The sequence below is a fragment of the Lepidochelys olivacea genome, assembly GCF_965140295.1.
Source record: "Lepidochelys olivacea isolate rLepOli2 genome assembly, chromosome: 7".
NCBI lineage: Eukaryota > Metazoa > Chordata > Testudines > Cheloniidae > Lepidochelys > Lepidochelys olivacea.
In genome coordinates, this window is record NC_140417.1 from 28833490 (window position 1) to 29042804 (window position 209315).

The window sequence follows — 209315 nt, forward strand, 5'->3', positions numbered from 1 at the left end:
ATATCCTACATCCATTGAAGTCAATAGGAGTTTTCCCATTAACTTGAATGCAAGCGGGATTGAGCTCTTGGGGAGCATGTAGTACCAGATCTATATTTAGACCGTGAACCCACTTCTCCATGAGTATATTACATGTACGGAGAGGCTGGGTTAAACTGATGGCTGCATTAGCCCCTCTGTTCCTATTCCCCATCCCTTATTTTACCTAGCATGACACATTTTAATTAGTTATAATTAGGCTTAGACAGATTCTATTTTTATCAGTAAACGTTGATAAACATCAATTTCACACACAAATCCATCAAAAAAAGGTTCCACTGATGATCATTGAAATGTACAATGTAGTAAGAAAGAAATGCTGCTTGAGAAATTATTAGACATTGATTTAGGGTTATTTACTTTGTATATTTTGACATATGATGTTGTCAATTTGTGTTTTAACAATTCTAAAGCTTTAATCTTTTGAATCTCAACATCTACTGTCATTAAATAATTATTGTCTGAATGTCTCAGAATTTCCCATAACTTTGCAAATTTAAATGGATAAAAATAGAAAACAAAATTTAAAACCCGTAATTTTGCGCAACTGTGAAAATGTAAATTGATAAAAATCTATAAAAGCTTAAAAATAAACATTAAGATTATCCATCAAAATTATCAAAAAATCAAAATTGAATTCTGCCAACCCTAGTTATAACACTTAGCACTTACAGTATGCAGAACTTTGCATCTTCAAAGCCCTAAGTGAGCATTAACTAACTAATTATAATTAATTAAAATGTGTGTTTATTGTATCCTTAGCTGGGACCTTTCTTCTGAGAGAGGTAGAAGATGCTGATCATTCCTCAAGCACTGAAGTCACTCCAGGAGGTCTGATACATAGAGTATGGATGGAAGTATCAAATTTATCATTAGAAATACTGATAATTGGGTACAGCATGTCCAGTGATTTGCCTGATAAGTACAGAGGTGATAGACTGCATGAGGCAACTAGAAAAACTTCTAGTGAGTGCCAAGTAGGGTTTCCAACTTCATAATATTTCAAAACCGGACACTCCAACAGGAGTACCAGAACCTCCCCCAGCCTCCCTCTTCCCCCTGAGGCCCCGCCCCCCCAATTCTCCCCCAGACCCGCCCCCCATTTGCTCCTCATCCCCCTCAGACCCCATCCCCTGTTCACTCGTCTTCCCCCTCACTCTCTGCTATTCCCCTCTCTCACCTGCCCAGGTAGGGAGGGACTTTCCTGCGGAGCTGCAGCTGGGAGCTACAGCCATCTGACACAGGTAGGAGGCGGCCCTAGCTGAGTAGGGGCTGGCACAGGTGATGATCTCGTGCCTCCCCACCTCCCCTGCCCACAGTAACCGGACTTTGTGTGTCCAGTCAGTAGATCTGATCAGACGCTCTCAGGTCCCCTTTTCGACCTGATTTTCAGGTCAAAAACTGAGCATCTCGCCACCCTAGTGCCAAGGAGGAGCTGCGTTGAGGTACATTTTGGTATCAGTCACATAAATGTAAGTTATTAGGAAAAATTAGTGGGTCCAGGGCACCTGTGGTTGCTTTGTCTTGAAATGCTTCTTGTTATACACACAGGGCAAGGTAGATGGGGGATTTTCAGAGACTTGGGGCCTGATCCACATCTGTTGTAAATCAGCATAGCTGCACCGATATCACCAGCTGAGAATCTGGCTCTACATCTGTTGATGTGAATATGGTGTAAGAGAAGGGATTTTCACTTATTAGGCACTAGGAAACCTTTGAGAGAAGCTCTTCAGAAAGTATAGGCTTCTTAATCAAAGTGAAATCAAACTGCTGCTGGCACAGAAAATTGATACGGTTGGAGGGGATTGATTAACCTAGGAACTGGCAGAAAGCTGGCAGGGGCTGAGGAGCACTCAGGCTGGAGAAAGACCCCTTCTAGGGATGTGTCATACCAAAATAACGCTGTATCCAGCTAAGTTTTGAGACGCAATTTTTTGACACTTTAAACAACTACTTTATGTAAAAGCTAGTTCTGGAGCATACAGGAGGAGAGCATCTTCTTGTCTCAGTCCTGAGGAACACACGGGTTGTCGGTTCAAGAAGTAACTATAGCTGAGTCACTTAGGTATGTCTACACTGTCAGAAAAACCCTGCAGAAGTGAGTCTTCTCACTATGGGGCTAAAAACAGCAGTGTAGATGTTCGTCCTTGGGCTGGAGCGCAGGCTCTGAAACCCAGTGGGGACGGGGAGAGGGGTGCCTCAGAGCCCAGACTCCAGCACAAATGGGAATGTCTGTGCTGCTATTTTTAGCCTGGAAGCAGGAGGTCAAATCAGTTGACCTGGAATCTGAGACACACTGCTGTGGGGTTTTTTTGCAGTGTAGAAGTACCCTAAGTAATAGTGACCATGATAAATTCAATACCCTTGGGAGGAATTGTAATTATATAAAAAACTAGCTTGGTGACACTAAACTTGGCTATGACCTTCCTAGAATATTAGGGTTGGGAAGGGACCTCAGGAAGTCATCTAGTCAACCCCCCTGCTCAAAGCAGGACCAATCCCCAATTTTTGCCCTAGATCCCTAAATGGCCCCCTCAAAGATTGAGCCCACAACCCTGGGTTTAAGAGGCCAATGCTCCAACCACTGAGCTATCCCTCCCCCCTTGATACTACCTGAAGAGGCAGAGGAGACATGCTGAAGCAAGCAATTTGGCATTGCTGCGAGTCCTGAGTAGAACCAGCGGCAGAGAGCGTATGTCTTTTGTGTAGCTATAGGATCATGCAACTTCAACCATGTGACTAACTCTGCTCCAGAGTGTGCAAAAACAAACATGCAGAGTCCAATTCTGGGAAAAGGTTCACAGATGTTAAAAAAAATAATCTGTTGGATCTCAGAATGTGTGGGCAGAGCTTGGCCTAGAGAAAGGGCTGCCTTTCTATTTTTCAGTATGGCTTCAAAAATTGTTTTGTGCTGCCACACTCAGCTTCTATGGGTAGCCAGTTCCCAAATTCACTGTTCATTCCTGCTGAAATTTCTTCCCACACAGTCTGCCTCTCTGGGTATGTCTCCACTGCAGTTAGACACCCAGCTGACTCAGGCTCCTGTGACCTGGTTTCAGGGCTGTTCAATTGTGGTGGGGCTCAGGCTGCAGCCTGAGCTCTAGGACCCGCCACCTCACAGGGACCTAGAGCCCGGGCCCCAGCCTGAGCACAGACGTCTACACTGCAGTTAAACAGCCCCACAGCCCGAGCCCCGTGAGCCTGAGTCAGCTGGCACAGGCCAGCCTGTTTTTAACTGCAGTGTAGACATACTTAGTGTGCTTGGCTCTTATGTGTGTCTGTTATATCTCTCAGCACTCTACTGACATTTTACTGATGATTGACATCCGTCCCCTCCAGCTATACTATATCAGACATCGCAGTGAAAATGGCAATGTTTACAATATCCATTTTGGTAATGATGTTTTTTAAATCAACTGATAGAGCTATAAACAGGCTATTGCTTGGGTGAGAGGTTGAAATCTAAGATTTAAGATTATTTCTGAGGTTGCATTATAGGAAACTCTCTGCTTGGGGATTGTAAAATGTACAGAGTCAGTTGCAATTATTTGATTTGTCCTAAGGACAGACCCCGAAATATCCACTCTCTTCTACCCATTCTGTTTTTCATCATCAATAGCACTGTTATTGCTGTAGCTATCACCAGCTACAGTGTTGGCTGTCATGTCTCACATTTTCCATCCTTTTGGGCATGTGTCACAGTGATGCTAAATAGCTCTCACGTGCCTACGGAGCTCAGTAAAGGGCTTACAGGTCTCAGTGAAAACACACAGAAGAATTTGCAGCATCAGGGTGTATTAATTCTGTGATCAGTAAACTATGTGATACCTATTAATCATTGTTACTTATTCATCACCCAGTGTCGTGCTAGGCACCATACAGACCTATAAGGCCTTATCCTCAGCTGTGCCTAATGCAGCTCAGGGAAGAAGGAAGGCAAAGGTAGCTTTTTTTGCCATTTTTGCAGCTCCACAGTACTAGGGCAGCTGGGGACAAGGATGGCTGCTGAGACTGCTGCAAGTTGTGTCTTCTGCAGCAGCCCCCATAAGGGGCATTCCAGCAACCAGGAATCACCAGACCACAATGGCACTCTGGCCACACCTCTTTCCATCAGCAATGCCCCCAACGCTCCCCATACACTGGAGGGATCACTGATCTTCTGGGAACTCTTCTTACACTAGGGAGTACCAGTTTCTGGCTGCTTTGAGCCATCACAGCTTACTCATGCTTAGAAGTACCTTAATCCTCAAGTAGTTCCATTCATTTCAAAATGATTACTCATTTAGCCAGGTAATACTCACCATGAGTAAGAGTATCTGAAGGGAGACCTACGGAGCAGAGCAATACAGCAATGCGTTTCTCTGTCAGAGCTCCTTCATTATCTCTGGTACTGGTAGGCAAATACCAGGGGACTCATACATACATACAAGTCTCCTTAGTAGAAGGTTTTTAATGTTGTTTCATGTTTCTGTAGAAAAGTATAGGGCCACCTGTAGATGTGTGAGATGAGGAAATTGGTAAGATGTGCCCAGGTGGTGCTTTATATTGTATTTCTGCTGTGTGAGAGTGGCTAGCATCATCATTTATGAAGAACTACTGCCATCTTGTGGCTTAGTATTTTATGTGCTCCCTGCATTCATGACTCCGGATAAGCAGAATGTGGTGTCAATGAAAACCTTAAGTATTTTAGAACTGTTTTGCTCCCATCACCCCGAATTGAGTCCAGATGAATTCAAGTTGTTTTTATAGTAAATTTATACATAGTAGATACAGTATCATTAAATGTGATAACTTCTGGTATTAGATTCATACTTTTAAATAGATGACAAACTTTTAAGTACAGTATGTGGAGAGAAGGGAAGAGTGTCTCTAGATTTCCAAAAAGAAAAGGAGGACTAGTGGCACCTTAGAGACTAACCAATTTATTTGAGCATAAGCTTTCGTGAGCTATAGCTCACTTCATCAGATGGGCTACAGCATCACTTCATGAAAGCTTATGCTCAAATAAATTGGTTAGTCTCTAAGGTGCCACTAGTACTCCTTTTCTTTTTGCGAATACAGACTAACACGGCTGTTACTCTGAAATCTAGATTTCCAGTGCCTGTTACACTATGCTATTGTATAGTTCTGGGGGAGATTCAGGAACTATAATGTCACACCATCCCCTTTCAGAAGCACAGCAATTGGCAGGACACTAGAGTCATAGAATCATAGAATATCAGGGTTGGAAGGGACCTCAGGAGGTCATCTAGTCCAACCCCCTCCTCAAAGCAGGACCAATCCCCAATTTTTGCCCCAAATGGCCCCCTCAAGGATTGAACTCACAACCCTGGGTTTAACAGGCCAATGCTCAAACCACTGAGCTATCCCTCCCCCCCCCCCGGGAGTCCTTGAAAGTGCATGAACTGACTGAATTGAATTCAGGTTTTGGCCCATCCCTTAGACTATGTGGTGGTATTTAGAGTTCTTATTTATATTATGCTGCGTATTGTCAAATGATAGCCTCAGTCATCAGTTTTCTGGAAATGAAATTTTTCAATTAAAACATTTAATGAAAAAAGCAAACAGGGCCCTGCAAAACAGAAACTTCCTGGAAGATTAACATTTTTCCCGAAAATGTTTCTGAATTTTCTACCAGCTCTAGCTTTAAGTTGCAACAGCCAGAGGGCCAATCTCTACCTGCCCCAGGAGCAGGAGAATATGACATCATCTTTGTACTCACACTCCCTGCTGCAGTCCAATGGTAAATGCAGTTCAGCCAGGCCAGCCAGTGTGGCCCTAGAGAGACAGGCTGGGGGATTTTCATTTGGGCCCATCTCCACCCATTCTAGAAATGACATTTTATCTTCAGTTCAAACCTTCCTCCACATATATGCACTTTGTTGGTTTGGCTAAGAGGCAACCCAAGCTGAACCTACCTGATTCTGGATTTGCAAAATCAAAACCTCATGGTCTCAGCCCATCTATATAACTATTAAATATACATTGTGGGCGAGTCCAAAAATATTAATGAATGAGATGTGGATTTATGGGCTTGGTTGTTTGGATTAGTACCCTCTCCTCATCTGTTCTTTTTATGGCTGTACTTACTCCTGGTTATATAGGAATGTAGAAATTGCCATAACAGATCAGACCCCGGATGACCACCTAATCTATTGCCCAGTCTATCACAGTGGCCAGGACCAGATGCTTCCGAGGCAGGTTCAGGAATCCCCAACCAAACCCAAATGCAAAGGATTCATAGTTAACTGTGGTCTATTGAGTGGCAGTGTGGTGGGGTGATCTGCATCTTGTATTCTCAGGACTGAACTGAAGATCAGATTACACTAATGCAGCAGTTCTCAGACTGTGCGTCGGGACCCCCAAAGTGGGTTGCAACACTGTTTTAATGGGGTCACCAGGGCTGGCTTGGACGTGCTGGGGCCTGGGGCCAAAGCCCAAACCTCATTGCCTGGGGCCGAAGCCAGAGAATTTCAGCCCTGGGTAATAGGGCTCAGATTACAGGCCCCCTGCCTGGGGCTGAAGCCCTTGGGCTTTGGCTTTGCCCCTTCTGCCCTCGGGCTTTGGACCCCCACCCAAGGCGACAGGGCTCGGGCAGGCTCAGGTTTCGTTCCTCCCTGTCCCCCGGGGTTGAGTAATAATTTTTGTTGTCAGAAGGGGTTCACAGTGCAATGAAGTTTGAGAGCCCCTGCACTAATGTGTGCCAGGGGAGAGGAGGAGGAGTGGGTTATTCTGGTCTGTTTGCTGTAGTCATGGTTAAATATAGAACTGGTACTGACATTTCTTTTCTGGGTCAGCTATAAAATATCTGGCATACTCTTGTGATTTTTGTATCCTTTCTTATTCCTAGTCATAGATTTTTGAAGTTGAGCTTTAATAAACACAACAGGGGTAGAAAAGGAAACTTGACACATGCTACCAAGCAGTGAGCAGCTGACCTACTGCATTACGATGTTGCTACAGTCATATCAGATGAGCCTTGATCTCTAGGCCTGCCACTAACAAGCCATTAGTTTTGGTGATATTCTTTTTGCCTTTTCAAGTGGGAAACACTTCAAAGGCTAGATTTATGGCAGTCAGAATCTCTGAGATTTGCCAGCATATTAGTAAGAGAGTTCAGTTCTGTCTTGCATGCCTGACTTGTAATGGGGGTTGTTGTGCGTGTTGATCTGGGCACAGAAGATCACAAAGCACTTCCACACATTAATTGCCTACCTTATGTAAGGTGGGTGGCTAGTATTAGTTGTCCATAGCTTACAAATGAAGAAAGGCCTGGTGATGGCTGTGCTTACCCTGACTCAAGTGGAAATCTAAAAAAGGAAACTTGAAAGCCCTGGCTGCCTAGTTCCCTGTTCTACTCATTTGACATCATTGTCTCAGAGAGAGACACTGTTGTGTATGTGTGTGTACAGGGGCAGTGAGTTATATGGGCCTGTGATGCCTGGGCTCCAGCAAATTGGATCCACCAATGTTTGGAGCTGGGTCTCCCACCGAGCCCCACCTCTCGCCTCTCCCAGAGTGTCCCCCGGCCCCATCTGCTGCCCCCGCGTGCCTCCCACAAGCATCCCTGCCTGCCCTGGGCAGTGGGCAGCTGCCACCTCCAGCTTCGTGCTGCGCTCCCTTGCTGGTCACTGCTGCTGCTGGCTACAAGGGAGCAGCGCCGGGGGCAGGCTGAGGTGGCTGTTACACCTGAGGAGGGAGGAGGGGAGGAGGCCACCCCCTCACCCCAACCCAGCAGGTGACTCTGGGAGGTGAGGAGGGGCTTATCCTGGCTGGACCTCCTGAGCAGCAGCCTGGGGAGGCTTCAATGAGTGTCATGCCAGGGGGGCCGGGAGGGGCTGCCAGCGGGAAGAGGGCTGAGGGGAGTCCTCCTCTCTGGTCCCACACCCCAGCCCTGGGGCAGCCTGCCTGCTGCATTCCAAACTCCTCATCCCCAGCCCAGCCCAATGCCCCACACTCTCTTCTGCACCCCAACCCTGTCTCCCAGCCCAGAGCCCGCACCCAGCAACCCAAACCCCCTCCTGCACCCCCTCCTGTACCCCAACCCCTGTCCCATCCCAGAGCCCACACCCAGCACCCAAATTCTCTCCCAGAGCCTGCATCCCACACCCTCTCCTGAACCCCAACCTCCTGCCCCAGCCCAGAGCCTGCACCCAAACTCCGTCCCAAAGCCCACATCCCTCCCATACCCAAACTTCGTCCCAGAGCCTTAGGCAGGTGGGCGGGGGATGGGACTTGGACTCATTCTGGGCACCACCAAAAATTTATACAAACCTGCTGCCCCTGTGTGTGTATATGTACGTACGTATACACCCATAAGAAATAAATAGAATCGTGAGCCCGTTCTGTGACCCCGTTTTGAGCCAAATTGTTCTTTCTTGTGGTCACTTAAATTTCTTTTTCACATTTTCTCTATTGCTTGGAACAGGCAAGTGCCAAAATTTATCAAAAAGCAGCAGTGAAAAAGCCCCAAAGTAGGACATAACTTAAATGGACACTAAATGACATTACAAGTAATTGTAGTGCTTGTAAGAGATCTTGGATTGACAGCCCTGGAAAATGAAGCCATCTATTCAGAACACCGGTACAGCATTACAAAGCTCCCTAGTCCATTGCCAACCCCACATTCACAGAACTGTCATTCACAGAACTGAACTGGAGCAGCCTGAAGCAAAAATCTCCTTTTCCTCTTGCAAGATCTACATCTCCACTGAGCTTTCTCTGAAAAATCTCTCTCAGGCATTGTACTCTGAGAACTCCACCAGAGCTAGCAAGTGTAACGGACTGTGGGAATATTTACCCCCACGTCATCTAGCCCTGCTCAGAGGAGACCTACCAATGGAGGTTTAACTGCCTATGGTGGTTAAAAGGCCAACAGCTGGTCTCCAGTAAAGCTCCCGTGGATTTGAGCACTAGTGCAGCCATCCTGGTTCTGCAGCACTAGGGAAAGCTTTGGGGAAAGCCCAACAGAGACAAACAAGACCAGCAAGCGCTGTTTCCTGAAATGCTAGTTCAGTCAGAAATGGTACTGGCTGGCAGGTTAATGATTTGGCAGTTGGGCAAAATCCTTCAAGTTAGAGAATTAACAGCAACAGTGGGACTCAGTTGCTGGTATTCCCATCGACAAAAGTGTTTGCTTTCCTGAGAAATGAAGGCCCAGTTCTGTTATTAGCTGCTTATGCATGGCTGTCACTGAAGCCAGGGGGGAGTCAGGCATGTGCAGCCAGTGCAGTATTTTTAAAGCTTTATAAAATGGCTTCTGAACAACTTCTGTCTCTCACCCTTCTCAGGCTGGACACACACATTATTTCAGTCAAAACTACTCAAGATAGTTAAGTCCAAAGCAGCCTGCGAAAAGCTACAAAAGGATCTCTCAAAACTAGGTGTCTGGGCAACAAAATGGCAGACGAAATTCAGTGTTGATAGATGCAAAGTAATACACATTGGAAAACATAATCCCAACTATATATATAAAATGATGGGGTCTAAATTAGCTCTTACCACTCAAGAAAGAGATCTTGGAGTCATTGTGGAGAGTTCTCTGAAAACGTCCACTCAATGTACAGTGGCAGTCAAAAAGTGAACAGAATGTTGGGAATCCTTAAGAAAGGGATATATAACAAGACAGAAAATACCATAGTGCCTCTATATAAATCCATGGTGCACCTGCATCTTGAATACTATGTGCAGATGTGGTCGACCCATCTCAAAAAAAAATATTGGAATTGGAAAAGTTCAGAAAATGGCAACAAAAATTATTAGGGTTATGGAATGGCTTCCGTATGTGGAGAGATTAATAATCCTGGAACTTTTCATCTTGGAAAAGAGACGACGAAGGGGGGATAAGATTGAGGTCTATAAAATCATGGCTGGTGCGGAGAAAGTAAATAAGGAAGTGTTATTTACTTCTCATAACACAAGAACTCAGGGTCACCCAAATGAAATTAGTAGGCAGCAGGTTTAAAGCAAACAAAAGGAAGTTAACACAATGCACAGTTAACCTGTGGAACTCTTTGCCAGTGGATGTTGTGAAGGCCAAGTCTTCATAATCAATGTGATGCTCCAATAACCTCTGTTTAGATGTTCCAGAAAGTTGTAAGTTATTTCTCTTAATTTCCTTCCCTTTTGAAACAGATAGAATATACATTTGTATCACTGACTGCAAGGAACAACAAATCTCACATCTGTCTGCCATAGAAATGAGGAGGTATCCTTGAGCAGGAAATAGGATACACTGCACCATCCTGAGAGCTTGAATCTAATTTCTGTGTAGAGGTGAAATTTGCTGCAAAGAAGTCTTGACAAAACATCCCCTTCCTGGGCAATTTCTTCCCTTACAGGAATTCATTAGCAAGATATGCAAACCTGTTACAGGAGGTCTCTCTGCTGCATTCCTGCTCTATATGTATCATAGAAGACAAGTTAACATGATTTAAAGATTGTAACTTGCCAAGTTTTCCCTGAGCCAGGTTCTAATCGTATGGGTTCCCCAGTGCACTGAAGTAAAAGAACACGGTAATGGGAGCCTTATTTTCATCCAGTTGTCTGTGGTGTCACCATGTATATATCACAGCTCATTTTTCACAGTTTTGTCTCATCAATTATCTTTTTTTTATTTTTTGGTCCTCTTGGTAATGTCTTACTGCAAGCAGCTCTCTGGGCTGATAGAAATCGACATGCAGCAGAAGAATCAGCAGATTATATTTAATGTGTTGTGTGTTCACGACCATTCATCAAACCATCTTGAAGGTCCAGTTACTTTGATTAGTCTGTGCTAGGTGAAATTACAGCAAGCACCCTAATTACCTAGTCTGTGGAAACCAAAGAAGAGCAGCTGATATTATCAGTTGTTTTATTTTTTTCCCTGGCAATGCTGTGTCATGATCAATTCTCTGTGTGAAGTATCTCGGTTTAACCAGCTTTGGTGAGAATCCTCTGGAATACCTGTTGAGACCTTGCATTGGGAACAAACAACCCTTTCTTGTATGCAGTGGTTAATCTATGCCATATGTTTTTCCATACATGAGAGAGGTGTAGTGTGATCCCATGCATTAGAGCAGGAGACCGGCCGTCAGGACTCAGGGTTTTAAAGCTCATCTGCCACTGACTTGCTGTGTCATCCTCCGTGCCTCAGTTTACTCATTTTTAAAATAGGTCTAGTAGTACTTACTTTTCTAACAGGTGTGTTTTAAGAACTAGTGAATAAGATGCTTTTAATATCCACAAAGTAAAAGGTATGAGTGTAGTTATGATGTAACCCACATGTCAGTGTGTGTTATGTGTCTCCAGTTCACAGAAGCATGGTCTACACTAGGAAATTAGGTCAGTTTAACTGTGCTGGTCAGGGGTGTGAAAAATCAACCACCCTAAGTGGCACTGTTAAACTGCCCTAAGTCCCTGTGTAGACAGCTCGAGGTCAATGGAATAATTCTTCCACTGACCTAGCTACCACCTCTCGGGGAGTGGGATTACCTACGCCGACAGGAGAACCCGTTGGTGTAGGTAGTGTCTGCACTAAAGCAGGTGCAACTGTGCCACTGTGGCATTTTAAGAGTAAACAAGCACAGAGATTGTAAGATGGTTACATCTCCTAGTGCTTCCCCGCCTCCCGTCCTACCCTACTGTCTCTTTCTTTCAAGCTGTGTAGACTCATGCTTTTAGAACTAGAGATCACAGTGTGGCAGCCATCATATGAGTGGGCGCTGTACCGTAAAATCATACCACTGTTTGTGATTCAATTAGTTACCAGAGACCTGAAGTAACTCTCTCAGAACAGAGCTCAGGATCACTGGTCTGTCAAAACACTGAACACAGCTATTGATTCTTATGCAGCAGCCAGAGATTATTTATTAAAACGATAAGTCAAGCAGGTGTTCTGGAAAGCTATCTTTGCTTCGACACAGGTTTCCATTTTATTTCTTTAATTAATATAATGAAGATCTGAACAACAGTGGGACTGGAAGTTGCCACAAATTCCATGTGGAAGTTCTGCGTGTTCAAACAATCCATTGCCTTATTTTATTTTCTAAGCCTATTGTGGTTTTACGTTATGTTTTTGTGCACCAATGCATTTTAAAGGCTGAAAAAGGTCAATGATCACTTGATCAAATTTCAGCTGATGAGCCAACAGAAGTCTGGCCTTGAAAAGAGCTGAGCTGAAAAGTGTGTAGTTCCAAGCTGTTACATAATTAAATGATGCACTTGAATACAATATTTCAGAGCATTGACTCCATTTTCTCTACCTTGAATGCAAGTAACCCTACCTTCAGTCTATGCACTAAGATAAAGTGACATACCTACAGGGCTTGGGCCAGATTCTGACTCCGTTGCATTGGTGTAAATCCAGAGTAACTTCTCTGACATTCTGAAACTGAAAGCAATGGGAGATGCGGGGGCTGCACTTGGGGCTGGCGTAGCATGCAGAGCCCCCTGGCTGCCCCCTCGCATAGCAGCCAGAGTGGGGACATGCCGCTGCTTCCAGGAGCCATGCAGAGCAGGGCCAAATCCTGACCCTGCTCCCTGGCTGGAGCGCCAGAGTGGGGCAAGGCCCAGACCCTGCTCCCCGGTGAGAGTTTGAGGGCCGGATTAAAACCTCTGAAGGGCCGGATGTGGCCCCTGGGCTGTAGTTTGTTACTACCTGATCACCCCTGATCTATTAGAATAGAAATAAACATAAGAGTTGTGAAAGGTGCTGGCCTGACAGCGATGGAGACTAAGGCCCTATTTATCCGCAGAACAGGCAGTGCATGAGCAGTGGGAATCCAAGCTTCCTCCACACCCACATAGTCATGTTCTAAAGGGATCTTTTATTATTAATTTTATTTACATTTTCAGACTAAATAATCCAATAGACAAAGCCAAATAATAGTTTGTTACATGGTATCAGCTGACTTGCACTTACATAATAACGTGACTGATCTATGTATAGCACTATAATGATCGGCCCAGTTCCTCTCCCATTTCAGTCAATGGCAAAATGCCATTGATTAGTGACAGCGGGATCAGGTCCAATGTGTTATACATACTAGATGTCTGTTCCCTCAGATGGATGTAGCACACAAGGTTACAGAACAAGGGACAAAGGAGTCAGAAGGGAGGAAAAGATTATTCACTAATATTTGTATTACAGTAGTGCCTAGGCGTTTACTATTTACTGAGTATCACCAATGTACAAAAGAGAAAGGGAGGGCTTGAAAAGGCTTTTGCAGATCAAATCCCTTTCGCAGGCAGTATCCACATTTGTCACAAATGGGTTTGACTGCACGGGGGAAATGAATGGTGTTTGAAAACGTGTTAATGAGCTTAATGTAATATGTTTTAGGCACAATTTAGTACCTTGGGTAGACAAATGCGATCCTGTTGAAAAACATGTTGGCTGGATGTGGTTGACCCTCAGATGGACTTTGACCGGCTGAAATTATCTCAGAGGTGTTAAACCTTGTCTACACGAGCATTTAAATCATGCTAGAATGGGTTAGCTCAGAGGGTCTCAGCCTTTTTCTTTCTGAGGCCCACCCCCCGCAACAGGCGATAAAAACTCCACGGCCCACCTGTGCCACAACAACTGGTTTTCTGCATATAAAAGCCAGGGCTGGCATTAGAGGGTAGCAAACAGGGCAGTTGCCTGAGGCCCCATGCTACAGGTCCCACTCCTCCCCCCCAAGCTATATTGCTCAGGCTTCAGCATCAGCCTCGGGTGCCGGTGCTCAGGGACCTGGGCTTCAGCCCCATGCAGTGGGGCTTCAGCTTTCTGCCGGGGGCCCTGGCTTTCTGCCCTGGGGCGTCCAGCGAGTCTAATGCTGGCCCTGCTTGGAGGCCCCCCTGAAACCTGCTCAAGGTCTCCTAGGGGCCCCAGATCCCTGGTTGAGAACCACTGGGTTAGCTAATATGTTTTTAGACAAGACCTATTTCCTTAGTCTAGATTGGGCCAGTGTGAGACTACACATCAACCATTTAAGACACAATTCGGACTTTAGACAGGTTTCAGAGTAACAGCCATGTTAGTCTGTATTCGCAAAAAGAAAAGGAGTACTTGTGGCACCTTAGAGACTAACCAATTTATTTGAGCATGAGCTTTCGTGAGCTACAGCTCACTTCATCAGATGCATGCCGTGGAAACTGCAGCAGACTTTATATATACACAGAGAATATGAAAAAATACCTCCTCCCACCCCATTGTCCAGCTGGTAATAGCTTATCTAAAGTGATCATCAGGTGGGCCATTTCCAGCACAAATCCAGGTTTTCTCACCCTCTATCACCAGCAGGAGAGTGAATTTGTGTGGGGGGGTGGAGGGTAAAAAATAAAGTAACAGAAAGCTTTACATGTGCAAATATTAAGAGTGTATTAAAGATGCATGTATGCGCAATAAACTAAGAAGGCAAGTGTGTTGTGATATCATGAAAATATGCCATGGCTAAGATGGATATTGCAGGCAACAAGAAGGAGCCAAATAAGACTGAGAGACAGGATGGGATTTTCAGAGGTACCTAAGTGAATTAGGAGCATGAGTCCTACTGGAAGTCAGGGAGACTTGTGCTCCTAAGTCACTGAGGTGCTTTTGGAAATCCCCCCAACAATTCCTTCCCTGCTTCCATTTTTCTCCAATTTTATCTTATTTATTGTCTACATTTATATATTCTCTTAATATCTTTCCTGCCTTTGTGTTGTATTCCCTATATTAGGTTTGAAGTGAACACACGATTTAAAAGATTGCAAAGATTTTCATGAACCTGATGCAGAATTTACCAAATTTGACACAATTAACTATGTACAATTGGTGGCAGGGGGAGACATATTTGGAATATTAACAAGAAATTTGCTATGATCACAGATTCACCATACGTGATGACAATGGACATAGACACTATTGTGTTCAATGTCCTCTCAGGGGGACAAAGCATAACTACAAAGAGGTTTGTGTAAGCCCTTAAGGGTTTTAGGACATACATTGTATGTCCAAGAAGACAATAATTAAATGGCCCTATGGACATATGCCAAACACCCGGATTATCAAGAGCATGGCCCTGGGATTTTCTTGGAAAGTAGAGCAATTGGGGGAGGGGAATTCTTAGAACTGATTTAAAACTTATCTATTTTAAATATGAAAATAAGCCTGACTTTTATTCAGGGGACTAGCTGACTATAGAAAAGCACAAATATTTCTTATTTTATCCTGGACAGTCTGAGAGAGCAAAGTTTTTCCTTACTTGTAAATTTATTTTCTCTGAGAATTAGGCTGCATCTGTGTTGGCAAATATGGGACCTGTCATTCACCATGGGTGCAGCTCCACCTGTGGAAGCAGGGTTCACATGGGCTTCATTGTTTTTACTCCCAGTGGAGTTAGGAAATAGGGCAATAAACACATTTGAACCCTGTCTATACTACACCTTCCACCATAGCTACCCATAGTGGCTTGTATCCATGCTGAGTTACTAGTGCCATTTTTGCAGTGCAGACAAAGCCTCAATATTTGCTGCTCCTACACAGGGGGACCAGCAGTGACTGACAGCTCTAGGTCCCCACTATCAAGTGGCACCAGGATGAGGGAGGGAACTCACCTGGCAACTTCCTGCTACAGAGTGAGTTCTGCTCAAACTAATAGAATGGTGATAGTGTGGATGAGGACACACAAGCATTTCCCTTCTGGGAATGCACTGGGAGATGGCAGGGGTGCCACATTGGCTGTAGAGGTGGCTTTCTTTTCCCATCTATCATCTTGAGTGACTGTCAATTCCCAGTGTGCAGGAAAGGGCACTGCACACAATGAAGGAAGGGATGTGGGGGCAGAGGCTGAACAGGAGGTGGATTAGAGGCAGAAAGGATCTGAGCAGAAGGAAGGAATTTAGAAAAAGGATGAAGTGCTGAGGGAAGCATAGGGAACTCCCAGCTGCCATCTCTGGCTTACAGGCAGGGCAGTCTGGAGTAGTGAAATTTGCTGCTCCCTGATCATCGGAATCTAGCTGCCTTTAAGTTGCTGACATGGAGGGAATCAGGTGTTGTAGGCTCATCAGACAGTGGGTCAAATTCTGCTCTGGTTCATCATGCCTAGACTTCACACAATGGAATGAGTCTGGATTTACACCAGTGTAAGAGTAGAAATTGTCCCACACTGTGTTAGTAGACAGGATACAGTTACTGATCCCGACTTCCTAACCACTGTACATCCTGTACTCATCATCATGCAAACAGTGAGGGATCCATTCTGTGCTATAGCAGGTTGGCGCTGAAGACAGACAGGGAATTGGGGTGTGCATATAGTACAAGGCCTTGTATGACTACATAGGTTGCAGTGGCTTAAGCCCAGCCTTGCCTGGAAGCCAAGGAATGAATCAGATCATGAACAGATACAAACTTTCTCGAAGTTTGGGGCTGTTTGGAACTGTGCTTTTGGTGTAGGACAGCTCTGCTTAGAAGATGATTTCTTGTCTGTATTGTTGTGTATTTGGTTGTCATGGTAATAGAATCTTGTGTTGCTATGGCAACTGAGTTTGATTATGAGGGAATAGCCCTGAGCCCAGTGTCAGGCCCGCGCCCAAGACACTTTCAGGTGCAACAACACCAGAAGTCTGCCATAATCCACCTCGAGACAGAAGGCCTCCTCAATGGCTGGATCTTTAGCTAGGGCGAATTCACGGTTACGGGGCACAATAATCCCCAGGGTTTAGCCGGGAACGGAGGCAGTCTACCCTCCGTCTCTTGTTTAGTGTTTATTTTATTTAGGGGATATTCTTATTAAGGGGGGAGGAATATGTTGTGTATTTGGTTGTCGTGGTAATAGAATCTTGTGTTGCTATGGCAACTGAGTTAGATTATTGGGGGATAGCCCAGCCAGTTTTGGCTGGTTTTTGGTTAGTTCAGTGTGTGGCAATAAATGGCTGCTTTCAGGGTTTACAGCTCTCTCTGTCTCCAGTGATTTCTTCCTAAAACTGTTTCCCCCAAGGATATAACATGTATGATCTGTCATTATGGGCAATTTCAAGGAACCAGTCACTTTTCCTTGGTAGTAAATTAAAAATTCTCATGGTCTGATCATTTACAATATTAAACTTCTATTGCTAGCGGTCTACAAACTGACTTTAAAAATGTATTTGAGGCTTCTCAGCTGTTTATAGCTCTGGTGGAAATGAGTAGGTTAAATTTCTAATCTTGCCAAAATCATGAACTTTCCATACCTGTGACTGACATTAGCCATTGCATGCAGTGTAGTTGTAGCTGTGTCTGTCCCAGGACATTAGAGAGAGAAGGTGGTTAAGGTAGAATCTTTTATTGGACCAGCTTCTGTGTTGCTCGAGAGCTTGTCTCTCTCACCAAGGTAAAGAAACAGGAAATCAAGTCAGAAGGTTGCGGGAATATTTAGAAAGCATTTAGATTTCACCATGTGACACAAGTGCGAATTAGAGTGTTGACAGCTGACAGGGTTTCCTGGGAGAACTGCCTAGCACATGTCTTGAATCCTGAGTAGGCTGCTGAATGATGGGTAACCATCAGGGAGGACTTTTGGAAAAACTTCTAGGGGGCAAAACAGTGGATAAAGGAGAATGTATAGGCAGAGCATATTTGGATTTTTAAAAAGCCTTTGTCAAAAGTCTTTCACAAGAGGCTACTGAAGAAACTAGGGAGTCATGGAGAGAAAGGCAAAGTTCTGACATGGATTAGAGACTGGCTAAAATACAAAAAATGCAAGAGTGAGAATAAATGTTCTATTTTCAGCCTGGCTAAAGGTTAACAGTTGGGTGCCCCAAGTTTCCATACTAGAGCAGGTGCTGTTTAATATACTCAGTCACAAACTGAAAGAGAGAGCAAACAGTGAATTGGCAAAATTTTGGTGAGTCAAAATTAGAGAAGACTGAGAGGCACTTTAGAGGGGCTTACCAAAACTATATGAAATGATGGCTTATGAATTTCATTGTTTAGAAATGTACAGTAATTCTTATTGGAAGGAATAATATGAACTACTTGCACATGTTGATAGGTTATAAATTAGCAGTAACCACTCAGGAAAAGACCTGGGATTCATTGTTTACAGCTCAACAATGCTCAGTGTTCAGCAGCAGTCAAAAAAGCAAACGAGACTTTGGGATGTATAAAAATGGAATAGAAAATAATACTGAACATATTGTAATACCATTATATAAATGGACGAGATGCTCTTGCCTGGACTACTGTGTTCCAGTCACCACTCCCCATCCCCAAAAAAGAAAAATATAGCAAAAATAGAAGAGATCCAAACACAGATGAGGGAAATGACTTTAGGTCTAGAAAGACTTCCACATGAAAAGATTAATGTGACGTTTTGGGGATCACCCAGACCAGTAAGGGGTCCATCACCACATGCCCTGTAATCTTAGGTGCCTTTATGCTGTGCAACTTTGGTTCAGACCATTGACACCAGTGGCTAGACCACAAGCACAATGTCTCACCCAGGCTTCTACCATCCTAGTTACTCGTTCCAGGGTGACACCAACAGCCCTTCCAATCCAGTCTCCCCAAATCAGTCCTCCCTGAACTATCAGGCATTCTGACTTTTCTCCTCTGGTTCATCACCCCTGAAAGCATGAAACCTGCCCTCCAGACACCAGCTTACTTTGGCACACACACACTCCACACAGTTTGCACAACAGAGATCTGCTTGGGATGAAAATAAATAAAAAGCTTGTTTAATAGAAAAGCCACAGATTCAAAGATAAAATAGTAAGGAAGAGCAAGTTACACAGAAAAGAAACACGAAGAGGTATCCTTGGGCTTTACACGTCCATATTAGGTAAAATCCCTTTTAATACAGGTTACCTACTGTCTTCGAACAGTTTCACAACCTACCCCCTAGCTTAGGGGGGATCTAGCGTTTCACAGACAGCCTCCCACTTAGAGGCTCTGTTTCTGGATAAAAAACCCTCACACACCAATGTGCTTTTAAAAGGTTTTTTTTCCTCTCAGTCTATGGTGGCTCATGTGGAAGTCCCCTCATAAACTGAGAACTAGGATGTCTCAATATCATTCCATTAACTCTAATGGTGAGCCATTGCCTCTTCCTGGCTGGACAATGGATCATTACTTAGAGCTGGTTTCGGGTAAACACCTGGCTTGGGAGGTATCCCTCTGTACTGTGAGGTATAGTAGAAATTGTAGTACAGGTTATGGGCACAGTTTTCTATATACACATAAATACATAGATTCATAACCACAGTGTATATACATATTTCATAATGACCATCAAGTTCAGAACATTACAAGCTTTCATAAAAGATCTTACTAAGCACACTTTTACAGTACAATAATACAGTATGCAATCAGTTGGTTCAACTGCTCATTTAGGGGATTTAAACCTTGGAGTGTCTAGACTCTGATTGTCACAATTAATTTAACTTCAGATAAGAGATAAAGAAGGGGGAACATGATAGAAATGTATAAAATATTGACTAGTATACCATAAAATTTGTCAGGTGCTTTTCTTTGCCTTTACTCAGAAAACAAGAACAAGGGAACAGTCAAAGAAATTGAAAGCTAAATTTAAAACTCACAGTAGGGACTTATTTATTTTACATCTCACATTATCAACCTGTGGCACTCATTGCTGTGAGATATCAGACTCTAAGTGTATATCTACACTGTGATTAAAAAACCCCACAGTACCGAGCCACAGAGCCTGTGTTAGCTGACTCAGGCTTGCGGGGCTTGGGATGCGGGGCTAAAAATTGCAGTGTAGACATTAGGGCTCGGGCTGGAGCCTGGGCTCTGAGACCCTCCCCACTCCTGGGGTCTCCAAGGTGGGGCTCCTGTTTGAGCTTGAATATCTACACTGAAGTTTTATTGCCCCACAGCCTGAGCCCCATGAGCCCGAGTCAGCTGACCCGGGCCAGCCACAGCCATGCAGCAGGTCTTTTATCACAATGTAGATGTACCCTAAGAGCTTTGCAGGATTCAGAATGATTAGACAATGAGAATTTATCCACAATTGTATTAACTATGCTAAAACTATATCAGATATACAAACCTTCATGCTTCAGGTCATATGCCTCCGAGCGAGGGGGGCAAGGAAAATCTTTTGCTCCGGGCAGGTTCTTCCATAGTTGTTATACTTCAGAGGAAAGTGCATTATATTGTCTATTGTAGGAGAATGAATACTGGATTAGGTAGACCACAATGGCCTGATGGTATTTCATTGGAAATGAAACCTACAGATGCCCTAGCTATGGCCTTTAACAGAGAACTTGTATTTATTATAGTAATTAACATTGACAATTATAAATGGAACAGACTGTTGAGATATTTTTCAGATATATCCAATTGCTTAAGTAAAAGATAAATTCTCTACAAAATCTCTGTAAACACCAAGGGAGACTGAATCACCCATTAAAATTAATGGGCCTCTATGTTTCTCTTCTGATCAGTTTATAACAGTGGCTGGAACCACAAACTTCAGAGCCAGATGTGAACTTCCCCAGAATTTGTGGGGATGGGTGCATGTTTGCACTGGGGTTTTATGCTGATTCATCTGTAGGTTATAACAGCAGTAATGACCTTGGTGCAGGGCATCTCCTGTAGACTAATGCCCAGCAGGCTTTCTTGGCCCATTGAGTCCTCCCAGATGGTCATTAATCCCCAGAAGTGTATTGCATCTCAGTTGTTACTGCTTAATTAACCCTATAATGGCTACACTTGTTATAGCTACAGCTTTTATTCTTACCCCCTGTTAGCTCTATTATAAACTATCTGATTCTGCAACAGGGCTTATTTTCCAAGAGGCACAGCAGATTATAATCTACCAATTACATCCCAATTACTGGAAACAAGACCCCTGTATAGTATAAATATGTAAAATGAAATTCTATTCAGCAGAGGACAGTGCAGTAACCATTTTTAAAATGACAGAGCTTTGATTTGTATTGGTACTCCAGTTCCTCTTAAAAAACTCCCTAGGAATCCATGATTATACTAAGAAAGTACCAGCTTTCAAAATGTCTCTTGTGAAGGCTCCCTTTGGGTGCCAGCCCTGGTTTGCTGAATGTTTGAGAGTATTTGACCTTCATGTGCCCACAACATTGAGACTTTGCGGATCTCAACCATCCTCAGATAGAGACTGCAAACAAAAGAAAGTCTGGAACAGAATTTTTTCTGAAACCCCTAGTGAATGAAGGGAAACATCTATAGGTGCAAAGGGAGGGAAATAGCTTGTCATAATACGTTAGCAAGTGAAAATGCAAACCACAGAAATTATATATTATGATACAAATATACATTAAAAATATTAAGATCGCACAGTCAAGCACTCAGAAGTTAGGAAATGCCACAGTTAGGTTGCCCATGCAACCTTAATTTGCCCCCCCTTGTGCGTATGCATTATGATAGTCTTTAATGACATGATCATACTATTTTTTCCACATGACCCTTTCCTCATTCAGTGTACAGGATGGATGGAGCTCACTTAATGAGGCAAGGAGAGATTAAAGTCAAAAGTATCCACTATTTTTAGGTGCGCAATTTGAGACACTTAGGACCTGATTTTTCTGAGTACTTAGCATTATACAGCACATCATATATTCAAAGCACATCTCTCATTGACTTCAGTTGCAGTTGTGAGTGCTTAGCATTTCTGCAAAACAGGCCCCAAGGTCTCAAGGCACACACCCAGAAAATCAGGAATACAGAGTTAGTGGCCACCTGTGGAAAATCTGATTTACATTTCTGGACTAGTATCACAGAGGAAGGGATAGAATCTAGTTCTCCAGAGCAGCATTCAATCTACCCATAAGAATACCCTTTCTTTTTCTGAAATCTGCTGCCTCATTCACCACACTTCCAATCACTTACTAAATTGCAGCCTGCACTTAGTGGTTCCTGCCCCTTAGTTGAGGGAGTGGGCCTTTAGTTTGGGGCAGGTCTAGACACACTTGTCTCAGTCCCATAGCACACATCTTCCAAACCTACAGCCATACCGGCCTGAAGGCACCTGATATCAGAAGCTAAAAAGTCCCAGCCTGGTGAGTACTTAGAAGGGAGACCACCTGGGAATCGTGAATGCTGTAGTCAGCACACACTTTCCACTTTCTGCCCCAAACAAAGCAGGGGTTCCACAGACAACAGCCTCCTGTACTACGCAACCCTGATTCATCCCCAGAGCAGGACCAGCTGGTGCAATGTATGCAGCAGCAGGTCTGTGGACAAAATAGTATGTGATCATGTACTTAAAAACTCTATCAGTGGGCCCATACACAAGGAGACCAAATAAAGGTTGCACCGGCTCTGAGTTTTGGTGTCTGCACCTGGCACAGCCTGTAGTTGCCCAGAGCTGTAGTTGCTGGGAAAGTCCTGCTCAGTCCCTGGCTGGAGCATGCCCCCTGCGGATGAAACATTTGGGGAATTTAGTTGCAAGTGTCTACTAGGCATGTGTGAACTGCACTTTTTCAAAAGCTTATAACTTGGCCAGATTTGTGTGGATTTCTACAGGGGCAGGAAAAGGTCCATCCCTGACACAAAGCCACCCGCTGCCAAATCTCAAGTCCCTGCTCCAAATCATGGGAGCCACAGAGCTTTTCAAATAAAAGGTTGCCAGAATTTAACATGGGCAAAACAATACTTTCCATTAGCTTTGATCTCAGAAACGGGAGAACCATTTTGACTGAAATTTTCCAAACCATTTTGAGCAGAGGCAGACACACAATATGGAAAATTTCAGCCTGACCAGTTAGAAGTTTGAAAAAGTTACAAGCAACCGTTATAATGGGAAATATTGAGGAATCCTAATAATAGGCAGTGCTACCCACGCTGGCTATAACATATGGTGAGGGGGATAAATCATTTCTATAGGCTGGGAAGCTATTGAATGTTAAGAGCCTGTGAACATACTTAGAGGAGGTGGAGGGACTATCTTGGCTTCTACTCTACCCTGGAAAATTATAAGAACACAGTCAATTTGAAATCTAGGCCCCAGTTTTAGAAGCTAATTCATGCAGGTGGACCCTGAGGCGGATACAAATCAATTGCCAGGATCAGGAATTAAGAGCATGTGTTACCTCTGTATGAGACATATAAAGAAGGCCTGAAAGGTATTTTATTTTAAAGGTTTGTCTGTTTGTATTTAACATTAAAATGTCAGGTCCCATTTAAGCTTGCAAAACTGGGGAACCAGAGAAATGACCTGACGGGAGCCAAGACTCCCATCCAGAAGCGAGCTCCCTACAGGCAGACCCCTGCACCTGTATAGAGTTGCAGGTTCAGGGCCCAGAAGAGTGAAAAATAAGCAACTGAAATGTTAAGAGGGGTGGGCAATTTATAGCCAGATTTAAAACTCTTTGTTTTCAGCTTGATTTTTGCAAACAACCTATTTTTAATATATATATTATATTTTTTTCCAGATACAACAAATATACCAAACTACTAGAGTCTTCATAATACCCAAAGTAAATTAAGAGGGTTAGGATAAAGGGAGGGGGAGCACCATATCTATCTGCAGGGTCTATGTTAATTGTAGACCTCTAAAAAGTCAGCCCAAATAACTTTGAATTTTTCAGGCATTTTTTTCCCTGCAGAATGCCTGTTGTTTGTTAGCTCTGAGGTCAGCCATATCTCTGGGCCAGGCATCAATATTTGCTGTGGATCGACATTTCCATTTTTGCAGGATTCATTTTTTTAGTGACCAAAGTTGCACATTGGAACCATGCTGCTTTATTACCGTGTAATCTCCCTCAAGAATGTAACTTAAGTGGGAGGGCTCCAACATCCAATATCAAATTGGTCCTTGACCCACCTCATGCCAGTAATTTGCGATACGGGTCACTCCCAAAACACATGAGCAATCCTAACTGTGTCTGTATCAGCTCTTCTAACCGCTTGCACTATCTGAATTTGTGCAATAATTTGAAAACATCTGTATTGTCTCAAGACTGCTATGCAGTTGCTCACTCTGTTGCTCCCCCTGCAATTTAGAATGGTGTGGTCTTACAGGACCCTTTCTATAGATCACATAAGAGAGTGAGGCTAAAGGATTGACACAAGAGTGGGGGGTAAAGAATTGTGATCATTGCCTAGACTGAGATCACTAAGAACCCGAGACTGGAGTCTAGTTTCACAGCAAGCATTCGGTGCATCTTGTTGCAAAGAGGTTGCCTTTTCTCCCCTTTAAACTCAGGGTTTGGCTGCTGGTACTGCTGAAAGGTAGTAAATCGACTGTCTCTCAAGGAAAGAAGGATCAGGATTTAAGTGGCAGTATTCAAAGAAGGCCATGCAGACATCAGGCTTAACTTCACAGGCTACCCTAAAGGATTGTCTGTTAAGGGTGGTGCAGCTAAACTCCAAACTGGTTTTTAAAACCACAGTAATGGGAGCCATTGGTGCTAATTCATGATGACCTGACTCAACTCTTTGTGCAGCAGTTTGCCTAAGAGATGATTGGGGCACCACTCTCAGTCAACTGGCAGCTTCAAGGAAGATAGAGCTATAGGAGGTCTTCTTGAAAATCTGTGTAAAGACACCCAGAATACTTCAATGAGGAGCACTTTAGAAATGCATGTTATACGAGCAACAAACTGTTAAAAATGACACCTCATAAATCAGATTTTTTATTTGGTAGGGGGATAAAGAAAGTCTGTGATTAGTTGCAACCCTATACTTACCCTTACAGCAAGAGCATCTACAGCTGTGCCAATCTGTTCTGCTCTCACAAGCCACAATAAGCGTAATGAAATTGACAGTCTTTTTTGCTGAGCGTTAGCAGAGAGCTAGGAGAAACTTCCATTCCACCTGAAAGCTTGGCCTTTTCCACAATCATTCCAACTTAAGTTCTAAATTTTGTACATCAAGAGATATTAGACATTCTGAAAAATATTTTTTTTTCCACGGAACATTGTCTTTAGGCTCAGGGCTTAAAAATGCAGAATAGTTTTTAAAAATTGTTTTAAATGTACATTTTATTGGTGTATAAGTGACTAATTTGCTTAAATGTATTGCTTTAGCTTAAGTTTAAATTGGTTTGGATGTTCAGCAAATAAACAGGTTGTAGTTTAAAAGACGTTAATTTTAACTCTGTGCCTAAAACACCATGCTGAGTTCTCTATGCGGGTATTTGTGTGGGAGAAAAACTATGATAGTATATTAGTTGAGGCCAGTATTTCCAAAAGGGTTTATTAATTTTGTGTCACTAGGTGCCCAACTGGAGGTCAGTTTTTCAGACATGCTGCACTCCTGCAGCTCCCAACACAGAATACTTAGGAACAATTCACAAATCCAGATCCAGTTTAATCTCACACACACACACACTTCAGGGGAGTGATTCTTTTATTACTTACACCACTGTAAATTGGACTCTCTCTATGGAAATCAGTAGAGTTACACTGGTGTAAAAGAGAGAAAAATCAGACTGCAAGTGTTCAAACTACCCTTTATAACGTGGTGAAAAGGAAGCAAAAGAACCCTCTGTACTTTACAGATAATCAGGGCTGTCGATTAATCGGCGTTAACTCAAGCGATTAACTCAAAAAAATTAACTGCGATTAAAAAAATTAATCGCTATTAATCGCACTGTTAAATTTCAATTGGTATTCTATTGTTTATTAAATATTTTGGAAGTTTTTCTACATTTTCAAATATATTGATTTCTATTACAACATAGAATACAAAGTGTACAGTGCTCACTTTATAATGTTTTTATTACACATATTTGCACTGTAAAAATGATCAACAAAAGAAATAGTATTTTTCAATTCACCTCATACAAGTACTGTAGTGCAATCTCTATCATGAAAGTGTAAGTTACAAATGTAGATTTTTTTTGTTACATAACTGCTCTCAAAAACAAAATAATGTAAAACTTTAGAGCCTACAAGTCCACTCAGTCCTATTTCTTGTTCAGCCAATCGCTAAGAGAAACAAGTTTGTTTACATTTACAGGAGATAGTGCTGCCTGCTTCTTACTTACACTGTCACGTGAAAGTGAGAACAGGAGTTCGCATGGCACTTTGGTAGCTGGTGTTGCAAGGTATTTACGTGCCAGATATACTAAACATTCATATGCCCCTTCATGCTTCAGCCACCGTTCCAGAGGACCTGCTTCCATGCTGATGATGTTCGTTAAAAAAATAGTGCGTGAATTAAACTTGTGACTGAATTCCTTGGGGGAGAATTGTACGTCCCCTGCTCTGTTTTACCCGCATTCTGCCATATATTTCATGTTATAGCAGTCTCAGGTGATGACCTAGCACATGTTGTTCATTTTAAGAACGCTTTCACTGCAGATCTGACAAAATGCAAAGAAGGTACCAATGTGCAATTTCTAAAAACAGCTACAGCACTCAACCCAAGGTTTAAGAATCTGAAGGGCTGTCCAAAATCTGAGAGGGATGAGGTGTGGAGCATGCTTTCAAAAGTCTTAAAAAAGCAACACTCAGATGCGGAAGCTACAGAACCCAAACCACCAAAAAAGAAAATCAACTTCTGCTGGTGGCATCTGACTCAGATGATGAAAATGAACATACATTGGTCCGCTCTGCTTTGGATCATTATTGAGCAGAACCCATCATCAGTTTGGATGCATATCCTCTGGAATGGTGGTTGAAGCATGAAGGGACATATGAATCTTTAGCGCATCTGACACGTAAATATCTTGCAACGCCGGTTACAACAGTGCCATGCAAATGCCTGTTCTCACTTGTAAACAAAAAGCGGGCACCATTATTTCCTGAAAATGTAACCAAACTTGTTTGTCTGAGCGATTGGCTGTAGTGGGACTGAGTGGACTTGTAGGCTCTAAAGTTTTACATTGTTTTATTTTTGAATGCAGTTATTGTTTGTTCATAATTCAACATTTGTAAGTTCAACTTTCATGATAAAGAGATTGGACTACAGTACTTGTATTAGGTGAATTGAAAATACTATTTCTTTTGTTTGTTACAATGCAAATATTTGTAATTAAAAATTAATAGAAAGTGAGCACTGCACACTTTGTATTCTGTGTTGTAATTGAAATCAATCTATTTGAAAATGTAGAAAACATCCAAAAATATTTAAATAAATGGTATTCTATTATTGTTTAACAGTGGATTAATCATGATTAATTTTTTAATTAATATCAAACTGACTGTCCACTAGAGGGAACTCTTATTCAATCTGAGTTAAGTACATTATGCAATACCATCCTTTGGAGCAAAAGGGAAATGTTACACAAGCCTCTGGCTAGAAAGGTTCCTTCTTCAGGTGCCATGTTACCTGCCTTCTTCACTTTCTCTGCCAGCCTGTAGGAACATGTCCAGTCAGAAGGGAGCAGCACACAAGTGTACTGAAGAGGAACGTAACTAAGAAGGTGGCCCCCACTTAACAGATTTCAACCTGCTATTAAGTTTTTGTTGTGACATTTTGTCATGGGAAGTAGATGCTGAGGGTCTCAAGAGAAAAGTGGTCATGCACATGACATGTTGGATGGGGAAAGACAAGGAGGGAGATAGATCAATGGAAACCGAATAGAAGATTATCGGGACTCTACCTTTGCTATTCTAATCAGGTTCTTATGCCACACTCATCACTATAATATCTGAGCACTGGCTACCTTTCCATTGTCTCCATCTTTCTCCCCTCCTCTGTCCAATTATCTCCTCTTCATTCCTTCCTTCCTCTTTCCCCATATTGAAAATAATTAAATAGTGTGTAAACACTTTCTTCTTCTGGTTCTTGATGATGCTCCCAGGCCCTTGGTCCCCATTCTGCTGAGTAGGGAGGCAGTTCTTTTCAGCAAATGACAGGAGAGGCTGCTTCTCAAACACAGCAGGATGCCAGCAACCTTGTAGCAGCATCTCTAATGACCATAAGAAAGTTTGAGTTTAAGAAAAAGGATAGAACGCGCATAATGGTGTGAACGTCATGCTCACACTTCACAGCATTTCAGTGTTTGCATCACAGGTTTGTGGGTGAGCAACATATAGATTCTTAGAACAGGAACATGCAAAATGGCTCACAAGGCCCTACATAATCTTTCTCCCACCTTTGTTTTCTGCTCCCCTTTCCCCTTCTCTTCCCTATCCTTTGGCTTTAGAGCTTCAGCCAGTGGTTCTCAGCCCGTGGGCCTCTTGCGACCCAATCAGCACACAGCTGCTGCCCATGTGACATCCTCAGGGCCATACAGGTAATATATATTGTGTAGATAGATGCACAAGAGAGCAGCATATGTGGCCTGCAATGGTAAATACATTGAGAACCACTGGCTTCAGTCCATCTCTGCCTCCTACTCAGAATTATACTTTCTGTCATGCTGCCCTGACCTCTTCTGAACAATCTGTGTTCCTATACTTCAATTCCTTCCCCCACCCTTATAATCGCTCCTAAACCCACATCTCTTTGAACAATCCCTCTTCACTTTGTCTCTTCATTAGTCATCTCCACAGCCTCTCTTCCCTCAAAGGTGTCTGGTCTTGTCTAACTTCATTCCTAAATGCTTTGCTGCCAGGGATTCCAGGGACTGTGTCTTATTTTATGTATGAGAGATGATTAAATTAACACTGCACTTTATAAATGGTTTTTAATCACATCTTTGATACGTCAGCCAAAAGACTGTTGAATTAATGATGACCTAAAAAAAATTAATGACCTAAAAAAAAGAATTATTTGACAATTTTACCTTTAGTAACACGTTTTAATAAAGGTTATTTTTGTTCAAAACCTTCAATGAAAATAAGCCCCCTAACAACTGTGACATTTCAGGCTGGATTTCTTCTAGGAAAGAAAACTATGGTTGTGCAGGCAAGATGCTACATCAGGTTCATTATCATAAAATAATTTGACTGCTGCTAAAATAATATAGTTGATAGAAAGCATAATCCAAGTGAGATAGCAAGAGAGTAGCAAGCTCAAGACATCTACTACCTTTGTCACTGACACTGCTGTCTACCAAAGGTAACCTTGCTTTTACTGCTGCCTTTTCTGTAGTTAGAGGCAGATCAGTTACATGTTAAGAAAGCCTAAATTTACTATAGAGGAGATTCCAGTAATAGGCTGAAAATGTTACCCAGTGCTTTTTTAAGTACAGGAGCTAATAAAGGACTTTTGTATATCCTATTTAAGGTTACAAAGTATGGACAAGGCCATAGCATGCAGTGGGATATAAGGAATGTAAACATATAGGAGAAGATATCACAATAGGAATCTAATCAAGACAAGTTTTGTTGACAAAGCTGCAATGGGGAGATAGGGGCTAGATACTAGTACTTAAGGTCAGGCGAACATAGAGTAATTAGAAGAGAAGTTTGCCTGACAGACTATTAGGTGAAAAGAGGAAAGGGTATAAAGCAGAGGTGGGCAAACTTTTTGGCCCAAGGGCCACATCGGGATTGCAAAACATTATGGAGGGCCAGGTAGGGAAGGCTGTGCCTCCCCAAACAGCCTGGCTGCCGCCCCCCATCCATCCCCTTCCACTTCGCAACCCCTGACTGCCCCCCTCAAAACCCCCCACCCATCCAACCCCCCTGCTCCTGACCACCCCCTCCTGAGACCCCCTGCCCCAACCACCCCCCAGGACCCCACCCCCTATCTAAGCCCCCCTGCTCCTTGTCCCCTGACCACCCCAACCCCTATCTACACCCCTGCCCCCTGACAGGCCCCCCGGGACCCCCCCCATCCAACCCCCCCCCACTCCCTGTCTCCTGACCGCCCCCCATCCGATAGCCGCTTGTCCTCTGACTACCGCCTGGGACCTCCTGCTCCCCACTCCCCCTGCTCCCTTACCATGCCACTCAGAGCAGCAGGACAGGCTTGTTGGAAAGCCTGGGAGGTGGGCGGGCGTAAGCCGCACTCCGCACGTGGCGGTGTGGCTGTGGGGGAGGGGGTACAGCGGGAGCGGGGTAGGGGGCAAGCCTCCCTGGCCAGGAGCTCAGGAGCTGGGCAGGACAGTCCCGCAGGCTGGATGTGGCCCACGGGCCATAGTTTGCCCACCTCTTGTATAAAGGAACAGAATAAAGGAAATGGTAGGTAACAAACTCCAACACCCTTAAGTCTAGCTGAGGTTTGCCAAAATTTCATCAAGAGCACAATGTGTCTGTCAAAAGGAAAAGAATGCAACATTTGATCAGCGTTTGCTCCCCACATCACACTGGTTCTACTAAGAATATTTTGCCATTCATTGTTAGTTTACCAGGACTGTAAATCATTTGTTAGTGCATGAGCTCTTGAACCAGAGGTGGTTGTGGGGTAGAGGTGTAATCTCTCATTAAGATTTCTTCAAGGGATACCTCACAAATCTCAGTTCTCTTTTTTTTCCCCTCCTAGTCCTTTTCTTTTCACTTTAAATCAGAGCATGAATGCCAGAAACAATAACAACTTGTCCAAAATGTTGCTGGTTTTTCATCAAATTTTTGAAAAATTAAAAAATCTCATCCAGTCTTACTCAAAGTGCAAACTGATTGCTGGCACGGAAAACCTGTCACAGTGATTTATGACCTTTATAGTGCCCTCCCTCACACTTGCATTCCAATAGCTCTAAAATTTCCTCTTTAATGCACTGTGGATGATGGGGGCGTGGGGGATTTAGCTACAATGTGCATGATTTAATTTGTGTCAAGGGGCCCTTCTACCTCCCTGAAAGAAGCTGTGGAGAAGGAAAGAGATATCAGTTATTTTGTATGAAAATTGTATGTATCTCAGTTTACCTGCTTATTATTATTCTGGCTGATTGCACGGAGTTAAATCAATGGAGGACATAAGGCAGGAACAAGCAGGAAATGAAACAATAATAGAAGGTCTCTCCAGGCAGAATTTCAGAATTCTTAAGAGAACAATGGGTGAGCTAGTCCGAGGGAAATCACTACTTGCCTATTGCCAGCCAGGTTAACAGGCGTATTTTCTGAAGGCCAGAGAGAGCCTAAGATTAAAAAAAACTACTATGCCGTTAAACCCTGGCCTAGAGACAGAAAGGAAAAGGAGCATGAGCTGGCAGCAGTGGCTTTGGGAGAGATGCTGGTGGGAGAGACACAGAGTGCGGGGGAGGGGGAGAGAGAAATTGCAAGAGCGGACTCTTTCTCTGCCTACTCAGATATATTATAGGCAGAGCCTGTGGCAGGGCCATGGAACTCAGGCAGGGGGTCTCCAGGATGTACCTGATACAGCTGGACTTGCCTAAGCATTGGGAGAGGTGATGAGCAGCATGCAAGCCCCAGGCCTGCGGGCCTGTTGTGGGTTTAACCCTTTCCCCGTGCTTGCTGTGTGCTTTTGGGTGAATGGGCAATATGTCTTTTTGGAAGGAGACATTCTGAGTCACTTTATTCAGCGGATGATCACAGGTGCAGCTCCTCCCTGAGCCTTCACACAGGCACTGCCCTCGAACCCCTCAACCCAAAGACCATTGTTCCCCTTCCCCAGTCATTCTAATGTCCTTATGCCCTGGCTTGTGTGTCCCATACTGCTTTATGGAGAGTGAATATGGACCGTCTCTCAGTCCTGGGGCATCTGTGTTTAAACAAAAAGCTATGTAAGACCCTGCAAAACTGATCAGCTTGTTCACTGAATCCAAGCAGTTAACCCACATAGGAGATGACTGTGCTAATACCTTTCTTCTCGCCTTTGTACTTACTATCCAGAAGGAAGCATATTTTGCTGCTGCTGAAATCCATTAACTTCCTTCTATTTCACAGTTGGGTGCTATTTTCCTCCAGGGGTAGAATCACAAAATAAACACACTTCAAATAATGAAAACTCTCTACCCCGTTAATGGCTTGAGGGGGAGATTTTCAAATCCTTTTTTGTACCTTTGAAAATCTTCCCCTTAGCACTCTTCAGGGGAGCTATGTTGATTTACAGCAGCTGAGAATTTGGTCCTATGTACCTTTTCTTATGAGGACTTGGGCTCATTGCCTAAAGAGTTACCTGCAGATAGTACAGTACAATAATGGAGAGAGGTGTACACTAGCACTGGCATGGATTCCCACTCCTTGCCCCCATTGTGAATGTGACATTACAGCTGCAGTTTTTCAGATGAGACATTTAAATCATTGTCCTGTCTATCTAGCTCTGGTGGAAATTAAAGGTCCCATGGTAGTTTTCAGCAATATGTGTTTACAGTGGTGAACGGAAAGGGCTCTGATTTTTGTCTGGGGTCACTAGGAGTACCACAATATAAATAATAATAGGTGGAAACTGCTGAGCCTTTATCAACATTCCTCACTATTGAACAGGATCTGATGTTTGCGAGTGAGCTATTGGTGAGCAGATAGTGACCTCTTTCCTCAGAGTTAATGTACAATTATTTATATAGAGCCATGGTGCTAGATACAAAATCTTTCCCTCCAAGAAATGCCTTGTCCTGTACAGAAAGGAAGGTTGGTATGGTCTCTGCCCCAAAGCGCTGACACGCATTGAGTACCTAGCTAATGTCAAGTATTTTGGGATGCATTATTTGAGAGCTGCTATGAAACCAAGTTCTGACCTAGTTTGTGAAATTGGTTTAAAGACTTCAAGGTACAGAGAATCCTCCAGCAAGTGACCCGTGTCCCACGCTGCAGAGGAAGGCGAAAACCTCCCAGGGCCTCTGCCAATCGGCCCTGGAGGAAAATTCCTTCCCAACCGCAAATATAGCAGTCAGCTAAACCCTGAGCATGTGGGCAAAACTCACAGGCCAGACACCCAGGAAAGAATTCTCTGTAGTAACTCTCCCACCCCATCTAACATCCCATCATAGACCACTGAGCATATTTACTACTAATAGTCAAAGATCAATTAATTGCCAAAATGAGGCTATCCCATCATACCATCCCCTCCATAAATTTATCAAGCTTAGTCTTGAAGCCAGATATGTCTTTTGCCCCCACTGCTCCTCTTGGAAGGCTGTTTCAGAATTTCACTCTTCTGATATTTAGAAACCTTCATCTAATTTCAAGTCAGCTTCCTGATGGCCAGTTTATATCCATTTGTTCTTGTGTCCACATTGGTACTGAGCTTAAATAATTCCTCTCCCTCCCTGGTATTTATCCCTCTGATATTTTATAGAGAGCAATCATATCTCCCCTCAGCCTTCCTTTGGTTAGGCTAAACCAAGCTCTTTGAGTCTCCTTTCATAAGACAGGTTTTCCATTCCTCGGATTATCCTACTAGCCCTTCTCTGTATCTGTTCCAGTTTGAATTCATCCTTCTTAAACATGGGAGACCAAAACTGCACACAATATTCCAGATGAGGTCTCACCAATGCCTTATATAACGGTACTAACACCTCCTTATCTCTACTGGAAATACCTCGCCTGATGCATCCCAAGACTGCATTAGCTTTTTTCACAGCCATATCACATTGGCAGCTCATAGTCATCCTGTGATCAACCAATACTCCGAGATCCTTCTCCTCCTGTGTTACTTCCAACTGATGAGTCCCCAGCCCATAACAGAAATTCTTGTTATTAATCCCTAAATGCATGACCTTGCACTTTTCACTATTAAATTTCATCCTATTACTATTACTCCAGTTTACAAGGTCATCCAGATCTTCCTGTATGATATCCCGGTCCTTCTCTGTATTGGCAATTCCCAGCTTTGTGTCATCCACAAACTTTATTAACAAAATCCCACTATTTGTGCCAACGTCAGTAATAAAAAGATTAAATAAGATTGGTCCCAAAACCGATCCTTGAGGAACACCACTAGTAACCTCCCTCCAGCCTGAGAGATCACCTTTCAGTATGAGCCATTATAGTCTCCCCTTTAACCAGTTCCTTATCTACCTTTAAATTTTCATATGGATCCCCATCTTTTCCAATTTAATAATTCCCCATGTGGAACCATATCAAATGCCTTACTGAAATTGAGGTAAATTAGATCCGCTGCATTTCCTTTGTCTAAAAAATCCGTTACCTTCTCAAAGAAGGAGATCAGGTTGATTTGGCATGATCTACGTTTTGTAAAACCATGTTGTATTTTGTCCCAATTACCATTGACCTCAATGTCCTTAACTACTTCCTCCTTCAAAATTTTTTCCAAGACCTTGCATACTACAGATGTCAAACTAACAGGCCTGTGGTTACCTGGATCACTTTTTTTTCCTTTCTGAAAAATAGGAACTATGTTAGCAATTCTCCAGTCATACAGTAGAACCCCTGAGTTTTCAGATTCATAAAACACTCTTGCAAATGGACTTGCAATTTCATGTGCCAGTTCCTTTAATATTCTTGGATGAAGATTATCTGGGCCCCCCCGATTTAGTCCCATTAAGCTGTTCGAGTTTCGCTTCTACCTCAGATGTGGTAATATCTACCTCCATATTTCCATTCCCATTTGTCATCCTGCCATTATTCCTGAGCTCCTCATTAGCCTCATTAAAGACTGAGGCAAAGTATTTGTTTAGATATTGGGCCATGCCTAGATTATCCTTAACCTCCACTCCATTCTCAGTGTTTAGCAGTCACACTTCTTCCTTCTTTGTTTTATTCTCATTTATGTGGCTATAAAACCTGTTACTATTGGTTTTAATTCCCTTTGCAAGGTCCAACTCCACATGACTTTTGGCCTTTCTCACTTTATCCCTACATGTTCTGACCTCAGTAAGGTAGCTTTCCTTGCTGATCCCTCCCATCTTCCATTCCTTATAGGCTTTCTGCTTTTTCTTAATCACCTCTCTGAGATGTTTGCTCAACAACTCCTGCCTGTGAATTTTTTCCCCTTTTTTGGGATGCAGGCTTCTGATAGTTTCTGCAACTTTGACCTGAAGTAATTCCAGGCCTCCTCCACCTTTAGATCCACAAGTTCTTCAGTTCAATCCACTTCCCTAACTAATTTCCTTAATTTTTTAAAGTTAGCCCTTTTGAAATCAAAAACCCTAGTCACAGATCTATATTTGTTTATCCTTCCATTTAGTTTGAACTGAATTAGCTCATGATAGCTCGAACCAAGGTTGTCCCTACAACCATTTCTTCTATGAGGTCCTCACTGCTCACCAAAACCAAATCTATAATGGCATCCCCTCTTGTTGGTTCAGCAACTACTTGGTGAAGGAATCCATCAGCTATCGCATCCAGGAAAATCTGAGCCCTATTATTATTACTAGCACTTGTCCTCCAGTCTATATCTGGGAAGTTAATGTCTCCCATGATCACACAATTCCCATTAGTATTTACTTCATTAAAAACATTAAAGAGGTCTCTATCCATATCCAAATCAGATCCTAGTGGTCTATAGCAGTGGTTCTCAAAGCTGGTCCGCTGCTTATTCAGGGAAAGCCCCTGGCGGGCCAGACTGGTTTGTTTACCTGCCGTGTCCGCAGGTTTGGCCGATCGTGGCTCCCGCTGGCCGTGGTTCACCGCTCCAGGCCAATGGGGGCTGTGGGAAGGGCGGCCAGCAAGACGGAATTGGCCGTCCAAGACCAAATTGTGTCTTCCTAGGCATTCCCTAATTTACTTACATATCTAGGGTTTCAGATAAGCAATCTCTAGGTATGGTCTTATAGAATTTCATACCTGGCTTAAAGCTTCTCCCAGCATAACTGCTGCCTTGTTCCCCTCTTCCCCGGAGAACCACAACACACAGACAAAGGGAAGTTTTTTCCCAATTTAAAAAATTCTAGCCCTCCCATTGGCTCTTTTGGTCAGGTGCCCACTCCTTTCCCTTTACCTGTGGGCTTGTTAACCCTTTCAGGTAAAGCAAGTAGAGAACAACTACCAAGAGGGATTCTATAACTAACGGGCTGGCTGGGTGTCCACAAAAGGGAGCTATCCCTCCTCTCATTTACCACACCGTTCCTGAAAACTTCCTCTATATAGGCAAAATAGGTATAATAAAACTTAGCCTCAAATGGGTGTTGTGTGGCTTTGAGAGCCTTAGCTAGAAGATGTTACACAAATGCAAAGCATTCTTTTTATTAAGTCATTTCTTTTCAAAGCCTTTTTTCTTTCAACGACCAGCATTCCTGGAGTTATACACCAGAAAGCAGCTCCACAAAATTCTGACTCATCTTTTCCAAAGCAGGCAGCATTGGAAAATATACTTAATTACAATTCACAAAAATAGATTCCTTATACAATGGAAAAGGAATCCTCCACACTTTTTAATGGAGAAAGACCCTTGTGACCAGACAAAATGGACTATACAGTGAAGCAAAATATATATCAAGTGCTGTCAACCGCACAAAATAAATATACTGAAAAGAAAACATTCTCTAATCTTTCACTTACTTTAATTTTATTTGCCCCTTATAATAGTAGAAGTTACATTTTCAGACAGACAGTACTTTTTAAGTTGATGGTGTGCCTTTAAATTAAAAGCCAATATAGCTAGAATGAGCGTGTTTTTTTCTGAGAAGAGTCAGAGTGGAAAGCATCTTCACTGGGTCAGGAGAAGCATTAAGGATCCCTGTGCAAAGACAGTTCCAGCTAATCTGAATTGCAATAGGAATCTTGATGCTGCAGATACTTAGGTGAGTAATTTTACTCATGTGAAGTCCCTTTGAAGTTATTAAACTGCATAAGGGTTGCAGGAACTGGCCAATGGTTTGGCTAGCCTGCATGGGTATGGCCGAGCAGTTTTAGGTCGATGCTTCTAGTCTAAATTTCACTCTGTCTAGTCCCAGCTATCTACTGTCTTCCCTACTGAGGCTAGAACAGATTTTAAATAATGATTTGCCCTCCCAAATTGTTAGAAACTGGTTTATTTCTTTTTTAAATGTTGATTTCTCTTGCACTATAATTACATCAAAAACAAAAATCCATTGCATTCTTGCAGCTCTTATAAAGGAGTTACTTGGTCAGATGGATGAATAAAACACATGGTGAAAGCACATCTGCCCTTATGGCAACAGGCAGACTGACTCTGTCCCCATGGGACAAATAACTAATGACCCGGACTGTTATGCTAATGTGGCGTAAGTGTGAAAATGATAAATAGACAGCAATGTTCTGATTAACACCAAGGTTACCAGAGGCTACATCTTCCAACAGCAGGCACCAGGGTTACAGCTTGTTCTCTTCAGGCGCCAGCATGCAACTTCTTGCAATGCTACAGCTGTTCTACAGCAGTAGCACTTTCATAACCACCTGTAACAGATAGAAACAAAGCTGACCGGCCCACAACAATCTGAGGATGTATGAACCCTTGCAGTGAGTCATGAACATATGAGTTGGGGTGTGAACAAAAAGAACTGTCTTTAGGCACTGCCCCACAAGATGGAACATGAATATTGACTGTTATTATGCTCAATTTTACATGCGCATGGGAGTTTCAATGCTCCTTTGCATTGATTAGATAAAGAGAGGGAGGGGTCATTTGCATGGAGCAGAGGGAAAGAACATGACTGTAGATTGGACAGTAAACCAGTAAGAAGAGAAAACAGACCAAAGCCAAGATTTCAAAGTGACTAGTGATTTTGGGTGCACAACCAAACAGCTACCTTCTGAAAACCAGGTTCCTTTGAGGTGACCAAGTTAGTTAGGCACCCCAAATCACAGATCATTTAAAAAAAAATCTGCATCTGGAGTCTTTGTACTGATTAACATGCTGATGTTGGTGCTTAGATACCACTGTGATGGGCACCTTAGAGAGAGAGAGCAGATTCACTCCAGATTATTTAGAACAAATGATCCTTTCCCTGTGGCCTAATTTTATTTTTGTTTTTTGAGTGTCTTTATGGAATAGTGATAGAAGCTGCACTCATCTTGCTCCTCAATGGCACGCTTGAGCCATTGTTATTATTTATGGTTTGTATTACTGTTGTACCTAGGAGCTCCAGTCATGCACCAGAACCCCAGTGTGCTAGACGCTGTACAAACACAGAACAAAAAGACCCCCAAGGAATTTACAGTGTGACAGCAGTAGCACCGATTTGTTGTGTTTATTGCGGAATTCTAGCATGCCGCAAGAGAAGACACAGTATGGAAAAGATCTTATGGAGACGGGAAGAAATTAAAGTGGAACAGCAAAGCACATGGCTTTTAGTGAAGCATTAATAAATGCTAAATACTTTGCTCTAAAAATTAACACTCAGAACGGCTTTGAGGAAAGACAACAACAAAATTAGATGCAATAAACTAACATGCACTCCGTGTGCCTTTGTCAAATGTAATTATCTGGCTGAGCTGGGGCATGTATAGAATATTTGGATCATAGGTGCATTTGGAAATAATTAGGGAGTATGCTGATGATTATATTCTTGGCGTCACACGTGACTTGCAGGCTGTCGCTTATGGTATTGCTTTTTGTCTGTGTGCCTTTATTGTAGTAATGGGCTATAATTTCCATGTAATGTGCAATCATTAGCTGCTGTAAGTACATTAGACATTCCAGGATAAGAACCTTTTAACATTTCTTTTTGCATGTGTCATATATGGAATGACAGTAGCCATATAATAATGCGTGTTTGGCTCATGACAGCTGGGCAGGGTGATGTGGTGTGTTGGACTTATGGGGGTGAAGGAATCCATGATAGCTATAGAAGATGATGGCAATAACATGACTGCCAGTTGCTGCCTTCCAGCCCATGCCCTGCAAAAACAAAAACACGCCTCTTCAGATAAAATGCTAGATGTCGCCTATCGTTTTGACAGCCCATTATATGTCCTGCCACTGAAAGACGGGAAAAGTCTCATTCCACTTTCATATGCCTCTTACCCTGTGGCTATTCTATTTGAACACCACTAACGATATACATTGTGCTCAGGTTGAACAATGAGTACACTTGTAATATTTCTATACCTTCCACTCTACTGAAGCTTTAACTACTGCATCCTTTCTTTGCATAGATTGGCAATTTTCTCTTATAAGACATTCACATTTTAGTCTAATTGCTTGGTAAATTGCACGCCTAAGCAGTGCTGCTTGTATTGAAAACATTTTTCCACACAGTGCTGGGAATACAGCTCTAATGGTGTTCCATTCTCTTTTCAGTTGACACTGAATATATTTCCAAGACCCTATCATTTTATATGGCTATTAAATAAGATTTTAAAACATTCTATTCCTTTTTTTAAGGCCAAAGTTGACTAATTGGCTAGACAAGCTTTTATTATACTGCAGATAATGCAACAAGCAATTGTAGGCCAACTAAGCACCCCCTATCCTCTGCAGTGGAGGAAAAAAGGTCCATGACTTGGCTCAGTGACGATCTAGTGGAGATGCACTGCTGCTTTTATGCTGTTTCCAGGCCCAGATTATGACTTGCCAGTGTTGCACCATGAACAGAAGGGAGGCTTGAGAGGTATATGCAGGAAGACTCACTGAGAAGCTGAACTGAAGCTGATTACAATAATACTGAAACAGTCACTCACAAGGATTGTCTACGTGAGAAAGTTGCATGGATATAAAACTTAAATCAGCTTCTTGATTGACATCGTTAAACCAGTGCAAAAGGGTGTGAGGATATTCTGATTTTGTAATAAGGTCTGGCCTAAACTTAAATTTTTTGCCTGCATAGCTATATTGGTTAGGAGTATGAAAACAACCACATCCCAAAATGGCATAGCTATGCTGGCAAAAAACCACAGAATAAATTCAGATATACCAATGTCCACCAGCCTTTTGCACCAGTTTAACGAGATCATTAAATTCACACCATAAATTATACTGATGCATTTTCTCATGTAGATGAGCCTACAGTGACCTCTCCTGTTGCCCCTCAATCTTCCTGGGATGTGCAAAGCCCTTCTGAACATTGATTTGTCCTGAATCCCTTTGGAGGGGCTCCTCTGACTGTCTAAGAGTTTATCCAGTAAAGTTAGAGTGCCTCAAGGTATTAAAGATTGCTGTACTGAACTGAGAAGCTGTGTCCAGTGTCCTCTCACTGGTTGTATCCTTCTGAGCACATACATATGACTTTTCATAGCAGAACAGGCCAACATGAAGAACAGGATCCCACCTCCAGCAGTGACCTGCATCTAATGTTCCAAATGAAGCTGAACTCTCCTGCCATGTAACTTTTTTAATTCCCTTTTTGTTAATTTACTTTTTTATTTTTTTATAGCACTTGTCAGCACCACAATGAGGATCTTCACTTACAAAGAACACAGATATGGTCTACATGTGCTCTCCCCAACAGGAAGTGACACAGATACTAAAACACCCACCCCCCCAAGCTGTGACCAGCAATCCTGGGCAAACCAAATGATAGCGTACACTGCAAAACACCTGATGCAGCACAGTCATTTGTGCACAAGTCATCCCTTGTGACATCTGAGTCATCTTCACTTCCTATGATACAGTTAAAAACGATTAGCATTTTTCATCTACAATGATGGGTGAGCTTATTATCCCTCACCATGCAGCTGGGGAGGCTGAGGCCTGCATAAGTTAAGGGACTTGCCAAAGTCAGTGACAGAGCCAGGATGACGGGGAAAAAAGGTCTGCATTTGGCTGGGAACTTTTATTAAGGCTCACTAACTGACATGGTTTCAGGACAGAGTAAGAAAAAACACAGCTATCGTGAGACTGACCACAATAATCTTTTGTATTGTTTGCCTCAAGTAATAGCTCTACTGCCTTTTTGTACCTGACAACTAATTTCTGGATAAACTACAGCAGAACCTCAGCGATACGAACGCCTCAGGAATGGAGGTTGCTTGTAACTCTGAAATGCTCTCAACCCTGAACAAAACATTATGGTTGTTCTTTCAAAAGTTTACAACTGAACACTGACTTAACAGAGCTTTGAAACTTTACTATGCACAAGAAAAATTCTGTTTTTCCTTTATATTTTTAGTAGTTTAGCACAGTATTGTACTGTATTTGCTTTTTGTGTGTGTGTGTCTCTGCTGCTGACTGATTGCGTACTTCCAGTTCCAAATGAGATGCGTGGTTGACCAGTCAGTCATAACGGTGGTGTTCGAAACTCTGAGGTTCTACTGTACAGGATAAACTGCATCCTAACTTGAACTATAATTAAAGTAAATATTTAAGTTTATTTAAGATGGGAAGGAGAAACCCAACATTAACAAGGACAAAGACAAAAAAACACCTCAGTGATCATGTGCCAGGGAGATTAGCCTATTAGAGCATGTCTAACCTGCATCTGGGACCACACCTTGCAGCCTGGGTCCAGAATTGTGTAGACATTGTGGCTCAGGTGCCTGGAAAGGGGCAGGGTGGTGGACTTGAGACAACAAGCTCCAACCAAAGCCACAATAACAAAGCACCATCTACACAGCTATTTTTAGAGCACGAGTATGAGTCTGTGGACCCAATTTGGGTGGCGCACTCCCAGATGCAGGGTAGACATGCCTTCAGCTACGGACAGAGCCATTTGCACTGCAGGGACTTGATCCTGCTGCCAGTGAAGTCAATGGACGTCATTAATTCTGAAATTATAAAGCGATGGGAGTCACAGGAAAAGGAGAAGAGGGAAGATGAGGACAGAAAAGAAAGGAATGGGAAGGGAGAATTGGAAGAGAATAAGATTTAAAAGATGGGAGTAAAGGAAAAAGAAGACAACAGATTTGGATATAAATGAAGGACTCGACCAGTGTTTCTCAACCTTTCTGGGCTCAGGACCCATTTGTAAATGTTGATGGTCTGTCCCGACATGGTAAATAGACTAGGGGGATATTAGGTCCTGCCCCCGGAAGGGGTGGGAGGCCCGGGCCAGGGGTAGCAGAGACTGTCCTGCACTCACCCCACAGGAGCAACTCCTGTAGCTCTGATCCTGTGAGTCTGGCTGGGTTGCCTCCCCACTCCAGGTGCTGCGACCTCCAAAGTTTCATTGTCACTCATGGCCGGGTCAAATTTGTGTGAGTGGCACTGTGACCAGCACATGGGTCATCATCATGACTGAGGGGTGAAGGGACAGCTGAGCCAAACCTGAGCAGCACTGTGACCCCAGAGGTCATAATGCCTAGAGCAGGGAGAGCCCACCCAGCCCTGTGGACATGAGCCGCAGGAGCTGCCACGTGACCCTTTGAAGCATTCTGGCAAGCCATGGGCTGAGAAAGCCTGGACTAGACTCTTCTGCTCTTACTTTTCCTTTCCTCTGCTTCCCTTTTTTCTTCCCAGTCCTTCCTTCTTCCCTTCTCCCACTTTCCCATTCTTTTCCAAGACAGCAGTCCTAGAAATACACCTTTCACTAGAAATGAAACCCTCCAAATATAACAGATGGACTGTCGACAGGTGCATCTTTTATGTCCCATTGACAGCCAGGCAGCATATGAAGAGCCTAAATCAGCTGCCAGGAGGAATGTGCAACTTGCAACTAAAAATGGGCACCTCCTCTCTTGAAATATTTCAGTGATCAGTCTGAGAGGCTGTGACCTTTAGCTGTAGATTTCTTACACCACATAGACTGTTAAATGAAACCCCCGTGACTTCTAACCAAATTCCTCTCTGATGCAACTCCATTGAAGTCACTGCAATTACCCCAGGGAGGATTTTGGTCTAGTATGCCCATTGGATAAACCCTAAGCGGTAGGATTTCATTGTCTTAGAATTTATTCATCTTTTATTTTCTCAGTGTCAGATGAATCCCTGTATAATTATCTTTATCATCTCCCAAATATTTTGCATTTAAACTCTTTTGAATGAAGTAGCAAAACACAGTAGAATAAATCTGATTTAAACTAAAGTTTGCATGTACATAAATTTAAGATTTGAGGTAAGGAATACACTGTATGAAATCTGTAGACCCTCATGTCATTTTTAATTAAATTTTGACTTGTAAGTCTGTTGCATTTTAGGAGATAAAACAGGAGCCCTCTGGTAAATAGTTTTTGTTTTGAAATTTGAAGCTTTTAAACTGTGTTTCCACCAATGACTTTGAGGTGCAGTACATTATGGGCTTCGTCCAAAGCCCACTGATGTCTGTAGGAGTCTTTTCATTGACTTCAAAAGTGTACACATGTCAGATTTCAAAGTCTGGGGAGTGACATCCTGGCCCCATTGATGTCAATGGTAAAACTCCCATTGACTTTGCTGGGACCAGGATTTCATTCTGTATGTTTGTCTTTTTAAGGTTATGGTTTTAATACGGTTTCTCTTTATTTTTTTCATCATTATGAATATAGATTAATTCTCACTACTTATTTAAAGGGAACAAATGCAGAAACATTGGGCCTGGTTCTCATTGCATGTACACTGGAGTTACTCCTGATTTACACAAGTGAAGACAATAGTGTTAAACTAGCAAACAACCAGTGTAAGTGTGTGTTTTCACTGTAAAAACAAAGTATGTTCTTAAAGTGGGGTAGCTAACTCAGCTTGAAACTGCAGTGGTCACATAGCAACTTGACTTTTAACTCTGGTTAGTAGCTTGAGTTCAATCCCAGGGTCCCCCCATAGACATTAACTCAAGCTACTAACCTGAGCTAAAATCCTAGTTGCCAATGTCTTTACTGCTATTTTAACCCAAATTAGCTAATCCAAAAAACACACTTTGCTGTTGCATTGAAGGCATACCCTAAGTGAGATCAGAATTGGTCCCATGGTATAATCTGAGCCAAATATATAGAAGCCAGGTTGGATAATAATTCAGACACATAAAACTGTGATAGCTGCTCAAATGCCCCATTAGACAAATGTTAGCTGTTTAAATGGCCAGGTTTAACCAGATACAATTAACTTGTTGCCCCACTTCCTAGGCTTTCTAAATGCAGCCATCGGGGATCCAATTACCCCTAATTGTGACCTTTGCAACACAAGCATTTAAATGGTGAATCCTTTTCTAATATAGCTCTTTTTATATACCTGATTTCTCTCCCCACTACCCCTGTCCTTTTTTACTTACACAGCTTTGGATTTTTTGCATGTCAGATGTTTTTAATCAGATATATGGAGGCAGCTCTACCTGGGAACTGGAGCAGAGAAACAGACTTCATAAAACATGGGCCCAGATTTCTTTTTTAACAAGGGAGCCTGAAGTTAGGATCCTAGATTGATGTTTGGGCTCCTCCATAAGTGGCCAGATTTTCATAAGTACTAAGCACCCAGCAGCTCCCACTGACTTTGGATTCATACAATTTTAAAAACCTGGTCACTTATTTAGGAGCCTAGACATGGATTCAGAAGCCTAACTTTAGGCAACCATATTTGAAAATCTTGGTTATGCATTCTACTGCAGATTATGACACTGATTTACAGACACGATAGTTGAGAGGTTATTTCTGTGCCTCAGTTTCCTCACCTATAAAAACTGAGTTGATAAATCCCTACTTCAGTAAGGCACTTTGAAATCCTATGATCAAAGGTGCTGTACAAGCGCAAATTATTACATTTATTACATGGTATATGACATAAAAATCCATACATTCCCGAAATATGTGGTTGGATGTAATGTGTGCCATAAAAGACTATGAGCCTGGTCCAAAGCCCACTAAGGTAAATGGAAAGACTCTCATCAACTTTAATGGGCTCTATTTGCTTTTATATTTCTGCTAGCAGTGAGTTTGATATTTAAGCGGTTCAAATATAGGTACCTTTGTCCATGTGCATTTCAATTCCAGCCAACCCAGTACATCTTTACTGAAGAATAACATATAGAAGAAAAAACTTGTATCTTTCTTTATTACAGATCACTCCAGAAGAAGGACTTGAGGTTTAAAACACCATTGTTCACTTCCTTTTCTCTTCCCATAATGATCTGAAATAATCAGGTTGCTTCATTTGCAGCCCATGCTGCTGCACTATCCTTTCCATTTTCCTTTTCATAAACCTGAGGCTGTTGTAACTAAGGTTCCTTATATTTTTCTTTGACATAGTTTGTGGGGAATAAAAATGAAATCAGACCTGCTGTGTGGTGGTTAGTGGAATAGCCTTTTAATTAATTCCACTAATTCTTCCTTAATCTGATCAAGAAAGCTGGCAATGGGAAACATTGTTAGGGTGCAACAAAAACCATAGAGAAGGGAGAGCAGCCATTTCACACCTCATCAAACTGCCTAACAACGTATTGGACTTCGGAGTTCATGAGCCAGAGACATACTAGCTATGCTGGTATAATTATGCCAGGCTGCCAGCAGAGCCCTGTAGCATAAATGCCGCCTGACCCAACTTTTTGTTGGTATGTAGGAACTCCACGTCCACAGACAAAGTTAGCTGTGTCAGGAGAGCTTTCTTCTGTCAACCTAACTGTGTCTACACTGGGGGTTATGTCAGAATAGCCACATCGGTCAGGGGTGTGGTGTTTTCAGACCCCTGACACACATAGCAATGCTGATATCACTTTTTAGTGCCTACCTGGCTGAAGGCTGTGTTCTCATCCACTGAGTGACATTAATTCACTTGGAATGGGCCAGATTCTGGGCTGTGTCCCAGCTACATTCAGTCAAGTTGGAGGGGTGTGACAAAGGTGGCTTAAAGCTACCTTTTATGCCATCGTAATCCTGTGTCTAGCTGGGACAGATCCAGTCCCCAGTGCAAAGTGCCTAAAACTTTAGGCCTATTTTACTTTACAGTTACCTGCAGTCCCAAAGGGCTGTTCTGGCAGGCAGGGACCACCAGGGTGTAGAAACAGCCCCCAGCCTTGCCCCATAGCAATTGCTGGAAGGAAGATAATGTAGGAGGTAATCCTCCAGTGTCCCTTTAACTGAGTTAAAGCTGCTTTGCACTGCGGACGTGGTGCAAAGTATCTTTAATAGGGCCAGAAATCTTTGATCTTATTTACACCACTGTAAGAGAAAAATCAAGCCCTATCTATGTATATGCTACATTCCATGTAGTTCTGTATAGTTTGCTACCTGCTCCCATAAAAATGATGTTTTGCAGATGAGACACTTTTTACCAAGTGGGGGGAAAAGGCAAGGCAAAAACTTGCAATAGTCATTGTGTCCTAAAGGCTAAATTCCTGTGAAAAAGTTGGACTGGAGGAGGGAAGATACATAGGTTGACGATATTTATATTAGCTTAAATAATTATGCAAATTTGAGATGTGTTTGTGTGTGTATTTACTTACAAACTCTTGATTAGCCATAGATAAATATAGAAAACAAAGCCATACCTCGCAACCTGAAATCTTTTTATGTACCAGTTTTTATAGCACCTAACACCAGATATTGGTTACTTCACAATAGTTAAAACAATGGGGAAGAGGAACTGCTCTGCCCCACCTAAAAAGATGGGTGTGTGTGAGGGGTATGGAAAGGAAAAGGAATCCCATAAATTCTAAATTCATGGCCCTACCCACTGTATGACTTTTAACTGGCTAGTGGGTTCAGTAAGGTTACATTTAGGCTTTGTGTACACTATACAGCTTTTAGCGACGTTCGGGCAGTGTAAACGCTGTTTGTCAGCACTTTTGTCGACAGAATACTTCTATCTCCTATGAACAAGGTTCGCATTGTCAACAGGAGAGCGCTCCTGCCGACAAGGAGCCGTTTATACTGCCACTTGCCCCACAAAACTTTTGTCTTTGGGGGGAGGAGGAGCTTTTTTAAGCACCTGTGAATGACAAAAGTTTTTTCATTCAATTGGAAGTGTAGACAAAGCCTTAGACTCACTACAGCAGTAGAATTGAAGAAACTGCACCAGGATCTCTGCTCACAACCTGGCAAGGATACTGGCGAGCTCAGGTACAGCATGTGGGAGAGCACTGCATTTAAACGTTGCGCCAGTTTGCCTTAAATTGTTTTTTAAACCCATTTTGTTAAAGTAGTGCAAACTTTTGTGTGGACGCTCATTTCACTTTAAAAAAGAACAGGAGTACTTGTGCACCTTTGAGACTAACAAATTTATTAGCGCATAAGCTTTTGTGGGCTAAAACCCACTTCATCGGATGCATAGAATGGAACATATATGCATATGCGCCACAAGTACTCCTGTTCTTTTTGCAGATACAGACTAACACGTCTGCTACTCTGAAATATTTCACTTTAAGAGACACTTACTTTGGTTTAGCTAATTGACTAAAGCTAAACTGAAATAAGCCTGATTTAAACCAAACTAAGAGTGTCCACACAGTGTGGGACTAATTTAGCTAAATCAGTTTCAAAGACACAACTTTAGTTAAACCCAGTGCAACTCTCTCATATAGTCAAGGCCGAGGAAGAATAAATGACTAAAAGTAGTCATTAGCAGCATTAGCTGGCTTTATGTGAGAGGCTGTTTTTAATACAAAGACAACAAATTAAAATGAGGAAATATTTAATAAAAATGCCTACTCCCTCCACCACTGTTCCCTCTAATCTGTGCACGTGTGCACACGCACACAGATCCTAAACCCCGCGCACATGGTGAAACACCGCACACACAAAAATTTGCACAGAAGCACAAAAATTTGCACAGAAGAAATTTTTTGAGCACACGGCCTGTCAAAAATGAGAGGGAACATTGCCCTCCACACTCATTCCATGCTGGCAGAACAGGGAGTGTGTTTTTTACTGAGTAACCATGCCAAGCATCTGCTGCCTGATATGCCTGGCAGATGGCGTGTCAGACATACTGTTATTGGGCCCTTCATTCATTCCTACTTCTCTACCTCTGGCGATAAGCCAAGCAATTATTAGGCTGGATATCCACTCAATGGGTAACCCCCTCTTCCATATATGCTCCCAAAGATCAGCCAAAACTTCCTCACTAGTCTTAGGAGTTAAATCACATTCTTCTCCTGCTCATGGACACTTTAAGAATTTAATTTTTTGACAAAAAGCTATTTTTCCTACATAAATGAATAGGATGCAAACTCTGCTACGGGCAGATTTCAGCCAGTAAAGACGTAAACTCACCAAACTTTCCTATGTATAGTAGTAAATGATGCATATACAGAGTACTCTGTCACTGCACTTCAAAGCACCTATTACTTTCCTGTTTTTTTGTTTAAGGACCAGTCATCAACACAGATCGGTCATGCATGTAGTGTCCAGCTTGATCTGTGAATCTGTAGCAAAATGTTTGGAATGTATTTTCAGCCCTTCCGTTTTATTTTTCTATTAAAAAACAGTAAAGTAGAAAGCTAGGATCAGGGAAATGTAACATAGACATGCATGACACTTACAAACCCAAATACAGTGGGCCAAATTCTGACAGGCCGTGCACACAGACATCTACTAGAAAAAATCTCTGCTAGCAGCAGGAACCTGGTGTTGGAAGTTGGCCTCACCTATAGTCCTTCCTTTAAATCTTCATAATGAGCCCATTCCCCGGGCCCACCATGACAGATGACAGTGATGCAGAGGGCATTTGGAGGGTCAGGTAGTATGAGCTGCTTTTTTATAGCTGTAGCCATAGCCCTGATCTTGCAATGATCTTGCACCCACCTGTTCACAGATCATTAATTCCCTTCCAGGAATAATTTGCCCAAAGGGTCTGTGAGTGGAGGTCTGGCTGTCTGCCAGAATACAGATTTACAGGAGTTTTACTTCTTGCAGTGTGTGTATAGATATAGATAGATACACACACACAACACACACTGCAAGAAGTAAAACTCCTGTAAATCTGTATATATATATAGATGCCTGTTTTGGGGACCCAGTTTCAAGATGGATGTTTTCTGTGTCATCATTTATAATATCTGAACTCTATACAGATACATCTTAAACAGGCAACTGTATATCCTTGCCCTATTTTGATGCAGTTGAACTGGTCTGAAATGAGGTATGAAATTCTTAGCATTTATGGCTCTGATGTCTTCATCTGATACTTCACTTTTTGGGCTGTCCATGTTCACACAGCAGGAAACACCGTGGTAATTCAGGCTTGGTTGGAGTTGACTTTTGTTGTTAGCTCCTTGAATGGTTTGAGGCCTCACATTACAGTGTCTGGGAGATTCCACTGGGATATAGCAAGTGGGTTAAAATTGAAATCTTCTGAACAATAGGGAGTGACAATGTCTTGTTTTTCAAGCTTAAGCATGTTGTACTATAAATGGAGTTACACTTGGCCATGAACCTTGAATCAGCTGGTATCAGTCGGGGGTTTGTATGGTTGGAGACAGCAGAAGCGAGGTGATTGAAATGACCGTCACCTTCTGGCTAACTATGATCAAGTTCCCCACAGAAACTTCTTGAAGCAGATGTGCAGGTTGTGGACACATGCCAGCACATACACATTGAAGCCATCACAAGCTTTTATTATGCTAACTCCATCATCTCAAAGCATCAGGCAAGCTCTATCTTTGGCAATCTGCTCTTTTCCAAAAATGCCCACAGATGCCTCTGAAATAGCGGTTCCCATGTTAACAATTGCTGCTGAACATTTTCCTTCACATTTTCAACAAGACTATTTCGCAAAACATTGCAGAATGGGATCTGGTAATGAGACTCCAGTAGTTTTATGAGCCATCCAGAACACAAATGGTTAATTACTCAAATCTGGTCTATGACAGAACAATTAGCCCACTTTGTTAAGCTGTGTTGCCGTCGCTCATGATTTTACCATACCTCTTGCAATATTCAGTGTTTTCTTAAAACCCCAGCTCAGATAGGCAAGTGATTTATGTAAAAATCTCAGCTTCCATTTAAAAAGAGAAACTAAGTCCCTAGTCCTTGTGGTTGAAAAGAAAACCTGAAAAGATGATCCGAGTACACCCTAAAAGCTCAGAAACCAAGACAAATGACAAAGCATCCCAAATTTATTATTTCTCCAAAATCTCATGGTTTTAAAGTCAGCCTCCTGATTTTGTTTTGCATCTGACTCATGGTTTTTGAATGCTTAGGGTTGGCAATATAACTGGTCAAGAAAAAGGGGGCGGAGGGGTCAACAAAATATTTCAAAAAATTCCCCATATAATTTTGGCTTTCAAGATTTCAAAATTCATAAAGTTTTGACCAGTTTACTCCACTGACTTCACTGATAGTACAAAAAACAGAGTGGAGAACCAGGCCCTGTGTCTCCCTTTCTCAACAAAATGATGTTCCCAATTTTAATGAACTCCCTTTGAAGTGTAAGACTAGGGCAGCAGTTCTCAAACTGTGGGTTGGGACCCCAGAGTGGGTTGCAACCCCGTTTTAATGGGATCACCACAGCTGGCATTAGACTTGCTGAGGCTCGGGGCTGAATCCAAAATCTGAGCCCCACTACCCAGGGCTGAAGCCCTCAAGCTTCGGGGCCCCCCAGGCTGGCAGGGCTTGGGCTTTGGCTCCCCAGCCTGGGGTGGTGGGGTTTGGGCTTCCATCCCCCTTCCCAGGGTCATGTAGTAATTTTTGTTGTCAGAAGGGGGTCATGGTGCAATGAAGTTTGAGGAACCCTGGACTAGGGCCACCAATATGGTTCATTTCCTTAAGGTCCAGTCCAGATCCCAGATCTCCCATGAAAGTTGGAAAGTACCAGGGGCACAGACAACTTTCTTTATGGGGAAGTGGTGGTGGAGGAGGGGACTACAGTTAAAGAAATAATAGAATAATAGCTGTTGAATATAGTTTTAATGAATAGTTTTGTACCATGACTAAATTTGTCTACTTTTAATCAAATGAGATAAGCAAGTTTCTCTTTCAAACTCAGCATTTCCTTTATTTATTAATACAATCCTTAAATTTTTTTGAGGGGGGAGAGGGGGATAAAGCTCCCGTTAAGCCCCCAGTTGTCTTTGTCCCTGAATACAGGGAAGAAAATTGCTCCTGAGTGCATTGTGTGCAGTCTCACCACCCTGGCCATTTTCCTCCTTGATTCTCCCTGTTGGGCAGCTGGGAAGCAGAGCTACTTGCCAGTTGTAGACAAGAGCGGCTGCTTCTGCCCTTGCCGGCTTGTATAGTTTGGGAGGGAATGGAAATTGGCAGAACAACAATGGTAGCAGGATATGAAAACAGTTGCAAGTCAAGTGTGGCAGGGCTACTCCAGGACTTTCATGTTCAGTGGGCCAAATTCTGATCTCACTGTGGTGTAAATCTGGAATGCATCTATTGAAGTCAAAGGAGTTAGTTACATCATCTTATAACACTGGTGTGAGATCAGAAGCAGGCCCAGCCAGTTTGGTTGCATATAGTGCATTGGGGGTTTAAATGAGTGTAGGGGATGTGGAATGGATGTGAATTTAGAGAAGAAATAATTGAGCGTGTATAAAAGCTGGGTGTTAGCTGTCAGGGGTGTGTGAGGTTTTTGGAATCAGGCCCCATACATACAGGTTTGCTATTAACACAGGACTCCAAGGCATTTTGAAACTGAAAAGAGAAGGAATTTTTGTTAGCTGCAGCAGACTGTTTACATCAAACTTTTGTTTTTCAGCTCAAGGCAAGTTTGTTACAGGGAAGAGAATTAGGGCATTACCTCAATATTCACATGTCAAATGCAGCCTCTCTAGATGAACCATGTGGAGGTTTGAGTTGGCACAAGTTCCTCAAAATAAAATATTAGCTGGGTGGCTTCATGACTATGAGGTTAAACTCAGACATTAAAACACTTTATTAAAGGGGAATGTTTTTATATGTACCAAGGTGGATCTGGATGAACATAGGTAGGTGGAAGATTAAAGCAGCCTGAAAAAGCCCTGGAGCTATAGACACAGCCCGTGTTATATACTATGTTCTAATCCTCATGTCTGCTCGGACAGGTAATTGTTTTTTATTGTGTTTGGCACTTGCCCACCAATTCAGTACCAATTATTTTTGACATTAGGTGAAATTCTGGGCTGTGCCTGCTGCAATAAAAGAGAAACAAGCTTTGAACAAGTTGGGCAAGTTGGACATGTAGAGGGCCAAATAGTGCTCTCAGTTCCACTGGTGTGAATCTGGAGTACATTCACAGACTTCAGTGGAGTTACTCAGGATTTACAATGAGCGTTGCAGCTGTGCTGCTGTAGCCCCGTACTGTAGACACCTACTATCATGACGGAAGGGGTTTTTCCATCACTGTAGTAAATCCACCCCCTTGCGAGGTGGTAGATAGATCGATGGAAGAATTCTTCTGCTGACCTAGTGGCATCTACAATGCGGGTTACGTTGCCTATCTAGGTTGCACAGGGTGTGAAATTTTTCACAGCCTGAGCAATGTAGCTAGCTCGACCTCAGTTCTAGGTCGAGACCAGGCCTCAGAGCAGAATTTGACCCAGGGTACTTAGTCCTATGTCATGGCTTATAAATTAATTCTATCCATGGTGGAGAAGTAATTACATCATTCACTGTGTCCTGTTTACTCTTCTTTGCTAACCATCATTCTTTTATTAAAGGGTAACTGGCAACAATAGCTGATTACATTTCCCCATCAAAAGAGCTGCATCTTTTTCAAGTGGGATGGAGATAGGTTGGAGGATGCTCATGTATTATTGTGTAGAGAGCTACACAAGCCAACCAAGACAGTTGCAAAATCTATCTACCTTAGATACTTATACAGCTCCCCCACCCTCACCCCCATTCCTGTAGTGCTGTAGATAAATCTCTGCATTAAGCATCTTTGCATAACTGTGTACCATTTTCATATGACTTTGTATTATGCCTCTTCATATAACCTTGTATTAAGTCTTTTCATATATAACCTTTATTTTCATATAACTTTATATCAAGTCCTTTGATATAGGAACTTTGTATCAAATCCTTGTCTAGAAACTTTGTACTGAGCCTTGGTATAATGTTATAGCCCCTAAGGATAGTTAAGGTAGAAGAAAAATGTCTTTTCGCTAGGAGTAGAACAAAATCTCCCCCCTTTTAATCAATTGCCCTGTTGAATGAGTAAGGCATGGAAGGCAAGCACCTCCAGTTGGAGAGGGGATGGAAGCTGGACCCACGAACAATAAAACTTGTCAAGTGGGCTCATTAAAGAAGATCAGACATATTGATGGCCTTGGGAGTTAGAAGTGAGAGCCCTCTTTTGAAAACACACTTTTTGAAAATAAATGTGGCAGCATTAAGACAACACCCAGAAGGAAACGTCACAGATGACCAGCTCACACAGACACAGATTTTGCATTTGCATGAGAGGGAAACTGCTATAAATGTGAGGTGTCTTGCAGAGGACCCCAGGTCTCGTCTTGTCAACATCGGAGCATCGATCCAGATCGACAGAAGCCTGGCTCCACCCCTCCCCCATCTAACTCACCAGTGAAGTTAAGGGGAGCAACTAGTTGGTAACAACAACAAGATGGAGTGTGCTGGTGTGTGTATGTGAGTGCATGAGTGTAATATATATCATATGCATAGGATACAGCATTGACTGATGCATGTATTACCAATAAATTTGGTGCTTTGCCTTATCCCCCCTGAAAAGATCCTGCGCAGTACTTTAAGTACAAGAGTACCTGAGCACCCCACAGGTTTTAGTGCATTTATCCTCACATTAACCCTGTGAAATGACATTATTCCCAGTTGAGGGATGGGGGACTGTTAGATGGAGCCACTGAGTTGGGAGATGTGAAACCATGGAAAAGGAAGGGATCTTCAGAACTCCAATAGACATATGGAGGATTTACAGGGACAAATACCACATTACTCCTGATGGGGAAAATTATGGCAAGATGTTTACTTTCACACAGAAATTTACTTGCTGCTTCATTCTTAGGGCCATCCTTGTATAAAATGAAACGTGCCCCATCCAGCACACTGCCCAGTGTGACTGGGACCCACTCCTGTGTACCCACGACACTGTCCACATCAGCTGCTGTTGCTGCTTCTTCCTCCATACAGCTGGTTGTGAGGCTCTCTGATTTCTGGTGCTCCAGCCTAAAAGAACCAAGAAGCCAGGAGATAAAGCTGGTAACAAGGAAGGAATGTTCCTGCTAAGGAATTTATTCTCTGCCATTGCTAGCTGGTGCTAAAGTTAGATGAAATAACTGATGGGCATTGAGTCTGAAACTCTGGTTGGAAGGTTGGGTGTGCAAATGTGGTGAGTAGTCCTTGAAAATCCTGGGCCATATTCACAGCTGCATAGGTCTAAATATACTACTGCTGTGGTGAAATACTAATAATGAACTAACACTGTACAAATTATTTAACCAATAATCTTACTGGCAAGTAAGATTTTGTAACTTCTGCAAATTTCTATTGCTTATCAAATTATTTTCCTCTGAATTCTCGTCAGTTGCAAGCCTCTTCTCAATTATATGTCGTATATAGTTTACATAGAATGCTCATTTAGGCCCCAGTTCAGCAAATTATTTAAGCACGTGCATAACTTTAAATGTGAGGAGTCCTATTGAATTCAGTGGAATGACTCATGTGATTAAAAAAAGGAGGACTTGTGGTACTTTAGAGACTAACAAATTTATTTGAGCATAAGCTTTTGTGAGCGTCCGATGAAGTGAGCTGTAGCTCACGAAAGCTTATGCTCAAATAAATTTGTTAGTCTCTGAGGTGCCACAAGTCCTCCTTTTCTTTTTGTGGATACAGACTAACACGGCTGCTACTCTGAAACCTGTCATATGATTAAAGTTATGTATGTGCTTATGTGCTTTGCTGGATCCGTGTCTTAAAGGAATATAAAGCTTTACCACGTGCTTTTGAGAGAGCATTACTTTAGCTTCACTGTCTATAATTAATCTTAACTCCAGCACCCACTCCTTTCCCCCTTATGCCTGTACCTGCTTCTGCAAAACCCTAAAAATTATAGTAAACTAATAAAAAATTAAGACAAACCTGTAATAAAATACATTAAATTATGTTCTTGCACAACCTGCTTATCTTTCCCCTTGTTTTCTGGTATTTCCGCCCAGCCCTACTCCACTCCATGGTCTGTAGTAATTTCTGCTTTTGTAAAAACAACAAGGAATCCTTCTGGCACCTTAGGGACTAACAAATTTATTTGGGCATAAGCTTTCGTGGACTAAAACTTCATCAGATGCATGGAGTGAAAAATACAGTAACCTTATGCCCAAATAAATTTGTTAGTCTCTAAGGTGCCACAAGGACTCCTCGTTTTTGCTGATACAGACTAACACGACTACCACTCTGTTCCCCTTTTGCGCTTATCTGTTCAGACTGTAAACTCCTGGAAACCAGAACCTCATCTTCTTACTTATCTGCCCAGTGCCATGCACATCAGTCGCACTATATGGAGAAATAAACAAGCTGAGTGAAAGAAGAATTACATAAAGACCCCAAAAGTAATAATATAATAACCACCCCATAAACAAGCACCCCCAATACAAATCATAATCAATAACTTAAGGTGTTTTTTTAAATTTCAAATAACTGCATTATTTAGCAACCATTGTACTTCAGTTAGAAATGTAGGGAGGAATCTATAGCAGCATTAAATGTACCCCCTTGAGTGAAAGCTAGAGCAATGGTACAGCTTTACAGTACAATAGCTGTAACTATTTAATTTAATCGGTTAATTCTACCAAAATGCTATATATCAGTTTTAGTTTTTGAACAATGAAGACAACTAACAAAAGCAGCACCCTCAAGAAGCATGCATAACATGCAGAAGTAAACACATGCTTCTATTGTTGCAACCTTTGTTCTCCCTTCCCTTTCCTCCCCTCCCATTCTTTGTGGCCCTCACTCTTTGTTACATCTTAGCTTCTAGCCAGGTTTAATAATTGAATTAAGATGATGTTGAAGTAAAAAGAAAACGGTACAGAGTTTAAGCATAGAAGTTTCTGGTTATCAGGGAATAAGGTCCAGATTATCAAGGTGTGCAAAATTCGGTTTAGGAATGGGTGGCATAAGGAATACATAATCTGCAATCTCCCTGGTTGGGTATTTAAACCCTTTCTTATGTGCTGAGTATTCACTCAGGCAAGCATTAGCTTTGATTTCACTGCAGCTATGCATGTGAGCAAGGGTTTACAGGATCATGTAAGAAGGCCCTGATGCTGAGAAGGCCTATGCACACATAATTAACTTTACACATGTGAGCACACATAATTAACTTTACAGGATGTGTACCATTCATGTGCACAAAATGAAGCACATGCCTAAATCCATATCCCTGGTTCTGCAAAGATTTATGTAATCTTTCAGCTGAGGAAATCAAAACAAACAAAATATTTTTGTTTGTAAGGTACCATGCACAACAATAGTGCATCAGTGAATAAATAAATAATTATAGAACTTGAGCATTGGCCTGCTAAACCCAGGGTTGGGAGTTCAATGCTTGAGGTGGCCATTTAGGGATCTGGGGCAAAAATTGGGGACTGGTCCTGCTTTGAGCAGGGGGTTGGACTAGATGACCTCCTGAGGTCCCTTCCAACTCTGATATTCTATGATTCTATGATTCTATGACAATGATGCTGATGATAACAACTTTGGGGGGGAAACATTGTCCTGTGTTGTTTAAAAGCCAGAAGGCTGCCTGCTGTATTAAGTTCACTTCCATCACAGACAATGAGTCCGATTCCCAAAGGTATTTAGGTGCCCAGCTTCCACTGGTTTTACTTAGTGACCCCCTGTTTGCAATGAATACAGCCTCTGAAAGCCACATATCCCAGAAACTGTCACAACTCCGACTCCCCGCCCGCAATAATGTAGCCACCCAGCTTGGACGCGGCCTGTAGGCGTCACTGTTACAAGGGAAAGTTGCCCGGACGCCGATGATGATAATAACTCAGCCCGCTGCCAGCTTCTTCCCTGAAGCAAGAATTCCTCCAAGAGGGCTGGGGCTGCCTTCCAGCTGGGCTGCCCTCCCTGTGCATTGTGGGACTCGTAGTCCTCGGAGGCCCGCGTGTGCCTGGAGCTGGGCGGGAGGCGGGACTACACGTCCCACAAGGCCCGGCGGGCAGCTGGCTGGCCGTTCCTTTTGAATGATTTCACTGCGCTCTGCCTGCCCAGCGAGTTTCGCAGCCGCAGCCCGCGGCAGGAGTCACGGTGTAAGGGGCCGGCTGGGGCGGGGGTGCAGCCAGGGGCCAGAGCGAACCGAGCGCCCTGCCCGTTTCATGGCAGCCGGGGGAGCGGGCAGCGCAGCAGCAGCAGCAGCAGCGGCGGGGCCAGGTTGTGCTCGCCCAGGGCGGCCCATGGCAGCCCAGCGGCTGCGGGGGTGTTAAGGGCGCTGCGTCCGTCCCGCTGCCCGGCTCGCCCCGCAGCCCCCCTCGCTGTGTTGCCCCGCCGGACGGGGACGGGCGGCGCCGCTCCCGGCCGGCCGCGACGGCTCTGGCCATGGAGGAGGAGGACTACGCCAAGCTGGTGATGGAGTCGGAGCCCGAGTGGCTGCGGAGCGAGCTCAAGCGGCTCTCCCAGGAGCTGGGCGAGACCACCCGGGAGAAGATCCAGGCGGCGGAGTACGGGCTGGCCGTGCTGGAGGAGAAGCAGCAGCTCAAGCAGCAGTACGAGGAGCTGGAGGCGGAGTACGAGACCATCCGCACGGAGATGGAGCAGCTGAAGGAGGTGAGCCGGCGGCCCCGGGCGGGGGGGGCCCGCCGGGACTGACTGCCCTGTGCCCGTCTGTTGGAGGGGGAGAGGGCAAGGCAGGGAGCGCGGGCGAGGGCCTGCGGCCCGTGAAGGGGGATCTGGAGACGCGGGGTGCCTCAGCCGCTGTCTGACCTTGGGCAAGGCCCCCTGAAACTTCGGGGGGCCACGCTAATCTCTGGGGTAACTCCGCTGCAAAGGCTGGAGTTACTCCTGGGAGGAATTTGGCCCATGTGTAAGGGGAGGCCGGTGATATATCCTGGGGCTGCAGCAAGGACTGATTCATTGCTGCAGAGCACCCTGACCTCTGCAGTGGGGAGGTGGCCCGGGAGCGCGCAGGATGCATTGCTACCGATGGATGTTCTGGGCAGGCATGTTTCTGTCTGGTCTGTGTCTGTGCGGGGCAGTAGCGATGTAATTCACCCTCCCCGGGAAGTCTGGCTTCAGCCTCTCTGGAAAGCAGCTGATGCTGGCTGCATCTTGGCTTCTTCCAGCTCAAATGAAGAGCATCATCACCACCATCGTCTCTAATGCAGCGCAGTGTCACGGCAAGATCCGGCATCCTCATGCTCATCGTTGCTGGCGTCATGCTGTGCAGCCCTTTAAAGGGGCAGCTCAGCAATTCCTCTAAGACCCTGTGCCCTTCCAATGACATCTGCTGTGTCTTCTCTCAGCTGGGCGAGGTGCACAGGAAAGAGGATCCTTGCGATTAATATACTGGAGATCAAGTGCCAGGCTGTCCTGTGGTGGTCATTGCAGGCGGAAGGGAATAATGGAAGCCTTAGACCATAATTCTGTTGTTTGCTGTATAATGGTACACAGTTCAGGTCTGTCCAGATAGCATTTCTAATATAAAACTCAGTTCCCTGAATTTTAAGGCTGCAATTTGATATTGGGATCAAGTTTTATATCTCTCTTGCCTTTCCTGTCCCTCCAAATAGAAACAGATTTTTGAATTACATTATTTAATCTGGTTGCTTATAAAAGGGATATATGTGGTAGTGAACTACGAGTTCCTTAATATTAATTAGGTTTCTCCACCTAAGTACAAAGGTTATTGCTATTTTAAAATGGAAAAATTGTTGGTAGATAATATTTATTAGGAGTAGGCCTGCTTATAAAAGGCTGAATTGCTGATATTTAAATACTGGCTACAGAGCATTCACAGGATCCTTTCTGTACAGAGCTGATGTTTCTCTAGTAAATTAGCCTTATAATAAATACTCTGTAAAGACCAGCAAATGAATGAATGGCTGCACAATATGTGTAGAAATGCCATACCCGGTGCCAAAGATCCATGTACTACTGAGCCATTTGACACACTATGTCGGCCATCCATGTCAGAACTTTGACGTGACATGGAGCTTCCTGGAAGCAAAGTACAGAAATCAAATAATTGGCCTTCTGAGTGAGCATCAAAGTGTAAAGCAGCGGAGTGTCAGCCTTGTTATTGCTGACTTGTCAAACTCTTAGTACCAAATGCAGGCCCCTAAGCTTTGAAGACCCTCACCTCACAAGTGAATGGGCTGGGGAAGGGGAGATCCCCTTCCTCACCCCACCTTTCCCTGCTAATTGTTCGGGTGGAGATAATTTTCTGCAATAGTAGATTGGCAGGATAGCTTAACTTTACATTGGGATTATAGGGTAATTACATTGAGGATTTACTACTTCTCCCCTACCACTCAACCAGGGGTGGGGGCAGCAGAGAATATTCTCCCCCTTTCCCCCCCCAGACATTGCTGAAACAACAATGTAGTTATGTTGATCTAAATTTGAAATGTAGATCAGGCTTTAGAAAACTTACATTGATGTAACTGAGGGCTTGTCTACACAAAAACTGCATCCACAATAACCAGACTGGTGTTAATTCACACCTTTTGGGTATACTTACATTGCAACTAGACACGTGAGCCCTCTGACTTGGTCTCAGGCTGTGGGGCTGATTCACTGCAGTGTAGACTTCTGGGCCCTGGCTGGAGTCCAGGCTGTGGGACCCTCCCACCTCGCAGGGACGTAGAGCCCAGCCCCAGCCTGGAAGTCTACACAGCAGTGAAACGACCGGGCAGCCCAAGCCCCATGAGCCAGAGTTAGCTGGCATGGGCCAGCTGTGGGTTTTTCACTGTAGTGTAGACGTGCCCTTTGTTTCAGTGCAGGTCTGAGTGTGTTTAAAACAAACCCCAGCTTAAGCTTTCTCCCAACAATATGGTTGCCGATTCTCTCCATATCTCAATCTTGTCCACCCTTGACTCTTTTGCCCCCTTTCCCATTGCAAGATCTGTCCTTCCAATCCCCTGGCTCACCCTTAATATCTGCTTGCTTCACTCCTGCTCTAATGCTGCAGAGCATCTCTGGCAAAAATCCCATGACCAGGCGTCTTTATTTCCTTGTGCTCCCCTGTCAGTCTGTCTGTGTTTGTTTGTTATCGCTTGTCTTATACTTAGGCCTGGTCTACACCTAAAACAGGTCAATGTGGCTACATCGCTCAGGGCTGTGAAAAATTTCCCATCCTGACCGCTGTAGTTAGGACAGCCTAGCCTGCCCGTTTAGATGTGGCTAGGTTGATGGAAGGATTCTTCCTGATTTAGACTTTGCATACCCAAGAAAGTTACACAGCTTTAACCTAAGGTGTGAAGTTAAACTGTTTTAGTTAAACCAGCGCAAATCCCTGTGTGGCCACTTTTTTATTTCAGGTTTAATCTTTTTTTTTTTTTTTTTTTTAATGGTTGTGTCATTTGGAAATGGGTTTAAAAGCTAAACCAAAATAAGCCACTCTTGCACTGAAAAAAGTGTTCACATAGGGGTTTGCACCAGTCTGACTAAATAATTTGAAAAACTATTTAATTTGAACAGATGCACTTTTCCCTTTTAGACAGACAAAGCCTCATTTTGGTTGATTTGGAATCATTTTAAGATAACTAGAAATAAGCTGATTAAGGAAGTGCAGTTTAAACTGATGTAAATGTGTCTATGTGTCAAACGGGGGGTTGTACCGGTGTAACCAAGTCACTTTTAAACTGATTTACTTACACTGCTGCAAGTTTTCTAGTATTGCTCAGCCCTCAAAAACATAAATTCTAGGTGTAGATCAAGATGCCACTGTGAGGCCTTGTGAAGAGGATGGAGCCATATGGAGTAGTGTGTGGAACAAACACTTCCACCCTTGTGGCCTCCCTCATCCCCAGGGAATAATAAAAATAATAATAATCCCTAGCTCTTCTGTATTGCTTTTCATCAGTAGACATCAAAGCACTTGACAAACTCCTGAGTCCCAGTGCAGTGCTCTAGCCACTAGGACACACTGCCTATGACTATGGGATGCTGTCTTCAAAATGGAAAAAGATAGGAAATTAACCTTTTTCTCCCCCTAAAGCTAGAAGATTGCTGAATGTTGTAGAGTGCCTCAAAAATGAAGACAACTTAAAGTCACAGGTCAGCAATTATTCACTCCCATGGATTTTCTCCTGCCTTTGATATTCAGCAGGATTTTGCTGTGTGTGTGTCCTGTTCTAAGTATCTCATAGATTCATAGATATTAAGGTCAGAAGGGACCATTATGATCATCTAGTCTGACCTCCTGCACAACGCAGGCCACAGAATCTCACCCACCCACTCCTGCGAAAAACCTCTTGCCTATGTCTGAGCTATTGAAGTCCTCAAATTGTGGTTTAAAGACTTCAGGGAGCAGAGAATCCTCCAGCAAGTGACCCGTGCCCCATGCTACAGAGGAAGGCAAAAAACCTCCACTTCCAGTCTGCCCTGGGGGAAAATTCCTTCCCGACCCCAAATATGGTGATCAGCTAAACCCTGAGCATATGGGCGAGATTCACCAGCCAGATACCCAGGAAAGAATTCTCTGTAGTAACTCAGATCCCACCCCATCTAACATCCCATCACAGGCCATTGGGCCTATTTACCATGAATATTTAAAGATCAGTTAATTGCCAAAATCATTTTATCCCATCATACCATCTCCTCCATAAACTTATCGAGTTGAATCTTGAAGCCAGATAGGTCTTTTAGCCCCACTGCTTCCCTTGGAAGGCTATTCCAAAACTTCACTCCTCTGATGGTTAGAAACCTTCGTCTAATTTAAGTCTAAACTTCCCAATGACCAGTTTATATCCATTTGTTCTTGTGTCCACATTGGGTACTCCTACCCTTCCATGTAAACAATCCTAGGAGCAGCTCAAGTACCCTGCTGAATCCCCTAATCCAGTGGTTCTCAACTCTGGTCCACCGCTTGTTCAGAGAAAGTCCTTGGCACGCCGGGCCGACTTGTTTACCTGCCACGTCCGCAGGTTCGGCCAATCACGGCTCCCACTGGTTGCGGTTTGCCGCTCCAGGTCAATGGGGGCTGCGGGAAGGGCGGCCAGCATGTCCCTCGGCCCACGCTGCTTTCTGCAACCCCCATTGGCCTGGAGTGGCGAACCGCGGCCAGTGGGAGTTGCGATCGGCTGAACCTGTGGACGCGGCAGGTAAACAAACCGGCCCGGCGTGCCAGGGGCTTTCCCTCAACAAGTGATGGACCAGAGTTGAGAACCACTGCCCTAGTCAGACCAAGCGGGGACAATACGTAGTTCTTCTAGCTCCCTCAAGACATTATGAAGGAGTCTGGGCTTCATTAGGATCTACTAAACCTTAGCAAAAAGAAAAGGAGTACTGATTGAGCCGTCTTAAACCTTAGCAGATGCACACTGAGCATTCTCAGAAGGGACTTTCCCCCTTATCCGTTTATGTAACTTTTATTTTAAAAAATTGTTTTTCCAAACTTAGCCAAGAAACGTTCACACACAAGATCTGCCACATATCAAGCTCTGAAGCTTGTGCTAGAGTAAAGCAGGGACCTTGGTGGCAGACAGTTTGCTCAGAGTGGGAGTGATCTGTCAGGGGTGGCCGTTTAACAAACTGGGAATGAAACTCGGGAGTCCTGCCTTCTAGTCTCCTGCTCTAACCACAGCCCCATGCTGCTTTTAAAACGCATCAAACCAATGATTTATTCCACCATGTGTTAGTGTTAATTATGTTATAGTTGCGCCGAGAGATCTGGGACCCCATTGTAATAGGTGCTGTGCAAACACATAAGGCAAGATCCATGCCTTCAGTAGACTATAATTTAAGAAGACAGAACTATCCCTGTAAATTGGCTGTGTGCAGGGGAGTTCAGGGAGGAAGGGAGTCTTCACTGGCCCTGCCCAAGCTACAAGCTTCTCCGTTGCAGCTCCTGTAGCATCAGAGCTTCAGTAGCACTGGTGGGCCAGCACGCCCCACCACCGTCGTCGCAGGGTGCTAATATGACTGGAGTGCCATAGTTACTTCTCCATCAGTTCTATTCCCCAAGCTCCTCTACAACAGAGTGCTGGTTATACCCACAGATCCGTGCTCCAGATTATGCAAGGGATGACCTCCAACATTTGGACCTCAAGCCTTCTCTCAGCTCTCTCTGCCCCTTGTAGAGCAGCTGCTTTGAGCTGAGGGCCCTTGGTGAAGCATGGAATTCCTCTCATGCATGCCAGTTTTGTGAGAGTGGTGAGATCTATCTTTATCTCACACGTCTTTATGTTAATTTGTGCTGCATTTCCCACTGATCCATTGTTTCATTTGCATTTACTGTCACCTAAGGGAATTAGGTACAGGAAGGGAATTAGGTACAGGTCATCTTCACTGATGAATGTAATGATTAGTGAGGGTGGAGGTAACCTATGACCTAGATTCTGTAAAGTGGAATCCATTTCAAACTTTCATTATGCAGTTATAGCACAGAATGTGATTTATTTCCTCAGGGATCTCATGAGGGTGGGAAAAAAGGTAACTAGATCTCTTGCAGTTAAGCGTTGCATCACATTTTAATGCAACACAAGGTGAAGTAATGAAAGGGCACTTTCATAGACTTTTTACTACATTGGGATTTGATCCTGCAAACTGTTGTCTGCAACAAAGCTAATTGCATAAGTAACACGGGGTCCCTACATGAGCGGGGAGTACTCATACAACTAAATGTTTGCAGGATCAACCCTGGTTACAAAAGTGGCTGTCTGGAGAGTCTGATTATTGGCAGTCTGGGTGATTTGTGGGAGAATGTGGCTTGGAATGTTGACGTGAAAAGCTGATATCTGCTCTGTACGGTACTTTGAGCCGTGTTTGAGATGTCCGTTAGATTTACAGCTAGCTATAAATTCAAATATGAAACTAGATGCCGTCCAAAGCTGCTTTTTGATTGGCTGGCAAGGCCACTTCAGGGGGGTTAGATCCATGTTTAAATCTCTCAGCAAACATGGGCATGATTATAGAAATCATAATACAATGTAGATGTGCAGTAGTAAAAAAAATACATATGGAATAGTGTGGCTGTCCTAAAAACCTTGCAGTCTAAAAGCATGTGCAGATACAGCACAATTGATCTGCACCGTACTAAATATGTGAGGTGGTTTTAAGAAAAAAAAAAAGTGTTGGGGCAAAGGGGGAAAGAAAAACAGGCATTGTCTTTTATTTTCTATTTGATATTTTCTAGATTATGCTATACATGTCATAATAATATAAAGCCTGCATTGGTTTTCCCTAAGTCTTTTTTCCTTTATCTAGCAACTTGCAATTGCCTTCTCAATAGTGCATTAGGTGCACCTGGAAAAATTTTAGCTTAGCTTATACAATTCAAACATAAGGTGAAAGGGGTTCATCTCTGTTGGAAGTAGTAATGTGTGTAGTAGCCAGGCACGGGCACCAAGGAACTAGATAGATCCTATCTCAGTTTTAATATTCTGGCTGTGCAGGGTGGGGGAGAGAGGGAGGCAGGAAACAAGGAAAAATTGAGAAATAAATCCCTGTCGTTTAATTTGAAGACCTGTTTGAAAATAACCAAGGAGTTTATTTCTTTTATGAGGGTTTTCTGCATTTTGTTTTATGTTCTTTCTTTCTCTTTCTCTGTTATGAACTTTCTGGATAAGTGGAGGTACATAATCCAAAAGTGTGCTCTCAGATATATTTAGAAGCTTTCTTGTTTAAATCAAATATAAACCTAAGCAGACATAATATATTAGCATCAAGATAATGCCGGGCAGGTGCTAGTACTTGGTTAATATGTGCCTTGAGTATCTGAAGATCAGACTATCTGCTTCATGCTGCGAAACACAGCCGAAGTGTGTGTTAATGTACCACTGAAACACATCTTGCCCTGGCTCAATATGATTATTGATGTAAGTTTTGCATTGTGTATTTTAATACAGTTAGCTATAAAATATTGATTTGGGTACATGAAAACTAATCCAGACCTGTTTTAACATTTTGATTAAATATAAGTTCAGAAGAGCAGGAGAGACCTTTCTGTTTACTGACTCAAATACACTTGTTTGAATTGGAATAAAGTGACTGCTGAAATAATAATACCTAGTGTTTTTCCTCAGGAGTTCTCAAAGCACTTAAGAGAGGATGTCATTATCATTATCTCTATTTTATACATGGGGAAAGGAAACTGAGGTACAAGGAGGTGATGTGACTTGCCCAAGGTTACACAGTAGGCCAGTGGCAAAGCCAGGAGTAGAACTCAGGACTCTGAAGTCCCTGTCCAGGTCTCTAGCCACTAGGCCACCCTTTAATAGAATTATGAGCTTCTCCATCTATTTATCTTAAGGTTCTGGGTGACTTCCTCCTGTCCTCCCACAAAATGTTTAAACTAATACTGATCGAGTGCCAAAAACACAAAGATGTAACTTTGTTTTAAGAAGATTAAAGGAAAAAAAGCCACTCACAGGATTACATTCAGCTGTATAATGCTGTTAAAACCTCAGGAATTGTATGTAAATAAAAGGAATTCTTTCTACTGATTACTTAAATAGTTGACCTTTTGTTTTGAAATGAAGACTCAGTGTTGGTCAGAGTCAGATCTTGGTTATGCTGTCATAAATCCAGAATCAATTCAACTCTACAGATTTACACTGTGTAGCTAAGATCAGAGTCTGGCACTTCATCTACTAGTAAAAAAGTTTATATTTTTGTACATATTCTCTTCATAGATCTAGTGAGCTGGTTATAGGCTAAGGAGCTGTTGTGACCGGGGTCCCAGTGGGAGTCAGCTGTGGTCACTCAATTAGGGTGAACTGCAAAGAATGGGGCAGCCAAACCCCAAAAAGCTGGTGGATATTCCAGTACTTAGATTTACCAAACCAGCATAAAACAGCTTCTTTATTACCTTACTGGTTCCTCAGAAGTCCAAACAACACCGTTCCCTTAGTGATCCAGCCTCAGGCCTCCATCCAGGTACCTAAGTCAAATATGATTTCCGAAAATCTTATTTCATCCTATAAAAGAACAGGTTCTACCAATTCCAAAGGATAGGACATGTTATGTCCCAAGTTATTGAATGTTCCAGATGTTACCCAAATACACGCTACAGCCAATTCTTGTTAACTAAACTAAAATTTATTAAAAAACAAAAGAGAGAGAGTATGGTTAAAAGATCAATATACATACAGACATGAGCTCAATTCATTGAGGTTCAGATTCATTGGAGAGATGGTGAGCTTTGTAGTTGCAAAGAGTTCTTTCAGAAATAGCACATAAGTTATAGTCCAATGTCCAAATCTCATATTCAGGATGTACCAGTATAACTGGGACCTCAGGCTTGTAACTCAAACTTCTCCTGATGAAGTCTAAGCAGATCTGAGATGACAGAATCAGGACCCAAAGATCTTTTATACAATTTCATGTCGTCTTTGACAAGTTGGGAGTTCCTCCAGGAACAAAAGGTAATTAAGATGATTTGGAAGGAGGTCCATCACCAGGAGTTAGCTATATGAATTAACATAAGGCAATTTGCTTGTTCCTCCACCAGTCACAGTACATTTCAAAGAGAGATGAATACCAAGATATCTTGTGTTTACAATTCATTCAAATGCTAGGATGTTCTTTTGATCTCTGAACTATCAGAATTCAGCATAGATAGGGACTGTTGATTACATTGACAGGTTTCAGAGTAGCAGCCCTGTTAGTCTGTATTCGCAAAAAGAAAAGGAGTACTTGTGACACTTTAGAGACTAACCAATTTATTTAAGCATAAGCTTTCGTGAGCTACAGCTCACTTCATCGATGCATCAAATAAATTGGTTAGTCTCTAAGGTGCCACAAGTCCTCCTTTTCTTTTTGTTGATTACATTGTTGACCCTACTCCTCTGTGTGTGTGTGTGTGTGTGTATATATGTATGTGTATATATATAATTTAAATACACAAAAACACAAACATTATCTCCCCACATTTCTTTTGAGGGTTATTTATTTTGCAGGATGTTTTACCCTTTCTGGCCGTGCATCACAGTGGTGTATTTGGAATATAGGGAGAGAATAGAATCGTGAGATTGAAAACTCATTTTGAGGAGACTAAAATCTTTTCTCATACTTATTACACTAAGACCAGCTGACTCCAAGGAAATTGGCTGCTTCTCTGTTTTTGACATGGCACAGTCTAGCTCAGGGGTGGGCAAACTACGGCCTGCGGGCCGGATCCAGCCCATCAGGGCTTTGGATCCGGCCCCTGGGATTGCCCCCCGTGGTGCTGCAGCCCCTGTACCACTCTCAGAAGCGGCTGGCACCATGTCCCTGGGGCCCGGGGAGGGGAGGGACGGGGGCTCCGTGTGTTGCCCTTGCCTCCAGGCGCCACCCCCCGCAGCTCCCATTGGCCGGGAATGGGGAACTGCAGCCAGTGGGAGCTTTGGGGCAGGTACTTGGACGCGTGGCAAGGACAGCGTGTGGAGACCAGTGCCCCGCACCTCCAGAGACCACGTAGGGACATGGTGTGAACACCATGGCCTGCCCTGGCCCTGGTGTGCGCCGCTGCCACCCCGGAGTCGTTTTAGGTAAGTGGTGCCGGGCCGGAGCCTGAACCCCTCCTGCACCCCGCCCCCCCCAACTCCCTGCCATAAACCCCCTGTCTGAACCTCGCACCTCTCCTGCACCCCAACTCCCTGCCCTGAGCCCCCTGCCACATCCTGCACCTCTCCTGCACCCTGCACCTCTCCTGCACCCTAACTCCCTGCCCTGAGCCCCCTGCCACATCCCGCACCTCTCCTGCACCCTAACTCCCTGCCCTGAGCCCTCTGCCACATCCCGCACCTCTCCTGCACCTCTTCTGCACCTCAACTCCCTGCCCTGAGCCCCCTCATACACTCTGCACCCCTCCTCTGCCCCAATCCCTTGCCCTGAGCCCGTTCCTGTACACCACACCTTCTCCCACACCCTGCACTCCCTCCCGCACCCCAGCCCCAGCCCTGCATACAATTTCCTCACCAAGATGTGGCCCTTGGCCCAAAAAGTTTGCCCAGCCCTGGTCTAGCTGAAGGGACACCTGCCATTGTCATGATAGTTCTGGAAAAACAACTTCTCTTGCACGTCCTTATTTAAGGAGACGCCCAGAAAAAAAAAGGTCCCTTAAAGTTATGCATGCCAATTCTTGCTGTGCTTCAGGTGGTAACCAGTTAAGCTGCCTGTTGCAGAAGCCTTCAGTTTCAATAAACCACTCACATTCTTTGGATTAAGCTTTTAAAGTCAGAAACAGTTCTCTTCCCTCTGGTAAACTGGAAGATCCTTCATCTACACTTACATACGTTCTTGTTTGCAGTGTTGCTGTAGCCCTGTGCGTCCCAGGATATTAGAGAGACAAGGTGGGTGAGGTTAGTATCTTATATTGGATCGTCATCTGCTGGCGAAAGAGACAAGCTTTCGAGTTACACAGAGCTCTTCTTCAGGTCTGTGTAGCTCCAAAGCTGCTTTCTCTCTCTCTCCCCAACAGAAGATGGTCCAATAAAAGTTATTACCTTGCCCACCTTGTCACTGTTATATGAAGGATCATCATTTTCCTCTTTCTGAGCAATTTTTCCAGAACATAATTCACTACCACATAAGCCATGTCCACAGGATGGGTACCGCTGTTGCAGAGTAGATCCGTCCTACATCGACGGAAGGGGTTTTTATGTTGATGTAGGTACCCTTCCCCTCTGAGCAGCGGTAGCTAGGTTAATGGAAGAATTCCTCCATTGGCCTAGCCATGTCTACACCAGGGGTTTGGCTGACTTAACTCTGACACTCAAGTATGTGAATTTTTCACACCCCTGAGCAATGTAGCTGGAGTGATCTAAATGTTAAGTGTAGACCAGGCCTTAGGGCTAGTCTACACTGGCAATGTTAAAATGCTTTCGCGGCAGTGCTTTAACGTGTCTTGTGTGGTCTTGTGGTGTCTTGTGCGCTCTCCAGCGCTCTTAAAAAACCCACCTCCACGAGGGGCGTAGCTCCCAGCGCTGGGGGACTGTCTGCACTGGTGCTTTACAGCACTGCAACTTGCTGCTCTCGGGGGGGTGTTTTTCTGAGCGAGAAAGTTGCAGCGCTGTAAAGTTCCAGTGTGGACAAGCCCTTAGTAATTGTTGAAAATGTCTAGCTGAGTAGGGCGGACCTTTGGGAGGAGTCAGACTGTTAATTTAAAAAAAAAACAACAACAGTTTGGAGGGGATGGATGTGAGGGAAAAGTGCAGATTATTGTTTTAGGGGCTGTTGGGTTGGTTTTGATTTTTGTTGGCCTACCTGGTCAGCAGTCCCATCTGAAAGGTTTGACTTTCTGCACTTCAATGATGTATTGTAAAACGGATCCACGCTCCGACCCAAAACAAAGTCTAAAAAAGAAAAACAAAACTTGTCAGCCCAGCAATATAGGTGCCTACGTGTTATGTCAGGGTAAAAGTGTGCAGGGCTGCTCCAAATCCTGCTCACCCTTACTTCAGTGGGAATATTTGTATATGAGTAGAATTTGTCCCACTCTCTTATGAAAGAGTTGCACTGAATTGTTGAATCTTCTGGTGGGATCATTGTCCAGGTAGATATGTTCTTTGCTTTGGTTTAACACGCTCGTCAGATGAGCAATAATTTATTATTCTCCGTGTAATAGAGCAGCCAGAAGCTCCGAACAGTACTGGGTTTCCATTATGCTAGGTGCTGTGGGAACTCACAGTCCCTGCCCCCAAAGAGTTTGCAGTCTACAAAGGGTCAAATTATGCTCTTCTCTTCAAGCAAAGAGGTAACACAATGGTGCAGATATGAGCCCAAAATAGCTGCCGTAAGGGGGAGTGGAATCTAACATGGCATCCCCAAGCCCCACATGGGGACACTTCATGGCTGATTGAGGATGGGGGTGAGGAAAGAGGAGAGGGCAAATACTCCCTATGCAGCACCACAGAATCCAGATTTGACAGGGCCCATGGGAATTAATACTGTCAGCATTAAGTGCTCCTCACCTTACTCTTCCTTGGTGAGGGAGGGTTGTTGGGGAAAGCTTGGTGTAGGTATGGGTGTTCTTTTACAAGCAGCTCCACTGGAGGGGCTGGATAAACCAGGGGGAAACAGCAAGGGGCTGGTGGATGCCTCCCTGATGTACAAGATTTTTGTTGTGGAGTTTTGGATATCCACCTATTTTGTGGCTTGCACTCCCTCTGTGATCAGTCAAACCCTGGCCGTTCTTAATGCTGGAATGTCTGGAAACAGACTAGTGCAGAACTGCTCTCCCGATCCTTGTGTGGATTTCTCTGTGGCGGGGGATATGAGTGAGCCTTCAGCTTCTTCCCTCTGAGTCACAGCTTTTAATTACTGCTTGAAAAGCAGCTGCTGGGCCAAATTCACTGCTTGTGTGACTCCATTGATTTCAGGGGTTTTGCACCAGGTTAAATTTGTACTAATGAAAATATGAGCCTTTAATTTTAATCTTTAAGTAAATTCTAGTGATTTGGAAAGTGTCCCTTTTTTAAGAACAGTGGTGAGTGGGAGAAGGCGGGGGAGCTGTTCAATGCACTGGAGTTAATAGGTTCACCATTTCCTTTCCCACTCTACTGTATGTGAGGTTATGACTAATCTGTAGCACTGCGGGGCCATAAGACGACTTCCAGTGGGTGATTCATGCGCCAGGCATTTCATTTGCTTTTTCTTTCTCAGTGTGCAGAGAATTGTTTGTTCAGAGTTGGTAACTGAGCAACAGTGGAATATAACATGTATTTGAAATATGATCCATAAATCCTTAACAGAGGGAAGTGACATATATAAATAAACTTTGCCATCCAAATGAATGTCAGAGCCTCATATGATCCAGATAGGAAAAAAGTCAGTTTCAAACGTAATAACTGGGAAATATATAACTGCTTTGATATCTTTCCGGCCTCCATTTCTCCTTCCACATGCCCTCCTCCCTACACAGGTACTTTGGTTTTCCCTCTCAGGCGGCAATGTATACTATGCTGCAGATTATTTGTCTGCATCCTTAGTAGAGACTGGCTGACCTGTGATTAGAAATCAGGGTTTGGAGTGGGAGCCACCAACCAAAGAGCCAGCGACAGGGCTGTGGGCTACCTTTTGCAGAAAACAGAAATGTCAGAGTCTTGGGAAGGGAGTTTGGTCATGTCTAAATTCCACTTTGAACCTTCAGAGTGGAAATGGAGATATTCTGGCTTCAGTATCTAATTTGGGAGATTTTAGTTCTGGAACCAAACACAGCCAGAGCTCAGGACTGCTCAGGTTCTGTCCTGTTGCACTTCAGTCTAATCTCTAATGCTTAGTCACTTTTGGATTTGCATGTTACTAGGGTACTCTATGCAGGGGGCCCAATCCTGCAGCCCTTGGGCCTGTGCAACTTGTATTGAAATGAATAGAACAGCTTGGGTATGCAGTGAACATGCACTGCAGGCAGGATTCAATCTTTACTCCTCCACAGTACTTTAGTCTTTGATCCGTTATTCATACCTCTCTCCCTGAAATCCCATACTTCACATTAGTTTTCATCTACCCATGGCCTTGCTTTTAGCAAGTTTAAGTGGTGTAACAGAACTGCACTACATACAAATTATATGGTATTTCTAATCTTTGCGAAGGGGTTTCCCCTTCTGTACCCTGACATTGCAGAAGGTAATCGCTGTTGTGGTTTGGCTATGATTCTGCAGAGCTTTCCTAGGCAAAGAGTCTGTTGATTGAGAGGATGGAGGAGTAATCCCACAAACCAAACAGATATGTTTATAGGGCCCCATGGTTTGCTAGCACCAAAGTTTTATTACTTCCTAGGCGCGTGAGGAGTTTGTTACAGTTGATAGTCCATGTCCAAGGTCACAAACCTTTTTCTTCATACAGTGTGAACATCCAGGTTAAGATTTCTAAAGCTGACTAGGCAATTTAGCCACACAAACACCACTGAAATTAGTGGGGGTTCTGAGACTAAATTGCCAAGTCAGTTTTGGAAATCTTAACCACAACTACTGACAAATTCTCCTATTAAAACAAACAAGCACTTTGTTTATAAAATAGTCAGGTTATGTTGTTATAACATGGGGGGCCAGCAAACACACCACATTTGCTCCTTCCCCAAACTGCACCTCCATTCTGATGTTCTCCAATCTGCCATCCCTGAATAGATTTGATTTCATGTTGTGGGTCCCTCAAATAACCAGTCTTGGGTTCTGAGGCCTGTGTCTCAATTTGTCTCTGAAGAAGCCTGTAGTGTTCTGCATTGCCGAGTTTAAGTATGCTGTTTAAATGAGTGGATTTTAAATGGGGGACTGTTACTGAATGTTCATATTTTCAGTGAGGTTCTGAAAAATAACCCAAGCCCTGTAATAAAGTTCCTGTAGACAGAGGGTGTGCTACACTATGGAGACTATGTTGGCGTAGCTATGCTGGCATAGCACCGTAGTGGAGATGCAGCCAACGCCACCAGAAGGAGTTATTCTGTCAGTGTAGGGACGCAGTCTCCCTTGACGAAGTTTTGTGTTGATGGAAGCTCTTTTCTGTCAACATAGCTGTATCTACACTGAGGACTTTGTCTGCATAGCTACATTGTTAGGAGCATGTTTTTTCATGCCCCTGACCGACCTGGCTAAGCAGATTATAGCTTTTCAGTGTAGGCCAAGCATGAGTCCTTGCTTCCTTTTGTCCAAACATAGATCCACTTTTGTCTTTACTGTCTGTTCCTCATTTGGGAAAGGGAGACAGCAGGCCTTGTGTCTGGAGTAGCAACTGAGTCGAGGCTCCTAGATTTTCTCGGCTCCACCAATGACTTGATTTGTGATCCTGGGCAAGTAATTTATGCATTCTGTTCCTCGCTTAGCCCTGTTTTTAAAATGAGTGAATGTATTTAGAATCCAGACTCTCTTGAGTTGTTGTGAAGGTTATGGTTTATAAAGGGACATTTATGTTCTATCCAGGTTCCCATAATAAATCTTAGAACTTGCTGAAAGCTTGCAGTGAGGAAAGTCTTAGGGCTTGTCTACACTCGTACTTTACAGCCGCTGCAACTTTCTCACTCAGGGATGTGAAAAAACACCCCCCTGAGCGCAGCAAGTATCAGCACTGTAACGCGCCAGTGTAGACGGTGCCCCAGCGCTGGGAGCTACGTTCCTCGTGGAGGTGGTTTTTCTAGAGTGCTGGGGGAGCTCTCGCCCAGCGCTCTGCCGCGACTACACGAGCCATGTTAAAGCGCTGCCATGGCAGTCCTTTACCTTTGCCAGTGTAGGCTAGCCCTTAGTAGGAAAAACCGGGGAGTTGTTGGAGTCGAGATTCCTTGTTAGCATAGCTTGAGAACACTGGTACTGGACATGTGGCTCAGTGGTCACATGTGGCTCTTTGGGGACCTATGTTAGTTTTTTTTGGAATTTTTTTTTTCCCTGCCTGATGTCTGACGTGGCCCATGTGGAGTTGAACTAATAGACTGTATTGCTGTGGGTTCCTCCAAACAGCTGATGGGGGAAGGCAGTAGAAAACAGACTGTGTTGAAGGGTTTGGCTGAGCATCCCAAAATAATAGTTATCCTATGTTGGTTTCCAAATTTGCATCATGGTATTGAGCGTGGACACGATCACACTGAAGTGTGATGTGTAGAAGAAAACAGCACCATGCAGTATCAAGATATTGCTATATGGTTATTTTGTGGCTCTTTGTGATTTCATCTGGTGAGAGAGTTATGCATTCGTTAGCAGAAATGCGACTCTTCAAAGCGGAGTGCTACCCCCCTCAAGAGAAAGCGAGCAGAAACCCTGTTGGGTTCACCAATTTCATTACATAACATGTAAGGAAGAGGGGTTATCATTCTCCCAGAATTTTCTTCCCTAAACGGTCAATTTGTCACTGATGCAGCTTGTAGAATTGAATTAACATACTTGGTAGAAAGAAAAGGAGTACTTGTGGCACCTTAGAGACTAACACATTTATTTGAGCCTGATTTGATTTTCCCTCCCCACCTGCAGCACTCTGTGGCATAGTCAAATCTGGTAATTCTGCTCTAGTAACTGTATCTCTGCAAGACCTCAGGTTCTGATACATATCTTAGTTCACCGTGTTCAACAGCTGTGCAAACAAATTTATTCTGATCAATTTATTGGTAGTTTATAAAGTAGTATTAAACATTAAATGGTTAAACCCAAATAACCATTTCTCTTGCAAATGTAACCGGAGACTAAGTCATCTGTTACAAAATGACTAGTAGGGATTGATTTATCTCTGTCTTAACTATACTCCATTACAAAGTTCATCCTTCATTTCAAGTGCAAATTTCTTCGATTCTATTCAAAATTACTGTAATAAGTGCGATATCATTACAATATTAACATTGCAGATGCTGAATTAAGACAGTGAGGTTGAGAGAAAAATTAAATATAGATGGAAACTTCACAGGAAGGAATTCATTCTTACCTTTTTAAACTTGGTGGAGCCAATTTTAGGTTTTGGTCTCATTATAAAAGTCAGGTTACACGCTGTCAGTCAACTGAATGGTATATTCCCACCCACATTATAGCTGCAGATGTAGACATAGGGGGTTGCATAAGTATTTGCTCTTTAAATAGAACAACATAGTTAGTGTAATGAAATTGTATCAGTGAATGCATAGCTTTTGTCTACCTTGTGAGATGTCTGTACCCTTGGGGAAAGCTTTATATTGTCCTTGTTCTCTGCGAAAATATGCTGTTGATTTTTCCATTATAGTAGAATAAGCTTTGTGATCTTAAACAAATCTGACTACTCTACTCTAGCTTTTGTCAGCCATCTTTTTGGTCTCTGATAACAATATGAGTGTTTCATTTGAATGGGTGGTTGGTTTTCAAGGTGAATGAGATCCAGTCATGTAAAGGTAAACTTATTGCCAAAGTGAGAACTTTAGCATGCTGTATAGCCACACAAATCCTGCATATAAATAATGTTAAGAAGTTAACTAAATCTTCTGGTTTTCATGTGTTGTTTGATATGTCAGGTTTTTGTTGTTGTTTTTCTACAATAGAATACATTAAGGCTAAAGTATCAGGCTGGACTATTTTTGTTAGCCTTATCTCTCAAATATTGTTGTTTCTGTATTATTTACAAACATTTAAAATTATGCATAATTTTTATAATAGTATTCTTATTATATGATCGTGGTTTTCAGTAGGAACAGAACTGGGCTCAATGAGATTTTAGTTCATGGATCAAGAAGGGCTCAACCCTGCAAAATATTAAATGAAGTCAGTGGGACTCGATACATGTGTCATGATTCCTTTCTAGTCATGCAGTTTACATCAGTATATTGGATCCATATGAGTGCAATCTATGGGCTAATTCATTATAGTTTTGGGGTAGTTTTCTGTGGGGCAACATTTTCAAAAGCTGCCCCTCCAACTAGGGGACACAGTTTTGCGCAAGCAAAACCTTTGCTTCATTCATGCCAAGTGCATTAGCATTATTGCCAATGAATGCCATGTGTCAGAAATCATGAATCAGGCCACAAAAAAACTTGAGATTTTAAAAACCGATAAATTTGCAGTTCTTTGTGTTTGCCTTCTGGTTTTATGTTTCCAAGTTTTTTTCTGCAACCATGAATGCTAGAAACTAATTAAAAAAAATAATTAAACCTGAGATTCTCCTGTAATTCCATGACTCCAGGAGCTGAATCTTTTTAGGAAAACCGCACAAGATTTGCAATTAAAATCATGAATTGGCAACACCGGCAATAGCTGAACACCTAACCCTTTGCAGGTGCTGTTTGTACTCCTAAAACCTGCATATAAACAAGTGTATATACAAAATCACGTCCTTGATCATGAGGCCCTTTTGAGTGCAGGGTGAGTTAAGGGCCAAGTTGTCAAAGAGCCTTTGTTATGACTTTTCTAAAAACAGCAAGAAACAAAAAGTGCAGTCTACATTGTGCACTAATTACTTACAAAATGGGAGACTTAATGGGAACACAGACCCTGAAATCTAATGACTTGGATCGAAGTGACCGTTTTTCCATTGGCAATGCAAGACTCTCTGCTCTAGCACTTCCTTTGAATAGTGCCTTGGCGTTCAGTGGGAGAGTGAGCAGGTTGTAGTTTGGATGTTTAGTGAGGTGCTGTTACTGATGTTCGGGTTTTATTTTGCAATTGCAGCAACAATTCTTTCTTTCTTTCTTTTGTTCCGTTTCTCTTCTCCCTCCCCGGCCCCCTCCGTCCATTTCAAATGAGTTAGGGACATTTTATGTGCAGGAAATGGGGATAGCTGGTTTGTGAACACAGCTGGTTTAAATAAAATTCTAAACTAGGGCGGGTGTGTGGAACTCCCTTATTTTGTCCAGGGCCAAAAGATCTCAGTCAAGATCAGATGATTACAGGACTCTGGTGAATCGTTTGATGCTTTAAAAGAACAGAACAAAAACCAAATCCCAAAACACCTAATTTTTAAAGTTGTTGGTTCTGTAATATACAGCATTACAGCAGAGTTGTACTGTTATTTCTGTGGGTGTCTTAAGGCTCTTTCCCTCATTACATTTGCAAGAATGTAAATTGAGGGAAATAGTGTGTATGATTTGCTACTGGAGGTTAATCCTTGATTGAAACTCATCCATTTAGCTCTGTTTAGAGATTATGTGAGTTCAGAATTGTGAATTCACAAGAAGAGCAGTGCACTTGGCAATTCTAAAAATCCACATTCAAAGGAAAATTTTAATCCAGAATTGCATAAGTAGCACTCTAGCTCCCGGAAATAGAGTCCATTAGATCACCTCTGTTGTTTTCCCATTTGTGAAACAGTGCAGGCAATTAAGCACTGAGTGGCTGGGTTTAGCTAATTTAATGTAACCTTGGTGAACTGCATTACAAAATCTCTCTGAACACATCAAACCCGATCATTTTAAATGCAAATCTCACTGTAAGTAACACACAACTAACATAATACATAATTTAAAAATGTATTGAATATCTCTCAGCTGGACATAGCTGTTTGTTTTTCAGATGTTTACCTACTTGTTGTATGTATTTTTGGCAATGTGCCCCATATTGTGAGAAAACCTGCTAGACTTTGTCCTTTTTTATATTTTCTATACCAATTGTTTATAAAAAGAACAAAAAATACTTTAATCAATACAATGCACACTTTAAAAATGTAGCTTTTGAAAGTTTTGTTTATATTTTTTTTAAAAAAGTTCATTTTTTAATAGTTTGATTTACAATCTCCTAATGTAGAGGTTTTCTGCTCCCAATCCGGGGAATAGAGGAAGGATGAGATACTGACTACAGACAGATCTTTTCACTATACATAAATACTTGTCTACGCTGGCCCTCTTCACTGTGATAATGCTCAATGTGAGCAACTATTCATAATCTCTCCTCATTGCTGTCAGTCTATGCTGGCACTAGGGGAGCTGCGTACTTTGCCTGCTCTGGGACGCTCCACTGGAGTTGTAATGGTGGGTGGTGGTTCAGACAAAGCTTAGAGTTACAGCCTGTCTTCTGGAGACTTTTAAACAGCGATTTAAATTAATCCTATTTCCTGGCGAATTTTCTGAACGAAAATTCTTCCTGAGAGTTATTGTATGTTTTCTAATGCATCTTTCCTGTGAGAAATTAGTGCAATTCTGGAGTCATGTCATGACCTTCTGTTGAAGGTTGTAGAGGTGTCTCCATTGGCTCTGTAGTTAAGATTGCGTGAAGATTTTGCCCTTTGAGCAGAACAGTTCCACGTTGTAATAGCAGAATTTAGTCTCCAAATTTAACACACTTCCATTTCCTAGACCAGTTGAATTTTCTATTTTCTTGGTGTAAAATGTATGAGGAAACATTTGAAAAAGAGACCTCTTGTAGTTTACCTGGAGAGTCTCATGTCTTTTCAGACCTGCCTACCCAAAGCGCACCAGTCTCTACTAACTCCAAGGAGATAGGTGGTCTTCTGTGGGGTTCTTAGGTAATGTGGGCTGGCAAAGAGGTCAATTGGAGATCATAGAATCATAGAATATCAGGGTTGGAAGGGACCTCAGGAGGTCATCTAGTCCAGCCCCCTGCTTAAAGCAGGACCAATCCCCAGTTTTTGGCCCAGATCCCTAAAAGGCCCCCTCAAGGATTGAACTCACAGCCCTGGATTTAGCAGGCCAATGCTCAAACCACTGAGCTATCTCTTCTCACCGAGATGTTTGTTTGGAGTTTGGGGGGAGCTTAGGTTTTACCTCACCTGCCCGCAAGTGTGAAAACTACAACTGCTTTGTCTACATGAAGATTTTATCATGAGGTAACTGATAGATGGTAAAAAAAAAAAAAAAAGGGCACATTTTTTCCCATACAGAGAAGGGCACTTCTTATTGCGATTGCATTTACATAGACATTCAAGTCAAGCGTGTTAGTCTAAATATCTTAACCATTCAGTAGCCGAGGAAAGGGCATTGTGCATGTCCATGAGGAACCAGCAGCCCTTGCCAAGGGATGCAGCCTTCAAGTATATGATTGACATCTTCAAACTGGCCACTGCGGCAAAGGGGAGAGTCATGAAGGCGCCAAATCTTATGAGAAGCTTTGCCAACAGGTGGCGTGGAAGGTCAGAGCCCCGGGGCTGGATTGTTGGATCCGTCACAAGATAGGCATTGGCTATGTTTTGAAGCTTGTTCTTGTACACGATTTAGTACACGATCTGGAGGTGACACAGAAGTTCTTGAAAGAAAGAGTCCAAATAGGATGCCTTGCATTAAAACCGTAGATCAGGGATTAGATTTATCTTGAAACAGGGGTAGATGTGGCAAGTCTTGCACTTTAAGGAGCAGATTCTGCAAGGTGACTTGTTGCTTGATGTCAGAAGGGACAGTGCCGGGCAGGATTGGTGGCCAAGCCAGGTTGGTTGATCTCATGGTTCTAGATGTTTTACACAATTGAATTCAGCCGAGTGTCCACTAGTTCTGTGAGAGAGGAGCTGTGAAACACTGGGAGCACTGTTCTGCTGCAGAAAACACAAGGCAAGTCTGGAGCTTCTTATTGTCCGCGCATTGGCTCCCCAGGATGAATCGGCTAGTTTGCTGATCAGATTGTTTCTTGTCTTTATTTTCAGCAAGGTCTTGGTAAGGTGTTCCTTGAAAGTCATGGTACAGTTCAGCATAACACCTAGATACACACAGGCTTTGGGTCATGGTCCTCCTGCCTGTGGCCATTTGGGAAGATGTTGAGCTGTTAGTTGGCCTTTGCATGGTTTCAATGGACAGAGCTGGAAACTGTCTTTTTGGCACTTGGTTGAAGTCTCCATCTGTGACCATAAAAAGCCATAGATCTGGGAAGCATTTATACTTCTTGCCCTGTATCTTGTGTGAGTTGATGCTCTAATGGAATTATAAACATTGCGATTTTATTTCACACTCATAAAAACATGTAATCAACTTCTATCAGATCTGTTATTTAGAACACTTCATTTTAAACCCAAAGTTTTTCTTGTTGTGAGATAACACAGGAGTTGGGAAACAGAACGTTTTATAGCCTGAGTAGATCTTTTTTATTATTATTATTAATATTGGAATAGTGATACCAAGGGGAGTTTTGAGGATTGTTTGTTTCGTAAGGAACTAGAACACAGTTTCTTCTTCTCTCTTCTTCACTGTGTTTACTGTTATCAGCAATACTTAGTATTGGCAGCTCAAAAGATTCAAAAAAGCATGAGACAGACCCTTAATTCATGAGATTTTTTTTTAAATTGTTGCTTTATTTGCCTCCTAGTTTTTGAACCTTCAGCGTGACCTTTGATCATGTTTTCAAAGTTTTTTCTCCTCAGCCATGACCGCTAGAAACGTTTTTTTGTAAAATTGTCTCCAAGCGCTGCAGCTTGAAGTAAAATATCCAATGTTGTGAGACTTTCAATAAAAATATGACGTTTGGCATCACTGAATACTCTTGTCTGAACTTCACCTGGTTTACCTTATAGTTTTGGGAGCTTCCATATATAAATTTTGCTGCACACACAACTAAAAATTAATCTCTGTCTTACATTTATGATTATATCGTAGCTGTTAAATGATGTTTTACTGGATCCATTATATTGTAGCAATGCAGATGTACCACCAAGCACTTCACAGTTGATGAAAAATGTAAAATAGGAAAAGAAATGAAAAATCAGCATCAAAGTGCTTCCCGCCAAAGTATAGATAGCAGATAAGGAGTGGTATCTTTCTAGACATCATTTATCGCTGTGTGAAACAACATAATCATGAGACAATGAAAGCAATTATCTTTAAAAGCATCCTGCAAAAGTTCAAAGGAAAGCTAATCAATGCATTGAATTTGGATAGAAGTGAAGAGCAGAGATCAGTTTGTCAGTGGTAGAGCACAGACTTTATTGGTGGAGATACTACAGCAGTGTCAAATTTTGATCACTTGAGGTTATTGGTGTACCCTTTGCTTGATTAAGCGGGAAGTTTTATTTAACCATAAGGTTAAGTCCCTCTTGTGTTGCTGGGGGTGTGTTCCAACTAATTATACATTAACTACACAGAGCTGGGTTTTAGATTGTGTGATCCTTCCCTCCCTTTCCACAGGAGGGTAGCTCAGAAAGGTGGGGTCACTGAGTCACACTCACAGCGGAGGGGCAAAGTTAATGTTGTCTAGGTGTGTACTGTGTGGAAAGCATTACTTTAACAGGGCATCTCCTGGTTATCTAATGTTGCTTGAGGTCTTGAACTTCGTTCTGGAAGGGCATAGAGAGAAGTAGTGCTGGTAACTCCCCATTAAAGTCTATTCTTAGTGAATTTTTAATTGGCCTCGGTGTAGACATCTTAAACTTTCCCACAGAGTACACTTGGGGAGAGCAACTATTCCCATAGTTTCTTAGGAATTGTTGCTTTGCTTTATTAACACGTCTTATTGTTCTTCATCATGGCTCTGATTCAGCAAGAGGCTTTATCTCATACCTAGCTTTAAGCATCTGGGTAGTCCCAATGAAATGAGACTACTCATGTGCTTAAATTTAGGTACATGCTTAAATACCTGGCTGAACTGGAGTCTATAATAAGAAAATGAGTACTTGTGGCACCTTAGAGACTGCCACAAGTACTCCTTTTCTGTTTGCGAATACAGACTAACACGGCTGTTACTCTGAAACCAGTCTATAATAAGTGAGTATAAAAATAAATTTATTCTGAAGTCTTGTATCAATATCCTTTGTGATATGGAAACCACTGATAGTCTATATAAGCTTCCAGGATTGTCACTCTGAAGCCTAGAAGGTCTGAGTCAGAGTGAAGTGATAGAAACAGCTTTTAGCATGGCTGAAAGCTCTCTCTGCTTAGAATATCACCAGCTTCAATCATACTGGGATTTACTGTCTGTTAGCATCCAATTTTTAAGTTCTCAGCCATTTTGACTTTCTGAATTACCTCTGTTCAGTGTAGAGCTGCCATATGGCTTGTATTTATGCCATGCCAAACCAAGAGGCCTACCTTGACCATTGCGGTAACAGAGGTAACTCCACCCATTATTGTTCTTACTCTACAGCTAACTTGCATGCAGCAATTTCATTGGTTGAGTGAAGGAGACTGCACAAATGGGGGCTTTCTTGGCCCAACTACCACACCCACGTGACAGCACTGACTTTCAGCTGCTAGTTATTATCCAGACAGATGATCTTCAAGGGCACCCAAGTTATTGTCAGAAAGGACAAAATATGTACACTATGAAGTCTTAATGCTGTGTTCAACTTGTATTACATTGTTAATATAGTATGCCTATATGTGTTATACCAATAAAATAAAAACCAGCAGGATCTTATTAAAGGGGAAAAGGCAAAATACCACATTTATTGTGAATACAGAAAGAATCATAGTAAGCAGTTAGTTATAGCTATAACATTCCATTCAATCTCATATTTATTCACACATTCATTCATACAAACACACACACACAGGTTCTGCAAGGTTGTTATCATAGTTACCAGCCTTAGAGTTGCTCATGCCAAGCCACTGGCCAGGTGGCCTGGACATGAGGAGGGAGCAGGGCCTCATCAGATGCACATCTGATGCTCCTGGAAGTTGGTTTGCAGAATCAGACCCCAAAATTCTCACTTTCCAGAGTCCATTTTATAGGAATTTCTTCCTATGTCAGTCTATGGGAATTGCTTCATCATGCTGTTGCTGAATCAATCAGCAGATGGCACATTCCTGATGGCTCTGTGCTGCCAGATGGAGATGTTATCTTGTTCTTTGGTTCTCCCATTCTTGAGGCTGTTGGGTGGATTCCAGTCTGCCCTCCGGGGGGGTGGGGGTGGGGGGGTCCTCTGGTTATTTCCACTTGACGCCTTCTTCAGCCGATGGACACTGGATTCTTAGGCTGGCACCTCCCTGATCATTCAGTTATTATCCACACCAAGCATCCATCCACATACATCCTCTATCTCTATTTTAATCACAATTGTTAATACAACAAAAGGGCGGGGAGTCTCTGGATGCTGTTTCTGTTGTTACAGAGTATTGCTTTGAGTCTTTCTCTGTGTGAATTGCTTTGAGAACAGACTCTGTCTTAGAATGTACTAACGCAATTAGCAGCTTGCAAGTTTCACTCCTAGAGGGAGAGAAACAGTACCAAAAACCAAGAGACCTCTTAATTAGTAATACCCTGGAATTTAAACTATGGGGAATCAAACTCATTTGTGATTTTAATACAGAACTTCTTTAATATGATCCAACATATATTGACAAAAATCTGACAAAATTCTGACAATCACCAACAGTGAAGTTGTATGGCTGGTAGCCAGGCTGAGCATGGAAGCCATCCTAGTGCGGAGGCAAATTACTTGGGTAGGCCATGTCATACGTATGGATAACAATCGACTGCCTAACAAAGTTCTGTACAGTGAATTTGAAGAAAGGCAGTGGGAAGGCTAGCTGTCCCAAACTCTGCCTTAAGGGGTGCATCAAGTGACACACACAGTCTCCCAGGCTGGACTTAATGACCTAGGAGGGTATGGCCCATGAGAGGCAAACTTGACACTCTCTGCCATGAAGGAAGCAGAACCTGCAACGGAATATTGTCGTGATACTTTGGCTGACAGCAGGAGAGAATGTAGACACCGACGTGCTCTGGCACATTTCCTGAACCTTACATGTGGAAACTGATTTCTGTTCAAAGTCATACTTGAATACAGGTGACAGCCATTATAAATATGCCTTATACCATAGATGGGCAAACTACGGCCCGTAGGACAGTCCTGCCAGGCCCTTGAGCTCCCGGCCGGGGAGGCTAGCCCCTGGCCCCTCCCCTGCTGTCCTCCCACTCCACAGCCTCAGCTCACTGCACTACGATCGCTCTGGCCTGCTGCTCTTCCTGGGCAGCACGGCAGCATGGCTGGCTCCGGCATGGTAAGGGGGAGAGGAGCGGGGGGGGGGGGTTGGATAAGGGGCAGGAGGTCTGGGGGACAGGGAGTAGGGGGATTGGGTCCCGGGGGGGGTTAGGGGCCAGGGGGTTCTGGGAGGGGGCAAGCAGGGGACAAGGAGAAGGGGGGGTTGGGTGGGGGTGGTCAGGGGATGGGGAACAGGGGGTTGGGTAGGCGTTGGAATCCCAGGGGGCCTGTCAGGGGGCAGGGGTGTGTGTAGAGAGCGGGGCAGGCAAGGGACAGGGAGCGGGGGGGTTGAATGGCTCGAGGGTTCTGAGGGGGGCAGTCAGGGGATGGGAAGTGGGAGGGGGTGGTTAGGGGGTGGGAGTGAGGATAGGGGTTGGGGCAGTCAGGGGTCGGGGGGGGTTGGATAGGAGGTGGGTTTCCGGGGGGGGGCGGCTAGGGGCAGGAGGTCCTGGGAGGGGGCGGTCAGGACAAGGAGCGGGGGGGTTGGATGGGTTGAGGGTTCTGAGGGGGGCAGTTAGGGGATGGGAAGTGGGAGGGGCCGGATAGGGGGCAGGGGCCAGGCTGTTTGGGGAGGCACAGCCTTCCCTACCCAGCCCTCCATACAGTTTCACACACTGATGTGGCCCTCGGGCCAAAAAGTTTGCTCACTCCGCCTTATATTGTGCTCCATAGCTGTTGTTGGATATAGTGGTAAGTCGTCTTTGATTTATTTGTTTAGCAGAGTGAATATTTGCTGAAGGATGGAGTATCTGGGTTCTAGATTTAAAAAAAAAGTAAGTTTTATGTAGCTTTTCAGCATGACTTCAGAATGAGCAATGGAGTGCAGACCTCATGTATGTTGACTGCTGTGACCCTTTTAGCATTGCCTGTTATGAAGGGAATCTGTGGGGGGTCTCAAGTGATCAGGAATGCCTGCTCGTTCACTAAAGTTCTGTGTTACTCCCAGCTTGGGTCTCTTGTGTTTCATGTAGGGGTCTCCAGTTTTCTGTTATAGTCTTATCAGTTTTGAAATCCTTCCGGTATATCTTTGTAGTACCTTCCCCACATGCATAAGACTGATTATTTGCAGCAACAACAGCGATCCTTAAACGGACTCCAGAAGAGCTGTAAGTCGATAAAACCATGTGCGCTTCACAGTTTTCCTTAGAGATGATATTGCCTGTTGTCTGGGTACTGGCTAATTCTGCCAGGGATAAAGACGCCACTAGACAGTGCTGCAGTGGGCAAGAGGATGTATGGACATTGTGAGGCAGGGCTTGACTGGGACTGCAGTGAACCTGGACTGGCCGTGCCCCTTTGGCTCCCGCTGCTAGGTTCCGCTCTCTACCTCAGACTGAGGAGCGGCATGTTGGCTGGTGGGGCGCAGCTGTATTGTGCTCAGGGGTTTGCCAGCAATGAGCGAAGGCAGGCCTAGAGTGTGAATCTTTATGTCCACTTGGGTGGCATTCTTCAAACGCTTGGAGATTGGGGAGCTTTTTTTTTTTTAAGACACAGAGGGAACACAAGGGCAAATGCATGGTTCTTGTATAGAGGCTCCTGGGAAGGGGGAGTTGAATTGTGAGAGCTGGTTTGGGAGGGGTGAGGGATCTTTATCAAGTTAACTTCTGGTTTTCTGTTGTTGAAATTCTCCACTCATCTAGTGAGTTAATGTCCCAAGGGTACTTGCTGGGGCACAGGGAGGAGCTGACATGGATTTGAAGAGGTAGCAGCTATCCAGATAGATCGCTGTTCCAGGGTGGCCCCCCCACACTCAAGAGCAAGTAAGTTGATCTATTACTTTATGGAAAGGGAGACCGGCAATATCTCTTTAAAACTTCCCAGTTTTTCCTGCTAAACCAAAATCCTGACCTTGTTTGGTTTATATATTTCTCCCAAGACAGACTTGTGGGAGTAGAACATGAAGTGTAATGCCTTTAAAGAATAGGTTTTTGTGGTGCCAAGCCACCTTATAATGGAAGTACATATAGTTTCCATAATAGCTGCTGTGGATTTACATTATAAACTGTGTGCCTTTTGAGGTCGTTTGTTGTTTTCACTTAGCCTGAGAGGCCAGATGCTCTAAAATATAAATGAGTTATTGGGGGCTCAAGCAAATGGACTTTTTAGCTGTGACACAAAGCCTGTTACCATAAAAATTGGTCTGATGTTCCCTCTGACCTTCCTATTGTTATGGTTTGCAGGGAACATAGTAAGGCATTCATTCCTTTCGTTCCTGTCAGTGTGTTGGACTGCAGCTGGAGAATGTGTCTTGGAATTTCACGGATCCAGTGTGGCTTTCTCCTTGGCAAAGCTATGACAATACTTTAATAGATTGCAAGGTTCTTAGATACTGGAATTGTGAGAACCAGTCGCAAAGAACATTTATTGACCCTGTGGTCTACTGTGCCTCTTCTACTTCAGTATAGTCCTTTATTCCTCTCTTTTCAAACGAGTCCCGTCCTGTATTTTCTCACAGTAGGCCTGGGATTCTATTAAGGTTGACATTGTGTTTTTAAGTACGCTTCATAAAGAATGTATTTTTTCTAATTTTATTTTCATTGTTCTTTTCTGTAGCAAGGTCAACTACGTAGGAATGTGACAATTCTGACTGGTTTATTTTGCTTGCCCTAAGTTCCTTCACTTGCTGCACAATGCCATGCTGTGTTAGTTGCATATGAGCTTTATGGAACTGTACATAATGTTGGGCTTTGTATGAAGAATATGTAGCCTTGTGCTTCAGCTGGCACTGGCTGTAAAAGGAATACTACCTCCAGAAGACATGGAGACCATCCAGATTTTGGATTTTGTTCCATTATGTCTCCGTTTAAATGGGACTTTAAATCAGTTTATTTGTAAAAGATTGCCAGAGCTCACCAAAAGAGGCCAAAGCTTATTGTTTGTCTGTTACTGCAAACTGGAAGGCTTTCATGATCAAATTGTTTAACTCTTCCCATTGTCTTTTAACAGACTGCTTTAAAAATAGCTTAGATCTTGATCCTGCTCTCTCTGGTACTGCAGTATAGCATGATGATATTATATACCACTTATCCTGCTGTAGTGTTGAGGTTTGTGAAATTTCAGGACTGGAGATAAATCTCATGGATTTTTGTTTCTTACAAAGATGTTATCAGGCTGAAAAAACGATTTAATGGTGGAAGTGTTACAGCAAGGGAACACATGAGCAATGGATATAGGGACAGCTAGAAATTCCTCTCTCCCCCTTTCCCAAGTCTGTCTTTACTGCACCAGAGAACCTCACACAATGCTGCGAAGGGCATGAAAATGGCATCCACTAGCAGTGTAATAGATACAGCAGTGCCCAAAGCTTTTCTCAGATTCCAGCTGTGAATATGAGATCAGCCCTTATATAGGCAAAAAGTATTGCTTCCTCATACCTTTTTTTTTTTTTTTAAATCTGCTCATATATGTCCTTTGAGTTAATTTAGGGCTCTGTTCTGCTCTTGCTTATAGCATTTATATCTCATTTTTGTGTTTGAATGGCAAGAGTGGAGTTATGCATCTTACTCCTGTGGAAACTACATGGATAAGTTTCCCTTCCTGACTCCAGAGCTATAGAAAAGTGGTTAAAGCTTCATCTCTCTTCTCCAAACATAGCTCTATAGCAGCCATCTGAGCTGGGTTATTTTTATTTGTACTCATAAAAATGATCAAGAATGTATCTGGACAGTAGCAATGATAGTGGATGCAGAGGGAGTGGAGCAAAATCAGAGGCGATACACAGTGTAGGTTGCACATCAGTGAATGTCTCTAAGTGAGTCTAAGTTTGACTCTGAGAGGCTGAAAGAGAGAGGTGTCAGAAGAAAAGCAACTGGTTGGAGAGTGTAATTTGAAATGGAGCCCAACTCTGTGCACCTTACTGCACATTCTTCTGGCCCCTCGATGTGAGTTACACCAGCCAACAGACTGTCAACATTAAGGAAATGTCGCACTGGTGTTGTTACACTGTTGTAGTCAAAGCAGGACAAACCCTAATGTAGACACACAGCACTAGTACAATGCAAGGCTTACAGGGGTATATCTTAATCCACTATCTTGCCAAAGTAAATCGCACCCATTGTAAGCCTTGGTCTGTGCCATTGCAGTGTGGTTGCATGAGGGGATCAGATTTCCTTAGTGTGGACAGGGCACTAGACTCCCTTTAGTCTCAAACTCTGGTGCCTGGATATGGACACACAACTTTCACCACCTTACACACAACCTCTGAATTTTGTCTAGACCTTTCATCCAGCATTAGCTGGCCATGGCACCATTAGGCGTGTCTGCACGGCTTGGCTGTGTCATGATAGCCCTACCACCTGCATACAAGCAATTCCTACACACTCAGGCCTGGGGGGAGAGAGCAAAAAGACAGCCTCTTTGCATTAATATACCAACAAAGAGGTACTGTGCATTGATATGTTTGTTTGTAAAACAATCTGAATATGTAAATACACAAAGTATTATTACTATCCCTATACAAAACAAAACACAAATGTCTTATTCAAATAATGCATTCTACAAACTCTTTGTACGAAAAGTTAATTAGGAAAATAGTTTAACCACTACCAGTGAATGTAGACGTGGCCTCTGTGTGTGTGTGTGTGTGTGTGTGTGTGAGTGTGCACATGCGCATGTGTGTCTACACTAGGGTTAAAAAAATGGGTATTTTAATGTATTAAAATCCTAGTGTAGATAAGGCAAGTTGTTTTAACGTCGAGGGGAGTCCAGGGTTAATCTTGTCTAACTAGTATTTGTTAAAACTACCACTTGCCGCCTCTACACAAGGATTTTAACATTTTTTTTTTTCCTAGTGAAGAGAAGGGTTGAGGGTACGTCTTCACTAGACTTTTGTACCTCGAGTTGATTGCTAACTAACTCAAAACATTTAATATGTTTGTAAAGGCTGGTGTGGACGCTTGCCACCCGTTTAGTCCAGGCTATAAATGTTTGTTCTTTACCCTAGGGACCATCCTAGGAGCAAATAGCAGCACTAGATTAGATTTTATGTAGACCAGCACTAGAGGGGGATGAGAGAGAGACTGTGCCAGGAAGTAGCACAGATATTTGGTGACAGTAGAGAAATTGTGAGATTCAGGAATGTTGGGTTCCACTCCAGGCTCTAGAGGTGAGTGTGCTTGAGTGGGCGCAGACTCTTCTGCCTCATCGCCCTCCAATCTGTCCCTCTTCTAGTCCTTTCTCTTTTCCCCACCCATGTTTCCTCACTCCAGTGTCTTTCTTCTCAACTAACCAATCCTAGTCTCTCTCCTTCTCGTGCTTCTTGTCCCAGTCCCTTTCGCCTTACTCAGCCATTCCCAGTCACCCCCTCCCAGCTCATTCTCTGATCTGTCTCTCCCCCACTCGTCCACTCTCAAGTCATCTCTGCCCGCATTCCCCATCCCAATGGCTCCCAGGCCCAGCCTTCCCATCTTCACCCCAGGCTCCTCATCCCATCTCTGCATGTATCTATCTCTCCTCTTCCCTAACTCCTCCTTGTTCCAGTCTCCTTGCCTTGCCAGTACCAGTCCTGTCCCCTCCACACTCAGTCTCCTCATCAGATCTGTCTCCCCTCCTCCCACCTCTTTCTGCCCCGCTGGTTCCAGTCTCCTTGCCCAAACGGTCCCAGTTCCCCCTCATTCAGCTCCTAGTCACCTTGACCAACCAAGGTAATCTGTCACACCATCTTTGCACTCCCCCAATCCCCGAAGCTGCCAGCGGGGTGCAGGTGGAAGAGAAGGTAGTTCAGCCCCTGATGTAAGGCTTTGTCTAAACACAGAAGTTAAACGGCTTTAACTATTTGATTAATTAAATCAGTACAACAATCTGTGGGACACTCTAAATTCAGTTTAGATCAGGCTTATTTTGACTTTAGCTTGTTGCCTGGGAACAGGTAAACCACACTGGGGTTTACACAGGTTTAATTAAATATGTTTAAAAAACCCAACAATTTAAATTAAACTGGTGTATAGACGAGGCCTTAGAACAGCCTCTGGGTTTCTCCAAATTATACAGACTTGTAAAGGCCTCCTAGGCAGTTGGGGACCACTGGAGCCCAGCAGCGCTTTGATGACACACCCTGTATCTGGTGGGGGTGGAAAAGATCAGGCTGAGCGAATTCCTTGCTGCCCATTTAGGGTAGCCTTATGGCCTCTGCCTGTCACCAGAGCAGCGCAGATAGTGCCATAGAATTCATGGAGCATGACACTGCATATCATCCGGTTTGAGAAAGAGACATCACCCTGAGTTTAGGCCTTTGCAGTCTAGACTCATGGACTTTAAGGCCAGAAGGACCCATCGTGATAATCTAGTCTGACCTTTTGCACTTTGCTGGCCACAGAACGTCCCAGATTCACTCCTGTAATAAACCCCTTAACCTCTGGCTGAGTTACTGAAGACCTCAAATTGTGGTTTAAAGACTTCAAGTTACAGAGAATCAACCATATTTACACTAGTTTAAACCTGCAAGTGACTCGTTGCAGAAGGCAAAAATCCCCCAGTCTCTGTCAATCTGACCCAGGGGAAATTTCCTTCCCGACCCCAAATATGGTGATCAGTTAGACTGTGAGCATGTGGGCAAAACCCACCTGCCAGACACCTGGGAAATAATTCTGTGTAGTAACTCAGAACCCTCCACATGTAGTGTACTGTACAAAGGCTATTGCATCATAAAGGTGAATGATCAGATCTCTGTTTTACACCAGGCTGTTTGCCAGTTTGCAAACTAATTACCTAGCCTATTGATATTAAAACTGAATAATCCGCATTTGTCCATATATAATATCTCTATTGACCATTAAGGGGTCTGTGTTTTATTTTAAAAAAAATTTAAGAGTGGACTTTCCCTGTGCATGGTGGCAGCGTCTCTGGCCCTCAGCCACCTCTCTGATTTGCATGATGATGAATGAAGGGTTTGTGTCCTTCCTGGGGGTTATGTTGAATATGCAAAAGAGCCAGCAGCTGTGCCTAAAGAATTGTGGGGGGTTTTCCTCTGCTCTCCCTCCCTCCCCCACCTTTCCTTACACATGAGGAGGCCTCTCCACTAGGCCAGAGCTAGGAGTCCAGGTTCAGCTGACAGACAAGTTTGTGGCTAGTTAAGTTTGATGCCTCTTTGCTTCTGGTGCCTCTTTGCTTCTGACTATGTAGTTGTGTCTAGTCATTGGAAGATTTACTGGATAAAAGCTTTTCATTGCTGCCCATGTCTGCCAGCTCCTGTTGCAATTAAGGGGTAATCTTTTCTAAATGGTGCTAAATTAAGTCTAAATCCCTCCCTCATGCCACATAAGAGGATGAATCCCTGGTTTTCTAAAAACAGCTTATTGTTTGGGACACTGTCCAATCTAGTAGTACAACAATGGTCTGGATAATCTGACTGGTGATGGAGCTCTAAACTTTTTTTATTTAGTTGAAAATATATATGGCAGCCCAAAAACTCTAAATAAAGGGAAGAAAAACAGAAGAAATCTTTTCTGTCTCCTTTCATTGCTTTCTGTTTTGGTTTGGAACTTGGAAAAATTGTATAATGTCTGAAGCCCATTATCTTGGTTACCTTGGATAACATTGGCTCAGACTCCTAGTCTGAAGTACTTTGCTTCATTAAGTAGGCCAGTTTCATTGTAACATGTATCTAAACTTTTCCTGTGTTAATGTTCAAATGAACATTAGGGGGATAATCAGGGGCTGGTATGCGTATGCTAGCATGATTCGAGCAGCTGCCACAAATTTATTTTGGGGATAATAGACCTTGTGCCAGGGTTTTTAATTAAGAAAATCTCTTATCTCAAAAATTTAGGATTAGAGGCCAATGACTTCTTTTTTTTACTTAACATAAAATTACTGTAGTATAAATCAAAACAGTAGCTTCTGATTTTATTTTAGAAGTATCTCAGAAAAATCCTTTCGGTGATAAAGGGTAGGCCCTATAAAGGGTGTTTGAGGTTCTGTGCTGCTTTCTGCTCCAGAATAACATGAGTGAATGCATATATACATTTTTAGTCACTATTATGCTGAGATTATATACCTCTCAAATGCTGCCACACAGAGGTCAGAATTGCATTTTTTTTAATGTACATATAGTCTCCAAGATCATATGCCTTATCAGATGAACCGCCCCCACCACAGTATAAAAAACTGCTTGGTGCATGCTGGGATGGTGACAGATGGGCTTGAACCTGTGACCCTTAGGCTGTTGAGCCTTAAAGAGACCCTAGGAAGATAATTAATGGCTCTAAAAATCTGCATTCAGTTCTTATTAAACATGTAATTCAGCAAACAAACACATCTTTAGTAGAATTCTGAAGTCATGGGTGAATTTAATTATAAGAAGTTTTCAATTAGCAGCTGCCATCTGTGGCAAGTGTTCAGAAAGCAGTCAGTGCCTGCATGAACAGCCTGTAGTATGAGATAATACATTAACAATCTCCAGCAAATATCCTTAAATTAAAAAAACCCCACAACAGCTGACTAAAAACTGTTTTGCTGAAAAGTAGACATCAAATCAGGTCACTACAGGAATTTAGGAAACCCAGCAGCCCCACATATATTCAAGAAGCTTAGGCTAAAAGTTAGAAGTTTGTTTTAAAATGTTGATAATGGTGCTTCTGTTAATGTTGTTAGGTGTGAAGTTTGGTGACAACACTGTTCTGGAGATTAAACATTCTCCTGACCTGCTTGCAAATCAAATGCTGCTGCATTGTGCTAGTGCTTTAAAATCAAAATAGGAAAGGAAATGAATAAGAGAAGTATAGCCCTGAAAGGGACCTCAGTAGATCATCCAGTCCAGTCCCCTGCACTCAAAGCAGGACTAAGTAATAAGAAGATCCTTCTTGACAGGTGTTTGTCTAACCTGTTCTTAAAAATCTCTAATGATGGAGATTCCACAACCTCCCTAGGCAATTTATTCCAGTGCTTAACTACCCTGACAGTGGGGAAGTTTTTCCTGATGTCCAACCTAAACTGCTCTTGCTGCAATTTAAGCTCATTGCTTCTTGTCCTATCCTCAGGGGTTAAAGAGAACAATTTTCCACCCTTCTTGTTGTACAATTTTCAAGTACATAAAAGGTTATGTCCCCGCTCAGTCTTCTCCTCCAGACTAAACAAAACCAATTTTTTCAATCTTCCCTCATAGGTCATGTTTTCTAGACCTTTAATCATTTTTGTTGCTCTCTTCTGGACTTTCTCAAATTTGGCCATATCTTTTCTGAAATGTGGCGCCTAGAACTGGACACAATTCTGCAGCTCTGATCCGGCATGGAGTGGAGCGGAATAATTATTTCTCATGTCTTGCTTACAACACTCCTGATACATCCCAGAATGATGTTTGCTTTTTTTGCAACTGTGTTACACTCTTTACTCATATTTAGCTTGTGATCCGCTATGACCCCTCAGTTTCCTTTCCACAGTACTCCTTCCTAGATAGTCATTTCCCATTTTGTACGTGTGCAACTGATAGTTCCTTCCTAAGTGGAGTACTTTGCATTTGTCCTTACTGAATTTCATCCTGTTTATTTGACTGTTTCTCCCATTTGTCCAGAACATTTTGAATTTTAATACTATCCTACAAAGCAATTGCATCTCCTTCTAGCTTGGTATCAAGTGTACTGTGTATGCCATTTGTGACGGGTTGGATCACAGAAACCCCCTTGGGAACTGCCAACTGATGTGCCAAGACTACTTCTGACCCTGCTTTCCTGCCCTGGCAGCTTAGGACTTCAGTGCCCTGCCTGGTTTGAGTGAGACCCGCTAGCCTGCTGCAAACCCAGACCCAGGTCTGAACCATGTCCCCTAAAAGCTGTAGGCTTAACTGAAAGCAGGTTACAGAAGTGTTCCTGTCTTTAACACTCAGATGCCCAACTCCCAATGGGGTCCAAGCCCTAAATGAATCCGTTTCACCCTGTATATACAGCTTATACAGGGTAAACTCATAAATTGTCTGTCCTCTATAACACTGATAGCGAGAGATGCACAGCTGTTCTCCCCCCCTCCCCCAAGTATTAATACATACTCTGGGTTAATTAATAAGTAAAAAGTGATTTTATTAAATACAGAAAAGTATTAAATACAGAAAGTAGGATTTAAGTGGTTTCAAGTAGTAACTGACAGAACAAAGTGAATTACCAAGCAAAATAAAATAAAATATGCAAGTCTATGTCTAATCAAACTGAATACAGATAAAAATCTCACCGGTTCCAGTAAGCTCTCTTTTACAGACTGGAAAGTACTCTCACCCCCTGATGCAAATCAGACGTTAGGAATTATAACATTCAAAAACCAGTCGGAGAACACTTCAATCTCTCTGGTCACTCGAATACAGACCTAAAAGTGGCAATTCTTCAACAAAAAAACTTCAAAAACAGACTCCAACGAGAGACTGCTGAATTGGAATTAATTTGCAAACTGCACACCATTACATTAGGCTTGAATAAAGACTGGGACTGGATGGGTCATTACACAAGTAAAACTATTTCCCCATGTTTATTCCCCCCACCCCCTCCCACCACTGTTCCTCACACATACTTGTCAACTGCTGGAAATGGCCCACCTTGATTATCACTACAAAAGGTTTTTTTCTCCTGCTGGTAATAGCTCACCTTACTTGATTACTCTCATTACAGTGTGTATGGTAACACCCATTGTTTCATGTTCTCTGTGTATATAAAATCTCCCCACTGTATTTTCCACTGCATGCATCCGATGAAGTGAGCTGTAGCTCACGAAAGCTTATGCTCAAATAAATTTGTTAACCTCTAAGGTGCCACAAGTACTCCTTTTCTTTTTACACCCCCTGTAGTCACTGTCCTTTGTTCCAGTTTCTTTCAGATATCCTTGGGGGTGGAGAGGCTATCTCCTTAGCCAGCTGAAGACCAAATGGAGGGGTATCCCACAGGCTTAAATAGACTTTCTCTTGTGGATGAAGACGCTCTCCTCCGCAAAGTCCAGCTCCAAGATGGAGTTCTGGAGTCACTTGGGCGAGTCACTTGGGCAAGTCACATGTCCATGCATGACTCACAGTTTTTACAGGCAGAAGCCATTGCCCACATGGTATCTTGAATGTCTCCAGCAAGACTTCTTATGTGGATTGGAGCATTCCAAGATGCATTGTTCCTTAAAAAGAAAGGGAGTACTTGTGGCACCTTAGAGACTAACAAATTTATTTGAGCATAAGCTTTCGTGAGCTACAGCTCACTTCATTGGATGCTGTAGCTCGTGAAAGGTTATGCTCAAATAAATTTGTTAGTCTCTAAGGTGCCACAAGTCCTCCTGTTCTTTTTGCGAATACAGACTAACACGGCTGCTACTCTGAAACCTGTCATTGTTCCTTAAGTGTGTCTTGATTGGGCACGTAACTTTGCAAATTCCTTTCTCCAGAAACTGACCAAATGCTCTACTAAGGTTATTTAGAAATCAAGCCATCACACGGTCAATATTCATAGCTTCAAATACAAAAATGATACATGCATACAAATAGGATTAATAGATTCAGTAGATCATAACCTTTACATAGCATATGTAGCATAGAACATATTCCAGTTATGTCATATATATTCATAAGCATATTTCCATAAAGCCTTATGGGGGGCACTGTCACACCATTATCTAAATATTTATGAAGGTATTGAACAGAATTGGACCCAGGACTGATCCTTGTGGGACCTCACTAGATATGCCCTTCCAGCTTGATTGTGAACCACTAATAACTACTCTCTGGGAATGGTTTTCCAACCAGTTATGCACCAACCTTATAGTAGTTCCATCTAGGCGATATTGAAGATGACCAGAAACCAAAGTGAAACTGGCCAGTCTACTTTCTTTGTCAAAATTGGTGAAATGCAGAAAGTAAACAAACCATAAATACTGAAATGTAAATTTGATTATTTAGAACTTCCTTGTATTAATTACACAGGTATGAAAATGCTCAGTGTATTTTTAAGATGCTTGTAGTCTGGCACTATGACTTTAATTAGTACTGTTTAAAGGTTTACCAAAGGCCTGCTACATGAGATCAGGATTCTGAGTTGAGCACTTCGGACTTGATTGTCTGCTGCCCTGTAACCCATGGAGTCATTTATACCTGTGCTTAGTGGGTGTAAAATGCTACCAAATCTGGATAATAGCATTCTACAGACACTTAGCACAAGAGGCAAGGGATTATACATGATCCCCGGGCAATAGAGAATCAGGCCCCTTGCCTCCGAAAGTAGTATACAGGATCTTTCAAACTAGGTCAAAAATTTCACACCACACCTTGTGAATTGTGTGTGTTTGATCCCATTGATTCCTTATAGGTGGAATCTGTTTGTTCTCTTATTCCATTGATTTCCTATAGGTGGACTCTGTTTGAGATTTGATTACCCTTATTATCTTGGGCTTGTATATCTACAATTGTTGTTAGTACTGAAATTATCCAGCCTTTTTAAAGACCTGTCCATGGTATTTGACTTTATCACCTACTACAGCTGTAGATTCCGGATTTACTATAAGCCGCAATAAAGCGGTATTTACTTTTTATGGTCTACATTCACATTCCTTTAGATTTATTTAGTGTCATGTTGTTATGGAACAAAGTCTCTAAAGGACCTATTGGGTTTTATTATGCCTTTCAGAATTCTGAATACCTCACTCATGTTCAGTCCATTCATTTCTGTGGAATCCTAATTTTTACTTTCATTTTATTTGAATCCCATCATTCTGTTAAATGATTCTGGATCCATTTACCCTATGCTATGATTTCAAGATCAGGCCACCAGAATTGGGGCAGTAGGAGAGAGAACTTGCCAAAAAAAAAAATTGATAAAACGTCATCATGACATTCTGTATTCTCAGCCATTCTTAAATGCAACTAAACATCGCATTAGCTTCTAATAACTGTGACTGCATTCTGAACAGCACTCCTCTTGGGGCTATTTGCACAGATTCCAAAGTCTTTTTGCAGAAGATCCTGCAAGGTTCCAGCTTTTCAGCATGTATCTGAAATTCAGATTCCTTTTGCTAATGTTTATTAACTTATGATTATCCAGTCTAAACTTTATCTGCCAGCATGCTGCCCAGTCCACCAGTGTATTTAAAATCCATCTGGAGTTTCTCTTATTTCCTAATACATTTTTACTAACCAAACCAACTTGGCATCATCAACAATAATCAGTAGATTGCTGTCCTGGTCCTGCTCTAAATCCTTCATTTTAAAGAACTCCATTCCCTGTTCAGCCCCTGAGATAACCTACAACTAAGTTATCTCTACTCTGAGGAGCAGCTATGCACTAAATCCATTTCCTGTTGCTCAGCCAGTATTTAATCCGTGACAAGAATTTGCTGCTAACTCCTTGTGGTTTATCTTTCTGAAGAGTTTTTGTTTCTTTTAATGTGACCTTATCTAGAGCTGTTTGAAAATTGAGGTAAACTATGTTCTGTAGGCCACCTTTGTTGTTTTCTTAGGGTATGTCTACAGTGGCAGAGTTACATCGCTGGCAAGTTTCAACATCACTCAGAAAATGCTGAAGGGAAGCCACTGTTGTGAGTTCACGCTGTCAGCTGCCTGCACAATAGTGTGTTCATACTTGCAGCGGTATTTGGAGCAGTGTGCTCTGGGAAGCTATCCCACAGAGCATCTCTTTCTCTTCTGCCGTTAAAACTTATGGGAAGGCGGAGGGGTTTGCGAGGCATCCTGGGTCCTGTCTTAATGCCCTGTGATGCATTGCTTCGCATTCCAGCAATCCCTGTGCTTGTGCCCGCATTTGGCGCCATCTATTAACGGTTTGCGTACTGCACACTTTGCCTCTTCGGTCTGCAGTGGAGTTGTTCCTTAAACTACAAAGGTAAGAGGAGTGTGACATTGATCTCATCATGCATAGTAGCTACAACACAAGATTGCTTGTGGCATTCAGGGAGGTGCTGACCACAGTGGAACGCCGCTTTTAGGCTTGGGAAACGAGCACTGAGTGGTGGGATCACATCATCATGCACATCATCATCTGGGATGATGAGCAGTGGCTGCAGAACTTTCAGATGGGGAAAGCCACATTCATGGGACTGTGTGATGAGCTCGCCCCAGCCATGCGGCGCAAGGGCACAAGAATGAGAGCTGCCCTGTCATTGGAGAAGCGTGGTGATTGCACTGTGGAAGCTGGCTACTTCAGACTGCTACCGATCACTCGCTAACCAGTTCGAAGTGGGAAAGTTGACTGTTGGAGTCGTGTTGACCGAAGCATGCAGGGCCATTAATCGCATCCTGCTCTGAAAGACCATGACTCTGGGCAACGTGCGTGACATTGTAGGTGGCTTTGCGCAAATGGGCTTCCCTAACTGTGGAGGGCCGATAGATGGCACGCGTATTCCAAGTCTGGCACCAGACCACCTAGCCACCAAGTATATTATGCGGAAGGGGTATTTCTCTATGGTTCTCCGGGTGTTTGTGGATCACCATGGGCTTTTACAGACATTAACGCAGGCTGGTCCGGAACGGTCTTTTGGAACACTGGCCTGTTCAGGAAGCTAGAAGCCGGGACTTTCTTCCTGTACCAGAAGATCACCGTAGGGGAAGTCAAAATGCCCGTTGTGATCCTGGGAGACCCCGCGTACCCCTTAATGCTGTGGCTTATGAAGCCATACATGGGGCACCTTGACCCAGCAAGGAGTGGTTCAACAACAGGCTGAGCAAGTGTAGAATGACTGAGTGTGCTTTTGGCCATTTAAAGGCCCGCTGGTGCTGCCTATATGAGAAGTTGGACCTGGCCGATGACGATATTTCTGTGCTTATAGCCACATGCTGTATGCTCCATAATATTTGGGAAGGGAAGGGTGAAAGCTTCACTCAGAGCTGGACTGCTGAGGCTCAGTGCCTGGAGGCTGAATTTGAACAGCCAGAGGCCAGAGCTATTAGAGGGGTGCAGTGCAGGTCATAAGGATCAGGGATGCCTTGAGGCAGCAATTTGAAGCTGAAATCCTCTAATATTTGTTGCTATGCTCGGGAGTGCAGTGCTTGTAATGCTAGGTGGTGATTGTGATTGGTGAAGAGGATGCACTATGAAGGTTTAAGAAAATTGCCTGTTACTTTGCAGGGCTCTGTTTGCTTTCAATTAACAGAATAAAGATAGCTTTCGAACAAAAACAATTCTTTTATTAAAAAACAACCACCAGAGGAGACAGACAAACAAAAAAACACATCAGCGCTATGGGGGAAGGGAGAGTCCTAGGAGGAGGTGGGGTCCCGGGCTGGTTAAAGATTTGTGTATGTCCGGGTATCATATGCAACCTTGTCCTTTAGTGTACAGTGCAGTGGGTACTGAACTTCAGCAGGGCTAAACTGCAGAGGGACAGGTGTTGTTGAATGCAGTGGGTGTGATGTCTAATGAATTAAAATATAACTCTGGAAACCATTGTTGCTACCACTGCTATATAATTGCAGCAAATCTTATACAAAATATAACTCATGGCCAGAAAGGGTTAAACAGTTTGCAGGCTGAATGACCCAATGCCAACCTTTAAAGACATGTTAGAAATTTAATTAGGGCCATTGCGTGCTAAATAGGCTAGAACTTTGAAATGCAAACCTATGTTGTTAGAAGTTAGAGGTAATATTATTTGTGTGCATAGGCGCTGACTTCCCCTTTGCCCAGTTGGTGCTCGACCCGCCTCTTCCTACCCCTGCACTGCCCTCGTCCCTCCCCCATACCGCCCCTGCCCCACCTCTTCTTCACCTCCTCCCCTGAGTGTGCCGCATCCCCACTCCTCCCGCCCCCCTCCTGGAAAGTCCAAAGCGCTGCCAAACAGCTGTTTGGCGGCTGTCGGGCAGGTAGCACTGGGAGGTAGGTGGAGGAGGGGGCGGCGGGAGCTTGGTTGCTGGTAGGTGCTAAGCACCTGCTACTTTTTCCCCATGGGTGCCTATGATTGTGTGCATCTTAGATGCTACCCATGTAATTGGACAATTCCTGTCTGTCACTATAACTATTGATTCAGAGCTCAAAATGGAATATTAACATTTAGCTGACTCTTTGGTAAAATAATGTCGTTGTCTATACGTCTCTTTTGAATTTTGTGATAGACTGCCTAACGGATAAATTGCCCTATGTTAATTTGTGTAACTAATTACTGGTGGTGGTTAAGCAAAAGGCTGCATCAAAATCCCATTATTTACTATCCAGGACTGCATGGTCAAGTGGATGCTAGAACAGTGTATAAAAAGACCCTTGGGTCCTGATTGTGTCATCTCAGATCTGTTTAATCTTCATCAGGGGAAGTTTGAATTGCAAGACTGAGGTCCCAGTTATGCTGGTACGCCCAGAATATGATATTTGGACATTGGGCTATAACCTATGAACTGAATTCTAAAGGAACTCTTTGCAACTACGAAGCTCACCATTTCTGCTATGAATGTGAACCTCAATGGATTGAACTCATGTCTGTATGTATAATGATCTTTTAACTATACTCTCTCTCTCTCTGTGTGTTTTAATGAATTTTAGTTTAGTTAATAAAAATTGGCTGTAGCGTGTATTTGGGTAAGATCTGAAACATTCATTAACCTGGGAGGTTGTGTCTGATCCTTTGGGATTGATAGAACCTTTTCCTTTTTATGATGAAATAAGATTCTCAGAAATCATCATACAGTATTTGACCTAGGTACCTGGATGGAGGACTGAGGGTGGATCACTTTAAGGGAACTGTGTTGTTTGGACTTCTGAGTAACCAGTAAGGTAATAAAGAAGCTGTTTTATGCTGACTTGGTAAATCTAAGTATTGGAATATCCAACAGCTTTTTGGGTATTGTCTGCCCATTCTTTGCAGTTCACCCTAATTGAGTGACCACAGCTGGTCCCCACTAGAACCCCACTAGGTCACATAGGTACTGGGAGTCGGCAGGACTGGACTGTGATGGGGCAGGAGTGGAATACAGAGGGTACAGACTGGAGCCAGGTGGTTGATAAGAGTGTGTTGGCGGTATCTGGGGGGGCGAATGGGAAAGAGTTTTGTGACAGCAGCTGCAGGGGAGGTTGGGCGCAGAGCTGCTCGGTTTGTAGTCCTAGTAGTACCTGGAGCGTGTCCTCTTGGCGCTCCATAATGTTTAAGAGCCACTCCATGGCTTCGTTCTGGTGTGCCGCATTCTCCTTTCGGTCCCTCTTCTCGCTGTCCGCCACTCCTTCAATTCTTCTTTTTCAGCTGCGGAGTGCATCATGACATCACGCAGAAAGTCCTCCTTAGTTCTTTGTGGCTGCTTTCTAATTCGCGCAGCCGTTCAGGCAAAGAGGGAGGTTGGGCTCCCAAGGTCATATCTGTGAAGCGAAAATGCAACATTTTACAGAAGCAGCAACACACAGACCACTGATTCAGTGATTTAAAACACAGCCACTATTCACATACTTGTCACTAACTGGCTGACCCCAGGCAAGCACACATGAGCCACAAGTCCCCCAAAATGGTGAGTAACCGCAGGGGAAATCCGTGTTCCAGAACTGTACTGTACACTGGGCACGTGGCTCTTGGGGAGAGCCAGCAGTGCATGGGGGGCCTTATAATCATTACTGTCCCCACATTTTCCATGGGCTCTGTTCATTATGGAAGATATCTCGCTGCTGAGAGTGACCAGGGAATCAAGGGAAGGTCTTCTCCAAGACCTCGGCTTCCGCCCTGGCCCTTATGTGGCTCGCCTGTGTGCAGCAAGGGTCCCCCTCCCCCAGTGACGGCAGAGTGGTGCAGAAAAGTTACCTTTTAATGGGGCAAGAAACAAAACAGCTCTGCCAAAGAACCTGCGGCAGCGGATTGCCCAGTATCTCCATGAGAGTTTTGTGGAGATCTCTGAGGCAGATTCCCATGAAATGAGGGAGTCAATCAACACCCTGTTCCATGCTCAGATTAAGCATGTGGTAGCATGTGCATCATACAGACACAAGACTGCTTTCTGCAACCCTCCTGCCCCCAACAATTGGCTTCAGTGATTCCCAAAATCAAAGTCACTTACCGGGGCCTCCTCTCCTGTTTGCACTTCGCCAAGCTCTGACAGCTGTGACTGGCTAGCCTCCTTGGGGGTAGAGAAGAGCTCCTGGTTGCATGCATCTCTGAGCTCCGAGTCGTTCTGCCTCTGGGTCCCCCTCCACATCCTCATTCAAGATTTCCTCCTCCTGGCTCAGTCCACTGGCATGCAAGCCAGCGAAGTATCCACAGGGGCCTTTGCAGTGGAGGTGGGGTCACCACCGAGTATCGCGTCCAGCTCTTTGTAGAACTGGCAGCTCGTGTGGTAGGCGTTCCGCTGATCCTTCACTTTCACCCTGCACTGCACTGTGTCCTGGTCATGGCCCCTTTCTGTCATGCATCGTGAAATCTGTCCATAGGTATCAATTCCTACGGCTGAAGCGCAGCTGGGAATGGACAGCCTCCTCTCCCCAAATGCTGACAAGGTCCAGCAGCTCGGCATTGCTCCAAGAGGGGCAAAGCTTAAAACAATTTTCCTGGAGTTGAGGAGAGGATCTCTCTGGTGTCTTCCATGGCTTATTCTTTGGCAGAGCTTGTACATCCGATGAAGTGAGCTATAGCTCACGAAAGCTTATGCTCAGATAAATTGGTTAGTCTCTAAGGCGCCCCAAGTCCTCCTTTTCTTTTTGCGAATACAGACTAACACGGCTGCTACTCTGAAACCTGTACTACATTTGTAATTCTTCAATCTTCTTAAAGCAGCAGCTGCTCCTAGATATACTGCACAGCCTCATCAGGATTTGCTATATCACACCTTATTCTTTCAGAACTCTGCTGGCTACCATCTGAGCCCTGTCCCTTCTTCCCAGACTGCAGAAGCTACATTGCATTTCTGGGCATGCTGAAGTGAGGGAGGACCCAGAGTTTCCCACCTCTAGCTAGCAGCAGTCATGATGGAAATGGCTGGTAGCTAAGCTGTTGTCCACAACGCATCCATTGGAACTACTGCTGAAAACTGTTGTCAGCAACCAGCCATCTTGGTAGTGTATACTGACTTACAGGGCCTGAATCTCTTTAGTTTAAATCCCGAGTGACTCCAGTATAATCAATAGAGTCGCATCTGTGTAAAACCAGGATAAGCGAACTCAGGATGAGGCCTGTTGAGTTCGAATCTCTGTTACGGCCACACCAACTTCCTTTGAGACCCCCAGTGAAATAACAATTTCCCCATTGTCTTCTGCTGTGGAGATGAGTACAAAGGCCTCGTCTTTATTGTGTGGTCAACTTGCTGAGATCAGTGCTAGATCAGTGCTGATCTTGGCAAGTTTACCTCACACTGAAAGTGAAGTGCCTTGTCTTCACTGTGTTTTTACCTCAGGAAAACTCCCATTCACTAGTTACCCCAAGGTAAAGAGCATTTCTTTTTTTAGCAGTGAAGACAAGGGCAAAGAGTGTGCTGCTCTTTCATTAGCCCAACCATTCTTTGTTTTATAATACTTAAGTCTAGAGAGTCACCTCCATGCTTAAGTCCTTCTAACCTAGAATGACCTTTGAGTAGTAGGCGTGGCATGCTTGGGGTAACTAGTGAATGGGAGTTTTCCTGAGGTAAAAACACAGTGAAGACAAGGCATCTAACCTTATAGTCTGTAGCAAGGAATTGCCATATGTCAGTGACTGGTATTTGTAATCATCTCTTTCTTTCTCCTCCAATTGGTGGCTGTCATCCCTTTCCAGCTCCGCCACTGGGCTTTAAGATTGCAGTGATAACATGAAGATCCTTATATTCTAACATTTGGTCATTGCTACTAGTCTCCTATGACTGTGATACTCATCTCTTTTATTATCCTTCCAAACAGAAATTCAGTACTTACTAACAAGTTCCCTCTGATTTGGTCCTTTGTGGCCCCCTCACCCACCTGTGCTTTTAAAATGTATTTATTTTTTGCCACCTACCTTGGCAGTTCTACCCACTCCTCACCTACTTACTCTCAATTTACATTCTCCTTCCTACTCTAACCTATTTTCATTGCCGGCAACCTTATTCCCTTAGAATATGTAGAGGTAGAATATGTAAGACAACAGTAAGCTTTAATGTCTTGATGTAATCCATTTGGATCCCTGCCATTTCACTGCATTGTCAGGAGGAGGATGTGGAACAGCAGAGGGGCTGCCTCTAGGCTAAATCAGGATATTGAGCTCACTGCAGACAATCTAGACTTCTATTACAGGCTTCCTGTGTGCAGAGAGCACAGTCTGGACATTATCTGTGGCAGATGACCTCACATTGCATCAGTTTTGCCTTTACAACCAATATTGTCCTGGCAATTGCTCCTTTGTGTTTACAGTAGCAAAATAGATTGCATCAAATTAAGGCATTGAGAGAATAGCTCCACTTTTTATGGATAATTAGTATACAGGGAGCTCATAAGAAAAGTATAGATCTTATTTTTTAAATTCAGAGCTGGCTAGGGAAAACTCTGTTGGGCAAAGTGTCTGCAGTGTTACAGGAAACAAGATGATCTGACAAAAAGAAAAGGAGGACTTGTGGCACCTTAGAGACTAACCAATTTATTTGAGCATAAGCTTTCGTGAGCTACAGCTCACTTCATCGGATGCATTCAGTGGCCTGAGTAATCTGGAAAGTCTCAGTTTAAGGTAACTGCCATTTAAATGCTGCTGACTTGCATATTTTAAAAAAAAACAACATGAAGTGTCAGTGGTGCTTTTAATATTGATCTGCAATTCAGAACAAATTAGTATTTTAATAGCAGCAGCATCTCTGCCTCCACAGCATGTGAATAATAATTTTTTTTTGTAATTCTAATACCTTAACAGCATGTGAGACTTCTAAAATGAAAAGGAAGGGAAGAATGAAGCTGTTGCTTTGTTTTGATTAAAAAAAAGATTTTGCTTATTGTCACCAGGAATAAATGTATGGGCTGGACACATGGTAGTCTTTGTGGGTGCAACGGAGCCCTGTTGCACAGAATATCTTGCTTAACAGCGTTACATGGTGTTTACGTGCTTGCGGCTTTGTATCGCCAGAGTGGAACATCTGCAAACCTGGAGCTTACTTTTCAAAAGCACTGAGCATCTACAACTCCCATCTGAACACAAGTCAACAGGAACAGCTGTGCTCAGCACCTCTGCAGATTGGGTTCCTTCCCTGGTGTTCATCTGTTGTAGGCCAACTTCTGTTCTCATTTACGTCTAAATCCCTTGCAACTCCCACTCTTTACACTAGTGTAGCTGAGCAAAATTTAGTACTATATGTAGAAAATTTAATATGGCTAATGGCAGCTGGATAGAGCTGATTCTAAAGCACAATATCTTAGGCAAGATTATGGCTGCAGTTGGCAGGACTGGCGTTTGTTAATAGCTGAGTTGTGAAGAGCTTAAGTGGTTCCAGTCGATCTCTGGATGTGCTCAGTAGAAGTAAAAAATGCAGTTCTCTCATACAATGACACAGTCAGTGTGTGGCTTTTGACAGCCATTAAATATTATACAAAAAGTAAAGCACATTCATGCTTTAGCTTTCATTAGCAAAATCTGAAATATTGGAACTAAGATTGCTAGCACTTTTTAGATAAGCATTTTGTTCCGACTTCATGAGGGGTTTGCTGGCTGACTGTAAAACCACAGTACATTTTTGTGAGTTGGATGTCAAGGTGCTGCAGTTTTGGTGTCAAGCAAATAAAGCAGCAGAATGGTTTGAGGGTAATGCTGAGTATGAAAAGATTCTTGGTTTTCCTAGACAATTTTGTGGAGTTTTGTGAAGTTACAATTTATTTATTTTCATGATCACAGTCATTCTGAAGTCCATTGTCACTTCAGATTTTATTTGCTTTTGACAATAAGAATAATGTAACATTTTACCGTGGTACCAAGTCTCGAGTCAAAGAAGGAGTTTTGTTGTTGACTTCGGTCAAAGGATGATCAAGTCCAGTATATCAGCATACAAAGTGAGTGGGCATTTTATTACTATTCCTTGGATAGTTATTTGCCAGCTGGAAATGAAGTAACTATTTAGCTATAAAACTGAGAAAATTAAAAGGATATGAACCTGTAGGACAGTGAAATTCCTATGTTTAGCTTATGTGCAGAGACAGACATGTAATTTAGATTTTCTAGGGCTTAATCTTACTTTCATTGAAGGCAACTGGATGTCTTTCCATTGATATCAGTAGTCCCTAATGATTAAAACAATGTGACAGTTGAAACCCTGTATAGAAGAGGGAACATGGCAACCTTCAATACAAGCAATCTAAAGTGAGGTCCTTTTGGCTATTGTGGAATGTTGTTTACAGTAGGTCTGAATGTACAGGTCCCATTTACAGTTGCTTCAGTGGATACTGTTGTGACATTCCCCAGGGTACAATGTGGACGATTGAACAACAGTGTCCCCGTAACTCTATAGCCTGGGGTGCCTTTTACATCGCTTTCATGCCAGAACAGCCACACCTGGCCTGCTCGCATACGGCCCCTAGCATGTAAAATCACTCCCAGGTATGTTGCCTCAGCCATTCATGAATTACATACCGGATGACATCTGCATTTTCTTCAGTCCCAACCTTATTCCCCATATAGCAAAATCTTAGAATTTTACATGCAATGATGTTACACACATTTCAACAGGATGATAATATTCAGCCAATTATGAGTTTTCAAATTGTGCCTCACAAGGCATACTATGTACAAAATGACAGGTTTCAGAGTAGCAGCCGTGTTAGTCTGTATCCGCAAAAAGAAAAGGAGGACTTGTGGCATCTTAGAGAGTAACAAATTTATTTGAGCATAAGTTTTCGTGAGCTACAGCTCACTTCATCGGATGCATTCAGTGGAATTTTTTCCACTTTTTTTTTTTCTACTGAATGCATCCGATGAAGTGAGCTGTAGCTCACAAAAGCTTATGCTCAAATAAATTTGTTACTCTCTAAGGTGCCACAAGTCCTCCTTTTCTTTATGTGCAAAATATATCATAACCATATAACAGTGGTTAACATGAGGCATAGGGTGTCACAACTTTTATTGCAAACTGGTGTATCTCTTTCAAGTGTGTCATTAAATACAGCAAAAACTTTTTGGTGGAAACGACGTGTTATATTGGTTTTTATTTTTTCAGTCTTTGAGCTATTAAATAGGAGGTGACTGCTGTAACCGGAGAGTTGGAAAAGCATTCTTGACTAGGAGATGTAAAAATAGTTATCAGTTATTCTGTAATATCACATGACCCTGCTGTTTCCTCCTCACTTGCATGAGTTCTATTTGAAAATTCACATGCGGGCACGTGAATACAAAGGAAGCCTGTGCTTCCTGTTTTCCAGCGTGTAAGTAAATCACTGGAACTGCATATTCCTCAGAGATTTCAAACCAAAAAAAAAAAAAATCTTTCTTTGGGGCTCCTATGTTAAGCAGACTTGCTCATGTCTTTGTCTAATTTTTTTGTAGCTTCTTGAATCACTGGTGACTGTGACATTACCAGTGGCTAGGCTATGCAACGCAGTTGCAAGCACCCTGAACAGCGGCACTCTAACTTTATCTAACATTGATTCAGCTCTGTGCTCTAGGTTAAATGGTGCACACCCGTGATTTAGCGCTGTGTGTGTGTGTGTGTGTGTCTGCTGTCTGAATAGTGCAGTCACTCTAGATTACCCTGTTTGATCATAGCTCTTTCCTTGAAGTACAATTTCTCTCTCTCTTTTTTATTGTTGGTCCCCCCTGCCATCCTTCCTTTTTAGCTGGAAATTTAAACATAAAGAAGCAGAGCATAATTTATTAAAATGACAGATGCTAACATGACAGGCAGTAGTAAACTGATGTACCTTGGTTTGATGCAGAGCCTAGACTTTTTCGGCATAGGCTGCAATTAAAAAGGAAGGAAATCAAAAGATTTTAGACTGTTGTAAATACAGTACACACTTGATAGAAAATCTTATGAGATTGTAATTGGGTATTGTTGGGATGAACTGTACAGCCCTTGCTCAGATTAAAAATCAGTTCATTCGCAGTTTATTAAAGCTTTTAAGTAAAGAGGTGGATAAAAAGGGGGACATGAATCAGTTAAACAGAAATCCCTTTTGCAGTATAATGGTCACACAGTAAGTTTTGATTCTTGTAAAGGTTGGTGAAAAGATAGGGCAATCTGAGCAATCTATGTGCATCTTTGAGATTGCAGAAAACTGCAAGGTTGGAAAGGTCTATGTTGTTTGCACCTTCATTTTCAAAACCACTCTGTATATGATGCAAGTGAAGAACTCACTGACTCAGAATCGTGCAATATTAGAACATGTAATAAATGCTGACTTTATTAAATGTTCAGTCATTCATCATCCTCAGTTTCATTAAGTGCACATTATTAGTATTTGTGGAAGCACAGGTAGGTATTTTATATTTTTAGCCTGAGTTTTGTTTTTTGTTTTTTTTTCCAAAGCTGCCTAGAGGATGCCCAAACCCTGGTTAAGGTTAGTGGAAATTGGGCATTCAAACCCCATAGGTGGTTTTGAAAATCTGAGCCTACATATGCTATTGTCTAGGGATGAGCAAATTGGCACTGGGAAAAATTAAAACTGGTATGTAGCATCACCCATCAACCTAACTTGAATCTTCATTGAGGTTAAAAAGTACTCCTCTTCTGCTGGTACCCACCTTCTTTGGTTAGAGCTGATAACATTTTTATGTGCATTTGTGCCCCCTCTTACATGTGAACTTTGCTCAAATGGGTTTTTGTTTGCATGTGTGGGGAATGGCTGTTCTTTATACAAATACCCAGTGTACAAGGGCATTTTTGCACTTGGGTGACCGATCAACTACTAAAAACAATGGATAGCAAATAGCTGATGTATACCCAAATAGCTCAAGAACATCCCATGAGCTGAAATTTGTGGAATGAAGAAAACCTTTGCAGAAATCCAGATTGGTTCATGAACCAAAAAAGGGGTAAATATATCTAGGAAGGGCAGAAATGAGTTTTAGTTTTTTTATAATTTTGATGGATACTACCAGTGTTCATTTTTAAGCATTTTTTCCTTTTTTTTAATCAATTTAAATTTTCAGTTGCGAGAAATTATTGGGAAGAGTCAGACAATAATTATTTAATGACAGTGAATGCTGATATTCAAAAACTTGAAGCTTTATAACCATTAAAACAAATTGTCAACATCGCATCAATATATAATGAAGTAAATATCCTTAAATCAAACTCTAATAAATTCTCAAGCAGCATTTTTCCTTACTTTGCCCATCTGTAAATGTAGATTATTATCAATGGAAATACTTCTTTTGGTTTGTAAGTGTATGGTGAAACTGACATTAACTGATATATTTAGTCTCAGAATGATTAGTTTTTTATCAGTGACTCTTATTGTGCTGAATAATTTGATCCTTTTTGCCTTGGATCCTTCTCAGCTTGTGACTTTCTAGTGAGCTCTCTGCTCCTCACCTTCCTGAAGTCTCAGGTACTTTTCCAAATTTAAACCGTTGAGACTTATAACATTTATTGATCACTGTTAAATAGTATTTGGTTAATTCATTTCTGTTTAACTTTTGACAGGTTTCAGAGTAGCAGCCGTGTTGGTCTGTATTCACAAAAAGAAAAGGAGTACTTCTCGCACCTTAGAGACTAACCAATTTATATGACCATAAGCTTTCGTGAGCTACAGCTCACTTCATCAGATGCATTCAGTGGAAAATACAGTGAGGAGATTTATATACACACAGAACATGAAAAAAATCACATCAGCCACACTATCAGAGGCTCATTCACCTACACATCTACCAATGTGATATATGTCATCATGTGCCAGCAATGCCCCTCTGCCATGTACATTGGTCAAACTGGACAGTCTCTATGTAAAAGAATAAATGGACACAAATCAGATGTCAAGAATTATAACATTCAAAAACCAGTCGGAGAACACTTCAATCTCTCTGGTCACTTGATTACAGACCTAAAGGTTGCACTATTACAACAAAAGGACTTCAAAAACAGACTCCAAGGAGAGACTGCTGAATTGGAATTAATTTGCAAACTGGATACAATTAACTTAGGCTTGAATAGAGACTGGGAGTGGATGTGTCATTACATAAAGTAAAACTATCCCCCCCCCCCCGAGTTCCTCAGACATTCCTGTTAACTGCTGGAAATGGCCCAACTTGATTATCGCTACAAAAGGTACCCCCACCCGCCCCCCCGGCTCTCCTGCTGGTCATAGCTCCTCTTAAGTGATCACTCTCCTTACAGTGTGTATGATAACACCCATTTTTTCATGTTCTGTGTATATAAATCCCCCCACTTTATTTTTCCACTGAATGCATCTGATGAAGTGAGCTGTAGCTCACGAAAGCTTATGCTCAAATAAATTGGTTAGTCTCTAAGATGCCACTAATACTCCTTTTCTTTTTGTTTAACTTTTAATACTCATAGTTACATGGTTGTAACATCATAAGCATGTGGATGATTGAGAAAAGGCAAATTCTTGACCCACTTCTTCCAACCTTTTAATATCTTAGCTGATTTTAGATTGATTTTAGTATTTCCAGAACAAATGAGCATGTATCTGTGATTTCTCTCTCAACATTTAAAAACAAACAAAATACCAACAACCCAACGCCCACAAAAAAACTACAAAGTAGGATTTCGGATTATATCCGCATATACTGCCTTCTCAAATTATTTGCCTTTGTGACACTTAAAAATGAGAGAATCCTAATAAAAGGTCCTCCCAAATTTGACACCTCATTCCTTGTTATCTCCTGGAGTGTGTTTGTGCAAATGGGTTTTTAATGCCTTGCAAAACTGGGTTCATTCACAACTGCTTAATTATAGCCATACTGGTGGACACTGCTATTCTATTTAACAAGCAGTGGAGGTAAGGAGCCTTAGGCTCAATCTGTTTAGCATGTGATGAGTTCCCCACTGGAGTTCTTTGATGAGTAGATGGTGCTTACTTAATGGACAGAGATTACTTTTAATAGGAGTGATGATGCCTGGCATGACAAAACGCCCCTTTCTGTTATCCATGTAAAGAAGAAACTGGTTGAAAAAATAGTAAATTATGACTGGCACTTCTGTAGTGACAGGTTTCAGAGTAGCAGCCGTGTTAGTCTGTATTCGCAAAAAGAAAAGGAGTACTTGTAGCACCTTAGAGACTAACCAATTTATTTGAGCATAAGCTTTCGTGAGCTACAGCTCACTTCATAGGATGCATTCAGTGCAATATTACCACAAAAAGACTTCAAAAACCGACTCTAGCGAGAGACTGCTGAATTGGAATTGGACTTCTGTAGTGGTGCAGGACTGAGAGTCATTTTGGGGATTGTATTTAAAGGCATTTTATGTAAGGCTTAAAATCATTGGCCTGATTTTCTTTCTCTCCCACCCCCAAACCCTCAGTGTTACTGGTGCTCATCAGCTCTGAAAACCAGGCCACACGTATTAAAATCCAAACCTGTAACTGTATTATTGTTGTTGTTTTCAACACTCTTTGTTTCCTTTCACTCCTCATGAGGTTGGCTTACTGTGCACTTACCTCAGATTGTGAAACTGGGCTAGGCACTTTCACTTGAACATACAGCCCATTTTACTTTCTGACTCTAAACTGCACCACCATGCTGCTGTGGTTGGGCTCACCACACTGGAGAAGAGTTAAAATGTTATATTTTATTCATTTGCCGAATCTGTTAAGTCCAAACAAACACAAAAACAGTGCAATTCGCATTAGGTTTTGTTAAGACCTACTTCCCCTCATGCATTATTATTGTTAAACAAAACTTAAAATTAAGAGCCAAAGGCCAGATTTTCAAAGGCATTGGTATAAAAAGGTACAGGTAGTTACCTAGTTGAATTTTCAAAAGTTCATAATCAGATTAGGCATTTTTTGACACCTAAAATACTTTTTTTAAAAAAACGAGGAGTCCAGTGGCACCTTAAAGACTAAACAGATTTATTTGGGCATAAGCTTTCGTGGGTAAAAACGCACTTCTTCAGATGCATGCAGTGAAAGTTACAGATACAGGGATAAATATACTGGCACGTAAAGAGAAGGGAGTTACCATACAAGTGGAGAATCAGTGATGACAGGGTCAATTCAGTCAGGGTGGATGTGGTCCATGCCCAATAATTAATGAGGAGGTGTCAATACCAAGAGAGGGAAAATTGCTTTTGTAGTGAGCCAGACACTACCAGTCCCTATTCAAGCCCAAATTAATGGTGGTAAGTTTGCAAATGAATTGTAGCTCTGCAGTTTCTCTTTGAAGTCTGTTTTTGAAGGTTTTTTTGTTGAAGAATGGCTACTTTTAAATCTGTTATTGAATGTCCAGGGAGATTGAAGTGTTCTCCTACTGGCTTTTGTATGTTACCATTCCTAATGTCTGATTTGTGTCCATTTATTCTTCTACATAGAGACTGTCTGGTTTGGCCAATGTACATGGCAGAGGGGCATTGCTGGCACATGATGGCACATATCACATTAGTGGATGTGCAGGTGAGTGGGCCCCTGATGGTGTGGTTTGGTGCGATTGGGTCCTATGATGGTGTCGCTAGAGTAGATATGGGGATGGAGTAGGCATCAGGGTTGTTACAGGGCTTGGTTCCCGGGTTAGTGTTTCTGTGTTGTGGTGTGTAATTGCTGGTGAGTATTTGCTTCCGGTTGGGCTGGCTGTAAGCTAGGACTGGCCTGCCTCCCAAGGTCTGTGAGAATGAGGGGTCGTTTTCCAGGATAGGTTGTAGATCGTTGATGTGCTGGAGTGGTTTTAGCTGGGGATTGTACGTGATGGCTAGCGGCGTTCTGTTATTTTCTTTGTTGGGCCTGTCCTGTAGTGGGTACCTGACTTCTGGGTACATGTCCCGCTCTGTCAGTCTGTTTCCTCACTTCCCCAGTTGGGTATTGTAGTTGTAAGAATGCTTTTGTAGCATTCTTTGCACTGTAGTGTCCAGGAACTGGATCTCTTGTGTGGACTGGTCCAGGCTCAGGTTGATGGTGGGGTGGAAATTGTTGAAATCCAGATGGACTGGGAGTGGCTGGCTCACTACAAAAACAATTTCCCCTCTCTTGGTATTGATGCCTCCTCATCAATTATTGGGAGTGAACCACATCCACCCTAACTGAATTGGCCTCGTCATCACTGATTCTCCACTTGTAAGGTAACTTCCTTCTCTTTATGTGCTTTAGTATATTTATGCCTGTATCTGTAACTTTCACTGCATGCATCTGAAGAAGTTGTTTTTACCCACGAAAGCTTATACCCAAATAAGTTTGTTTAGTCTTTAAGGTGCCACCAGACTCCTCATTGTTTTTGTGGTTACAGACTAACACGGCTACCCCCTCTGATACTAAAATACTTTTGAAAATCTGGCCCCAAATTGACAGCATCTCTGTTAGAGCTATTTTAGTAAATTAGCAAAATAGCACTTTCTTGAATAAGAGATTTGGTTTAATATTTCTTACATTCTATTCCAGACTTCTTCTGTTGCAATTCGAAATACTGTTTAAATATATACTTTGAAATGGAGGACTAACCAAGTAAGCATAAGGAAAAACCTTTGTGTATCATGTTAAACACCCTGTACAAACTGAAAAATTTTATTTTTTATGAAAACTTCATATAGTAGAAGCCACAGAGAAGCACTCTGGGAAGATGATCCCAACAACACAGAGGAGGCACACTGGGGAATCTTAACATGAAGAACAATGAAAGTACCCAAAGTTCTATGCTTACCTATGGTGCAAAATTCCAATCACAGCTACATGTAAGGAACATCAGTGTCATTTTAGTATTGCAAATAAGGTGGGGAGAGAAACAGTAAACGGACTTGTTGAATCAGTAAGAGAAAAGTGTGGTTGGGGGTGCATAACTGCAGAGCTGCATGCTTGAGTATATCTTTGCTGGCCTAATAGACAAAAGGCCGTTTATCTGAGTAAAACATTCACCAGTGTATTGAGCCTTGGTACTGAAAAGAACAGGACAGGGCTCTTAAATAACTGAACAATACGCACCTTGGTAGTCACCAATTAATGTATAATTAAGGAGGGAGCAGAATTTTTGGCCCCTCCTAAGTGTCAAAACCTGCCCCCATTTAATTTTGCCAGTAATTTAATTACGAGTGCAGGATTGGGCCCAAAAGCTGGTGAGGACTAGGTGAAAGAGAGGCTAAGAGTTAGGTCTCATTTCTTAGAAGCAGTTGCTGAACTAGAGAGTCCCCTAACTGTCGACTTAGATTCCTGGCTGACCTTATAATACTCTCCAGTTTAACCCTGATCACATAAGTAGTGAGAGCGAAGACAGTGTGGTATTCGTGCTTAATAGCTAATCCTTCTCGTTCTTGTAATGAGCCATTATAGATCTCCTGTATTTCTCTTATGTATTTTTACAGGAATGTAAAAATATTCTTAGTATTGTTAGTGATCTTGCATGATTACACAGAGGGATATTTTGTTAGGAAAGAGAACCCCCAGAGATGCATGAGCTTTTTGAGTTTCTGGCATAGTGTCTTCTGTTTACAATATTACACTGTTCTGTTGCTTGACAGTATTTGCTTTCCATACAGTATATATTACAATAAGAAAGTTCCGGGAGAGGTGACTGTATGCCTTGGGAAGGTGAATGGTCCTCAGAGTTTTTGGCTTTGTCTTTCATTTTATTAAAACGGTGTTTGAAAATTATTTCAGTGAGAAGCATGATAGTGAGTCTCTCCTGGACCTCCTTCCTATGTAACATTGTGTGTTGAGTTCCAAAAGGATATCCTGTGTAAGTATTGTTACTTCGGTTTTCTAGACAGGGAGATGAAGGCAGAGAGTGAAGGGTCAGATTGGGTCGCTAAGGCACAGCCTCAAGTATGGGCTAATGTGGAGACACCTCACTCCAGGGGAAGATCCGGCAGCTGCACTCAACACTTCGCAGAGCTTATGGGGAGCACAGCTATTGCCTGACCCCTTAGGAAGGTGTGGTGTGTGCTGTCCTCTGGGGCTGGCTGATAGGGAAAGGAATGGGGTGTTACATGGCTCACTTCTCTTTCGGGCCTGATCAAAAGTTCATTGAAGTTAATGGGCCAACTCCCACTGACATAAAAATTTTTTGGATCAGGTCTCTGTACTGGCTCACGTGTGGAGGCAGTAGCCCTGAGCAGCCTTTGAGCTTGTGGGAATACAAGGGCTCCAGGTGTGACCTCCCGAAGGTGGCGGTTGGCATGGGTGGTGGGTATCATAGGCTAGGGGAGACTGAGCGAGGCTGAGCCTCCCCAAACAACCTGGTGGGGCCTTGGCTACGCTCCATCCCCAGGCTCCCTCCTGCAGTTCCCGGCACTCTGCCCTGGCCCAGGCTGGCTGGGGCTGGCCAGCCTGCTGTGGGCACTAGGGTGGCTGGGGCTGGGGCCGCGCTGCCCGCTCGGCCTTGCAGCCGCACCACCCAGCATGCCAGGGCTGGGGCAGGAGTGCTGTGGGCTCCTGCGGGGGTGGGAGGCAGAAGGAGAGGAGGGGGGTGGTGCTTCAGGCAGAAAGGGCAGGCGTGGGGGCTAGCCTCACCCAGCCACCTATGGGGGTCGGGATCTTGTGGCCCCCTTGGCTCCCCACCAGCACTTCTCCAGTTGCTGGCCACAATCTGGCCTTAAATAACTTGCTCAAGGCTACAGAGGAAGTCAGTTGGGTTTTCCAATTGGGAATTTGCAGGCTGCCATAGCAGTGCTCAGACCAAACATAACTCAAAGGAGGCCACACACGTTCAAACTAATACTCTATCAGTAACTGTCTACAGAGATCCACATTTGTACATATATATCCTATATTATTTCCGGTTCAGGGTGCCATCTGGGGAGGGCCAGGGGGCTCCCAGGCAGAGCTCTTAACTGCTGCACAGCATGTGTGTGGACTGTGAGTTCTGCAGGGGAGGGGTGCTGCTCCCAGCTTGTGCTCCTGGGGCAGGGAGTCAGTATCTTGTTTATAGACAGAGGCAGGGTAATTAACACAAGAAAGGGCTGGTAATTATATTAAGGATCTGGAAGTTATTAGATGAGCCCGAAAAAGGGATTCCAGTTTTTCGGGCTCATTTAATAACTTCCAGATCCTTAATATAATTACCTTTGCTGGGGGTGGGGAGTGTTTGAAGAGAGACTGCAGGGGACTCAAATGCAGCCAAGCCCTCTGAGCCGAGGTTACATTCAGAAAAGAGGGAGATTTGAGGGGAGAGGTGAAAAGAAGGGGCCAGGAATGAGGAAAAATAATAGCAGTGGCATAGGAAAGTTCCCACTCTACCTGTGGTACTTATGTGTGGCCCCCATTACCGTAGTATCTTAGCGCTTCACAATGTCTCACCTGTTTCTCTTCACAGTCCCTCACTGAGGTGGAGCAGTGCTGGTATCCCCATTGTACAGATGGGGCACTGAGGGACACACAGACTAAAGGCCAGATTTTCAAAGCTATTTAGGCACCTGGTGAGATTTTTCAGAAGTGCTTAGAAGGTTCAGTGCTTTGTAAACCCCACTAGATGCCTAGCTGCATCTTTGGGTGCCTAAAAACCTTTGAAACTCTGTCCCTGAGGCACTAGCCTGAGGTCATACAGGAAGTCCATGGGCGAAGTAGAACCCAGGTCTCTGAGGGCTAGTTCTCTATCTGCTGAACCAGCCTATCTCTCTGTGGCATGATGCAAGAAAGAGGACACTGATAGATGGGAGCAAAACCAGGAAGGCCAGTTCTGAGACTCCAGCGAACGGTCCCAGGCAATTAGGAAGGATGTCGTGGTTAACAGCATGAAAAGCAGCACAGAGGTAGGAAGGATAAAGAAAGAGAGAGAATGAGAGTCAGATGAGAGGAAATCACTTAACCGCCAAAGGGTGGCAGGTTCTGCCCCATGTTGGATGGTAGAGCAATGGCTGCTGTTCAGTTTTACATTTTAACTGAAAACCATTTTGTTTTGTCATTTGTTTGTTCTGAGTTTGAGAAAAGGAAGGAATAAGAGCGTCGTATGAGTATCAGATGTGTTTGTGCCTCAGATTCTTAAGGTTTCAGCTGTATTCAGGCCAATTCCAGAACAAAGGACAGAAATTACACCCACAGAGTCCATAAAGTTGACGATTATAGTCATGTTTTCTATTATTCACTGGGCACTATGTGTGTGCTCAGCATTGTTTAGAATATGCCAGAAAATGTAGTCCCTGAGCCAATGCATATAAGATGTGTGACCCTGGATAAGATGGCTCAGGGACTATTTAAGTATGAAATGTATAGTTATTGAGCACTTGTTAATATCTATGAGTGGAGGTGCTGATGGCAATTGAAGTTTTACTTGATTAAGGACTAGAAGATTTGACCCTCCAACATTCTTTCAAGAGGAAGAGCTGCCAATAGTGCCTGTGCCTGTTTATTTTCCTTTCCTGCCTAGAGTGGCTTGGATATAACTCAGAAGTCTCAATTGTTTACTCATCTTTAAAATGTGAATTTTCTTGGTGTTTGGTTTTAAATATTCTCCTGTGAAAACTGCAACTCTGTCGCTGTAGTGTTGTGTTTAAGAGCCTTCTGGAAAGTAACTGGCCTTTAAACAGAAGTGAGAGTAGTGTTGCCAACGCTCATGATTTTGTCATGAGTCTCATGATGATTATTGTTTTCCTTAAATCCCCAGCTCCTGGAGTCAAGTGGATATGTGATGATTTCAGCCTTCATTTTTAACTGAAAAATGAAATTTCTAGCCCTTGTGGCTGTGGAGAAAGCTTCAAAATGTGACCCCAGTGCACTCTAAAGGCTCAAAAAGTAGAAGGCAAATTAAAAGAACGCCAAATATATTATTATTAAAGCCAATCTCATGATTTTTGGTGAGCCTGATTCATGATTTTTGAACATTTGGGGTTGGCAATACTGTGAAAGTGACTTGAAAGTATCAGTTTTGACTCCTGTTTAAAGCCAGTTTCAAGTCTATTATTTGTAGTGGGGTAACACCGCTAGCAGGTGCAGAAGGAGGTTTCCAAAATTTAAATGATCTATTCCAAGTGAATCGGTGAACTGCAAAAAATTGATAGTAATCTAGATTTTTCTACAGTTGTTTCAATTGCTCTTTGTTCCAGAGTTAGTAACAGAGTAAAAATATACATTAAAATTTTAAATGTAACCAGTGTCCCTTAAGTGACTTGACACAAGATGTTAGAACATGTTAGTATTAGAACTGAGTGGGTCTAATATTTATTTCATTTTCTTTCTTTATACAGGAATTAGATACGGTGGTTTTGTCAGCTAAGTTCTAAGTTATTATCTAGAAAAACAATTAGAGTTCTCAGGAGCCTTAATAGCCCCTGGAATCATGGTTAAAGTTGTGCCGTGCCCTTCTCCCCACCCCCTGGTACAAAAATCTGAAATTGGGAGAGAGCTCTCCATCGGCATAATAAAACCACCTCTGTGAGTGGCATAAGCGATTGTTGTCAGGAGAAGCTGTCCCGCCAACATAGCGCTGTGCACACAAACGCTTATGTCAGTCGGGGGTCGAATAGTCACACCCCTGACTAAGTTTTGCCAACATAGGCTGTAGTATATACAGCCTAAGTTGTTGGGAAGGTTCAGGTTTTCTTGTTTCCCTCTAATGTCATAGGTGGCCTGTCCATTCACTGCCTTCGGTATTGGAATTGGGAGGGGAAGATCAAAATATTTACATCTTATGTAAAATATGAACATAAGTAGCTATTGGGCTTGATTCATGACCACTGGAGATGACAGGCAGTGTCTGCACTTCCGCTACCCTCTGTGGGGTCCCCCAAAAGATTGTGCTAGGTAAGACCTCTTGAAAGGTTAGGGCTCCACCGCTGGAGGTTGTGCACTCTCCAGAGGATCTGCTGAATTCTTTCATCCTATGGCTGCCCTGGCTATGTCTCCTTCCCAGCCACTTCTGCTCTTCTGCCAGTCCCCTGCTAGGGGATGACTTGTGCCACTTCAGCCTCGTTGTAGGCTGCCTTTGAGCTACTGGAGGCTCTGTACCTAGAATGGCTTTGCATGCCATTGGAAACTGATTTCAAATGAGGGCTGAAATAAGCAAGCCTGGTCATAAACCAATGGGCTGCTCAATGGGGGACAGTTACACTTTTGCAGGCTGTGTTAAGCCGAGTCCTTCAGCCTGGGTGGGGTTGGCCTTGCCTAAATGCCAGTGATTACCCTCCCCATTAGTCTGTAGGAAGCTGGCTGTTTTCACTTACTCTTACCACCTTTGTGGAATCCAGCCTCTTTAAATAAATGGCTTGATATGCAGTTTTTATCATCTTCGCAGTTTCTGCTGTTGTCACATTGCCCACATGATTTGTCACACCAGCAGCGCCTTGCAGAGCCGGCGCTATGCCAGTCAGTGTGTGGGAACTGTGCCAGTTCAGGGGGAGTGGGATAGCTATTGGAGGAGAGGATGGCTTTAGGAATCTGAGCACGTCTTTGCTAGCTGCAGACTTGGGATTCAGAGAACTGAAAATAAGCCAGGTCTTTAAAATGATATTCCAGCCTAAAGCTACCCTGCCTGTAGTTCAGCACAGGAATAATAGTGACTAATACTATGTGGTGGGACCTCACACTTTTAGGTCCACATTTGTACATTATCCAGGCCTCAAATGTTCATCTCTGGAAGAGATTTTTAATGGCAGGATATAAGCAGTATGCTAATCCATTGTCTTGCAGTTTTTGTTGTACGAAGTGGCATAGATGGGTAGCCGTTTTCTATGATAAAAACGACATACAGGGACAGAACTTAAGCTGGTGCAAATCGGCTTAGATCCAATGATTTCAACAAAGCAGTGTCAGTTTACATCAGCTGGGGATCTGTCCCACAAACATTGTAGAAGGTAGTAATGATCATACTGCATCAAACTGGTGGGTGCATCTGGTGGGGGCAGGCACGTGTGTGGAGTTCTGTGTGTGGTGGCTTGGCCTCGCCACTTAAGTCCAAGCCAGCCAACTCCCTGGGTCTGAGCTTGGGTGGGTAGCCTGAGCCACCGCCCATCCTGCACATCCACACTGCTAATTTTAGTGGGCTAGCTTGAGTGAAGCTAGTAGCAGTCTGTCTACTGGGCTAGGAACCACACCTCCCAGCTGCAATGTAGACATACACTATGAGACCACCTTCCACAGCTCCCCCTGTGGACAGTAAAGGGCACCCACAGTACTGGTGGATAGAATTCCATAATTAACTTCTCTCCTCAAATTAATAAATAGTGCCAGTGTTAAGCAGAAGCATTAGCTGCAAAGTTCTATGTGTGGTAAAGTCTTGTTTGGAGGCTGGGAGGGCTCCTCCCCCAAGACCCAGTGTTGAACCTGTGGTCTGTAAGAGCGGATGCCTGCTACAAGCAGACAAGACCATTAGTTCATTGATCTATTATGATGCCCCAGGAAGGAAAATCTTTGTCCCAAATCTATCAGACCTAGAAATTATTGCTTGATGCAGTCTTTTTAGACTCTCCTCTGCACACGCACGTGTGCACACAGCTACTCTTTTTTTTTTTTGTTTGAATATAAAACTGTAATTGAATTTTTAAACTCAGCAAAGTGTATTTGGAGCTTCTAATTTTCCTCCTCCACTGCAGTCACACTGTAATTTTCTTTGAAAATCTTTCATGGATGCCCAAATTCAGCCACTTAAAACAACTAAAGCAGCTGCTGGTTTGCAGTTTCCTCCCAAGCAATGGCTCACCAATGAAGCTGTTCCATGGTAGCTAATGAGCTTAGGAGCAGCAGGACACATTTTGGTTGTTGGAGCAGTATCATGCTGAGTGTCCCAAGGACAGAACACCAGAAGGGGAACTCTCTGAAGGAGAATTGAGGGAATGCATCATTAAATGTGTTTTGGTGTGTGCAGTTCCCTCCCCCCCAAGATTTTACACTGATGGCCATTTTTAGCACCAGCTGCGTAATGGAACTAGATACCTTTAGTGTAGCCAATGGCAGCTGGCTTCATATTTTCTTATCAAAAGATCCCACATTCATTTAAATTGCGGGGGGGAGGAATGCTAATGAATTAAATACCTTATGACTAATATTGCTTGGTACTTAAGTCCACATAACCCAACTACATATTTACTCATGACTGGGAAGTCATGTGAAGGGAAGGCAACCAGTAATGCTTACTTAGCAGCTCTGACTTTATGTATTAACACCCAAAAAGGAATACATACACCCTGAATACTTTACAGCGATTGTTGTCGGGGGAGGGTAGAATGTGTGTGCTCCTGCTCTTATGGTATATTACTTAGTACAATGCCAGCTGAAAGAAACAAAGACTTTGAATCTCTTTGAATAAAGAACAGTTTGAAGGGGAACAGCTGGTTTGGATAGTCCTGGTCTCCTCTTACTGAGGGTAAAAGGCAGAATGCATAGTATTCCTCATGGGAGTTCTTGATTAGCGGTGCTCGTATTTTTTTTTTGTTTAGTTATTTATCCACAAACTGCTTATTTTAATGAAAGAACAGCTAAGGCACTGAATCCAAAGGTGGGATTTGTACACATTTTCCTTGATTTCCAGCAGGCAAAAACTAAGCAAAGACACAGCAGGGGAAAGTTACATGCACTAATGCTCCTGAATCACATGCAGGCAAGTGCCCACTGCCTAAAATATAAGGAGTGGGTCACCCTATTGGCCTATCAGGCTCCAATTTAAGTACATGCAGAGCACCGCCACTCCACAAGCCCTTTTAGCTCAATAAACCAGGCAGCGGATTATTTTCAACAAGTCTACCATTCTTATACCACTTATCTTCTTTCACACTCAGGCCTGGTTTACCCTAGGAACTTATGGTGGTAAAACTACGTCGCTCAGGGGTGTAGAAAATCCACACCCCTGAGCGACAGAGTCATATCAACTTACCCCTGGCTTTTCCTGTCGACATAGCTACTGCTTCTCAGGGAGAGGGAGTACCTACCCGGATGGGCGAAGCGCTCATAGATAGCATCTTCACTAAGCACTACAGTGGCGCAGCTGCACCTTTGCAGTGCTGTTTGTGCAGACAAGCCCTCAGCTGCGCCTTTCTACTGAAAGAATTACAGTTGGGTTCCTTTTTTAACACGTGTCTTGTTGGAACACATGTGCATTCCTTTGCTTCCAAACACTGCTGTATTGTGAGGGTGTGCTGTACATGGTAATGTGAATGTAATTGGAGAACCCAACCCTCAACTTCTCTATGAATGAGTGAAGGCAACAGTTAATGCCTCATGTTGGTTCATCTGTTGAGTACAATTACCTTCCTGTATCAGCCTTTCACTTCAGAGGAAAGGGCAGTGTGGCATTTATTAAAGCCTGCTCCATGTTGCTTGACATTTCAACACCACATGTCACTCGATGCTCAGCCAGACGAAATGTGGGGGGAGGGCAGAGAAAAGAACTTGGTTGGATCAATGCAATCGCTGGAGATGCAGAAACAAATGTAGGGTTGCGTTAAAGAAGCCAGCATGACAAACATGCTTGGGTAAAGATTGGAGTCCAGGGACAAGTTAAAGCACAAACAAGCACACAGACACGCTTAGGTGCACAGTCCTTGGGCTGTTAGTGATGCTCCATCTCACACTTCCAACATACAGGGTTTAATTAGAGCCTGCTGTGCAGAGGGTGTTCTGACTGCAGGGTGTTCGCAGAGGGACAAAGGTTGCATCGTTTGCTGTTAGCTTAGTGTATGGCAGCAGATTGATTCTGTTTCTATTATATTTCTTTTAAAGTCACTCATATTTTGAAGATAATTTTTCACTTCTCAAAATTGGTTAGTGAAATAATCTCATTGTGGAAGAGTGGGTGGACAGCTGGCAAATATCAGTGAGGCATTAGGTTTCCAGCTGTGTAAGCCTGTCACTTCTGCCCATTTGCAACAACAAAGTGAATCAAATGGCAACATTATTTTTTTTGTCCCCCTGTATGATAAGTTGAATGTCAGAAAAGAAGAATGAAAATCTAAGAGCAGATGTAGGACCTATGGTGCATTAGATGTATTCCTGATTATTATCAGGAATAGTGTTTCTGAAACAGATGTCAGAGAGAGGTTTTGTTGGTAATTACACAGGCATTTTTTCCTCTAGACATGAAAAATTGAACCAGAGATGCTATGATGTATATTTTAGAGCAAATAGTTCCTGTCAAGTTTAATGATATGTTATGTAGTTTCCTTTTAAACATCATTAAACCACAAATAAATGTACTTTCTGTAAATATAGTTAAATACAGAGCAAAGGCTAGATAAGTAAAACCTGCTAACTAAGATAACTCTGAAAGCCACTCTAGTATATACAAACTCCTTCATTCTGCATTAGAATGACAACTTCAGTGCTTTCTATTTATTTACCTGTTCTACTATATGCCTCTTCTCTTTGGTGGGCTGATTTACGTATTGTATTTGCACCTCAGAGTTGGTGGTCTCTTTTTTTCTTTATATGACAGAAGAGATGAGTTGGTAAATACAAAAACAAAAACTTGCAACTTTGGGGGTTTTTAGCTGGTTATTCTGGTGCTTATAGTTCCCATCACTGTGTCTCTGCACTGCTCACAACACCTGCTTGTGGCAGAGAAATATTACTGTCCCCTCTTTACAGATGGGGAACCAGAAGTGTGGAGGGACTGAGGCCCAGATGCCTAGAGGTATAATGCATTGCATTTTTCAAAAGTGATTTAAGTGCCTAAATCACTTTTCAAAATGTGATTTAGTCATCTAAGTCACATAGACCTTGCAATGCCTAATACCTTTAGAAATCTGGGCCTTAGTCTCTCCACACCTAAATGCAACCACTGGAGCAAAACCTAAAGCCTTTAAAAATCTGGGTGTAAGTGACTTCCCTGAAATCACATGAGGAATCTGTGGCAGAGAATTAAACCAAGATCTCCTGAAGCCCAGTCATTTATGGCTTAAATGCTTAGCTCTTTTCTTGAGTGCATTGTTTGAATAAAAACAAGGCAAACCATTTAAAATAAAATGTTTACTGCATTTAATATTAATCCAAGGATTTACGAGTTCTGTTTTTTAGGAGGAACTATTTTCCCTTTAAATTTGGAAGGTGGGGGGGAGGGGGCAGTGCAGGGCAATCGAGAGAGGGAGGGAAACGTTATATTTTATGGGCTAGTGGAAACAGGTAGATCGCCTTTAACCGGAAGTACTGACCAGCTTGGAAATACACAGGGAGTACATAAAGACAGATTTAACAGCATGGAAGGATTTTTGGTTTCCCCCTCCCTGCCCTCCTATTTCATGTTTTGTACTGGTGGAGCCTTGGATTAGAGCAGTGTTGGAGAATTTCATTTTCTGCAGATGCATGTTGTCATACTGTTGACCAGTCTTTGACCTCTGTAGCTCTTTCATCCTCTCAGTGTATGAGCCTAATTCCCTCTGTGCTCTTCAGCATGTTGTAACAAGATTTTATGGTCAAGTAAGATTAAGAAAACCAAAAAACAATTAAAAAGATAGTAATAAACTAGGCCATGCAGTGATATGTGTGTGCTGTGTGTGTGGAGTGTTTGAGGCAAAAATCTCCCCCCACCCCCCCCCCCAGTGGTTCTGTTATCGAAGCTCATATGAAAACCAGGCTTTATAATTATTGGGTTGTTTTCAAATTTGAATTGTGTTGTGTTGCATTTGATTAGAAGAGAACCTGAATCAAATGCCTGGATAAGAACACTATTTAATTTTGGAGAATTTGGGGCCTGGATTAGACATTAGTGGCTCAGGTTGATTTCTAATCTTACCCTGGCGTGTGTGTGCATGATTCTGATCCTACAAACACTTAATACATGTGCTTAACTTTTACTTATGTAAGTAAGCAGTCCCATTGATCCCTAACCAATGTCTTAATTAATATGATTGCAAAATGTAAACAAATTTGAAAGGCTCTTGTGTAATGATGTATTGATTTTTGCTTCTGATATCATTTAATCAACCCATTGTTTAACTGTCACGAGATCAAACTGTACGCTTAAAACAAAACAAAACAGCATTATTTCAACTTGTGTGAGGTTTTTTTCACTATTTTTCCTTCCTAAGTTTTCTAAGAAATTCATGAGTTTTCATTTAAAATGTTCCATTGGAAAAAAAATCTCATATTTCATATATTTTTAAGGTCACTGAATTTAAGGCCTCACTGAAACATAAGCTGTCTGGAACGGAGACTGTCATTGTTTGTGTTTGCACAGTGTTCAGCATACTGTCACCAAATTGTGATCGGGTACCTCTGTGATTATAAATGATTAATAATAATAGTGGAAGAACTGTGAATAAGAGAACTATTGATTCTCACGTTTCAGAGAACCTAGGTAATAGGGAGGCAGCATAGTACAGTGAAGGTCAGAGTCTGAAGACTTTAGTCTTATTCTTGCTCTTATATTGACCTTGGGCAAATAATTTTAACCTTCTCTGTGCCACTGACTTCCCCATGAGCGGAATGGGGATTGTAATGCTTACTTGCCTTTGTGAGAGTGGGGGAATCTCTGGGATGAGAAGTGGAATATAACTGTTAACTATGAAGAGCAAAGCATTGTAAATCACTTATTTAATTTACCTGTTGCTTTTGTGTTAGTTAGAAATCTCAGATGTGTTTGCGAAGCCTGAATAGTTACCATATGTGTGTGTCACATACATCTCTGAGGTCCTGATATGAACAGTAATAAGGCAGTACCTTGCTACAGAAGATGAAATGATGTACTAAAAATCTGTAATATGGTTTAACCCCCTGAAATGCATTTTTATCTCTTTAATTTGATGTTAAAACTAACTCCTAATGTCTTTTGTGGCTTATATAGAAACCATAAACACTTGATAAAAATGCACTTTATTACTTACCATTCAGTTTGGCCTAACTTTATATGCTGGCTGCACTGGATTATACTACATATGGGTATCTCTTATTGTGGGTAGGAAGATAGATGGTCACAGTGACCACCAATTTTTGATCTTATGCTTTGTCCTAGCACAGTGCGGCTGTGGCAGCAGTGTCTGGTTTAATTTTAATAAATCATGTGGAAGATCCTATGAATTATGCATGTCAGTCTGACCCATTTGCAAGCAAATCTGTTTGTGGTGTAAAACAGGTCACGTGCTGTCTGTGAGATTGCGTTTGTGATTAAGGCTCCTAACTGCAGAAGTGCTCACAGTGGTGGTCTTATATGATTTGTCTTAATAGTATGTCTATTCTTCATTTGTTTAGGAAATAATGGGGGAAAGGTTCTGGAAATATTCAGATGTAGAAATCCTGGTTAGTTTGAATGTACTGTTTGTGCAAGGAAGAATCCCTTAGTCCAATGGTGTTTATAATTACCTGGTGCTGATTTTAGCGCTTAAAAGCCAGGCATCTTGTTCTATACTATAATACTAATGAGCCAATTTTGTATGGTAACCTCTCAAGTGAATGTTACAAATTGTCAGAGAGTCGTTCTTTCATTTTGTTCAGACTATCGGTAATGTGCTTGAGAGACAAGGTGGGTGAGGTAATATCTTTTATTGGACCAATCTCTGTTGGTGAAAGAGACAAGCTTTCCAGCTACGAAGAGCTCTTTCAGGTCAATGTGTTTATCCATATACCACTAATGGAGGGGAAATGCCTCAAATTATATTATTAGTAATGGGGGGACTAGGTAGCAAGGGATTGTTAATGCTGTACAGAGCCTTTCACCTTTAGGTTAGTAGTGACCAGAAGTAATTACCAGCTGATGGCTGCTTGGTGGCCTACGTGAAATAAATCAATGGTCCCAGTGGACAGATGTCTACATCACAGAAAGAAGGGATTAAGAATAACACCAATCTGAATGTCTGGGTCTTCCTGTGTTCAGCCTGGTGCCAAAAAAAGCACAGGCAACCCAAGTGACCTAATGATATTTTGAGGTCCTCTGTTATTGCCCTATACAACTGAAAGATCGAGGAATCCCATTTTCCCAATCCTAAAGCATTTGCTTCTAGCCGTGGCAGGTTGCAAATATTTGGACTCCACAATCGCATCATTCATATGACCCGCTTTGTTTTAACTGTGAGATGATTTTTAGTAGCTGCTAATTTGCGTTGGAATTAAGTGTTTGATGAAAAGCTTACAAATGACATGACACATTTAGACCCACATTTAGAAAAAAGGTCTGTGCTCACTTAGTGGCCAAGTCACATGCATGAAACACCCAAAAGTGCCTGTGCACTTTTGTGTGTCTGTAACCTCAATTTGTGTGTGTGCATCAGGCCTCTTTAGTCACATCACTTGGATATAGCCACTTTTCATTTATTTTTTTTAAAGAAAGGAAGTGGTTCTGATTCTAGTCGTGTGATGTAAAATTTGGCACTAATGTGGTCTTGCCTAAGCACTGGTGCTGGGTTAGTGATTGAAATCACAGCAGTTCACCATTGTAACAAATGGCACTGATGACTACACTGCTAGTGAAACCATGGAGTAAAAAGGACTGGAGCCAGGATCATTCTTAAAGGTGATCCTCGTGGTTAGTGAAGGAAGAGACACTGATGGGGGTGAGGGGAGGAGAGGACTTGTGCTACTGATGCTTCTCGTGTGTGTGTGTGTGTGTGTGTGTGTGTGTGTGTGTGTGTGAGAGAGAGAGAGAGAGTGTAAGTAAACCTTGTGTTTGTGTGTGAGAGTAAACCTTCTGTTTCCAGAGCTGTCAATCTGGCACCTTTTCACATGTACTGAATTCTATTTTCACTGGCTCAGCAGTTTCCAAACCCAGGTAGAACCCCATTGGCGGTGCCAGACTGTTCGGCTCATGAACTACAGTAACACTTCTTACAATAATAGATACAAAGTCACAAAAGTCAACTAGATACAGAGCAGCCGGCCTGCGAAACAAACTCCCCTGCTTCATAAAGGTGAAATGGTGTTACCTGGTGCAACATGTGCCACTTACTTCAGTAAGATCAGGATTTGCTTCTCGCTTTTTTTTTTCCTTTCTTGTGGGTCCATGTTTTTCAAATAATTTTTTTTGTAAACTGTTGAGATAAAAACAAACAGGTTTCAATAACACTCGAAACAACCTCCCTGCCCCAAATTCAGTGCACTGCAACAGCATGTGCTGAATGCAGGGTCTTAGGCGCACTGTAACATAAATATTAATAACAGTCATTCTAAACTGTCTCTGTGCCGAATGTCCCTCTGTGATCACCTTAGCAGAATAAGATTATTTATGATCTTATAAGGCAATTGTGGATTGGAAACCTAGTAAGTCTTGTAAAATGTCCTGAGTCTGCCATCAAATTCTGGCTATACTGGATCAAAGGAGGGAAATAAATTACAGAGCTGAGCACGCAGCTCCTTTGGCTCATGCCTCTGTCGGATGCCCAGCAATCTGCACAAATCACAGGGGATCTTGTAGTTGCAGGTAGGGGAGGCGGTACACCCTGATTCTTCTTTTGGCATTGGAATGAGCTCTGCATCCAGACCCCGAGACAGGAGAATGAGTAGATACCTATATGACAACTAGCCATGTCAGTGAACACAGGGGACCACTCACAAATTTTGTTATAGCCCAGTAATTTTAAAGTTAATATTTTGTGCTTCAAAATCTTTACCTTTCCTTTCTTAGATTAATTTTCCTTGTAAAGTAAGCAGCCATCATTCTAATGGCACAGTGACAAAAAATATTCTGTGCCCTGTTTATGCTACAGCTTTTTTGGTTGTTACCAGGAACAGCTGTATTGAGGTGAACAATGGTGTTGATATTTGCTAGTGTAGACAGGTCTTAATTTAAAAGTTTCTAAAAATAAGTAGCAAAAATCCAGCAGGATCACATAAGGATCAGATTTCTATAAGGGACTTATGTTCCGACACATGTTTAATGTATCATTTTAAGAACTTTATTGGGAAGTCTACCCAAAGTGCTGAGTCTATTAACTGAGAAACAGGGACATACACATTTTACATGAAGGCTCAGGGGGGAAAAATACAGACAAATATGATGCAAGAGGAATTAATGCAAAGTTTGTTTGTTGTTAATGCTCCACTCTGGCAAGTGACTTGACTCCCTGGAGATCTATGTTGCTTACTTTTGTTTCGCTAATCATTAGTTCATTATAGCATAATGAATGTTAGTGTAGGAAAACGTGCAGCACTCAGGAAAACCCTAGAAAACAACGCTCTTATTTTATTTTGAATTTCATGACCAGAAAAAATTAGGAGCTGATATTGTGATAAAATTTTGTAATTAAGTTCAGAGGCTGAAATGTGAAAGCGTGAACAAAAATCCCTGTGGCTTTTAGTGCTAATTAATCTTCCGAAGCATATTAGCACATCCTGATTAGTATAATGCTGATGAGATCTACTGAGAAGTGAAGTGCAGCAAAGTTGCTGTGAGCAACTGGGTTAGCAATGAAGAAAGGGGGTTTTTCCAAACAAAATTAGGAGCCACATTCATGCTCAAAGCGCAGGCGTGTTTACACTCGGATTTCAAAGAAAAACCTTCGTTTGCATCCATGTTCTCTCAAGGAAAAGCTGCTCTACACAGGCTATTCCTGCTTAAAGCTGCGTGTGTGAGAGAGCGAACAGGGACCATTGCTGAGCAGGAGGTTTACAAGCAAACCTCTCTGTGGCTTCTACCATCATGGGACTGTAGGGAAGCCTCAGCAGGCTGTGGTAGGAAACATCTGCCACACGCTCCTCTTCTCTGGCTGTTTTTTACTTTGCAGTTCTGCACTAGACCTTACCAGAAGCTGGTCCCTCAAACGATAAATGTTTAGCTCCTGTTCTTGAAGATTCTAATGGTGTATAGAGGAGAAGAGTGTGTTTCATGACATACTGAAACACCAACTGTATTGGGAATCACTACAGTGTGTTCCAGACCTCTGTGGTTGTCACTGTGATGTGGCATGGGATCTTTGCAATTCGTGTGTGAGAAGCAGGCGTATTATACTGGTGCTTGGTGTCCTGTAAGAAGCTCCTACCACTGTACCATCCTGTAAATTTGATTGTGGGGAGGGGTGCTGATACTCATAACACAGAATTATTGTCTCCCGAGTCTATTCCAGTTGGGAACAAAGGAATTGCCATACCGAATCAGACGTGGTCCATTTAGACCTGTATCGTGTCTCTAACAGTGGCCCACATATGAATCCTTGTATTAGGCAGATGTGGGATAACCTGCCCCCAACATAAGATCTCCTTCTGATAGTCAGTATTAAGTATTACCATTAAAATGTCAAATCCTTTTTTTGGATCTTGCTAAATTTTTGGCCTCAGTGATCTCCTCTGGCAATAGGTTGCACAATTGAATTGCACATTGTGTGAAAAGAGATTTCCTTTGATCAGTTACTATTCAAAGAAGATAACAAGTCTCAAAGACTCTCCAGAAACCTGCACAATCTAACACCCCAAATTACATTTAGCAGGCTTATTTCTTGCATACAAATATGTTATTAAACCTGCTTGCATCATGGTCTTCCTCATTTTAAGGAGTTGTGGTTAAGCATTAACTTGCAGCTGGAATTCCATTTAATTTTCCAGTGACAGCTCTTCTATATTTTCCATGATCCCAGTTTCAGGTAGTTGTAACTGGCAAGGCTTTAAGATTCAAGACTGTGGTTCAGTTGACATACATTATAAAAGTCCATTCTCCCTTTGTTGGTAACGGAAGCTATCCTCATGGAATAAACAGAGACAATGCCCCTAAGAGTTTCACTATTAATACTTGGAAATGTTGGTAGGGTACATGTGATTCTGTACAGTATTGATTTTAGGTCATGTAACCAGAGCCAAATAGCATAGTATTTGAATTCCTTGGAAATCTATGATATGTAAAGAGCATGTAATGGTCATAAATGCTTAGCTGACAAAGCAAATTCAGACAAAGCAATCTGATTTCTTGAGGTAGGAAACCAATCTAGAGTAGAGAGCCTATATCATTTATCTATGGTATACAGCGATTTCGAGAACAAAGAGCAATTGTGGATCTGTGAACGTGGTCCTGTACTGTGAGCGCGAAAGCAAAGAAGTAAATCTTTGGATTATGAATAGCCTATAATTGGAAAAAATGCAGTTCTAGCCTTTGGGGAGAATTTTGACATCTGAGGCAGGTTGAATTTGTAGTACCTGGAAGGTATGTGTGATGGATATATAGATATATAATTTGTATGGCTCCTTGAAAAAGCAGGTATGCTGCCACCAGTATGCTATCCATCTGTGAAGAGCGTTCACTGGGATAGACCTTCAGCAAGTATAAACTGGCATAACTACACTGAAGTATTGTTGATATAAAGTGTCCTCTAGTTTAGGATTAAAAGGTGTGTTTGCTTACACAAAGGCCTAAACTCCCACCTGGGTTACAACATGGCCAACTCCAAAGGATCTGAAAGTTTTAAACTGTTTAACATAGCAGTAAGAGGAGTTTTCACTAGAATTCAACTAACTAATTTGGGAACAACCTCACCTTTTTGCTGTGTAGACGTTGTCTTTGTATAATATGACCTTGTGCTTTAGATGTGAGATAAAACCTAAGCTGTATTCACTTGTTCCTGTTAAAGATTTTATAAGAGATATTAGAGATAGTGAGGTAGCCATGGCATCTTGGCCAAATTCCACTTTTCATAATCATATGAACCCTGCTGTCTATTTAACTTTCCCCCATTCCTCTCCCACAGTTTGTATTTGATACAGTACTATTCGACATTCCTGTCCTGTACTGTTGTATCATCACAGAGGTGACTGTGTCTTAGTGGTGGGTGCAATAATTTTGTGTGTTTGGGGGTGGTATATATGTGGGTGTTTTTAACACACAATTTTATCAGGCCTTGAAAATTAATCTGGAATAAGGTAGGATATGAATTTAAAGTGATTATCTATTCCTAATTAATTCCACGTGTGGGCTGTCATGCCAGAATAAGAGTGCCTTATTCTGAATTAGTTTAATCCACTTCCAAAATGGATTATGCTAATACGGAATAAGGCACTCTTACTCCAGAATAAGAGCATTCACACAGGGAGTTAATCAGGACTAACTATTTCAGAATAACTCCCCATGTAGGAAGCCCTTATACTTCAATTGAATTATTGTGAAGACCCCTATAAGGATCAGGACTCCATATTGTTGAAAGCTGTACAAACCCATTGTAAACTCTTTGGGTTGGGGACTGTTTCTTCCTAACTTAAAATAAATAAATGAATAATATGAGTGGTCAGAAGGCAAGGGGAACCAGAATACAACAGCCTTGTAAAGTGGTCAGGGTGATGTCAGATGCGTGGCACATGGTTTGAGCTTTTTTTTTTTTATGTTTAATCCTCGCCTAATTTTTTAAAATTAATCTTAAATCTTACCTTTATTTCTTTATATTTGTCTCAGACCCCAGTCTCTTCTTTTTTTTCACTGTTTTATATTTTTAGCCCTTGGCATTTCCCCTTGTGATGTATTTCACCCTACCCTTTCCAGTTTTTTACAAATTTACTTTTTAACTCTTACTTCTTTCGTTTGAACATATTTTTGTATAATCTAAACCCAAGAACCGAACCCATCTGACACAGCTTTGGGCGGTGTGTCCCACAAAGAGGAAGGAGCCTTTCTAGCCGGTCGGATCCTGGTTCTGATGTGTCCTGAGATAGCAGAAAAGTAATGAATGACTACCTTGCGTGACTTCAAACAACTTTGGGTCAAAATCCCTTGAGAATAAGTTTGTGTTTACCATCAGAGATCCTGGAATGTAACCGTAATCTGACCCCAACTGTAGTCTAAAAGTTCTCCATGTCCTGTTCTGAATGCTGTTAGACCATCTCTAGTGCATAAGACTGCAATCAGACCTGTGCAATCCGATCCCTGCTCCCCTGCAGAGCCCTACTGAAGCCCATGTTTGTAAAGCAATGTGAAATCCTTTGGAATGACTTTGCATAAATGTCAGATTTTATTACTTATTATTACATTAATGTAAAATAATTGGCCAAAAGACCCACTCCCACCATTATGCTCTTCTATTGCTGCTTATTAGCCCTTTGCAACTGACTATAGCTCAGAACAGTGGCGGATTAGCCACCGGGCTGATGGGGCCCAGCCAAATGGGGGGCCTCGGGAAATATCGGCCGCCAGACAGCAGAAGCCCAGAGCCCAGGCCGCTGGGTAGGCAGGGCACGCAAAGCCCCCCTGGACCCCACTGTCTGGCAGAAGCTCCGTGCAGGATGGGAGAAGCTCCAGCGCCCCAATCCTGGTCCCTTCCCCCCTCCCAAACTACTGGGGTTGTGGGGGAAGCCCCAGCACCTGGATCCCTGCTGCAGTTCTGGGACTGGAGGAGCTCTCACTCCCCACAGCAGCGTGGGGCTATGGCATAGGATAGACTTTCTCTGGTCTGGGGCAGAAAGGAGCAAACAGGCTGCGGGGCTGCAGTGGCGGGGGGTACGACCCTGGGTGGAAGAGGGGGGCGGGGAAGGGGTAGAATGGTGGGGGGGCTGTAGGCGGGACCACAGGCAGAAGGGGCAGAACTGGTGGGGAGAGGCCCCCACTTGCTCTGGCCCAGGGCCCTAGGAAACCTTAATCTGCCTCTGGCTCAGAAACTTGAACTTGGTCTGTGCAAATCTTCATGTTGGGAATCTAAGGAACATCTGATGTGGTGTCTTTCAACTCAGTAACTCCTGCCTCTGCTCACTGTTCAAATACCTGATTTGAGAAAATCACAAAGTTTCAGTGTTGCCCTGTTTTGTTTCACGCCTTCATCCTGATTCTCTTTTTTTTTTTTTTTTGCACTGCTTTCAGTTGATACATTCAGCACTGAGCTGCTCTGGGATCCTTAATGTGGTCTTGGTGCTTGAATCAACAGCTAAATTTAGCTCTGTGGAGTGACAAGATGAACAAGTGTGCGTTCATTTTGTTTCACTGTTTTCTAAAAATGGCATGTACGTACACAGCACTGCAAGAGGAAGTTTGCTGTTTTCCTCAGCGACAATCCTATTCTCTCTGGAGCTGCGCATGTCTGAGTACAGCACCTTGCACCTTTGTAGACATTGCCCTGATACAGATGATAATGCTTAACTGCTCTGCTCTGGCTTTGTAATTTATCACTGAAGAGCCCTGTTGTTGGTTTATAAAGCTGGACACCAAGTGGTCTAAGAAAGGAGGAACTGAGCTCTGGCAGCTTCTACCCTCTGGAGCAGAAGTGTTTGCACTTCCCCTGAATTTAAAAATCCCCAGCTGTTTTCATTTAAAGAGGAAAAACTAATGCACAGATTGAAAGGAGAGTAAAGTAGAAAGCTTGATGGCATAAGTAGAAAAAGAGAAAAGTTCAATTCAAAGGTTTGCTTCTGTCATTTGCCTTCAAAGCATCTTTCTTTTGTGCTTCTCCCCTCCTCCAACGCCCCTCCCTCACTGTCTGTCTTTCCTGGATGATAAACTGTGGTAGGAAAAATTCGGGAGATCCTCATAAAAAATTAAATCAAACATCTTGTATAAGTAACTGCTGTTTTGGGGGCAGAGAGGAAGAGAAGACATGCACTGACCACCCCTAATATCTGAGACATGAAGAGAGAAAAAAGTATTTGCATCTTACAAGCTCCACATATGCACTAGTCACCTGTCAAGAAACATGTTCTTTAGTGCACAAGATCACATGAGGGTGCATAATACCTTCTTAATTAGGTTCTAATTTCCCAGTTAGAGATCTTATATGAATAAGCTAATAGGAGGCAAGCACAACTGGAAAATGACTGAAGGCCAAGAGTATGCTTTGATAGTATTACTTTTAAAATTATTAAAAATACACATTGCTTGTTTCCTCCATACTATTATGAGTTCTTCACAGGCTAAGAACCATGCACCTAAATTTGCATAACTTTACTTCCATATGAATAAATGTAAGAACATAGCTGTGCAATTGCAGGCTCAACGTTTAAGTCATTAACCGATTTAACCTTTTTTTCCTGTTGGTGATGAGCTAGCTATGTAGTAATTCGTTCATGGCTGAGATAGCAGACAAGTATAGAATCATAGAATATCAGGGTTGGAAGGGACCTCAGGAGGTCATCTAGTCCAACCCCCTGCTCAAAGCAGGACCAATCCCCAATTTTTGCCCCCATTCCTAAATGGCCCCCTCAAAGATTCAACTCACAACCCTGGGTTTAGCAGACCAATGCTCAAACCACTGAGCTATCCCTCCCCCAGAGGTGCAGGGTCTTTTTATTGTGTGTTTAAAAAAAAAATTGCATACAACTACATGTCTAATTCAGGTAGACAGTTACTTTAGTTGTTATACACTGGATATTTGCACGCACAAATGACCAGATGCCCAGCTGTCCTTTATTATATGGATATATCTGTATGCATGATCATGCTATCTTCTGTGCAAACGTAGCTACATAAATCTATAAACTAGGCATGCAATTACATGTACATTTTTTGTGTGTGCTCATGCTTTAGAAAATATGGCTCTTAACGTTATTCTTCATGTTTGACTTTTTAAAAGCTTTTTTAATTAAAAAAGGCTGCTTCTAAGCTCATACTCTAAAACGTAAAAGGCTCAGTATATATGGACCAAAGACAAATTATAGGACATAAAAACATTCTTTGCCACTTTGATGTATTCAGGCTGAGAAATTTCAGATAATTGCACAAAGAGCCTAGCGAAGTATTTTACATGGAATGCCCCATTAGTTGCTTCGCCTTTTTTATTTTTCAGTTGAGTTCATATTTTTGAGGTTCTTTGGTGTGACAAAGAACTTCAGCTGCCCCTTTTATCGGAAGGTGCCTAGCTGTGTGTGTGCTAACATTGATACCTACTGTCTTGAGGTTGCTTTGTACTTTTGGCACCAGATGCCTCTTAATCTTCAAGTTGTCATTCTGTTTATTTCCTTACCTTTCTTTTAATCCTCATATATCATACATTTTTCATAAGCAGTTTGCTTTCCTCCCTTTTTCCTTCAATCCTTTGAAGTGTGTCACTGTAATTTACCAATGAGTGTAGCTATGGCAAGTGAATTTCCTCGTAATTTCCATTAAAACATTTTAATAAAGGTAGTTTGGTTTTTCTTTTCTAACTGGTATGTTTATTGTGCAGGAAACCCCCATAATTTCTTCTGTGTAAGATAGAGCTGTTATTTCTTTTGTTGATTAACTGAATTACTGGCTCTTGTAACATCTTCAGCTTTCTGTGATATTTTTCTTCCATTCAGTGTGCCTAATTTTAACAAGCCCAGTGGCTTGTCCTTTGCTTCTCATCCCGTAAGCTAAGGGGATGTTTGCACCACAGAGCTAGCTTGGGAGATCAGCACCCAGGTTAGCCTAGCTTGACTGTGAGCAGCCCCTCTGCAAAGCCCTACCTCAAAGTTACTGTGTCCTCTCTGGTGCTGCACTTATCTGTGTGTTGCTAGGATTTCTGGGGGCACGTCCCATGGTTCTTTCTGCTTACTCTGATTCTTTATCAATGAATTATGGGAGAACTGGTCTGTCCTCCTAGGCACATGGGAGGAATTGGAGAGGGCAGTGGAGGACTATCAGCATTCAAACGATTTAGCCTGTGTTCTCACTTAGAAAGGGGTGAGTTACCAGCCCAAGTAAAAGTGAAACCCGGGCTCTAACCCCAAACCCCAGCCATGCCAGTTAGTTTGGTTTGAAAGCACCACAGAATTTGGGTAAGAGGGTTTGTGTGTAGACAGGAGACGGATTGGGAGCAACACTCATGTAAGAAACCAGGCTAGCTCTACAAGTGAAGACATACGCAAGAGGCAGCCATTGTTACTGTTTGCACATAGAAAATTTGTGTACTTTGCTGAGATGGAAGCTTTTAAAGCCTTTATAAAAAGAAGGGTTTCAGAATAGCAGCTGTGTTAGTCTGTATTCGCAGAAGTAAAAGGAGTACTTGTGGCACCTTAGAGACTAACCAATTTATTTGAGCATAAGCTTTCGTGAGCTGGATTTCACCTCATCAGATTATCACTACAAAAGGAAAGGAGTACTTGTGGCACCTTAGAGACTAACCAATTTATTTGAGCATGAGCTTTCGTGAGCTACAGCTCACTTCATCGGATGCATGCCGTGGAAACTGCATCCGATGAAGTGAGCTGTAGCTCACGAAAGCTCATGCTCAAATAAATTTGTTAGTCTCTAAGGTGCCACAAGTCCTCCTTTTCTTTTTATAAAAAGAAGAATTCCCAGTAATACATCTAATGAAATCACAAACGTTCCTGCCTGTGTTTTTTTTTAATGAAAAAAGAGCAACTTTTAGTGCCCAAAAGTTCTTTAGTGCTCCCCACACCCACATCATGTTGTGTATTAGATGTTCCTTGTGCTATCCCTTAGATTATTGTTGAATGAACAGTTTAGGTGAGACAAAGTACCGGAAGACAAACCCAGGTGGTTCTTGTGTTTTCCAAAATGGTAATCTGCAATAATCAAAGTTTACTATATTGTAGTGATTAGTTACTACCTTTGTAAGTCACTTCAAAGGTGTTTGTCCCCTCATTTTTTAGTGCCTCAAAATAGTTTTGCAGTGTTTTGCTGACGCTAGCCTTTTCAGAATCACGATGGAATATTCATTGGAGAACTGAGGACCTGAGGCTCTTTCTCTTTCTGTACTTCTGCTTCTGATCATGTAGACACAGTAAAACGATAGCAGAGTGCTGGGTTTGATTTTTAAACAGCAATCAAAACCACTGTACACCTTTTCAAATCCCAGAAAAGCCTTGGGCTTTGCTTTGAGTTTTGAGCATTTTAGGGTCAGTTCTGGCCTATTGCACTGGCTGTTTTAATAGATGTGAGGTTCAGCGCATGAGATGGACAAATTGGTTTGAGTTTCCATGACTCTTCATGTTGTTCTATGCTTATGCTGAATGGATATGTCACTGACATGCAGAAACTGCTTTTTGTTAAAAAACCAGCTTGATAATCTTGACACTAACCTTCAAAGGGGGAATAGCTGCTTCCTATGATGTTTGTGTATGAGAATCATCCTTAGTATTGAGTCACCTTCCTGTCACACTGCGCTGTCAGGTACAAAAAAAACTTCACCTTTGCCAAGAGACTTAAGGTTTGATCCTTTCTTGTAAATACCCAGATGATTTTAGATCTTTGTTGATTAAAATACGAATGAAAGTTCACTTTGTATGAGTTCGTATTTTGGAAATTGTGTGCGATTTGTATAACATGTCATTCTTGGCATGGGTCCACTTCATCCCATTACTGTACTAATTCCTTTTTCCGTTCTAATCTACTGTGGAGAGCTTTGAATTGGCCCAGTGACAACCTAAATCTGGATAATATTGTTGCATTTTATCTTTAAAGTTTTAAACTAATAGATGTCTCTCCTTCTTTTCATCAGTGAAGTTTCTGGAGCATTTTAAAGTATAATAGTGGTGTTTGGGGGGGGGGGGGGAGATAAAAAAAAGCTCTTTGAATCTACCTATATAAGTAATGTAGCCAAAGTGAAATTTTGTTTAACTGAAAGTTTCTAATCCTCACACACTATATGAACTACTGCCTCTCCTTCTCAAATCATCTTCACTTAATGATGACAATATAAAAGGCATTTGCTTTGAACCTGCATCTGCTCCCCTTGCCATCAATGGCAAAACTGCTCTTGAATTCAATGGGACCACAATCTGGCCCTATAACAGGAACACCCTAATGCAAGCTGGATCAACCAGACGCATATATTGGGGGGGAGGTGGGAATATATATGTATATATTTTTGCTTGGTGTAAAAAGAGCAGCATTGACATGAGCAAACATTTAAAGAAGAGAGACAATTTTATAGAAGATGTTATTTCAACTGGACAGTCACTTTCTGTATTGTATTTGCTATTGTTTCAGACATGTAGACTTGGAGAAGAGCTTATTTATTTAGGGCTTGGTCTAATTCCTACTGAAGTGCATGGAAAAACTGGTGTTGTTGTCTACAGTGGGAATTAAATCGTACTTGTACGGTTCGTCTTCTCCAATTTCTGTTAATGTCCATGGCTTTCATCAGGAACTGGATTGGGCCCTTAACGCCATTTCTCTTTTTCAGTTTGACGCTGCAGTGAGGTACTAATTATGTATCAATCTGTGGCCATGCAAATGAACTGTCGGTTGCAAATTAAGCATTATGACTTTACTGCAGAATGAGCAGAAAGGGAAGATGGGCTGGGAAGGGAATGAAAGAGCCCTTAGTTTAAACAGAAATATCTCTAATTAGCAAATATTGCAAGGAAAATTATAGGAAGAAAATGTGAATTGCAAATTAGAGACAGGGCTCAAATCAAAACTCTAGCTCTGAATACGCTTGAATCTTGGTTCGTCTGACATCTAGATATGAATGTTCTGGCTCAGGCCCATCTCTGAGATAAATAGATTCAAGCAATAAGTTTAATAATAAGTTTGAAAGTTTTGATTTCCACTCCTCCGGCCACATGAAAGTCCTTCCTTAAAGAACAGCTCTGCTTTCACCTAGCCCTGCCAGCTATCTGAGATTTCAGAAGGTAGGATGTTCTTACTACCATGAATGAACTATGAAATGTGCTAGAGGAAGATAACTGTCCTAATAGTCCCTTGTGGGAATTCCTCCCCTGTTTCACAGACTTTCTCTCAAGTGGGAAAAGAGGAAGTTGAGAAAGAGGGGGACAGGTCATTCTCTGTTCCTGCCTGCTGCAGACTTTGGGTAACCTGTCTGAAGTCTCATCCTCTGCTTCCTTATCTGCAGAATAAGGATAACAGTATTACTTACCTACCTCAACTGGGTGTTGTGAGGCTGACTTCATTAATGGCTTTAAAGTACTTAAGATTCTTGGATGAAAGACACAATATAATGTTTTCACTAAAAGTGTTTCTTTATTATGATGTAGGTTTAGACTGCAGATGATAGGATTTTCTTTCTTGTGCTGTTACCAGTTGCTGTGTTCAGATCTATTGTATTCCATTGATTTGTGTTGTACTTATGTTTATCAAATCTGATAAAGTAATTCACCTTTATGGTCCATTATTATTAAGATGAAAGCATGAAAAGGCTCTGAACACCCTAAACTTGTAGGAGGTGTGGATCTGAATTTTGTGACTTGGATCCATCTCAGAACAAATCACAAGATTATTATTATTTTTTTTAAAGGTTGGGGGAGTTGAAAAGGAGAAGCTATATGCCTGAGAGATTTTTTGTTTGTAGCAATACATGCTGCTGATCATGGTGTTGAAAAGAGGCATCATGGGAGACTGGCTGGCTGTGTGATTCGCTTTCAAGCCTACTTTGCTCACACTTAAACAACACTTCATATTTTTAAAGCATTGGGCACCTGTTTCTCCACTGCCTGGCATCTAGCGTAGTCATTTTTCACCAACAAAATGTGGGTGTAAAATGCCAACACTGCCATGCCTGGAGAATTCTGACTGTGGTAGAATTTTACATTCCTTGTACTGGTGTAAAGAAATGGTAACCCAAAGCCTGGGGCTGGGCCGTAGAGGAGAACTCCTGCCCCCCACCCCGGGTTGCTCAGTGTTAAAACAAGAAGCCATTTTTACTGTCTCTCTTGTTCTGGGCTGCCTCCCGTAATATTAGTGCCACAAATGATACTGGAATAGATGCACCTGTACGGTAAATCCTGTGTTGCTCATTTCAACAAAATAGCTGCCACCAGCAGTGAGATCAAACATCAGCTGTTATTAAGCAAATTAAAATATCAAAGTCCTTTTTCCCTTCTGAACTTCTGTATTATTGGGTGCAGTAAAATGGCAATGGTTAATCTTTCAAAATGAGTTTAGCTAATTTTTAGTATTATGCTTTCAACTATTAGGAGAAAGGATGGTAACATTGGTAACTGTAATTTGATCTATTATTTTTTCAATCACTTCATATAAAATTCCGTGTGTGCCTTCAGTGTTTTATCCTTGAAATACAGCTAGTGTATGGTGGTCATGGTGGGAGACTCGAAAAGCCTAGTGGGACTAAATACCCACCACGCTTACTGATTGGTAGTGTGCTGCTTTCCTAGACTGCAGCTGGTTGATGATTTTCTCCTTGAGCCGGCAGGACAATAGCATTCAACCTCCTGGAGTTCAAATATGCATTCAAAGATGCAATCCGAAGGGTGCAGAACTGTAATAATTCAGGAAGTTTGCAATCATATGTGCAGAAGGAGTTTTGTTTCATGTGATATTATCCACAACCTCAGTTTCATGAGTAAAATGTTCCTTATTTGTAATGTAAGCTAGGAGGAAACAAACAGATTTGTCTGGGACAGAAGTATATGTGGATCTACAGTAAAATATCCTTCCATAATGAGGAACAGTTCAGAGGCTTACAGATGGCAACAAATAGTAGCACTGTACTGTATGGAAGTGCTTTGCTTATGTAGCTAGCAACACCTACATCTGGCTAAATAAGTAAAGAACACTTTTGACTCCTACTGATGACTTCATCCTGGAAAAGAAGACCAGTATGGTGAATAGGACAGGGGGAGGACAGGCCAGAGAGAGCTCTGGTAGTCCTTTTAATGTTGGTATCTTCCAGAATTTACAAAGTCACCATCCACCAAAACCTGTATGGATTTTGGTAGCTTCCTAGACTAACATGCAGGAAAAAGTGTGTGTCTCTTTCTCTGTGTATAAATTAATACATATCTCACACACACAAACTGAGTGAAAAGAACATTATTAAGGTTGCAAACTCAAGCACACAAAAGTTAGGCAACAGCAGTATTAAAGTTGGCTGGGGCAACCTTAACTTGTGTGTATGCATTATGATCTCTTTAATTGCATGACCACATAGTAGTCACAGACCTTCGATTGCGAATTATCCAGTCAGGGTTGCATTTTAGTGACACTTAAAAACGCTCTTCTACAACGATCCCTTTATAACTGGCCTCCTTCTTCTTCTTGGCTACTGCCACACTAGAGAGTTTTACAGCGGCGCAGCTGCAAGCTCTGCTAATGTAGCCACTCTAAGCCGATGGGAGAGCGCTCTCCCTTCGGCTTAACTGCTCCAGCCCCCGCGAGCGGCGGTAGCTGTAGCCTAGATATACATAGCAGTATCCACACCGGCACTTATATCAATGTAACTGATGTCGCTCGGGGGTGGGAGGAGGTGATTTATTCAGCCCCCCGAGCAACATAAGCTGTAGCGTAGCTATGCCTGATGATATTTCTTTGTGCAGTGAGCACTTAGATGTTTGCCTCCACTTTTTCTTAAAAGCCTCGGGAAATGCTGGTATTTGAAGCTTGTTAATCACAGCACAATAACCAGGTCATTTAGTAGGTGAAAGAAAAATGAGCGTTCGGTAGAGGAGTAAGAGAAGCATTACTTAATCAACTCTGAATTCTCCCCATCCCCCCCAATGGTTCTTGCATCTAAATAGCAAAGAAAGTAAAAGGAGGCCGTGAACACCACTGGTTTTAATGATGCTTTAATGTTCATGGGTTTCATGCACGTTACTAAAACCTGTTTTTCTCATAACGTAGGATTTTTAAGACAGACCTGGCCCGTAGCCATGGATGGTAATTACATTTTATGGACATCTGGGTTAAAATAAAATTTTCCCATTCCACACAGCCTATTGCAGTTAGTTGTAACATGAACATATGGGATCCCCACTCTTAAGTAGAAGAGAGGCATAGTGAGACATGATTAAAAATGGGAGAACTCTGTGTTTTTTTTTCTTTTGGCATTTTTAGTATTAGAGAAAGTTACCAGGCTGACAGCTTTGTGAGTAAAGGCTTCTGGTATATAGTAAGTGTATGTAATTAGTGTATCTTGGATAGTATCAGTGTGTGTTTACCACAGTGCCCTGCCTCAGCCTTATTTGGGTGGACCACACACTGGAGTTTAGAAAGTAGTTAGGTCTCCTTACCCATATAACCTTTGATTCCTGCTCAAATCACCAATAAGGGGCTCTGTTGTGATGGTTGGCTTTGTGATGGGGTTATCTATTCACTGTATGGAAACCAGTAACCTCCTTCAAACAGGACATCCCACATCCATTGGATAGTATGGACTGTTAAGTCTTTTAGGCCTTTATCTTGCAATGTGATGCATGTGGGTCTTCACTGGGACTTGGCACAGGATAAATTGTGGGACTGGGACCTTAGTCACTGTTGACTTCAGTCACAATTCTGCAGTCAGTCCATGTGAGCAGATTTTATTTATTTGTCGCAATTTATAACAACATATTTCATGATGCTGCGGAATTAAGGGAAGGCTCAGAGAGCGCTCTCAGAATAATCAGGGGAATGGGAAAACTTATATGAAGAGAGATTGAAAAGATTGGGATAGTTTACCTTGGAAAGGAGATGAACAAGAGTAAAAATGAGAGGTATATAAAATAACAAAGGTTCCAAGAAGATAGATCAGGAGCTTCTGTTCTCTCTATCTTATAACACAAGAACAAAGGGACAGTCAATGACATTAAAAAAATGGCAAATTTGAACTTATTAAATGGAAAGATATTTTCACACAATGTGCGATTAAACTGTGGAACTCATTGCCACAGGACACCATCATAAACAAATCAAGATTCTAAAAGAGATGGTATATGTTATGTGGATAACAAGAATATCCAGAGTTATAATCATGAATGACAATATACATTTTGGAAGAGCTATTAAGCCTCATGCTTCAGGGTTTAAACCAATCTCCCAACTACTAGAGATTAGGAGGTTTTCTTCCACCTTCCTCTGAAGTATCTGGTCCTGGCAACTGTTGGAGACAGACTACTGGACTAAAAGGACCACTGGTCTGATCCAGTATGGCAATTGCTATGTTCCTATGATCTTGGCCATAGGTTGTATTTGCACCAGTGATGTGATGATGAAATACTTGATTGCTGATATGTGAGAGTCATTAACTCCTACAAGAAATCCTCAACTTGACACCTGTGACCAAAGGATTAAATGTAAACTAGCCATTGCTCTCAAGAATTTCTCTGTAGGTAATTTACTAAATGACTTGTTTTAATTTTGCTTAGACTTTTCTGATCACATAGTAAAAAAAAGGGCTTAATTTGTTGTAACCTGCTCAGTGTTAGCAGTCTACCGGTAAGAAAAGCCTACCATATTGAAAACAGTTGATTTTACTGTATAAGTGGATGTCAGATCCTCTGTCTCTATATTATAGACTTCAAATAAATGCAGGTCCATAACAGACTGATTTTAATTCTTGGGGAAAAAATGTCAGTGTGTGGAGGAGAAGCAGCTTATATATATATTTTTTTTTTGTCATCCCTTTGACACTTATGGAGATCTGAGGTATTAGGCTTTTAAGCTGCTTTGTACAGTTGAAACTCATTTGACAAGGACTTGCACAGATGGTGCTTTACTTTCTGTCAGAAATGTGACGCTTTTTAATTTCCCTCGGGTTGGCTGAGTGAATTTGGCCAGTATTTCCTCCCTGGATATATGTCAGGTGTTCTCTGATTTGCTTATCTGAAATCGAATTCACTCTGATAAGAGCAGTAAGTGGGTGCCTTTAACACTGGACAGGGCAGACATTATCAAGCATCTGTTTCAGCCCTGATGTATTCAATAAGTACTATATCAGTAAATGCTTCCTCTCTAATATGCAGAAGAATGAAATGCTGAAACTTACTTATATATATTGGAAGCAAATTTCCTTTTGTGATGATGGGATACATTCGAAGAGCGGAGGAAAAAAATGGAAAAAATTTACAGTTGACTAGACAAGGAGTTTCCTTTGGAAAGGAGATGTTAGTTTGTCATTGATTTGGCTTAAAGCATCATAATAATATTAGCTGTGAAAAACCTGCCATACGGAGACAGGCACCCTGAAAACTGCTGACACCTGGAAGACCCAAATTCGTCTCGGAATGGACTGGGGCAGAAACACGTACAGTTGTTTAAAGATAGCATTCATTAATCTCATTGACTCCAGTCCATCTGTCAGGCAGATTGTTACCAGTATATACCTACTTAAATTATTAAGAAACCCTTTGCTTTATAATGTGTTTTAGTGAAAGCAATTGCCTGGGTTCTAAAAACAGGTTCTGCCATCTGATGCTCATTGAGTCTATAAGACCTATATGCTTACATCTCAAAGGAGAATTTTGCTGCGAGATGCTTTTCTCATCACAAATGAAAACCAGGAAACAGAACAGCCTGTTAGCATAAAATCTGTTTTCCACTATTCATTCAATCTTCACAGCCCTGGACCTGACCACTTACACTGTATACCATGCCTTGGGGGGAAAGGCAAGGGAGGGGGGATAAAAGTACTGTATCTGATCATCACACAGAGATATCTTGTCCAGTTGGAGACTAAGGTCTTGATTCAGGAAAGCACTTGAAAACATGATTAAGTGCCATTAGTCAATGAGATGTAAGCATGTGCTTAATTTTAAGCATGTGCATAATCCTATCAAGTGTTTTGCTGAATTGGGACCCTGAGTCCTGATCCACATCACAAATATGGGTAGCGTTGGCAAGAGGATTTGACATAAAAGCTGGATACACTGCAATGTTTGTTTTAAAGATCCATCTTCAGAGCTAGAAGTTGAACCAGGAAATAAAATCACTTTGTTGTGGCAACAGCAAATTAAGAACTGGTCCACTATCTCCCTGTTTTGAGTACCTGTGCTCATGCTGTATGAAGACAGTAGATTTTACTAATATATATGGCATTCAAAAGGAGGTCCTTCATTAGTATCGTGAGCCATTGTTTGATATTGCCCATTTTAACAGTTATCCCATCCAGATTTTAAAGGAACATTGGTTGTTTTCCCTTGTGTACAAAGTTTATTTATTGGCCTAGCATGTAGACTAAAACGGCGGTCACAAAAATGATGAGTAAGCTATCAACACTGGAATTTCAAACAGTATGAAATATAGTAGATAGTCTCTCAGGTATGTGAATGTATCCAAGGTTCTATATGTGTATTTGTTTATGCATCATGAATAAGTCACTCGGAACACCACTGGGGCCCTATCCTGCTATTTTCAGGGGCCTTGCTTGGGCAAAATGGCTTCTAATTACAGAGTCAGGTCATTATCCGCATACAGCCAGAGCCTCAGCTGGTGTACATTAGTGTAGCTCCTTTGAAGTCAATGCAGCTAAGCTGGTTTGCCCCAGTTAACGATCTGCGCTGTAATGGATAGATTGAAGTGCAAGAAAAGATTATTTAATTGTTTATTTTGAAGTTCTGAAATGTGGAAAAGTTTGTTTGGGAACTATTGAAATGGAAGTAATTTTTATGCAAAGGTCGATGTGTTTATTAATCAAAGATATCATTTTTTTCTGACCATCCTAGGCTTTTGGGCAGGCTCATACCAACCACAAGAAGGTAGCAGCAGATGGAGAGAGCAGGGAGGAGACCTTGATTCAGGAGTCTGCTACCAAAGAAGAGTACTACATGAAAAAAGTAATGGAGCTGCAGACTGAGCTAAAGCAGCTGAGGAATGTCCTTGCCAATACCCAGTCTGAAAACGAACGCCTTAATTCTGTTGCACAGGAACTGAAAGAGGTAAGGGCGAATGGATGCTGTGCATCATAGCATGAATTGTGAGAACACTTTGTTTCTCCCATTGTGAAATCAGTGTTCTACTTCATACCTGTGAAGTCATCCTGGGTCAGTATTCCGTGTATTTACCCCGCAGCCAGTAGGACAGGGTGTTGCTCTTGGGAGTGTAAGAAAGCACTGTATCAGCTAAGAAACAGGAAAATTGCTTAGCTCAGGCAGAAAGAATATCCTGACTCAGTTCTGTCTTGGCTTGCACCCTGGTAGCAACTTCTACAGTGAAATCAATGGGGTTGGATCAATATGTGAGATGGGATAGAATTTGGCCCTTTTATTTATATAGTAAACTTAGAACTTCCTGCAGCCTAACTTGAAAAGACACACATGCATGGGATAAAAACCTTGAACTTAGTTACTGTCAAGGTCCTAATATGATTTCTTTGTGTTATAGTTATAAGTTTGTATTTATCTCATGGTAACAGACTGCTTTTCAAAGGTCAGTTAAATTGCTGTTGCAAGAGATCTGACCCTTTTATTTCAGTGCTGATCATAATATTCCTTTAGTGTTATGGCTGCACAATATTAATAGTGCTGGGCTATCTGGAGAGAGAAAATAGAGACGTATAACTGATTAAACAAACAATTCCATTATTTATGAACTCTTATACTTCAAATAAAAACAAAATCATACAGGTATGGAGGGAGGTGAAACCGGTAACATTTTGAGTATAAAGTTCACAGACGTCAAACAATTCCTTAAATTTAGATAGGATAAAAAAAGTCTAAAAGCGATAAATTGCAGGGAAGTTATTTCATAATTGTTTATTATGAGACTTCTTGCACCTGCCTTTGAATCCTTGGATACTGGACTGTTGGGGTAGTTCTCTATAGGTTAATTATCTGATACCACTGGTATATATTTCACATTGCTAAGTGACTTACAGAGGCGCCTGGTTTAGTTTTCTTTCTCTTCTCTGTAATTGAATGGCATATACATGGAAAATACATGGTAGGAGAAATTCTGCAGAAGTGGGAAATCTTAAATTGAGTCCTTCTGGAAAATTCAATTATTTCAGCACAGTAGAATAGAATCAGTCAATACCTAGCCTTTTAAGTATAACAGCATGGGGATTTGCAGCATGAATTACTACAAGTTATTGAGTAGGAATAATCTAACTCTCTTCTATCGCTGATCCTGTGCCATGATCGCAGGACTATAAAGCTGGAGTCCAGCCATGCTAATATGCTCAGGCAACATGAGCATATGAACCAGTCTCTGCAAGCACATGCAAAGCTATCATGTATTTATTTACTACTATTAAGAACAGTTTAAATTCTTTCCCGTTCCTTTCTCTTTCCCCTGTCATATCCCCCACTCCCACCGCCAGGGCTTTGTGCACTTAATGAAATTCCAAATGTTCCTTAAAATGTGCTGATAGGCAGATTACAATCCAAAATCAACGAGTCACCAGCTGCAGTTGATGTTTTTTGTGCTGTCATGCTGAAACAACTCTGCCTGATTTGCTTGGAGGCATCATGTTGATTAATAAAATGTTGTCATGCTTGCATTAGGACAGGCTGTTTAGCTTGATTCAGGTCCATCCCTCCCCCAGTACACACATGCTGTTTGCATGAGATGGAAACTTTTTTTTGTAGATTTGTGCTGAGAGAGCTGAGCAGCTGTAAAGAGGGAAACAGTGACATCAGATCACTCATGGGAACTCAGGGAGATTCTTCCTCTGTTTAAAAAAGGAAGTTGGAAGTTTGAAGTTTTCTGTGTTTTGGAGTGGGGAAAATCTGCTGAATTTCTTCACCTTCTACATCTGACTAGAAATCAGCTGTGAGAATAATGTAAAGAATTTAATTTCATGTTTGACTATAAATTTTAAATGGATCTATTAAACTCCGAGGAATCCTGCATTTAAAAAAATGTTCGAAGTTTGAGAAACCATGTATTTTGCTATAGTGTGTGTGTGTGTGTGTGTGTGTGTGTGTGTATTCTAAAATTTAGACTCCTGCTGATGAGTTTGAGTACTTAAGAATAATGCTGCTTTAGAAAGAGTGGTTGTATGTCATTTCCTCTCTGTCATCTCATTGCTTTTCTCTTTTTCCCATTTAAGTCCCAGCTGTTTCTTCTGCTAGGAAAAAAATAACAGAAGGCCTTTAATGTTAAAGTGAAAACATCTGGGTCAGCTGGCTAATATATTTTAGGATCCATCCACCCCCCACCCCTGTGAAGGTGCTTGCTTCTGCACCACATTTAAATTTAAACTATCCTGTAATTACCATTAATAGCTCTAATGTTGCGGCAGCGTTAACAATGTTGTTGTAGCTATCACAAGTTCTCCAGTCTATTTGGAGCCAAGTCAAAATGCAGCAAATATCTAACCTAGACTCACCATTTTCCAAAGCAGTGGGTCAAGAAGTGGCAAAACTTCAAACAATTCCTGTTTCGTCATCATCATCTTCAGTGGGTTGAATAGCTAAATCGTTTAGCTACTTGGTTGAGTGTAACTGGGAAGAGACATACAGGCTTCTCTTTCTATAAAGATTTATGGATACAGTACATATAAGTGAGTTTATTCAAAGCCATTATAGGGGAGAATTGGAGGAGATTATGCAACAGCAGTTGTTGATTGGTGAGGAAAGTCTCCCCACTCCATTCACCATGCAGGCATGGACAGCCCTAGATTTGCGTAGAAAGACAGACACCAGACCATAGTCCAAAAAAAGACTCCATTCCCTGTGAATTATCCTCTCAACAGCAACATAGATGGCATGGGGTATGGCTAACTGGTCAATGACTGTACAGACAGATCCATTGGCTAACATCCACTGTGGAGGAGAACTATCCAGGTCACAGACACTACTGCAATTTGCCCCTCTCCCCCTATCACCTGTCAGAGTCCCTGTGCAGGATTTGGCCCATTCAGTGTGTATGTTTGGGAAGTTCTGTTTTACTACTATTAGACAGATTTCTTCAAAAGGTACGGGCTGGCTCCTGAGATCTCTAATGGAACAGAGCGCTGTTCGCCTCCTCTCTGTTCATTTCAGATCCGGTCCAGGCTGGTAGTGACTTGTCACCTGATGAAGGAGGGTGTTTTGTCAACGAGATCTGAGGTGGCTTCAGTCCATTTCCTAGTGGCGTATAGCAAAACTGTCCCGAAGTCGAGAATTTGATGGATGAGGAGACTGAATCCCAGTCTCATTTTTAGAAGTGATATATTTGGCATGGTTGGTGTGGGAAGCTAGCACTACCCATGCAGTGACCTATTGTGTGGATATAGGCCTTCAGTTTCCATGCTTGTCAACCTGGTATCCTTTTTTTTTTTAATCTCAACATAAAAGAAAGATCAGTCTATCCTCAATAATAGAACAGGGAAGTGGTTGTACTGAGACTGATTAGCAGCTCATCTGGAGTTATATTGGACAATATTAGTGGTCATGTAATGTAGCAGGATGTGGTTGACATTGGATGCCTAAAATAATTAATAGATTCCAAGGCAAGAATAGACCATTGTGATCATCTAGTCTGACCTCCTGTGTAACACAGGCCATAGAACTTCACCAAAATAATTCGCAAAACATATCTTTAAGAAAAACATCCAATATTGATTTTAAAATTGTCAGCAATGGAGAATCCATCATGACTGTGGTAAGTTGTTCCAATGGTTAATTCCTTTCATTGTTAAAAATGTATACTTTATTTTCAGTCTAAAGAGCTAGAACAAACATCTACCTCATGCTGTTGTCACCATCAGAAACTGTGTCCGAAAGGGGATGTGCAATAAAACTGTCTTCTCATAAGCACTCATGTGGAGGTGATCAGTGTTTTGCTAAGGAAAAAATGACCTCTGGTACACCTGAAGTTGCTGGAGTAGATCCAAGTGCTTTTGACCGTTTTCCGTTGAATCATCTAGTTCAGTCCTGTTGAGACAGGTTGACAGGGTGGTTACCAGATGTGAGTTCAAGTGCTGCCATTAGCTAGCTCAGCAGCTCTTGTGCCCTGGAGGAGTCATTGAAGGGACCCCTCCTGAACAATTAGTAATTACCACTCCCTTTTCTCTTCTTTCATCTCTTCTGCATTTTAGCAGTAGGATTGCAAAGCGGATTATTCCAACCCTCAATGTTAGCCACGTACAGTAGATAGGAGCCAAAAAATAATTGAGCGGTGCTTTCCCAGAAGAGCATGGAAAGTGGAAAGATGCCTCCGTTATATAAACCGAAGAAGAAAATATATCTCAGAACAATTGTCTGTATTGTTTCAGTATCTGGGTTTAAAAAAAAAAATCAAACTATTTAAGTACTAGGCAGGCTAAAATGACATGGCTCTATATAATCTGCAGAAAATTATGATTGAAAAACAAAACTCTCTTATTCATGGTTATCAGGAAGGTATGGACAAGCGTCATTCCTCTAAAACCATAAAGTGGCAGTTATTTTCCTAAGGAAGCTTTTTGTGTTGCTTTGTTCTGTATTATCAGTCATCTTCGCTTGGCTGCGCTATGTAGAGAAAATGCATGTCAAACCGCAGGATAATTTACAAAATGCAGTTTCCTGATTCTGTTACCTGCAGGGATTTCTCCCTTTGCTTCCCCAATCCCACCTAGTTTTTGTTTACTTTTTTTTTTTTTTTTGCATGGTTAATGCTGACAGTTTTTTTTTTCCCCCCTCCCAAAAGTATTGTCCTGTGGGAGGAGTCACAGAGTTTTATAAAAGTATATTTGCAGAGGGGCAACATTTTGTACATGACAGTTTTGTTTATTTCCTAAGACCAACCCTTTCTCCTATGGGGACAAAGAAACCGAGGAGGCGAAGTAGGGTAGCAGGTTAATGTTGTATTAAGGAATTAGCCCATTCACTGCACTTAGTGCCCTTTTCTCTTCCACATAAGTATCCAGTGCTACATCAGCCCTGTACTGATGGGCAAGCTTTCTGACTTCAACTCACACTCGAGGAAGCAATTCCCTTTGGTGACTTCTGCCATGCCCAGCTAGGCTGCACACTAACTCCTCCTGTTGACAGTATTTATGTACTGTCTGCAGCCTAGACGTCTGCCTTTTTTAAGGGTAGAGAGATGTTCTGAAGGCGCTCTCTCTGGGCCTGCTTACCAGGCAGGATTTTTTTTTTCTCCCTCTTTCTAAGCAGCATTTCCAACAGGGAGAGGGCACTAGCCTAAGGCAGGAGCAGCATTTGCTCAGTGCCAGCAGCATTTGCAGTGTGATCCAGCACTCGGATCCTCTCCTTTTTAGCAGCAGGAGTCTGCAGCGTCTTCCCCAGCCAACAGCGGAGCTAGAAAAAGTCATGTAGAGGGCTTTCAGGTCAGTGTGCTGAAGCAGGATTTTTCCTCCTGTTGCTTTTACCATTTGAACTGGAGCATGGCTTCAGGCACAAAGGCCTGGGGCAGTCAGAGGAAAGGGAATGCCCAAGGTTGGGGAACCCTCCCAGACAGCTGCTGTGGCAAAACATCTCAACAGGGAGGGCAAAAGCCCCTGTGCTTGGGTTTCTCAAAATGTTGCCTCTCTTGATCACTCTCCCCTTAGGCAGTGGTTCTCAAAGCCAGTCCGCTGCTTGTTCAGGGTAAGCTCCTGGCGGGGCTGGCCGGTTTGTTAACCTGTCGCGTCAGCCAGTTCGGCCGATCACGGTTCCCACTGGCCGCGGTTCGCCACTCTAGGCCAATGGGGGCTGCAGAAAGCGGCATGGGCTGAGGGATGTGCTGGCCGCCCTTCCCGCAGCCTCCATTGGCCTGGAGCGGCGAACCGCAGCCAGCGGGAGCTGTGATCGGCCGAACCTGCGGACGAGGCAGGTTAACAAACTGGCCCGGCCCGCCAGGGGCTTACCCTGAACAAGTGACAGACCGGCTTTGAGAACCACTGCCCTAAGGGATCAGCCAAGGGTTTGCTTCCTGTGGGCAGCACTGGCTCTTTCACCTAGCCCAGATACCCCAGACTAAGTCAGGCAACCCCTCAGGGTCAGAAGCTTCAGGTTTGCCCTGGGCCCTCATAGAAGTGCGATATCCTGGCCCCACTCCCCACATAAGGCTCCCAATAGGCCCAGCTCACATAGGTGCCTGGCAGTGGTCTTGGGTTCTTTAGTTACTTGAGCCCTAGAGGTGACAGCATCACCCATTCAAGATCAGTTTCCTGGGTTTTGAGTCTTGACATTAAAATACAGAACTGGAGATGGGAAAGATGTTGCTGAAAAGCACAGAGCCTGCTGTGTTCATAGCAGTTTGTCTGTGTTTTGATTTCTAGCAAGTGTGTATTTTTAGGTGCCAACACTGTCACCATGGTAGCTCATTAAGCTGGCTATTAGACTCAAAGCGCCCGTCTGCCTATAGCAGCACTGTCTGGTGCTCTTCTCTAAGTACACAGTAGGGCAATTGTTCAAGTCCTCCAAGTTCCCATAAGCACTTGCCGTAGCATCATAAGTAATGGGAAGAGTATTCCCAAAGTCATGGGTGCACTTCTCTTTCCCAGTAGGATTTATAGCTAAAATGCTGATTAGTCCTTTGTGTATTGTTATCCTCTGTTTTTCCCCTCTCAAATAAACTGGTAAACTATTTACCTAATTCAGCTAGGTCTCTTTAATTTAGTATTGTTTGAGGTTTTTTTCTTTTTTAAAAAAAATACACAAAAAATCCAAGTTGAGATAGTACTTCTATTCAGATGCACCTGCCAGGAAACTGAAAATAAAGGCCTCAACTTGCCAATTTGCAACACAATGAGGTGAGGTAAGGATGAAGATATTGTTAGTCATATAGCATCATAAATTTGCGTGCACACACTGCAGTCAGGCAGATGGAGTAAGCCTCATTCCCTAGCCTGAAGATTTTATAATCAAAATAAAATAGACAAGACAGGACGTGGGAAAACAGTTCATGTAAGGGGTGGGGAAGAAAGATTTATGAGAACAAAGTAGAAAGTCCTGGAAGAGACTTATAGGAGGAAAGAGGGGTTGCTTAATGATAAATAGAATATAGAAGAGTAGGTGTGAAGCTGGGGCCTGGTCTATACCTAAAAATTTGATCGATCTAGCTACGTCACTGCAGGCTGTGAAAAATTTCCTGCCCTGTGCAACATAGTTAGGTCAACCTAACCCCCACTGTAGATACCACGAGCTACCATGTCTTGGAGAGGTGGATTAAGTCTGGTGACGGAAAAACCCTTGCCATCGATGTAGCACAACAGCGGCATAGCTGCAGCGCTGTAGCTGGGCCGTTGTAATGTAGACATGGCCTAAGTTTTAGAAAAGGTTGAAAGAAGCAAAAAAGGAGAAAGGAAATAGTGGTGCATGAAGAGCAAAAGAGAGAGATCGTATCAGAGATGTAAATGAGAGTGAGAATGAGGCATCTGTTTCTGAGCTCCTGACATACAGGAGACCAGTGAAGGATTTCATGAAGGAAGGTGACGTGATCAGAGCAGTGGGAAACAGAGACAGCTTTAGCAACAGCATTTTGGAGAAATGTGTGTGGGAAGAGGTTGCAGGTGGATAAGAGGTGAAGAACAGTGGAGTTGTCAGTGTTGGTTGTGGAACAAAAGGACTGACCTGCATAGTTAAGTTTGATACAGAAATGTAGTAAATGGGTCAAGTAGAAAACAGGTTTGGAGAGAGTGAGTTGAAGATTCTAGCAAGACACCTAGGAGACCAGAAACAGTTGAAGGTACAAGAGGGAAAAGGGTGTGAGCTGAGAGGTAAATTTGTCATTGGCGTAGAGGCTGAGGCTGTGGGAGCAGAGGTAGCCACCTAAAGAGGGAATGTAGATGAATAAGAGGAGGGGATGAAGGGTGGAAAAGAGAGGGGGAAAAAAGACCATTACAGAGATGCTAAAGGAGCAGTCAGAGGCTGTCTCTTCACTACCAAATTTAGTGTGGTGCTTGTTGTTTGTTTTTGGTTTTTTGACTGTTGGTATAAACAAGGCTCAAGTGTTATTTATGCCTTTATTTTCTTTATATTCTTTGTCTTTTATACAGTGCCTGAGCCACACTAAAACTTATACCAGGGCTCAAAAATGGGTAGTCCAGACACAGCCAGAGGGAGATGAAAATCAGGAGAGTAAAGGTTAGCAGAAGCAATAATGGAGAAAGTGAAGGAGAGAGTGGACTAAGTATATTATAGAGCTGGTCAAAAATACAGTAAAACACTTCATAATTCATTTATTTAAACGTTTTGAAAATTTTGTGGTTTTTAGATACTATTTCTTGAAAATAAACAAACAAAAAAATCTCAACCCTCTCCACAGCTGGGCAGCTCCCGACCCTCTTCCTGATATATTAATGAAATAGCCAAATTTGAAAAATTTGTTTGGCAGAGTCAGCAGATGTAGCTGTCTTTATTTTCTTTAGATTGCTGTCCTGAGCTGAATATGACGTGTGAAAGCACAAAGTTACAGTTTCTCAAGTAACTTTGCTCTTAGAGGCTCTGATTATTTTTCAGGGTTGAATTCAGTTTCCCCTCTTCTTCTTCTTTTTTTTTTTTTTGTTTTCCTCCTTGTGGGGAGGGTTTGATATCTCACATCACTCATTTCCATTTTCATGCTTCCTAGGGGGAGAAAACGCTTTTAAAGAAGTTACATTTATATATTGCTTTTCATTCCAAAAGTTTCCAAAATGTGTTAGAAAGCATGCATGTATCTCACCACTGTGAAATGCACCCTCTGAAGGGGAGGGGCAGCATACATCTGACACACAGCACTTTGCACAACAGTTTGGGGAGGTAGAGAAGATGCCATGGCAAACACCAATTTCAGGAAAAACACATTTGGATCCTTAATACCCTCACAAAATAGACTTGATTCCCTCTGGAATTCATACCTGTGGGACTAGAGAGGGCCTAAAAATTCAAACAAAATACTCTAGCAAGTGGACACATAGTATTTTAATGTGAAATTTTTTTTCAATTTATTGAAGAAAGCATTATTTATTTATGGTTTAGAAGAAAGCCTATTGAGACGATGCAGTTTTTTAAATCATTAATGGAGCTTGAAACTGACTATTCAAAGCTCTATTTGGCTGAAAGCTTTTGTTTGTGGACTAACAAGACTCTTTCATAAAAGCATACCAAAGACAGGTCGATTTCCCAAAGGAACCAAGCCTATCAAATGTGATCTGCAAGACTGGATTCCTTATCACCCCAACATATTGAAAGAATTAGAAGAGTCACAGTGTGAATTTTTTCTTTCTTTTTTTTCTCTCTCTCTCTCTTCCCCCACCCTCCATTGACTCTAGAGCACTGGAAGGGATGTCTGGGTAAATGGGCAGAGTAATTGCCTGTCTTTTGTTCATTACAGGAAGTTCAAATATGGTGATAACCGTATGATACAGGCACGCTGCTGGGTACTGTCTCAGCATATTGCATATGGTTACAGATGGCAGCTGTTTTTTTCCCACCTTTTATCTTCATTGGAGTTGATTTTACACTGACAACTTCCCCTTTTTTTGATAACGATGAGAATTTTTTATTTTTACAATGGGGAAGTAGCATATATCATTTGTAGCCCTTTGAGAAATAATATAAAATCCATTTCAAAGAAGATGAATTGTCATGGAAATTCAATTGATTTGCTTTGCATGTATTTCAAGAGGCATCTGCTCCTGATTTCTCCATTGTTGTTGTGCACTGATATATTCAGGGGAAAGATGTTAACAACAGCATTTCTCTTCCTGTAATGGCTGCATCCCAAAGAGTCAGAATTTTGAAAAATAAATTGATGCTGGAAATTCAAAGAGATGCACGTGTTACTCTTTAACTGTACTGTATATTTTCAAATTCCAGGTTTAAAGTAACTCGTCAGTGCAGAAATTTTTGCCATGATATTTATTAATCTATTGTTTTTTATGTAATAAGAGTCTCAAAGGTTCAGTTAGTGGTAAGATTCCAAGGTGAATTGGGAATTGCGCCCCTTTTAAATAAGCTGGTATGTGACCATTGGTGGTGCTGCACTGCAAGGAACATAACGCTTTTTTTTTTTTTTTTTTTTTTAATGATGGCTTCTTATGACCTTCATTTTGACCTTTGTCTGCTCAGGGTTTTCTGACCAGCATAAGCTCTGGAAAAGTAAAACAATCCCCTGTGAGGTAATCTTTTATCTGATCTGAAAACTACATACACAATGTAGTGTGACTGAGAACATTCTAACCGGCATGACTGTGGCTTGAAATAACCTGGCAAACCATTATTAAAAGTGTTCTTTTGCTGCTGGATGAAATCTTCTTCTCAAACTCCAGCAGTATTACAGTTTATAGGCCACAGAAAATAGGGGCACTGTTTTGGGTTCGTGGCTCTGGGTTTGCTACCTCCATTATGGGACAGTGGCCTCTGGCAGTATTTCCAAGTAAGATTTGTTTGGCGTGTGTTTGAGAGGCAAAGGTTTGAAAATAGGAAAGAGCATGTGTAGTACATTCTAAAGCGTAATTGTAATGTACTTGAAGAAAAACAGTTGTATTTAGTATCTTGGCAGCTAGCAAACTGACCCAGAACTGCTTCTAAGATATTTTTTCAAGCCATTTTAGGTTGGTGTTAGGGATGAGGGAGGAACGTGACAAAAAATAGTCCAAATAGGAAGCACAAATACTCTGTTAGTGAATGGTCACCGGAGTACTGACTTGTGCTTTCACTGCACCAGCTCTTATACTAATTATTATTGTTAATTTCTCTGTCTTCTTACTGCCTATATTTTTCTGTGCCTATGCCATTCACAGCAATTTTGTAAGTCAGGTTGAAAAAGAAATTCCACAAAATACCCTAGTTTTGCTACCTTACTAATATGTCATAGATTCATAGATATTTAGGTCAGAAGGGACCATTATGATCATCTAGTCTGACCTCCTGCACAACGCAGGCCACAGAATCTCACCCACCCACTCCTGTGAAAAACCTCTCACCTATGTCTGAGCTATTGAAGTCCTCAAATCGTGGTTTAAAGACTTCAAGGAGCAGAGAATCCTCCAGCAAGTGACCTGTGCCCCATGCTACAGAGGAAGGTGAAAAACCTCCAGGGCCTCTTCCAATCTGCCCTGGAGGAAAATTCCTTCCCGACCCCAAATATGGCGATCAGCTAAACCCTAAGCATATGGGCAAGATTCACCAGCCAGATACTACAGAACATTCTTTCCTGGGTAACTCAGATCCCACCCCATCTAATATCCCATCACAGTCCATTAGGCCTATTTACCGTGAATATTTAATTACCAAAACCATGTTATCCCATCATACCATCTCCTCCATAAACTTATCGAGTTTAATCTTAAAGCCAGATAGATTCCTCTCAACTCTCTTGCATGTAAGATAATATTTTGGGTTGGTGGCTGAACATGGGGATCCGGTCTGTAAATGCAGGTCAGATGTTCTCTTCCTAGATGAAAGGGATTGAAATCCGTGTTCTTCACAAGTTTGTTTAATTTTTATTCTCTCTTTCAGTCACAAATGAATATGGGGCTAACTCATGAAATCCTACCATGTTTTGTCTTTTTATTGCTCACGAGAGAGGTCCGTTGCTGTCGTGACTAGTGTTGTCAATCCAGAATGAAGGATTTGCTGAAGTTTTGGGATAGTTTGCACTGCACTGAGTCAAAGCTATCATTCGTTCATGTGTCAGAAGTTGATCTCTTTAATTTGTTATCCATTGTCCAAACAGGCATGGCTGAAGGGGAAAGCATGTGGTAAGGCAAGTTAAGGAAATGGCTGCTTCCTGCTGTGTGTGGTGGTTCTGGTTTTTCTGCTCCCCTTTCCATTAAACAGAGGCCAGGTCAGGGGAATGGTAATGGGAATAATAAGCCTGTCATCTTTTGGATAATTGGTTGAATCTAGTCGTTTTCAAAAGTGGCTGAAAGTTGCCATCACGTGACAACTAACTTAATGACCTCTGTGAAAAGAGTTGGTGGTGTCAGTCTGGGGTCTAACGAACAGTTGTCTACAACATAAAAAACATCCCCGCATCTGAGAGTAACTAGCGCTGCAACTGCCAGTTTCAGGAGAGCGGCCAGTCAGTCACTGAAGCCAAGGTATAGATGCAGCACTCGACTTCCACAAAAGAATTGAGGACATCTGGTGAAGCAGATTGAGGACGTCAATCTTTAGTGCCTTTAACTTGACTCCTTACATTTTGATAACCACTGTAACAGAGCTTCTTTAACGTCACACCTTTCTCTGTTGTTTCCAGCCAGGCTTCTGATTTCTGTGCTATTTAGAAAAAAGCAGCTTTTTTCTATCATCCATTCAGTGAAAGTGGATTTGGACACGACCGAGAGCAGTGTCTGCATTGCCAGCATATACCTAAACTATACACCAATTTTGTTCCAGTACAACTATTTCAGTTAGGGGTGTGATTTGTTTGGGTAAAACAAACTAGTTACCCAGTACAACCTCTAGTGTGAATACAGGTAAATCATTATAAAGATGCCTTGTACTGGCACAGTTTATTTCCTCATGGGAATCAACTACATTGGCATAAGAACTTCTAGACCGGTATAACAGTGTCCACACTAGGGGGGTTGTGCTACTAATATAGTTAAAGCAGTGTAGAACTAGATATTGGGACAATTAGTGGTACAACTCTTGTGTGTAGACAAGGCCTTAGAGTGCATTACACTAACATTTTACAGATCCACCCAACACCTATCCAGTGAAGCGAAAGTCCATGGATTTGAATGTATTGATTCTTTCTGAGGTCTTTGTTATTTGGTAGATCACCCCCCCCCAAAAAAAAAAAAAAAGAGAGGAAGGCAAAGGAAATCTCTAGAAACAACATTTAGTCACTGTTTGACAAGTGTCCAAATTGCTACATCTCCACATCTGTTTCTGTAAATTACAAAGAGCTGTGAGACATTGTTTGGAGCTTAACTGGGAAAAGTGGGCAGCAGACTTTATCTGCAGTTGGTTTGATTATAATAAACCTGAAGTTATTTTAGTGAATCATCAGCATGTTTTTAAGGGCTATCTCCTGCTGAACAGTTTATAGAAGTGGCTAGAGAGACAAAAAACATGTTAGTCACTTCCTTTTTATTCACTGGCTCCCAAAAACACTGGACTACAGGCAGTCTTCGGGGTTGGATGATTATTCACAAGGAAACTTGCAGTATCTGTGAAGCCAGAAAAATGGTGCTGGCTATTGAAACTAGAACGCTAGGTGACTCCAGTTTTGGAACCGTTAATCTCATCAGAAATTGGAGTACAGCTTCAGCTGTAGCTGAGGTGAAGAGTTCGACTGAAGTCAGAGAGGCTGTGCAGCATGAGTAAGGCTGCACGTTTAGGCTTTAAGCGAATGCCACTACTTTGGTCTCTGTAAAAAGGAGGATAAAGAAAGGATTTAATCCAGTAACCCAATATAACTTTTTCTAATAGTATGTTTTCACTGCAGAGCTAATTTGTGTGCTCACCACCCAGCTCTGAGCACCCATTAGCATAGCCTGGGTTTGACCGTATTCTTCTGGTTTCATATGACACTGTTTAATATCTTAAGTTTTTGTTGGTCTTTGAGTGCTTGCTCATGTTGATTCCATTCTGGTGTGTGCGTGACCATGGGCACAGTTGTCGGAGACTTTTGCCTTAGTGGTATCCGTAGGGTCGGCTGTGGTGACCCCTTGAGTGCCATGTTCATGCATCGGTATATTAGGCGCTGCCAACCCCAAGCCCTCTCAGTTCCTTCTTATCACCGGTGATGGTTGCTTGAAGCACTTTGTCTTGCAGATCACAAGAGCATTAGCGGTTCTTTACAGCCTTTATCTTCTTTGTACATAGTTTGTAGGTACATAGTTAGCCATTAAGTTAAGTGTTAGGTTAGCTGGTAGTTGGAGGCCCGGTTGGTTGGGCTTCCCTCTCCAGAGTAGGGCATGCCCTGCTCTACCAGCTTCAAACCATGTTTGACATACAGCAGGCCAATGCCTATCAGTGACCCCCCACGACAGTTGCTTGAAGTATTGGGGGAATCCCATAGAAAGGACAAGTGTCAAATCTGTAAAAACTTTCAACCTAGAACCCAAAAGGACCCAGATATCTGCTTGAGGGCCCTCCTCATGGAGGCTGCGCTCCCGGGACGATGCTGGCTTCTGTAGAGCAGTACTACAAACTGCCAAAATGTGAAGTCCAAGCCCACCTCCAAGGATACTGCTTGTGAGTCACCTAGCATAGAAAGCACTCGAAGAAGAAAAAAATGGTTACCTGCCTTTTGTAACTGTTGTTCTTCAAGATGTGTTGCTCATATCCATTCCATTACCCACCTTCCTGCCCCTCTTTCGGAGTTGCTGGCAAGAAGGAACTGAGAGGGCGTAGGGTCAGCGGTGCCTAATATACTGACGCATGAGCACGGCTCTTCAGGGGGCACCACAGTCAACCCTACAGATACTGCCAAGGCAAAAGTCTCTGACAACTGTGTACGTTGGTGCACACACACTTAGAATGGAATGGACATGAGCACAGATTTCGAACAACAACCGTTACAAAGGTCGGTAACTGTTTTTTCCCTGTTGTATAGAGCACACAGTATAGAGCTCCAACACTCCTCTCACTCCGAAACTCCCTCCATCAGAACATTATACACATCCCTGAACATAACTCCCCTGATTATAACAACACCTTGGAGTGTCACGAATACAGTTCAGCCTAATGGGTTGTTTTGGTATTTACTCATTATAAGTAATTTTAAACAGTGATGTAGTCCAGGTCAGGTAGTTGTGAGTTAAGATCTCAACAGAATTAAATAGAATAAGCTAAGCCCATATTACATCCCAGAGATATGGTAGCTTGCAAAAACTATGCTTCTTACTACATTGGTAGATTTTTTTCTTTTAAGGCAAATACAATGATGTTGTGAGTTTACACCTAGCCAAAACTTCAACTGTTTACATATATCAGTTATGACAAAATTACACTGATAGGTCAGATGTACCCTGTGACATCTTTCTTCAGTTCATAACTTCCTGCCCTGTTAACATTGTTAGTTGTAAAGACTTTCCCCAAATCTCTCTTAATTTGTGTAGTCTGGCACTAAATTCCTGAGAATCTTCTCCCAGACTGCTGCAGAAGATGGAGTTAACTTCAAATCTGCTTGACAAGAATGTTGTTGTCAATGATTAATGGACATTAAAATAGGTCTTTAATATTAGAGTAGAAGAGAAAATAGGGTAGACTCTTTAGGATCTCAGAGTAGAGGAAGGCCAGGCATTAATTAACCAGCAAAGCTTCAGACAGTTAAAGTGGAATATATGTTTTACAGATATGAGGAGACAAATTAGACACACGTTTACAATGGGATATGACAGCAAAATCAAATAGGCAATGCTGTGTTGGGCTACAGAGGGATCGTACCATGGAGTAGTGAGATAGTAGTTGCTTTCTATAGGGATATAATAAAACTGCACATGGGATTTTCCATTCAGAGTTGACAAATTTGAGAGAGTGCAGAGAAGAGCAACAGAGGCTACATCTGTGCTACTGGGACTACAGCAGCATAGCTGTGGTGCTGTAGTTTTGCCAGCATAACCTTATACTGTAGATGCAGCCCACAGCTCTGGAAGGGGTTTTTCCACCGCTGTAGGAACGCCACCTCCTGAGTGACAGTAGCTGGGTCAACAGACATGTTCTTCTGTTGATCTAGCTGTGTCTACACTGGGGGTTAGGTTGGTCTAGCCACGTTGGTCAGGGATGTGGATTTGTCATACCTCTGAGTGAAATTTTAAGTGTAGACCAGGCCCAAAATTATCAGTGGGCTCAAAAGAATGCTTTGAGGAAAGGTTATAGAATTCAATATGTAGGGCTTGGGTGAGGGAAGGAGGGACATAGCTAGGAAAATGGGTTGAAATTAAGTCAGAGAAAACTCACACTGAATATTGGGAAGAACTTCCTGATGTTGAGATTTGTTAGCCTGAAGAAAAAAACAGCCTTTTTAGAGCAATGGTGACACCTGAGACATTTGAAACTAGACTGGGCAAAACACTGTAGGGTAAAATCCTGCGTTGGCAGGGAGCTAGACTGGACAATCCAATCTTCTGTTCCCATCTTGAGTGTTGCTTTATTATTATTTAGACTAATCCATCTTCACTCCACTTCCAGTGAACAGTTTGGAGATCATTGACAGTCATGTTGATTGTGATTTGCTGGGAGAGCCATCATGCACAGAATCAGAAGAATAATCCTTGATCTGCTCATGGAGAAAAATGCTAATTGATTTGAGTATGTGAATAGGGCCATGCTATATGCAGCAGTCTGGCAATAACCAAAGGAAAGACTCTGTTTCTAAATATAAGGCTGTAGGCCAATTTCTGGAAAGAGAAACTGCCTTTCTTCAGTTTATTGTTCAAGCTATCACATCAGATTACACACACTTTGCGGTTAGAGAATACAATGTAATAAATAGGTCAGTCGTTCTCAACTAGGGGTACATGGACCCTGAGGGTACGCAGAGGTCTTCCAAAGGGTTCATCAGCTCATCTAGATATTTGCCTAGTTTTACAACAGGCTACATAAAAAGCACTGGCAAAGTCAGTACAAAGTAGAATTTCACACAGACAGTAACATGTTTATACTGCTCTATGTACTATAGACTGAAATGTAAGTATAGTATTTATATTCTAGTGGATTTATTTTATAATTATATGGTAAAAATGAGAAAGTAAGCAAATTTTTCAGTAAATTTTGTATTTTTGTCTGATTTTTGTATGCAAGCGCTTTTTAAGTGAGTTGTAACTTGGGGGTACGCAAGACAAATCAGACTCCTGAAAGAGGTACAGTTGTCTGGAAATGTTGAGAGTCACTGGTCTACGTCGTACACTTCAGTCAGGAAACTGGAACTTTAGTGCTGTCTTATTTCAGAACCCTAACTAGTGCTACTTCAACATTTGCTTGGCATCCCTTTGTCTTTGAAAGTCACCAGATATATTTTTATTCTGGGTAGAACAATACCACATTCCTGGGCTTTTTACTACCATTTTCTAATGGGGAAGGGCACAGGGAGGAGAATGTCCCTGAACTAAAATAAGGAAATTATCTTTTATAATAGGCACAGAATCAGATGTCTTTGGCTGAGTTAAAATCTGACTTCTTGTGTAGTTAAAATATAATTTGTAACCTGCCGTGGCACTTATTTTATATAGACACATTCTTTGTGTGGGCAGTATGAGATGCTAGATCTGGATGTACAGATGTGGCATTGCCAATTTCTATACACCCTCTATATCTTTCTGGCTGTCAATTCCCATTGTCTTGCTTATTGCTCATTCTATTTTTCTGTATGTGTGCTTTAGTCTTATCTCTCTTTGTTTCCTGTCTCCTAAAAAAGAAAGTCTTTGACCTTCTACAAAACATCAATTTGTTGACTGTTACTCTTTGACCATAAAATGATGTGTCCATATCCTCCCTGAATGCTTTCGTAGGGTGCGATTTTGCCCTGATCTATCAGCTAACCATTATTTCTGGAACAAAAGTGCATCTTGGGAAATGGCAGGCAAGTCTTCTGAATGCTGAGTGTTCTTACAAATTTGTTTTCCAATTATCAGTTTCCCTTCTTAATCTCTCGCCAGCACTTTTGTCTAAACAATGAACTGCGTAAGATGGGAATGTAACATCTAAAATATGTGAATCCAGGAGCTTCAAAACCAGAATAAAAAAAAAAAGTTACTTAAGATCTCTATTCATGAGTGGAAATGAGGTTTCCCATCACTTGATCTAAAAGCAAAAGTTTCTCTATCGATGTGATATGAGGTGTCAGACTGTTTGAGGGTTATCTGGATATATGTCCCTAAACTTAGGTCATTCAGGAAATTTTAGGCATCAGAGTGGCTTAGCAATCTGTTTTGTTACGTTATGCTCACTATAGACACCTGGGGTGCAATCCTGGACCCAGCTTTCATCAGTGGGAGTTCAATCAGGCCCGAATTTCACCTCTGATCAGCTGTGAATCATGCTGTGTGTTTTTGTGCTTCAAAGCTCTTTTAAATGTTTGTAGATTTCAGGAAAGCTGCTGAGTCCTGTGGAGACTTAGGTCACTTTGAACGGTATATATGCAAAGCCTAAAAGTGACTCCTCTGAACGGTCCCTGGAAACCCTCTCTCTATTAAGTGTAAAGGGGGAGGTGGTGGTAGCTGGTGACCAAAATAAGTGGTGGAACTTCAGGTAGCAGAGACCCCTCCACTGCTTTCTTTCCTACCACCTCCATACATCAGACCATCCCCCCCTTCCCAAAGGGGGACCACATTTTCCAAACTGAAATATGGACAGTGGGAGAGTGGGTGTCACAGGAGAATACGTAGGTGGGGGGTGAAGGATGTTGGTGGGGAGGTGTGAAAGAAAGAGAGGCCCCTTTCAGAATAAAAAATGGAGAAGTACTATATTAAGGAGCAATGTGACCCCCTCCCTATTCTCCCCTTCCTGACCTTTTCTTTTTTCTCTCTCCTTTCCATAGACTTCTGCCCCTCGGATCTTATTCTGTCTTCCCCTACTGCTTTAACACTTTCTCTCTCTCCCTCCTTCATTTTTCCACACTCAGCCCTACCAAGCCAGCCCATCCCTCTGCAAGTCCAGAACCTCATCCCCAAATTTCTTTGACCAACCCCTCTCTGCCCTGAAACTTTCTTCTGCTTGATAGCTCTCCCTTCTATTGAATTCCCCCCGGAGTCTGAATCCCTTCTTTTCCCTTGACTCAAAAATTAGCCCTCAAACCCTTCCTGTTTCCACCTGACTCCCCACTCAGGCTCAGAATCCTCCTTGAGTCAGAGACTTGCCTAGTACCATCAAGCTGAGTGAGAACCAATTCCTCTGGCTTAAGACCACCTTCCTTTATTCCACCCCCCTCTGTCCTTACTTGACCTCAAGAAGTAGGAGCATAGACCCCATACCCTGTCTCTGGAGGGGCTAATCTGAATTAGCCCCTAAGAACTTTCTACTCTGTTTTATACACAGTCCCTCTGCTTGCTGCCCAAATACTTCAGCCCCATCAGGAGTCCCCCTGTGGCAGCAGGTGGTGTTGCAAGCTGGAACTGTCTAATAGTGTGGCTGACTGCTGGGATTAGCCCTACCAGCCTCTAATAACTCAGCTCCTCTGCAGGGAGAGACAGGACTGAATAGGAACATTGCAATTTCCTCATTCCCTTCCCTCCTCCCCCCCACCCCCCATCTTCAGCCCTGGTGGCTTGCGTCTCGTGTCCTGGGATTTTCAGGGCTGAGAGCGCCCCTGCACTTAGAAGATTTTTGGAGTAACTTGAGAGTGAAGCCTTTAGTAAGAAAACTGGTGATGCCTTCCTTTCTATCCACTGAATCCTCGGGTATCTGTCCTGGTCTTTTCAGTACACTCATTGAGGAGCAATGGCAGAAGAAACAGTCCTGCTTCTGCCAGATGAAAGAGCCTGGGAAGGATGAGGCACCCCACAATCCATTGTGCTGTAGCTAGGGAAACCCCGGCCCCTGATTGATGTATGGTAGTGGCCATCTGGCACTGCTTGAAGATCCCAGTGAATGGGTTGGCTAGCTAGAAGACACTTCACAGGAGAGGGACTGGGTGACAGTAGGACACATGGAAGCCCTTTTAAAGGTAAGGGATTGGGATGTGTGGGTTAGTGGACTGGCAAAACGGGGTTTAAATGACCAGGGTTTAGCTTGAAGCTTCTAACAAAAGTTGAAGTCATACCTGTTTCCCTTTTGTTCACAGCTGTATTGGGGTTTTGGTTTGGTGGTTTGGACTCAGTGTTCTGTGTTAGCTTACATTCTTTGATTTGTCCAGCATCTTTTAAAATCAAAGGGCCTGATTTTTTAACGCTGTTTAGGTGCTTACTTCATCTTGATTTCAATGGGAGGGAGGTGCTGAAGTAACTTTAAAGATTTGGCCCATAATCTAGTGCTGATGGAGTTTACAGTGTCATTGATTCTCACACGCACCCTGTTGGTAAGAGATTAGACTAGGGCAAAGATTTTTTTTTATTTTTTAACGTGTGAAGTCATGCTGGTGTTCGTTTCATAATAAGGTGTTGATATCTTTTGATAAGTGCAGAAGATAACATTGCTGTGAGGCAAATTGGACTACAGTGCGTAATAGTTAAGGTATTGCTCTGATATCTTCCGGGCACTGTGCTTCATTTTGGTTCTCTTGCTATGCTACTGTGTGTTGCTTCCATGATTGACTAACTTTATTATTTTCTATTGCTGATTACCACAAACTGAGAAGCAAGCAGATGCCTGTCTTTTGGCAAATAAAGATCTTCCAAAGACATGTTTTTAGGCAGGTGTGCCTTTCTTATAAAGCTCCCACAGCACAGTCATCCCTTCCCTCATTGCCAAGTTGGCAGAGACATATAATCTCTCTCAAAACAAGATCTTCAAAAAAATCCTTTGAATTAACACCCTTAATGTTCAAATAGACCGTTGGTTCCCTTAGCATGCCTAAGAAGGGTTAAACCCCTTCCTGATTAAAACGAAGGACATGGAATGCTGCCAATCATTTAAATGTCAGATTTGAAAAGCAGCTGGAGTTTAGCTGTTGTTAGCAAGCAGTACAGTGCAGGGGAGGGAGAGATTATTATAACTGTGCCACACTGTGCCATTCACACCACTGTCATTATGTTTGGGTCAGCATTTTGCTTGTGTACACCCACTCTTGGGGGGAAGGGCAGTATAGAATTTGGACACACGTATACACCCCAAAAGCTGCATTTGAAATCATGAGGTCATTTCTTTTAATAAAGTGTGAAAATGTGTAAACAGTGACTGGATGAAATTTTGTGCTTTTCGTTTATAGCATGAGATTTTGCAGGTGACAAGCCCACATTATCAGCAAATCAGAAAACCACTGGTGCTTGGTTTTCCTCAGATATGTGGAACCCTTTGCTTCTAGGACTTACCTGCAATGAGGGCTTGTTTGCACCACTGTAGTTACACCTATGTAACTGCACTGGTGCAAGTCATTTTTTACACCAGTGCACTGCAGTTATACTAGGGTTTGCATTGGTGCAGCTGTATTAGTGTAGAGACACCAGTGCCAAACACCCCACCCCTAAACCACCTACCAAAAACCCCATAGTAAACAAACCTGCAGATTACTGACCCAGGATGGAGTCCAGTGGGTGGTGGTAACCAGTGAGGTGGGAAGAATGCCACAGCAGACATTTTTGATTTAGGCTTGTGACTGAAGACAGCATAGATTATTTGATGAAGGCAAGATCGTCAAACAAGGAATACAAACAAATAAAAGCGGACAGAAAACAGACAGTGATGTCTCTGTAGTCCCAGCTGCATGTGCACAGATGTCAACTCTCCTTATTAGCCCTGACAAATAAAGGGTTTGGGGTTGTGCTTTGAAACTTGGCTCTTTGATTGGGTTAAAAAATCTGATGTGTTAATTATGTATTAACTATGTATTAAGCAATAGTTGCTAATCAAATATCTGTATTATAGCAAGGCTTTGTGCTGATTAAGAAATTATAGAAGATGTAAATGCCTATGGGGTTACTGCTCTTGGCACTTTTTAATTAAGTGAAGCTATAATGTTGCATGGAACAGAAATCCATGATGGTATATATTTTTGTTCTCCACTGTTGCAATAAACCTCTCTTTAATGTTACAGTGTCACAAAAGCTATTTATTTAAAGAGTTTATAAGCTGTGACTAAACTTTGGAGCTACGCAGGTAAACCTTGGAAATAACAGAATTATTTGAGAAAGTAGCAGCTATGATGATGAAGGTATTTGTTATTCTCCATGGAATTAGATGTTTGGACACAAGGGGGACAGGGAAGAAGCCAGTCATTCACATTCACCCGTAAAGTTGGCTGCTGTTAAAATATTTTAAAGGTAACAGGAGCTATATATTAGACATGGTAAAAGGTAGGAGGAATGGTTATCCCTAACTCTGTCCCCTGCTTTCTGGGGGGTTCCGCAGGGGAAAGAAAGATAATGCACACCATCCCTCTTGGAACCCAGAGGACCTTCTCTCTCTTCCTCCCCCTTCCCATCTTTTATTTCCCTCCTGTAGGGTTCTTGTGTCTTAGAACCCATCCTGTCTGTCCCAGGAAGACTGCCAGAATTCATTTATTTTAGGTCTTTGGTTTGTAGTGGTATTGTGCAAACCTTTTGGTGTGGTTTCCATTAGAAACCAGAAATTGATCCAGGGTCACTCAGAAGTTGGCTCCAGGTTCATGAATCTTAGCAAATCTGGCATGACTTTAGGATTTGTAGCAAAACCTAAAGACAGGTGAGATTTGGGTTGCATCATGAAACTTTCACTTAGGTCTTCTTTTAACAGCGCTTACAGAATATCCACAGGATATCACAGTAGGTGCTGCTTCTTCTGTTAGAGGCTGCGGGAGGTGTTTTTGTAGAACTCCCAGCCTTTGATAGTCCAGAAGGGTGAGACACTTTTGGTGGAATCTGCCCTTGGTTCAGACTCCTGCATGGGAGCCTGTTGTGCTAAATACTAACTGCTGAGCCAGGCACCTTATGCCTATTTCATTGTTAAAGGAACAGATAATACTTTCTTTAAAGAGGTGAAGTTTTAATGAGATGGCTTGGAAGCGAGGCTTTGACCTGGATATAATATATCTTTTTTTTTTTTTGCTCAAAATTTTTTCCCCCTAAATGAAATCAGGTTAAAGTTTGAATGGACACTTAACATGTAGTTTAGGACCCACTGTGTTTCTAATAGCACTAAACTCATTGTTGAAGTGAACATAGTGCTAGTAAGAGAGAGCAGCATTAACACATGAAGGGTTGTACCAAATGCAGGATCAAAAAGGGGTGGTGTAATGTAATTCCCCAAGCGACCTCTGCCTTCCTACAAGTGACATTTTTTATTTTCTTTTTAAAAGTAGCAGTCTTTCCACTTAAACAGCTTGAGTCCTGCCTAATGGTGTGCGGGAGAATTAGGGAGTACTAAGAACTCTGCTCCTCTCTCGTGTATTGGGTGCTAGTGACACTCTGTGCTTAAAACCTGTGATCTGCAACCCCCTTTAATATGTTTGACTACCTTCTGTTTCCTATCATACCTGGTTTTAAAAACCTAGCCGCTTCCGAGAAGACTGACCAAGTCCCCCTTGCAGTCCCTGACTTCAACAGGAGCACATGCCTGGTTTTTAATTATCCAGTTGGCATAATGTCCACTTTATATTTCTTCTCCAGTTAACTTGTTCAGACTGCAAACACACACTGATAAAAACATTGTAAAATGTACTACGATCATTATTCTCATCAGGTATGACATAACACTTTCTGCTGCTATTATTTGGACATGACTTTTGCTATATTTCCTGAAAATTAAACTTTTTAAATTGTACAGTACTTTTGAGTGCGTTTGTGCTAATATGTCTATGGCTCAACCAGGCTACTTTTTAATAATTTTCTTTGTATCTGCTGGAATCTATAGATTGTGGGTTCTCTGTAGATTTTTACTTAGTGCCTTTACAATAAGTGGAACATCCTGTTCTTGTAGAATGTCCATTTCAGTTATTTCATGGCCTCACTTTTGTGGGTTGCAAGATAGACTGATGTGTGTTCTTAAATAAAGGCACATGAATAAATATTTGACATTTACTAAACATTTATGAATAATGCTCCCTGCAAAATTTCAAGGAAAATAGTTGAACAAATTTCCTAGATCAATGGTAAGACAGTTTGTGCACACAGATTTTTTTTTCAATATTTTTGGTATTAATTTCTGTTTCTGCATTACATTTACATAATATCTATATGGAGTATCTGGGGAAGGGAATGTGGTAAGAAAACAGTGGTGAAAACACTTGATTAGTTTGAATCCTATAGCACAAGAAAAGAAATAATGAACAGAATGTAAACAAAACACAGGAGATCACGAATAGCGTATGTTACAGGTATAGTAGCCTGAATAGCTAAATGGGATTAGTAATGGATCCATAAATTAGTTATAGCTAGAAATATCCAGAATACATTTATAACAGGGGGATGGTCACTTTGTAGTATATATAAAATCTAAATTGCCATCCTGATTTCTGTGGACCTGGAGGAGTACAAGTGATTGCTGTACAATGTGTCATTTGCTTGCCAGCCTTCATCCCAGAGATGCTTCCATTTCTGAGGTCTTTATATTGTATATATTTTGTATACATGGTGTCAGAATGCATACACACAAGAGAGCCAAAATAAGGTTGCACAGGAAACCATAAACCTGGGTTTTCCTAACTTTGGAGTGCTTGACTTCGCCACCAAAATAACATATTTTGTGTGTGTGTGTAATGTGTATATAATATAATAAAACATGGCTAGATCTTCACCTCTGTCTGAGGTAAGATTTGTGCAAGTAAGGGGGGAAGGGTGGGGCAAAGGTGACTAAGTTATCTTTGCACTTCTCCCATGCCTCCCTAATATGCAAGTAGAGTATCTAAATATCTACCTATTATAGCTGGAAATCATTTTGGACACTTTGTGATGGAAAGTGCTAGCAAAACAGAACAAAAATTTAAAAATTCAGAATGTTCCTCCAACCTCTGGAGAGAGGGGGGAGAAATGGCCAGAATCCCCTCAGCCACCTTGGACACAGTCCATGGGCTTAGCAGCCCATCTCCCACATTTGGGATAAAAGCCTTCTGCTTGCAGCTATGTAGTTAGTCCTGTCGCTCAAGCCATCTGTGCTGCAGCAGTGCTGAAGGTTCAGGCTTCAAGCCTGCCTGATCGTGCATGGTGTGAACGGATTTTTATAGAGGCACAAAGCAGAATTTGTTTTTACCTTTTTCCACTTAAAAAAAAATCATAGTAAATTACATTAAAAATCTTAATTAAAATAATGTTTAGGTGGCTAAGTCAAGCACTCAAAAGTTAGGAAAAGCCAAATTTATGGTTTCTTGTGCAACCTTAATTTTGCCCCTTTTGTATGATGATGGTCTTTAACTGCATGATCACACGCTATTTTGCCATGGGACTCCTACCTTTATTTATTTGCCATGGGACTCCTACCTTATTTAGTGCCCAGAATAGATGCACAGGGAGACAGAATTGAAGTTGCATGGGCTGCTGTAAATCTGGCATCTTCTAACGTTGGCTTTGTAGCCTAAGTAGTGGGTTTTTTGGATATGAAAGAGCTGTATGGCTCAAAATTAACCCCTGGAATTGCACCCAGAAACAGATGGGTAGTCTATGTAATCTGAGCCACAAATGAGTTTTAGCGTGAGGTTGCAGGGACATTGCTGTGGGATGCTAGTTGCTGAAACAGATAGAAACATTAATCTGTATTTACCACCTCATCAGCTTTTTGAAATTTATGACAAGGCCTACTGCACTGAGCCAGGTAGAATGGTCTTCCCAGGTTTCATGCTGATTTTTAGTGCAATGGTTAGGAGATTATTTCCAGTTGAGACCTCAGTATACTAGCTGCTGTACAATGATAAAGAAAGGCACAGTCCCTTGCAATCTCTTTATGCATCTTTCCACTAGTGATGCTGTGAAACTGGGAAAGGCTGAAGACTTGAGAATGAGAAAATTACTGGTTATGTCCCAAAAATATTTTTCTTACATGAAATACCAAATATACAACTGGAATATTTTTTTTCAGGCTATTCATCTGCTATGGCAACTGGGGCTATCTGAAAGTGAGAGAGCAAACTTATAAGTGTGACATGTAAGGTTTGCTCTGAGCCAGTTTACCACAGTGGGAGAACTGAATCTGACCCAAAAATAAAGAAGCAGATCCTGCCCTAAGGAGCCTACAATGTTGACATGACAGAATGTGTATTCACATGGGCTTCATCTGCAATACCAGCCATATCTAACAGTGGTTAAGACAGCTCAATGAACCCAAAGAACACAGATTGAATTCTTGCTGTCTGATTAAATGACTTTCATATTTTGGACAATGCTTTTGGGGGATGTCAGCGCTAAGATCCATTGCCCAGACTTTCAAACCTAGGCATCTTATTGTGGGGTTTTTTTTAATGTACATCTATAGGTGGATGCAACTAGTTTAAGTAAATTGTTGTGTTATATTTCAAAGATACCTGCCTTTAGGGTAGTGGTGTTACTGCTAATTAGGATTCTCAGGCAGCTACACAGTGCATATTTTTATAAACTTGCCTGCTAGGTAGACTGTTATATACTGATAGCCCTGGGAGTGATAAAAAGATGATTTTTTTTTACCTTCTAGGTCACTGATTTTGTTAACTCCTTTTTGTGCTTTCACCAGCCAAAAATGGATGTAATGCCAATCGTGATTAGAGAGCTGAGCCACGCTGTGTTTTTTTTGTTGTTGTATTTTTTACAGCATGATGGCATGGCTTGTGATACAACTTATCTAATAGAGAGAGAGTGAGTTTTCCAAGTAGATTTAAACACTGGGTTTGTTGATAGTCTTGGAGTGACACAAAGAGAAGATTGTATAAAGACAATGGGAAAGCAAAGCTTTCTTTTCAATAATCAACTGTAACAGGCTGTGATGCTGACAGACTAGCTCAGGCCAGAGCTATAGACCAATTTACTTGTCTGTGATTATCAAAGAAGTGTTAAGTGTATTAGTATGTATTCATACTAATTCACTCTTATGCTAGTAGAGATCAAAAGAGATGCTAATGTTCTTGTATTATCTGTAACCGATGGTCTGCTATTACATTGCACTTACATTGTGTATACCCCTATAATTTGTTTAGATAACCCTACATTAAAATGTGTGCTAGTATGAGAATGTATTCAGGTGTTCAATTAATGAAAACTAGTTAAATACCCTATTGTTTGCTATTACAAACATTTTGCATTTGTGCATAACCCTGTAACTAAATTACTCAAAGGAATCTTGTGAAATGCTAATGAGGGATTTAAGGTCTGTAACAGGAAATACTAATTTCAAAGCTAGTGGCCATTGTGTGTGTAAATGCATTTAGCAGATTGTTGTCCGAAGAAGAAGCTTTAAGTACTGATTCAAAGGAAAATCTTTCATCTCTGGACTGTTTGGATTCCAACAGGGTAAAATAACTGAACGAGAAGACAGAGATTACCAGAGTTATTCTGGGTAACCCTGAAAAGACTTTTGGGAAACTGGCAGATTATTACATCTCTGCTATCATTTTGAATTTACAAACTTTGACTCACTTGTTATATTTTACCTGCTTTAACCTGGTCTCGCTTCCCTGCTCTTGATGCCACCTAGTGGGGCTCAGTGGGAGCGCTAGCTGCTGGTGCCTTTCCCAGGCACGTCTCTTCAGCCCGATTCCCAGTCTGGCAGAAATCTGGGGGAGGTATGAGACCCATGTGCCTGTCCCCTCTACTCCCATCACCTGTGCTTCCTTCCCTGAGCTGGTTCCCAAGTCAGTTACCTCTTCCAGGCTTTACCTGGCTGGAGCTCAGCCTTCAGGCTCTGACTTCCAAACTCCGCTGGTGCCAGGTTCTTCCTTCTGTCTGAGCAGGGTACTCCCAGCCTTCTAAATGGGGGTGATTCCCCTGGTCTCACGGCCTTTCCTGCAGCATGTTCTCTGCACAGTTCTTCACTCTCTTCAGTCTCTGCCACAGCTTCTCGAGCTTCCCCCCTCTCTCTTCTTTTTCTTCTTCTGTTTAAGGGCAAAGCAGACTCCGTTCCTGAGTCTATCATTGCCAAACACAGGGCACCATAGATCATTAAAAAATTGAAGTCTTTCATCTTTCCCAGTAGTCTTAAAGAATTGCAATATTGGTTTTAAAAAAAATAATAGGGACCTGTTTTCCTAATGCTCTTAGTATGCGTTGCAGCAAAAGCTTTGATATTTTAAGGCCTCTAAGTTTTTATATAAATACCCCCCCTTCAATGGTGCTCTTTGCTCTCCCCCCAGGAGACAATCAGTTGTTCTCTACCCCCTTCCCCCCTTTATAGGGGAATCAGCTGCCTTCCTTCAGGCCCCATCAAAGTGATTTAATGTGGCACAGATGGCTCCCACAGTCATCAGGGTTGGCTGACCCCAGGCCTCCAGCCCTTAAGTGGCAAGCCATCCTGTTTCATTAACCCATCCCAGCTGGATGTGATTATAATTTCAAATGATCTATTTCCTACCTTGTTTTAAGTATAACCTATAATTAAGAGCTCCAGGCTGGCCTGATTGACCCCATCTTAAATATTAATCTACCAAACCTTGCTTTCTTTGTGTCCTGTGCTGTCATGCAGGAGGGCTGTATTTTTGAAAGGTGACATGTAAGAAACTGGGTTGAAGCTGATCAGTAGGTGAATTTGAGGTTATATCTGTAAAATAACTGACCTTGTATGCTGAATACCTTTTGACTCTATTGACATTATCAAAGCACCTAGGAGCCCTAGTCAGACCCACTGAGGATGTGTCTTCATTATAGAGTTAACTCAGGCTCCTGTTTGTTGCCTCTAATCCCCTTTTCATCCACACACAAAACCATCTCAGCCAAATTTAGTGGCATTTCAATCCAGTTTAGCTGGCCCGGCTGGGCTGTAAGCTAAACCCTGGGTACCACTTTCACTCAGGTTGGTAATCACTCTCTCTTTGTAGGAAGGATACAGACTAAATCACTTGAGAACTGATAGTTCTACAGTACCTTCCCACAATTCCACCCATGTGCCCGCAAGGACAGACTAGTTCTCCCTCAATTCACTAGGAAAGAATCATAGAGCAGCTTCGCTTACTGCGTCCCAAAGAACCATGGGAGATTTCTCCAGAAGTCCTAGTCACACATACGGGTGAGCGCAGCACCAGTGATGACTCGGTAACTGGGGTATGGCTTTGCAGTGACTCATTCCCAGACTAGGCTAACCTGAGTGCTCAGACCCAGGTGCCAATCACCCAAGTTAACTCTGGAGTGAAGACATACCCTAAGAGAAACTGAAGAGAGAGTCACCTGTTTGTAGACTTCTGAATTACATTTTCTCTGGTTCTAATTCCATTGACTTCAGTAGGGCCACAATTTCGCCCTCTCTGTGTGGCTGTTTTCCTCTAAATTAGAGAGGTTATTCCCAAGTGTTTAGTGCCATTTGTCTCCCACATAAAGGAAAATAAAAGTAAACGTCTCTTTGAATTTGATATTTTTCCAGTTTATCTTGTATGCAGATCGAGAAATTGGTGTCAGTGATAGGGAATAGGCCTCACCAAGTAAAACAATTGCACCGTGGCATATAAGGGATAATGTGGAATTGGCCTGCCTGGCTTGTTGCCAAGAAAATGTCTACTGTTTCTAATAGCTCTAACTAATATCTGTGCTGTAAAATGGGGATCCCTGCAACAACTCATCTGGGGGAAAATAAGAGGAAGAAATTCCACTGATAAATATCCTAACAGGAGGGTTGATACACAGGTCAGAGAAAAGGTCTGTGTGCTTTTGAATGAGCAGAACCATTTTAGGATATAGTCAATTGGATGAATATCCTTTGCTGTGTAGAACGAGAGAGAAGATTTTTGTGTAGCAGAGAATATTCCTTAGTTTAGTAGGAGAAGGAGCTCTGGCATGCTGATAGGCACTAACACTAGGTTGTCTTCTATACTGTCAACAGTCGTTTGCCACAGCCATTAATTGTGTGAACGAGTGCAGTGTAATTTCCTTTGGTATGTAGACCAGTGGATTCAATCCATGCACTTGGTGGATATAATAACAGTGTTTTATATATGGAATGGGAGAAATAAACAGCAGTCCCCAGATTTCCAAGCTTTGGCAGTTGGGCAACTATATGAGACAGCCAGGGACCTAGCTATAATGTCTGCAACTAGCAACATTCATAGATGCTTGGTGTACATGTGATAGGAGTAAACGGAATGTACAGTCTGTAGACAGCCAATAAATCAGGGTTATAGATCTTCCTTCCGTGCTCAGGAAGGAAGTCAGCTATTTTAAAATCTGGGCTTCTTGTACATATCTACAGACAATGCTCTTTCTTGTGAAGAACAGGACAGGAAAAGATTTTAAAATGATTTTAGACCTGCTTACATCTGCTGCTCTGTCTGAATCTCCTTAAAATGCTCTCTGCCCCAATCTTAAATAACCACTCCAATGCTTTCTCCAGGCCCTCCTATTTGCAAAGTTTAGGTCATCCAACCAAGGAACAGAAGCAATGCTGTGTGACTATGGTGACCAAACACTGTGAATGCTATTAGTGGGCCTCATGAACAATCCATAAAGTTTGCTGAAATTTTGTTCACCTGGATGATTCGCTGAACCATTGCAAGTAGCATGTTAGTTTAAAAAAATCATAGCCTTTCACAGAAAAACTCTCACAGCAAAAGAAACTAAATTTGTCCGATTACTAACTGCGAATCTGAAGTCCACCTCTATTCCACACACACAACTTGGCTTAAACTTATGTGAGAGATGGGATAATTAGAGTACTGAAGAGGAGTGTAACCTTGTTTTTCAAATAAAATGATTAAGGATTTAAAGAACACACCTCAGAGTATCTCATTTTGAGACTAACTTGATGGTGTGGGGAGAGTTGTTCACTCACATGTGGGGTACCGTTGACTTCACTGGGACTTCACGTGGGTAAAGAACAGGCTTATAATTAGGTATAAAACTTGGAGATGAATCTGACCTAGAGATGAGTTTGACCTAGGAACCTTTTACGATTTTAGCTTGAATTATTTGGCTGCAGAGTCTTCTTTCCTGCTGGGATCTGGCACTTGAACAGGGGAGGGAGTTCTGACATGCATTCGTGCCTGCCTATAACTTTCGGCTCTTTAGAATACTATATTTATTTAAAATGCCCCTCTGCTTCACAACGGCTCGGGTGTCTGTCTGTTCTAACCAGTACTCCTTTGTAAAATGGAGGGAAATATTACTTGCAAAAGTGTTGTGAAGCTTGATTCATTAACGTTTGCAAAATGCTGTTAGAATCTCTTACAAAAGGCATTACAGAGGCACAAAATATTAGCTGGGCTATTTGCAACTTTAGATTCAAAACTGTGCAGGTTTGCCTGGTTTGGGCCTTCCATTACAAGCTATGAATTTTACTCAGCTAAGGTTTGTTAGACATTTCATGAATCTATCGGTTGAGCCTAAGCCCAAATTTCATTTTTGCACCAAAACCATAAACTCGGAGAAAAATGCATATGAATTGAAAGGAAAAAAAGATCCCACAAACCTCTGTGACTCAAAATCCCTGATTCCTTCAATGCTGTAGTTAAAGTACAAATGATCTCTTGAAACGTCATATGCAAGGTGTTAGTGGTTCTGTTGTAGAGCTGTGATGCATGCCCTGGAATATGGGATGCAATGACCTCTCATTTGCATTGTTGACTGCATTTTAGTGTCTGTTTTAGCCATTAGCTAAAACGGGCTATTTTAATTTAGCCTCCCACTGTGCTAGGGATACTCTTTTCTTGTCTGCTAAAAGTAAATAGACTAATTTACACAGTTGACTCTCTACCTGAGGAGGGAGGGAGCTAGTGTTAACTTCACTGGATTTGTAGTTCTAGGTGACTCAGCTCCACATATGTCCTGAAAACACAACACTCTGCTCCTGGCATCCCTCCTGCAATACGTCTATTTTCTTTGTGTTGTGTCTTTCGGTAAATGCCTATCTGACATCTGTACTATGTATCACAGTTGAAGAGGCTGCTGATTTGTACACAGTGTTTTGATGAATTTGCAAGCAGTGTTGATGTTCTGGTTTCCAGCGACCAGTAGTAATAACATTATGCTAAAAGAATCCAAAGTAGCTCTCTTTACTAGTTTGCATACCAGCACTGGAAAAGTGTGAGGCACTTTTGTTGTATTTTGGCTAGACTGCTGGGTTGAGGATAGCAGAAACAAGATGTGATAGCCTTAATTGCTGAATTAATAATAGACAACCCCTCTCCTTTTATTTTTAGCTTTTTCGTTAATTGTTTGAAAAGATATTATCTTCACTCTATCAAGTGTACAGCTGCAAAATATTTGGCTGCTCTTCTATGGCTGAATATTTTAAACATTTTTTCCTCTGAAAATATTTTTGCTAACTTTTAAAATATATTTTTCACTGTTATAGTTCAGTGTAGCTTGAAGGAAAAAATATTGTGTGAAAAAGTCTGGCGAAGTACAGTGAGGCATCCGAACAAATGGAATTTGTGCTAGCTCAATATTTATTTGTGTCCGCATATATATGTCATGTGACTATAACTTGGTTCATTATATTGGTTTTTGTACTCGCATATCCCTAAGTGCTTTCCAGGGATAAGCTGGATGGTTGTGGTGACTGTGTACGAAGACATAGGATTTGCTCAGCAATGTCTTGTACAAATCTTGGGCTATTACCAAAAGAGGGAATATTGGCCAACTCACCAGGCTGGCCTAGTTTTCCTGATTTACATCTTGGCTTTCATCAGAGCTGTGCGGATCTTCAGTTTCATGTCTCATCCAAAGGAGAGACCTCTCTTAATTCTAACTGTGCAGTATCCCCAAATTACGGAGCTGCATTGTCAGCCCTGGGGATGGGCTGAAGTTCTGGTGAGGGGCATAAGCAATGAGACCTAGTATTCAAATATGGGTTGCCTAAAGCTAAACACCTCAGTCTGTATTTACCCTCTTAAAAAGGCCTTTTTGTTTAAATGCCTAAAGATGGATTGAGGTGAGTAACGTTCTTGTCCTGTTGCTTACAGCCTGTGAGTGAGAGCTCTTCTATTAGAGCTTGTCTACACTACCCGCCGGATCGGTGGGCAGCGATCGATCGAGTGGCAGTCGATTTATTGTGTCGAGTATAGACGTGATAAATCGACGGCTGAGCGCTCTCCCATCGACTCCACCAGAACGAGGAGCGCAAGTGGAGTCGACGGGAGAGCATCAGCTGTCGACTTACCACAGTGAAGACACCGCGGTAAGTAGATCTAAGTACATCAACTTCAGCTACACTATTCATGTAGCTGAAGTTGCATATATTAGATCGACCTTGCATGGTAGTGTAGACAAGCCCATAGTGTTGCTTTCTCTGTTACGTTACTTCACATGAGGGAGGGGTAGTCGCCCCGTAAGATAAGCAAGTAGGTCATCATTAATTCTTGTGTAAAGTACTTAATTCCCTGAGGCTTCAGCTCAGAATGAAAAAAAAGATAGGTTCAGGTTAGTCTCATTAAATAACGAGGATGTATGCACAGTTTAATATAAAATTGAAGTATTGTTCATATAGTGATAGCTTTAGATAGTTAATATAGACGCTTATATTTTTGGTGGTACTTTCACAGATCAATCAGAATGTGGAGACCCAGAGAGCCCGCTTGCGAGATGACATCAAGGAATATAAATTCAGAGAAGCTCGTTTGCTGCAAGACTACACTGAGCTCGAGGAGGAGAACATCTGCCTTCAGAAACAAGTGTCTGTCCTCAAGCAAAACCAGGCAAGTATTGAAATAATCAGCATGGCTCCAGGCTGCTCCTGTGTGCTCAACATGCTACAACACGCCTCCATGCCCATTAGCGCATGTGCAGCCACGTCTCCCCACCCTCAAAAGGTCGCTGCTGGCTTTCTGTCCACTACAAAATCAATCCTCTTGGACTGAAAGTTCTTCATTACGGTACCTTCATCTCTTCTCCGCCTATACCCCCACTTGGTCATTCCCTTCTACTAGTTCTTTGTTGCTCATCTAAGTCCTTCCACTCCCTCCTTTCCTCTGTTGGAGGCTGATCCCCTGCTACATCAGCTATTAGGAGTTGGGTTTCCTTGCTGCACTTGATTCTTCATCCCCTTTTAAAATACATCAGCCAGTCTCACCTGTGACTAATATATTTTTTGGACAGCTCTTCATGTTGGTGCTTGCTACTTCTGTTGCTCTCCTAATGTTCTGTCTTCTCTGACTCCCTAGTGTAATATTTTAAACACTGCTATAATTGCTCTGCATTGTCAGATACACGTGTGATGCACATGCTGGAAAACTAAGTAATATTTTATTGTACAGTCCTAATCATCTGCAGATTCTCAGGAAAGGTAATTATGTATTTGTAATGAGTTTAGAATTTTCTCGTGTTACTGTTTCAGACAGTCGTTAGATCGGAATTATTTCTATTCTGTCTCTGAGCTGTATACAGATGAAAATCTACTGATGTCTAGTTATTCTCCCCTCACCCCCCCGAGATCTTGTCAATTTCATTTTATAAACCCGCATACAGCATCGTAGTTTGGGAGGCTTCAGAAAATACTGTCACGTTGCTGAGTCAAGAAGCACTTGGGAGAAAAAAGTGTAGCTGTGCCTGCCTTAGAATATAGAAAACATGAAACAAACTTATTGGGATTTGTTTTTAACCTTCATTTTAATTTCTACCCCCCCCCACCTCCTCACCCCCCCCGAAGAATTAAAGGGGCTGTTGAGCAGAAGGCGTTTTTTCAACTAGCTGTTGTGAGGTGTTCCAATATATTAGGTGCACCTCCAAACCTGCCGAGGGGTCCGCACAAGCTCTTTGGGGTGGACTGGCCGTACAACTGGGCCTCCACACCACCTGTGTGCTCAGAAGAGGGCTCCGTGTCAGCCCCAAATAGGCCAGCACGTAGGGTGAGTTGAGGGTGGGCCAGGACTATGTGGATCTAGTGGCCCGAACATCACACGTTGAGGAAACACGGTTTGGTTGAGGCAAATGAATTCCAACTCATACAAAGCACTCTCACTTATGAGTTTCCCCCTCACTGAATACATTGGTCTAGGTCTTCAGCTGGGGAACTGGCTTATTTGTACATACTGCATTGGCAGCCATAGTAGGTCCTCAAGAAAATTACTGGGAAACAGAACAAACAATGTTATCCTCCTTTCTTGTTTTTCTTTTTCCCCTCTAGCCAACAGGATTTCACTTTGGCCCTGTAAAGGGAAGCAAGCGAAATTGCCTAGCTATTTAAGTCTTTGCACCCAAAGCCAATTAAACTCACTAATGCTGACTTTGAGCCTCAGCCAACTTTGTCAGGCGGTGTTTGGTAGATGGCGGTGGTTTCCAGCAGTCGCTGGTTATCATTTTGTGTCCTGGATCCTTTGATAATGTGAATTACATCCTAAATATACCTGTTTGGTGGGTATATTTAGAACCAAAGTAAGTAATTTTTCTCTTCATGACATTTTTGATTTTTTTTTTTTTGCTTTTCTCCATCCCATAATCCCATCCACTGAATGTTACTAGTTTTTAATTAATCCATTGAGACAACCAAACGAAACCCTCAGCTTTTCCAGACCTTCATTTGCAAAGCAGAATTAACACAAAGGGTGCATGTCCTAAGTTATGAGTCAGAGGAAAAATAAATCCGATAATACAGTACTTTGCACTTCTGCTACTCTCTTCTCTTCCAAGGAATCCAAAGAACTGTACAAACATTAATTAAGATTACAACACCAATGCACAACAGAGAGTTTTCTCATCATTGTACAGATGAGAAAACTATGGTAGTCGTCAGATTTCATATCGTATTGTCAATATAGGTTTGATTTGAAGATGTCCTAGTCTGTGCTTAGTAATAAGGCATTTTGTGTACCTTTATAATTATAGGACCCTTCATCACGACATCTCAACAGTTTTCAACAGGCCATTTCAATGGAGTTACACATAGTGAATCAGGCTCACAGCGTTTAAATCTTTGGTTTTAAATATGTTGAGGGTTGAGTTTGTGTGAAGTTTGGCACACAGATTTACTGGTCGAGCAGGTAGCTGGCATTATATGCTAGGGAAACCTGTTGGGTGCTGCCTCTTTTCAACATGATGCAAATCATAATTATTCTAATTAATCGGGAGTAGATCAACATCATTTAACAGTTTCCTCAGAAAATGTTTGTTGAATGTACTCTCAGAGGTAGATTAAATGAACGATGTCTGTAGTCATGGTGCAGGAACTAGAGTCCAGAATCTAAAAATTATTCCCCTTCCACCATAGTTAACTAAATAAAATGTACATCAGTGAAGTGTTCTGAGATTGCTTTGTGACCTCTTACAGTCAGGCATTTTACTGATAGTGTTTTATCATATGTTCTCTAGGTGGAGTTTGAAGGCCTAAAACATGAAATCAAAAGGCTTGAAGAGGAAACAGAATTCCTCAACAGCCAATTAGAAGATGCTATACGGTTGAAAGAGATCTCAGAACGCCAACTTGAGGAGGCCTTAGAGACCCTGAAGACTGAGCGTGAGCAGAAGAACAACCTTCGTAAGGAGCTCTCTCATTACATGAACATCAATGACTCTATGTACACCAGCCACCTGAACATCTCTTTGGATGGACTCAAATTCAGCGATGAAACCACAGAGCCCAATAATGATGAAATCATGAATGGCTTTGAACAGAACTGCCTCAGCAAAATTAGCAATGGCAAGAATAATACGTCCACCCCCAAGAAAAATGACAGCTTTCCTCCAGCCCCAAGCCTGGTATCAGATCTTCTGAGCGAGCTAAATATATCAGAAATCCAGAAGTTGAAACAACAGCTTGTGCAGGTAAATGTTAAGATCCTAGATAATAAATCTGTGTTACACTAGCAGTCTGAGATTACCGTGGGGTAACCCAGTCTTCTCAAAAGATCTTTTTCATTCAGTTACCCACAGTCTGATGGGTCTCCTGCAAATACTAAAAGTGGAGCTTTTTCACCTGTCATAATGTACTTAATGTGAATTTACATTTAAATGTACTATAATTTCTGTCTAATGCAATTCATAGTCTGATGAAAATGAAATCCATTTTAATTTGCTTAAGAGTCTGCCGTGAATTGTCATTTGCATTTTCTATATTATAAGCAAGACACCCAGTACTGAAGAATATAAAACAAGGCACACATGAGTTGCCTAGAGCTTGCTGAAAATTTTCTGATGTAATAAATGGGATTTAATAAAAACATGGACGGTAGGGGTTGGGGGAATGTTGGTTTTGACAAAAATTTTCATTTTTTCAAAGTGAGAAATATCGGGGGCAAATCCCTAAATTGTTTTCAGAATTGTGAGAAAATGCCCACTTAAAAAAATAGTAATACCCCAAAAAGTGGGGGAAAGAAAATATATAAACATTTGAGGGGAAGTTAAATTTTCATTTTTAACTTAAATGGAAGAAAGTAGCACTTTTGTACTTCGCCGGAAAAGAAGATTAAGGGAGACAGCGGGGGGTATCACCACTGTGTCTCATTTTACTTCCCCTCCCATGCTTTCTTCCCCCCTGCCCCAGTGGAAAAAGGGGAGAACTTTATAAAGTGAGAGTAGGATTCCCCCCCGCACCAAAATAAACAAAATTCAAAAAACTTTATTAAGAATTTTTTTATAGAAAAACACAAAACTAGTTTTGACCAGTTCAAGAGTTCTCTGAAGGTTTAGTGCCCTGTGCTGCAAAGTAGGGTGACAATAGTTTGATGTCTTGTCTTTTTTTGTTGCTAACAGGGCTAATCTGGGGTTGGTAGTGCTATGCCAAACTGCCACTATTGACTGGCTTCACATTTTTATTGTTATTTATTATTTTTACAGTGCCCAATCATTTCCTAGGCACTTTATGGGACAACACTGGTTTCAGCTTAGCTTTAATTGAAAGGATAATGGTTTTACTAAGAGGCCCAAACTGTGGAAGGGGAAGGTAAAACAGGAAAGAGTGTGTTTGTTTGAAATTCCTTAATGGATGGAAGAACCACCCTATGATGCAAATTAGTAATGGTGCCAGTAGGTTTTAAGACTGAGTTTAGTGTAAATTGAGTTACCTTTTCCACAGAGTGTAAGGGACCAAGTTTCTGCAGTTGTATGATCTTTTATTGACTATTTACCATTTTCTCATATGATTGTACAGAATAAAGCTGCACAAGTATTTGCTTCCAGAAAATTAACGTCTGACTTTATGTATTTCAGATGGAAAGAGAAAAAGTTAATTTGTTATCTACACTCCAAGAGTCTCAGAAGCAGCTGGAGAACACCCGGGGAGCCCTTTCAGAGCAGCATGAGAAAGTTGGCAGGCTCACAGAGAACCTTAATGCGATGAAAAAACTCCAAGTCAGCAAGGAACGTCAGTCTGCTCTTGACAATGAGAAGGAGCGTGACAGCCACGAAGATGGAGATTATTACGAAGTTGACATCAATGGGCCAGAGATCCTAGAATGCAAGTACAAAGTGGCCGTGGCAGAGATCGGTGACCTAAAGGAAGAGCTTAAAGTCCTTAAGGGCAAATATGAAGAGTGTGAGTCTAAATACGAGGAGGAGAAGAGCAGGTATGAGACTGAAAGCCAAGCTCTTACTGAAAAGATCACCTTGTTAGAAAAATCTAATAGGCAAGATAGAGAACAGGTAGCCAGACTGGAGAAGGAGCTGAAGAAAGTAAGCGACGTTGCTGGAGAAACACAGGGCAGTCTCAGTGTAGCCCAAGATGAACTAGTCACATTCAGTGAGGAGCTGGCCAATTTGTATCACCACGTCTGCATGTGCAACAATGAAACTCCAAACAGGGTGATGCTGGATTATTACAAAGAGGGTAAAGGAGGACGCAGCAGTCCAGAGGGCAAAGGTCGAAGGTCTCCAATCCTGCTCTCTAAAGGGCTGCTATCTATAGACCTAGGAAAGGCCGAGAATGGAAGTGGTGACAGCAGTCCATCTCCAGTGTCATCCCTCCCATCTCCTGTGTCAGATCCTCGGAAGGAACCCATGAACATTTACAACTTGATCGCTATAATTCGTGATCAGATCAAACACCTACAAGCTGCTGTGGACAGAACAACCGAGTTGTCCAGGCAGCGCGTTGCCACCCAAGAACTTGGGCCGGTAGTGGACAAAGACAAGGAAGCTTTCATGGAGGAAATCCTGAAGCTGAAGTCCCTGCTAAGCACCAAGAGAGAACAGATAGCAACCCTGAGAACTGTACTAAAGGCCAACAAACAGGTGAGCAGGTTTTGCAGGGATGAAACCCAGGTTTTACACACCTACATCATAAGCAAAAGCTTTAAAGAAAATTTGGCTAGAATGACCCTTGTTGCCATTTGCCACATGCATTAGACGTTGCAGTCATGGGTGAGATCCTGGCTCCATTCAAGTCAGTGACAAAACTCCCATTCATCTGTGAGGCCTGGATTTCACTCCATGTACATAGTCTAAGGGCTGAAGTTTTGTGATGCCGAGCAGTCTAGAGAGTCAAAACCTTGACATACTTTTGCATTTCATGAGTTCCAGTTTAGCTGAGATGACAAGAGAAATGGAAAGTGGCTTCTGTCTAGTGCCCAGGGAATATATGAATACGTTCCTACATAATGTAACGCTATTGGCATCTTCTCTGAACTGGAATAGTGGGCTGTTGAAGATCAGGAGTAAGTACACTGACAAAGCGTTCTGGGCAAGCTTCATTAGTGACCGCCTAAAACTTATTAGGTTATATGTAGTGTAATGGATCAATAATCAATGAATTCACTGAAAATAAAAGGTAAAAATTATTTTCCTATTGAAAGAATTATGTTTGCTGGTCTTTTAAAGGGATTGTAAAAAGTATGTCCTTTCTAAGATTTCACCCACACACACAAACTCACAATTCAAACACTCCATGGAGAATGGTATAAGAACTTAAAAAACAAAACAAAAAAACAACAACCCCACCCCAGAATAAAGGAAGTCAAAACAAGTAGAAATAGAGATTTTTAAATTTTGGAGACTGGATTATGTCATTTTGATAACCATAGTAGCACAGCTGGATTAGAATAATTGTGATGAGCTGTTTCCAGGGTTTACAATGACAAATGCTTCAATAATTAATCTAAAATTAAGGTGATGTAAATTCAAATTTATCTCAAAGCATAGATGTTAAGATAAATAATAATTTTATAGTACATTATTTCAGAAATAGACTTGTACTCATCTTGTTTGTAATATTACTGTTTGAGAAATGTAATCCATTCTGAAAACTGGTGCAGTTTAGAAGCTATATGTAGTTGTAGTCCCAATAACTTGCAAATCGAGATTAAGTCCTCAAATTATACTGTTTAACTTTTTGTATCTTTGTTGGTGTTGATATGACTTATAGTAGCATTTGACTCAACAAAGTAGTGTTGGGAATATATATATAACTAACTAAATATCCTCAGGCTGACCTCCTTGAGATGGTGCTTTATGGTTAGAAACAAACTCTTTTTGTGCTCCAATATCCTAATATGCAATTCATTTAATCTGTCCAGGAAAAGGTGACTAGAAGTTTAAAATTTCAGTACTAAGTAAATGCTCCATTGTATGAATGGAGATTAAAAACCTCTTGGCTAACCACTTTATGAAGAGTTTCATTAACTGGTACATTTTTGTTCTTCTTGGTAAACAATAGACTGCAGAGGTAGCCCTTGCCAACTTAAAAAGCAAGTATGAAAATGAGAAAGCTATGGTTACGGAGACAATGATGAAGCTGCGTAATGAGCTGAAGGCTTTAAAAGAAGATGCTGCTACCTTCTCTTCTCTGAGAGCAATGTTTGCTACAAGGTAAAGAACACATGAACTCTTTTTGAAACCCCCAAACACTGCTTGTTTGTATGTGGAATAAATAGAATGTATTAGTTACAAGCAGCAGTATTAACTATGCAAGGATGCCATCATATTTGAGAGGAAAAACAAAAGAGGGATGCCTTTTTTCCTTCACATTTCTGCTGTTTGAAATGTTTCATTAAAGTGACCTGCAATTATGTTTTCCTATTGCTTAGGATAATGACAGGGATATAGGGATATAGCACTCTGCTGTAACAAATTATATTGATTATGGAGTTGGGGGGGTGTTCATAATGTGAAAATCAGGGGAGGGAGTAACTAGCTTCAATGACTTAAACTCAGGTTGAGAGGGAATTATGTTTAAAAACATAAAATGAACATTACATAATGAAGATACAGCTATAATTGAATCCTGCTGGTACATAGAGTAATATGGAAGGTGCTAGCAAGCACTGAAAAGTATATGTCTATATATTAATAAACTAAAGAAAAAATATTCTTAGAGCTGTAGATGCTGCATTTGGCACCCATCTCTCATGCCATTTACAAAGTTAACCTTATCAGGGTCGCTGCACTACTTCAGTGTGGAACTTGTTTGTGCCCTGCTTAGCTGTACTTCGTGGTGTTCCTGGAGAACTTGCTGATACATTACATGTTGTAAAAGGTGTGAGCATTCCATTGTTGATCTGCATGTTACTTGGAGCTGCCCGTCACTGACTTCCTCTCTCAAACCTACAAATCTTAGAGCTGGAGGAATGTTGGGGGAAACTAGTCTGAAAAAATCTTTATCTAAAGTAGGCAGTTCCATGTAGGTAGTTTTAAAAAAAACCCACACACCTCTTGGAATAACAGAAGGCTATGCAGGGCTATCTAAACAATGCAAGATGGCCAGGGCAGGTGTCATAAAGACCACCAATTAATGTAACTCGATAGTTTGGAAGTCTTGTTCTATTTATTTAAGCTAACCACAGGGGAGGACAGATCTTTGTGCGTCTTTACGCTAGGTACTTCTTATACCTTTTTCTTGTCTGCTGTGAGCAATTTTTACGCTGAAAGGATTTTCTGTGCCATGTCAAAAAGTACCACGGTGAGGAATAATGGGAACATTTGTGAGGACTCTGTGGCTTCATCTTCAGTGCACTTGAAAGGATGGCTCTAGAGCAGCACTCGCAGAAGTACATCACTCAAGTGATGATGGAGTTCAGGCAAAGTGCAATGTTGGATCGACAGCAATACTCTATTTCCCTGCAAACCTTTGCATTTGGGCTTGGCTCAGAAAGAGAAACCGGATATGGAGATGCTTTAAGGATGAATTGGCAGATCATTTTCCAACACAATGTAATGCCCAATACAGACTTTTTTTCCCCTTGTATTGTCCTTCCCTTGTTTATCCTTATTTAACACCGCCCATCCCCCCAGGTGTGGTGTTCTGTCCCATCTAGTAGCACTTAGAGAGCACATAGCCCTGGTCTACACTAAGGGTGGTCGACCTAAGATATGCAACTTCAGCTACATGAATAGCATAGCTGAAGTTGGCATATCTTAGGTCGACTTAACTGGCTGTGAGGACAGAGGCAAGACGACCGCTACCGCTCCCCGATTGACTCCGCTTCTGCCTCTCACGTTCGGGGATCGGTTTATTGATAAATCACGTTCGGGGATCGGTTTATCGCATCTAGACAAAATACGATAAATCAATCCCCGATAAATCGATCACTACATGCTGGTCTGGCAGGTAGTGAAGACCAGCCCTGAGAGAGAGAGAGAAATAATGAGTCTGCTCTACAGCCTTAGCTAACAGCCCAGTTGGCTTTTAGCTCATATGGTAGAGGCTCATGCACTAAGTTCCAGAGGCTCCAGGTTCGATCCTGCCCGCCGACGACCGGGGTCTGTTGGCGTTACATTTGCACAGTCCTGGACCAAATGTTCCCATGGCTAGTTTTAGATCAGTGAGAAAATGGCTGGAAGCAGGAAGTGGAGGGGGTGGGAAGGGAAAACAAACAGCCTATTCCTTTTTACCTTTCCTTTAAAAAAAAAAAATTTGTTAGGTAAAGGTAGTTGGCGCTTAAGTTTTTATTAAGATTTATACGTAAGCACAGTGTATTTTTCCTTTGATAGTAATTTCCCTCTCCCACTTTTGAAAATCCTCTTTTGGTTGCCCTAAAGGAAATTTTTTTCCTCCAAGTCATAGAGTGAGATCCTGCAGGGAGAATTTTCTTTTCTGTTTTCCTGCTTCCCAGCTTATTGTCATTGAAAACTCAACCCTGATCTTTTACAGGTGAGAAGGTGGATGCGAGCGGGGGCGGGGGCGCAGAGCAAAAGCTCTGCTGGGAGATATAGACTATGAGCTTGAGCCTGCATCCTTGATGCCCAGTGAGGTCAGTGGGGAATTTGCATGAATAAAGAACTCAGGAATGACTTTGTGTGCTTAATGCACTACAGACCTGCTTGCACAAATGAATAGGTAACATTTCTGAGATCCCATTTTACCTAGGCATTGCAATGAAAGAGCAATGAGCTGTCAGTAAGAGCACAGAGTGACCCATAGAAAGCAGAGGACTGCATGGATGGTAATTCAGTGCAATAGCCTTTCACATTTGAACACCTGAATTCATACTGTATCTTAAGTCACCCATATATGAGAGCAATAATCCACCCATCTGAGAAATTCAGAGATTTGCACAACTGAGGCTAAGTGGCAGACTCACATGGAGCTTGCAAAATTCTTCTCTTCCCCCAAATATGTTCCTCACTTCTATAACTGCTAAATTCACACACACACTGTGAAGAGTTAAAGATACTGGGCAGGGGCGGGGAGGGGAAGGAGAAACACATCTTTGTGCAGAGTTTAATCACTGGGATAGCTATCCAGGTTCAAAGCTTCATCTCATCCAGTATGTTGGCTTCTAGTAGTGGCTTGTAGTCCTACATTGGATGCTACAGCGGCTGAGATAAGCATGGATCTATATTATCCACAGGGAACTGGCCATTTTGTAGCATATGAGGGAAGCTGAAATCATAAATAGGTGTTAATGATCTGGGCATGAAAATAAGGGTCTAATTTCCTTTAAAGTAGGTTAATCCTACTAATTTGACAGTACTATCAACTATTTTCAATAAATAATGAAAACACAACAGGACTTGAGATGTGGACAGGGGAAGCCATGCAAATCAGAGTTTGAAAAATAGCTTTTTCCATTAGATATACCCTCAATAGTTTAATTTTAGGGTAGTAGACTCATATAAATGCTGGAATATCTCCCCTCACCTAGGGTGACCAGATAACAAGTGTGAAAAATTGGGACAGGGAGTGGTGGGGGGTGAGGGGGGAATAGGTGTCTATATAAGAAAAAGCTCCAAATAGTGGGACTGTCCCTATAAAATCGGGACATCTAGTCACCCTACCCTCACCTAAATAAGTAAATAGATAGACATACACTCATTTATCAAGCAGTCTTAAAATAGTTGAGTAATAGAACATAAAAGAGCAAGCAGAAAACTATTTAAGGCCCATGTTTTAATAATTGTGCACACAAAAATGTGCACACAATTACTATCCATGCAAATAGGGATCAGAATATTGAGGGATAGTCAAAATCTGCCATATTGATCTGAAAACGGAATTTTTCCACTTAATTAGGACTCTAGTATTTATTCATGAATCAATTCATAACAGTCAAATATTTTGTTGTTAATTAGCAAACTCTCCCCATGAGAAGAAAGATGCAATAGGTTTTCCATTTAAAATGCCAAGAGAAAAGTAAACTGAGTTTTCTTTCAGCTTTACAGTTGCTAATTGGAAGCTTGGATGGTTCTAATTGTTGCCATGCAACAAAGACTTGAACGTCTGTTTATTTTCCTGACTGCGGTAAATGTTAACTAGTCACTGTCTCCAGTTTTATCACTAATATGAAGTGGTGCTTTTCTTTTTTGACCTTTTAAAGGTACCATCCACTCTTATAGTTTAGCTGTCTGTCATCTGAAGCAGCTGTTGAAAGTGTATATTTCAAAATCATGAATCTCTGAAAAGTTCTTCATATAAAAATACACTGCCCAAGTTAACATTTTGGAATTTGGTATATATCTTAGGAACATCTGCACCTAGAATTCTAAAAAAGCAAATCAAGAAAATCTGTGTGCTGTGAAGAGATTCAATCTAACATAAATGGTTTGTTCTTAAAATATACTCATAACATGGAAGTATAGTTGCACACCTTGATATAAATTTTATTTTTTGAAAACTAGTAAATCGTTGCAAATTGAAAAGAAAAACTAAATGCCCTACAAACCACTCTTATTTATTAAAAATCTACCCAGTGCTATTTAGCATGTTGTAAATTGGTAGCTAACTTGATTAATAATAGTTGTTTTAAAGTAAATTCAGGGTTTTAATGCATATCTCTGTGATTAATTTATCAAAAACAGGAAAAGTTCTTGAAATGTAGTATACACACATTGTTTAGCTGTTTGTTTATTTTATCCACAAAGAAGCTGGTAAAATAGCACACATGTACAGAGAACTCAAGTGAAACAAGAGATCTTGTTTCATACATTTCCAGAAAAATATTTTAATCAAGAGGCTACTTCCAAAGAGCTATAAAGCTGTCAGTGAGGGTTCCTGTGGTTAAGGGCCTATATTAGCAGCACCAAATAAGGAAACCTCAATAATGAATTTAGAGGATTAATTATTCTGGAAGGAATTTTTATACAGGAATCTTATCAAATTTACACTTCCAAGTAGCTAGTTTTAAAAGTCATCAGATCTGAGGCAGATATTTAAAAGCACATACAGTAGTTGATTCTTTTTACAATGATCAAATCAGGTTATTTAAACTGTGGTTTTGTAATTTATTTGTTTAGAAGCTTGAAAATAAGATTTCTTTTCTATGAGACAGTTTTCCTGTAAAATTCTGATGAGATTGAAATTAACTTGGCTAAAATTTAAAGGTAGAAGAGGTCAAAATATGTTTCTAGACTGACAATTTTTTACAGAAAAAGTTCCAAAGGGCTTCATTTCCTAAGGCTCATTATGGAACAAAACACAATATTAGAATAAATAAGAAATATACCAACCTTGTAATTTAAACAGAAGTTAGTATTTTTTTATTAATTCAGTAAGGAAATGTGGAGGAAGGAGACTGCAGCCTTCCTGGCAGTTGCTTTGAGCCATCTGCACCCAACTGGGAATAAATCAAAACACCATGATTGTAATTCTCCAGCAGTCCCTAATACATGGGAATGGTGATTCAGCAGAGGTGCAGGGATTTACAGCATCTGAGGGTAAAGATCAAGAACACATGCTAGAATGAAAGTGTGGTTATAAGAAGTTGACTTGGTGAAGGACAGAAAATAACTGGCCCACAAGTCATTATTTAAGAAGCTATTGTACTATGGCAGACTAAACACAGGGCATTACTGCAGGTTTGGGAGAGAAGCTTCAGATATTCAGGAAAAACCCAAACCCTGATCAAGCAGGTATTAATTAATCACGAGCAAAGAAAAGCTGAAAGAAAGGAAGATACTTTGGTTTCAATTTGAAGACTGGCTGTCACTGATTCCATTGTTTTACTCCTTCCTCTTGTCTGACTTAGCTTGTCCAGGTCCTAAAAATAACACTTTAAGGTATTAGTGAACACACCTGCACCCTTCTAAAAAACCCACTGAACCCAGGATGTGTACATATGAAAAGTACATAATGATTTTTTTAGTGTGACCCTTATTATTCCCAGGACATAATTGACTGCCCTGTGAGTAACCTATTGCAAGCCCCTCAGGGGAGAGATTTGTTTCTTTAGCTTGCACAAAATTCCTATCTTATCATGATTTTTCTCTCTTCATAACTGAACACAGAATTGGCCAGGACCCTACCTACAAACATTCAGACCCTGCTACTTTTCAGGCAGGCTAGTCTCCAGAATTTTCTGTGCTGCACTGCCTCTCTCTCTTTACTACCCCTCTATTTATATCCATGAGTTGGAGCAAAGGGCCCAGATTTTCAAAGGCACTTGGGCATTGCTGCCCTTGCTCAGCGTTGTAACGCCTAACTCAGTTAGGAGCCTAAATCTCACTTTCAAAAGGGATTATAAGTGCTTCAATCCCATTGACTATTGATGGATTTTAGACTCCTAAATCCCTTTTGAAAGTGAGATTTAGGGTCCTAAATCATATAGGCATTGCATCGCTGAGTGAATGTAGCAATGCCCAAGAACCTTTGAAAATCTGGGCCAAAGAGACCAACCTGGTCTTCAAGTCAGTGTGACTCAGTAGAACAGTCATCATTCTGCCCCACAAGGACCTGACTCTGACACTTGGTCACCTTACAGCACTAAGAATACAAGAATAAGAACAATATGCCAAGATTCAGCAAAAAGACCATAGCATTAAGACTTACCGTGTCAGGAAATAATGCATGCGAAGATCAAAGCAGCTAAGGATACAAGCAAGATATTATTTCAGGATGAGAAGCAAATATCCCTGTAAAAGGGTGCAAATTCAACCGCAGACAGAAAAGCAAAATGAGACACTTATCCATTCCAAAGACAAAACATTTTCAAACATGGTGTTCGTGTGTTTTATGTTAGAATCTGAAACCTCAGATCAAATAAATCCATTCAGACCATTCTGCAGAAATATTTTGCCTCTTCTTCTAACAAAAGAAAAGTACTTTAGTTCTGCAAGGAGGACAAAATGAACACTTGCAGAAAAAAGAACTTGCCACAGCAAATTGCAGATTCCCTGCTTCAGAGTGAAGGTTGCTAAATCCACTGAGCAAGAGCCTGAGGAAAATGGTTTTATAGAACATCAGCAAACAGAACCTTACAGTGAATCTCGAGAGGGAAACCATCTTCCCAGAAACTAAGAACAAGTGAGAATGAGATGAGAATAGATGTTTTCCCTCCAGAATAAAGATGGAACAGTAATTAAGAAATGGCATCCTGCAGAGAGTAGATGACTTTGACAAGCAATGTGCAAGTGCACCTAGATGTAATTAACAAGTATCCTGACACTCCAGTATTTCATCAATAGGAGGTGAAGAAGAAGACAAACTCTGCAGCTAGTCAGCAGGAGGGAAGATGACATGTATTAGAAAATGCTAGTAATGCGAGGATAGTGCATAGTATGAGACTAGTATTAGAATTGGAGGAGACTAGTCCAAGAAGGCTATCAGAATAAGGGAACCAGGCTGTGACTTCTACCACCCAAACAGCAATTAATGAATGATTACTGTTCACCATCACAGAGAAGGCATCTAACTGGCGGTGTGAAAATGAAATGAAGTAAACAAATCTAAACACTGGCAGAATAGTTAAAATAGCAAAGCTAATTTGGAGGCTATCCTCTTGTTCAGATATCATAGGGCCTACAGAACATGAAAGAAGAGCTTAACAATGGAAGCTGTAAACTGAACCAGAGCACAGTTAAACTTACATGTAAGAGACATACATAACTAAGTGGGCTTCATATTGGACTGGGACAGTTTTGGAACAAGTTGTAGAATATTTCTACATTGGTAGAATATTTCTACATCTACAATGCTCAGTTCAGGGAAGCCAGATGGAGAACTTTGATCTTGAAAACTGGCTAGAGTGGAGTCTCATAAGGCCTGACTAACAGGCATTTCTCTCCCAGTTTCTACAGTCAGTGGTACGGTGTAGCTCAGGGGCAGTGAATGAGCCTATGTGTAACACGTTTTCCAGGTCCAGTACTGTGCACTGCCAATGTCCTATATGCAAGGAACAAGACACAGTGGCAGAAAAAAGAATTCAAAATGTGTTTGGTAGAAATGGTGTAAAATGACACTCGTGGCTTCTTGTACTGATTTATATATTTATATGTATAACAAAAATGCACCTATCCTAGGGTCTAGGCACTGCTGACAATAAGATTGAAAAATGCAATGAAAATGGCTAACAGCTTCCCTCAAACCAAAATATGACGGGAGCTTGAAAATCAATAATGTTCTGCTATCCCCGTGAGGATAGCTTTATGAATAGGTTCATGACTGGGACCGGGGAGATCTGGGTTCAGATCCCAGCTCTGCCTCGGCTTTCCTGTGTGATTCTGGGCAAGTCACATAATCGCTGTGTGCCCCAGTTCCGCATCTGCAACACTTGGGTAATGAGACTTCCTCACCTCACAGGAATGTTGTAAATACTTGGCAAATGGTCCTATTGTGTGGTAATGAGGGCCATGAAAGTACCCATAGATTAGAGCAAATACCAGCCCTTATCCCATGCTCTTTTTCAAAAGCTTGGAGCGGTTTTGAACTTAATAGTAAATTCTAAAGCCCCTTTCATGGTGAGTGCCTTGCCAACAGCTTGTCAAAATGGCAGCTTCTGAAATAAGAAGGGCCTTCATTGGTTAAAATCAAAACCTCAAGTGTCACCCAGTAACTAAAAGGTAGCTAGTGGTGGAGAGCAGCTGCAGAGGCCCTCTGTTCTGTATACGTGGCCTAGATGAAAATTAAATGGTTCACCAGGGTTAATTTCTCCCCTGATACAGAAATGGGGTTTCCTGTGTATTTCATTTAATGGTAAATTCAATTTTTTTCAAGTCTGGTCATGACCCTTCAATAGGATGGAAGTAGGCAGATCCTTGTGGCAGAGTTCCATTGCATTCCTTGGAAGTGCGGAAGGATTGAAGGGTCCAGCTGTGTGGATCTGACCTTGGCCTTTGTATTATGGAGATAATTCTCCTGGGAAATATCAAGCTGCAGAGGAGATTCTCCATGTGATTTACTTTTTAAACCGTTAATACAAATAATTTGCAAAAGTATTTGTTCCATATGGCTGAGATAAATGATCTAGGAAACTATATATTGGTTGTAATCTGTACTTGATTCTTCGCCAAATGACACCTAGCCCATAAATAACTTTCTTTAATGTGCAGTTCAGATGAGTTTTCAATGCAAGATGTCCAGGAGATTAGGGAAAAAATAAGAAAAGTCAGAGTCAAGATTTCCAATAGATATTTGAATTGGTTTGATCTCTAAGCCCAAACATATAAATCTGTGGTCTTTTCCTTTTTATCTGATTTTTGGATTCAGGTATTTTTTTAAAAATACATTTGAAAGAATGCCTTAGTTTACATGGATCTGCTAAGCATATGTGCTACAGATGCATGATCCCACACAGGCAGACAGGTCAAGATTATGAAGTGACTTCATAAAATATTTCAGACACTGGATTAGGACTAGGACCTTGATCCTGCAGTTGGATCCACACGAATTCATGTGCAGAGCCATACTGACACCACTCAGGATTGGGCCTCAACTTGTTTATTCACTTTGTCTTTAATGAAGGTCAATAACTCATTGACAATTTAGAGTCCAGTCCTGTGTGAGCTCCTCCACTGAAGTCCAAGTGGATGGGATAACTGCATTTCAGTTAGGTTGTGTTTTTCTTTTTCTTTTTCTGTTTGTTTTCCTTGCTATGCACTTTTATGTCAAGTCAGCCGAGGGCATACGGATACTTATCTTTGTCTGTGTATGTGTGTGTATTAATCTAAATGAAGTGAGTTGGGAGTTCAACACCTTCCAGGATTGAGACGTTAGTAAATGAAGGCTAACTTCTATAGCCCTTAGTCAAGCAAAATTCCATGAAATCCAGTGGGAGTTTGGCTTGAGAAAGAATCACAAAATTTGGTCTTATGTGAAAGAAAATTTGTAAATTAGAGGTTGTCCATCTAAAATGAACCACTGTAACTCGTGTTTTTCTCTCTACATTGCATGGTGAGCTGATGCAAAATATAAGCCATTTAAAACTTGGTGTTCTAATTAAATAAATTCAAAAGGTGTTTCGCTTGGCTCTACATCTTGCCTTCAGTGCCCAGTCCAAACCAGGGATCGTTTTGAGGTAGGGGAAAAACGAAGAATCTTTACTTCTGCCCTCTAACCTACAAAGCAGCCGTGGAACTACTGTGCATTTTCTACTGTCGCCTTGGGTGGAAGGGTAATGGAGCTACATGATGACAGATTCGCCTTCTTTTCCCTGACCCCTCTCTTCCTCCACATGCCCACCCCTCTAGCAGTATAAGCACACAGTGTTTCCTCTGCAGGTAAGGGCCTCTTCATTCCTGCTGGTGATGGTGGGTTGTTAGGAATTTTCTCATCAAATTTATTTCAAATGTAAAGACAGAGTTAATATGGCAGGTAGAAGCTAATACCTCTTATAGCCATGCTGCTGTTAGTCTCTGTTAGGGACCATGTTCATTTAAATGTCTTTTAGCCTCTGCTTGGATATATTTTCCATCTTTTAATAAAGAGGAAAAATTGTGAGACTTTAATCCTCTCTGCTCTTAATTTCTAATGTAGGTGACAGTTTAATCTATTGTGGTAGAGGCTAAAGTAGCTGACAATGTTCCCAAAGAGGCTTCTTCAGTTAGCTCTTTCTGCTTGTTATGCTATACTGCTTGCTTATAAATTGGCATTGTACTGATCACAACTGAAAATGGGAAAAGGTAAATGGATGTAAGTAAGTGCAGGTGCCAATAACTACATGGTTTGCATTTGCAAATACAGATCTTAGCACAGTAGAAGAACATGGCGAAACACATGATTAAAAATATATCAGGATTAATTAACCATTTTGAACACGCTGAAGTTCAAGATGATTAAAAATATATCCAGAAATAAGGAGAGATTGGCATGTGCAGTAAGTAATGCTAATGTTAAACTGCTTTGGAAAATGAGATCTTTAACCCTAGAGACATTGATATTCGGCATGTTTTTGATTTTTGTTTTTAAAGAATAATTTAGCTTTAGACATGGGCATTTTAAATGTTTTTAACTTTTAGTTTTATGGAGCCCTTCAGGGATTTTCCTCTCTCTGTATCATCTTGAGTTTGAGATTTTTTTATGGTATTGCTTATTTAAAATGTTACAAGTTGGTGGTTTCCTTAAATTCTTGTTTTCCTGGTTAATCATCAGTGATAAAGTAAGCAACATCAAAGCCTTATGTTCAAGGTCTGCATCATTATATATATATATATATAAATAAATAGCATCATTCCAGTCTGTTATATAAATAACAGTACGTGCACAATAGACTTGAATTATGCTAATCTTATTTTCCTTTGTAAGCATGAAAGCTCAATTATTTTAGTTTCAAAAGTGTGTTTGGAACAAAGGAATCTTCAGTTCAACCCATCTACATTGAATACATAGTCTGAAATGTTGCTTTGCACAAAAGATAAATTTATAAAGAGAAGATATTTTGCTTTTACACCTGCAAAGCTACAAATCGATATCAGTTTATGTAAAAAAAAAAACACAAAAAACCAGTCATGATGTTAGTGTGAATTGTTATACTGCATTGATATAAGGCAGTGCTGGAGACCATGGTTTCTAAGTATAGTTAGGAAACTATACTCAGTTGAAACAAATGAAAACGGCATTAATGAACAGCCTGGGGGAGGAAAGCAGGTCAGTGGTCCCAGAAGACCAATTGTGTAAAGTCTGCATCCACTTCTAGTAAAACCTGGATCCTTTTCAACCTGTTTAAATGGACTACTATTCTTACATGCAAAGTATCACTTCTCTGGCTTTACAAAGGAATCCTGAATAATATCAGGCACAGAACTGGTTAAGATACTCATTTATTTCACTTACAAAATACTTTAGCTGAAAGAACCATTCAGGAGAATGGATTCAAGAAGGAGAGCCATGAAATGTCTCATATGTTAGTAAAACTCCAAGACATTCTAACCCACACGTGAGATCAGTAATTCAGGACAGTAAGAATCCCAACTATGTTTCTGCTGCTGCTGCTAGCAAGAAAGCACCACCTATATTAATGAAATAGTGTGAGAATAGGACGGGTTAAAAAAAACAACTCATCACATTTTTAAAAACCGTAAATCATTTTCCATTGTCAAGTTTATAATGGCATTCATTTGATGTTTAAACATTGCATTAGCAAAAAGCTTGATGGTGCAATAGTAGCCTTTCACAGGTGAAATCTTGGGATTTAATTACAACTATGGACTGAGTTTGTTGACCTTATTCTAGTCCCCTACAGGCATTTGTCCATGTTACCAAACTACCACCCAGTTTGGCACAACTGACAGCCTTTGATCAGGAGACGCCTAGATAATCCTCAGCTTGCAATGTTCCTGCTATTAAGGTACATTAGCAAAGCTGTGTGGGAAGCTGTACTCTGTTTTTCTGCAGTGTTCTTGTTCCTAGCCAGCCTTTCGCTTTCAGGACTAAAACTGAAATCCGCTCCCCCTCACCTCCTCAAAGTCTTTTAATACAAATTTTGCAATGGAAATCAAATGAATGGCTGCAGCAGTTATAAATCAGCCTCACTGTAGTGAGGTTGGGAGCTGAAGTGTGCAGTTCAGATTGAAAAGAAATTGATAGTTTGGTTCTATCTGTAAACGGTTAGAAAAGCAGAGAAATTTTGCTCTGATGTTCATCCTGTGTGATCCTGTTACCTCAGTGAGGACTGAGGGGTAGATGTAGCTGAGGGTAGCCGCTCTGTGCAGGATCAGCTTCCAGCAGTCCTGCACTAAACGCAAGTGGTGTAAACTGGGACCAAATTTCACCTAATTAATAGTCATGTTTTAGGGCCAGATCACATTCTGCTGCAGGGGAAAAAACCAAGAGGTCACAAGATACTATGAAAACTCCATGGCTTATGGTAGCCAAGTTTCCAAAGAGTCAGGTTGGAGGAAGGAGGTGGTAGATTTGCCTCCTCATGGTGTCCACCCAGTGTGTGCTCCCTCTTCCAAACATCATGGATGTCCCAAGAACTGAAGGGAAATCCCACAGATCTCTGGCCATCCTGAGATCTTTAATCCCTTTGGGCTATTCCTTGTCCTTTCAGCCTCCCCCTTCACCTTTTGGCAACAAAATCCATCTCCATCTGCCAGCATAGAGGGGATGGTGCAGCAGTTAGTGCTGATGGGGTCCAAATGATTCATTCCTGTGAACATTTCTCTGCAGGATTGCTGGGACATGCTGCATAAGGCAGCTATCCCCAGCCACACCCACCCCACTGTCCTCGTTCCAAAGGTGGGGAAGTTCTGCAGGGAAGTTTACATGGGACTGCAGGGAAGCTTACTGGGAGGGGAAGGGAAATGATGGTCCTAAAGTTTAATTTCTCCTCCATCCAGCATATTTAGGGACACTTAAACTTGTTTCCTGTTGCTTCCTTCCTTCCTCAATACCAGTGACAGATCAGAGGGGATGACTTGGCCCATAGTTTAGGAAGTATCAAGTCTGGTTCCTCTAGTTTTGGAGTGTTTTTTCAATTTTGCCTTGGAAATGTATCTGTTGTATTAAACTCCTTTCCCTATTTACATAGGGTCTGAGGTACCCACAGTTCTTCACCACACCTTCCTGTCCATGGCATGGATTTTTAAGTCTTACAGTTGTAGTCCTTTTCTCTTCAAGCTTCTTTTGACAGAGTCTTTCCATCTTTCCTCAGTCTTCCACATCCTTTCTTGCTCTCCTCTTTCTCCCATTCTTTTCACAAGTCCAGACCACCTCAAGCATACTCTCTCTAGCCTATCTGTCACTGAGAGTCCCAGGTTTCTTCCTCCTAATGAATTCCAGACACACACTGTCAACTCTCCACTTACCTGCCATTCATCCCAGTCTATTATTTTCTACTATCTGTATCTTTTTTTCTTCCATCTCTGTAAGATTCATCTTTTCCAAACCACAGAGCAAGCAGGGACAAACACATGCAGCATGCACTTTACCTTTCAATTTGTTACTTAATTACAGATCTGCCGCCTTTTTCAGTGCTGCCCCAGCATACTTGGGTTCTTCTTTTCAATTCTCTGGATTCTTTCCAATAGCGCTAAGTGTACTCCCTAAGTACACAAATTCTTTTTCCAAATCAGCTTAAGAACGGCCCTACTGCATCAGACCAATGGTCCATATATCCCAGTAACCTGTCTTCCAACAGTGACCAATGCCAGGTGCTTCTGGGGGAATGAACAGAACAGGCAATCATCGAGTGATCCATCCCCTGTCGTTCACTCCCAGCTTCTGGCAATCAGAAGGTTGGGGATACCCATGGGGTTGCATTCCTGAGCATCTTAGCTAATAGCCATTGATGGACCTATCCTCCATGAACTTACCTAGTTCTTTTTTGGTCTCAAAGTTATACTTTTGGCCTTCACAGTATCCCCTAGCAATGAGTTGCACAGGTTGACCTTGTGTTGTATGAAGAAGTACTTCCTTCTGTTTGTTTTAAAACTGCTGCCTATTAATTTCATTGAGTGACTCCTGGTTCTTATGTTATGGGAAGGAATAAATAATACTTCCTTATTAATTTTCTCCACACCAGTCATATCATTTTATAGAACTCTATCATATCCCCTCTTAGCTGTCTCTTTTCCAAGCTGAAAAGTCCCGGTCTTTTTCATTTCTCCTCATATGGACAGTATTCCATACTCTTACTCATTTTGGTTGCTCTTTTCCAATTCTAATATGTCTTTTTTGAGATGGCATGACCACATTTGCAAGCAGTATTCAAGATGGTGGCGTACCATGGATTTATAGAGTGGCATTATGATATCTTATGTCTTATTATCTATCTCTTTCCTAATGTTTCCTAACATGGTTAGTTTTTAGGACTGCCGCTGCACATTGAGCAGATGTTTTCAGAGCAGTATCCAGAATGACTCCAAGATCTTTCTTGAGTGGTAACAGCTAATTTAGACCCCATCATTTTGTATGTATAGTTGGGATTATGTTTTCCAATGTGCGTTACTTTGCATTTATCAACCTTGAATTTCATCTGCCATTTTGTTGTTCAGTCACTCAGTTTTGAAAGATCCCTTTGTAACTCTTTGCTTTGGACTTAACTATCTTCAGTAATTTTGTATTGTCTACAAATTTTGCCACCTCATTCTTTACCCCTTTTTCCAGATCATTTATGAATATGTTGAACAGCACAGGTCCCAGTACAGATCCTTGGGGGACACCACAATTTACCTCTCTCCATTCTGAAAACAGTGACCATGTAACCAGTTACGGATCCATGAGAGGACCTTCTTTCTTATTCCATGACTGCTTACTTTGCATAAGAGCCTTTGGTGAGGGACCTTGTCAGAGGCTTTCTGAAAGTCCAAGTACACAATATTCACTGGATCACCCTTGTCCATGTCTGTTGACCCCCTCAAAGAATTCTAATAAATTGGTGAGGAACAATTTCCCTTTACAAAAATCATGTTTGACTCTTCCCCTAACAAATGGTGTACATCTATGTGTCTGATTCTGGGGTGTTTTTTGTTTTAAACTATAGTTTCAACCCATTTGCCTGGTACTGAAGTTAGGCTTTCCGGCTTATAATTGCCAGGATCACCACTGGAGCATTTTTTAAAAATTGGCATCATGTTAGCTATCCTCCAGTCATTTGGTACAGAAGCTCATTTAAATGATAGGTTACATTCCACAGTTAGTCGTTCTGCAGTAGCTTCTCTCCTGAAGTGTCAACCACCCACCCTTCTTACACGTTCCCTACTTGCACAGCTTCAGTTTTCTTTGTGTTTACCTTCAAACCATGGTCTTCAAACACAGATGCCCACTCTGATACCGTATTAGCTAATTTCTCTTTGCTGTCAGCCAAAAGAGCCAGATCGTCAGCATACATAGGTTTCTCTGTCTCCCCGCTGGCTTGATTCTCCTACTAATTACCTCCATAAGTAGGCTGAAGAGATGAGAAGTCAGCACACTGCCTTGTCTCAATTCCACCATCATCTCAAAATTCTCCAAGAATTCCATGTATTGTTACCACCGTAGGTCTTTACTCTCGATACAGCTCCTCCATGAGAAAAAGGGTAGACTCCCATCTATAGCACTGAGTCCAGTTGTCCCTGGTACGCTAACCTACAGTGCAGTCTGAGTGCACTGATGTTTGACATGAGCATTTAGGGGCCACTGTTGGATACTTTCTTCAATGTGTACTTCAAAATAAAAACTTTTCTCCGGCAAACTCAGTTAGAAGGCAAGCTGGCCTCTGCTGCTTTTGAAGTCAATGGGAAAATAATCAGGCCCTTTATAAGGCACAGTGTGTGAATCTGCATTTGAATGCAGATTATTTTTTTTTCCTCTCTGCTTTAGATTATACGTTGCTAGTAGCTTGACAGACTTTTCAATACATCTCACAAGAAGGATCTTCCTGGTGGAGGTTTGGCTTTGATTTTATGAAGATGCTCAGTTTTACAGATGTGGCTGTGAGAAATTTCTGCTGGTGTATAGACATATTTATTTTTACACCCACACTCATTATCTCATCTACATACCACACACCTACACGTGAGGGGCTTCATTTAGAATTGCTTATGGTGCATGATGCAGTTTTAATAGCTCCCAAGCTCAGTGGAAGTGATTACAGATTGAACAGGTCACAGGCATTTGTGGAGCGTGCCCTGCAAGATGCCAGGTAACACTGGAAGGGCCTGCCTTTTCCTTGTTAGAAATTCATTTCCAAACCATTATATTGCAAATCATTATTTTTGCATAAAAAGACATACTTGCTCAAAACAAAACAGCAATAAAACACTAATATCTGGTATCTTACACCAGCAAACAGGGTAGGCAAAATTGGAGTTTTGGAATCTACATCTGCTCCTCTTTTAAAAAATAAATAAATAAATTGAACTGAACTGTATTGGGCAGCTTGTAGGCCTTTTGTTTGGGACAGGGAGAGTGACTGAGTTCAGTATGGGGTTGGATGTGCATTGGAAGATACAAGGGGAATTTATTAAATGTCTTTCACATGGAAAATAGGGAAATGAATTCATCTGAATCAGTGGTAAAATGGCATTAATGGCCATTTCATTAAAAGTTATAGGACCCTTTTGTTCTAAACTACACTTTAGAACTAAAGTCCTAACTTTCTGTAATATAATGCCCCATTTATGTGAAGAATGACTCATGAGATGTAATTCATCACTATCAGGTCAAGTGCGGGGTGCTCAATTTTCAGACAGAGCCCCCTCAAAGAGCTTCCAGGTCCCATACTTGGGGAGTCAGAGAGGCTTATAATGAAGTGGGAGAACCTGAGCACTAAATGTGGGATTTGGAGATCCACAGAAGAAAATAATTGGGCTGCACGGTGGTTTTGCTGAAGTTCCTAAATAAATATGCACATAACAGATTACAAAACTCCTTCCTGTCAGCCAGTGGCCATGTCTGCTGAGCACAAAGGGTTCATGCTTTGTAATGGAAAATAGGGTTGCTAAAGATTCTTGATATATTTCATTGCAGATGTGACGAATACGTCACACAGCTGGATGAAATGCAACGCCAGCTTGCAGCAGCTGAAGATGAGAAGAAGACGCTGAACTCCTTGCTGCGTATGGCAATCCAGCAAAAACTGGCACTGACCCAGCGCCTGGAGCATCTGGAGCTTGACCACGAGCAGTCCAAAAGGGTGCGCACTAAATCTGCTTCCAAAGCCAAGACCAGTAACCCAAGTGTAAGTCATATCCGGTCCTGTGGAGACAGAGCTGAGGGGTCTGTCCTTAACAACCAGGTGTTTTGTGAGAAGTATAAGATCTATTGTGACTAGAAGAGGCATGTAGGAAATCATATTATGCATCTAATTTTTATGCTGTAATTGTCAGCATAAATCCCCACTATCTAATGTTGCGGTGAGTTTGCTTGTACTAGTATGTTGTTAAACCATGTAATACAAATGGTATTATGGTGGTCTTAACTGTAACTAATTCATACGTATGGAGATCTTATTAACAAGTTAATAGTGGAAAGGAACTTTTTGTTTCCACAGTTAACATGTATGGTTTTGCTGTTTATGGGTAAGTGTTAAAAGTGTATACCTGCTATACTACATCTGGTGTTACTAACTGTAGTTTGATTAGCACAAATATGATCCTTTCCCCAGGGTTACAGCATCCTTCAAATAAAAAAAGCGTTCACAGGAAAAAGCAAACCTAAAATCTCCTTGTTAATCTGGTTTGAAAAGTGGTGAAATGCAACACTGGAAATTAGATGTGTAACGTGGAAATGCAGAACATTTCAAAACCAGTACCAAAACTAGATTTGGCTGCTGTGGCAGTCATCAGAAATTTTCTGCCATATCACCACTGACCAAAGTCCCAAAAGGCTTTTATAAGCTATAAAAGTTGGAGAAATATAGGATACATTCTTAAACTCTTTCTTCTCTACTTCAGAGGGTTAACCTAAAGAAACTTGCACATTTATAGTCTATTAAAAATATGCAATATTACCCCATCTAGAATAAAATTGAAAATTAAAAATATTAGGATCCTAACTGATATGCAGTTTCACATTAAAGTTATGCTGTGAAAAAGTGTCATGTACAGAAAGGATGTTTGTGGTCTCATGTTGCTTTTTGCAGCATAACAGTTTGGAAAAAGGTGTTTTACATATTACTCTATCCACACCATATCTGTACAGAATTTATATGACTGTGTTCTACTATTTTTAAGTCACAATACAGTTCTTCTCAGCTCTCAGTATTAATCTTAATGGGATAATGTTTCAGAGCTCTGTTTGTGGGTTTTTTTAATATAAAAAAAATTGCATTCCTTATGCAAGCACACCTTTCGCAGGGCTCTACATTATAGGCACAGGAAATTTAACCTGTTCATCTTGTTAATAAATATTAATGAAGTAGGTTAGCATATGTATTAATCGTAAAAAAAAAAAAAATACTTTGTCTGCTATTGGACTTTTAAGGGGCCTTTTTAGCCACTTAATTTCAATATGTTTGATAACATAAAAAAAGTGTACTTCATAATTGGTGCCTATACAAGTGATAAATATACAAGATTAAAAAATGTTGCTTTTAAAATTGTGGAAAATTTGTGGAGCACAATAAGGCACATTTTTTTAAAAACAAAAGTTTTTAAAGTGCCTAGCCTCAAACTTTATTTTAATGTAAAGCCCTGTTCATTTTGTACTTTTTCAAATAATTTTGTATGCTTGTAGTATTAACTAAAAGTAATCCAAGACTGCACAGTTGTCTGCTGATAGTGATGTTTTCTAGAGCCATTCTAATGATCCTGGTGTAGTACTGCCTCATTTCACTACCATTTCTTGTAGATGGTCAGCAGCTTGCTTCCTGTGTATCGCCGCTCTGCCTATAAGTAGTCAGGAGATATCACAATATAAATATAAAGTAATAAGGAGCGCAGCCTGCTTTCCCAGTGGAGGGAAAATATAGTCTTTGGCTTCTGAGAGATTTTAAAAAAATGCTTCTAAAATCCACCCAAGTAAATTGTGCAGAAATCTGACATCAGAGTTATGAAAAATCTTGTTTTAAAATAAATATTTGAATGTGGCATCCTTAAATTTGGTGCCAGAATCACATTTGCCAATATCTATTTTTTTTTTTTTTAAAAAAAGAGTGGATTTTCCAAGTCTTCTGTATTGCCCAATTACCTGTGTACATGAGACGTTTAAAAAGACAGTAATTGTGGCCCCAAAAGCAGGCCCCTGTGCATCAGTTATTACTTCATTTTTAGAAAACACTGTATTCTCCTGAATTTGAGCTTTAATATTGCTATGTAGCAGGTTTGATATTTTTAGAAGCAAAATACCTTTTAACAATTTTCAGTCCTGCTTTTCCTCTTCTTTGCTGCACAATCCTCCAAAAGGCCTTTATTCTTCTCATTTTTGCATTGTGGGTAATTATAAAGAATGCCTTGTAAAAGTAGGCATTTAGATTACGAACTCATTTTGCTCCATTAGAAGCAGCTATCATTTTGTTTTAACTTTAGTAGGAAGCTGTTAATACAATTCTTATTGCTTCCCTGTCTCTAGTGGTAGTATTGTCACAACATACGAACGATAGAAAAGGTAAATTTAAGAAACTACATGCATTGATTAGTTTTAAAGTCAATTGAAATTTTATAGGAAGTTTTCAGTATTATCAGAAGGTGACTATTACTATCGATATTGGCTCACATTATCAGTACAAAATATGAATAGTTTTGCTACATCACAACCAGCTTAGTAATCCTTTCCATTTTTATTCATCTCTATGGCTCTTAAAATAAAAAACAGCCAGACCATTTAAGCTTGTCAAGTGTATGTTTTAAAACCTGATCTAAAGAGAAATGAGCAACGGTACATAAAAGTGACCTGTTCCTGCTGTGTGTATGTTTAGATTAATATATTTAAGATTATGGGGGCTTGTACTTTTGTGAAACAAATCTCTTGAAACTTACCTATGCTATGTTAAGTCTTTCATTTCCCTTTCAATGGGTTGGGATTTAGTTTGGAAAACTTATTAAGCCATCACCTACCTCTGCAAGCAGGCTCTTCTTTTGAATGATTACTGTTCTCTGCATTGGCCTGCATGATATACTGACCTGCATGTCTTGGGAGAACCTAAATCTTCATTGATAATGGCTTTCGCATACTCACTGCTGTATCTTTTGCTCGAACAGCATAGCTTTATTCAGTACTTGTAAGAAACCTTCCTGCAAAGCTGTTGCTTCTGAACAGTACTCATGTAAAGCATTGTTCATTAGCTTGGAAAGCACATGCCAACTAAAGTGACTGCCTCTAACTTGGGAAACTAACAGATGCTCCTCAACCGACTAACCTGCTATGGAGATCTTGCAGTGCACTCTGTATTAAGTCAGTTCTTTAACTGATGAATGAGTACCAATTTTTCTAATGTTATTCTGTTTTCCATTTTTCAGCTTTAGAGTAGTTCCTGGAGATGGCCTTTCCAACAGTGCAACAGTATTTCTTAGCCTGCCTCGTTCTGGTTAACAGTGGTAGCCTGTTGCACAAAGAATGGAAACCACTGACCTGATCCTAGATTGTTTTTTTTTTTTTTTTTTTTAAAAACCCACCTTTTTCCAGTATACTACCTGCAATTTTACTTTTATGTCTCAAGTTATAAAACAAACAAGTTTTACCTATAAGTGCTGCTGCAGGAAGAAAACTTACAAGTGCTGAAGAAACCTACTTTGAACGTAACGATCACCATATTAGTTTATGATCTACTAGAAATGTTCAGATGGGGGAATTTTTCTTATTTCATTGCAGATATTAATTTTTTTATCTGATTGTTAAACCTGTGCACTTTTGATATTTTACTTTAGCTTCTTTTAATTCCTTATGTAGAAGAGTTTATATAAAATGCAGTGGTTTGTGCTCACAGTCTCTCTCCCTATTTTGGGCTTGTGCTTGTTGATTTTCGACATCAGCATGTGGCAGAGATTTGGACTATTTCTGATTTTGCTCTAGACGGCGTTTAGAAAAAGAGTTTCAACACAAAAACCAGGAGCTCTGCTAAACTATGTATGTGCTGTGCTTCAGCAACTTTTTTTATTATTATAAAATGTTAAGCTTTATGTGTTAAAATTACTGATTTTTAACTGCCATGTTCATTAAGAAATCCAGGGTATTCAAATTCTGGGGTTTTTTTCATATTGTATTATTATTCTTAGGAATAGTTCAATGTAACAAGAAGAAAACTTGACTTTGCTCTAGTTAAAACAGTAATAGGCATTTGAAAAATATTAAAGTAGTGTTACCTATAAATTCCAGAATTTCTGGGTTTTAGGAAGGTATGAAGTATTATTGATTAACAGAATTTTATACAACTGTATGGCTTAAATTCCAAATTGGAATTGTTTTGTTACTTCTTCATTTTATTGTGCCAAATTATGGTACATTTAGAAAGAAAAATTCTAAAGTTGTCAATGAATAGGGTGTTCTATTTCAGCGCCTTTTTGTCATTAATTACTGCCAGTAGTGCCTTTAATAATTTAAGTGAGACTCCTAGAATAGCTTAGTCTATACAAGAAGAAATGAACAGTTGTTTTGAAACTTAGTAAAGATGTGGAGCAATAAGTGCAAAGCGAACTCCCCTTTCGCACATTTTTAATGGTCGTCTTAATATAGAGATTATATATACACAAGAAATTGTAAAAAATACGGTTAGTCAATGATACTTCATCATGCAGATCCTTGCAAATTCAGGGGTATAGGAAAAAAAAAACGAACCCGAATACACTTTGGGAACCAAAATGGACTTTTATTGAACAAATGAGCAAGATGTATTAACGCATTTGTGGCTGCAGTACAGAGGATGTATTGGGAACATTAATGTTCTGTTAGCTGTGTATGGTGGTGGATACAGTTTAACCATAGTATTGTTTGGAAATGTGAAAGACAAGACATTAATACCTACTCTTGCATGTTGTATCTAATCATTGTAATTTCAGGAAACAGAAAGTGAAAAGTGCATCAACAAGCTGTACCCACCTGCCTTGGTGCTGTTTGTTGAGGCTAGTGTGAATCATTAAATTGGTACTTCGGGGGGAGAGAGGGGAGGACTTCCCTCCCTCAAAAAAAAAAAAAAAGTACAAATTGTAATAATATTGTCAGTGGGGAAAAGATTTCTGTTTGCTGGAAGAAGCATTATTATTCCTAGATGTGGGGACTTCTTATATTTTCATCTTCTGTTACAGTATTGATTCATAAGAAATATTGTTACATTTAAAAATTACTACATTTGTACGTGGGTATTTATTTGAAATGATGTCAAAGTACTGTATTATGTTTTATGTGCATTACCTTTTAGTGGTGGATTGGTCTCCATTTAATGTCATGCATGTACTCTTGCCAAGTAACCTTTACACAGATCTGAAAAAGTAAATGTCATTGGTTAAAAGAAAATTGTGGAAAACTGATTCGTAAGTATAACTGTGTGTTAATTTGATAACTTTAGGAGGCATAGGGGGCAAAATGTTACTTCCAAATTAATACAAAAAATGTGTGTAACGTAGGAAAGCAATCTGCCTGTGTAAAGGTAGTCGCATTGGCAATATCAATAAAAGAGAAAAGGAGATCTGTTTACTGTGTGTGTGTGGGTTTTTTGTTTGTTTGTTTTTGCAATGTCTGCCACTTTAATTTGTTGAAATATTCCTAGGTCATTAAGAATCTTAATACAAGGTTAAATGAATATTTGTATTTTTGTCATAGGTTTTACCTGGGAGAAACCTAAAAGATGATTTACATTTGCATATAGTTTGAATAGAAAAAGGAACTCCTACATCTATTAACTGTCGTTCATATGTTTAACAGTAATTTCTGATGGACCCTTCAGAACTCAGAAGGAAGTTATATATACAGCTGACCTAAAACCAGCTTAAATATAGGTACAAAGTCAGCTGTAAGTAGATAAGACTTTTGATCAATCCAAACAACACACGAAGCCTTTTCAGGATGTAGGTTACTATGAGTTGGTCTTGACCTCTAGGGACATGAAATACAGGTCTATGGGATTTTTAAGGTTTATAATACCACCATCCCCCCAAAATGGGGATTGTCCTAAACTAACGCAACTCACTGTAGTTTATGTAACCTGGTATTCAATTCCATTAGAAAAGCTAATCAACTTAATGTACATTGTAACTCAAGGAAGACAATGGCCCATTTCTGTTTAGCAAGTGTTCACAAACTGTGTTGGTCTGCTTGCGAAATACTCAGAACTCATGTCTGACAAGGCTCTTGGCCTGATCCTTTAGTGCTTATTCATTCAAAACTTCCCTTAGCTTTAATTGGAGTTTTCCCTGCAGGATTGCTGTGCCTGGAGAATAGATTTTATATAATATATATGCAAATAAGCACACATATAGAACAGAGCAGTTCAAAAGATGAAAGCTTAAGTAAACATCTGTGTACTGGGAAAATAGCAAAATAATACAAGGAAAACATTTATCTTTATTTGTCGTATGTTTTAATACAATATTAATTTCTTATGCCAGTCTTTTGCGGTGTGAAAATTGGGCCCGTCTGGTGGCATGTTGGCACATACTGACTTCAGAGACTTAGTCCAGAGCTGAAATGCCAGACTGACAGATGTTGCTGTATTTAGTCTCAGGTAAAGGAATCTACCAACTAACATAATACCCTTACCTGTCCTGGAAAATCAGCAATTTAGAGCTGAGTACTTGTTGCTTGGCAGTAAAGATGGTAAAAAAACAAAAACAAAGATTGTATTATTTTATAATCTCTTATAACAAAAGCAGAACTACACCAAGAGAGACTAAGGGTGAGATTTTTAAAGGTATTTCAATGGGAGGCCCCTCAGTGCTTTTGAAAATCTCAATATGTGCCTGTCTCATCTTGAGAGGCCTAAATACCTTTAAAAATCTGGCTGAGTGCTCAGTCCTCCAATCTGCTGCATACCCTCAACTCTCCTTGACTTTGATGGGTGTTGAAGTCACTCAGCCTCCTTGTAGGATCAGGCTCTAAGAGAGAGGC

The 209315-nt window shown here is 41.7% G+C and overlaps 1 protein-coding gene across 2 annotated transcripts; it reads left to right on the top strand.

Moving 5' to 3' along the window:
* The first annotated feature begins 56703 nt into the window (after positions 1-56703).
* Positions 56704-207902, top strand: BICD2 (BICD cargo adaptor 2). 2 transcript variants are annotated; one of them, XM_084635356.1, is made up of 8 exons: positions 56704-57072; positions 144618-144830; positions 177889-178041; positions 180650-181102; positions 182486-183505; positions 184926-185077; positions 202308-202518; positions 205736-207902. In XM_084635356.1, the coding sequence occupies exons 1-8, from the start codon at positions 56845-56847 to the stop codon at positions 205739-205741; spliced, it is 2436 nt and encodes an 811-aa protein (XP_084491482.1). In that variant the 5' UTR covers positions 56704-56844; the 3' UTR covers positions 205742-207902. The 2 variants fall into 2 exon arrangements, with proteins under 2 accessions (XP_084491482.1, XP_084491481.1); XM_084635355.1 differs by having other exon boundaries at positions 202308-207902.
* The last annotated feature ends 1413 nt before the right edge of the window (positions 207903-209315 follow it).

Coding starts and splice junctions, on each gene's coding strand:
- BICD2 (XM_084635355.1), top strand. CDS start 56,845: ATGGAGGAGGAGGACTACGCCAAGCTGGTGATGGAGTCGGAGCCCGAG. Junction 144,831..177,888: donor TTGCACAGGAACTGAAAGAG/GTAAGGGCGAAT, acceptor GTACTTTCACAG/ATCAATCAGAATGTGGAGAC. Junction 178,042..180,649: donor CTGTCCTCAAGCAAAACCAG/GCAAGTATTGAA, acceptor TATGTTCTCTAG/GTGGAGTTTGAAGGCCTAAA.